Here is a 276,674-nt window from a genome sequence, read left to right on the forward strand (position 1 = left end):
ACTGTTCGCATAGAGGCACAGAGAATGGGGCTGCTTGCTTATCTTGCCACTTGAAACTTCAAACGCATGCTGGGAATGGAGGTGTCCCTGCCAGGCTCCTTTCGCAGCCCTGCTCCGAAAGTGCGAACGTCCGCAGATAGCTGGCAGGCAGAAGGGGCTAGCCTGGAAAGCTGTTGCTCAGCCTCATCTGCCCATGGCACTGTTCGCATAGAGGCACAGAGAATGGGGCTGCTTGCTTATCTTGCCACTTGAAACTTCAAACGCATGCTGGGAATGGTGGTGTCCCTGCCAGGCTCCTATCACAGCCCTGCTCCGAAAGTGCGAACGTCTGCAGATAGCTGGCAGGCAGAAGGGGCTAGCCTGGAAAGCTGTTGCTCAGCCTCATCTGCCCATGGCACTGTTCGCATAGAGGCACAGAGAATGGGGCTGCTTGCTTGTCTTGCCACCTCAAACTTCAAACGTAGCCTGGGAAAGTTGGTGTCCCAGCCAGGCTCCTTTCGCAGCCCTGCTCCGAAAGTGCGAACGTCTGCAGATAGCTGGCAGGCAGAAGGGGCTAGCCTGTAAAGCTGTTGCTCAGCCTCATCTGCCCATGGCACTGTTCGCATAGAGGCACAGAGAATGGGGCTGCTTGCTTATCTTGCCACTTGAAACTTCAAACGCATGCTGGGAATGGTGGTGTCCCTGCCAGGCTCCTTTCGCAGCCCTGCTCCGAAAGTGCGAACGTCTGCAGATAGCTGGCAGGCAGAAGGGGCTAGCCTGGAAAGCTGTTGCTCAGCCTCATCTGCCCATGGCACTGTTCGCATAGAGGCACAGAGAATGGGGCTGCTTGCTTGTCTTGCCACCTCAAACTTCAAACGTAGCCTGGGAAAGTTGGTGTCCCAGCCAGGCTCCTTTCGCAGCCCTGCTCCGAAAGTGCGAACGTCTGCAGATAGCTGGCAGGCAGAAGGGGCTAGCCTGGAAAGCTGTTGCTCAGCCTCATCTGCCCATGGCACTGTTCGCATAGAGGCACAGAGAATGGGGCTGCTTGCTTATCTTGCCACTTGAAACTTCAAACGCATGCTGGGAATGATGGTGTCCCTGCCAGGCTCCTATCACAGCCCTGCTCCGAAAGTGCGAACGTCTGCAGATAGCTGGCAGCCAGAAGGGGCTAGCCTGGAAAGCTGTTGCTCAGCCTCATCTGCCCATGGCACTGTTCGCATAGAGGCACAGAGAATGGGGCTGCTTGCTTATCTTGCCACCTCAAACTTCCAACGTAGCCTGGGAAAGTTGGTGTCCCAGCCAGGCTCCTTTCGCAGCCCGGCTCCGAAAGTGCGAACGTCTGCAGATAGCTGGCAGGCAGAAGGGGCTAGCCTGGAAAGCTGTTGCTCAGCCTCATCTTCCCATGGCACTGTTCGCATAGAGGCACAGAGAATGGGGCTGCTTGCTTATCTTGCCACTTGAAACTTCAAACGCATGCTGGGAATGGAGGTGCCCCTGCCAGGCTCCTTTCGCAGCCCTGCTCCGAAAGTGCGAACGTCTGCAGATATGTGGCAGGCAGAAGGGGCTAGCCTGGAAAGCTGTTGCTCAGCCTCATCTGCCCATGGCACTGTTCGCATAGAGGCACAGAGAATGGGGCTGCTTGCTTATCTTGCCACTTGAAACTTCAAACGCATGCTGGGAATGTTGGTGTCCCTGCCAGGCTCCTATCACAGCCCTGCTCCGAAAGTGCGAACGTCTGCAGATAGCTGGCAGGCAGAAGGGGCTAGCCTGGAAAGCTGTTGCTCAGCCTCATCTGCCCATGGCACTGTTCGCATAGAGGCACAGAGAATGGGGCTGCTTGCTTGTCTTGCCACCTCAAACTTCAAACGTAGCCTGGGAAAGTTGGTGTCCCAGCCAGGCTCCTTTCGCAGCCCTGCTCCGAAAGTGCGAACGTCTGCAGATAGCTGGCAGGCAGAAGGGGCTAGCCTGGAAAGCTGTTGCTCAGCCTCATCTGCCCATGGCACTGTTCGCATAGAGGCACAGAGAATGGGGCTGCTTGCTTATCTTGCCAAATGAAACTTCAAATGCATGCTGGGAATGGTGGTGTCCCTGCCTGGCTCCTATCACAGCCCTTCTCCGAAAGTGCGAACGTCTGCAGATATGTGGCAGGCAGAAGGGGCTAGCCTGGAAAGCTGTTGCTCAGCCTCATCTGCCCATGGCACTGTTCGCATAGAGGCACAGAGAATGGGGCTGCTTGCTTATCTTGCCACTTGAAACTTCAAACGCATGCTGGGAATGGTGGTGTCCCTGCCAGGCTCCTATCACAGCCCTGCTCCGAAAGTGCGAACGTCTGCAGATAGCTGGCAGGCAGAAGGGGCTAGCCTGGAAAGCTGTTGCTCAGCCTCATCTGCCCATGGCACTGTTCGCATAGAGGCACAGAGAATGGGGCTGCTTGCTTATCTTGCCACTTGAAACTTCAAACGCATGCTGGGAATGGATGTGTCCCTGCCAGGCTCCTATCACAGTCCTGCTCCGAAAGTGCGAACGTCTGCAGATAGCTGGCAGCCAGAAGGGACTAGCCTGGAAAGCTGTTGCTCAGCCTCATCTGCCCATGGCACTGTTCGCATAGAGGCACAGAGAATGGGGCTGCTTGCTTGTCTTGCCACCTCAAACTTCAAACGTATCCTGGGAAAGTTGGTGTCCCAGCCAGGCTCCTTTCGCAGCCCTGCTCCGAAAGTGCGAACGTCTGCAGATAGCTGGCAGCCAGAAGGGGCTAGCCTGGAAAGCTGTTGCTCAGCCTCATCTGCCCATGGCACTGTTCGCATAGAGGCACAGAGAATGGGGCTGCTTGCTTATCTTGCCACTTGAAACTTCAAACGCATGCTGGGAATGGTGGTGTCCCTGCCAGGCTCCTTTCGCAGCCCTGCTCCGAAAGTGCGAACGTCTGCAGATAGCTGGCAGGCAGAAGGGGCTAGCCTGGAAAGCTGTTGCTCAGCCTCATCTGCCCATGGCAGTGCTCGCACAAAGGCACAGAGAATGGGGCTGCTTGCTTGTCTTGCCACCTCAAACTTCAAACGTAGCCTGGGAAAGTTGGTGTCCCAGCCAGGCTCCTTTCGCAGCCCTGCTCCGGAAGTGCGAACGTCTGCAGATAGCTGGCAGGCAGAAGGGGCTAGCCTGGAAAGCTGTTGCTCAGCCTCATCTGCCCATGGCACTGTTCGCATAGAGGCACAGAGAATGGGGCTGCTTGCTTATCTTGCCACTTGAAACTTCAAACGCATGCTGGGAATGGTGGTGTCCCTGCCAGGCTCCTTTCGCAGCCCTGCTCCGAAAGTGCGAACGTCTGCAGATAGCTGGCAGCCAGAAGGGGCTAGCCTGGAAAGCTGTTGCTCAGCCTCATCTGCCCATGGCAGTGCTCGCACAGAGGCACAGAGAATGGGGCTGCTTGCTTGTCTTGCCACCTCAAACTTCAAACGTAGCCTGGGAAAGTTGGTGTCCCTGCCAGGCTCCTTTCGCAGCCCTGCTACGAAAGTGCGAACATCTGCAGATAGCTGGCAGGCAGAAGGGGCTAGCCTGGAAAGCTGTTGCTCAGCCTCATCTGCCCATGGCAGTGCTCGCACAGAGGCACAGAGAATGGGGCTGCTTACTTATCTCGCCAACTCAAACTTCAAACGTAGCCTGGGAAAGTTGGTGTCCCAGCCAGGCTCCTTTCGCAGCCCTGCTCCGAAAGTGCGAACGTCTGCAGATAGCTGGCAGGCAGAAGGGGCTAGCCTGGAAAGCTGTTGCTCAGCCTCATCTGCCCATGGCAGTGCTCGCACAGAGGCACAGAGAATGGGGCTGCTTGCTTGTCTTGCCACCTCAAACTTCAAACGTAGCCTGGGAAAGTTGGTGTCCCTGCCAGGCTCCTTTCGCAGCCCTGCTAGGAAAGTGCGAACGTCTGCAGATAGCTGGCAGCCAGAAGGGGCTAGCCTGGAAAGCTGTTGCTCAGCCTCATCTGCCCATGGCAGTGCTCGCACAGAGGCACAGAGAATGGGGCTGCTTGCTTATCTTGCCACCTCAAACTTCAAACGTAGCCTGGGAAAGTTGGTGTCCCAGCCAGGCTCCTTTCGCAGCCCTGATCCGAAAGTGCGAACGTCTGCAGATAGCTGGCAGCCAGAAGGGGCTAGCCTGGAAAGCTGTTGCTCAGCCTCATCTGCCCATGGCACTGTTCGCATAGAGGCACAGAGAATGGGGCTGCTTGCTTATCTTGCCACTTCAAACTTCAAACGCATGCTGGGAATGGTGGTGTCCCTGCCAGGCTCCTTTCGCAGCCCTGCTCCGAAAGTGCGAACGTCTGCAGATAGCTGGCAGGCAGAAGGGGCTAGCCTGGAAAGCTGTTGCTCAGCCTCATCTGCCCATGGCAGTGCTCGCACAGAGGCACAGAGAATGGGGCTGCTTGCTTGTCTTGCCACCTCAAACTTCAAACGTAGCCTGGGAAAGTTGGTGTCCCAGCCAGGCTCCTTTCGCAGCCCTGCTCCGAAAGTGCGAACGTCTGCAGATAGCTGGCAGGCAGAAGGGGCTAGCCTGGAAAGCTGTTGCTCAGCCTCATCTGCCCATGGCACTGTTCGCATAGAGGCACAGAGAATGGGGCTGCTTGCTTATCTTGCCACTTGAAACTTCAAACGCATGCTGGGAATGGTGGTGTCCCTGCCAGGCTCCTTTCGCAGCCCTGCTCCGAAAGTGCGAACGTCTGCAGATAGCTGGCAGCCAGAAGGGGCTAGCCTGGAAAGCTGTTGCTCAGCCTCATCTGCCCATGGCAGTGCTCGCACAGAGGCACAGAGAATGGGGCTGCTTGCTTGTCTTGCCACCTCAAACTTCAAACGTAGCCTGGGAAAGTTGGTGTCCCTGCCAGGCTCCTTTCGCAGCCCTGCTCCGAAAGTGCGAACGTCTGCAGATAGCTGGCAGGCAGAAGGGGCTAGCCTGGAAAGCTGTTGCTCAGCCTCATCTGCCCATGGCAGTGCTCGCACAGAGGCACAGAGAATGGGGCTGCTTGCTTATCTTGCCACCTCAAACTTCAAACGTATCCTGGGAAAGTTGGTGTCCCAGCCAGGCTCCTTTCGCAGCCCTGCTCCGAAAGTGCGAACGTCTGCAGATAGCTGGCAGGCAGAAGGGGCTAGCCTGGAAAGCTGTTGCTCAGCCTCATCTGCCCATGGCACTGTTCGCATAGAGGCACAGAGAATGGGGCTGCTTGCTTATCTTGCCACTTGAAACTTCAAACGCATGCTGGGAATGGTGGTGTCCCTGCCAGGCTCCTTTCGCAGCCCTGCTCCGAAAGTGCGAACGTCTGCAGATAGCTGGCAGGCAGAAGGGGCTAGCCTGGAAAGCTGTTGCTCAGCCTCATCTGCCCATGGCAGTGCTCGCACAGAGGCACAGAGAATGGGGCTGCTTGCTTGTCTTGCCACCTCAAACTTCAAACGTAGCCTGGGAAAGTTGGTGTCCCTGCCAGGCTCCTTTCGCAGCCCTGCTACGAAAGTGCGAACGTCTGCAGATAGCTGGCAGGCAGAAGGGGCTAGCCTGGAAAGCTGTTGCTCAGCCTCATCTGCCCATGGCACTGTTCGCATAGAGGCACAGAGAATGGGGCTGCTTGCTTATCTTGCCACTTGAAACTTCAAACGCATGCTGGGAATGGTGGTGTCCCTGACAGGCTCCTTTCGCAGCCCTGCTCCGAAAGTGCGAACGTCTGCAGATAGCTGGCAGCCAGAAGGGGCTAGCCTGGAAAGCTGTTGCTCAGCCTCATCTGCCCATGGCAGTGCTCGCACAGAGGCACAGAGAATGGGGCTGCTTGCTTGTCTTGCCACCTCAAACTTCAAACGTAGCCTGGGAAAGTTGGTGTCCCAGCCAGGCTCCTTTCGCAGCCCTGCTACGAAAGTGCGAACGTCTGCAGATAGCTGGCAGCCAGAAGGGGCTAGCCTGGAAAGCTGTTGCTCAGCCTCATCTGCCCATGGCACTGTTCGCATAGAGGCACAGAGAATGGGGCTGCTTGCTTATCTTGCCACTTGAAACTTCAAACGCATGCTGGGAATGGTGGTGTCCCTGCCAGGCTCCTTTCGCAGCCCTGCTCCGAAAGTGCGAACGTCTGCAGATAGCTGGCAGCCAGAAGGGACTAGCCTGGAAAGCTGTTGCTCAGCCTCATCTGCCCATGGCACTGTTCGCATAGAGGCACAGAGAATGGGGCTGCTTGCTTATCTTGCCACTTGAAACTTCAAACGCATGCTGGGAATGGTGGTGTCCCAGCCAGGCTCCTTTCGCAGCCCTGCTCCGAAAGTGCGAACGTCTGCAGATAGCTGGCAGGCAGAAGGGGCTAGCCTGGAAAGCTGTTGCTCAGCCTCATCTGCCCATGGCAGTGCTCGCACAGAGGCACAGAGAATGGGGCTGCTTGCTTATCTTGCTACCTCAAACTTCAAACGTATCCTGGGAATGGTGGTGTCCCAGCCAGGCTCCTTTCGCAGCCCTGCTACGAAAGTGCGAACGTCTGCAGATAGCTGGCAGGCAGAAGGGGCTAGCCTGGAAAGCTGTTGCTCAGCCTCATCTGCCCATGGCAGTGCTCGCACAGAGGCACAGAGAATGGGGCTGCTTGCTTATCTTGCTACCTCAAACTTCAAACGTATCCTGGGAATGGTGGTGTCCCAGCCAGGCTCCTTTCGCAGCCCTGCTCCGAAAGTGCGAACGTCTGCAGATAGCTGGCAGCCAGAAGGGGCTAGCCTGGAAAGCTGTTGCTCAGCCTCATCTGCCCATGGCACTGTTCGCATAAAGGCACAGAGAATGGGGCTGCTTGCTTATCTTGCCACTTCAAACTTCAAACGTAGCCTGGGAATGGAGGTGTCCCTGCCAGGCTCCTTTCGCAGCCCTGCTCCGAAAGTGCGAACGTCTGCAGATAGCTGGCAGGCAGAAGGGGCTAGCCTGGAAAGCTGTTGCTCAGCCTCATCTGCCCATGGCAGTGCTCGCACAGAGGCACAGAGAATGGGGCTGCTTGCTTATCTTGCCACCTCAAACTTCAAACGTAGCCTGGGAAAGTTGGTGTCCCAGCCAGGCTCCTTTCGCAGCACTGCTCCGAAAGTGCGAACGTCTGCAGATAGCTGGCAGGCAGAAGGGGCTAGCCTGGAAAGCTGTTGCTCAGCCTCATCTGCCCATGGCAGTGTTCGCATAGAGGCACAGAGAATGGGGCTGCTTGCTTATCTTGCCACTTGAAACTTCAAACGCATGCTGGGAATGGTGGTGTCCCTGCCAGGCTCCTTTCGCAGCCCTGCTCCGAAAGTGCGAACGTCTGCAGATAGCTGGCAGGCAGAAGGGGCTAGCCTGGAAAGCTGTTGCTCAGCCTCATCTGCCCATGGCAGTGCTCGCACAGAGGCACAGAGAATGGGGCTGCTTGCTTATCTTGCCACCTCAAACTTCAAACGTAGCCTGGGAAAGTTGGTGTCCCAGCCAGGCTCCTTTCGCAGCCCTGCTCCGAAAGTGCGAACGTCTGCAGATAGCTGGCAGGCAGAAGGGGCTAGCCTGGAAAGCTGTTGCTCAGCCTCATCTGCTCATGGCACTGTTCGCACAGAGGCACAGAGAATGGGGCTGCTTGCTTATCTTGCCACTTGAAACTTCAAACGCATGCTGGGAATGGTGGTGTCCCAGCCAGGCTCCTATCACAGCCCTGCTCCGAAAGTGCGAACGTCTGCAGATAGCTGGCAGCCAGAAGGGGCTAGCCTGGAAAGCTGTTGCTCAGCCTCATCTGCCCATGGCACTGTTCGCATAGAGGCACAGAGAATGGGGCTGCTTGCTTGTCTTGCCACCTCAAACTTCAAACGTAGCCTGGGAAAGTTGGTGTCCCAGCCAGGCTCCTTTCGCAGCACTGCTCCGAAAGTGCGAACGTCTGCAGATAGCTGGCAGGCAGAAGGGCCTAGCCTGGAAAGCTGTTGCTCAGCCTCATCTGCCCATGGCACTGTTCGCATAGAGGCACAGAGAATGGGGCTGCTTGCTTATCTTGCCACTTGAAACTTCAAACGCATGCTGGGAATGGTGGTGTCCCTGCCAGGCTCCTATCACAGCCCTGCTCTGAAAGTGCGAACGTCTGCAGATAGCTGGCAGGCAGAAGGGGCTAGCCTGGAAAGCTGTTGCTCAGCCTCATCTGCCCATGGCACTGTTCGCATAGAGGCACAGAGAATGGGGCTGCTTGCTTATCTTGCCACTTGAAACTTCAAACGCATGCTGGGAATGGTGGTGTCCCTGCCAGGCTCCTTTCGCAGCCCTGCTCCGAAAGTGCGAACGTCTGCAGATAGCTGGCAGGCAGAAGGGGCTAGCCTGGAAAGCTGTTGCTCAGCCTCATCTGCCCATGGCACTGCTCGCATAGAGGCACAGAGAATGGGGCTGCTTGCTTGTCTTGCCACCTCAAACTTCAAACGTAGCCTGGGAAAGTTGGTGTCCCAGCCAGGCTCCTTTCGCAGCCCTGCTCCGAAAGTGTGAACGTCTGCAGATAGCTGGCAGGCAGAAGGGGCTAGCCTGGAAAGCTGTTGCTCAGCCTCATCTGCCTATGGCACTGTTCGCATAGAGGCACAGAGAATGGGGCTGCTTGCTTATCTTGCCACTTGAAACTTCAAATGCATGCTGGGAATGGTGGTGTCCCTGCCAGGCTCCTATCACAGCCCTGCTCCGGAAGTGCGAACGTCTGCAGATAGCTGGCAGGCAGAAGGGGCTAGCCTGGAAAGCTGTTGCTCAGCCTCATCTGCCCATGGCACTGTTCACATAGAGGCACAGAGAATGGGGCTGCTTGCTTGTCTTGCCACCTCAAACTTCAAACGTAGCCTGGGAAAGTTGGTGTCCCAGCCAGGCTCCTTTCGCAGCCCTGCTCCGAAAGTGCGAACGTCTGCAGATAGCTGGCAGGCAGAAGGGGCTAGCCTGGAAAGCTGTTGCTCAGCCTCATCTGCCCATGGCACTGTTCGCATAGAGGCACAGAGAATGGGGCTGCTTGCTTGTCTTGCCACCTCAAACTTCAAACGTAGCCTGGGAAAGTTGGTGTCCCAGCTAGGCTCCTTTCGCAGCCCTGCTCCGAAAGTGCGAACGTCTGCAGATTGCTGGCAGGCAGAAGGGGCTAGCCTGGAAAGCTGTTGCTCAGCCTCATCTGCCCATGGCACTGTTCGCATAGAGGCACAGAGAATGGGGCTGCTTGCTTATCTTGCCACTTGAAACTTCAAACGCATGCTGGGAATGGTGGTGTCCCAGCCAGGCTCCTATCACAGCCCTGCTCCGAAAGTGCGAACGTCTGCAGATAGCTGGCAGCCAGAAGGGGCTAGCCTGGAAAGCTGTTGCTCAGCCTCATCTGCCCATGGCACTGTTCGCATAGAGGCACAGAGAATGGGGCTGCTTGCTTGTCTTGCCACCTCAAACTTCAAACGTAGCCTGGGAAAGTTGGTGTCCCAGCCAGGCTCCTTTCGCAGCACTGCTCCGAAAGTGCGAACGTCTGCAGATAGCTGGCAGGCAGAAGGGGCTAGCCTGGAAAGCTGTTGCTCAGCCTCATCTGCCCATGGCAGTGCTCGCACAGAGGCACAGAGAATGGGGCTGCTTGCTTATCTTGCTACCTCAAACTTCAAACGTATCCTGGGAATGGTGGTGTCCCAGCCAGGCTCCTTTCGCAGCCCTGCTCCGAAAGTGCGAACGTCTGCAGATAGCTGGCAGGCAGAAGGGGCTAGCCTGGAAAGCTGTTGCTCAGCCTCATCTGCCCATGGCACTGTTCGCATAAAGGCACAGAGAATGGGGCTGCTTGCTTATCTTGCCACTTCAAACTTCAAACGTAGCCTGGGAATGGAGGTGTCCCTGCCAGGCTCCTTTCGCAGCCCTGCTCCGAAAGTGCGAACGTCTGCAGATAGCTGGCAGGCAGAAGGGGCTAGCCTGGAAAGCTGTTGCTCAGCCTCATCTGCCCATGGCAGTGCTCGCACAGAGGCACAGAGAATGGGGCTGCTTGCTTATCTTGCCACCTCAAACTTCAAACGTAGCCTGGGAAAGTTGGTGTCCCAGCCAGGCTCCTTTCGCAGCACTGCTCCGAAAGTGCGAACGTCTGCAGATAGCTGGCAGGCAGAAGGGGCTAGCCTGGAAAGCTGTTGCTCAGCCTCATCTGCCCATGGCAGTGTTCGCATAGAGGCACAGAGAATGGGGCTGCTTGCTTATCTTGCCACTTGAAACTTCAAACGCATGCTGGGAATGGTGGTGTCCCTGCCAGGCTCCTTTCGCAGCCCTGCTCCGAAAGTGCGAACGTCTGCAGATAGCTGGCAGGCAGAAGGGGCTAGCCTGGAAAGCTGTTGCTCAGCCTCATCTGCCCATGGCAGTGCTCGCACAGAGGCACAGAGAATGGGGCTGCTTGCTTATCTTGCCACCTCAAACTTCAAACGTAGCCTGGGAAAGTTGGTGTCCCAGCCAGGCTCCTTTCGCAGCCCTGCTCCGAAAGTGCGAACGTCTGCAGATAGCTGGCAGGCAGAAGGGGCTAGCCTGGAAAGCTGTTGCTCAGCCTCATCTGCTCATGGCACTGTTCGCACAGAGGCACAGAGAATGGGGCTGCTTGCTTATCTTGCCACTTGAAACTTCAAACGCATGCTGGGAATGGTGGTGTCCCAGCCAGGCTCCTATCACAGCCCTGCTCCGAAAGTGCGAACGTCTGCAGATAGCTGGCAGCCAGAAGGGGCTAGCCTGGAAAGCTGTTGCTCAGCCTCATCTGCCCATGGCACTGTTCGCATAGAGGCACAGAGAATGGGGCTGCTTGCTTGTCTTGCCACCTCAAACTTCAAACGTAGCCTGGGAAAGTTGGTGTCCCAGCCAGGCTCCTTTCGCAGCACTGCTCCGAAAGTGCGAACGTCTGCAGATAGCTGGCAGGCAGAAGGGGCTAGCCTGGAAAGCTGTTGCTCAGCCTCATCTGCCCATGGCAGTGCTCGCACAGAGGCACAGAGAATGGGGCTGCTTGCTTATCTTGCTACCTCAAACTTCAAACGTATCCTGGGAAAGTTGGTGTCCCAGCCAGGCTCCTTTCGCAGCCCTGCTCCGAAAGTGCGAACGTCTGCAGATAGCTGGCAGGCAGAAGGGGCTAGCCTGGAAAGCTGTTGCTCAGCCTCATCTGCCCATGGCACTGTTCGCATAAAGGCACAGAGAATGGGGCTGCTTGCTTATCTTGCCACTTCAAACTTCAAACGCATGCTGGGAATGGAGGTGTCCCTGCCAGGCTCCTTTCGCAGCCCTGCTCCGAAAGTGCGAACGTCTGCAGATAGCTGGCAGGCAGAAGGGGCTAGCCTGGAAAGCTGTTGCTCAGCCTCATCTGCCCATGGCACTGCTCGCACAGAGGCACAGAGAATGGGGCTGCTTGCTTATCTTGCCACCTCAAACTTCAAATGTAGCCTGGGAAAGTTGGTGTCCCAGCCAGGCTCCTTTCGCAGCACTGCTCCGAAAGTGCGAACGTCTGCAGATAGCTGGCAGGCAGAAGGGGCTAGCCTGGAAAGCTGTTGCTCAGCCTCATCTGCCCATGGCAGTGTTCGCATAGAGGCACAGAGAATGGGGCTGCTTGCTTATCTTGCCACTTGAAACTTCAAACGCATGCTGGGAATGGTGGTGTCCCTGCCAGGCTCCTTTCGCAGCCCTGCTCCGAAAGTGCGAACGTCTGCAGATAGCTGGCAGGCAGAAGGGGCTAGCCTGGAAAGCTGTTGCTCAGCCTCATCTGCCCATGGCAGTGCTCGCACAGAGGCACAGAGAATGGGGCTGCTTGCTTATCTTGCCACCTCAAACTTCAAACGTAGCCTGGGAAAGTTGGTGTCCCAGCCAGGCTCCTTTCGCAGCCCTGCTCCGAAAGTGCGAACGTCTGCAGATAGCTGGCAGGCAGAAGGGGCTAGCCTGGAAAGCTGTTGCTCAGCCTCATCTGCTCATGGCACTGTTCGCACAGAGGCACAGAGAATGGGGCTGCTTGCTTATCTTGCCACTTGAAACTTCAAACGCATGCTGGGAATGGTGGTGTCCCTGCCAGGCTCCTTTCGCAGCCCTGCTCCGAAAGTGCGAACGTCTGCAGATAGCTGGCAGGCAGAAGGGGCTAGCCTGGAAAGCTGTTGCTCAGCCTCATCTGCCCATGGCAGTGCTCGCACAGAGGCACAGAGAATGGGGCTGCTTGCTTGTCTTGCCACCTCAAACTTCAAACGTAGCCTGGGAAAGTTGGTGTCCCAGCCACGCTCCTTTCGCAGTCCTGCTACGAATGTGCGAACGTCTGCAGATAGCTGGCAGCCAGAAGGGGCTAGCCTGGAAAGCTGTTGCTCAGCCTCATCTGCCCATGGCACTGTTCGCATAGAGGCACAGAGAATGGGGCTGCTTGCTTATCTTGCCACTTGAAACTTCAAACGCATGCTGGGAATGGTGGTGTCCCTGCCTGGCTCCTATCAAAGCCCTGCTCTGAAAGTGCGAACGTCTGCAGATAGCTGGCAGCCAGAAGGGGCTAGCCTGGAAAGCTGTTGCTCAGCCTCATCTGCCCATGGCACTGTTCGCATAGAGGCACAGAGAATGGGGCTGCTTGCTTATCTTGCCACTTGAAACTTCAAACGCATGCTGGGAATGGTGGTGTCCCTGCCTGGCTCCTATCAAAGCCCTGCTCCGAAAGTGCGAACGTCTGCAGATAGCTGGCAGGCAGAAGGGGCTATCCTGGAAAGCTGTTGCTCAGCCTCATCTGCCCATGGCACTGTTCGCATAGAGGCACAGAGAATGGGGCTGCTTGCTTGTCTTGCCACCTCAAACTTCAAACGTAGCCTGGGAAAGTTGGTGTCCCAGCCAGGCTCCTTTCGCAGCCCTGCTCCGAAAGTGCGAACGTCTGCAGATTGCTGGCAGGCAGAAGGGGCTAGCCTGGAAAGCTGTTGCTCAGCCTCATCTGCCCATGGCACTGTTCGCATAGAGGCACAGAGAATGGGGCTGCTTGCTTATCTTGCCACTTGAAACTTCAAACGCATGCTGGGAATGGTGGTGTCCCTGCCAGGCTCCTATCACAGCCCTGCTCCGAAAGTGCGAACGTCTGCAGATAGCTGGCAGCCAGAAGGGGCTAGCCTGGAAAGCTGTTGCTCAGCCTCATCTGCCCATGGCACTGTTCGCATAGAGGCACAGAGAATGGGGCTGCTTGCTTGTCTTGCCACCTCAAACTTCAAACGTAGCCTGGGAAAGTTGTTGTCCCAGCCAGGCTCCTTTCGCAGCCCTGCTCCGAAAGTGCGAACGTCTGCAGATAGCTGGCAGGCAGAAGGGGCTAGCCTGGAAAGCTGTTGCTCAGCCTCATCTGCCCATGGCACTGTTCGCATAGAGGCACAGAGAATGGGGCTGCTTGCTTATCTTGCCACTTGAAACTTCAAACGCATGCTGGGAATGGTGGTGTCCCTGCCAGGCTCCTTTCGCAGCCCTGCTCCGAAAGTGCGAACGTCTGCAGATAGCTGGCAGCCAGAAGGGGCTAGCCTGGAAAGCTGTTGCTCAGCCTCATCTGCCCATGGCAGTGCTCGCACAGAGGCACAGAGAATGGGGCTGCTTGCTTATCTTGCCACCTCAAACTTCAAACGTAGCCTGGGAAAGTTGGTGTCCCAGCCAGGCTCCTTTCGCAGCCCTGCTCCGAAAGTGCGAACGTCTGCAGATAGCTGGCAGGCAGAAGGGGCTAGCCTGGAAAGCTGTTGCTCAGCCTCATCTGCCCATGGCACTGTTCGCATAGAGGCACAGAGAATGGGGCTGCTTGCTTATCTTGCCACTTGAAACTTCAAACGCATGCTGGGAATGGTGGTGTCCCTGCCAGGCTCCTTTCGCAGCCCTGCTCCGAAAGTGCGAACGTCTGCAGATAGCTGGCAGGCAGAAGGGGCTAGCCTGGAAAGCTGTTGCTCAGCCTCATCTGCCCATGGCACTGTTCGCATAGAGGCACAGAGAATGGGGCTGCTTGCTTGTCTTGCCACCTCAAACTTCAAACGTAGCCTGGGAAAGTTGGTGTCCCAGCCAGGCTCCTTTCGCAGCCCTGCTCCGAAAGTGTGAACGTCTGCAGATAGCTGGCAGGCAGAAGGGGCTAGCCTGGAAAGCTGTTGCTCAGCCTCATCTGCCCATGGCACTGTTCGCATAGAGGCACAGAGAATGGGGCTGCTTGCTTATCTTGCCACTTGAAACTTCAAACGCATGCTGGGAATGGTGGTGTCCCTGCCAGGCTCCTATCACAGCCCTGCTCCGAAAGTGCGAACGTCTGCAGATAGCTGGCAGGCAGAAGGGGCTAGCCTGGAAAGCTGTTGCTCAGCCTCATCTGCCCATGGCACTGTTCGCATAGAGGCACAGAGAATGGGGATGCTTGCTTATCTTGCCACTTGAAACTTCAAACGCATGCTGGCAATGGAGGTGTCCCTGCCAGGCTCCTTTCGCAGCCCTGCTCCGAAAGTGCGAACGTCTGCAGATAGCTGGCAGCCAGAAGGGGCTAGCCTGGAAAGCTGTTGCTCAGCCTCATCTGCCCATGGCACTGTTCGCATAGAGGCACAGAGAATGGGGCTGCTTGCTTGTCTTGCCACCTCAAACTTCAAACGTAGCCTGGGAAAGTTGGTGTCCCAGCCAGGCTCCTTTCGCAGCCCTGCTCCGAAAGTGCGAACGTCTGCAGATAGCTGGCAGCCAGAAGGGGCTAGCCTGGAAAGCTGTTGCTCAGCCTCATCTGCCCATGGCAGTGCTCGCACAGAGGCACAGAGAATGGGGCTGCTTGCTTATCTTGCCACCTCAAACTTCAAACGTAGCCTGGGAAAGTTGGTGTCCCAGCCAGGCTCCTTTCGCAGCCCTGCTCCAAAAGTGCGAACGTGTGCAGATAGCTGGCAGGCAGAAGGGGCTAGCCTGGAAAGCTGTTGCTCAGCCTCATCTGCCCATGGCAGTGCTCGCACAGAGGCACAGAGAACGGGGCTGCTTGCTTATCTTGCCACCTCAAACTTCAAACGTAGCCTGGGAAAGTTGGTGTCCCAGCCAGGCTCCTTTCGCAGCCCTGCTACGAAAGTGCGAACGTCTGCAGATAGCTGGCAGCCAGAAGGGGCTAGCCTGGAAAGCTGTTGCTCAGCCTCATCTGCCCATGGCACTGTTCGCATAGAGGCACAGAGAATGGGGCTGCTTGCTTATCTTGCCACTTGAAACTTCAAACGCATGCTGGGAATGGTGGTGTCCCTGCCAGGCTCCTATCACAGCCCTGCTCTGAAAGTGCGAACGTCTGCAGATAGCTGGCAGGCAGAAGGGGCTAGCCTGGAAAGCTGTTGCTCAGCCTCATCTGCCCATGGCCGTGCTCGCACAGAGGCACAGAGAATGGGGCTGCTTGCTTATCTTGCCACCTCAAACTTCAAACGTAGCCTGGGAAAGTTGGTGTCCCAGCCAGGCTCCTTTCGCAGCCCTGCTCTGAAAGTGCGAACGTCTGCAGATAGCTGGCAGCCAGAAGGGGCTAGCCTGGAAAGCTGTTGCTCAGCCTCATCTGCCCATGGCACTGTTCGCATAGAGGCACAGAGAATGGGGCTGCTTGCTTATCTTGCCACTTGAAACTTCAAACGCATGCTGGGAATGGTGGTGTCCCTGCCAGGCTCCTATCACAGCCCTGCTCCGAAAGTGCGAACGTCTGCAGATATGTGGCAGGCAGAAGGGGCTAGCCTGGAAAGCTGTTGCTCAGCCTCATCTGCCCATGGCACTGTTCGCATAGAGGCACAGAGAATGGGGCTGCTTGCTTGTCTTGCCACCTCAAACTTCAAACGTAGCCTGGGAAAGTTGGTGTCCCAGCCAGGCTCCTTTCGCAGCCCTGCTCCGAAAGTGCGAACGTGTGCAGATAGCTGGCAGGCAGAAGGGGCTAGCCTGGAAAGCTGTTGCTCAGCCTCATCTGCCCATGGCAGTGCTCGCACAGAGGCACAGAGAATGGGGCTGCTTGCTTGTCTTGCCACCTCAACCTTCAAACGTAGCCTGGGAAAGTTGGTGTCCCAGCCAGGCTCCTTTCGCAGCCCTGCTCCGAAAGTGCGAACGTCTGCAGATAGCTGGCAGGCAGAAGGGGCTAGCCTGGAAAGCTGTTGCTCAGCCTCATCTGCCCATGGCACTGTTCGCATAGAGGCACAGAGAATGGGGCTGCTTGCTTGTCTTGCCACCTCAAACTTCAAACGTAGCCTGGGAAAGTTGGTGTCCCAGCCAGGCTCCTTTCGCAGCCCTGCTCCGAAAGTGCGAACGTCTGCAGATTGCTGGCAGGCAGAAGGGGCTAGCCTGGAAAGCTGTTGCTCAGCCTCATCTGCCCATGGCACTGTTCGCATAGAGGCACAGAGAATGGGGCTGCTTGCTTGTCTTGCCACCTCAAACTTCAAACGTAGCCTGGGAAAGTTGGTGTCCCAGCCAGGCTCCTTTCGCAGCCCTGCTCCGAAAGTGCGAACGTCTGCAGATAGCTGGCAGCCAGAAGGGGCTAGCCTGGAAAGCTGTTGCTCAGCCTCATCTGCCCATGGCACTGTTCGCATAAAGGCACAGAGAATGGGGCTGCTTGCTTATCTTGCCACTTGAAACTTCAAACGCATGCTGGGAATGGTGGTGTCCCTGCCAGGCTCCTTTCGCAGCCCTGCTCCGAAAGTGCGAACGTCTGCAGATAGCTGGCAGGCAGAAGGGGCTAGCCTGGAAAGCTGTTGCTCAGCCTCATCTGCCCATGGCAGTGCTCGCACAGAGGCACAGAGAATGGGGCTGCTTGCTTATCTTGCCACCTCAAACATCAAACGTAGCCTGGGAAAGTTGGTGTCCCAGCCAGGCTCCTTTCGCAGCCCTGCTCCGAAAGTGCGAACGTCTGCGGATAGCTGGCAGCCAGAAGGGGCTAGCCTGGAAAGCTGTTGCTCAGCCTCATCTGCCCATGGCACTGTTCGCACAGAGGCACAGAGAATGGGGCTGCTTGCTTATCTTGCCACTTGAAACTTCAAACGCATGCTGGGAATGGTGGTGTCCCAGCCAGGCTCCTTTCGCAGCCCTGCTCCGAAAGTGCGAACGTCTGCAGATTGCTGGCAGGCAGAAGGGGCTAGCCTGGAAAGCTGTTGCTCAGCCTCATCTGCCCATGGCACTGTTCGCATAGAGGCACAGAGAATGGGGCTGCTTGCTTGTCTTGCCACCTCAAACTTCAAACGTAGCCTGGGAAAGTTGGTGTCCCAGCCAGGCTCCTTTCGCAGCCCTGCTCCGAAAGTGCGAACGTCTGCAGATAGCTGGCAGCCAGAAGGGGCTAGCCTGGAAAGCTGTTGCTCAGCCTCATCTGCCCATGGCACTGTTCGCATAAAGGCACAGAGAATGGGGCTGCTTGCTTATCTTGCCACTTGAAACTTCAAACGCATGCTGGGAATGGTGGTGTCCCTGCCAGGCTCCTTTCGCAGCCCTGCTCCGAAAGTGCGAACGTCTGCAGATAGCTGGCAGGCAGAAGGGGCTAGCCTGGAAAGCTGTTGCTCAGCCTCATCTGCCCATGGCAGTGCTCGCACAGAGGCACAGAGAATGGGGCTGCTTGCTTATCTTGCCACCTCAAACATCAAACGTAGCCTGGGAAAGTTGGTGTCCCAGCCAGGCTCCTTTCGCAGCCCTGCTCCGAAAGTGCGAACGTCTGCGGATAGCTGGCAGCCAGAAGGGGCTAGCCTGGAAAGCTGTTGCTCAGCCTCATCTGCCCATGGCACTGTTCGCACAGAGGCACAGAGAATGGGGCTGCTTGCTTATCTTGCCACTTGAAACTTCAAACGCATGCTGGGAATGGTGGTGTCCCAGCCAGGCTCCTTTCGCAGCCCTGCTCCGAAAGTGCGAACGTCTGCAGATTGCTGGCAGGCAGAAGGGGCTAGCCTGGAAAGCTGTTGCTCAGCCTCATCTGCCCATGGCACTGTTCGCATAGAGGCACAGAGAATGGGGCTGCTTGCTTGTCTTGCCACCTCAAACTTCAAACGTAGCCTGGGAAAGTTGGTGTCCCAGCCAGGCTCCTTTCGCAGCCCTGCTCCGAAAGTGCGAACGTCTGCAGATAGCTGGCAGCCAGAAGGGGCTAGCCTGGAAAGCTGTTGCTCAGCCTCATCTGCCCATGGCACTGTTCGCATAAAGGCACAGAGAATGGGGCTGCTTGCTTATCTTGCCACTTGAAACTTCAAACGCATGCTGGGAATGGTGGTGTCCCTGCCAGGCTCCTTTCGCAGCCCTGCTCCGAAAGTGCGAACGTCTGCAGATAGCTGGCAGCCAGAAGGGGCTAGCCTGGAAAGCTGTTGCTCAGCCTCATCTGCCCATGGCAGTGCTCGCACAGAGGCACAGAGAATGGGGCTGCTTGCTTATCTTGCCACCTCAAACTTCAAACGTAGCCTGGGAAAGTTGGTGTCCCAGCCAGGCTCCTTTCGCAGCCCTGATCCGAAAGTGCGAACGTCTGCGGATAGCTGGCAGCCAGAAGGGGCTAGCCTGGAAAGCTGTTGCTCAGCCTCATCTGCCCATGGCACTGTTCGCACAGAGGCACAGAGAATGGGGCTGCTTGCTTATCTTGCCACTTGAAACTTCAAACGCATGCTGGGAATGGTGGTGTCCCTGCCAGGCTCCTTTCGCAGCCCTGCTCCGAAAGTGCGAACGTCTGCAGATAGCTGGCAGGCAGAAGGGGCTAGCCTGGAAAGCTGTTGCTCAGCCTCATCTGCCCATGGCAGTGCTCGCACAGAGGCACAGAGAATGGGGCTGCTTGCTTGTCTTGCCACCTCAAACTTCAAACGTAGCCTGGGAAAGTTGGTGTCCCAGCCAGGCTCCTTTCGCAGTCCTGCTACGAAAGTGCGAACGTCTGCAGATAGCTGGCAGGCAGAAGGGGCTAGCCTGGAAAGCTGTTGCTCAGCCTCATCTGCCCATGGCACTGTTCGCATAGAGGCACAGAGAATGGGGCTGCTTGCTTATCTTGCCACTTGAAACTTCAAACGCATGCTGGGAATGGTGGTGTCCCTGCCTGGCTCCTATCAAAGCCCTGCTCCGAAAGTGCGAACGTCTGCAGATAGCTGGCAGGCAGAAGGGGCTATCCTGGAAAGCTGTTGCTCAGCCTCATCTGCCCATGGCACTGTTCGCATAGAGGCACAGAGAATGGGGCTGCTTGCTTATCTTGCCACCTCAAACTTCAAACGTAGCCTGGGAAAGTTGGTGTCCCAGCCAGGCTCCTTTCGCAGCCCTGCTCCGAAAGTGCGAACGTCTGCAGATTGCTGGCAGGCAGAAGGGGCTAGCCTGGAAAGCTGTTGCTCAGCCTCATCTGCCCATGGCACTGTTCGCATAGAGGCACAGAGAATGGGGCTGCTTGCTTGTCTTGCCACCTCAAACTTCAAACGTAGCCTGGGAAAGTTGTTGTCCCAGCCAGGCTCCTTTCGCAGCCCTGCTCCGAAAGTGCGAACGTCTGCAGATAGCTGGCAGGCAGAAGGGGCTAGCCTGGAAAGCTGTTGCTCAGCCTCATCTGCCCATGGCACTGTTCGCATAGAGGCACAGAGAATGGGGCTGCTTGCTTATCTTGCCACTTGAAACTTCAAACGCATGCTGGGAATGTTGGTGTCCCTGCCAGGCTCCTTTCGCAGCCCTGCTCCGAAAGTGCGAACATCTGCAGATAGCTGGCAGCCAGAAGGGGCTAGCCTGGAAAGCTGTTGCTCAGCCTCATCTGCCCATGGCAGTGCTCGCACAGAGGCACAGAGAATGGGGCTGCTTGCTTATCTTGCCACCTCAAACATCAAACGTAGCCTGGGAAAGTTGGTGTCCCAGCCAGGCTCCTTTCGCAGCCCTGCTCCGAAAGTGCGAACGTCTGCAGATTGCTGGCAGGCAGAAGGGGCTAGCCTGGAAAGCTGTTGCTCAGCCTCATCTGCCCATGGCACTGTTCGCATAGAGGCACAGAGAATGGGGCTGCTTGCTTGTCTTGCCACCTCAAACTTCAAACGTAGCCTGGGAAAGTTGGTGTCCCAGCCAGGCTCCTTTCGCAGCCCTGCTCCGAAAGTGCGAACGTCTGCAGATAGCTGGCAGCCAGAAGGGGCTAGCCTGGAAAGCTGTTGCTCAGCCTCATCTGCCCATGGCACTGTTCGCATAAAGGCACAGAGAATGGGGCTGCTTGCTTATCTTGCCACTTGAAACTTCAAACGCATGCTGGGAATGGAGGTGTCCCTGCCAGGCTCCTTTCGCAGCCCTGCTCCGAAAGTGCGAACGTCTGCAGATAGCTGGCAGGCAGAAGGGGCTAGCCTGGAAAGCTGTTGCTCAGCCTCATCTGCCCATGGCAGTGCTCGCACAGAGGCACAGAGAATGGGGCTGCTTGCTTATCTTGCCACCTCAAACTTCAAACGTAGCCTGGGAAAGTTGGTGTCCCAGCCAGGCTCCTTTCGCAGCCCTGCTCCGAAAGTGCGAACGTCTGCGGATAGCTGGCAGCCAGAAGGGGCTAGCCTGGAAAGCTGTTGCTCAGCCTCATCTGCCCATGGCACTGTTCGCACAGAGGCACAGAGAATGGGGCTGCTTGCTTATCTTGCCACTTGAAACTTCAAACGCATGCTGGGAATGGTGGTGTCCCTGCCAGGCTCCTTTCGCAGCCCTGCTCCGAAAGTGCGAACGTCTGCAGATAGCTGGCAGGCAGAAGGGGCTAGCCTGGAAAGCTGTTGCTCAGCCTCATCTGCCCATGGCAGTGCTCGCACAGAGGCACAGAGAATGGGGCTGCTTGCTTGTCTTGCCACCTCAAACTTCAAACGTAGCCTGGGAAAGTTGGTGTCCCAGCCAGGCTCCTTTCGCAGTCCTGCTACGAAAGTGCGAACGTCTGCAGATAGCTGGCAGGCAGAAGGGGCTAGCCTGGAAAGCTGTTGCTCAGCCTCATCTGCCCATGGCACTGTTCGCATAGAGGCACAGAGAATGGGGCTGCTTGCTTATCTTGCCACTTGAAACTTCAAACGCATGCTGGGAATGGTGGTGTCCCTGCCTGGCTCCTATCAAAGCCCTGCTCCGAAAGTGCGAACGTCTGCAGATAGCTGGCAGGCAGAAGGGGCTATCCTGGAAAGCTGTTGCTCAGCCTCATCTGCCCATGGCACTGTTCGCATAGAGGCACAGAGAATGGGGCTGCTTGCTTATCTTGCCACCTCAAACTTCAAACGTAGCCTGGGAAAGTTGGTGTCCCAGCCAGGCTCCTTTCGCAGCCCTGCTCCGAAAGTGTGAACGTCTGCAGATTGCTGGCAGGCAGAAGGGGCTAGCCTGGAAAGCTGTTGCTCAGCCTCATCTGCCCATGGCACTGTTCGCATAGAGGCACAGAGAATGGGGCTGCTTGCTTGTCTTGCCACCTCAAACTTCAAACGCATGCTGGGAATGGTGGTGTCCCTGCCAGGCTCCTATCACAGCCCTGCTCCGAAAGTGCGAACGTCTGCAGATAGCTGGCAGGCAGAAGGGGCTAGCCTGGAAAGCTGTTGCTCAGCCTCATCTGCCCATGGCACTGTTCGCATAGAGGCACAGAGAATGGGGATGCTTGCTTATCTTGCCACTTGAAACTTCAAACGCATGCTGGGAATGGAGGTGTCCCTGCCAGGCTCCTTTCACAGCCCTGCTCCGAAAGTGCGAACGTCTGCAGATAGCTGGCAGCCAGAAGGGGCTAGCCTGGAAAGCTGTTGCTCAGCCTCATCTGCCCATGGCACTGTTCGCATAGAGGCACAGAGAATGGGGCTGCTTGCTTGTCTTGCCACCTCAAACTTCAAACGTAGCCTGGGAAAGTTGGTGTCCCAGCCAGGCTCCTTTCGCAGCCCTGCTCCGAAAGTGCGAACGTCTGCAGATAGCTGGCAGGCAGAAGGGGCTAGCCTGGAAAGCTGTTGCTCAGCCTCATCTGCCCATGGCAGTGCTCGCACAGAGGCACAGAGAACGGGGCTGCTTGCTTGTCTTGCCACCTCAAACTTCAAACGTAGCCTGGGAAAGTTGGTGTCCCAGCCAGGCTCCTTTCGCAGCCCTGCTCCGAAAGTGCGAACGTCTGCAGATAGCTGGCAGCCAGAAGGGCCTAGCCTGGAAAGCTGTTGCTCAGCCTCATCTGCCCATGGCACTGTTCGCATAGAGGCACAGAGAATGGGGCTGCTTGCTTATCTTGCCACTTGAAACTTCAAACGCATGCTGGGAATGGTGGTGTCCCTGCCAGGCTCCTATCACAGCCCTGCTCTGAAAGTGCGAACGTCTGCAGATAGCTGGCAGGCAGAAGGGGCTAGCCTGGAAAGCTGTTGCTCAGCCTCATCTGCCCATGGCAGTGCTCGCACAGAGGCACAGAGAACGGGGCTGCTTGCTTGTCTTGCCACCTCAAACTTCAAACGTAGCCTGGGAAAGTTGGTGTCCCAGCCAGGCTCCTTTCGCAGCCCTGCTCCGAAAGTGCGAACGTCTGCAGATAGCTGGCAGCCAGAAGGGCCTAGCCTGGAAAGCTGTTGCTCAGCCTCATCTGCCCATGGCACTGTTCGCATAGAGGCACAGAGAATGGGGCTGCTTGCTTATCTTGCCACTTGAAACTTCAAACGCATGCTGGGAATGGTGGTGTCCCTGCCAGGCTCCTATCACAGCCCTGCTCTGAAAGTGCGAACGTCTGCAGATAGCTGGCAGGCAGAAGGGGCTAGCCTGGAAAGCTGTTGCTCAGCCTCATCTGCCCATGGCAGTGCTCGCACAGAGGCACAGAGAATGGGGCTGCTTGCTTATCTTTCCACCTCAAACTTCAAACGTAGCCTGGGAAAGTTGGTGTCCCAGCCAGGCTCCTTTCGCAGCCCTGCTCTGAAAGTGCGAACGTCTGCAGATAGCTGGCAGCCAGAAGGGGCTAGCCTGGAAAGCTGTTGCTCAGCCTCATCTGCCCATGGCACTGTTCGCATAGAGGCACAGAGAATGGGGCTGCTTGCTTATCTTGCCACTTGAAACTTCAAACGCATGCTGGGAATGGTGGTGTCCCTGCCAGGCTCCTTTCGCAGCCCTGCTCCGAAAGTGCGAACGTCTGCAGATAGCTGGCAGCCAGAAGGGGCTAGCCTGGAAAGCTGTTGCTCAGCCTCATCTGCCCATGGCACTGCTCGCATAGAGGCACAGAGAATGGGGCTGCTTGCTTGTCTTGCCACCTCAAACTTCAAACGTAGCCTGGGAAAGTTGGTGTCCCAGCCAGGCTCCTTTCGCAGCCCTGCTCCGAAAGTGTGAACGTCTGCAGATAGCTGGCAGGCAGAAGGGGCTAGCCTGGAAAGCTGTTGCTCAGCCTCATCTGCCCATGGCACTGTTCGCATAGAGGCACAGAGAATGGGGCTGCTTGCTTATCTTGCCACTTGAAACTTCAAACGCATGCTGGGAATGGTGGTGTCCCTGCCTGGCTCCTATCAAAGCCCTGCTCCGAAAGTGCGAACGTCTGCAGATAGCTGGCAGGCAGAAGGGGCTATCCTGGAAAGCTGTTGCTCAGCCTCATCTGCCCATGGCACTGTTCGCATAGAGGCACAGAGAATGGGGCTGCTTGCTTATCTTGCCACTTGAAACTTCAAACGCATGCTGGGAATGGTGGTGTCCCTGCCAGGCTCCTATCACAGCCCTGCTCCGAAAGTGCGAACGTCTGCAGATAGCTGGCAGGCAGAAGGGGCTAGCCTGGAAAGCTGTTGCTCAGCCTCATCTGCCCATGGCACTGTTCGCATAGAGGCACAGAGAATGGGGATGCTTGCTTATCTTGCCACTTGAAACTTCAAACGCATGCTGGCAATGGAGGTGTCCCTGCCAGGCTCCTTTCGCAGCCCTGCTCCGAAAGTGCGAACGTCTGCAGATAGCTGGCAGCCAGAAGGGGCTAGCCTGGAAAGCTGTTGCTCAGCCTCATCTGCCCATGGCACTGTTCGCATAGAGGCACAGAGAATGGGGCTGCTTGCTTGTCTTGCCACCTCAAACTTCAAACGTAGCCTGGGAAAGTTGGTGTCCCAGCCAGGCTCCTTTCGCAGCCCTGCTCCGAAAGTGCGAACGTCTGCAGATAGCTGGCAGCCAGAAGGGGCTAGCCTGGAAAGCTGTTGCTCAGCCTCATCTGCCCATGGCAGTGCTCGCACAGAGGCACAGAGAATGGGGCTGCTTGCTTATCTTGCCACCTCAAACTTCAAACGTAGCCTGGGAAAGTTGGTGTCCCAGCCAGGCTCCTTTCGCAGCCCTGCTCCAAAAGTGCGAACGTGTGCAGATAGCTGGCAGGCAGAAGGGGCTAGCCTGGAAAGCTGTTGCTCAGCCTCATCTGCCCATGGCAGTGCTCGCACAGAGGCACAGAGAACGGGGCTGCTTGCTTATCTTGCCACCTCAAACTTCAAACGTAGCCTGGGAAAGTTGGTGTCCCAGCCAGGCTCCTTTCGCAGCCCTGCTACGAAAGTGCGAACGTCTGCAGATAGCTGGCAGCCAGAAGGGCCTAGCCTGGAAAGCTGTTGCTCAGCCTCATCTGCCCATGGCACTGTTCGCATAGAGGCACAGAGAATGGGGCTGCTTGCTTATCTTGCCACTTGAAACTTCAAACGCATGCTGGGAATGGTGGTGTCCCTGCCAGGCTCCTATCACAGCCCTGCTCTGAAAGTGCGAACGTCTGCAGATAGCTGGCAGGCAGAAGGGGCTAGCCTGGAAAGCTGTTGCTCAGCCTCATCTGCCCATGGCCGTGCTCGCACAGAGGCACAGAGAATGGGGCTGCTTGCTTATCTTGCCACCTCAAACTTCAAACGTAGCCTGGGAAAGTTGGTGTCCCAGCCAGGCTCCTTTCGCAGCCCTGCTCTGAAAGTGCGAACGTCTGCAGATAGCTGGCAGCCAGAAGGGGCTAGCCTGGAAAGCTGTTGCTCAGCCTCATCTGCCCATGGCACTGTTCGCATAGAGGCACAGAGAATGGGGCTGCTTGCTTATCTTGCCACTTGAAACTTCAAACGCATGCTGGGAATGGTGGTGTCCCTGCCAGGCTCCTATCACAGCCCTGCTCCGAAAGTGCGAACGTCTGCAGATATGTGGCAGGCAGAAGGGGCTAGCCTGGAAAGCTGTTGCTCAGCCTCATCTGCCCATGGCACTGTTCGCATAGAGGCACAGAGAATGGGGCTGCTTGCTTGTCTTGCCACCTCAAACTTCAAACGTAGCCTGGGAAAGTTGGTGTCCCAGCCAGGCTCCTTTCGCAGCCCTGCTCCGAAAGTGCGAACGTGTGCAGATAGCTGGCAGGCAGAAGGGGCTAGCCTGGAAAGCTGTTGCTCAGCCTCATCTGCCCATGGCAGTGCTCGCACAGAGGCACAGAGAATGGGGCTGCTTGCTTGTCTTGCCACCTCAACCTTCAAACGTAGCCTGGGAAAGTTGGTGTCCCAGCCAGGCTCCTTTCGCAGCCCTGCTCCGAAAGTGCGAACGTCTGCAGATAGCTGGCAGGCAGAAGGGGCTAGCCTGGAAAGCTGTTGCTCAGCCTCATCTGCCCATGGCACTGTTCGCATAGAGGCACAGAGAATGGGGCTGCTTGCTTGTCTTGCCACCTCAAACTTCAAACGTAGCCTGGGAAAGTTGGTGTCCCAGCCAGGCTCCTTTCGCAGCCCTGCTCCGAAAGTGCGAACGTCTGCAGATTGCTGGCAGGCAGAAGGGGCTAGCCTGGAAAGCTGTTGCTCAGCCTCATCTGCCCATGGCACTGTTCGCATAGAGGCACAGAGAATGGGGCTGCTTGCTTGTCTTGCCACCTCAAACTTCAAACGTAGCCTGGGAAAGTTGGTGTCCCAGCCAGGCTCCTTTCGCAGCCCTGCTCCGAAAGTGCGAACGTCTGCAGATAGCTGGCAGCCAGAAGGGGCTAGCCTGGAAAGCTGTTGCTCAGCCTCATCTGCCCATGGCACTGTTCGCATAAAGGCACAGAGAATGGGGCTGCTTGCTTATCTTGCCACTTGAAACTTCAAACGCATGCTGGGAATGGTGGTGTCCCTGCCAGGCTCCTTTCGCAGCCCTGCTCCGAAAGTGCGAACGTCTGCAGATAGCTGGCAGGCAGAAGGGGCTAGCCTGGAAAGCTGTTGCTCAGCCTCATCTGCCCATGGCAGTGCTCGCACAGAGGCACAGAGAATGGGGCTGCTTGCTTATCTTGCCACCTCAAACATCAAACGTAGCCTGGGAAAGTTGGTGTCCCAGCCAGGCTCCTTTCGCAGCCCTGCTCCGAAAGTGCGAACGTCTGCGGATAGCTGGCAGCCAGAAGGGGCTAGCCTGGAAAGCTGTTGCTCAGCCTCATCTGCCCATGGCACTGTTCGCACAGAGGCACAGAGAATGGGGCTGCTTGCTTATCTTGCCACTTGAAACTTCAAACGCATGCTGGGAATGGTGGTGTCCCAGCCAGGCTCCTTTCGCAGCCCTGCTCCGAAAGTGCGAACGTCTGCAGATTGCTGGCAGGCAGAAGGGGCTAGCCTGGAAAGCTGTTGCTCAGCCTCATCTGCCCATGGCACTGTTCGCATAGAGGCACAGAGAATGGGGCTGCTTGCTTGTCTTGCCACCTCAAACTTCAAACGTAGCCTGGGAAAGTTGGTGTCCCAGCCAGGCTCCTTTCGCAGCCCTGCTCCGAAAGTGCGAACGTCTGCAGATAGCTGGCAGCCAGAAGGGGCTAGCCTGGAAAGCTGTTGCTCAGCCTCATCTGCCCATGGCACTGTTCGCATAAAGGCACAGAGAATGGGGCTGCTTGCTTATCTTGCCACTTGAAACTTCAAACGCATGCTGGGAATGGTGGTGTCCCTGCCAGGCTCCTTTCGCAGCCCTGCTCCGAAAGTGCGAACGTCTGCAGATAGCTGGCAGGCAGAAGGGGCTAGCCTGGAAAGCTGTTGCTCAGCCTCATCTGCCCATGGCAGTGCTCGCACAGAGGCACAGAGAATGGGGCTGCTTGCTTATCTTGCCACCTCAAACATCAAACGTAGCCTGGGAAAGTTGGTGTCCCAGCCAGGCTCCTTTCGCAGCCCTGCTCCGAAAGTGCGAACGTCTGCGGATAGCTGGCAGCCAGAAGGGGCTAGCCTGGAAAGCTGTTGCTCAGCCTCATCTGCCCATGGCACTGTTCGCACAGAGGCACAGAGAATGGGGCTGCTTGCTTATCTTGCCACTTGAAACTTCAAACGCATGCTGGGAATGGTGGTGTCCCAGCCAGGCTCCTTTCGCAGCCCTGCTCCGAAAGTGCGAACGTCTGCAGATTGCTGGCAGGCAGAAGGGGCTAGCCTGGAAAGCTGTTGCTCAGCCTCATCTGCCCATGGCACTGTTCGCATAGAGGCACAGAGAATGGGGCTGCTTGCTTGTCTTGCCACCTCAAACTTCAAACGTAGCCTGGGAAAGTTGGTGTCCCAGCCAGGCTCCTTTCGCAGCCCTGCTCCGAAAGTGCGAACGTCTGCAGATAGCTGGCAGCCAGAAGGGGCTAGCCTGGAAAGCTGTTGCTCAGCCTCATCTGCCCATGGCACTGTTCGCATAAAGGCACAGAGAATGGGGCTGCTTGCTTATCTTGCCACTTGAAACTTCAAACGCATGCTGGGAATGGTGGTGTCCCTGCCAGGCTCCTTTCGCAGCCCTGCTCCGAAAGTGCGAACGTCTGCAGATAGCTGGCAGGCAGAAGGGGCTAGCCTGGAAAGCTGTTGCTCAGCCTCATCTGCCCATGGCAGTGCTCGCACAGAGGCACAGAGAATGGGGCTGCTTGCTTATCTTGCCACCTCAAACTTCAAACGTAGCCTGGGAAAGTTGGTGTCCCAGCCAGGCTCCTTTCGCAGCCCTGATCCGAAAGTGCGAACGTCTGCGGATAGCTGGCAGCCAGAAGGGGCTAGCCTGGAAAGCTGTTGCTCAGCCTCATCTGCCCATGGCACTGTTCGCACAGAGGCACAGAGAATGGGGCTGCTTGCTTATCTTGCCACTTGAAACTTCAAACGCATGCTGGGAATGGTGGTGTCCCTGCCAGGCTCCTTTCGCAGCCCTGCTCCGAAAGTGCGAACGTCTGCAGATAGCTGGCAGGCAGAAGGGGCTAGCCTGGAAAGCTGTTGCTCAGCCTCATCTGCCCATGGCAGTGCTCGCACAGAGGCACAGAGAATGGGGCTGCTTGCTTGTCTTGCCACCTCAAACTTCAAACGTAGCCTGGGAAAGTTGGTGTCCCAGCCAGGCTCCTTTCGCAGTCCTGCTACGAAAGTGCGAACGTCTGCAGATAGCTGGCAGGCAGAAGGGGCTAGCCTGGAAAGCTGTTGCTCAGCCTCATCTGCCCATGGCACTGTTCGCATAGAGGCACAGAGAATGGGGCTGCTTGCTTATCTTGCCACTTGAAACTTCAAACGCATGCTGGGAATGGTGGTGTCCCTGCCTGGCTCCTATCAAAGCCCTGCTCCGAAAGTGCGAACGTCTGCAGATAGCTGGCAGGCAGAAGGGGCTATCCTGGAAAGCTGTTGCTCAGCCTCATCTGCCCATGGCACTGTTCGCATAGAGGCACAGAGAATGGGGCTGCTTGCTTATCTTGCCACCTCAAACTTCAAACGTAGCCTGGGAAAGTTGGTGTCCCAGCCAGGCTCCTTTCGCAGCCCTGCTCCGAAAGTGCGAACGTCTGCAGATTGCTGGCAGGCAGAAGGGGCTAGCCTGGAAAGCTGTTGCTCAGCCTCATCTGCCCATGGCACTGTTCGCATAGAGGCACAGAGAATGGGGCTGCTTGCTTGTCTTGCCACCTCAAACTTCAAACGTAGCCTGGGAAAGTTGTTGTCCCAGCCAGGCTCCTTTCGCAGCCCTGCTCCGAAAGTGCGAACGTCTGCAGATAGCTGGCAGGCAGAAGGGGCTAGCCTGGAAAGCTGTTGCTCAGCCTCATCTGCCCATGGCACTGTTCGCATAGAGGCACAGAGAATGGGGCTGCTTGCTTATCTTGCCACTTGAAACTTCAAACGCATGCTGGGAATGTTGGTGTCCCTGCCAGGCTCCTTTCGCAGCCCTGCTCCGAAAGTGCGAACATCTGCAGATAGCTGGCAGCCAGAAGGGGCTAGCCTGGAAAGCTGTTGCTCAGCCTCATCTGCCCATGGCAGTGCTCGCACAGAGGCACAGAGAATGGGGCTGCTTGCTTATCTTGCCACCTCAAACATCAAACGTAGCCTGGGAAAGTTGGTGTCCCAGCCAGGCTCCTTTCGCAGCCCTGCTCCGAAAGTGCGAACGTCTGCAGATTGCTGGCAGGCAGAAGGGGCTAGCCTGGAAAGCTGTTGCTCAGCCTCATCTGCCCATGGCACTGTTCGCATAGAGGCACAGAGAATGGGGCTGCTTGCTTGTCTTGCCACCTCAAACTTCAAACGTAGCCTGGGAAAGTTGGTGTCCCAGCCAGGCTCCTTTCGCAGCCCTGCTCCGAAAGTGCGAACGTCTGCAGATAGCTGGCAGCCAGAAGGGGCTAGCCTGGAAAGCTGTTGCTCAGCCTCATCTGCCCATGGCACTGTTCGCATAAAGGCACAGAGAATGGGGCTGCTTGCTTATCTTGCCACTTGAAACTTCAAACGCATGCTGGGAATGGAGGTGTCCCTGCCAGGCTCCTTTCGCAGCCCTGCTCCGAAAGTGCGAACGTCTGCAGATAGCTGGCAGGCAGAAGGGGCTAGCCTGGAAAGCTGTTGCTCAGCCTCATCTGCCCATGGCAGTGCTCGCACAGAGGCACAGAGAATGGGGCTGCTTGCTTATCTTGCCACCTCAAACTTCAAACGCATGCTGGGAAAGTTGGTGTCCCAGCCAGGCTCCTTTCGCAGCCCTGCTCCGAAAGTGCGAACGTCTGCGGATAGCTGGCAGCCAGAAGGGGCTAGCCTGGAAAGCTGTTGCTCAGCCTCATCTGCCCATGGCACTGTTCGCACAGAGGCACAGAGAATGGGGCTGCTTGCTTATCTTGCCACTTGAAACTTCAAACGCATGCTGGGAATGGTGGTGTCCCTGCCAGGCTCCTTTCGCAGCCCTGCTCCGAAAGTGCGAACGTCTGCAGATAGCTGGCAGGCAGAAGGGGCTAGCCTGGAAAGCTGTTGCTCAGCCTCATCTGCCCATGGCAGTGCTCGCACAGAGGCACAGAGAATGGGGCTGCTTGCTTGTCTTGCCACCTCAAACTTCAAACGTAGCCTGGGAAAGTTGGTGTCCCAGCCAGGCTCCTTTCGCAGTCCTGCTACGAAAGTGCGAACGTCTGCAGATAGCTGGCAGGCAGAAGGGGCTAGCCTGGAAAGCTGTTGCTCAGCCTCATCTGCCCATGGCACTGTTCGCATAGAGGCACAGAGAATGGGGCTGCTTGCTTATCTTGCCACTTGAAACTTCAAACGCATGCTGGGAATGGTGGTGTCCCTGCCTGGCTCCTATCAAAGCCCTGCTCCGAAAGTGCGAACGTCTGCAGATAGCTGGCAGGCAGAAGGGGCTATCCTGGAAAGCTGTTGCTCAGCCTCATCTGCCCATGGCACTGTTCGCATAGAGGCACAGAGAATGGGGCTGCTTGCTTATCTTGCCACCTCAAACTTCAAACGTAGCCTGGGAAAGTTGGTGTCCCAGCCAGGCTCCTTTCGCAGCCCTGCTCCGAAAGTGTGAACGTCTGCAGATTGCTGGCAGGCAGAAGGGGCTAGCCTGGAAAGCTGTTGCTCAGCCTCATCTGCCCATGGCACTGTTCGCATAGAGGCACAGAGAATGGGGCTGCTTGCTTGTCTTGCCACCTCAAACTTCAAACGCATGCTGGGAATGGTGGTGTCCCTGCCAGGCTCCTATCACAGCCCTGCTCCGAAAGTGCGAACGTCTGCAGATAGCTGGCAGGCAGAAGGGGCTAGCCTGGAAAGCTGTTGCTCAGCCTCATCTGCCCATGGCACTGTTCGCATAGAGGCACAGAGAATGGGGATGCTTGCTTATCTTGCCACTTGAAACTTCAAACGCATGCTGGGAATGGAGGTGTCCCTGCCAGGCTCCTTTCACAGCCCTGCTCCGAAAGTGCGAACGTCTGCAGATAGCTGGCAGCCAGAAGGGGCTAGCCTGGAAAGCTGTTGCTCAGCCTCATCTGCCCATGGCACTGTTCGCATAGAGGCACAGAGAATGGGGCTGCTTGCTTGTCTTGCCACCTCAAACTTCAAACGTAGCCTGGGAAAGTTGGTGTCCCAGCCAGGCTCCTTTCGCAGCCCTGCTCCGAAAGTGCGAACGTCTGCAGATAGCTGGCAGGCAGAAGGGGCTAGCCTGGAAAGCTGTTGCTCAGCCTCATCTGCCCATGGCAGTGCTCGCACAGAGGCACAGAGAACGGGGCTGCTTGCTTGTCTTGCCACCTCAAACTTCAAACGTAGCCTGGGAAAGTTGGTGTCCCAGCCAGGCTCCTTTCGCAGCCCTGCTCCGAAAGTGCGAACGTCTGCAGATAGCTGGCAGCCAGAAGGGCCTAGCCTGGAAAGCTGTTGCTCAGCCTCATCTGCCCATGGCACTGTTCGCATAGAGGCACAGAGAATGGGGCTGCTTGCTTATCTTGCCACTTGAAACTTCAAACGCATGCTGGGAATGGTGGTGTCCCTGCCAGGCTCCTATCACAGCCCTGCTCTGAAAGTGCGAACGTCTGCAGATAGCTGGCAGGCAGAAGGGGCTAGCCTGGAAAGCTGTTGCTCAGCCTCATCTGCCCATGGCAGTGCTCGCACAGAGGCACAGAGAACGGGGCTGCTTGCTTGTCTTGCCACCTCAAACTTCAAACGTAGCCTGGGAAAGTTGGTGTCCCAGCCAGGCTCCTTTCGCAGCCCTGCTCCGAAAGTGCGAACGTCTGCAGATAGCTGGCAGCCAGAAGGGCCTAGCCTGGAAAGCTGTTGCTCAGCCTCATCTGCCCATGGCACTGTTCGCATAGAGGCACAGAGAATGGGGCTGCTTGCTTATCTTGCCACTTGAAACTTCAAACGCATGCTGGGAATGGTGGTGTCCCTGCCAGGCTCCTATCACAGCCCTGCTCTGAAAGTGCGAACGTCTGCAGATAGCTGGCAGGCAGAAGGGGCTAGCCTGGAAAGCTGTTGCTCAGCCTCATCTGCCCATGGCAGTGCTCGCACAGAGGCACAGAGAATGGGGCTGCTTGCTTATCTTTCCACCTCAAACTTCAAACGTAGCCTGGGAAAGTTGGTGTCCCAGCCAGGCTCCTTTCGCAGCCCTGCTCTGAAAGTGCGAACGTCTGCAGATAGCTGGCAGCCAGAAGGGGCTAGCCTGGAAAGCTGTTGCTCAGCCTCATCTGCCCATGGCACTGTTCGCATAGAGGCACAGAGAATGGGGCTGCTTGCTTATCTTGCCACTTGAAACTTCAAACGCATGCTGGGAATGGTGGTGTCCCTGCCAGGCTCCTTTCGCAGCCCTGCTCCGAAAGTGCGAACGTCTGCAGATAGCTGGCAGCCAGAAGGGGCTAGCCTGGAAAGCTGTTGCTCAGCCTCATCTGCCCATGGCACTGCTCGCATAGAGGCACAGAGAATGGGGCTGCTTGCTTGTCTTGCCACCTCAAACTTCAAACGTAGCCTGGGAAAGTTGGTGTCCCAGCCAGGCTCCTTTCGCAGCCCTGCTCCGAAAGTGTGAACGTCTGCAGATAGCTGGCAGGCAGAAGGGGCTAGCCTGGAAAGCTGTTGCTCAGCCTCATCTGCCCATGGCACTGTTCGCATAGAGGCACAGAGAATGGGGCTGCTTGCTTATCTTGCCACTTGAAACTTCAAACGCATGCTGGGAATGGTGGTGTCCCTGCCTGGCTCCTATCAAAGCCCTGCTCCGAAAGTGCGAACGTCTGCAGATAGCTGGCAGGCAGAAGGGGCTATCCTGGAAAGCTGTTGCTCAGCCTCATCTGCCCATGGCACTGTTCGCATAGAGGCACAGAGAATGGGGCTGCTTGCTTATCTTGCCACCTCAAACTTCAAACGTAGCCTGGGAAAGTTGGTGTCCCAGCCAGGCTCCTTTCGCAGCCCTGCTCCGAAAGTGCGAACGTCTGCAGATTGCTGGCAGGCAGAAGGGGCTAGCCTGGAAAGCTGTTGCTCAGCCTCATCTGCCCATGGCACTGTTCGCATAGAGGCACAGAGAATGGGGCTGCTTGCTTGTCTTGCCACCTCAAACTTCAAACGTAGCCTGGGAAAGTTGTTGTCCCAGCCAGGCTCCTTTCGCAGCCCTGCTCCGAAAGTGCGAACGTCTGCAGATAGCTGGCAGGCAGAAGGGGCTAGCCTGGAAAGCTGTTGCTCAGCCTCATCTGCCCATGGCACTGTTCGCATAGAGGCACAGAGAATGGGGCTGCTTGCTTATCTTGCCACTTGAAACTTCAAACGCATGCTGGGAATGTTGGTGTCCCTGCCAGGCTCCTTTCGCAGCCCTGCTCCGAAAGTGCGAACATCTGCAGATAGCTGGCAGCCAGAAGGGGCTAGCCTGGAAAGCTGTTGCTCAGCCTCATCTGCCCATGGCAGTGCTCGCACAGAGGCACAGAGAATGGGGCTGCTTGCTTATCTTGCCACCTCAAACATCAAACGTAGCCTGGGAAAGTTGGTGTCCCAGCCAGGCTCCTTTCGCAGCCCTGCTCCGAAAGTGCGAACGTCTGCAGATTGCTGGCAGGCAGAAGGGGCTAGCCTGGAAAGCTGTTGCTCAGCCTCATCTGCCCATGGCACTGTTCGCATAGAGGCACAGAGAATGGGGCTGCTTGCTTGTCTTGCCACCTCAAACTTCAAACGTAGCCTGGGAAAGTTGGTGTCCCAGCCAGGCTCCTTTCGCAGCCCTGCTCCGAAAGTGCGAACGTCTGCAGATAGCTGGCAGCCAGAAGGGGCTAGCCTGGAAAGCTGTTGCTCAGCCTCATCTGCCCATGGCACTGTTCGCATAAAGGCACAGAGAATGGGGCTGCTTGCTTATCTTGCCACTTGAAACTTCAAACGCATGCTGGGAATGGTGGTGTCCCTGCCAGGCTCCTTTCGCAGCCCTGCTCCGAAAGTGCGAACGTCTGCAGATAGCTGGCAGGCAGAAGGGGCTAGCCTGGAAAGCTGTTGCTCAGCCTCATCTGCCCATGGCAGTGCTCGCACAGAGGCACAGAGAATGGGGCTGCTTGCTTATCTTGCCACCTCAAACTTCAAACGTAGCCTGGGAAAGTTGGTGTCCCAGCCAGGCTCCTATCACAGCCCTGCTCCGAAAGTGCGAACGTCTGCGGATAGCTGGCAGCCAGAAGGGGCTAGCCTGGAAAGCTGTTGCTCAGCCTCATCTCCCATGGCACTGTTCGCACAGAGGCACAGAGAATGGGGCTGCTTGCTTATCTTGCCACTTGAAACTTCAAACGCATGCTGGGAATGGTGGTGTCCCTGCCAGGCTCCTTTCGCAGCCCTGCTCCGAAAGTGCGAACGTCTGCAGATAGCTGGCAGGCAGAAGGGGCTAGCCTGGAAAGCTGTTGCTCAGCCTCATCTGCCCATGGCAGTGCTCGCACAGAGGCACAGAGAATGGGGCTGCTTGCTTGTCTTGCCACCTCAAACTTCAAACGTAGCCTGGGAAAGTTGGTGTCCCAGCCAGGCTCCTTTCGCAGTCCTGCTACGAAAGTGCGAACGTCTGCAGATAGCTGGCAGGCAGAAGGGGCTAGCCTGGAAAGCTGTTGCTCAGCCTCATCTGCCCATGGCACTGTTCGCATAGAGGCACAGAGAATGGGGCTGCTTGCTTATCTTGCCACTTGAAACTTCAAACGCATGCTGGGAATGGTGGTGTCCCTGCCTGGCTCCTATCAAAGCCCTGCTCCGAAAGTGCGAACGTCTGCAGATAGCTGGCAGGCAGAAGGGGCTATCCTGGAAAGCTGTTGCTCAGCCTCATCTGCCCATGGCACTGTTCGCATAGAGGCACAGAGAATGGGGCTGCTTGCTTATCTTGCCACCTCAAACTTCAAACGTAGCCTGGGAAAGTTGGTGTCCCAGCCAGGCTCCTTTCGCAGCCCTGCTCCGAAAGTGTGAACGTCTGCAGATTGCTGGCAGGCAGAAGGGGCTAGCCTGGAAAGCTGTTGCTCAGCCTCATCTGCCCATGGCACTGTTCGCATAGAGGCACAGAGAATGGGGCTGCTTGCTTGTCTTGCCACCTCAAACTTCAAACGCATGCTGGGAATGGTGGTGTCCCTGCCAGGCTCCTATCACAGCCCTGCTCCGAAAGTGCGAACGTCTGCAGATAGCTGGCAGGCAGAAGGGGCTAGCCTGGAAAGCTGTTGCTCAGCCTCATCTGCCCATGGCACTGTTCGCATAGAGGCACAGAGAATGGGGATGCTTGCTTATCTTGCCACTTGAAACTTCAAACGCATGCTGGGAATGGAGGTGTCCCTGCCAGGCTCCTTTCACAGCCCTGCTCCGAAAGTGCGAACGTCTGCAGATAGCTGGCAGCCAGAAGGGGCTAGCCTGGAAAGCTGTTGCTCAGCCTCATCTGCCCATGGCACTGTTCGCATAGAGGCACAGAGAATGGGGCTGCTTGCTTGTCTTGCCACCTCAAACTTCAAACGTAGCCTGGGAAAGTTGGTGTCCCAGCCAGGCTCCTTTCGCAGCCCTGCTCCGAAAGTGCGAACGTCTGCAGATAGCTGGCAGCCAGAAGGGGCTAGCCTGGAAAGCTGTTGCTCAGCCTCATCTGCCCATGGCAGTGCTCGCACAGAGGCACAGAGAACGGGGCTGCTTGCTTGTCTTGCCACCTCAAACTTCAAACGTAGCCTGGGAAAGTTGGTGTCCCAGCCAGGCTCCTTTCGCAGCCCTGCTCCGAAAGTGCGAACGTCTGCAGATAGCTGGCAGCCAGAAGGGCCTAGCCTGGAAAGCTGTTGCTCAGCCTCATCTGCCCATGGCACTGTTCGCATAGAGGCACAGAGAATGGGGCTGCTTGCTTATCTTGCCACTTGAAACTTCAAACGCATGCTGGGAATGGTGGTGTCCCTGCCAGGCTCCTATCACAGCCCTGCTCTGAAAGTGCGAACGTCTGCAGATAGCTGGCAGGCAGAAGGGGCTAGCCTGGAAAGCTGTTGCTCAGCCTCATCTGCCCATGGCAGTGCTCGCACAGAGGCACAGAGAACGGGGCTGCTTGCTTGTCTTGCCACCTCAAACTTCAAACGTAGCCTGGGAAAGTTGGTGTCCCAGCCAGGCTCCTTTCGCAGCCCTGCTCCGAAAGTGCGAACGTCTGCAGATAGCTGGCAGCCAGAAGGGCCTAGCCTGGAAAGCTGTTGCTCAGCCTCATCTGCCCATGGCACTGTTCGCATAGAGGCACAGAGAATGGGGCTGCTTGCTTATCTTGCCACTTGAAACTTCAAACGCATGCTGGGAATGGTGGTGTCCCTGCCAGGCTCCTATCACAGCCCTGCTCTGAAAGTGCGAACGTCTGCAGATAGCTGGCAGGCAGAAGGGGCTAGCCTGGAAAGCTGTTGCTCAGCCTCATCTGCCCATGGCAGTGCTCGCACAGAGGCACAGAGAATGGGGCTGCTTGCTTATCTTTCCACCTCAAACTTCAAACGTAGCCTGGGAAAGTTGGTGTCCCAGCCAGGCTCCTTTCGCAGCCCTGCTCTGAAAGTGCGAACGTCTGCAGATAGCTGGCAGGCAGAAGGGGCTAGCCTGGAAAGCTGTTGCTCAGCCTCATCTGCCCATGGCACTGTTCGCATAGAGGCACAGAGAATGGGGCTGCTTGCTTATCTTGCCACTTGAAACTTCAAACGCATGCTGGGAATGGTGGTGTCCCTGCCAGGCTCCTTTCGCAGCCCTGCTCCGAAAGTGCGAACGTCTGCAGATAGCTGGCAGGCAGAAGGGGCTAGCCTGGAAAGCTGTTGCTCAGCCTCATCTGCCCATGGCACTGCTCGCATAGAGGCACAGAGAATGGGGCTGCTTGCTTGTCTTGCCACCTCAAACTTCAAACGTAGCCTGGGAAAGTTGGTGTCCCAGCCAGGCTCCTTTCGCAGCCCTGCTCCGAAAGTGTGAACGTCTGCAGATAGCTGGCAGGCAGAAGGGGCTAGCCTGGAAAGCTGTTGCTCAGCCTCATCTGCCCATGGCACTGTTCGCATAGAGGCACAGAGAATGGGGCTGCTTGCTTGTCTTGCCACCTCAAACTTCAAACGTAGCCTGGGAAAGTTGGTGTCCCAGCCAGGCTCCTTTCGCAGCCCTGCTCCGAAAGTGCGAACGTCTGCAGATAGCTGGCAGCCAGAAGGGGCTAGCCTGGAAAGCTGTTGCTCAGCCTCATCTGCCCATGGCAGTGCTCGCACAGAGGCACAGAGAACGGGGCTGCTTGCTTGTCTTGCCACCTCAAACTTCAAACGTAGCCTGGGAAAGTTGGTGTCCCAGCCAGGCTCCTTTCGCAGCCCTGCTCCGAAAGTGCGAACGTCTGCAGATAGCTGGCAGCCAGAAGGGCCTAGCCTGGAAAGCTGTTGCTCAGCCTCATCTGCCCATGGCACTGTTCGCATAGAGGCACAGAGAATGGGGCTGCTTGCTTATCTTGCCACTTGAAACTTCAAACGCATGCTGGGAATGGTGGTGTCCCTGCCAGGCTCCTATCACAGCCCTGCTCTGAAAGTGCGAACGTCTGCAGATAGCTGGCAGGCAGAAGGGGCTAGCCTGGAAAGCTGTTGCTCAGCCTCATCTGCCCATGGCAGTGCTCGCACAGAGGCACAGAGAACGGGGCTGCTTGCTTGTCTTGCCACCTCAAACTTCAAACGTAGCCTGGGAAAGTTGGTGTCCCAGCCAGGCTCCTTTCGCAGCCCTGCTCCGAAAGTGCGAACGTCTGCAGATAGCTGGCAGCCAGAAGGGCCTAGCCTGGAAAGCTGTTGCTCAGCCTCATCTGCCCATGGCACTGTTCGCATAGAGGCACAGAGAATGGGGCTGCTTGCTTATCTTGCCACTTGAAACTTCAAACGCATGCTGGGAATGGTGGTGTCCCTGCCAGGCTCCTATCACAGCCCTGCTCTGAAAGTGCGAACGTCTGCAGATAGCTGGCAGGCAGAAGGGGCTAGCCTGGAAAGCTGTTGCTCAGCCTCATCTGCCCATGGCAGTGCTCGCACAGAGGCACAGAGAATGGGGCTGCTTGCTTATCTTTCCACCTCAAACTTCAAACGTAGCCTGGGAAAGTTGGTGTCCCAGCCAGGCTCCTTTCGCAGCCCTGCTCTGAAAGTGCGAACGTCTGCAGATAGCTGGCAGGCAGAAGGGGCTAGCCTGGAAAGCTGTTGCTCAGCCTCATCTGCCCATGGCACTGTTCGCATAGAGGCACAGAGAATGGGGCTGCTTGCTTATCTTGCCACTTGAAACTTCAAACGCATGCTGGGAATGGTGGTGTCCCTGCCAGGCTCCTTTCGCAGCCCTGCTCCGAAAGTGCGAACGTCTGCAGATAGCTGGCAGGCAGAAGGGGCTAGCCTGGAAAGCTGTTGCTCAGCCTCATCTGCCCATGTCACTGCTCGCATAGAGGCACAGAGAATGGGGCTGCTTGCTTGTCTTGCCACCTCAAACTTCAAACGTAGCCTGGGAAAGTTGGTGTCCCAGCCAGGCTCCTTTCGCAGCCCTGCTCCGAAAGTGTGAACGTCTGCAGATAGCTGGCAGGCAGAAGGGGCTAGCCTGGAAAGCTGTTGCTCAGCCTCATCTGCCCATGGCACTGTTCGCATAGAGGCACAGAGAATGGGGCTGCTTGCTTATCTTGCCACTTGAAACTTCAAACGCATGCTGGGAATGGTGGTGTCCCTGCCAGGCTCCTATCACAGCCCTGCTCTGAAAGTGCGAACGTCTGCAGATAGCTGGCAGGCAGAAGGGGCTAGCCTGGAAAGCTGTTGCTCAGCCTCATCTGCCCATGGCAGTGCTCGCACAGAGGCACAGAGAACGGGGCTGCTTGCTTGTCTTGCCACCTCAAACTTCAAACGTAGCCTGGGAAAGTTGGTGTCCCAGCCAGGCTCCTTTCGCAGCCCTGCTCCGAAAGTGCGAACGTCTGCAGATAGCTGGCAGCCAGAAGGGCCTAGCCTGGAAAGCTGTTGCTCAGCCTCATCTGCCCATGGCACTGTTCGCATAGAGGCACAGAGAATGGGGCTGCTTGCTTATCTTGCCACTTGAAACTTCAAACGCATGCTGGGAATGGTGGTGTCCCTGCCAGGCTCCTATCACAGCCCTGCTCTGAAAGTGCGAACGTCTGCAGATAGCTGGCAGGCAGAAGGGGCTAGCCTGGAAAGCTGTTGCTCAGCCTCATCTGCCCATGGCAGTGCTCGCACAGAGGCACAGAGAATGGGGCTGCTTGCTTATCTTGCCACCTCAAACTTCAAACGTAGCCTGGGAAAGTTGGTGTCCCAGCCAGGCTCCTTTCGCAGCCCTGCTCTGAAAGTGCGAACGTCTGCAGATAGCTGGCAGCCAGAAGGGGCTAGCCTGGAAAGCTGTTGCTCAGCCTCATCTGCCCATGGCACTGTTCGCATAGAGGCACAGAGAATGGGGCTGCTTGCTTATCTTGCCACTTGAAACTTCAAACGCATGCTGGGAATGGTGGTGTCCCTGCCAGGCTCCTTTCGCAGCCCTGCTCCGAAAGTGCGAACGTCTGCAGATAGCTGGCAGCCAGAAGGGGCTAGCCTGGAAAGCTGTTGCTCAGCCTCATCTGCCCATGGCACTGCTCGCATAGAGGCACAGAGAATGGGGCTGCTTGCTTGTCTTGCCACCTCAAACTTCAAACGTAGCCTGGGAAAGTTGGTGTCCCAGCCAGGCTCCTTTCGCAGCCCTGCTCCGAAAGTGTGAACGTCTGCAGATAGCTGGCAGGCAGAAGGGGCTAGCCTGGAAAGCTGTTGCTCAGCCTCATCTGCCCATGGCACTGTTCGCATAGAGGCACAGAGAATGGGGCTGCTTGCTTATCTTGCCACTTGAAACTTCAAACGCATGCTGGGAATGGTGGTGTCCCTGCCAGGCTCCTATCACAGCCCTGCTCCGAAAGTGCGAACGTCTGCAGATAGCTGGCAGCCAGAAGGGGCTAGCCTGGAAAGCTGTTGCTCAGCCTCATCTGCCCATGGCACTGTTCACATAGAGGCACAGAGAATGGGGCTGCTTGCTTGTCTTGCCACCTCAAACTTCAAACGTAGCCTGGGAAAGTTGGTGTCCCAGCCAGGCTCCTTTCGCAGTCCTGCTACGAAAGTGCGAACGTCTGCAGATAGCTGGCAGGCAGAAGGGGCTAGCCTGGAAAGCTGTTGCTCAGCCTCATCTGCCCATGGCACTGTTCGCATAGAGGCACAGAGAATGGGGCTGCTTGCTTATCTTGCCACTTGAAACTTCAAACGCATGCTGGGAATGGTGGTGTCCCTGCCTGGCTCCTATCAAAGCCCTGCTCCGAAAGTGCGAACGTCTGCAGATAGCTGGCAGGCAGAAGGGGCTATCCTGGAAAGCTGTTGCTCAGCCTCATCTGCCCATGGCACTGTTCGCATAGAGGCACAGAGAATGGGGCTGCTTGCTTGTCTTGCCACCTCAAACTTCAAACGTAGCCTGGGAAAGTTGGTGTCCCAGCCAGGCTCCTTTCGCAGCCCTGCTCCGAAAGTGCGAACGTCTGCAGATTGCTGGCAGGCAGAAGGGGCTAGCCTGGAAAGCTGTTGCTCAGCCTCATCTGCCCATGGCACTGTTCGCATAGAGGCACAGAGAATGGGGCTGCTTGCTTATCTTGCCACTTGAAACTTCAAACGCATGCTGGGAATGGTGGTGTCCCAGCCAGGCTCCTATCACAGCCCTGCTCCGAAAGTGCGAACGTCTGCAGATAGCTGGCAGCCAGAAGGGGCTAGCCTGGAAAGCTGTTGCTCAGCCTCATCTGCCCATGGCACTGTTCGCATAGAGGCACAGAGAATGGGGCTGCTTGTTGTCTTGCCACCTCAAACTTCAAACGTAGCCTGGGAAAGTTGGTGTCCCAGCCAGGCTCCTTTCGCAGCCCTGCTCCGAAAGTGCGAACGTCTGCAGATAGCTGGCAGGCAGAAGGGGCTAGCCTGGAAAGCTGTTGCTCAGCCTCATCTGCCCATGGCACTGTTCGCATAGAGGCACAGAGAATGGGGCTGCTTGCTTGTCTTGCCACCTCAAACTTCAAACGTAGCCTGGGAAAGTTGGTGTCCCAGCCAGGCTCCTTTCGCAGCCCTGCTCCGAAAGTGCGAACGTCTGCAGATAGCTGGCAGGCAGAAGGGGCTAGCCTGGAAAGCTGTTGCTCAGCCTCATCTGCCCATGGCACTGTTCGCATAAAGACACAGAGAATGGGGCTGCTTGCTTATCTTGCCACTTCAAACTTCAAACGTAGCCTGGGAATCAAGGTGTCCCAGCCAGGCTCCTTTCGCAGCCCTGCTCCGAAAGTGCGAACGTCTGCAGATAGCTGGCAGGCAGAAGGGGCTAGCCTGGAAAGCTGTTGCTCAGCCTCATCTGCCCATGGCAGTGCTCGCACAGAGGCACAGAGAATGGGGCTGCTTGCTTATCTTGCCACCTCAAACTTCAAACGTAGCCTGGGAAAGTTGGTGTCCCAGCCAGGCTCCTTTCGCAGCACTGCTCCGAAAGTGCGAACGTCTGCAGATAGCTGGCAGGCAGAAGGGGCTAGCCTGGAAAGCTGTTGCTCAGCCTCATCTGCCCATGGCAGTGTTCGCATAGAGGCACAGAGAATGGGGCTGCTTGCTTATCTTGCCACTTGAAACTTCAAACGCATGCTGGGAATGGTGGTGTCCCTGCCAGGCTCCTATCACAGCCCTGCTCTGAAAGTGCGAACGTCTGCAGATAGCTGGCAGGCAGAAGGGGCTAGCCTGGAAAGCTGTTGCTCAGCCTCATCTGCCCATGGCAGTGCTCGCACAGAGGCACAGAGAATGGGGCTGCTTGCTTATCTTGCCACCTCAAACTTCAAACGTAGCCTGGGAAAGTTGGTGTCCCAGCCAGGCTCCTTTCGCAGCCCTGCTCTGAAAGTGCGAACGTCTGCAGATAGCTGGCAGCCAGAAGGGGCTAGCCTGGAAAGCTGTTGCTCAGCCTCATCTGCCCATGGCACTGTTCGCATAGAGGCACAGAGAATGGGGCTGCTTGCTTATCTTGCCACTTGAAACTTCAAACGCATGCTGGGAATGGTGGTGTCCCTGCCAGGCTCCTTTCGCAGCCCTGCTCCGAAAGTGCGAACGTCTGCAGATAGCTGGCAGCCAGAAGGGGCTAGCCTGGAAAGCTGTTGCTCAGCCTCATCTGCCCATGGCACTGCTCGCATAGAGGCACAGAGAATGGGGCTGCTTGCTTGTCTTGCCACCTCAAACTTCAAACGTAGCCTGGGAAAGTTAGTGTCCCAGCCAGGCTCCTTTCGCAGCCCTGCTCCGAAAGTGTGAACGTCTGCAGATAGCTGGCAGGCAGAAGGGGCTATCCTGGAAAGCTGTTGCTCAGCCTCATCTGCCCATGGCACTGTTCGCATAGAGGCACAGAGAATGGGGCTGCTTGCTTATCTTGCCACTTGAAACTTCAAACGCATGCTGGGAATGGTGGTGTCCCTGCCAGGCTCCTATCACAGCCCTGCTCCGAAAGTGCGAACGTCTGCAGATAGCTGGCAGCCAGAAGGGGCTAGCCTGGAAAGCTGTTGCTCAGCCTCATCTGCCCATGGCACTGTTCACATAGAGGCACAGAGAATGGGGCTGCTTGCTTGTCTTGCCACCTCAAACTTCAAACGTAGCCTGGGAAAGTTGGTGTCCCAGCCAGGCTCCTTTCGCAGTCCTGCTACGAAAGTGCGAACGTCTGCAGATAGCTGGCAGGCAGAAGGGGCTAGCCTGGAAAGCTGTTGCTCAGCCTCATCTGCCCATGGCACTGTTCGCATAGAGGCACAGAGAATGGGGCTGCTTGCTTATCTTGCCACTTGAAACTTCAAACGCATGCTGGGAATGGTGGTGTCCCTGCCTGGCTCCTATCAAAGCCCTGCTCCGAAAGTGCGAACGTCTGCAGATAGCTGGCAGGCAGAAGGGGCTATCCTGGAAAGCTGTTGCTCAGCCTCATCTGCCCATGGCACTGTTCGCATAGAGGCACAGAGAATGGGGCTGCTTGCTTGTCTTGCCACCTCAAACTTCAAACGTAGCCTGGGAAAGTTGGTGTCCCAGCCAGGCTCCTTTCGCAGCCCTGCTCCGAAAGTGCGAACGTCTGCAGATTGCTGGCAGGCAGAAGGGGCTAGCCTGGAAAGCTGTTGCTCAGCCTCATCTGCCCATGGCACTGTTCGCATAGAGGCACAGAGAATGGGGCTGCTTGCTTATCTTGCCACTTGAAACTTCAAACGCATGCTGGGAATGGTGGTGTCCCAGCCAGGCTCCTATCACAGCCCTGCTCCGAAAGTGCGAACGTCTGCAGATAGCTGGCAGGCAGAAGGGGCTAGCCTGGAAAGCTGTTGCTCAGCCTCATCTGCCCATGGCACTGTTCGCATAGAGGCACAGAGAATGGGGCTGCTTGCTTGTCTTGCCACCTCAAACTTCAAACGTAGCCTGGGAAAGTTGGTGTCCCAGCCAGGCTCCTTTCGCAGCCCTGCTCCGAAAGTGCGAACGTCTGCAGATAGCTGGCAGGCAGAAGGGGCTAGCCTGGAAAGCTGTTGCTCAGCCTCATCTGCCCATGGCACTGTTCGCATAGAGGCACAGAGAATGGGGCTGCTTGCTTGTCTTGCCACCTCAAACTTCAAACGTAGCCTGGGAAAGTTGGTGTCCCAGCCAGGCTCCTTTCGCAGCCCTGCTCCGAAAGTGCGAACGTCTGCAGATAGCTGGCAGGCAGAAGGGGCTAGCCTGGAAAGCTGTTGCTCAGCCTCATCTGCCCATGGCACTGTTCGCATAAAGACACAGAGAATGGGGCTGCTTGCTTATCTTGCCACTTCAAACTTCAAACGTAGCCTGGGAATCAAGGTGTCCCAGCCAGGCTCCTTTCGCAGCCCTGCTCCGAAAGTGCGAACGTCTGCAGATAGCTGGCAGGCAGAAGGGGCTAGCCTGGAAAGCTGTTGCTCAGCCTCATCTGCCCATGGCAGTGCTCGCACAGAGGCACAGAGAATGGGGCTGCTTGCTTATCTTGCCACCTCAAACTTCAAACGTAGCCTGGGAAAGTTGGTGTCCCAGCCAGGCTCCTTTCGCAGCACTGCTCCGAAAGTGCGAACGTCTGCAGATAGCTGGCAGGCAGAAGGGGCTAGCCTGGAAAGCTGTTGCTCAGCCTCATCTGCCCATGGCAGTGTTCGCATAGAGGCACAGAGAATGGGGCTGCTTGCTTATCTTGCCACTTGAAACTTCAAACGCATGCTGGGAATGGTGGTGTCCCTGCCAGGCTCCTTTCGCAGCCCTGCTCCGAAAGTGCGAACGTCTGCAGATAGCTGGCAGGCAGAAGGGGCTAGCCTGGAAAGCTGTTGCTCAGCCTCATCTGCCCATGGCAGTGCTCGCACAGAGGCACAGAGAATGGGGCTGCTTGCTTATCTTGCCACCTCAAACTTCAAACGTAGCCTGGGAAAGTTGGTGTCCCAGCCAGGCTCCTTTCGCAGCCCTGCTCCGAAAGTGCGAACGTCTGCAGATAGCTGGCAGGCAGAAGGGGCTAGCCTGGAAAGCTGTTGCTCAGCCTCATCTGCCCATGGCACTGTTCGCACAGAGGCACAGAGAATGGGGCTGCTTGCTTATCTTGCCACTTGAAACTTCAAACGCATGCTGGGAATGGTGGTGTCCCTGCCAGGCTCCTTTCGCAGCCCTGCTCCGAAAGTGCGAACGTCTGCAGATAGCTGGCAGGCAGAAGGGGCTAGCCTGGAAAGCTGTTGCTCAGCCTCATCTGCCCATGGCAGTGCTCGCACAGAGGCACAGAGAATGGGGCTGCTTGCTTGTCTTGCCACCTCAACCTTCAAACGTAGCCTGGGAAAGTTCGTGTCCCAGCCAGGCTCCTTTCGCAGCCCTGCTACGAAAGTGCGAACGTCTGCAGATAGCTGGCAGGCAGAAGGGGCTAGCCTGGAAAGCTGTTGCTCAGCCTCATCTGCCCATGGCACTGTTCGCATAGAGGCACAGAGAATGGGGCTGCTTGCTTGTCTTGCCACCTCAAACTTCAAACGTAGCCTGGGAAAGTTGGTGTCCCTGCCAGGCTCCTTTCGCAGCCCTGCTCCGAAAGTGCGAACGTCTGCAGATTGCTGGCAGGCAGAAGGGGCTAGCCTGGAAAGCTGTTGCTCAGCCTCATCTGCCCATGGCACTGTTCGCATAGAGGCACAGAGAATGGGGCTGCTTGCTTATCTTGCCACTTGAAACTTCAAACGCATGCTGGGAATGGTGGTGTCCCTGCCAGGCTCCTATCACAGCCCTGCTCCGAAAGTGCGAACGTCTGCAGATAGCTGGCAGCCAGAAGGGGCTAGCCTGCAAAGCTGTTGCTCAGCCTCATCTGCCCATGGCACTGTTCGCATAGAGGCACAGAGAATGGGGCTGCTTGCTTGTCTTGCCACCTCAAACTTCAAACGTAGCCTGGGAAAGTTGGTGTCCCAGCCAGGCTCCTTTCGCAGCCCTGCTCCGAAAGTGCGAACGTCTGCAGATAGCTGGCAGGCAGAAGGGGCTAGCCTGGAAAGCTGTTGCTCAGCCTCATCTGCCCATGGCACTGTTCGCATAGAGGCACAGAGAATGGGGCTGCTTGCTTATCTTGCCACTTGAAACTTCAAACGCATGCTGGGAATGGTGGTGTCCCTGCCAGGCTCCTTTCGCAGCCCTGCTCCGAAAGTGCGAACGTCTGCAGATAGCTGGCAGGCAGAAGGGGCTAGCCTGGAAAGCTGTTGCTCAGCCTCATCTGCCCATGGCAGTGCTCGCACAGAGGCACAGAGAATGGGGCTGCTTGCTTATCTTTCCACCTCAAACTTCAAACGTAGCCTGGGAAAGTTGGTGTCCCAGCCAGGCTCCTTTCGCAGTCCTGCTCCGAAAGTGCGAACGTCTGCAGATAGCTGGCAGGCAGAAGGGGCTAGCCTGGAAAGCTGTTGCTCAGCCTCATCTGCCCATGGCACTGTTCGCATAGAGGCACAGAGAATGGGGCTGCTTGCTTATCTTGCCACTTGAAACTTCAAACGCATGCTGGGAATGGTGGTGTCCCTGCCAGGCTCCTTTCGCAGCCCTGCTCCGAAAGTGCGAACGTCTGCAGATAGCTGGCAGGCAGAAGGGGCTAGCCTGGAAAGCTGTTGCTCAGCCTCATCTGCCCATGGCAGTGCTCGCACAGAGGCACAGAGAATGGGGCTGCTTGCTTGTCTTGCCACCTCAAACTTCAAACGTAGCCTGGGAAAGTTGGTGTCCCAGCCAGGCTCCTTTCGCAGCCCTGCTCCGAAAGTGCGAACGTCTGCAGATAGCTGGCAGGCAGAAGGGGCTAGCCTGGAAAGCTGTTGCTCAGCCTCATCTGCCCATGGCAGTGCTCGCACAGAGGCACAGAGAATGGGGCTGCTTGCTTGTCTTGCCACCTCAAACTTCAAACGTAGCCTGGGAAAGTTGGTGTCCCAGCCAGGCTCCTTTCGCAGTCCTGCTCCGAAAGTGCGAACGTCTGCAGATAGCTGGCAGGCAGAAGGGGCTAGCCTGGAAAGCTGTTGCTCAGCCTCATCTGCCCATGGCACTGTTCGCATAGAGGCACAGAGAATGGGGCTGCTTGCTTATCTTGCCACTTGAAACTTCAAACGCATGCTGGGAATGGTGGTGTCCCTGCCAGGCTCCTATCACAGCCCTGCTCCGAAAGTGCGAACGTCTGCAGATAGCTGGCAGCCAGAAGGGCCTAGCCTGGAAAGCTGTTGCTCAGCCTCATCTGCCCATGGCACTGTTCGCATAGAGGCACAGAGAATGGGGCTGCTTGCTTGTCTTGCCACCTCAAACTTCAAACGTAGCCTGGGAAAGTTGGTGTCCCAGCCAGGCTGCTTTCGCAGCCCTGCTCCGAAAGTGCGAACGTCTGCAGATAGCTGGCAGGCAGAAGGGGCTAGCCTGGAAAGCTGTTGCTCAGCCTCATCTGCCCATGGCACTGTTCGCATAGAGGCACAGAGAATGGGGCTGCTTGTTGTCTTGCCACCTCAAACTTCAAACGTAGCCTGGGAAAGTTGGTGTCCCAGCCAGGCTCCTTTCGCAGCCCTGCTCCAAAAGTGCGAACGTCTGCAGATAGCTGGCAGGCAGAAGGGGCTAGCCTGGAAAGCTGTTGCTCAGCCTCATCTGCCCATGGCACTGTTCGCATAGAGGCACAGAGAATGGGGCTGCTTGCTTATCTTGCCACTTGAAACTTCAAACGCATGCTGGGAATGGTGGTGTCCCTGCCAGGCTCCTTTCGCAGCCCTGCTCCGAAAGTGCGAACGTCTGCAGATTGCTGGCAGGCAGAAGGGGCTAGCCTGGAAAGCTGTTGCTCAGCCTCATCTGCCCATGGCAGTGCTCGCACAGAGGCACAGAGAATGGGGCTGCTTGCTTATCTTGTCACCTCAAACTTCAAACGTAGCCTGGGAAAGTTGGTGTCCCAGCCAGGCTCCTTTCGCAGCCCTGCTCCGAAAGTGCGAACGTCTGCAGATAGCTGGCAGGCAGAAGGGGCTATCCTGGAAAGCTGTTGCTCAGCCTCATCTGCCCATGGCACTGTTCGCATAGAGGCACAGAGAATGGGGCTGCTTGCTTGTCTTGCCACCTCAAACTTCAAATGTAGCCTGGGAAAGTTGGTGTTCCAGCCAGGCTCCTTTCGCAGCCCTGCTCCGAAAGTGCGAACGTCTGCAGATAGCTGGCAGGCAGAAGGGGCTAGCCTGGAAAGCTGTTGCTCAGCCTCATCTGCCCATGGCACTGTTCGCATAGAGGCACAGAGAATGGGGCTGCTTGCTTATCTTGCCACTTGAAACTTCAAACGCATGCTGGGAATGGTGGTGTCCCTGCCAGGCTCCTATCACAGCCCTGCTCTGAAAGTGCGAACGTCTGCAGATAGCTGGCAGGCAGAAGGGGCTATCCTGGAAAGCTGTTGCTCAGCCTCATCTGCCCATGGCACTGTTCGCATAGAGGCACAGAGAATGGGGCTGCTTGCTTGTCTTGCCACCTCAAACTTCAAATGTAGCCTGGGAAAGTTGGTGTCCCAGCCAGGCTCCTTTCGCAGGCCTGCTCCGAAAGTGCGAACGTCTGCAGATAGCTGGCAGGCAGAAGGGGCTAGCCTGGAAAGCTGTTGCTCAGCCTCATCTGCCCATGGCACTGTTCGCATAGAGGCACAGAGAATGGGGCTGCTTGCTTATCTTGCCACTTGAAACTTCAAACGCGTGCTGGGAATGGTGGTGTCCCTGCCAGGCTCCTATCACAGCCCTGCTCCGAAAGTGCGAACGTCTGCAGATAGCTGGCAGGCAGAAGGGGCTAGCCTGGAAAGCTGTTGCTCAGCCTCATCTGCCCATGGCACTGTTCGCATAGAGGCACAGAGAATGGGGCTGCTTGCTTATCTTGCCACTTGAAACTTCAAACGCATGCTGGGAATGGTGGTGTCCCAGCCAGGCTCCTATCACAGCCCTGCTCCGAAAGTGCGAACGTCTGCAGATAGCTGGCAGGCAGAAGGGGCTAGCCTGGGAAGCTGTTGCTCAGCCTCATCTGCCCATGGCAGTGCTCGCACAGAGGCACAGAGAATGGGGATGCTTGCTTGTCTTGCCACCTCAAACTTCAAACGTAGCCTGGGAAAGTTGGTGTCCCAGCCAGGCTCCTTTCGCAGCCCTGCTCCGAAAGTGCGAACGTCTGCAGATAGCTGGCAGGCAGAAGGGGCTAGCCTGGAAAGCTGTTGCTCAGCCTCATCTGCCCATGGCACTGTTCGCATAGAGGCACAGAGAATGGGGCTGCTTGCTTATCTTGCCACTTGAAACTTCAAACGCATGCTGGGAATGGTGGTGTCCCAGCCAGGCTCCTTTCGCAGCCCTGCTCCGAAAGTGCGAACGTCTGCAGATAGCTGGCAGGCAGAAGGGGCTAGCCTGGAAAGCTGTTGCTCAGCCTCATCTGCCCATGGCAATGCTCGCACAGAGGCACAGAGAATGGGGCTGCTTGCTTGTCTTGCCACCTCAAACTTCAAACGTAGCCTGGGAAAGTTCGTGTCCCAGCCAGGCTCCTTTCGCAGCCCTGCTCCGAAAGTGTGAACGTCTGCAGATAGCTGGCAGGCAGAAGGGGCTAGCCTGGAAAGCTGTTGCTCAGCCTCATCTGCCCATGGCACTGTTCGCATAGAGGCACAGAGAATGGGGCTGCTTGCTTATCTTGCCACCTCAAACTTCAAACGCATGCTGGGAATGGTGGTGTCCCAGCCAGGCTCCTATCACAGCCCTGCTCCGAAAGTGCGAACGTCTGCAGATAGCTGGCAGGCAGAAGGGGCTAGCCTGGAAAGCTGTTGCTCAGCCTCATCTGCCCATGGCACTGTTCGCATAGAGGCACAGAGAATGGGGCTGCTTGCTTATCTTGCCACTTGAAACTTCAAACGCATGCTGGGAATGGTGGTGTCCCTGCCAGGCTCCTATCACAGCCCTGCTCTGAAAGTGCGAACGTCTGCAGATAGCTGGCAGGCAGAAGGGGCTATCCTGGAAAGCTGTTGCTCAGCCTCATCTGCCCATGGCACTGTTCGCATAGAGGCACAGAGAATGGGGCTGCTTGCTTGTCTTGCCACCTCAAACTTCAAATGTAGCCTGGGAAAGTTGGTGTCCCAGCCAGGCTCCTTTCGCAGCCCTGCTCCGAAAGTGCGAACGTCTGCAGATAGCTGGCAGGCAGAAGGGGCTAGCCTGGAAAGCTGTTGCTCAGCCTCATCTGCCCATGGCACTGTTCGCATAGAGGCACAGAGAATGGGGCTGCTTGCTTATCTTGCCACTTGAAACTTCAAACGCGTGCTGGGAATGGTGGTGTCCCTGCCAGGCTCCTATCACAGCCCTGCTCCGAAAGTGCGAACGTCTGCAGATAGCTGGCAGGCAGAAGGGGCTAGCCTGGAAAGCTGTTGCTCAGCCTCATCTGCCCATGGCACTGTTCGCATAGAGGCACAGAGAATGGGGCTGCTTGCTTATCTTGCCACTTGAAACTTCAAACGCATGCTGGGAATGGTGGTGTCCCAGCCAGGCTCCTATCACAGCCCTGCTCCGAAAGTGCGAACGTCTGCAGATAGCTGGCAGGCAGAAGGGGCTAGCCTGGGAAGCTGTTGCTCAGCCTCATCTGCCCATGGCAGTGCTCGCACAGAGGCACAGAGAATGGGGATGCTTGCTTGTCTTGCCACCTCAAACTTCAAACGTAGCCTGGGAAAGTTGGTGTCCCAGCCAGGCTCCTTTCGCAGCCCTGCTCCGAAAGTGCGAACGTCTGCAGATAGCTGGCAGGCAGAAGGGGCTAGCCTGGAAAGCTGTTGCTCAGCCTCATCTGCCCATGGCACTGTTCGCATAGAGGCACAGAGAATGGGGCTGCTTGCTTATCTTGCCACTTGAAACTTCAAACGCATGCTGGGAATGGTGGTGTCCCAGCCAGGCTCCTTTCGCAGCCCTGCTCCGAAAGTGCGAACGTCTGCAGATAGCTGGCAGGCAGAAGGGGCTAGCCTGGAAAGCTGTTGCTCAGCCTCATCTGCCCATGGCAGTGCTCGCACAGAGGCACAGAGAATGGGGCTGCTTGCTTGTCTTGCCACCTCAAACTTCAAACGTAGCCTGGGAAAGTTCGTGTCCCAGCCAGGCTCCTTTCGCAGCCCTGCTCCGAAAGTGTGAACGTCTGCAGATAGCTGGCAGGCAGAAGGGGCTAGCCTGGAAAGCTGTTGCTCAGCCTCATCTGCCCATGGCACTGTTCGCATAGAGGCACAGAGAATGGGGCTGCTTGCTTATCTTGCCACTTGAAACTTCAAACGCATGCTGGGAATGGTGGTGTCCCAGCCAGGCTCCTATCACAGCCCTGCTCCGAAAGTGCGAACGTCTGCAGATAGCTGGCAGGCAGAAGGGGCTAGCCTGGAAAGCTGTTGCTCAGCCTCATCTGCCCATGGCACTGTTCGCATAGAGGCACAGAGAATGGGGCTGCTTGCTTATCTTGCCACTTGAAACTTCAAACGCATGCTGGGAATGGTGGTGTCCCTGACAGGCTCCTATCACAGCCCTTCTCTGAAAGTGCGAACGTCTGCAGATAGCTGGCAGGCAGAAGGGGCTATCCTGGAAAGCTGTTGCTCAGCCTCATCTGCCCATGGCACTGTTCGCATAGAGGCACAGAGAATGGGGCTGCTTGCTTGTCTTGCCACCTCAAACTTCAAATGTAGCCTGGGAAAGTTGGTGTCCCAGCCAGGCTCCTTTCGCAGCCCTGCTCCGAAAGTGCGAACGTCTGCAGATAGCTGGCAGGCAGAAGGGGCTAGCCTGGAAAGCTGTTGCTCAGCCTCATCTGCCCATGGCACTGTTCGCATAGAGGCACAGAGAATGGGGCTGCTTGCTTATCTTGCCACTTGAAACTTCAAACGCATGCTGGGAATGGTGGTGTCCCAGCCAGGCTCCTTTCGCAGCCCTGCTCCGAAAGTGCGAACGTCTGCAGATAGCTGGCAGGCAGAAGGGGCTAGCCTGGAAAGCTGTTGCTCAGCCTCATCTGCCCATGGCAGTGCTCGCACAGAGGCACAGAGAATGGGGCTGCTTGCTTGTCTTGCCACCTCAAACTTCAAACGTAGCCTGGGAAAGTTCGTGTCCCAGCCAGGCTCCTTTCGCAGCCCTGCTCCGAAAGTGTGAACGTCTGCAGATAGCTGGCAGGCAGAAGGGGCTAGCCTGGAAAGCTGTTGCTCAGCCTCATCTGCCCATGGCACTGTTCGCATAGAGGCACAGAGAATGGGGCTGCTTGCTTATCTTGCCACTTGAAACTTCAAATGCATGCTGGGAATGGTGGTGTCCCAGCCAGGCTCCTATCACAGCCCTGCTCCGAAAGTGCGAACGTCTGCAGATAGCTGGCAGGCAGAAGGGGCTAGCCTGCAAAGCTGTTGCTCAGCCTCATCTGCCCATGGCAGTGCTCGCACAGAGGCACAGAGAATGGGGCTGCTTGCTTGTCTTGCCACCTCAAACTTCAAACGTAGCCTGGGAATGTTGGTGTCCCAGCCAGGCTCCTTTTGCAGCCCTGCTCCGAATGTGCGAACGTCTGCAGATAGCTGGCAGGCAGAAGGGGCTAGCCTGGAAAGCTGTTGCTCAGCCTCATCTGCCCATGGCAGTGCTCGCACAGAGGCACAGAGAATGGGGATGCTTGCTTGTCTTGCCACCTCAAACTTCAAACGTAGCCTGGGAAAGTTGGTGTCCCAGCCAGGCTCCTTTCACAGCCTTGCTCCGAAAGTGCGAACGTCTGCAGATAGCTGGCAGGCAGAAGGGGCTAGCCTGGGAAGCTGTTGCTCAGCCTCATCTGCCCATGGCACTGTTCGCATAGAGGCACAGAGAATGGGGCTGCTTGCTTATCTTGCCACCTCAAACTTCAAACGTAGCCTGGGAAAGTTGGTGTCCCAGCCAGGCTCCTTTCGCAGCCCTGCTCCGAAAGTGCGAACGTCTGCAGATAGCTGGCAGCCAGAAGGGGCTAGCCTGGAAAGCTGTTGCTCAGCCTCATCTGCCCATGGCACTGCTCGCACAGAGGCACAGAGAATGGGGCTGCTTGCTTGTCTTGCCACCTCAAACTTCAAACGCATGCTAGGAAAGTTGGTGTCCCAGCCAGGCTCCTTTCGCAGCCCTGCTCCGAAAGTGTGAACGTCTGCAGATAGCTGGCAGCCAGAAGGGGCTAGCCTGGAAAGCTGTTGCTCAGCCTCATCTGCCCATGGCACTGTTCGCATAGAGGCACAGAGAATGGGGCTGCTTGCTTATCTTGCCACTTGAAACTTCAAACGCATGCTGGGAATGGTGGTGTTCCTGCCTGGCTCCTATCACAGCCCTGCTCCGAAAGTGCGAACGTCTGCAGATAGCTGGCAGGCAGAAGGGGCTAGCCTGGAAAGCTGTTGCTCAGCCTCATCTGCCCATGGCACTGTTCGCATAGAGGCACAGAGAATGGGGCTGCTTGCTTGTCTTGCCACCTCAAACTTCAAACGTAGCCTGGGAAAGTTGGTGTCCCAGCCAGGCTCCTTTCGCAGCCCTGCTCCGAAAGTGCGAACGTCTGCAGATAGCTGGCAGGCAGAAGGGGCTAGCCTGGGAAGCTGTTGCTCAGCCTCATCTGCCCATGGCACTGTTCGCATAGAGGCACAGAGAATGGGGCTGCTTGCTTATCTTGCCACCTCAAACTTCAAACGTAGCCTGGGAAAGTTGGTGTCCCAGCCAGGCTCCTTTCGCAGCCCTGCTCCGAAAGTGCGAACGTCTGCAGATAGCTGGCAGCCAGAAGGGGCTAGCCTGGAAAGCTGTTGCTCAGCCTCATCTGCCCATGGCAGTGCTCGCACAGAGGCACAGAGAATGGGGCTGCTTGCTTGTCTTGCCACCTCAAACTTCAAACGCATGCTAGGAAAGTTGGTGTCCCAGCCAGGCTCCTTTCGCAGCCCTGCTCCGAAAGTGTGAACGTCTGCAGATAGCTGGCAGGCAGAAGGGGCTAGCCTGGGAAGCTGTTGCTCAGCCTCATCTGCCCATGGCACTGTTCGCATAGAGGCACAGAGAATGGGGCTGCTTGCTTATCTTGCCACTTGAAACTTCAATTGCATGCTGGGAATGGTGGTGTCCCTGCCTGGCTCCTATCACAGCCCTGCTCCAAAAGTGCGAACGTCTGCAGATAGCTGGCAGGCAGAAGGGGCTATCCTGGAAAGCTGTTGCTCAGCCTCATCTGCCCATGGCACTGTTCGCATAGAGGCACAGAGAATGGGGCTGCTTGCTTGTCTTGCCACCTCAAACTTCAAATGTAGCCTGGGAAAGTTGGTGTCCCAGCCAGGCTCCTTTCGCAGCCCTGCTCCGAAAGTGCGAACGTCTGCAGATAGCTGGCAGGCAGAAGGGGCTAGCCTGGAAAGCTGTTGCTCAGCCTCATCTGCCCATGGCACTGTTCGCATAGAGGCACAGAGAATGGGGCTGCTTGCTTATCTTGCCACTTGAAACTTCAAACGCATGCTGGGAATGGTGGTGTCCCAGCCAGGCTCCTTTCGCAGCCCTGCTCCGAAAGTGCGAACGTCTGCAGATAGCTGGCAGGCAGAAGGGGCTAGCCTGGAAAGCTGTTGCTCAGCCTCATCTGCCCATGGCAGTGCTCGCACAGAGGCACAGAGAATGGGGCTGCTTGCTTGTCTTGCCACCTCAAACTTCAAACGTAGCGTGGGAAAGTTCGTGTCCCAGCCAGGCTCCTTTCGCAGCCCTGCTCCGAAAGTGTGAACGTCTGCAGATAGCTGGCAGGCAGAAGGGGCTAGCCTGGAAAGCTGTTGCTCAGCCTCATCTGCCCATGGCACTGTTCGCATAGAGGCACAGAGAATGGGGCTGCTTGCTTATCTTGCCACTTGAAACTTCAAATGCATGCTGGGAATGGTGGTGTCCCAGCCAGGCTCCTATCACAGCCCTGCTCCGAAAGTGCGAACGTCTGCAGATAGCTGGCAGGCAGAAGGGGCTAGCCTGCAAAGCTGTTGCTCAGCCTCATCTGCCCATGGCAGTGCTCGCACAGAGGCACAGAGAATGGGGCTGCTTGCTTGTCTTGCCACCTCAAACTTCAAACGTAGCCTGGGAATGTTGGTGTCCCAGCCAGGCTCCTTTTGCAGCCCTGCTCCGAATGTGCGAACGTCTGCAGATAGCTGGCAGGCAGAAGGGGCTAGCCTGGAAAGCTGTTGCTCAGCCTCATCTGCCCATGGCAGTGCTCGCACAGAGGCACAGAGAATGGGGATGCTTGCTTGTCTTGCCACCTCAAACTTCAAACGTAGCCTGGGAAAGTTGGTGTCCCAGCCAGGCTCCTTTCGCAGCCTTGCTCCGAAAGTGCGAACGTCTGCAGATAGCTGGCAGGCAGAAGGGGCTAGCCTGGGAAGCTGTTGCTCAGCCTCATCTGCCCATGGCACTGTTCGCATAGAGGCACAGAGAATGGGGCTGCTTGCTTATCTTGCCACCTCAAACTTCAAACGTAGCCTGGGAAAGTTGGTGTCCCAGCCAGGCTCCTTTCGCAGCCCTGCTCCGAAAGTGCGAACGTCTGCAGATAGCTGGCAGCCAGAAGGGGCTAGCCTGGAAAGCTGTTGCTCAGCCTCATCTGCCCATGGCACTGCTCGCACAGAGGCACAGAGAATGGGGCTGCTTGCTTGTCTTGCCACCTCAAACTTCAAACGCATGCTAGGAAAGTTGGTGTCCCAGCCAGGCTCCTTTCGCAGCCCTGCTCCGAAAGTGTGAACGTCTGCAGATAGCTGGCAGCCAGAAGGGGCTAGCCTGGAAAGCTGTTGCTCAGCCTCATCTGCCCATGGCACTGTTCGCATAGAGGCACAGAGAATGGGGCTGCTTGCTTATCTTGCCACTTGAAACTTCAAACGCATGCTGGGAATGGTGGTGTTCCTGCCTGGCTCCTATCACAGCCCTGCTCCGAAAGTGCGAACGTCTGCAGATAGCTGGCAGGCAGAAGGGGCTAGCCTGGAAAGCTGTTGCTCAGCCTCATCTGCCCATGGCACTGTTCGCATAGAGGCACAGAGAATGGGGCTGCTTGCTTGTCTTGCCACCTCAAACTTCAAACGTAGCCTGGGAAAGTTGGTGTCCCAGCCAGGCTCCTTTCGCAGCCCTGCTCCGAAAGTGCGAACGTCTGCAGATAGCTGGCAGGCAGAAGGGGCTATCCTGGAAAGCTGTTGCTCAGCCTCATCTGCCCATGGCAGTGCTCGCACAGAGGCACAGAGAATGGGGCTGCTTGCTTATCTTGCCACCTCAAACTTCAAACGTATCCTGGGAAAGTTGGTGTCCCAGCCAGGCTCCTTTCGCAGCCCTGCTTCGAAAGTGCAAACGTGTGCAGATAGCTGGCAGGCAGAAGGGGCTATCCTGGAAAGCTGTTGCTCAGCCTCATCTGCCCATGGCAGTGCTCGCACAGAGGCACAGAGAATGGGGCTGCTTGCTTGTCTTGCCACCTCAAACTTCAAACGTAGCCTGGGAAAGTTGGTGTCCCAGCCAGGCTCCTTTCGCAGCCCTGCTCCGAAAGTGCGAACGTCTGCAGATAGCTGGCAGGCAGAAGGGGCTAGCCTGGAAAGCTGTTGCTCAGCCTCATCTGCCCATGGCACTGTTCGCATAGAGGCACAGAGAATGGGGCTGCTTGCTTATCTTGCCACTTGAAACTTCAAACGCATGCTGGGAATGGTGGTGTCCCTGCCAGGCGCCTATCACAGCCCTGCTCCGAACGTGCGAACGTCTGCAGATAGCTGGCAGGCAGAAGGGGCTAGCCTGGAAAGCTGTTGCTCAGCCTCATCTGCCCATGGCAGTGCTCGCACAGAGGCACAGAGAATGGGGCTGCTTGCTTATCTTGCCACCTCAAACTTCAAACGTAGCCTGGGAAAGTTGGTGTCCCAGCCAGGGTCCTTTCGCAGCCCTGCTCCGAAAGTGCGAACGTCTGCAGATAGCTGGCAGGCAGAAGGGGCTAGCCTGGGAAGCTGTTGCTCAGCCTCATCTGCCCATGGCACTGTTCGCATAGAGGCACAGAGAATGGGGCTGCTTGCTTATCTTGCCACTTGAAACTTCAAACGCATGCTGGGAATGGTGGTGTCCCTGCCAGGCTCCTTTCGCAGCCCTGCTCCGAAAGTGCGAACGTCTGCAGATAGCTGGCAGGCAGAAGGGGCTATCCTGGAAAGCTGTTGCTCAGCCTCATCTGCCCATGGCACTGTTCGCATAGAGGCACAGAGAATGGGGCTGCTTGCTTGTCTTGCCACCTCAAACTTCAAACGTAGCCTGGGAAAGTTGGTGTCCCAGCCAGGCTCCTTGCGCAGCCCTGCTCCGAAAGTGTGAACGTCTGCAGATAGCTGGCAGGCAGAAGGGGCTAGCCTGGAAAGCTGTTGCTCAGCCTCATCTGCCCATGGCACTGTTCGCATAGAGGCACAGAGAATGGGGCTGCTTGCTTATCTTGCCACCTCAAACTTCAAACGTAGCCTGGGAAAGTTGCTGTCCCAGCCAGGCTCCTTTCGCAGCACTGCTCCGAAAGTGCGAACGTCTGCAGATAGCTGGCAGGCAGAAGGGGCTAGCCTGCAAAGCTGTTGCTCAGCCTCATCTGCCCATGGCAGTGCTCGCACAGAGGCACAGAGAATGGGGCTGCTTGCTTATCTTGCCACTTGAAACTTCAAACGCATGCTGGGAATGGAGGTGTCCCAGCCAGGCTCCTTTCGCAGCCCTGCTCCGAAAGTGCGAACGTCTGCAGATAGCTGGCAGCCAGAAGGGGCTAGCCTGGAAAGCTGTTGCTCAGCCTCATCTGCCCATGGCACTGTTCGCATAGAGGCACAGAGAATGGGGCTGCTTGCTTATCTTGCCACTTGAAACTTCAAACGCATGCTGGGAATGGATGTGTCCCTGCCAGGCTCCTTTCGCAGCCCTGCTCCGAAAGTGCGAACGTCTTCAGATAGCTGGCAGCCAGAAGGGGCTAGCCTGGAAAGCTGTTGCTCAGCCTCATCTGCCCATGGCACTGTTCGCATAGAGGCACAGAGAATGGGGCTGCTTGCTTGTCTTGCCACCTCAAACTTCAAATGTATCCTGGGAAAGTTGGTGTCCCAGCCAGGCTCCTTTCGCAGCCCTGCTCCGAAAGTGCGAACGTCTGCAGATAGCTGGCAGGCAGAAGGGGCTAGCCTGGAAAGCTGTTGCTCAGCCTCATCTGCCCATGGCACTGTTCGCATAGAGGCACAGAGAATGGGGCTGCTTGCTTATCTTGCCACTTGAAACTTCAAACGCATGCTGGGAATGGTGGTGTCCCTGCCAGGCTCCTATCACAGCCCTGCTCCGAAAGTGCGAACGTCTGCAGATAGCTGGCAGGCAGAAGGGGCTAGCCTGGAAAGCTGTTGCTCAGCCTCATCTGCCCATGGCACTGTTCGCATAGAGGCACAGAGAATGGGGCTGCTTGCTTATCTTGCTACTTGAACTTCAAACGCATGCTGGGAATGGTGGTGTCCCTGCCAGGCTCCTATCACAGCCCTGCTCCGAAAGTGCGAACGTCTGCAGATAGCTGGCAGGCAGAAGGGGCTAGCCTGGGAAGCTGTTGCTCAGCCTCATCTGCCCATGGCACTGTTCGCATAGAGGCACAGAGAATGGGGCTGCTTGCTTGTCTTGCCACCTCAAACTGCAAACGTAGCCTGGGAAAGTTGGTGTCCCAGCCAGGCTCCTTTCGCAGCCCTGCTCCGAAAGTGCGAACGTCTGCAGATAGCTGGCAGGCAGAAGGGGCTAGCCTGGAAAGCTGTTGCTCAGCCTCATCTGCCCATGGCACTGTTCGCATAGAGGCACAGAGAATGGGGCTGCTTGCTTGTCTTGCCACCTCAAACTTCAAAAGTAGCCTGGGAAAGTTGGTGTCCCAGCCAGGCTCCTTTCGCAGCCCTGCTCCGAAAGTGCGAACGTCTGCAGATAGCTGGCAGGCAGAAGGGGCTAGCCTGGGAAGCTGTTGCTCAGCCTCATCTGCCCATGGCACTGTTCGCATAGGGGCACAGAGAATGGGGCTGCTTGCTTGTCTTGCCACCTCAAACTGCAAACGTAGCCTGGGAAAGTTGGTGTCCCAGCCAGGCTCCTTTCGCAGCCCTGCTCCGAAAGTGCGAACGTCTGCAGATAGCTGGCAGGCAGAAGGGGCTAGCCTGGAAAGCTGTTGCTCAGCCTCATCTGCCCATGGCACTGTTCGCATAGAGGCACAGAGAATGGGGCTGCTTGCTTGTCTTGCCACCTCAAACTTCAAACGTAGCCTGGGAAAGTTGGTGTCCCAGCCAGGCTCCTTTCGCAGCCCTGCTCCGAAAGTGCGAACGTCTGCAGATAGCTGGCAGCCAGAAGGGGCTAGCCTGCAAAGCTGTTGCTCAGCCTCATCTGCCCATGGCACTGTTCGCATAGAGGCACAGAGAATGGGGCTGCTTGCTTATCTTGCCACCTCAAACTTCAAACGTAACCTGGGAATGGTGGTGTCCCTGCCAGGCTCCTATCACAGCCCTGCTCCGAACGTGCGAACGTCTGCAGATAGCTGGCAGGCAGAAGGGGCTAGCCTGGGAAGCTGTTGCTCAGCCTCATCTGCCCATGGCAGTGCTCGCACAGAGGCACAGAGAATGGGGCTGCTTGCTTATCTTGCCACCTCAAACTTCAAACGTAGCCTGGGAAAGTTGGTGTCCCAGCCAGGCTCCTTTCGCAGCCCTGCTCCGAAAGTGCGAACGTCTGCAGATAGCTGGCAGGCAGAAGGGGCTAGCCTGGAAAGCTGTTGCTCAGCCTCATCTGCCCATGGCACTGTTCGCATAGAGGCACAGAGAATGGGGCTGCTTGCTTATCTTGCCACTTGAAACTTCAAACGCATGCTGGGAATGGTGGTGTCCCTGCCAGGCTCCTTTCGCAGCCCTGCTCCGAAAGTGCGAACGTCTGCAGATAGCTGGCAGGCAGAAGGGGCTAGCCTGGAAAGCTGTTGCTCAGCCTCATCTGCCCATGGCACTGTTCGCATAGAGGCACAGAGAATGGGGCTGCTTGCTTGTCTTGCCACCTCAAACTTCAAACGTAGCCTGGGAAAGTTGGTGTCCCAGCCAGGCTCCTTTCGCAGCCCTGCTCCGAAAGTGCGAACGTCTGCAGATAGCTGGCAGCCAGAAGGGGCTAGCCTGCAAAGCTGTTGCTCAGCCTCATCTGCCCATGGCACTGTTCGCATAGAGGCACAGAGAATGGGGCTGCTTGCTTATCTTGCCACTTGAAACTTCAAACGCATGCTGGGAATGGTGGTGTCCCTGCCAGGCTCCTATCACAGCCCTGCTCCGAAAGTGCGAACGTCTGCAGATAGCTGGCAGGCAGAAGGGGCTAGCCTGGGAAGCTGTTGCTCAGCCTCATCTGCCCATGGCACTGTTCGCATAGAGGCACAGAGAATGGGGCTGCTTGCTTGTCTTGCCACCTCAAACTGCAAACGTAGCCTGGGAAAGTTGGTGTCCCAGCCAGGCTCCTTTCGCAGCCCTGCTCCGAAAGTGCGAACGTCTGCAGATAGCTGGCAGGCAGAAGGGGCTAGCCTGGAAAGCTGTTGCTCAGCCTCATCTGCCCATGGCACTGTTCGCATAGAGGCACAGAGAATGGGGCTGCTTGCTTGTCTTGCCACCTCAAACTTCAAACGTAGCCTGGGAAAGTTGGTGTCCCAGCCAGGCTCCTTTCGCAGCCCTGCTCCGAAAGTGCGAACGTCTGCAGATAGCTGGCAGGCAGAAGGGGCTAGCCTGGAAAGCTGTTGCTCAGCCTCATCTGCCCATGGCAGTGCTCGCACAGAGGCACAGAGAATGGGGCTGCTTGCTTATCTTGCTACCTCAAACTTCACACGTAGCCTGGGAAAGTTGGTGTCCCAGCCAGGCTCCTTTCGCAGCCCTGCTCCGAAAGTGCGAACGTCTGCAGATAGCTGGCAGGCAGAAGGGGCTAGCCTGCAAAGCTGTTGCTCAGCCTCATCTGCCCATGGCACTGTTCGCATAGAGGCACAGAGAATGGGGCTGCTTGCTTATCTTGCCACTTGAAACTTCAAACGCATGCTGGGAATGGTGGTGTCCCTGCCAGGCTCCTTTCGCAGCCCTGCTCCGAAAGTGCGAACGTCTGCAGATAGCTGGCAGCCAGAAGGGGCTAGCCTGGAAAGCTGTTGCTCAGCCTCATCTGCCCATGGCACTGTTCGCATAGAGGCACAGAGAATGGGGCTGCTTGCTTATCTTGCCACTTGAAACTTCAAACGCATGCTGGGAATGGTGGTGTCCCTGCCAGGCTCCTATCACAGCCCTGCTCCGAAAGTGCGAACGTCTGCAGATATCTGGCAGGCAGAAGGGGCTAGCCTGGGAAGCTGTTGCTCAGCCTCATCTGCCCATGGCACTGTTCGCATAGAGGCACAGAGAATGGGGCTGCTTGCTTGTCTTGCCACCTCAAACTTCAAACGTAGCCTGGGAAAGCTGGTGTCCCAGCCAGGCTCCTTTCGCAGCCCTGCTCCGAAAGTGCGAACGTCTGCAGATAGCTGGCAGGCAGAAGGGGCTAGCCTGGAAAGCTGTTGCTCAGCCTCATCTGCCCATGGCACTGTTCGCATAGAGGCACAGAGAATGGGGCTGCTTGCTTGTCTTGCCACCTCAAACTTCAAACGTAGCCTGGGAAAGTTGGTGTCCCAGCCACGCTCCTTTCGCAGCCCTGCTCCGAAAGTGCGAACGTCTGCAGATAGCTGGCAGGCAGAAGGGGCTAGCCTGGGAAGCTGTTGCTCAGCCTCATCTGCCCATGGCACTGTTCGCATAGAGGCACAGAGAATGGGGCTGCTTGCTTGTCTTGCCACCTCAAACTGCAAACGTAGCCTGGGAAAGTTGGTGTCCCAGCCAGGCTCCTTTCGCAGCCCTGCTCCGAAAGTGCGAACGTCTGCAGATAGCTGGCAGGCAGAAGGGGCTAGCCTGGAAAGCTGTTGCTCAGCCTCATCTGCCCATGGCACTGTTCGCATAGAGGCACAGAGAATGGGGCTGCTTGCTTGTCTTGCCACCTCAAACTTCAAACGTAGCCTGGGAAAGTTGGTGTCCCAGCCAGGCTCCTTTCGCAGCCCTGCTCCGAAAGTGCGAACGTCTGCAGATAGCTGGCAGCCAGAAGGGGCTAGCCTGGAAAGCTGTTGCTCAGCCTCATCTGCCCATGGCACTGTTCGCATAGAGGCACAGAGAATGGGGCTGCTTGCTTATCTTGCCACCTCAAACTTCAAACGTAACCTGGGAATGGTGGTGTCCCTGCCAGGCTCCTATCACAGCCCTGCTCCGAACGTGCGAACGTCTGCAGATAGCTGGCAGGCAGAAGGGGCTAGCCTGGGAAGCTGTTGCTCAGCCTCATCTGCCCATGGCAGTGCTCGCACAGAGGCACAGAGAATGGGGCTGCTTGCTTATCTTGCCACCTCAAACTTCAAACGTAGCCTGGGAAAGTTGGTGTCCCAGCCAGGCTCCTTTCGCAGCCCTGCTCCGAAAGTGCGAACGTCTGCAGATAGCTGGCAGGCAGAAGGGGCTAGCCTGGAAAGCTGTTGCTCAGCCTCATCTGCCCATGGCACTGTTCGCATAGAGGCACAGAGAATGGGGCTGCTTGCTTATCTTGCCACTTGAAACTTCAAACGCATGCTGGGAATGGTGGTGTCCCTGCCAGGCTCCTTTCGCAGCCCTGCTCCGAAAGTGCGAACGTCTGCAGATAGCTGGCAGGCAGAAGGGGCTAGCCTGGAAAGCTGTTGCTCAGCCTCATCTGCCCATGGCAGTGCTCGAACAGAGGCACAGAGAATGGGGCTGCTTGCTTGTCTTGCCACCTCAAACTTCAAACGTAGCCTGGGAAAGTTGGTGTCCCAGCCAGGCTCCTTTCGCAGCCCTGCTCCGAAAGTGCGAACGTCTGCAGATAGCTGGCAGCCAGAAGGGGCTAGCCTGCAAAGCTGTTGCTCAGCCTCATCTGCCCATGGCACTGTTCGCATAGAGGCACAGAGAATGGGGCTGCTTGCTTATCTTGCCACTTGAAACTTCAAACGCATGCTGGGAATGGTGGTGTCCCTGCCAGGCTCCTTTCGCAGCCCTGCTCCGAAAGTGCGAACGTCTGCAGATAGCTGGCAGGCAGAAGGGGCTAGCCTGGGAAGCTGTTGCTCAGCCTCATCTGCCCATGGCACTGTTCGCATAGAGGCACAGAGAATGGGGCTGCTTGCTTGTCTTGCCACCTCAAACTGCAAACGTAGCCTGGGAAAGTTGGTGTCCCAGCCAGGCTCCTTTCGCAGCCCTGCTCCGAAAGTGCGAACGTCTGCAGATAGCTGGCAGGCAGAAGGGGCTAGCCTGGAAAGCTGTTGCTCAGCCTCATCTGCCCATGGCACTGTTCGCATAGAGGCACAGAGAATGGGGCTGCTTGCTTGTCTTGCCACCTCAAACTTCAAACGTAGCCTGGGAAAGTTGGTGTCCCAGCCAGGCTCCTTTCGCAGCCCTGCTCCGAAAGTGCGAACGTCTGCAGATAGCTGGCAGGCAGAAGGGGCTAGCCTGGAAAGCTGTTGCTCAGCCTCATCTGCCCATGGCAGTGCTCGCACAGAGGCACAGAGAATGGGGCTGCTTGCTTATCTTGCTACCTCAAACTTCACACGTAGCCTGGGAAAGTTGGTGTCCCAGCCAGGCTCCTTTCGCAGCCCTGCTCCGAAAGTGCGAACGTCTGCAGATAGCTGGCAGGCAGAAGGGGCTAGCCTGCAAAGCTGTTGCTCAGCCTCATCTGCCCATGGCACTGTTCGCATAGAGGCACAGAGAATGGGGCTGCTTGCTTATCTTGCCACTTGAAACTTCAAACGCATGCTGGGAATGGTGGTGTCCCTGCCAGGCTCCTTTCGCAGCCCTGCTCCGAAAGTGCGAACGTCTGCAGATAGCTGGCAGCCAGAAGGGGCTAGCCTGGAAAGCTGTTGCTCAGCCTCATCTGCCCATGGCACTGTTCGCATAGAGGCACAGAGAATGGGGCTGCTTGCTTATCTTGCCACTTGAAACTTCAAACGCATGCTGGGAATGGTGGTGTCCCTGCCAGGCTCCTATCACAGCCCTGCTCCGAAAGTGCGAACGTCTGCAGATATCTGGCAGGCAGAAGGGGCTAGCCTGGGAAGCTGTTGCTCAGCCTCATCTGCCCATGGCACTGTTCACATAGAGGCACAGAGAGTGGGGCTGCTTGCTTATCTTGCCACCTCAAACTTCAAACGTAGCCTGGGAAAGTTGGTGTCCCAGCCAGGCTCCTTTCGCAGCCCTGCTCCGAAAGTGCGAACGTCTGCAGATAGCTGGCAGGCAGAAGGGGCTAGCCTGGAAAGCTGTTGCTCAGCCTCATCTGCCCATGGCACTGTTCGCATAGAGGCACAGAGAATGGGGCTGCTTGCTTGTCTTGCCACCTCAAACTTCAAACGTAGCCTGGGAAAGTTGGTGTCCCAGCCAGGCTCCTTTCGCAGCCCTGCTCCGAAAGTGCGAACGTCTGCAGATAGCTGGTAGCCAGAAGGGGCTAGCCTGCAAAGCTGTTGCTCAGCCTCATCTGCCCATGGCACTGTTCGCATAGAGGCACAGAGAATGGGGCTGCTTGCTTATCTTGCCACCTCAAACTTCAAACGTAACCTGGGAATGGTGGTGTCCCTGCCAGGCTCCTATCACAGCCCTGCTCCGAACGTGCGAACGTCTGCAGATAGCTGGCAGGCAGAAGGGGCTAGCCTGGAAAGCTGTTGCTCAGCCTCATCTGCCCATGGCAGTGCTCGCACAGAGGCACAGAGAATGGGGCTGCTTGCTTATCTTGCCACCTCAAACTTCAAACGTAGCCTGGGAAAGTTGGTGTCCCAGCCAGGCTCCTTTCGCAGCCCTGCTCCGAAAGTGCGAACGTCTGCAGATAGCTGGCAGGCAGAAGGGGCTAGCCTGGAAAGCTGTTGCTCAGCCTCATCTGCCCATGGCACTGTTCACATAGAGGCACAGAGAATGGGGCTGCTTGCTTATCTTGCCACTTGAAACTTCAAACGCATGCTGGGAATGGTGGTGTCCCTGCCAGGCTCCTTTCGCAGCCCTGCTCCGAAAGTGCGAACGTCTGCAGATAGCTGGCAGGCAGAAGGGGCTAGCCTGGAAAGCTGTTGCTCAGCCTCATCTGCCCATGGCACTGTTCGCATAGAGGCACAGAGAATGGGGCTGCTTGCTTGTCTTGCCACCTCAAACTTCAAACGTAGCCTGGGAAAGTTGGTGTCCCAGCCAGGCTCCTTTCGCAGCCCTGCTCCGAAAGTGCGAACGTCTGCAGATAGCTGGCAGGCAGAAGGGGCTAGCCTGGAAAGCTGTTGCTCAGCCTCATCTGCCCATGGCACTGTTCGCATAGAGGCACAGAGAATGGGGCTGCTTGCTTATCTTGCCACTTGAAACTTCAAACGCATGCTGGGAATGGTGGTGTCCCTGCCAGGCTCCTATCACAGCCCTGCTCCGAACGTGCGAACGTCTGCAGATAGCTGGCAGGCAGAAGGGGCTAGCCTGGAAAGCTGTTGCTCAGCCTCATCTGCCCATGGCAGTGCTCGCACAGAGGCACAGAGAATGGGGCTGCTTGCTTATCTTGCCACCTCAAACTTCAAACGTAGCCTGGGAAAGTTGGTGTCCCAGCCAGGCTCCTTTCGCAGCCCTGCTCCGAAAGTGCGAACGTCTGCAGATAGCTGGCAGGCAGAAGGGGCTAGCCTGGAAAGCTGTTGCTCAGCCTCATCTGCCCATGGCACTGTTCGCATAGAGGCACAGAGAATGGGGCTGCTTGCTTATCTTGCCACTTGAAACTTCAAACGCATGCTGGGAATGGTGGTGTCCCTGCCAGGCTCCTTTCGCAGCCCTGCTCCGAAAGTGCGAACGTCTGCAGATAGCTGGCAGGCAGAAGGGGCTAGCCTGGAAAGCTGTTGCTCAGCCTCATCTGCCCATGGCACTGTTCGCATAGAGGCACAGAGAATGGGGCTGCTTGCTTATCTTGCCACTTGAAACTTCAAACGCATGCTGGGAATGGTGGTGTCCCTGCCAGGCTCCTATCACAGCCCTGCTCCGAAAGTGCGAACGTCTGCAGATAGCTGGCAGGCAGAAGGGGCTAGCCTGGGAAGCTGTTGCTCAGCCTCATCTGCCCATGGCACTGTTCGCATAGAGGCACAGAGAATGGGGCTGCTTGCTTATCTTGCCACCTCAAACTTCAAACGTAGCCTGGGAAAGTTGGTGTCCCAGCCAGGCTCCTTTCGCAGCCCTGCTCCGAAAGTGCGAACGTCTGCAGATAGCTGGCAGGCAGAAGGGGCTAGCCTGGAAAGCTGTTGCTCAGCCTCATCTGCCCATGGCACTGTTCGCATAGAGGCACAGAGAATGGGGCTGCTTGCTTGTCTTGCCACCTCAAACTTCAAACGTAGCCTGGGAAAGTTGGTGTCCCAGCCAGGCTCCTTTCGCAGCCCTGCTCCGAAAGTGCGAACGTCTGCAGATAGCTGGCAGCCAGAAGGGGCTAGCCTGCAAAGCTGTTGCTCAGCCTCATCTGCCCATGGCACTGTTCGCATAGAGGCACAGAGAATGGGGCTGCTTGCTTATCTTGCCACCTCAAACTTCAAACGTAGCCTGGGAATGGTGGTGTCCCTGCCAGGCTCCTATCACAGCCCTGCTCCGAACATGCGAACGTCTGCAGACAGCTGGCAGGCAGAAGGGGCTAGCCTGGAAAGCTGTTGCTCAGCCTCATCTGCCCATGGCAGTGCTCGCACAGAGGCACAGAGAATGGGGCTGCTTGCTTATCTTGCCACCTCAAACTTCAAACGTAGCCTGGGAAAGTTGGTGTCCCAGCCAGGCTCCTTTCGCAGCCCGACTCCGAAAGTGCGAACGTCTGCAGATAGCTGGCAGGCAGAAGGGGCTAGCCTGCAAAGCTGTTGCTCAGCCTCATCTGCCCATGGCACTGTTCGCATAGAGGCACAGAGAATGGGGCTGCTTGCTTATCTTGCCACTTGAAACTTCAAACGCATGCTGGGAATGGTGGTGTCCCTGCCAGGCTCCTATCACAGCCCTGCTCCGAAAGTGCGAACGTCTGCAGATAGCTGGCAGGCAGAAGGGGCTAGCCTGGGAAGCTGTTGCTCAGCCTCATCTGCCCATGGCACTGTTCGCATAGAGGCACAGAGAATGGGGCTGCTTGCTTATCTTGACACTTGAAACTTCAAACGCATGCTGGGAATGGTGGTGTCCCTGCCAGGCTCCTATCACAGCCCTGCTCCGAAAGTGCGAACGTCTGCAGATAGCTGGCAGGCAGAAGGGGCTAGCCTGGGAAGCTGTTGCTCAGCCTCATCTGCCCATGGCACTGTTCGCATAGAGGCACAGAGAATGGGGCTGCTTGCTTATCTTGACACTTGAAACTTCAAACGTAGCCTGGGAAAGTTGGTGTCCCAGCCAGGCTCCTTTCGCAGCCCTGCTCCGAAAGTGCGAACGTCTGCAGATAGCTGGCAGGCAGAAGGGGCTAGCCTGGAAAGCTGTTGCTCAGCCTCATCTGCCCATGGCAGTGCTCGCACAGAGGCACAGAGAATGGGGCTGCTTGCTTATCTTGCCAAATGAAACTTCAAACGCATGCTGGGAATGGTGGTGTCCCTGCCAGGCTCCTTTCGCAGCCCTGCTCCGAAAGTGCGAACGTCTGCAGATAGCAGGCAGCCAGAAGGGGCTAGCCTGCAAAGCTGTTGCTCAGCCTCGTCTGCCCATGGCACTGTTCGCATAGAGGCACAGAGAATGGGGCTGCTTGCTTATCTTGCCACTTGAAACTTCAAACGCATGCTGGGAATGGTGGTGTCCCTGCCAGGCTCCTTTCGCAGCCCTGCTCCGAAAGTGCGAACGTCTGCAGATAGCTGGCAGGCAGAAGGGGCTAGCCTGGAAAGCTATTGCTCAGCCTCATCTGCCCATGGCACTGTTCGCATAGAGGCACAGAGAATGGGGCTGCTTGCTTATCTTGCCACTTGAAACTTCAAACGCATGCTGGGAATGGTGGTGTCCCTGCCAGGCTCCTATCACAGCCCTGCTCCGAAAGTGCGAACGTCTGCAGATAGCTGGCAGGCAGAAGGGGCTAGCCTGGGAAGCTGTTGCTCAGCCTCATCTGCCCATGGCACTGTTCGCATAGAGGCACAGAGAATGGGGCTGCTTGCTTATCTTGCCATCTCAAACTTCAAACGTAGCCTGGGAAAGTTGGTGTCCCAGCCAGGCTCCTTTCGCAGCCCTGCTCCGAAAGTGCGAACGTCTGCAGATAGCTGGCAGGCAGAAGGGGCTAGCCTGGAAAGCTGTTGCTCAGCCTCATCTGCCCATGGCACTGTTCGCATAGAGGCACAGAGAATGGGGCTGCTTGCTTGTCTTGCCACCTCAAACTTCAAACGTAGCCTGGGAAAGTTGGTGTCCCAGCCAGGCTCCTTTCGCAGCCCTGCTCCGAAAGTGCGAACGTCTGCAGATAGCTGGCAGGCAGAAGGGGCTAGCCTGCAAAGCTGTTGCTCAGCCTCATCTGCCCATGGCACTGTTCGCATAGAGGCACAGAGAATGGGGCTGCTTGCTTATCTTGCCACCTCAAACTTCAAACGTAGCCTGGGAATGGTGGTGTCCCTGCCAGGCTCCTATCACAGCCCTGCTCCGAACATGCGAACGTCTGCAGATAGCTGGCAGGCAGAAGGGGCTAGCCTGGAAAGCTGTTGCTCAGCCTCATCTGCCCATGGCAGTGCTCGCACAGAGGCACAGAGAATGGGGCTGCTTGCTTATCTTGCCACCTCAAACTTCAAACGTAGCCTGGGAAAGTTGGTGTCCCAGCCAGGCTCCTTTCGCAGCCCGACTCCGAAAGTGCGAACGTCTGCAGATAGCTGGCAGGCAGAAGGGGCTAGCCTGGAAAGCTGTTGCTCAGCCTCATCTGCCCATGGCACTGTTCGCATAGAGGCACAGAGAATGGGGCTGCTTGCTTATCTTGCCACTTGAAACTTCAAACGCATGCTGGGAATGGTGGTGTCCCTGCCAGGCTCCTATCACAGCCCTGCTCCGAAAGTGCGAACGTCTGCAGATAGCTGGCAGGCAGAAGGGGCTAGCCTGGGAAGCTGTTGCTCAGCCTCATCTGCCCATGGCACTGTTCGCATAGAGGCACAGAGAATGGGGCTGCTTGCTTATCTTGCCACCTCAAACTTCAAACGTAGCCTGGGAAAGTTGGTGTCCCAGCCAGGCTCCTTTCGCAGCCCTGCTCCGAAAGTGCGAACGTCTGCAGATAGCTGGCAGGCAGAAGGGGCTAGCCTGGAAAGCTGTTGCTCAGCCTCATCTGCCCATGGCACTGTTCGCATAGAGGCACAGAGAATGGGGCTGCTTGCTTGTCTTGCCACCTCAAACTTCAAACGTAGCCTGGGAAAGTTGGTGTCCCAGCCAGGCTCCTTTCGCAGCCCTGCTCCGAAAGTGCGAACGTCTGCAGATAGCTGGTAGCCAGAAGGGGCTAGCCTGCAAAGCTGTTGCTCAGCCTCATCTGCCCATGGCACTGTTCGCATAGAGGCACAGAGAATGGGGCTGCTTGCTTATCTTGCCACCTCAAACTTCAAACGTAACCTGGAAATGGTGGTGTCCCTGCCAGGCTCCTATCACAGCCCTGCTCCGAACGTGCGAACGTCTGCAGATAGCTGGCAGGCAGAAGGGGCTAGCCTGGAAAGCTGTTGCTCAGCCTCATCTGCCCATGGCAGTGCTCGCATAGAGGCACAGAGAATGGGGCTGCTTGCTTATCTTGCCACCTCAAACTTCAAACGTAGCCTGGGAAAGTTGGTGTCCCAGCCAGGCTCCTTTCGCAGCCCTGCTCCGAAAGTGCGAACGTCTGCAGATAGCTGGCAGGCAGAAGGGGCTAGCCTGGGAAGCTGTTGCTCAGCCTCATCTGCCCATGGCACTGTTCACATAGAGGCACAGAGAATGGGGCTGCTTGCTTATCTTGCCACTTGAAACTTCAAACGCATGCTGGGAATGGTGGTGTCCCTGCCAGGCTCCTATCACAGCCCTGCTCCGAACGTGCGAACGTCTGCAGATAGCTGGCAGGCAGAAGGGGCTAGCCTGGAAAGCTGTTGCTCAGCCTCATCTGCCCATGGCAGTGCTCGCACAGAGGCACAGAGAATGGGGCTGCTTGCTTATCTTGCCACCTCAAACTTCAAACGTAGCCTGGGAAAGTTGGTGTCCCAGCCAGGCTCCTTTCGCAGCCCTGCTACGAAAGTGCGAACGTCTGCAGATAGCTGGCAGGCAGAAGGGGCTAGCCTGGAAAGCTGTTGCTCAGCCTCATCTGCCCATGGCACTGTTCGCATAGAGGCACAGAGAATGGGGCTGCTTGCTTATCTTGCCACTTGAAACTTCAAACGCATGCTGGGAATGGTGGTGTCCCTGCCAGGCTCCTTTCGCAGCCCTGCTCCGAAAGTGCGAACGTCTGCAGATAGCTGGCAGGCAGAAGGGGCTAGCCTGGAAAGCTGTTGCTCAGCCTCATCTGCCCATGGCACTGTTCGCATAGAGGCACAGAGAATGGGGCTGCTTGCTTATCTTGCCACTTGAAACTTCAAACGCATGCTGGGAATGGTGGTGTCCCTGCCAGGCTCCTATCACAGCCCTGCTCCGAAAGTGCGAACGTCTGCAGATAGCTGGCAGGCAGAAGGGGCTAGCCTGGGAAGCTGTTGCTCAGCCTCATCTGCCCATGGCACTGTTCGCATAGAGGCACAGAGAATGGGGCTGCTTGCTTATCTTGCCACCTCAAACTTCAAACGTAGCCTGGGAAAGTTGGTGTCCCAGCCAGGCTCCTTTCGCAGCCCTGCTCCGAAAGTGCGAACGTCTGCAGATAGCTGGCAGGCAGAAGGGGCTAGCCTGGAAAGCTGTTGCTCAGCCTCATCTGCCCATGGCACTGTTCGCATAGAGGCACAGAGAATGGGGCTGCTTGCTTGTCTTGCCACCTCAAACTTCAAACGTAGCCTGGGAAAGTTGGTGTCCCAGCCAGGCTCCTTTCGCAGCCCTGCTCCGAAAGTGCGAACGTCTGCAGATAGCTGGCAGCCAGAAGGGGCTAGCCTGCAAAGCTGTTGCTCAGCCTCATCTGCCCATGGCACTGTTCGCATAGAGGCACAGAGAATGGGGCTGCTTGCTTATCTTGCCACCTCAAACTTCAAACGTAGCCTGGGAATGGTGGTGTCCCTGCCAGGCTCCTATCACAGCCCTGCTCCGAACATGCGAACGTCTGCAGATAGCTGGCAGGCAGAAGGGGCTAGCCTGGAAAGCTGTTGCTCAGCCTCATCTGCCCATGGCAGTGCTCGCACAGAGGCACAGAGAATGGGGCTGCTTGCTTATCTTGCCACCTCAAACTTCAAACGTAGCCTGGGAAAGTTGGTGTCCCAGCCAGGCTCCTTTCGCAGCCCGACTCCGAAAGTGCGAACGTCTGCAGATAGCTGGCAGGCAGAAGGGGCTAGCCTGGAAAGCTGTTGCTCAGCCTCATCTGCCCATGGCACTGTTCGCATAGAGGCACAGAGAATGGGGCTGCTTGCTTATCTTGCCACTTGAAACTTCAAACGCATGCTGGGAATGGTGGTGTCCCTGCCAGGCTCCTATCACAGCCCTGCTCCGAAAGTGCGAACGTCTGCAGATAGCTGGCAGGCAGAAGGGGCTAGCCTGGAAAGCTGTTGCTCAGCCTCATCTGCCCATGGCACTGTTCGCATAGAGGCACAGAGAATGGGGCTGCTTGCTTATCTTGCCACTTGAAACTTCAAACGCATGCTGGGAATGGTGGTGTCCCTGTCAGGCTCCTATCACAGCCCTGCTCCGAAAGTGCGAACGTCTGCAGATAGCTGGCAGGCAGAAGGGGCTAGCCTGGAAAGCTGTTGCTCAGCCTCATCTGCCCATGGCAGTGCTCGCACAGAGGCACAGAGAATGGGGCTGCTTGCTTATCTTGCTACCTCAAACTTCACACGTAGCCTGGGAAAGTTGGTGTCCCAGCCAGGCTCCTTTCGCAGCCCTGCTCCGAAAGTGCGAACGTCTGCAGATAGCAGGCAGCCAGAAGGGGCTAGCCTGGAAAGCTGTTGCTCAGCCTCATCTGCCCATGGCACTGTTCGCATAGAGGCACAGAGAATGGGGCTGCTTGCTTATCTTGCCACTTGAAACTTCAAACGCATGCTGGGAATGGTGGTGTCCCTGCCAGGCTCCTTTCGCAGCCCTGCTCCGAAAGTGCGAACGTCTGCAGATAGCTGGCAGGCAGAAGGGGCTAGCCTGGAAAGCTGTTGCTCAGCCTCATCTGCCCATGGCACTGTTCGCATAGAGGCACAGAGAATGGGGCTGCTTGCTTATCTTGCCACCTCAAACTTCAAACGTAGCCTGGGAAAGTTGGTGTCCCAGCCAGGCTCCTTTCGCAGCCCTGCTCCGAAAGTGCGAACGTCTGCAGATAGCTGGCAGGCAGAAGGGGCTAGCCTGGAAAGCTGTTGCTCAGCCTCATCTGCCCATGGCACTGTTCGCATAGAGGCACAGAGAATGGGGCTGCTTGCTTGTCTTGCCACCTCAAACTTCAAACGTAGCCTGGGAAAGTTGGTGTCCCAGCCAGGCTCCTTTCGCAGCCCTGCTCCGAAAGTGCGAACGTCTGCAGATAGCTGGCAGGCAGAAGGGGCTAGCCTGCAAAGCTGTTGCTCAGCCTCATCTGCCCATGGCACTGTTCACATAGAGGCACAGAGAATGGGGCTGCTTGCTTATCTTGCCACCTCAAACTTCAAACGTAGCCTGGGAATGGTGGTGACCCTGCCAGGCTCCTATCACAGCCCTGCTCCGAACATGCGAACTTCTGCAGATAGCTGGCAGGCAGAAGGGGCTAGCCTGGAAAGCTGTTGCTCAGCCTCATCTGCCCATGGCAGTGCTCGCACAGAGGCACAGAGAATGGGGCTGCTTGCTTATCTTGCCACCTCAAACTTCAAACGCATGCTGGGAAAGTTGGTGTCCCAGCCAGGCTCCTTTCGCAGCCCGACTCCGAAAGTGCGAACGTCTGCAGATAGCTGGCAGGCAGAAGGGGCTAGCCTGGAAAGCTGTTGCTCAGCCTCATCTGCCCATGGCACTGTTCGCATAGAGGCACAGAGAATGGGGCTGCTTGCTTGTCTTGCCACCTCAAACTTCAAACGTAGCCTGGGAAAGTTGGTGTCCCAGCCAGGCTCCTTTCGCAGCCCTGCTCCGAAAGTGCGAACGTCTGCAGATAGCTGGCAGGCAGAAGGGGCTAGCCTGGAAAGCTGTTGCTCAGCCTCATCTGCCCATGGCACTGTTCGCATAGAGGCACAGAGAATGGGGCTGCTTGCTTGTCTTGCCACCTCAAACTTCAAACGTATCCTGGGAAAGTTGGTGTCCCAGCCATGCTCCTTTCGCAGCCCTGCTCCGAAAGTGCGAACATCTGCAGATAGCTGGCAGCCAGAAGGGGCTAGCCTGCAAAGCTGTTGCTCAGCCTCATCTGCCCATGGCACTGTTCGCATAGAGGCACAGAGAATGGGGCTGCTTGCTTATCTTGCCACCTCAAACTTCAAACGTAGCCTGGGAATGGTGGTGTCCCTGCCAGGCTCCTATCACAGCCCTGCTCCGAACGTGCGAACGTCTGCAGATAGCTGGCAGGCAGAAGGGGCTAGCCTGGAAAGCTGTTGCTCAGCCTCATCTGCCCATGGCAGTGCTCGCACAGAGGCACAGAGAATGGGGCTGCTTGCTTATCTTGCCACCTCAAACTTCAAACGTAGCCTGGGAAAGTTGGTGTCCCTGCCAGGCTCCTTTCGCAGCCCTGCTCCGAAAGTGCGAACGTCTGCAGATAGCTGGCAGGCAGAAGGGGCTAGCCTGGAAAGCTGTTGCTCAGCCTCATCTGCCCATGGCACTGTTCGCATAGAGGCACAGAGAATGGGGCTGCTTGCTTATCTTGCCAGTTGAAACTTCAAACGCATGCTGGGAATGGTGGTGTCCCTGCCAGGCTCCTTTCGCAGCCCTGCTCCGAAAGTGCGAACGTCTGCAGATAGCTGGCAGGCAGAAGGGGCTAGCCTGGAAAGCTGTTGCTCAGCCTCATCTGCCCATGGCAGTGCTCGCACAGAGGCACAGAGAATGGGGCTGCTTGCTTGTCTTGCCACCTCAAACTTCAAACGTAGCCTGGGAAAGTTGGTGTCCCAGCCAGGCTCCTTTCGCAGCCCTGCTCCGAAAGTGCGAACGTCTGCAGATAGCTGGCAGGCAGAAGGGGCTAGCCTGGAAAGCTGTTGCTCAGCCTCATCTGCCCATGGCACTGTTCGCATAGAGGCACAGAGAATGGGGCTGCTTGCTTATCTTGCCACTTGAAACTTCAAACGCATGCTGGGAATGGTGGTGTCCCTGCCAGGCTCCTTTCGCAGCCCTGCTCCGAAAGTGCGAACGTCTGCAGATAGCTGGCAGGCAGAAGGGGCTAGCCTGGAAAGCTGTTGCTCAGCCTCATCTGCCCATGGCACTGTTCGCATAGAGGCACAGAGAATGGGGCTGCTTGCTTGTCTTGCCACCTCAAACTTCAAACGTAGCCTGGGAAAGTTGGTGTCCCAGCCAGGCTCCTTTCGCAGCCCTGCTCCGGAAGTGCGAACGTCTGCAGATAGCTGGCAGCTAGAAGGGGCTAGCCTGCAAAGCTGTTGCTCAGCCTCATCTGCCCATGGCACTGTTCGCATAGAGGCACAGAGAATGGGGCTGCTTGCTTATCTTGCCACTTGAAACTTCAAACGCATGCTGGGAATGGTGGTGTCCCTGCCAGGCTCCTGTCACAGCCCTGCTCCGAACGTGCGAACGTCTGCAGATAGCTGGCAGGCAGAAGGGGCTAGCCTGGAAAGCTGTTGCTCAGCCTCATCTGCCTATGGCACTGTTCGCATAGAGGCACAGAGAATGGGGCTGCTTGCTTATCTTGCCACCTCAAACTTCAAACGTAGCCTGGGAAAGTTGGTGTCCCAGCCAGGCTCCTTTCGCAGCCCGGCTCCGAAAGTGCGAACGTCTGCAGATAGCTGGCAGGCAGAAGGGGCTAGCCTGGAAAGCTGTTGCTCAGCCTCATCTGCCCATGGCAGTGCTCGCACAGAGGCACAGAGAATGGGGCTGCTTGCTTATCTTGCCACTTGAAACTTCAAACGCATGCTGGGAATGGTGGTGTCCCTGCCAGGCTCCTATCACAGCCCTGCTCCGAAAGTGCGAACGTCTGCAGATAGCTGGCAGGCAGAAGGGGCTAGCCTGGAAAGCTGTTGCTCAGCCTCATCTGCCCATGGCACTGTTCGCATAGAGGCACAGAGAATGGGGCTGCTTGCTTATCTTGCCACTTGAAACTTCAAACGCATGCTGGGAATGGTGGTGTCCCTGCCAGGCTCCTATCACAGCCCTGCTCCGAAAGTGCGAACGTCTGCAGATAGCTGGCAGGCAGAAGGGGCTAGCCTGGAAAGCTGTTGCTCAGCGTCATCTGCCCATGGCACTGTTCGCATAGAGGCACAGAGAATGGGGCTGCTTGCTTATCTTGCCACTTGAAACTTCAAACGCATGCTGGGAATGGTGGTGTCCCTGCCAGGCTCCTATCACAGCCCTGCTCTGAAAGTGCGAACGTCTGCAGATAGCTGGCAGGCAGAAGGGGCTAGCCTGGGAAGCTGTTGCTCAGCCTCATCTGCCCATGGCACTGTTCGCATAGAGGCACAGAGAATGGGGCTGCTTGCTTGTCTTGCCACCTCAAACTTCAAACGTAGCCTGGGAAAGTTGGTGTCCCAGCCAGGCTCCTTTCGCAGCCCTGCTCCGAAAGTGCGAACGTCTGCAGATAGCTGGCAGGCAGAAGGGGCTAGCCTGGAAAGCTGTTGCTCAGCCTCATCTGCCCATGGCACTGTTCGCATAGAGGCACAGAGAATGGGGCTGCTTGCTTGTCTTGCCACCTCAAACTTCAAACGTAGCCTGGGAAAGTTGGTGTCCCAGCCAGGCTCCTTTCGCAGCCCTGCTCCGAAAGTGCGAACGTCTGCAGATAGCTGGCAGCCAGAAGGGGCTAGCCTGCAAAGCTGTTGCTCAGCCTCATCTGCCCATGGCACTGTTCGCATAGAGGCACAGAGAATGGGGCTGCTTGCTTATCTTGCCACTTGAAACTTCAAACGCATGCTGGGAATGGTGGTGTCCCTGCCAGGCTCCTATCACAGCCCTGCTCCGAACGTGCGAACGTCTGCAGATAGCTGGCAGGCAGAAGGGGCTAGCCTGGAAAGCTGTTGCTCAGCCTCATCTGCCCATGGCAGTGCTCGCACAGAGGCACAGAGAATGGGGCTGCTTGCTTATCTTGCCATCTCAAACTTCAAACGTAGCCTGGGAAAGTTGGTGTCCCAGCCAGGCTCCTTTCGCAGCCCTGCTACGAAAGTGCGAACGTCTGCAGATAGCTGGCAGGCAGAAGGGGCTAGCCTGGAAAGCTGTTGCTCAGCCTCATCTGCCCATGGCACTGTTCGCATAGAGGCACAGAGAATGGGGCTGCTTGCTTATCTTGCCACTTGAAACTTCAAACGCATGCTGGGAATGGTGGTGTCCCTGCCAGGCTCCTTTCGCAGCCCTGCTCCGAAAGTGCGAACGTCTGCAGATAGCTGGCAGGCAGAAGGGGCTAGCCTGGAAAGCTGTTGCTCAGCCTCATCTGCCCATGGCACTGTTCGCATAGAGGCACAGAGAATGGGGCTGCTTGCTTATCTTGCCACTTGAAACTTCAAACGCATGCTGGGAATGGTGGTGTCCCTGCCAGGCTCCTATCACAGCCCTGCTCCGAAAGTGCGAACGTCTGCAGATAGCTGGCAGGCAGAAGGGGCTAGCCTGGGAAGCTGTTGCTCAGCCTCATCTGCCCATGGCACTGTTCGCATAGAGGCACAGAGAATGGGGCTGCTTGCTTATCTTGCCACCTCAAACTTCAAACGTAGCCTGGGAAAGTTGGTGTCCCAGCCAGGCTCCTTTCGCAGCCCTGCTCCGAAAGTGCGAACGTCTGCAGATAGCTGGCAGGCAGAAGGGGCTAGCCTGGAAAGCTGTTGCTCAGCCTCATCTGCCCATGGCACTGTTCGCATAGAGGCACAGAGAATGGGGCTGCTTGCTTGTCTTGCCACCTCAAACTTCAAACGTAGCCTGGGAAAGTTGGTGTCCCAGCCAGGCTCCTTTCGCAGCCCTGCTCCGAAAGTGCGAACGTCTGCAGATAGCTGGCAGCCAGAAGGGGCTAGCCTGCAAAGCTGTTGCTCAGCCTCATCTGCCCATGGCACTGTTCGCATAGAGGCACAGAGAATGGGGCTGCTTGCTTATCTTGCCACCTCAAACTTCAAACGTAGCCTGGGAATGGTGGTGTCCCTGCCAGGCTCCTATCACAGCCCTGCTCCGAACATGCGAACGTCTGCAGATAGCTGGCAGGCAGAAGGGGCTAGCCTGGAAAGCTGTTGCTCAGCCTCATCTGCCCATGGCAGTGCTCGCACAGAGGCACAGAGAATGGGGCTGCTTGCTTATCTTGCCACCTCAAACTTCAAACGTAGCCTGGGAAAGTTGGTGTCCCAGCCAGGCTCCTTTCGCAGCCCGACTCCGAAAGTGCGAACGTCTGCAGATAGCTGGCAGGCAGAAGGGGCTAGCCTGGAAAGCTGTTGCTCAGCCTCATCTGCCCATGGCACTGTTCGCATAGAGGCACAGAGAATGGGGCTGCTTGCTTATCTTGCCACTTGAAACTTCAAACGCATGCTGGGAATGGTGGTGTCCCTGCCAGGCTCCTATCACAGCCCTGCTCCGAAAGTGCGAACGTCTGCAGATAGCTGGCAGGCAGAAGGGGCTAGCCTGGAAAGCTGTTGCTCAGCCTCATCTGCCCATGGCACTGTTCGCATAGAGGCACAGAGAATGGGGCTGCTTGCTTATCTTGCCACTTGAAACTTCAAACGCATGCTGGGAATGGTGGTGTCCCTGTCAGGCTCCTATCACAGCCCTGCTCCGAAAGTGCGAACGTCTGCAGATAGCTGGCAGGCAGAAGGGGCTAGCCTGGAAAGCTGTTGCTCAGCCTCATCTGCCCATGGCAGTGCTCGCACAGAGGCACAGAGAATGGGGCTGCTTGCTTATCTTGCTACCTCAAACTTCACACGTAGCCTGGGAAAGTTGGTGTCCCAGCCAGGCTCCTTTCGCAGCCCTGCTCCGAAAGTGCGAACGTCTGCAGATAGCAGGCAGCCAGAAGGGGCTAGCCTGCAAAGCTGTTGCTCAGCCTCATCTGCCCATGGCACTGTTCGCATAGAGGCACAGAGAATGGGGCTGCTTGCTTATCTTGCCACTTGAAACTTCAAACGCATGCTGGGAATGGTGGTGTCCCTGCCAGGCTCCTTTCGCAGCCCTGCTCCGAAAGTGCGAACGTCTGCAGATAGCTGGCAGGCAGAAGGGGCTAGCCTGCAAAGCTGTTGCTCAGCCTCATCTGCCCATGGCACTGTTCGCATAGAGGCACAGAGAATGGGGCTGCTTGCTTATCTTGCCACCTCAAACTTCAAACGTAGCCTGGGAATGGTGGTGTCCCTGCCAGGCTCCTATCATAGCCCTGCTCCGAACATGCGAACTTCTGCAGATAGCTGGCAGGCAGAAGGGGCTAGCCTGGAAAGCTGTTGCTCAGCCTCATCTGCCCATGGCAGTGCTCGCACAGAGGCACAGAGAATGGGGCTGCTTGCTTATATTGCCACCTCAAACTTCAAACGCATGCTGGGAATGGTGGTGTCCCAGCCAGGCTCCTTTCGCAGCCCGACTCCGAAAGTGCGAACGTCTGCAGATAGCTGGCAGGCAGAAGGGGCTAGCCTGGAAAGCTGTTGCTCAGCCTCATCTGCCCATGGCACTGTTCGCATAGAGGCACAGAGAATGGGGCTGCTTGCTTGTCTTGCCACCTCAAACTTCAAACGTAGCCTGGGAAAGTTGGTGTCCCAGCCAGGCTCCTTTCGCAGCCCTGCTCCGAAAGTGCGAACGTCTGCAGATAGCTGGCAGGCAGAAGGGGCTAGCCTGGAAAGCTGTTGCTCAGCCTCATCTGCCCATGGCACTGTTCGCATAGAGGCACAGAGAATGGGGCTGCTTGCTTGTCTTGCCACCTCAAACTTCAAACGTATCCTGGGAAAGTTGGTGTCCCAGCCATGCTCCTTTCGCAGCCCTGCTCCGAAAGTGCGAACGTCTGCAGATAGCTGGCAGCCAGAAGGGGCTAGCCTGCAAAGCTGTTGCTCAGCCTCATCTGCCCATGGCACTGTTCGCATAGAGGCACAGAGAATGGGGCTGCTTGCTTATCTTGCCACCTCAAACTTCAAACGTAGCCTGGGAATTGTGGTGTCCCTGCCAGGCTCCTATCACAGCCCTGCTCCGAACGTGCGAACGTCTGCAGATAGCTGGCAGGCAGAAGGGGCTAGCCTGGAAAGCTGTTGCTCAGCCTCATCTGCCCATGGCAGTGCTCGCACAGAGGCACAGAGAATGGGGCTGCTTGCTTATCTTGCCACCTCAAACTTCAAACGTAGCCTGGGAAAGTTGGTGTCCCTGCCAGGCTCCTTTCGCAGCCCTGCTCCGAAAGTGCGAACGTCTGCAGATAGCTGGCAGGCAGAAGGGGCTAGCCTGGAAAGCTGTTGCTCAGCCTCATCTGCCCATGGCACTGTTCGCATAGAGGCACAGAGAATGGGGCTGCTTGCTTATCTTGCCAAATGAAACTTCAAACGCATGCTGGGAATGGTGGTGTCCCTGCCAGGCTCCTTTCGCAGCCCTGCTCCGAAAGTGCGAACGTCTGCAGATAGCTGGCAGGCAGAAGGGGCTAGCCTGGAAAGCTGTTGCTCAGCCTCATCTGCCCATGGCAGTGCTCGCACAGAGGCACAGAGAATGGGGCTGCTTGCTTGTCTTGCCACCTCAAACTTCAAACGTAGCCTGGGAAAGTTGGTGTCCCAGCCAGGCTCCTTTCGCAGCCCTGCTCCGAAAGTGCGAACGTCTGCAGATAGCTGGCAGGCAGAAGGGGCTAGCCTGGAAAGCTGTTGCTCAGCCTCATCTGCCCATGGCACTGTTCGCATAGAGGCACAGAGAATGGGGCTGCTTGCTTATCTTGCCACTTGAAACTTCAAACGCATGCTGGGAATGGTGGTGTCCCTGCCAGGCTCCTTTCGCAGCCCTGCTCCGAAAGTGCGAACGTCTGCAGATAGCTGGCAGGCAGAAGGGGCTAGCCTGGAAAGCTGTTGCTCAGCCTCATCTGCCCATGGCACTGTTCGCATAGAGGCACAGAGAATGGGGCTGCTTGCTTGTCTTGCCACCTCAAACTTCAAACGTAGCCTGGGAAAGTTGGTGTCCCAGCCAGGCTCCTTTCGCAGCCCTGCTCCGGAAGTGCGAACGTCTGCAGATAGCTGGCAGGCAGAAGGGGCTAGCCTGGAAAGCTGTTGCTCAGCCTCATCTGCCCATGGCACTGTTCGCATAGAGGCACAGAGAATGGGGCTGCTTGCTTATCTTGCCAAATGAAACTTCAAACGCATGCTGGGAATGGTGGTGTCCCTGCCAGGCTCCTTTCGCAGCCCTGCTCCGAAAGTGCGAACGTCTGCAGATAGCTGGCAGGCAGAAGGGGCTAGCCTGGAAAGCTGTTGCTCAGCCTCATCTGCCCATGGCAGTGCTCGCACAGAGGCACAGAGAATGGGGCTGCTTGCTTGTCTTGCCACCTCAAACTTCAAACGTAGCCTGGGAAAGTTGGTGTCCCAGCCAGGCTCCTTTCGCAGCCCTGCTCCGAAAGTGCGAACGTCTGCAGATAGCTGGCAGGCAGAAGGGGCTAGCCTGGAAAGCTGTTGCTCAGCCTCATCTGCCCATGGCACTGTTCGCATAGAGGCACAGAGAATGGGGCTGCTTGCTTATCTTGCCACTTGAAACTTCAAACGCATGCTGGGAATGGTGGTGTCCCTGCCAGGCTCCTTTCGCAGCCCTGCTCCGAAAGTGCGAACGTCTGCAGATAGCTGGCAGGCAGAAGGGGCTAGCCTGGAAAGCTGTTGCTCAGCCTCATCTGCCCATGGCACTGTTCGCATAGAGGCACAGAGAATGGGGCTGCTTGCTTGTCTTGCCACCTCAAACTTCAAACGTAGCCTGGGAAAGTTGGTGTCCCAGCCAGGCTCCTTTCGCAGCCCTGCTCCGGAAGTGCGAACGTCTGCAGAGAGCTGGGAGCTAGAAGGGGCTAGCCTGCAAAGCTGTTGCTCAGCCTCATCTGCCCATGGCACTGTTCGCATAGAGGCACAGAGAATGGGGCTGCTTGCTTATCTTGCCACTTGAAACTTCAAACGCATGCTGGGAATGGTGGTGTCCCTGCCAGGCTCCTATCACAGCCCTGCTCCGAACGTGCGAACGTCTGCAGATAGCTGGCAGGCAGAAGGGGCTAGCCTGGAAAGCTGTTGCTCAGCCTCATCTGCCTATGGCACTGTTCGCATAGAGGCACAGAGAATGGGGCTGCTTGCTTATCTTGCCACCTCAAACTTCAAACGTAGCCTGGGAAAGTTGGTGTCCCAGCCAGGCTCCTTTCGCAGCCCGGCTCCGAAAGTGCGAACGTCTGCAGATAGCTGGCAGGCAGAAGGGGCTAGCCTGGAAAGCTGTTGCTCAGCCTCATCTGCCCATGGCAGTGCTCGCACAGAGGCACAGAGAATGGGGCTGCTTGCTTATCTTGCCACTTGAAACTTCAAACGCATGCTGGGAATGGTGGTGTCCCTGCCAGGCTCCTATCACAGCCCTGCTCCGAAAGTGCGAACGTCTGCAGATAGCTGGCAGGCAGAAGGGGCTAGCCTGGAAAGCTGTTGCTCAGCCTCATCTGCCCATGGCACTGTTCGCATAGAGGCACAGAGAATGGGGCTGCTTGCTTATCTTGCCACTTGAAACTTCAAACGCATGCTGGGAATGGTGGTGTCCCTGCCAGGCTCCTATCACAGCCCTGCTCCGAAAGTGCGAACGTCTGCAGATAGCTGGCAGGCAGAAGGGGCTAGCCTGGAAAGCTGTTGCTCAGCGTCATCTGCCCATGGCACTGTTCGCATAGAGGCACAGAGAATGGGGCTGCTTGCTTATCTTGCCACTTGAAACTTCAAACGCATGCTGGGAATGGTGGTGTCCCTGCCAGGCTCCTATCACAGCCCTGCTCTGAAAGTGCGAACGTCTGCAGATAGCTGGCAGGCAGAAGGGGCTAGCCTGGGAAGCTGTTGCTCAGCCTCATCTGCCCATGGCACTGTTCGCATAGAGGCACAGAGAATGGGGCTGCTTGCTTGTCTTGCCACCTCAAACTTCAAACGTAGCCTGGGAAAGTTGGTGTCCCTGCCAGGCTCCTTTTGCAGCCCTGCTCCGAAAGTGCGAACGTCTGCAGATAACTGGCAGGCAGAAGGGGCTAGCCTGGAAAGCTGTTGCTCAGCCTCATCTGCCCATGGCAGTGCTCGCACAGAGGCACAGAGAATGGGGCTGCTTGCTTGTCTTGCCACCTCAAACTTCAAACGTAGCCTGGGAATGTTGGTGTCCTAGCCAGGCTCCTTTCGCAGCCCTGCTCCGAAAGTGCGAACGTCTGCAGATAGCTGGCAGGCAGAAGGGGCTAGCCTGGAAAGCTGTTGCTCAGCCTCATCTGCCCATGGCACTGTTCGCATAGAGGCACAGAGAATGGGGCTGCTTGCTTATCTTGCCACCTCAAACTTCAAACGTAGCCTGGGAAAGTTGGTGTCCCAGCCAGGCTCCTTTCGCAGCCCGACTCCGAAAGTGCGAACGTCTGCAGATAGCTGGCAGGCAGAAGGGGCTAGCCTGGAAAGCTGTTGCTCAGCCTCATCTGCCCATGGCAGTGCTCGCACAGAGGCACAGAGAATGGGGCTGCTTGCTTGTCTTGCCACCTCAAACTTCAAACGTAGCCTGGGAAAGTTGGTGTCCCAGCCAGGCTCCTTTCGCAGCCCTGCTCCGAAAGTGCGAACGTCTGCAGATAGCTGGCAGGCAGAAGGGGCTAGCCTGGAAAGCTGTTGCTCAGCCTCATCTGCCCATGGCACTGTTCGCATAGAGGCACAGAGAATGGGGCTGCTTGCTTATCTTGCCACTTGAAACTTCAAACGCATGCTGGGAATGGTGGTGTCCCTGCCAGGCTCCTTTCGCAGCCCTGCTCCGAAAGTGCGAACGTCTGCAGATAGCTGGCAGGCAGAAGGGGCTAGCCTGGAAAGCTGTTGCTCAGCCTCATCTGCCCATGGCAGTGCTCGCACAGAGGCACAGAGAATGGGGCTGCTTGCTTGTCTTGCCACCTCAAACTTCAAACGTAGCCTGGGAAAGTTGGTGTCCCAGCCAGGCTCCTTTCGCAGCCCTGCTCCGAAAGTGCGAACGTCTGCAGATAGCTGGCAGGCAGAAGGGGCTAGCCTGGAAAGCTGTTGCTCAGCCTCATCTGCCCATGGCAGTGCTCGCACAGAGGCACAGAGAATGGGGCTGCTTGCTTGTCTTGCCACCTCAAACTTCAAACGTAGCCTGGGAAAGTTGGTGTCCCAGCCAGGCTCCTTTCGCAGCCCTGCTCCGAAAGTGCGAACGTCTGCAGATAGCTGGCAGCCAGAAGGGGCTAGCCTGGAAAGCTGTTGCTCAGCCTCATCTGCCCATGGCACTGTTCGCATAGAGGCACAGAGAATGGGGCTGCTTGCTTATCTTGCCACTTGAAACTTCAAACGCATGCTGGGAATGGTGGTGTCCCTGCCAGGCTCCTATCACAGCCCTTCTCTGAAAGTGCGAACGTCTGCAGATAGCTGGCAGGCAGAAGGGGCTAGCCTGGAAAGCTGTTGCTCAGCCTCATCTGCCCATGGCACTGTTCGCATAGAGGCACAGAGAATGGGGCTGCTTGCTTGTCTTGCCACCTCAAACTTCAAACGTAGCCTGGGAAAGTTGGTGTCCCAGCCAGGCTCCTTTCGCAGCCCTGCTCCGAAAGTGCGAACGTCTGCAGATAGCTGGCAGCCAGAAGGGGCTAGCCTGCAAAGCTGTTGCTCAGCCTCATCTGCCCATGGCACTGTTCGCATAGAGGCACAGAGAATGGGGCTGCTTGCTTATCTTGCCACTTGAAACTTCAAACGCATGCTGGGAATGGTGGTGTCCCTGCCAGGCTCCTATCACAGCCCTTCTCTGAAAGTGCGAACGTCTGCAGATAGCTGGCAGGCAGAAGGGGCTAGCCTGGAAAGCTGTTGCTCAGCCTCATCTGCCCATGGCAGTGCTCGCACAGAGGCGCAAAGAATGGGGCTGCTTGCTTATCTTGCCACTTGAAACTTCAAACGCATGCTGGGAATGGTGGTGTCCCTGCCAGGCTCCTTTCGCAGCCCTGCTCCGAAAGTGCGAACGTCTGCAGATAGCTGGCAGGCAGAAGGGGCTAGCCTGGAAAGCTGTTGCTCAGCCTCATCTGCCCATGGCACTGTTCGCATAGAGGCACAGAGAATGGGGCTGCTTGCTTATCTTGCCACCTCAAACTTCAAACGTAGCCTGGGAAAGTTGGTGTCCCAGCCAGGCTCCTATCACAGCCCTGCTCCGAACATGCGAACTTCTGCAGATAGCTGGCAGGCAGAAGGGGCTAGCCTGGAAAGCTGTTGCTCAGCCTCATCTGCCCATGGCAGTGCTCGCACAGAGGCACAGAGAATGGGGCTGCTTGCTTATCTTGCCACCTCAAACTTCAAACGCATGCTGGGAAAGTTGGTGTCCCAGCCAGGCTCCTTTCGCAGCCCGACTCCGAAAGTGCGAACGTCTGCAGATAGCTGGCAGGCAGAAGGGGCTAGCCTGGAAAGCTGTTGCTCAGCCTCATCTGCCCATGGCACTGTTCGCATAGAGGCACAGAGAATGGGGCTGCTTGCTTGTCTTGCCACCTCAAACTTCAAACGTAGCCTGGGAAAGTTGGTGTCCCAGCCAGGCTCCTTTCGCAGCCCTGCTCCGAAAGTGCGAACGTCTGCAGATAGCTGGCAGGCAGAAGGGGCTAGCCTGGAAAGCTGTTGCTCAGCCTCATCTGCCCATGGCACTGTTCGCATAGAGGCACAGAGAATGGGGCTGCTTGCTTGTCTTGCCACCTCAAACTTCAAACGTAGCCTGGGAAAGTTGGTGTCCCAGCCAGGCTCCTTTCGCAGCCCTGCTCCGAAAGTGCGAACGTCTGCAGATAGCTGGCAGGCAGAAGGGGCTAGCCTGGAAAGCTGTTGCTCAGCCTCATCTGCCCATGGCACTGTTCGCATAGAGGCACAGAGAATGGGGCTGCTTGCTTATCTTGCCACTTGAAACTTCAAACGCATGCTGGGAATGGTGGTGTCCCTGCCAGGCTCCTTTCGCAGCCCTGCTCCGAAAGTGCGAACGTCTGCAGATAGCTGGCAGGCAGAAGGGGCTAGCCTGGAAAGCTGTTGCTCAGCCTCATCTGCCCATGGCACTGTTCGCATAGAGGCACAGAGAATGGGGCTGCTTGCTTGTCTTGCCACCTCAAACTTCAAACGTAGCCTGGGAAAGTTGGTGTCCCAGCCAGGCTCCTTTCGCAGCCCTGCTCCGGAAGTGCGAACGTCTGCAGATAGCTGGCAGGCAGAAGGGGCTAGCCTGGAAAGCTGTTGCTCAGCCTCATCTGCCCATGGCACTGTTCGCATAGAGGCACAGAGAATGGGGCTGCTTGCTTATCTTGCCAAATGAAACTTCAAACGCATGCTGGGAATGGTGGTGTCCCTGCCAGGCTCCTTTCGCAGCCCTGCTCCGAAAGTGCGAACGTCTGCAGATAGCTGGCAGGCAGAAGGGGCTAGCCTGGAAAGCTGTTGCTCAGCCTCATCTGCCCATGGCAGTGCTCGCACAGAGGCACAGAGAATGGGGCTGCTTGCTTGTCTTGCCACCTCAAACTTCAAACGTAGCCTGGGAAAGTTGGTGTCCCAGCCAGGCTCCTTTCGCAGCCCTGCTCCGAAAGTGCGAACGTCTGCAGATAGCTGGCAGGCAGAAGGGGCTAGCCTGGAAAGCTGTTGCTCAGCCTCATCTGCCCATGGCACTGTTCGCATAGAGGCACAGAGAATGGGGCTGCTTGCTTATCTTGCCACTTGAAACTTCAAACGCATGCTGGGAATGGTGGTGTCCCTGCCAGGCTCCTTTCGCAGCCCTGCTCCGAAAGTGCGAACGTCTGCAGATAGCTGGCAGGCAGAAGGGGCTAGCCTGGAAAGCTGTTGCTCAGCCTCATCTGCCCATGGCACTGTTCGCATAGAGGCACAGAGAATGGGGCTGCTTGCTTGTCTTGCCACCTCAAACTTCAAACGTAGCCTGGGAAAGTTGGTGTCCCAGCCAGGCTCCTTTCGCAGCCCTGCTCCGGAAGTGCGAACGTCTGCAGAGAGCTGGGAGCTAGAAGGGGCTAGCCTGCAAAGCTGTTGCTCAGCCTCATCTGCCCATGGCACTGTTCGCATAGAGGCACAGAGAATGGGGCTGCTTGCTTATCTTGCCACTTGAAACTTCAAACGCATGCTGGGAATGGTGGTGTCCCTGCCAGGCTCCTATCACAGCCCTGCTCCGAACGTGCGAACGTCTGCAGATAGCTGGCAGGCAGAAGGGGCTAGCCTGGAAAGCTGTTGCTCAGCCTCATCTGCCTATGGCACTGTTCGCATAGAGGCACAGAGAATGGGGCTGCTTGCTTATCTTGCCACCTCAAACTTCAAACGTAGCCTGGGAAAGTTGGTGTCCCAGCCAGGCTCCTTTCGCAGCCCGGCTCCGAAAGTGCGAACGTCTGCAGATAGCTGGCAGGCAGAAGGGGCTAGCCTGGAAAGCTGTTGCTCAGCCTCATCTGCCCATGGCAGTGCTCGCACAGAGGCACAGAGAATGGGGCTGCTTGCTTATCTTGCCACTTGAAACTTCAAACGCATGCTGGGAATGGTGGTGTCCCTGCCAGGCTCCTATCACAGCCCTGCTCCGAAAGTGCGAACGTCTGCAGATAGCTGGCAGGCAGAAGGGGCTAGCCTGGAAAGCTGTTGCTCAGCCTCATCTGCCCATGGCACTGTTCGCATAGAGGCACAGAGAATGGGGCTGCTTGCTTATCTTGCCACTTGAAACTTCAAACGCATGCTGGGAATGGTGGTGTCCCTGCCAGGCTCCTATCACAGCCCTGCTCCGAAAGTGCGAACGTCTGCAGATAGCTGGCAGGCAGAAGGGGCTAGCCTGGAAAGCTGTTGCTCAGCGTCATCTGCCCATGGCACTGTTCGCATAGAGGCACAGAGAATGGGGCTGCTTGCTTATCTTGCCACTTGAAACTTCAAACGCATGCTGGGAATGGTGGTGTCCCTGCCAGGCTCCTATCACAGCCCTGCTCTGAAAGTGCGAACGTCTGCAGATAGCTGGCAGGCAGAAGGGGCTAGCCTGGGAAGCTGTTGCTCAGCCTCATCTGCCCATGGCACTGTTCGCATAGAGGCACAGAGAATGGGGCTGCTTGCTTGTCTTGCCACCTCAAACTTCAAACGTAGCCTGGGAAAGTTGGTGTCCCTGCCAGGCTCCTTTTGCAGCCCTGCTCCGAAAGTGCGAACGTCTGCAGATAACTGGCAGGCAGAAGGGGCTAGCCTGGAAAGCTGTTGCTCAGCCTCATCTGCCCATGGCAGTGCTCGCACAGAGGCACAGAGAATGGGGCTGCTTGCTTGTCTTGCCACCTCAAACTTCAAACGTAGCCTGGGAATGTTGGTGTCCTAGCCAGGCTCCTTTCGCAGCCCTGCTCCGAAAGTGCGAACGTCTGCAGATAGCTGGCAGGCAGAAGGGGCTAGCCTGGAAAGCTGTTGCTCAGCCTCATCTGCCCATGGCACTGTTCGCATAGAGGCACAGAGAATGGGGCTGCTTGCTTATCTTGCCACCTCAAACTTCAAACGTAGCCTGGGAAAGTTGGTGTCCCAGCCAGGCTCCTTTCGCAGCCCGACTCCGAAAGTGCGAACGTCTGCAGATAGCTGGCAGGCAGAAGGGGCTAGCCTGGAAAGCTGTTGCTCAGCCTCATCTGCCCATGGCAGTGCTCGCACAGAGGCACAGAGAATGGGGCTGCTTGCTTGTCTTGCCACCTCAAACTTCAAACGTAGCCTGGGAAAGTTGGTGTCCCAGCCAGGCTCCTTTCGCAGCCCTGCTCCGAAAGTGCGAACGTCTGCAGATAGCTGGCAGGCAGAAGGGGCTAGCCTGGAAAGCTGTTGCTCAGCCTCATCTGCCCATGGCACTGTTCGCATAGAGGCACAGAGAATGGGGCTGCTTGCTTATCTTGCCACTTGAAACTTCAAACGCATGCTGGGAATGGTGGTGTCCCTGCCAGGCTCCTTTCGCAGCCCTGCTCCGAAAGTGCGAACGTCTGCAGATAGCTGGCAGGCAGAAGGGGCTAGCCTGGAAAGCTGTTGCTCAGCCTCATCTGCCCATGGCAGTGCTCGCACAGAGGCACAGAGAATGGGGCTGCTTGCTTGTCTTGCCACCTCAAACTTCAAACGTAGCCTGGGAAAGTTGGTGTCCCAGCCAGGCTCCTTTCGCAGCCCTGCTCCGAAAGTGCGAACGTCTGCAGATAGCTGGCAGGCAGAAGGGGCTAGCCTGGAAAGCTGTTGCTCAGCCTCATCTGCCCATGGCAGTGCTCGCACAGAGGCACAGAGAATGGGGCTGCTTGCTTGTCTTGCCACCTCAAACTTCAAACGTAGCCTGGGAAAGTTGGTGTCCCAGCCAGGCTCCTTTCGCAGCCCTGCTCCGAAAGTGCGAACGTCTGCAGATAGCTGGCAGCCAGAAGGGGCTAGCCTGGAAAGCTGTTGCTCAGCCTCATCTGCCCATGGCACTGTTCGCATAGAGGCACAGAGAATGGGGCTGCTTGCTTATCTTGCCACTTGAAACTTCAAACGCATGCTGGGAATGGTGGTGTCCCTGCCAGGCTCCTATCACAGCCCTTCTCTGAAAGTGCGAACGTCTGCAGATAGCTGGCAGGCAGAAGGGGCTAGCCTGGAAAGCTGTTGCTCAGCCTCATCTGCCCATGGCACTGTTCGCATAGAGGCACAGAGAATGGGGCTGCTTGCTTGTCTTGCCACCTCAAACTTCAAACGTAGCCTGGGAAAGTTGGTGTCCCAGCCAGGCTCCTTTCGCAGCCCTGCTCCGAAAGTGCGAACGTCTGCAGATAGCTGGCAGCCAGAAGGGGCTAGCCTGCAAAGCTGTTGCTCAGCCTCATCTGCCCATGGCACTGTTCGCATAGAGGCACAGAGAATGGGGCTGCTTGCTTATCTTGCCACTTGAAACTTCAAACGCATGCTGGGAATGGTGGTGTCCCTGCCAGGCTCCTATCACAGCCCTTCTCTGAAAGTGCGAACGTCTGCAGATAGCTGGCAGGCAGAAGGGGCTAGCCTGGAAAGCTGTTGCTCAGCCTCATCTGCCCATGGCAGTGCTCGCACAGAGGCGCAAAGAATGGGGCTGCTTGCTTATCTTGCCACTTGAAACTTCAAACGCATGCTGGGAATGGTGGTGTCCCTGCCAGGCTCCTTTCGCAGCCCTGCTCCGAAAGTGCGAACGTCTGCAGATAGCTGGCAGGCAGAAGGGGCTAGCCTGGAAAGCTGTTGCTCAGCCTCATCTGCCCATGGCACTGTTCGCATAGAGGCACAGAGAATGGGGCTGCTTGCTTATCTTGCCACCTCAAACTTCAAACGTAGCCTGGGAAAGTTGGTGTCCCAGCCAGGCTCCTATCACAGCCCTGCTCCGAACATGCGAACTTCTGCAGATAGCTGGCAGGCAGAAGGGGCTAGCCTGGAAAGCTGTTGCTCAGCCTCATCTGCCCATGGCAGTGCTCGCACAGAGGCACAGAGAATGGGGCTGCTTGCTTATCTTGCCACCTCAAACTTCAAACGCATGCTGGGAAAGTTGGTGTCCCAGCCAGGCTCCTTTCGCAGCCCGACTCCGAAAGTGCGAACGTCTGCAGATAGCTGGCAGGCAGAAGGGGCTAGCCTGGAAAGCTGTTGCTCAGCCTCATCTGCCCATGGCACTGTTCGCATAGAGGCACAGAGAATGGGGCTGCTTGCTTGTCTTGCCACCTCAAACTTCAAACGTAGCCTGGGAAAGTTGGTGTCCCAGCCAGGCTCCTTTCGCAGCCCTGCTCCGAAAGTGCGAACGTCTGCAGATAGCTGGCAGGCAGAAGGGGCTAGCCTGGAAAGCTGTTGCTCAGCCTCATCTGCCCATGGCACTGTTCGCATAGAGGCACAGAGAATGGGGCTGCTTGCTTGTCTTGCCACCTCAAACTTCAAACGTATCCTGGGAAAGTTGGTGTCCCAGCCATGCTCCTTTCGCAGCCCTGCTCCGAAAGTGCGAACGTCTGCAGATAGCTGGCAGCCAGAAGGGGCTAGCCTGCAAAGCTGTTGCTCAGCCTCATCTGCCCATGGCACTGTTCGCATAGAGGCACAGAGAATGGGGCTGCTTGCTTATCTTGCCACCTCAAACTTCAAACGCATGCTGGGAATGGTGGTGTCCCTGCCAGGCTCCTATCACAGCCCTGCTCCGAACGTGCGAACGTCTGCAGATAGCTGGCAGGCAGAAGGGGCTAGCCTGGAAAGCTGTTGCTCAGCCTCATCTGCCCATGGCAGTGCTCGCACAGAGGCACAGAGAATGGGGCTGCTTGCTTATCTTGCCACCTCAAACTTCAAACGTAGCCTGGGAAAGTTGGTGTCCCTGCCAGGCTCCTTTCGCAGCCCTGCTCCGAAAGTGCGAACGTCTGCAGATAGCTGGCAGGCAGAAGGGGCTAGCCTGGAAAGCTGTTGCTCAGCCTCATCTGCCCATGGCACTGTTCGCATAGAGGCACAGAGAATGGGGCTGCTTGCTTATCTTGCCACTTGAAACTTCAAACGCATGCTGGGAATGGTGGTGTCCCTGCCAGGCTCCTTTCGCAGCCCTGCTCCGAAAGTGCGAACGTCTGCAGATAGCTGGCAGGCAGAAGGGGCTAGCCTGGAAAGCTGTTGCTCAGCCTCATCTGCCCATGGCAGTGCTCGCACAGAGGCACAGAGAATGGGGCTGCTTGCTTGTCTTGCCACCTCAAACTTCAAACGTAGCCTGGGAAAGTTGGTGTCCCAGCCAGGCTCCTTTCGCAGCCCTGCTCCGAAAGTGCGAACGTCTGCAGATAGCTGGCAGGCAGAAGGGGCTAGCCTGGAAAGCTGTTGCTCAGCCTCATCTGCCCATGGCACTGTTCGCATAGAGGCACAGAGAATGGGGCTGCTTGCTTATCTTGCCACTTGAAACTTCAAACGCATGCTGGGAATGGTGGTGTCCCTGCCAGGCTCCTTTCGCAGCCCTGCTCCGAAAGTGCGAACGTCTGCAGATAGCTGGCAGGCAGAAGGGGCTAGCCTGGAAAGCTGTTGCTCAGCCTCATCTGCCCATGGCACTGTTCGCATAGAGGCACAGAGAATGGGGCTGCTTGCTTGTCTTGCCACCTCAAACTTCAAACGTAGCCTGGGAAAGTTGGTGTCCCAGCCAGGCTCCTTTCGCAGCCCTGCTCCGGAAGTGCGAACGTCTGCAGATAGCTGGCAGCTAGAAGGGGCTAGCCTGCAAAGCTGTTGCTCAGCCTCATCTGCCCATGGCACTGTTCGCATAGAGGCACAGAGAATGGGGCTGCTTGCTTATCTTGCCACTTGAAACTTCAAATGCATGCTGGGAATGGTGGTGTCCCTGCCAGGCTCCTATCACAGCCCTGCTCCGAACGTGCGAACGTCTGCAGATAGCTGGCAGGCAGAAGGGGCTAGCCTGGAAAGCTGTTGCTCAGCCTCATCTGCCTATGACACTGTTCGCATAGAGGCACAGAGAATGGGGCTGCTTGCTTATCTTGCCACCTCAAACTTCAAACGTAGCCTGGGAAAGTTGGTGTCCCAGCCAGGCTCCTTTCGCAGCCCGGCTCCGAAAGTGCGAACGTCTGCAGATAGCTGGCAGGCAGAAGGGGCTAGCCTGGAAAGCTGTTGCTCAGCCTCATCTGCCCATGGCAGTGCTCGCACAGAGGCACAGAGAATGGGGCTGCTTGCTTATCTTGCCACTTGAAACTTCAAACGCATGCTGGGAATGGTGGTGTCCCTGCCAGGCTCCTATCACAGCCCTGCTCCGAAAGTGCGAACGTCTGCAGATAGCTGGCAGGCAGAAGGGGCTAGCCTGGAAAGCTGTTGCTCAGCCTCATCTGCCCATGGCACTGTTCGCATAGAGGCACAGAGAATGGGGCTGCTTGCTTATCTTGCCACTTGAAACTTCAAACGCATGCTGGGAATGGTGGTGTCCCTGCCAGGCTCCTATCACAGCCCTGCTCCGAAAGTGCGAACGTCTGCAGATAGCTGGCAGGCAGAAGGGGCTAGCCTGGAAAGCTGTTGCTCAGCGTCATCTGCCCATGGCACTGTTCGCATAGAGGCACAGAGAATGGGGCTGCTTGCTTATCTTGCCACTTGAAACTTCAAACGCATGCTGGGAATGGTGGTGTCCCTGCCAGGCTCCTATCACAGCCCTGCTCTGAAAGTGCGAACGTCTGCAGATAGCTGGCAGGCAGAAGGGGCTAGCCTGGGAAGCTGTTGCTCAGCCTCATCTGCCCATGGCACTGTTCGCATAGAGGCACAGAGAATGGGGCTGCTTGCTTGTCTTGCCACCTCAAACTTCAAACGTAGCCTGGGAAAGTTGGTGTCCCTGCCAGGCTCCTTTTGCAGCCCTGCTCCGAAAGTGCGAACGTCTGCAGATAACTGGCAGGCAGAAGGGGCTAGCCTGGAAAGCTGTTGCTCAGCCTCATCTGCCCATGGCAGTGCTCGCACAGAGGCACAGAGAATGGGGCTGCTTGCTTGTCTTGCCACCTCAAACTTCAAACGTAGCCTGGGAATGTTGGTGTCCTAGCCAGGCTCCTTTCGCAGCCCTGCTCCGAAAGTGCGAACGTCTGCAGATAGCTGGCAGGCAGAAGGGGCTAGCCTGGAAAGCTGTTGCTCAGCCTCATCTGCCCATGGCACTGTTCGCACAGAGGCACAGAGAATGGGGCTGCTTGCTTATCTTGCCACCTCAAACTTCAAACGTAGCCTGGGAAAGTTGGTGTCCCAGCCAGGCTCCTTTCGCAGCCCGACTCCAAAAGTGCGAACGTCTGCAGATAGCTGGCAGGCAGAAGGGGCTAGCCTGGAAAGCTGTTGCTCAGCCTCATCTGCCCATGGCAGTGCTCGCACAGAGGCACAGAGAATGGGGCTGCTTGCTTGTCTTGCCACCTCAAACTTCAAACGTAGCCTGGGAAAGTTGGTGTCCCAGCCAGGCTCCTTTCGCAGCCCTGCTCCGAAAGTGCGAACGTCTGCAGATAGCTGGCAGCCAGAAGGGGCTAGCCTGGAAAGCTGTTGCTCAGCCTCATCTGCCCATGGCACTGTTCGCATAGAGGCACAGAGAATGGGGCTGCTTGCTTATCTTGCCAAATGAAACTTCAAATGCATGCTGGGAATGGTGGTGTCCCTGCCAGGCTCCTATCACAGCCCTGCTCCGAAAGTGCGAACGTCTGCAGATAGCTGGCAGGCAGAAGGGGCTAGCCTGGAAAGCTGTTGCTCAGCCTCATCTGCCCATGGCACTGTTCGCATAGAGGCACAGAGAATGGGGCTGCTTGCTTATCTTGCCACTTGAAACTTCAAACGCATGCTGGGAATGGTGGTGTCCCTGCCAGGCTCCTTTCGCAGCCCTGCTCCGAAAGTGCGAACGTCTGCAGATAGCTGGCAGGCAGAAGGGGCTAGCCTGGAAAGCTGTTGCTCAGCCTCATCTGCCCATGGCAGTGCTCGCACAGAGGCACAGAGAATGGGGCTGCTTGCTTGTCTTGCCACCTCAAACTTCAAACGTAGCCTGGGAAAGTTGGTGTCCCAGCCAGGCTCCTTTCGCAGCCCTGCTCCGAAAGTGCGAACGTCTGCAGATAGCTGGCAGGCAGAAGGGGCTAGCCTGGAAAGCTGTTGCTCAGCCTCATCTGCCCATGGCAGTGCTCGCACAGAGGCACAGAGAATGGGGCTGCTTGCTTGTCTTGCCACCTCAAACTTCAAACGTAGCCTGGGAAAGTTGGTGTCCCAGCCAGGCTCCTTTCGCAGCCCTGCTCCGAAAGTGCGAACGTCTGCAGATAGCTGGCAGCCAGAAGGGGCTAGCCTGGAAAGCTGTTGCTCAGCCTCATCTGCCCATGGCACTGTTCGCATAGAGGCACAGAGAATGGGGCTGCTTGCTTATCTTGCCACTTGAAACTTCAAACGCATGCTGGGAATGGTGGTGTCCCTGCCAGGCTCCTATCACAGCCCTTCTCTGAAAGTGCGAACGTCTGCAGATAGCTGGCAGGCAGAAGGGGCTAGCCTGGAAAGCTGTTGCTCAGCCTCATCTGCCCATGGCACTGTTCGCATAGAGGCACAGAGAATGGGGCTGCTTGCTTGTCTTGCCACCTCAAACTTCAAACGTAGCCTGGGAAAGTTGGTGTCCCAGCCAGGCTCCTTTCGCAGCCCTGCTCCGAAAGTGCGAACGTCTGCAGATAGCTGGCAGCCAGAAGGGGCTAGCCTGCAAAGCTGTTGCTCAGCCTCATCTGCCCATGGCACTGTTCGCATAGAGGCACAGAGAATGGGGCTGCTTGCTTATCTTGCCACTTGAAACTTCAAACGCATGCTGGGAATGGTGGTGTCCCTGCCAGGCTCCTATCACAGCCCTTCTCTGAAAGTGCGAACGTCTGCAGATAGCTGGCAGGCAGAAGGGGCTAGCCTGGAAAGCTGTTGCTCAGCCTCATCTGCCCATGGCAGTGCTCGCACAGAGGCGCAAAGAATGGGGCTGCTTGCTTATCTTGCCACTTGAAACTTCAAACGCATGCTGGGAATGGTGGTGTCCCTGCCAGGCTCCTTTCGCAGCCCTGCTCCGAAAGTGCGAACGTCTGCAGATAGCTGGCAGGCAGAAGGGGCTAGCCTGGAAAGCTGTTGCTCAGCCTCATCTGCCCATGGCACTGTTCGCATAGAGGCACAGAGAATGGGGCTTCTTGCTTGTCTTGCCACCTCAAACTTCAAACGTAGCCTGGGAAAGTTGGTGTCCCAGCCAGGCTCCTTTCGCAGCCCTGCTCCGAAAGTGCGAACGTCTGCAGATAGCTGGCAGCCAGAAGGGGCTAGCCTGCAAAGCTGTTGCTCAGCCTCATCTGCCCATGGCACTGTTCGCATAGAGGCACAGAGAATGGGGCTGCTTGCTTATCTTGCCACTTGAAACTTCAAACGCATGCTGGGAATGGAGGTGTCCCTGCCAGGCTCCTTTCGCAGCCCTGCTCCGAAAGTGCGAACGTCTGCAGATAGCTGGCAGGCAGAAGGGGCTAGCCTGGAAAGCTGTTGCTCAGCCTCATCTGCCCATGGCACTGTTCGCATAGAGGCACAGAGAATGGGGCTGCTTGCTTATCTTGCCACTTGAAACTTCAAACGCATGCTGGGAATGGTGGTGTCCCTGCCAGGCTCCTATCACAGCCCTGCTCCGAAAGTGCGAACGTCTGCAGATAGCTGGCAGGCAGAAGGGGCTAGCCTGGAAAGCTGTTGCTCAGCCTCATCTGCCCATGGCACTGTTCGCATAGAGGCACAGAGAATGGGGCTGCTTGCTTGTCTTGCCACCTCAAACTTCAAACGTAGCCTGGGAAATTTGGTGTCCCAGCCAGGCTCCTTTCGCAGCCCTGCTCCGAAAGTGCGAACGTCTGCAGATAGCTGGCAGGCAGAAGGGGCTAGCCTGGAAAGCTGTTGCTCAGCCTCATCTGCCCATGGCACTGTTCGCATAGAGGCACAGAGAATGGGGCTGCTTGCTTATCTTGCCACTTGAAACTTCAAACGCATGCTGGGAATGGTGGTGTCCCTGCCAGGCTCCTATCACAGCCCTGCTCCGAAAGTGCGAACGTCTGCAGATAGCTGGCAGGCAGAAGGGGCTAGCCTGGAAAGCTGTTGCTCAGCCTCATCTGCCCATGGCACTGTTCGCATAGAGGCACAGAGAATGGGGCTGCTTGCTTATCTTGCCACTTGAAACTTCAAACGCATGCTGGGAATGGTGGTGTCCCTGCCAGGCTCCTATCACAGCCCTGCTCCGAACGTGCGAACGTCTGCAGATAGCTGGCAGGCAGAAGGGGCTAGCCTGGAAAGCTGTTGCTCAGCCTCATCTGCCCATGGCAGTGCTCGCACAGAGGCACAGAGAATGGGGCTGCTTGCTTGTCTTGCCACCTCAAACTTCAAACGTAGCCTGGGAAAGTTGGTGTCCCAGCCAGGCTCCTTTCGCAGCCCTGCTCCGAAAATGCGAACGTCTGCAGATAGCTGGCAGGCAGAAGGGGCTAGCCTGGAAAGCTGTTGCTCAGCCTCATCTGCCCATGGCACTGTTCGCACAGAGGCACAGAGAATGGGGCTGCTTGCTTGTCTTGCCACCTCAAACTTCAAACGTAGCCTGGGAAAGTTGGTGTCCCAGCCAGGCTCCTTTCGCAGCCCTGCTCCGAAAGTGCGAACGTCTGCAGATAGCTGGCAGCCAGAAGGGGCTAGCCTGGAAAGCTGTTGCTCAGCCTCATCTGCCCATGGCAGTGCTCGCACAGAGGCACAGAGAATGGGGCTGCTTGCTTGTCTTGCCACCTCAAACTTCAAACGTAGCCTGGGAAAGTTGGTGTCCCAGCCAGGCTCCTTTCGCAGCCCTGCTCCGAAAGTGCGAACGTCTGCAGATAGCTGGCAGCCAGAAGGGGCTAGCCTGGGAAGCTGTTGCTCAGCCTCATCTGCCCATGGCACTGTTCGCATAGAGGCACAGAGAATGGGGCTGCTTGCTTATCTTGCCACCTCAAACTTCAAACGTAGCCTGGGAAAGTTGGTGTCCCAGCCAGGCTCCTTTCGCAGCCCTGCTCCGAAAGTGCGAACGTCTGCAGATAGCTGGCAGCCAGAAGGGGCTAGCCTGCAAAGCTGTTGCTCAGCCTCATCTGCCCATGGCACTGTTCGCATAGAGGCACAGAGAATGGGGCTGCTTGCTTATCTTGCCACTTGAAACTTCAAACGCATGCTGGGAATGGAGGTGTCCCTGCCAGGCTCCTTTCGCAGCCCTGCTCCGAAAGTGCGAACGTCTGCAGATAGCTGGCAGGCAGAAGGGGCTAGCCTGGAAAGCTGTTGCTCAGCCTCATCTGCCCATGGCACTGTTCGCATAGAGGCACAGAGAATGGGGCTGCTTGCTTATCTTGCCACTTGAAACTTCAAACGCATGCTGGGAATGGTGGTGTCCCTGCCAGGCTCCTATCACAGCCCTGCTCCGAAAGTGCGAACGTCTGCAGATAGCTGGCAGGCAGAAGGGGCTAGCCTGGAAAGCTGTTGCTCAGCCTCATCTGCCCATGGCACTGTTCGCATAGAGGCACAGAGAATGGGGCTGCTTGCTTGTCTTGCCACCTCAAACTTCAAACGTAGCCTGGGAAAGTTGGTGTCCCAGCCAGGCTCCTTTCGCAGCCCTGCTCCGAAAGTGCGAACGTCTGCAGATAGCTGGCAGGCAGAAGGGGCTAGCCTGGAAAGCTGTTGCTCAGCCTCATCTGCCCATGGCACTGTTCGCATAGAGGCACAGAGAATGGGGCTGCTTGCTTATCTTGCCACTTGAAACTTCAAACGCATGCTGGGAATGGTGGTGTCCCTGCCAGGCTCCTATCACAGCCCTGCTCCGAAAGTGCGAACGTCTGCAGATAGCTGGCAGGCAGAAGGGGCTAGCCTGGAAAGCTGTTGCTCAGCCTCATCTGCCCATGGCACTGTTCGCATAGAGGCACAGAGAATGGGGCTGCTTGCTTATCTTGCCACTTGAAACTTCAAACGCATGCTGGGAATGGTGGTGTCCCTGCCAGGCTCCTATCACAGCCCTGCTCCGAACGTGCGAACGTCTGCAGATAGCTGGCAGGCAGAAGGGGCTAGCCTGGAAAGCTGTTGCTCAGCCTCATCTGCCCATGGCAGTGCTCGCACAGAGGCACAGAGAATGGGGCTGCTTGCTTGTCTTGCCACCTCAAACTTCAAACGTAGCCTGGGAAATTTGGTGTCCCAGCCAGGCTCCTTTCGCAGCCCTGCTCCGAAAATGCGAACGTCTGCAGATAGCTGGCAGGCAGAAGGGGCTAGCCTGGAAAGCTGTTGCTCAGCCTCATCTGCCCATGGCACTGTTCGCACAGAGGCACAGAGAATGGGGCTGCTTGCTTGTCTTGCCACCTCAAACTTCAAACGTAGCCTGGGAAAGTTGGTGTCCCAGCCAGGCTCCTTTCGCAGCCCTGCTCCGAAAGTGCGAACGTCTGCAGATAGCTGGCAGCCAGAAGGGGCTAGCCTGGAAAGCTGTTGCTCAGCCTCATCTGCCCATGGCAGTGCTCGCACAGAGGCACAGAGAATGGGGCTGCTTGCTTGTCTTGCCACCTCAAACTTCAAACGTAGCCTGGGAAAGTTGGTGTCCCAGCCAGGCTCCTTTCGCAGCCCGGCTCCGAAAGTGCGAACGTCTGCAGATAGCTGGCAGGCAGAAGGGGCTAGCCTGGAAAGCTGTTGCTCAGCCTCATCTGCCCATGGCAGTGCTCGCACAGAGGCACAGAGAATGGGGCTGCTTGCTTATCTTGCCACTTGAAACTTCAAACGCATGCTGGGAATGGTGGTGTCCCTGCCAGGCTCCTATCACAGCCCTGCTCCGAAAGTGCGAACGTCTGCAGATAGCTGGCAGGCAGAAGGGGCTAGCCTGGAAAGCTGTTGCTCAGCCTCATCTGCCCATGGCACTGTTCGCATAGAGGCACAGAGAATGGGGCTGCTTGCTTATCTTGCCACTTGAAACTTCAAACGCATGCTGGGAATGGTGGTGTCCCTGCCAGGCTCCTATCACAGCCCTGCTCCGAAAGTGCGAACGTCTGCAGATAGCTGGCAGGCAGAAGGGGCTAGCCTGGAAAGCTGTTGCTCAGCGTCATCTGCCCATGGCACTGTTCGCATAGAGGCACAGAGAATGGGGCTGCTTGCTTATCTTGCCACTTGAAACTTCAAACGCATGCTGGGAATGGTGGTGTCCCTGCCAGGCTCCTATCACAGCCCTGCTCTGAAAGTGCGAACGTCTGCAGATAGCTGGCAGGCAGAAGGGGCTAGCCTGGGAAGCTGTTGCTCAGCCTCATCTGCCCATGGCACTGTTCGCATAGAGGCACAGAGAATGGGGCTGCTTGCTTGTCTTGCCACCTCAAACTTCAAACGTAGCCTGGGAAAGTTGGTGTCCCTGCCAGGCTCCTTTTGCAGCCCTGCTCCGAAAGTGCGAACGTCTGCAGATAACTGGCAGGCAGAAGGGGCTAGCCTGGAAAGCTGTTGCTCAGCCTCATCTGCCCATGGCAGTGCTCGCACAGAGGCACAGAGAATGGGGCTGCTTGCTTGTCTTGCCACCTCAAACTTCAAACGTAGCCTGGGAATGTTGGTGTCCTAGCCAGGCTCCTTTCGCAGCCCTGCTCCGAAAGTGCGAACGTCTGCAGATAGCTGGCAGGCAGAAGGGGCTAGCCTGGAAAGCTGTTGCTCAGCCTCATCTGCCCATGGCACTGTTCGCACAGAGGCACAGAGAATGGGGCTGCTTGCTTATCTTGCCACCTCAAACTTCAAACGTAGCCTGGGAAAGTTGGTGTCCCAGCCAGGCTCCTTTCGCAGCCCGACTCCAAAAGTGCGAACGTCTGCAGATAGCTGGCAGGCAGAAGGGGCTAGCCTGGAAAGCTGTTGCTCAGCCTCATCTGCCCATGGCAGTGCTCGCACAGAGGCACAGAGAATGGGGCTGCTTGCTTGTCTTGCCACCTCAAACTTCAAACGTAGCCTGGGAAAGTTGGTGTCCCAGCCAGGCTCCTTTCGCAGCCCTGCTCCGAAAGTGCGAACGTCTGCAGATAGCTGGCAGCCAGAAGGGGCTAGCCTGGAAAGCTGTTGCTCAGCCTCATCTGCCCATGGCACTGTTCGCATAGAGGCACAGAGAATGGGGCTGCTTGCTTATCTTGCCAAATGAAACTTCAAATGCATGCTGGGAATGGTGGTGTCCCTGCCAGGCTCCTATCACAGCCCTGCTCCGAAAGTGCGAACGTCTGCAGATAGCTGGCAGGCAGAAGGGGCTAGCCTGGAAAGCTGTTGCTCAGCCTCATCTGCCCATGGCACTGTTCGCATAGAGGCACAGAGAATGGGGCTGCTTGCTTATCTTGCCACTTGAAACTTCAAACGCATGCTGGGAATGGTGGTGTCCCTGCCAGGCTCCTTTCGCAGCCCTGCTCCGAAAGTGCGAACGTCTGCAGATAGCTGGCAGGCAGAAGGGGCTAGCCTGGAAAGCTGTTGCTCAGCCTCATCTGCCCATGGCAGTGCTCGCACAGAGGCACAGAGAATGGGGCTGCTTGCTTGTCTTGCCACCTCAAACTTCAAACGTAGCCTGGGAAAGTTGGTGTCCCAGCCAGGCTCCTTTCGCAGCCCTGCTCCGAAAGTGCGAACGTCTGCAGATAGCTGGCAGGCAGAAGGGGCTAGCCTGGAAAGCTGTTGCTCAGCCTCATCTGCCCATGGCAGTGCTCGCACAGAGGCACAGAGAATGGGGCTGCTTGCTTGTCTTGCCACCTCAAACTTCAAACGTAGCCTGGGAAAGTTGGTGTCCCAGCCAGGCTCCTTTCGCAGGCCTGCTCCGAAAGTGCGAACGTCTGCAGATAGCTGGCAGCCAGAAGGGGCTAGCCTGGAAAGCTGTTGCTCAGCCTCATCTGCCCATGGCACTGTTCGCATAGAGGCACAGAGAATGGGGCTGCTTGCTTATCTTGCCACTTGAAACTTCAAACGCATGCTGGGAATGGTGGTGTCCCTGCCAGGCTCCTATCACAGCCCTTCTCTGAAAGTGCGAACGTCTGCAGATAGCTGGCAGGCAGAAGGGGCTAGCCTGGAAAGCTGTTGCTCAGCCTCATCTGCCCATGGCACTGTTCGCATAGAGGCACAGAGAATGGGGCTGCTTGCTTGTCTTGCCACCTCAAACTTCAAACGTAGCCTGGGAAAGTTGGTGTCCCAGCCAGGCTCCTTTCGCAGCCCTGCTCCGAAAGTGCGAACGTCTGCAGATAGCTGGCAGCCAGAAGGGGCTAGCCTGCAAAGCTGTTGCTCAGCCTCATCTGCCCATGGCACTGTTCGCATAGAGGCACAGAGAATGGGGCTGCTTGCTTATCTTGCCACTTGAAACTTCAAACGCATGCTGGGAATGGTGGTGTCCCTGCCAGGCTCCTATCACAGCCCTTCTCTGAAAGTGCGAACGTCTGCAGATAGCTGGCAGGCAGAAGGGGCTAGCCTGGAAAGCTGTTGCTCAGCCTCATCTGCCCATGGCAGTGCTCGCACAGAGGCGCAAAGAATGGGGCTGCTTGCTTATCTTGCCACTTGAAACTTCAAACGCATGCTGGGAATGGTGGTGTCCCTGCCAGGCTCCTTTCGCAGCCCTGCTCCGAAAGTGCGAACGTCTGCAGATAGCTGGCAGGCAGAAGGGGCTAGCCTGGAAAGCTGTTGCTCAGCCTCATCTGCCCATGGCACTGTTCGCATAGAGGCACAGAGAATGGGGCTTCTTGCTTGTCTTGCCACCTCAAACTTCAAACGTAGCCTGGGAAAGTTGGTGTCCCAGCCAGGCTCCTTTCGCAGCCCTGCTCCGAAAGTGCGAACGTCTGCAGATAGCTGGCAGCCAGAAGGGGCTAGCCTGCAAAGCTGTTGCTCAGCCTCATCTGCCCATGGCACTGTTCGCATAGAGGCACAGAGAATGGGGCTGCTTGCTTATCTTGCCACTTGAAACTTCAAACGCATGCTGGGAATGGAGGTGTCCCTGCCAGGCTCCTTTCGCAGCCCTGCTCCGAAAGTGCGAACGTCTGCAGATAGCTGGCAGGCAGAAGGGGCTAGCCTGGAAAGCTGTTGCTCAGCCTCATCTGCCCATGGCACTGTTCGCATAGAGGCACAGAGAATGGGGCTGCTTGCTTATCTTGCCACTTGAAACTTCAAACGCATGCTGGGAATGGTGGTGTCCCTGCCAGGCTCCTATCACAGCCCTGCTCCGAAAGTGCGAACGTCTGCAGATAGCTGGCAGGCAGAAGGGGCTAGCCTGGAAAGCTGTTGCTCAGCCTCATCTGCCCATGGCACTGTTCGCATAGAGGCACAGAGAATGGGGCTGCTTGCTTGTCTTGCCACCTCAAACTTCAAACGTAGCCTGGGAAATTTGGTGTCCCAGCCAGGCTCCTTTCGCAGCCCTGCTCCGAAAGTGCGAACGTCTGCAGATAGCTGGCAGGCAGAAGGGGCTAGCCTGGAAAGCTGTTGCTCAGCCTCATCTGCCCATGGCACTGTTCGCATAGAGGCACAGAGAATGGGGCTGCTTGCTTATCTTGCCACTTGAAACTTCAAACGCATGCTGGGAATGGTGGTGTCCCTGCCAGGCTCCTATCACAGCCCTGCTCCGAAAGTGCAAACGTCTGCAGATAGCTGGCAGGCAGAAGGGGCTAGCCTGGAAAGCTGTTGCTCAGCCTCATCTGCCCATGGCACTGTTCGCATAGAGGCACAGAGAATGGGGCTGCTTGCTTATCTTGCCACTTGAAACTTCAAACGCATGCTGGGAATGGTGGTGTCCCTGCCAGGCTCCTATCACAGCCCTGCTCCGAACGTGCGAACGTCTGCAGATAGCTGGCAGGCAGAAGGGGCTAGCCTGGAAAGCTGTTGCTCAGCCTCATCTGCCCATGGCAGTGCTCGCACAGAGGCACAGAGAATGGGGCTGCTTGCTTGTCTTGCCACCTCAAACTTCAAACGTAGCCTGGGAAAGTTGGTGTCCCAGCCAGGCTCCTTTCGCAGCCCTGCTCCGAAAATGCGAACGTCTGCAGATAGCTGGCAGGCAGAAGGGGCTAGCCTGGAAAGCTGTTGCTCAGCCTCATCTGCCCATGGCACTGTTCGCACAGAGGCACAGAGAATGGGGCTGCTTGCTTGTCTTGCCACCTCAAACTTCAAACGTAGCCTGGGAAAGTTGGTGTCCCAGCCAGGCTCCTTTCGCAGCCCTGCTCCGAAAGTGCGAACGTCTGCAGATAGCTGGCAGCCAGAAGGGGCTAGCCTGGAAAGCTGTTGCTCAGCCTCATCTGCCCATGGCAGTGCTCGCACAGAGGCACAGAGAATGGGGCTGCTTGCTTGTCTTGCCACCTCAAACTTCAAACGTAGCCTGGGAAAGTTGGTGTCCCAGCCAGGCTCCTTTCGCAGCCCTGCTCCGAAAGTGCGAACGTCTGCAGATAGCTGGCAGCCAGAAGGGGCTAGCCTGGGAAGCTGTTGCTCAGCCTCATCTGCCCATGGCACTGTTCGCATAGAGGCACAGAGAATGGGGCTGCTTGCTTATCTTGCCACCTCAAACTTCAAACGTAGCCTGGGAAAGTTGGTGTCCCAGCCAGGCTCCTTTCGCAGCCCTGCTCCGAAAGTGCGAACGTCTGCAGATAGCTGGCAGCCAGAAGGGGCTAGCCTGCAAAGCTGTTGCTCAGCCTCATCTGCCCATGGCACTGTTCGCATAGAGGCACAGAGAATGGGGCTGCTTGCTTATCTTGCCACTTGAAACTTCAAACGCATGCTGGGAATGGAGGTGTCCCTGCCAGGCTCCTTTCGCAGCCCTGCTCCGAAAGTGCGAACGTCTGCAGATAGCTGGCAGGCAGAAGGGGCTAGCCTGGAAAGCTGTTGCTCAGCCTCATCTGCCCATGGCACTGTTCGCATAGAGGCACAGAGAATGGGGCTGCTTGCTTATCTTGCCACTTGAAACTTCAAACGCATGCTGGGAATGGTGGTGTCCCTGCCAGGCTCCTATCACAGCCCTGCTCCGAAAGTGCGAACGTCTGCAGATAGCTGGCAGGCAGAAGGGGCTAGCCTGGAAAGCTGTTGCTCAGCCTCATCTGCCCATGGCACTGTTCGCATAGAGGCACAGAGAATGGGGCTGCTTGCTTGTCTTGCCACCTCAAACTTCAAACGTAGCCTGGGAAAGTTGGTGTCCCAGCCAGGCTCCTTTCGCAGCCCTGCTCCGAAAGTGCGAACGTCTGCAGATAGCTGGCAGGCAGAAGGGGCTAGCCTGGAAAGCTGTTGCTCAGCCTCATCTGCCCATGGCACTGTTCGCATAGAGGCACAGAGAATGGGGCTGCTTGCTTATCTTGCCACTTGAAACTTCAAACGCATGCTGGGAATGGTGGTGTCCCTGCCAGGCTCCTATCACAGCCCTGCTCCGAAAGTGCGAACGTCTGCAGATAGCTGGCAGGCAGAAGGGGCTAGCCTGGAAAGCTGTTGCTCAGCCTCATCTGCCCATGGCACTGTTCGCATAGAGGCACAGAGAATGGGGCTGCTTGCTTATCTTGCCACTTGAAACTTCAAACGCATGCTGGGAATGGTGGTGTCCCTGCCAGGCTCCTATCACAGCCCTGCTCCGAACGTGCGAACGTCTGCAGATAGCTGGCAGGCAGAAGGGGCTAGCCTGGAAAGCTGTTGCTCAGCCTCATCTGCCCATGGCAGTGCTCGCACAGAGGCACAGAGAATGGGGCTGCTTGCTTGTCTTGCCACCTCAAACTTCAAACGTAGCCTGGGAAATTTGGTGTCCCAGCCAGGCTCCTTTCGCAGCCCTGCTCCGAAAATGCGAACGTCTGCAGATAGCTGGCAGGCAGAAGGGGCTAGCCTGGAAAGCTGTTGCTCAGCCTCATCTGCCCATGGCACTGTTCGCACAGAGGCACAGAGAATGGGGCTGCTTGCTTGTCTTGCCACCTCAAACTTCAAACGTAGCCTGGGAAAGTTGGTGTCCCAGCCAGGCTCCTTTCGCAGCCCTGCTCCGAAAGTGCGAACGTCTGCAGATAGCTGGCAGCCAGAAGGGGCTAGCCTGGAAAGCTGTTGCTCAGCCTCATCTGCCCATGGCAGTGCTCGCACAGAGGCACAGAGAATGGGGCTGCTTGCTTGTCTTGCCACCTCAAACTTCAAACGTAGCCTGGGAAAGTTGGTGTCCCAGCCAGGCTCCTTTCGCAGCCCTGCTCCGAAAGTGCGAACGTCTGCAGATAGCTGGCAGCCAGAAGGGGCTAGCCTGGGAAGCTGTTGCTCAGCCTCATCTGCCCATGGCACTGTTCGCATAGAGGCACAGAGAATGGGGCTGCTTGCTTATCTTGCCACTTGAAACTTCAAACGCATGCTGGGAATGGAGGTGTCCCTGCCAGGCTCCTTTCGCAGCCCTGCTCCGAAAGTGCGAACGTCTGCAGATAGCTGGCAGGCAGAAGGGGCTAGCCTGGAAAGCTGTTGCTCAGCCTCATCTGCCCATGGCACTGTTCGCATAGAGGCACAGAGAATGGGGCTGCTTGCTTATCTTGCCACTTGAAACTTCAAACGCATGCTGGGAATGGAGGTGTCCCTGCCAGGCTCCTTTCGCAGCCCTGCTCCGAAAGTGCGAACGTCTGCAGATAGCTGGCAGGCAGAAGGGGCTAGCCTGGAAAGCTGTTGCTCAGCCTCATCTGCCCATGGCACTGTTCGCATAGAGGCACAGAGAATGGGGCTGCTTGCTTATCTTGCCACTTGAAACTTCAAACGCATGCTGGGAATGGTGGTGTCCCAGCCAGGCTCCTATCACAGCCCTGCTCCGAAAGTGCGAACGTCTGCAGATAGCTGGCAGGCAGAAGGGGCTAGCCTGGAAAGCTGTTGCTCAGCCTCATCTGCCCATGGCACTGTTCGCATAGAGGCACAGAGAATGGGGCTGCGTGCTTATCTTGCCACTTGAAAATTCGAACGCATGCTGGGAATGGTGGTGTCCCTGCCAGGCTCCTATCACAGCCCTGCTCCGAACGTGCGAACGTCTGCAGATAGCTGGCAGGCAGAAGGGGCTAGCCTGGAAAGCTGTTGCTCAGCCTCATCTGCCCATGGCAGTGCTCGCACAGAGGCACAGAGAATGGGGCTGCTTGCTTGTCTTGCCACCTCAAACTTCAAACGTAGCCTGGGAAAGTTGGTGTCCCAGCCAGGCTCCTTTCGCAGCCCTGCTCCGAAAGTGCGAACGTCTGCAGATAGCTGGCAGGCAGAAGGGGCTAGCCTGGAAAGCTGTTGCTCAGCCTCATCTGCCCATGGCAGTGCTCGCACAGAGGCACAGAGAATGGGGCTGCTTGCTTGTCTTGCCACCTCAAACTTCAAACGTAGCCTGGGAAAGTTGGTGTCCCAGCCAGGCTCCTTTCGCAGCCCTGCTCCGAAAGTGCGAACGTCTGCAGATAGCTGGCAGGCAGAAGGGGCTAGCCTGGAAAGCTGTTGCTCAGTCTCATCTGCCCATGGCACTGTTCGCATAGAGGCACAGAGAATGGGGCTGCTTGCTTGTCTTGCCACCTCAAACTTCAAACGTAGCCTGGGAAAGTTGCTGTCCCAGCCAGGCTCCTTTCGCAGCCCTGCTCCGAAAGTGCGAACGTCTGCAGATAGCTGGCAGCCAGAAGGGGCTAGCCTGGGAAGCTGTTGCTCGGCCTCATCTGCCCATGGCACTGTTCGCATAGAGGCACAGAGAATGGGGCTGCTTGCTTATCTTGCCACTTGAAACTTCAAACGCATGCTGGGAATGGAGGTGTCCCTGCCAGGCTCCTTTCGCAGCCCTGCTCCGAAAGTGCGAACGTCTGCAGATAGCTGGCAGGCAGAAGGGGCTAGCCTGGAAAGCTGTTGCTCAGCCTCATCTGCCCATGGCACTGTTCGCATAGAGGCACAGAGAATGGGGCTGCTTGCTTATCTTGCCACTTGAAACTTCAAACGTATGCTGGGAATGGTGGTGTCCCTGCCAGGCTCCTATCACAGCCCTGCTCCGAAAGTGCGAACGTCTGCAGATAGCTGGCAGGCAGAAGGGGCTAGCCTGGGAAGCTGTTGCTCAGCCTCATCTGCCCATGGCAGTGCTCGCACAGAGGCACAGAGAATGGGGCTGCTTGCTTGTCTTGCCACCTCAAACTTCAAACGTAGCCTGGGAATGTTGGTGTCCCAGCCAGGCTCCTTTCGCAGCCCTGCTCCGAAAGTGCGAACGTCTGCAGATAGCTGGCAGGCAGAAGGGGCTAGCCTGGAAAGCTGTTGCTCAGCCTCATCTGCCCATGGCAGTGCTCGCACAGAGGCACAGAGAATGGGGCTGCTTGCTTGTCTTGCCACCTCAAACTTCAAACGTAGCCTGGGAAAGTTGGTGTCCCAGCCAGGCTCCTTTCGCAGCCCTGCTCCGAAAGTGCGAACGTCTGCAGATAGCTGGCAGGCAGAAGGGGCTATCCTGGAAAGCTGTTGCTCAGCCTCATCTGCCCATGGCACTGTTCGCATAGAGGCACAGAGAATGGGGCTGCTTGCTTGTCTTGCCACCTCAAACTTCAAACGTAGCCTGGGAAAGTTGGTGTCCCAGCCAGGCTCGTTTCGCAGCCCTGCTCCGAAAGTGCGAACGTCTGCAGATAGCTGGCAGCCAGAAGGGGCTAGCCTGGGAAGCTGTTGCTCAGCCTCATCTGCCCATGGCACTGTTCGCATAGAGGCACAGAGAATGGGGCTGCTTGCTTATCTTGCCACTTGAAACTTCAAACGCATGCTGGGAATGGAGGTGTCCCTGCCAGGCTCCTTTCGCAGCCCTGCTCCGAAAGTGCGAACGTCTGCAGATAGCTGGCAGGCAGAAGGGGCTAGCCTGGAAAGCTGTTGCTCAGCCTCATCTGCCCATGGCACTGTTCGCATAGAGGCACAGAGAATGGGGCTGCTTGCTTATCTTGCCACTTGAAACTTCAAACGCATGCTGGGACTGGTGGTGTCCCTGCCAGGCTCCTTTCGCAGCCCTGCTCCGAAAGTGCGAACGTCTGCAGATAGCTGGCAGCCAGAAGGGGCTAGCCTGGAAAGCTGTTGCTCAGCCTCATCTGCCCATGGCACTGTTCGCATAGAGGCACAGAGAATGGGGCTGCTTGCTTGTCTTGCCACCTCAAACTTCAAATGTAGCCTGGGAAAGTTGGTGTCCCAGCCAGGCTCCTTTCGCAGCCCTGCTCCGAAAGTGCGAACGTCTGCAGATAGCTGGCAGGCAGAAGGGGCTAGCCTGGAAAGCTGTTGCTCAGCCTCATCTGCCCATGGCACTGTTCGCATAGAGGCACAGAGAATGGGGCTGCTTGCTTATCTTGCCACTTGAAACTTCAAACGCACGCTGGGAATGGTGGTGTCCCTGCCAGGCTCCTTTCGCAGCCCTGCTCCGAAAGTGCGAACGTCTGCAGATAGCTGGCAGCCAGAAGGGGCTAGCCTGGAAAGCTGTTGCTCAGCCTCATCTGCCCATGGCACTGTTCGCATAGAGGCACAGAGAATGGGGCTGCTTGCTTATCTTGCCACTTGAAACTTCAAACGTATGCTGGGAATGGTGGTGTCCCTGCCAGGCTCCTATCACAGCCCTGCTCCAAAAGTGCGAACGTCTGCAGATAGCTGGCAGGCAGAAGGGGCTAGCCTGGGAAGCTGTTGCTCAGCCTCATCTGCCCATGGCACTGTTCGCATAGAGGCACAGAGAATGGGGCTGCTTGCTTGTCTTGCCACCTCAAACTTCAAACGTAGCCTGGGAAAGTTGGTGTCCCTGCCAGGCTCCTTTTGCAGCCCTGCTCCGAATGTGCGAACGTCTGCAGATAGCTGGCAGGCAGAAGGGGCTAGCCTGGAAAGCTGTTGCTCAGCCTCATCTGCCCATGGAAGTGCTCGCACAGAGGCACAGAGAATGGGGCTGCTTGCTTGTCTTGCCACCTCAAACTTCAAACGTAGCCTGGGAATGTTGGTGTCCCAGCCAGGCTCCTTTCGCAGCCCTGCTCCGAAAGTGCGAACGTCTGCAGATAGCTGGCAGGCAGAAGGGGCTAGCCTGGAAAGCTGTTGCTCAGCCTCATCTGCCCATGGCACTGTTCGCATAGAGGCACAGAGAATGGGGCTGCTTGCTTATCTTGCCAAATGAAACTTCAAATGCTTGCTGGGAATGGTGGTGTCCCTGCCAGGCTCCTATCACAGCCCTGCTCCGAAAGTGCGAACGTCTGCAGATAGCTGGCAGCCAGAAGGGGCTAGCCTGGAAAGCTGTTGCTCAGCCTCATCTGCCCATGGCACTGTTCGCATAGAGGCACAGAGAATGGGGCTGCTTGCTTATCTTGCCACTTGAAACTTCAAACGCATGCTGGGAATGGTGGTGTCCCTGCCAGGCTCCTATCACAGCCCTGCTCCGAAAGTGCGAACGTCTGCAGATAGCTGGCAGCCAGAAGGGGCTAGCCTGGAAAGCTGTTGCTCAGCCTCATCTGCCCATGGCACTGTTCGCATAGAGGCACAGAGAATGGGGCTGCTTGCTTGTCTTGCCACCTCAAACTTCAAACGTAGCCTGGGAAAGCTGGTGTCCCAGCCAGGCTCCTTTCGCAGCCCTGCTCCAAAAGTGCGAACGTCTGCAGATAGCTGGCAGGCAGAAGGGGCTAGCCTAGAAAGCTGTTGCTCAGCCTCATCTGCCCATGGCAGTGCTCGCACAGAGGCACAGAGAATGGGGCTGCTTGCTTGTCTTGCCACCTCAAACTTCAAACGTAGCCTGGGAAAGTTGGTGTCCCAGCCAGGCTCCTTTCACAGCCCTGCTCCGAAAGTGCGAACGTCTGCAGATAGCTGGCAGCCAGAAGGGGCTAGCCTGGAAAGCTGTTGCTCAGCCTCATCTGCCCATGGCACTGTTCGCATAGAGGCACAGAGAATGGGGCTGCTTGCTTATCTTGCCACTTGAAACTTCAAACGCATGCTGGGAATGGTGGTGTCCCTGCCAGGCTCCTATCACAGCCCTGCTCCGAAAGTGTGAACGTCTGCAGATAGCTGGCAGGCAGAAGGGGCTAGCCTGGAAAGCTGTTGCTCAGCCTCATCTGCCCATGGCACTGTTCGCATAGAGGCACAGAGAATGGGGCTGCTTGCTTATCTTGCCACTTGAAACTTCAAACGCACGCTGGGAATGGTGGTGTCCCTGCCAGGCTCCTATCACAGCCCTGCTCCGAAAGTGCGAACGTCTGCAGATAGCTGGCAGGCAGAAGGGGCTAGCCTGGAAAGCTGTTGCTCAGCCTCATCTGCCCATGGCACTGTTCGCATAGAGGCACAGAGAATGGGGCTGCTTGCTTGTCTTGCCACTTGAAACGTCAAACGCATGCTGGGAATGGAGGTGTCCCTGCCAGGCTCCTATCGCAGCCCTGCTCCGAAAGTGCGAACGTCTGCAGATAGCTGGTAGGCAGGAAGGGGCTAGCCTGGAAATCTGTTGCTCAGCCTCATCTGCCCATGGCAGTGCTCGCACAGAGGCACAGAGAATGGGGCTGCTTGCTTGTCTTGCCACCTCAAACTTCAAACGTAGCCTGGGAAAGTTGGTGTCCCAGCCAGGCTCCTTTCGCAGCCCTGCTCCGAAAGTGCGAACGTCTGCAGATAGCTGGCAGGCAGAAGGGGCTAGCCTGGAAAGCTGTTGCTCAGCCTCATCTGCCCATGGCACTGTTCGCATAGAGGCACAGAGAATGGGGCTGCTTGCTTATCTTGCCACTTGAAACTTCAAACGCATGCTGGGAATGGAGGTGTCCCTGCCAGGCTCCTATCACAGCCCTGCTCCGAAAGTGCGAACGTCTGCAGATAGCTGGCAGGCAGAAGGGGCTAGCCTGGAAAGCTGTTGCTCAGCCTCATCTGCCCATGGCACTGTTCGCATAGAGGCACAGAGAATGGGGCTGCTTGCTTGTCTTGCCACCTCAAACTTCAAACGTAGCCTGGGAAAGTTGGTGTCCCAGCCAGGCTCCTTTCGCAGCCCTGCTCCAAAAGTGCGAACGTCTGCAGATAGCTGGCAGGCAGAAGGGGCTAGCCTGGAAAGCTGTTGCTCAGCCTCATCTGCCCATGGCACTGTTCGCATAGAGGCACAGAGAATGGGGCTGCTTGCTTATCTTGCCACTTGAAACTTCAAACGCATTCTGGGAATGGTGGTGTCCCTGCCAGGCTCCTATCACAGCCCTGCTCCGAAAGTGCGAACGTCTGCAGATAGCTGTCAGGCAGAAGGGGCTAGCCTGGAAAGCTGTTGCTCAGCCTCATCTGCCCATGGCACTGTTCGCATAGAGGCACAGAGTATGGGGCTGCTTGCTTATCTTGCCACTTGAAACTTCAAACGCATGCTGGGAATGGTGGTGTCCCAGCCAGGCTCCTATCACAGCCCTGCTCCGAAAGTGCGAACGTCTGCAGATAGCTGGCAGGCAGAAGGGGCTAGCCTGGAAAGCTGTTGCTCAGCCTCATCTGCCCATGGCACTGTTCGCATAGAGGCACAGAGAATGGGGCTGCTTGCTTGTCTTGCCACCTCAAACTTCAAACGTAGCCTGGGAAAGTTGGTGTCCCAGCCACGCTCCTTTCGCAGCCCTGCTCCGAAAGTGCGAACGTCTGCAGATAGCTGGCAGCCAGAAGGGGCTAGCCTGGGAAGCTGTTGCTCAGCCTCATCTGCCCATGGCACTGTTCGCATAGAGGCACAGAGAATGGGGCTGCTTGCTTATCTTGCCACTTGAAACTTCAAACGCATGCTGGGAATGGAGGTGTCCCTGCCAGGCTCCTTTCGCAGCCCTGCTCCGAAAGTGCGAACGTCTGCAGATAGCTGGCAGGCAGAAGGGGCTAGCCTGGAAAGCTGTTGCTCAGCCTCATCTGCCCATGGCACTGTTCGCATAGAGGCACAGAGAATGGGGCTGCTTGCTTATCTTGCCACTTGAAACTTCAAACGCATGCTGGGAATGGTGGTGTCCCTGCCAGGCTCCTTTCGCAGCCCTGCTCCGAAAGTGCGAACGTCTGCAGATAGCTGGCAGCCAGAAGGGGCTAGCCTGGAAAGCTGTTGCTCAGCCTCATCTGCCCATGGCACTGTTCGCATAGAGGCACAGAGAATGGGGCTGCTTGCTTGTCTTGCCACCTCAAACTTCAAACGTAGCCTGGGAAAGTTGGTGTCCCAGCCAGGCTCCTTTCGCAGCCCTGCTCCGAAAGTGCGAACGTCTGCAGATAGCTGGCAGGCAGAAGGGGCTAGCCTGGAAAGCTGTTGCTCAGCCTCATCTGCCCATGGCACTGTTCGCATAGAGGCACAGAGAATGGGGCTGCTTGCTTATCTTGCCACTTGAAACTTCAAACGCACGCTGGGAATGGTGGTGTCCCTGCCAGGCTCCTTTCGCAGCCCTGCTCCGAAAGTGCGAACGTCTGCAGATAGCTGGCAGCCAGAAGGGGCTAGCCTGGAAAGCTGTTGCTCAGCCTCATCTGCCCATGGCACTGTTCGCATAGAGGCACAGAGAATGGGGCTGCTTGCTTATCTTGCCACTTGAAACTTCAAACGTATGCTGGGAATGGTGGTGTCCCTGCCAGGCTCCTATCACAGCCCTGCTCCAAAAGTGCGAACGTCTGCAGATAGCTGGCAGGCAGAAGGGGCTAGCCTGGGAAGCTGTTGCTCAGCCTCATCTGCCCATGGCACTGTTCGCATAGAGGCACAGAGAATGGGGCTGCTTGCTTGTCTTGCCACCTCAAACTTCAAACGTAGCCTGGGAAAGTTGGTGTCCCTGCCAGGCTCCTTTTGCAGCCCTGCTCCGAATGTGCGAACGTCTGCAGATAGCTGGCAGGCAGAAGGGGCTAGCCTGGAAAGCTGTTGCTCAGCCTCATCTGCCCATGGAAGTGCTCGCACAGAGGCACAGAGAATGGGGCTGCTTGCTTGTCTTGCCACCTCAAACTTCAAACGTAGCCTGGGAATGTTGGTGTCCCAGCCAGGCTCCTTTCGCAGCCCTGCTCCGAAAGTGCGAACGTCTGCAGATAGCTGGCAGGCAGAAGGGGCTAGCCTGGAAAGCTGTTGCTCAGCCTCATCTGCCCATGGCACTGTTCGCATAGAGGCACAGAGAATGGGGCTGCTTGCTTATCTTGCCAAATGAAACTTCAAATGCATGCTGGGAATGGTGGTGTCCCTGCCAGGCTCCTATCACAGCCCTGCTCCGAAAGTGCGAACGTCTGCAGATAGCTGGCAGCCAGAAGGGGCTAGCCTGGAAAGCTGTTGCTCAGCCTCATCTGCCCATGGCACTGTTCGCATAGAGGCACAGAGAATGGGGCTGCTTGCTTATCTTGCCACTTGAAACTTCAAACGCATGCTGGGAATGGTGGTGTCCCTGCCAGGCTCCTATCACAGCCCTGCTCCGAAAGTGCGAACGTCTGCAGATAGCTGGCAGCCAGAAGGGGCTAGCCTGGAAAGCTGTTGCTCAGCCTCATCTGCCCATGGCACTGTTCGCATAGAGGCACAGAGAATGGGGCTGCTTGCTTGTCTTGCCACCTCAAACTTCAAACGTAGCCTGGGAAAGCTGGTGTCCCAGCCAGGCTCCTTTCGCAGCCCTGCTCCAAAAGTGCGAACGTCTGCAGATAGCTGGCAGGCAGAAGGGGCTAGCCTAGAAAGCTGTTGCTCAGCCTCATCTGCCCATGGCAGTGCTCGCACAGAGGCACAGAGAATGGGGCTGCTTGCTTGTCTTGCCACCTCAAACTTCAAACGTAGCCTGGGAAAGTTGGTGTCCCAGCCAGGCTCCTTTCGCAGCCCTGCTCCGAAAGTGCGAACGTCTGCAGATAGCTGGCAGCCAGAAGGGGCTAGCCTGGAAAGCTGTTGCTCAGCCTCATCTGCCCATGGCACTGTTCGCATAGAGGCACAGAGAATGGGGCTGCTTGCTTATCTTGCCACTTGAAACTTCAAACGCATGCTGGGAATGGTGGTGTCCCTGCCAGGCTCCTATCACAGCCCTGCTCCGAAAGTGTGAACGTCTGCAGATAGCTGGCAGGCAGAAGGGGCTAGCCTGGAAAGCTGTTGCTCAGCCTCATCTGCCCATGGCACTGTTCGCATAGAGGCACAGAGAATGGGGCTGCTTGCTTATCTTGCCACTTGAAACTTCAAACGCACGCTGGGAATGGTGGTGTCCCTGCCAGGCTCCTATCACAGCCCTGCTCCGAAAGTGCGAACGTCTGCAGATAGCTGGCAGGCAGAAGGGGCTAGCCTGGAAAGCTGTTGCTCAGCCTCATCTGCCCATGGCACTGTTCGCATAGAGGCACAGAGAATGGGGCTGCTTGCTTGTCTTGCCACTTGAAACGTCAAACGCATGCTGGGAATGGAGGTGTCCCTGCCAGGCTCCTATCGCAGCCCTGCTCCGAAAGTGCGAACGTCTGCAGATAGCTGGCAGGCAGGAAGGGGCTAGCCTGGAAATCTGTTGCTCAGCCTCATCTGCCCATGGCAGTGCTCGCACAGAGGCACAGAGAATGGGGCTGCTTGCTTGTCTTGCCACCTCAAACTTCAAACGTAGCCTGGGAAAGTTGGTGTCCCAGCCAGGCTCCTTTCGCAGCCCTGCTCCGAAAGTGCGAACGTCTGCAGATAGCTGGCAGGCAGAAGGGGCTATCCTGGAAAGCTGTTGCTCAGCCTCATCTGCCCATGGCACTGTTCGCATAGAGGCACAGAGAATGGGGCTGCTTGCTTATCTTGCCACTTGAAACTTCAAACGCATGCTGGGAATGGAGGTGTCCCTGCCAGGCTCCTATCACAGCCCTGCTCCGAAAGTGCGAACGTCTGCAGATAGCTGGCAGGCAGAAGGGGCTAGCCTGGAAAGCTGTTGCTCAGCCTCATCTGCCCATGGCACTGTTCGCATAGAGGCACAGAGAATGGGGCTGCTTGCTTGTCTTGCCACCTCAAACTTCAAACGTAGCCTGGGAAAGTTGGTGTCCCAGCCAGGCTCCTTTCGCAGCCCTGCTCCAAAAGTGCGAACGTCTGCAGATAGCTGGCAGGCAGAAGGGGCTAGCCTGGAAAGCTGTTGCTCAGCCTCATCTGCCCATGGCACTGTTCGCATAGAGGCACAGAGAATGGGGCTGCTTGCTTATCTTGCCACTTGAAACTTCAAACGCATGCTGGGAATGGTGGTGTCCCTGCCAGGCTCCTATCACAGCCCTGCTCCGAAAGTGCGAACGTCTGCAGATAGCTGTCAGGCAGAAGGGGCTAGCCTGGAAAGCTGTTGCTCAGCCTCATCTGCCCATGGCACTGTTCGCATAGAGGCACAGAGTATGGGGCTGCTTGCTTATCTTGCCACTTGAAACTTCAAACGCATGCTGGGAATGGTGGTGTCCCAGCCAGGCTCCTATCACAGCCCTGCTCCGAAAGTGCGAACGTCTGCAGATAGCTGGCAGGCAGAAGGGGCTAGCCTGGAAAGCTGTTGCTCAGCCTCATCTGCCCATGGCACTGTTCGCATAGAGGCACAGAGAATGGGGCTGCTTGCTTGTCTTGCCACCTCAAACTTCAAACGTAGCCTGAGAAAGTTGGTGTCCCAGCCACGCTCCTTTCGCAGCCCTGCTCCGAAAGTGCGAATGTCTGCAGATAGCTGGCAGCCAGAAGGGGCTAGCCTGGGAAGCTGTTGCTCAGCCTCATCTGCCCATGGCAGTGCTCGCACAGAGGCACAGAGAATGGGGCTGCTTGCTTATCTTGCCACCTCAAACTTCAAACGTAGCCTGGGAAAGTTGGTGTCCCAGCCAGGCTCCTTTCGCAGCCCTGCTCCGAAAGTGCGAACGTCTGCAGATAGCTGGCAGGCAGAAGGGGCTAGCCTGGAAAGCTGTTGCTCAGCCTCATCTGCCCATGGCACTGTTCGCATAGAGGCACAGAAAATGGGGCTGCGTGCTTATCTTGCCACTTGAAAATTCGAACGCATGCTGGGAATGGTGGTGTCCCTGCCAGGCTCCTATCACAGCCCTGCTCCGAACGTGCGAACGTCTGCAGATAGCTGGCAGGCAGAAGGGGCTAGCCTGGAAAGCTGTTGCTCAGCCTCATCTGCCCATGGCAGTGCTCGCACAGAGGCACAGAGAATGGGGCTGCTTGCTTGTCTTGCCACCTCAAACTTCAAACGTAGCCTGGGAAAGTTGGTGTCCCAGCCAGGCTCCTTTCGCAGCCCTGCTCCGAAAGTGCGAACGTCTGCAGATAGCTGGCAGGCAGAAGGGGCTAGCCTGGAAAGCTGTTGCTCAGCCTCATCTGCCCATGGCAGTGCTCGCACAGAGGCACAGAGAATGGGGCTGCTTGCTTGTCTTGCCACCTCAAACTTCAAACGTAGCCTGGGAAAGTTGGTGTCCCAGCCAGGCTCCTTTCGCAGCCCTGCTCCGAAAGTGCGAACGTCTGCAGATAGCTGGCAGGCAGAAGGGGCTAGCCTGGAAAGCTGTTGCTCAGCCTCATCTGCCCATGGCACTGTTCGCATAGAGGCACAGAGAATGGGGCTGCTTGCTTGTCTTGCCACCTCAAACTTCAAACGTAGCCTGGGAAAGTTGCTGTCCCAGCCAGGCTCCTTTCGCAGCCCTGCTCCGAAAGTGCAAACGTCTGCAGATAGCTGGCAGGCAGAAGGGGCTAGCCTGGAAAGCTGTTGCTCAGCCTCATCTGCCCATGGCACTGTTCGCATAGAGGCACAGAGAATGGGGCTGCTTGCTTATCTTGCCACTTGAAACTTCAAACGCATGCTGGGAATGGAGGTGTCCCTGCCAGGCTCCTTTCGCAGCCCTGCTCCGAAAGTGCGAACGTCTGCAGATAGCTGGCAGGCAGAAGGGGCTAGCCTGGAAAGCTGTTGCTCAGCCTCATCTGCCCATGGCACTGTTCGCACAGAGGCACAGAGAATGGGGCTGCTTGCTTGTCTTGCCACCTCAAACTTCAAACGTAGCCTGGGAAAGTTGGTGTCCCAGCCAGGCTCCTTTCGCAGCCCTGCTCCGAAAGTGCGAACGTCTGCAGATAGCTGGCAGGCAGAAGGGGCTAGCCTGGAAAGCTGTTGCTCAGCCTCATCTGCCCATGGCACTGTTCGCATAGAGGCACAGAGAATGGGGCTGCTTGCTTATCTTGCCAAATGAAACTTCAAATGCATGCTGGGAATGGTGGTGTCCCTGCTAGGCTCCTATCACAGCCCTGCTCCGAAAGTGCGAACGTCTGCAGATAGCTGGCAGGCAGAAGGGGCTAGCCTGGAAAGCTGTTGCTCAGCCTCATCTGCCCATGGCACTGTTCGCATAGAGGCACAGAGAATGGGGCTGCTTGCTTATCTTGCCACTTGAAACTTCAAACGCATGCTGGGAATGGTGGTGTCCCTGCCAGGCTCCTATCACAGCCCTGCTCCGAAAGTGCGAACGTCTGCAGATAGCTGGCAGGCAGAAGGGGCTAGCCTGGAAAGCTGTTGCTCAGCCTCATCTGCCCATGGCACTGTTCGCATAGAGGCACAGAGAATGGGGCTGCTTGCTTGTCTTGCCACCTCAAACTTCAAACGTAGCCTGGGAAAGCTGGTGTCCCAGCCAGGCTCCTTTCGCAGCCCTGCTCCGAAAGTGCGAACGTCTGCAGATAGCTGGCAGGCAGAAGGGGCTAGCCTAGAAAGCTGTTGCTCAGCCTCATCTGCCCATGGCAGTGCTCGCACAGAGGCACAGAGAATGGGGCTGCTTGCTTGTCTTGCCACCTCAAACTTCAAACGTAGCCTGGGAAAGTTGGTGTCCCAGCCAGGCTCCTTTCGCAGCCCTGCTCCGAAAGTGCGAACGTCTGCAGATAGCTGGCAGGCAGAAGGGGCTAGCCTGGAAAGCTGTTGCTCAGCCTCATCTGCCCATGGCACTGTCCGCATAGAGGCACAGAGAATGGGGCTGCTTGCTTATCTTGCCACTTGAAACTTCAAACGCATGCTGGGAATGGTGGTGTCCCTGCCAGGCTCCTATCACAGCCCTGCTCCGAAAGTGCGAACGTCTGCAGATAGCTGGCAGGCAGAAGGGGCTAGCCTGGAAAGCTGTTGCTCAGCCTCATCTGCCCATGGCACTGTTCGCATAGAGGCACAGAGAATGGGGCTGCTTGCTTATCTTGCCACTTGAAACTTCAAACGCACGCTGGGAATGGTGGTGTCCCTGCCAGGCTCCTATCACAGCCCTGCTCCGAAAGTGCGAACGTCTGCAGATAGCTGGCAGGCAGAAGGGGCTAGCCTGGAAAGCTGTTGCTCAGCCTCATCTGCCCATGGCACTGTTCGCATAGAGGCACAGAGAATGGGGCTGCTTGCTTGTCTTGCCACTTGAAACGTCAAACGCATGCTGGGAATGGAGGTGTCCCTGCCAGGCTCCTTTCGCAGCCCTGCTCCGAAAGTGCGAACGTCTGCAGATAGCTGGCAGGCAGAAGGGGCTAGCCTGGAAATCTGTTGCTCAGCCTCATCTGCCCATGGCAGTGCTCGCACAGAGGCACAGAGAATGGGGCTGCTTGCTTGTCTTGCCACCTCAAACTTCAAACGTAGCCTGGGAAAGTTGGTGTCCCAGCCAGGCTCCTTTCGCAGCCCTGCTCCGAAAGTGCGAACGTCTGCAGATAGCTGGCAGGCAGAAGGGGCTAGCCTGGAAAGCTGTTGCTCAGCCTCATCTGCCCATGGCACTGTTCGCATAGAGGCACAGAGAATGGGGCTGCTTGCTTATCTTGCCACTTGAAACTTCAAACGCATGCTGGGAATGGAGGTGTCCCTGCCAGGCTCCTTTCGCAGCCCTGCTCCGAAAGTGCGAACGTCTGCAGATAGCTGGCAGCCAGAAGGGGCTAGCCTGGAAAGCTGTTGCTCAGCCTCATCTGCCCATGGCACTGTTTGCATAGAGGCACAGAGAATGGGGCTGCTTGCTTATCTTGCCACTTGAAACTTCAAACGCATGCTGGGAATGGTGGTGTCCCTGCCAGGCTCCTATCACAGCCCTGCTCCGAAAGTGCGAACGTCTGCAGATAGCTGGCAGGCAGAAGGGGCTAGCCTGGAAAGCTGTTGCTCAGCCTCATCTGCCCATGGCACTGTTCGCATAGAGGCACAGAGAATGGGGCTGCTTGCTTGTCTTGCCACCTCAAACTTCAAACGTAGCCTGGGAAAGTTGGTGTCCCAGCCAGGCTCCTTTCGCAGCCCTGCTCCGAAAGTGCGAACGTCTGCAGATAGCTGGCAGGCAGAAGGGGCTAGCCTGGAAAGCTGTTGCTCAGCCTCATCTGCCCATGGCACTGTTCGCATAGAGGCACAGAGAATGGGGCTGCTTGCTTATCTTGCCACTTGAAACTTCAAACGCATGCTGGGAATGGTGGTGTCCCTGCCAGGCTCCTATCACAGCCCTGCTCCGAAAGTGCGAACGTCTGCAGATAGCTGTCAGGCAGAAGGGGCTAGCCTGGAAAGCTGTTGCTCAGCCTCATCTGCCCATGGCACTGTTCGCATAGAGGCACAGAGAATGGGGCTGCTTGCTTATCTTGCCACTTGAAACTTCAAACGCATGCTGGGAATGGTGGTGTCCCTGCCAGGCTCCTATCACAGCCCTGCTCCGAAAGTGCGAACGTCTGCAGATAGCTGGCAGGCAGAAGGGGCTAGCCTGGAAAGCTGTTGCTCAGCCTCATCTGCCCATGGCACTGTTCGCATAGAGGCACAGAGAATGGGGCTGCTTGCTTGTCTTGCCACCTCAAACTTCAAACGTAGCCTGAGAAAGTTGGTGTCCCAGCCACGCTCCTTTCGCAGCCCTGCTCCGAAAGTGCGAATGTCTGCAGATAGCTGGCAGCCAGAAGGGGCTAGCCTGGGAAGCTGTTGCTCAGCCTCATCTGCCCATGGCAGTGCTCGCACAGAGGCACAGAGAATGGGGCTGCTTGCTTATCTTGCCACCTCAAACTTCAAACGTAGCCTGGGAAAGTTGGTGTCCCAGCCAGGCTCCTTTCGCAGCCCTGCTCCGAAAGTGCGAACGTCTGCAGATAGCTGGCAGGCAGAAGGGGCTAGCCTGGAAAGCTGTTGCTCAGCCTCATCTGCCCATGGCACTGTTCGCATAGAGGCACAGAGAATGGGGCTGCTTGCTTATCTTGCCACTTGAAAATTCGAACGCATGCTGGGAATGGTGGTGTCCCTGCCAGGCTCCTATCACAGCCCTGCTCCGAACGTGCGAACGTCTGCAGATAGCTGGCAGGCAGAAGGGGCTAGCCTGGAAAGCTGTTGCTCAGCCTCATCTGCCCATGGCAGTGCTCGCACAGAGGCACAGAGAATGGGGCTGCTTGCTTGTCTTGCCACCTCAAACTTCAAACGTAGCCTGGGAAAGTTGGTGTCCCAGCCAGGCTCCTTTCGCAGCCCTGCTCCGAAAGTGCGAACGTCTGCAGATAGCTGGCAGGCAGAAGGGGCTAGCCTGGAAAGCTGTTGCTCAGCCTCATCTGCCCATGGCAGTGCTCGCACAGAGGCACAGAGAATGGGGCTGCTTGCTTGTCTTGCCACCTCAAACTTCAAACGTAACCTGGGAAAGTTGGTGTCCCAGCCAGGCTCCTTTCGCAGCCCTGCTCCGAAAGTGCGAACGTCTGCAGATAGCTGGCAGGCAGAAGGGGCTAGCCTGGAAAGCTGTTGCTCAGCCTCATCTGCCCATGGCACTGTTCGCATAGAGGCACAGAGAATGGGGCTGCTTGCTTGTCTTGCCACCTCAAACTTCAAACGTAGCCTGGGAAAGTTGCTGTCCCAGCCAGGCTCCTTTCGCAGCCCTGCTCTGAAAGTGCGAACGTCTGCAGATAGCTGGCAGCCAGAAGGGGCTAGCCTGGAAAGCTGTTGCTCAGCCTCATCTGCCCATGGCACTGTTCGCATAGAGGCACAGAGAATGGGGCTGCTTGCTTATCTTGCCACTTGAAACTTCAAACGCATGCTGGGAATGGAGGTGTCCCTGCCAGGCTCCTTTCGCAGCCCTGCTCCGAAAGTGCGAACGTCTGCAGATAGCTGGCAGGCAGAAGGGGCTAGCCTGGAAAGCTGTTGCTCAGCCTCATCTGCCCATGGCACTGTTCGCATAGAGGCACAGAGAATGGGGCTGCTTGCTTATCTTGCCACTTGAAACTTCAAACGCATGCTGGGAATTGTGGTGTCCCTGCCAGGCTCCTATCACAGCCCTGCTCCGAAAGTGCGAACGTCTGCAGATAGCTGTCAGGCAGAAGGGGCTAGCCTGGAAAGCTGTTGCTCAGCCTCATCTGCCCATGGCACTGTTCGCATAGAGGCACAGAGAATGGGGCTGCTTGCTTGTCTTGCCACCTCAAACTTCAAATGTAGCCTGGGAAAGTTGGTGTCCCAGCCAGGCTCCTTTCGCAGCCCTGCTCCGAAAGTGCGAACGTCTGCAGATAGCTGGCAGGCAGAAGGGGCTAGCCTGGAAAGCTGTTGCTCAGCCTCATCTGCCCATGGCACTGTTCGCATAGAGGCACAGAGAATGGGGCTGCTTGCTTATCTTGCCACTTGAAACTTCAAACGCATGCTGGGAATGGTGGTGTCCCTGCCAGGCTCCTATCACAGCCCTGCTCCGAAAGTGCGAACGTCTGCAGATAGCTGGCAGGCAGAAGGGGCTAGCCTGGAAAGCTGTTGCTCAGCCTCATCTGCCCATGGCACTGTTCGCATAGAGGCACAGAGAATGGGGCTGCTTGCTTATCTTGCCACTTGAAACTTCAAACGCATGCTGGGAATGGTGGTGTCCCTGCCAGGCTCCTATCACAGCCCTGCTCCGAAAGTGCGAACGTCTACAGATAGCTGGCAGGCAGAAGGGGCTAGCCTGGAAAGCTGTTGCTCAGCCTCATCTGCCCATGGCACTGTTCGCATAGAGGCACAGAGAATGGGGCTGCTTGCTTATCTTGCCACTTGAAACTTCAAACGTATGCTGGGAATGGTGGTGTCCCTGCCAGGCTCCTATCACAGCCCTGCTCCGAAAGTGCGAACGTCTGCAGATAGCTGGCAGGCAGAAGGGGCTAGCCTGGGAAGCTGTTGCTCAGCCTCATCTGCCCATGGCACTGTTCGCATAGAGGCACAGAGAATGGGGCTGCTTGCTTGTCTTGCCACCTCAAACTTCAAACGTAGCCTGGGAAAGTTGGTGTCCCTGCCAGGCTCCTTTTGCAGCCCTGCTCCGAATGTGCGAACGTCTGCAGATAGCTGGCAGGCAGAAGGGGCTAGCCTGGAAAGCTGTTGCTCAGCCTCATCTGCCCATGGCAGTGCTCGCACAGAGGCACAGAGAATGGGGCTGCTTGCTTGTCTTGCCACCTCAAACTTCAAACGTAGCCTGGGAAAGTTGGTGTCCCAGCCAGGCTCCTTTCGCAGCCCTGCTCCGAAAGTGCGAACGTCTGCAGATAGCTGGCAGGCAGAAGGGGCTAGCCTGGAAAGCTGTTGCTCAGCCTCATCTGCCCATGGCACTGTTCGCATAGAGGCACAGAGAATGGGGCTGCTTGCTTATCTTGCCACTTGAAACTTCAAACGCATGCTGGGAATGGTGGTGTCCCTGCCAGGCTCCTATCACAGCCCTGCTCCGAAAGTGCGAACGTCTGCAGATAGCTGTCAGGCAGAAGGGGCTAGCCTGGAAAGCTGTTGCTCAGCCTCATCTGCCCATGGCACTGTTCGCATAGAGGCACAGAGAATGGGGCTGCTTGCTTATCTTGCCACTTGAAACTTCAAACGCATGCTGGGAATGGTGGTGTCCCTGCCAGGCTCCTATCACAGCCCTGCTCCGAAAGTGCGAACGTCTGCAGATAGCTGGCAGGCAGAAGGGGCTAGCCTGGAAAGCTGTTGCTCAGCCTCATCTGCCCATGGCACTGTTCGCATAGAGGCACAGAGAATGGGGCTGCTTGCTTGTCTTGCCACCTCAAACTTCAAACGTAGCCTGAGAAAGTTGGTGTCCCAGCCAGGCTCCTTTCGCAGCCCTGCTCCGAAAGTGCGAACGTCTGCAGATAGCTGGCAGGCAGAAGGGGCTAGCCTGGAAAGCTGTTGCTCAGCCTCATCTGCCCATGGCACTGTTCGCATAGAGGCACAGAGAATGGGGCTGCTTGCTTATCTTGCCAAATGAAACTTCAAATGCATGCTGGGAATGGTGGTGTCCCTGCTAGGCTCCTATCACAGCCCTGCTCCGAAAGTGCGAACGTCTGCAGATAGCTGGCAGCCAGAAGGGGCTAGCCTGGAAAGCTGTTGCTCAGCCTCATCTGCCCATGGCACTGTTCGCATAGAGGCACAGAGAATGGGGCTGCTTGCTTATCTTGCCACTTGAAACTTCAAACGCATGCTGGGAATGGTGGTGTCCCTGCCAGGCTCCTATCACAGCCCTGCTCCGAAAGTGCGAACGTCTGCAGATAGCTGGCAGCCAGAAGGGGCTAGCCTGGAAAGCTGTTGCTCAGCCTCATCTGCCCATGGCACTGTTCGCATAGAGGCACAGAGAATGGGGCTGCTTGCTTGTCTTGCCACCTCAAACTTCAAACGTAGCCTGGGAAAGCTGGTGTCCCAGCCAGGCTCCTTTCGCAGCCCTGCTCCGAAAGTGCGAACGTCTGCAGATAGCTGGCAGGCAGAAGGGGCTAGCCTAGAAAGCTGTTGCTCAGCCTCATCTGCCCATGGCAGTGCTCGCACAGAGGCACAGAGAATGGGGCTGCTTGCTTGTCTTGCCACCTCAAACTTCAAACGTAGCCTGGGAAAGTTGGTGTCCCAGCCAGGCTCCTTTCGCAGCCCTGCTCCGAAAGTGCGAACGTCTGCAGATAGCTGGCAGGCAGAAGGGGCTAGCCTGGAAAGCTGTTGCTCAGCCTCATCTGCCCATGGCACTGTTCGCATAGAGGCACAGAGAATGGGGCTGCTTGCTTATCTTGCCACTTGAAACTTCAAACGCATGCTGGGAATGGTGGTGTCCCTGCCAGGCTCCTTTCGCAGCCCTGCTCCGAAAGTGCGAACGTCTGCAGATAGCTGGCAGGCAGAAGGGGCTAGCCTGGAAAGCTGTTGCTCAGCCTCATCTGCCCATGGCACTGTTCGCATAGAGGCACAGAGAATGGGGCTGCTTGCTTATCTTGCCACTTGAAACTTCAAACGCATGCTGGGAATGGTGGTGTCCCTGCCAGGCTCCTATCACAGCCCTGCTCCGAAAGTGCGAACGTCTGCAGATAGCTGGCAGGCAGAAGGGGCTAGCCTGGAAAGCTGTTGCTCAGCCTCATCTGCCCATGGCACTGTTCGCATAGAGGCACAGAGAATGGGGCTGCTTGCTTATCTTGCCACTTGAAACTTCAAACGTATGCTGGGAATGGTGGTGTCCCTGCCAGGCTCCTATCACAGCCCTGCTCCGAAAGTGCGAACGTCTGCAGATAGCTGGCAGGCAGAAGGGGCTAGCCTGGGAAGCTGTTGCTCAGCCTCATCTGCCCATGGCACTGTTCGCATAGAGGCACAGAGAATGGGGCTGCTTGCTTGTCTTGCCACCTCAAACTTCAAACGTAGCCTGGGAAAGTTGGTGTCCCTGCCAGGCTCCTTTTGCAGCCCTGCTCCGAATGTGCGAACGTCTGCAGATAGCTGGCAGGCAGAAGGGGCTAGCCTGGAAAGCTGTTGCTCAGCCTCATCTGCCCATGGCAGTGCTCGCACAGAGGCACAGAGAATGGGGCTGCTTGCTTGTCTTGCCACCTCAAACTTCAAACGTAGCCTGGGAAAGTTGGTGTCCCAGCCAGGCTCCTTTCGCAGCCCTGCTCCGAAAGTGCGAACGTCTGCAGATAGCTGGCAGGCAGAAGGGGCTAGCCTGGAAAGCTGTTGCTCAGCCTCATCTGCCCATGGCACTGTTCGCATAGAGGCACAGAGAATGGGGCTGCTTGCTTATCTTGCCACTTGAAACTTCAAACGCATGCTGGGAATGGTGGTGTCCCTGCCAGGCTCCTATCACAGCCCTGCTCCGAAAGTGCGAACGTCTGCAGATAGCTGTCAGGCAGAAGGGGCTAGCCTGGAAAGCTGTTGCTCAGCCTCATCTGCCCATGGCACTGTTCGCATAGAGGCACAGAGAATGGGGCTGCTTGCTTATCTTGCCACTTGAAACTTCAAACGCATGCTGGGAATGGTGGTGTCCCTGCCAGGCTCCTATCACAGCCCTGCTCCGAAAGTGCGAACGTCTGCAGATAGCTGGCAGGCAGAAGGGGCTAGCCTGGAAAGCTGTTGCTCAGCCTCATCTGCCCATGGCACTGTTCGCATAGAGGCACAGAGAATGGGGCTGCTTGCTTGTCTTGCCACCTCAAACTTCAAACGTAGCCTGAGAAAGTTGGTGTCCCAGCCAGGCTCCTTTCGCAGCCCTGCTCCAAAAGTGCGAACGTCTGCAGATAGCTGGCAGGCAGAAGGGGCTAGCCTGGAAAGCTGTTGCTCAGCCTCATCTGCCCATGGCACTGTTCGCATAGAGGCACAGAGAATGGGGCTGCTTGCTTATCTTGCCAAATGAAACTTCAAATGCATGCTGGGAATGGTGGTGTCCCTGCCAGGCTCCTATCACAGCCCTGCTCCGAAAGTGCGAACGTCTGCAGATAGCTGGCAGCCAGAAGGGGCTAGCCTGGAAAGCTGTTGCTCAGCCTCATCTGCCCATGGCACTGTTCGCATAGAGGCACAGAGAATGGGGCTGCTTGCTTATCTTGCCACTTGAAACTGCAAACGCATGCTGGGAATGGTGGTGTCCCTGCCAGGCTCCTATCACAGCCCTGCTCCGAAAGTGCGAACGTCTGCAGATAGCTGGCAGCCAGAAGGGGCTAGCCTGGAAAGCTGTTGCTCAGCCTCATCTGCCCATGGCACTGTTCGCATAGAGGCACAGAGAATGGGGCTGCTTGCTTGTCTTGCCACCTCAAACTTCAAACGTAGCCTGGGAAAGCTGGTGTCCCAGCCAGGCTCCTTTCGCAGCCCTGCTCCGAAAGTTCGAACGTCTGCAGAGAGCTGGCAGGCAGAAGGGGCTAGCCTAGAAAGCTGTTGCTCAGCCTCATCTGCCCATGGCAGTGCTCGCACAGAGGCACAGAGAATGGGGCTGCTTGCTTGTCTTGCCACCTCAAACTTCAAACGTAGCCTGGGAAAGTTGGTGTCCCAGCCAGGCTCCTTTCGCAGCCCTGCTCCGAAAGTGCGAACGTCTGCAGATAGCTGGCAGGCAGAAGGGGCTAGCCTGGAAAGCTGTTGCTCAGCCTCATCTGCCCATGGCACTGTTCGCATAGAGGCACAGAGAATGGGGCTGCTTGCTTATCTTGCCACTTGAAACTTCAAACGCATGCTGGGAATGGTGGTGTCCCTGCCAGGCTCCTATCACAGCCCTGCTCCGAAAGTGCGAACGTCTGCAGATAGCTGGCAGGCAGAAGGGGCTAGCCTGGAAAGCTGTTGCTCAGCCTCATCTGCCCATGGCACTGTTCGCATAGAGGCACAGAGAATGGGGCTGCTTGCTTATCTTGCCACTTGAAACTTCAAACGCATGCTGGGAATGGTGGTGTCCCTGCCAGGCTCCTATCACAGCCCTGCTCCGAAAGTGCGAACGTCTGCAGATAGCTGGCAGGCAGAAGGGGCTAGCCTGGAAAGCTGTTGCTCAGCCTCATCTGCCCATGGCACTGTTCGCATAGAGGCACAGAGAATGGGGCTGCTTGCTTGTCTTGCCACCTCAAACTTCAAACGTAGCCTGAGAAAGTTGGTGTCCCAGCCAGGCTCCTTTCGCAGCCCTGCTCCGAAAGTGCGAACGTCTGCAGATAGCTGGCAGGCAGAAGGGGCTAGCCTGGAAAGCTGTTGCTCAGCCTCATCTGCCCATGGCACTGTTCGCATAGAGGCACAGAGAATGGGGCTGCTTGCTTATCTTGCCAAATGAAACTTCAAATGCATGCTGGGAATGGTGGTGTCCCTGCCAGGCTCCTATCACAGCCCTGCTCCGAAAGTGCGAACGTCTGCAGATAGCTGGCAGCCAGAAGGGGCTAGCCTGGAAAGCTGTTGCTCAGCCTCATCTGCCCATGGCACTGTTCGCATAGAGGCACAGAGAATGGGGCTGCTTGCTTATCTTGCCACTTGAAACTGCAAACGCATGCTGGGAATGGTGGTGTCCCTGCCAGGCTCCTATCACAGCCCTGCTCCGAAAGTGCGAACGTCTGCAGATAGCTGGCAGCCAGAAGGGGCTAGCCTGGAAAGCTGTTGCTCAGCCTCATCTGCCCATGGCACTGTTCGCATAGAGGCACAGAGAATGGGGCTGCTTGCTTGTCTTGCCACCTCAAACTTCAAACGTAGCCTGGGAAAGCTGGTGTCCCAGCCAGGCTCCTTTCGCAGCCCTGCTCCGAAAGTGCGAACGTCTGCAGAGAGCTGGCAGGCAGAAGGGGCTAGCCTAGAAAGCTGTTGCTCAGCCTCATCTGCCCATGGCAGTGCTCGCACAGAGGCACAGAGAATGGGGCTGCTTGCTTGTCTTGCCACCTCAAACTTCAAACGTAGCCTGGGAAAGTTGGTGTCCCAGCCAGGCTCCTTTCGCAGCCCTGCTCCGAAAGTGCGAACGTCTGCAGATAGCTGGCAGGCAGAAGGGGCTAGCCTGGAAAGCTGTTGCTCAGCCTCATCTGCCCATGGCACTGTTCGCATAGAGGCACAGAGAATGGGGCTGCTTGCTTATCTTGCCACTTGAAACTTCAAACGCATGCTGGGAATGGTGGTGTCCCTGCCAGGCTCCTATCACAGCCCTGCTCCGAAAGTGCGAACGTCTGCAGATAGCTGGCAGGCAGAAGGGGCTAGCCTGGAAAGCTGTTGCTCAGCCTCATCTGCCCATGGCACTGTTCGCATAGAGGCACAGAGAATGGGGCTGCTTGCTTATCTTGCCACTTGAAACTTCAAACGCATGCTGGGAATGCAGGTGTCCCTGCCAGGCTCCTTTCGCAGCCCTGCTCCGAAAGTGCGAACGTCTGCAGATAGCTGGCAGCCAGAAGGGGCTAGCCTGGAAAGCTGTTGCTCAGCCTCATCTGCCCATGGCACTGTTTGCATAGAGGCACAGAGAATGGGGCTGCTTGCTTATCTTGCCACTTGAAACTTCAAACGCATGCTGGGAATGGTGGTGTCCCTGCCAGGCTCCTATCACAGCCCTGCTCCGAAAGTGCGAACGTCTGCAGATAGCTGGCAGCCAGAAGGGGCTAGCCTGGAAAGCTGTTGCTCAGCCTCATCTGCCCATGGCACTGTTCGCATAGAGGCACAGAGAATGGGGCTGCTTGCTTGTCTTGCCACCTCAAACTTCAAACGTAGCCTGGGAAAGTTGGTGTCCCAGCCAGGCTCCTTTCGCAGCCCTGCTCCGAAAGTGCGAACGTCTGCAGATAGCTGGCAGGCAGAAGGGGCTAGCCTGGAAAGCTGTTGCTCAGCCTCATCTGCCCATGGCACTGTTCGCATAGAGGCACAGAGAATGGGGCTGCTTGCTTATCTTGCCACTTGAAACTTCAAACGCATGCTGGGAATGGTGGTGTCCCTGCCAGGCTCCTATCACAGCCCTGCTCCGAAAGTGCGAACGTCTGCAGATAGCTGTCAGGCAGAAGGGGCTAGCCTGGAAAGCTGTTGCTCAGCCTCATCTGCCCATGGCACTGTTCGCATAGAGGCACAGAGAATGGGGCTGCTTGCTTATCTTGCCACTTGAAACTTCAAACGCATGCTGGGAATGGTGGTGTCCCTGCCAGGCTCCTATCACAGCCCTGCTCCGAAAGTGCGAACGTCTGCAGATAGCTGGCAGGCAGAAGGGGCTAGCCTGGAAAGCTGTTGCTCAGCCTCATCTGCCCATGGCACTGTTCGCATAGAGGCACAGAGAATGGGGCTGCTTGCTTGTCTTGCCACCTCAAACTTCAAACGTAGCCTGAGAAAGTTGGTGTCCCAGCCACGCTCCTTTCGCAGCCCTGCTCCGAAAGTGCGAATGTCTGCAGATAGCTGGCAGCCAGAAGGGGCTAGCCTGGAAAGCTGTTGCTCAGCCTCATCTGCCCATGGCAGTGCTCGCACAGAGGCACAGAGAATGGGGCTGCTTGCTTATCTTGCCACCTCAAACTTCAAACGTAGCCTGGGAAAGTTGGTGTCCCAGCCAGGCTCCTTTCGCAGCCCTGCTCCGAAAGTGCGAACGTCTGCAGATAGCTGGCAGGCAGAAGGGGCTAGCCTGGAAAGCTGTTGCTCAGCCTCATCTGCCCATGGCACTGTTCGCATAGAGGCACAGAGAATGGGGCTGCTTGCTTATCTTGCCACTTGAAAATTCGAACGCATGCTGGGAATGGTGGTGTCCCTGCCAGGCTCCTATCACAGCCCTGCTCCGAACGTGCGAACGTCTGCAGATAGCTGGCAGGCAGAAGGGGCTAGCCTGGAAAGCTGTTGCTCAGCCTCATCTGCCCATGGCAGTGCTCGCACAGAGGCACAGAGAATGGGGCTGCTTGCTTGTCTTGCCACCTCAAACTTCAAACGTAGCCTGGGAAAGTTGGTGTCCCAGCCAGGCTCCTTTCGCAGCCCTGCTCCGAAAGTGCGAACGTCTGCAGATAGCTGGCAGGCAGAAGGGGCTAGCCTGGAAAGCTGTTGCTCAGCCTCATCTGCCCATGGCAGTGCTCGCACAGAGGCACAGAGAATGGGGCTGCTTGCTTGTCTTGCCACCTCAAACTTCAAACGTAACCTGGGAAAGTTGGTGTCCCAGCCAGGCTCCTTTCGCAGCCCTGCTCCGAAAGTGCGAACGTCTGCAGATAGCTGGCAGGCAGAAGGGGCTAGCCTGGAAAGCTGTTGCTCAGCCTCATCTGCCCATGGCACTGTTCGCATAGAGGCACAGAGAATGGGGCTGCTTGCTTGTCTTGCCACCTCAAACTTCAAACGTAGCCTGGGAAAGTTGCTGTCCCAGCCAGGCTCCTTTCGCAGCCCTGCTCCGAAAGTGCGAACGTCTGCAGATAGCTGGCAGCCAGAAGGGGCTAGCCTGGAAAGCTGTTGCTCAGCCTCATCTGCCCATGGCACTGTTCGCATAGAGGCACAGAGAATGGGGCTGCTTGCTTATCTTGCCACTTGAAACTTCAAACGCATGCTGGGAATGGAGGTGTCCCTGCCAGGCTCCTTTCGCAGCCCTGCTCCGAAAGTGCGAACGTCTGCAGATAGCTGGCAGGCAGAAGGGGCTAGCCTGGAAAGCTGTTGCTCAGCCTCATCTGCCCATGGCACTGTTCGCATAGAGGCACAGAGAATGGGGCTGCTTGCTTATCTTGCCACTTGAAACTTCAAACGCATGCTGGGAATGGTGGTGTCCCTGCCAGGCTCCTATCACAGCCCTGCTCCGAAAGTGCGAACGTCTGCAGATAGCTGGCAGGCAGAAGGGGCTAGCCTGGAAAGCTGTTGCTCAGCCTCATCTGCCCATGGCACTGTTCGCATAGAGGCACAGAGAATGGGGCTGCTTGCTTGTCTTGCCACCTCAAACTTCAAATGTAGCCTGGGAAAGTTGGTGTCCCAGCCAGGCTCCTTTCGCAGCCCTGCTCCGAAAGTGCGAACATCTGCAGATAGCTGGCAGGCAGAAGGGGCTAGCCTGGAAAGCTGTTGCTCAGCCTCATCTGCCCATGGCACTGTTCGCATAGAGGCACAGAGAATGGGGCTGCTTGCTTATCTTGCCACTTGAAACTTCAAACGCATGCTGGGAATGGTGGTGTCCCTGCCAGGCTCCTATCACAGCCCTGCTCCGAAAGTGCGAACGTCTGCAGATAGCTGGCAGGCAGAAGGGGCTAGCCTGGAAAGCTGTTGCTCAGCCTCATCTGCCCATGGCACTGTTCGCATAGAGGCACAGAGAATGGGGCTGCTTGCTTATCTTGCCACTTGAAACTTCAAACGCATGCTGGGAATGGTGGTGTCCCTGCCAGGCTCCTATCACAGCCCTGCTCCGAAAGTGCGAACGTCTGCAGATAGCTGGCAGGCAGAAGGGGCTAGCCTGGGAAGCTGTTGCTCAGCCTCATCTGCCCATGGCACTGTTCGCATAGAGGCACAGAGAATGGGGCTGCTTGCTTATCTTGCCACTTGAAACTTCAAACGTATGCTGGGAATGGTGGTGTCCCTGCCAGGCTCCTATCACAGCCCTGCTCCGAAAGTGCGAACGTCTGCAGATAGCTGGCAGGCAGAAGGGGCTAGCCTGGGAAGCTGTTGCTCAGCCTCATCTGCCCATGGCACTGTTCGCATAGAGGCACAGAGAATGGGGCTGCTTGCTTGTCTTGCCACCTCAAACTTCAAACGTAGCCTGGGAAAGTTGGTGTCCCTGCCAGGCTCCTTTTGCAGCCCTGCTCCGAATGTGCGAACGTCTGCAGATAGCTGGCAGGCAGAAGGGGCTAGCCTGGAAAGCTGTTGCTCAGCCTCATCTGCCCATGGCAGTGCTCGCACAGAGGCACAGAGAATGGGGCTGCTTGCTTGTCTTGCCACCTCAAACTTCAAACGTAGCCTGGGAAAGTTGGTGTCCCAGCCAGGCTCCTTTCGCAGCCCTGCTCCGAAAGTGCGAACGTCTGCAGATAGCTGGCAGGCAGAAGGGGCTAGCCTGGAAAGCTGTTGCTCAGCCTCATCTGCCCATGGCACTGTTCGCATAGAGGCACAGAGAATGGGGCTGCTTGCTTATCTTGCCACTTGAAACTTCAAACGCATGCTGGGAATGGTGGTGTCCCTGCCAGGCTCCTATCACAGCCCTGCTCCGAAAGTGCGAACGTCTGCAGATAGCTGGCAGGCAGAAGGGGCTAGCCTGGAAAGCTGTTGCTCAGCCTCATCTGCCCATGGCACTGTTCGCATAGAGGCACAGAGAATGGGGCTGCTTGCTTGTCTTGCCACCTCAAACTTCAAACGTAGCCTGAGAAAGTTGGTGTCCCAGCCAGGCTCCTTTCGCAGCCCTGCTCCGAAAGTGCGAATGTCTGCAGATAGCTGGCAGCCAGAAGGGGCTAGCCTGGGAAGCTGTTGCTCAGCCTCATCTGCCCATGGCAGTGCTCGCACAGAGGCACAGAGAATGGGGCTGCTTGCTTATCTTGCCACCTCAAACTTCAAACGTAGCCTGGGAAAGTTGGTGTCCCAGCCAGGCTCCTTTCGCAGCCCTGCTCCGAAAGTGCGAACGTCTGCAGATAGCTGGCAGGCAGAAGGGGCTAGCCTGGAAAGCTGTTGCTCAGCCTCATCTGCCCATGGCACTGTTCGCATAGAGGCACAGAGAATGGGGCTGCTTGCTTATCTTGCCACTTGAAAATTCGAACGCATGCTGGGAATGGTGGTGTCCCTGCCAGGCTCCTATCACAGCCCTGCTCCGAACGTGCGAACGTCTGCAGATAGCTGGCAGGCAGAAGGGGCTAGCCTGGAAAGCTGTTGCTCAGCCTCATCTGCCCATGGCAGTGCTCGCACAGAGGCACAGAGAATGGGGCTGCATGCTTGTCTTGCCACCTCAAACTTCAAACGTAGCCTGGGAAAGTTGGTGTCCCAGCCAGGCTCCTTTCGCAGCCCTGCTCCGAAAGTGCGAACGTCTGCAGATAGCTGGCAGGCAGAAGGGGCTAGCCTGGAAAGCTGTTGCTCAGCCTCATCTGCCCATGGCAGTGCTCGCACAGAGGCACAGAGAATGGGGCTGCTTGCTTGTCTTGCCACCTCAAACTTCAAACGTAGCCTGGGAAAGTTGGTGTCCCAGCCAGGCTCCTTTCGCAGCCCTGCTCCGAAAGTGCGAACGTCTGCAGATAGCTGGCAGGCAGAAGGGGCTAGCCTGGAAAGCTGTTGCTCAGCCTCATCTGCCCATGGCACTGTTCGCATAGAGGCACAGAGAATGGGGCTGCTTGCTTGTCTTGCCACCTCAAACTTCAAACGTAGCCTGGGAAAGTTGCTGTCCCAGCCAGGCTCCTTTCGCAGCCCTGCTCCGAAAGTGCGAACGTCTGCAGATAGCTGGCAGGCAGAAGGGGCTAGCCTGGAAAGCTGTTGCTCAGCCTCATCTGCCCATGGCACTGTTCGCATAGAGGCACAGAGAATGGGGCTGCTTGCTTATCTTGCCACTTGAAACTTCAAACGCATGCTGGGAATGGTGGTGTCCCTGCCAGGCTCCTATCACAGCCCTGCTCCGAAAGTGCGAACGTCTGCAGATAGCTGGCAGCCAGAAGGGGCTAGCCTGGAAAGCTGTTGCTCAGCCTCATCTGCCCATGGCACTGTTCGCATAGAGGCACAGAGAATGGGGCTGCTTGCTTATCTTGCCACTTGAAACTTCAAACGCACGCTGGGAATGGTGGTGTCCCTGCCAGGCTCCTATCACAGCCCTGCTCCGAAAGTGCGAACGTCTGCAGATAGCTGGCAGGCAGAAGGGGCTAGCCTGGAAAGCTGTTGCTCAGCCTCATCTGCCCATGGCACTGTTCGCATAGAGGCACAGAGAATGGGGCTGCTTGCTTATCTTGCCACTTGAAACTTCAAACGTATGCTGGGAATGGTGGTGTCCCTGCCAGGCTCCTATCACAGCCCTGCTCCGAAAGTGCGAACGTCTGCAGATAGCTGGCAGGCAGAAGGGGCTAGCCTGGGAAGCTGTTGCTCAGCCTCATCTGCCCATGGCACTGTTCGCATAGAGGCACAGAGAATGGGGCTGCTTGCTTGTCTTGCCACCTCAAACTTCAAACGTAGCCTGGGAAAGTTGGTGTCCCTGCCAGGCTCCTTTTGCAGCCCTGCTCCGAATGTGCGAACGTCTGCAGATAGCTGGCAGGCAGAAGGGGCTAGCCTGGAAAGCTGTTGCTCAGCCTCATCTGCCCATGGCAGTGCTCGCACAGAGGCACAGAGAATGGGGCTGCTTGCTTGTCTTGCCACCTCAAACTTCAAACGTAGCCTGGGAATGTTGGTGTCCCAGCCAGGCTCCTTTCGCAGCCCTGCTCCGAAAGTGCGAACGTCTGCAGATAGCTGGCAGGCAGAAGGGGCTAGCCTGGAAAGCTGTTGCTCAGCCTCATCTGCCCATGGCACTGTTCGCATAGAGGCACAGAGAATGGGGCTGCTTGCTTATCTTGCCACCTCAAACTTCAAACGCATGCTGGGAAAGTTGGTGTCCCAGCCAGGCTCCTTTCGCAGCCCGACTCCGAAAGTGCGAACGTCTGCAGATAGCTGGCAGGCAGAAGGGGCTAGCCTGGAAAGCTGTTGCTCAGCCTCATCTGCCCATGGCAGTGCTCGCACAGAGGCACAGAGAATGGGGCTGCTTGCTTGTCTTGCCACCTCAAACTTCAAACGTAGCCTGGGAAAGTTGGTGTCCCAGCCAGGCTCCTTTCGCAGCCCTGCTCCGAAAGTGCGAACGTCTGCAGATAGCTGGCAGGCAGAAGGGGCTAGCCTGGAAAGCTGTTGCTCAGCCTCATCTGCCCATGGCACTGTTCGCATAGAGGCACAGAGAATGGGGCTGCTTGCTTATCTTGCCACTTGAAACTTCAAACGCATGCTGGGAATGGTGGTGTCCCTGCCAGGCTCCTATCACAGCCCTGCTCCGAAAGTGCGAACGTCTGCAGATAGCTGGCAGGCAGAAGGGGCTAGCCTGGAAAGCTGTTGCTCAGCCTCATCTGCCCATGGCACTGTTCGCATAGAGGCACAGAGAATGGGGCTGCTTGCTTATCTTGCCACTTGAAACTTCAAACGCATGCTGGGAATGGTGGTGTCCCAGCCAGGCTCCTATCACAGCCCTGCTCCGAACGTGCGAACGTCTGCAGATAGCTGGCAGGCAGAAGGGGCTAGCCTGGAAAGCTGTTGCTCAGCCTCATCTGCCCATGGCAGTGCTCGCACAGAGGCACAGAGAATGGGGCTGCTTGCTTGTCTTGCCACCTCAAACTTCAAACGTAGCCTGGGAAAGTTGGTGTCCCAGCCAGGCTCCTTTCGCAGCCCTGCTCCGAAAGTGCGAACGTCTGCAGATAGCTGGCAGGCAGAAGGGGCTAGCCTGGAAAGCTGTTGCTCAGCCTCATCTGCCCATGGCAGTGCTCGCACAGAGGCACAGAGAATGTGGCTGCTTGCTTGTCTTGCCACCTCAAACTTCAAACGTAGCCTGGGAAAGTTGGTGTCCCAGCCAGGCTCCTTTCGCAGCCCTGCTCCGAAAGTGCGAACGTCTGCAGATAGCTGGCAGGCAGAAGGGGCTAGCCTGGAAAGCTGTTGCTCAGCCTCATCTGCCCATGGCACTGTTCGCATAGAGGCACAGAGAATGGGGCTGCTTGCTTGTCTTGCCACCTCAAACTTCAAACGTAGCCTGGGAAAGTTGCTGTCCCAGCCAGGCTCCTTTCGCAGCCCTGCTCCGAAAGTGCGAACGTCTGCAGATAGCTGGCAGGCAGAAGGGGCTAGCCTGGGAAGCTGTTGCTCAGCCTCATCTGCCCATGGCACTGTTCGCATAGAGGCACAGAGAATGGGGCTGCTTGCTTATCTTGCCACTTGAAACTTCAAACGCATGCTGGGAATGGAGGTGTCCCTGCCAGGCTCCTTTCGCAGCCCTGCTCCGAAAGTGCGAACGTCTGCAGATAGCTGGCAGGCAGAAGGGGCTAGCCTGGAAAGCTGTTGCTCAGCCTCATCTGCCCATGGCACTGTTCGCATAGAGGCACAGAGAATGGGGCTGCTTGCTTATCTTGCCACTTGAAACTTCAAACGCATGCTGGGAATGGAGGTGTCCCTGCCAGGCTCCTATCACAGCCCTGCTCCGAAAGTGCGAACGTCTGCAGATAGCTGGCAGCCAGAAGGGGCTAGCCTGGAAAGCTGTTGCTCAGCCTCATCTGCCCATGGCACTGTTCGCATAGAGGCACAGAGAATGGGGCTGCTTGCTTGTCTTGCCACCTCAAACTTCAAATGTAGCCTGGGAAAGTTGGTGTCCCAGCCAGGCTCCTTTCGCAGCCCTGCTCCGAAAGTGCGAACGTCTGCAGATAGCTGGCAGGCAGAAGGGGCTAGCCTGGAAAGCTGTTGCTCAGCCTCATCTGCCCATGGCACTGTTCGCATAGAGGCACAGAGAATGGGGCTGCTTGCTTATCTTGCCACTTGAAATTTCAAACGCATGCTGGGAATGGTGGTGTCCCTGCCAGGCTCCTATCACAGCCCTGCTCCGAAAGTGCGAACGTCTGCAGATAGCTGGCAGGCAGAAGGGGCTAGCCTGGAAAGCTGTTGCTCAGCCTCATCTGCCCATGGCACTGTTCGCATAGAGGCACAGAGAATGGGGCTGCTTGCTTATCTTGCCACTTGAAACTTCAAACGCATGCTGGGAATGGTGGTGTCCCTGCCAGGCTCCTATCACAGCCCTGCTCCGAAAGTGCGAACGTCTGCAGATAGCTGGCAGGCAGAAGGGGCTAGCCTGGGAAGCTGTTGCTCAGCCTCATCTGCCCATGGCACTGTTCGCACAGAGGCACAGAGAATGGGGCTGCTTGCTTATCTTGCCACTTGAAACTTCAAACGCATGCTGGGAATGGTGGTGTCCCTGCCAGGCTCCTTTCGCAGCCCTGCTCCGAAAGTGCGAACGTCTGCAGATAGCTGGCAGGCAGAAGGGGCTAGCCTGGAAAGCTGTTGCTCAGCCTCATCTGCCCATGGCAGTGCTCGCACAGAGGCACAGAGAATGGGGCTGCTTGCTTGTCTTGCCACCTCAAACTTCAAACGTAGCCTGGGAAAGTTGGTGTCCCAGCCAGGCTCCTTTCGCAGCCCTGCTCCGAAAGTGCGAACGTCTGCAGATAGCTGGCAGGCAGAAGGGGCTAGCCTGGAAAGCTGTTGCTCAGCCTCATCTGCCCATGGCACTGTTCGCATAGAGGCACAGAGAATGGGGCTGCTTGCTTGTCTTGCCACCTCAAACTTCAAACGTAGCCTGGGAAAGTTGCTGTCCCAGCCAGGCTCGTTTCGCAGCCCTGCTCCGAAAGTGCGAACGTCTGCAGATAGCTGGCAGCCAGAAGGGGCTAGCCTGGGAAGCTGTTGCTCAGCCTCATCTGCCCATGGCACTGTTCGCATAGAGGCACAGAGAATGGGGCTGCTTGCTTATCTTGCCACTTGAAACTTCAAACGCATGCTGTGAATGGAGGTGTCCCTGCCAGGCTCCTTTCGCAGCCCTGCTCCGAAAGTGCGAACGTCTGCAGATAGCTCGCAGGCAGAAGGGGCTAGCCTGGAAAGCTGTTGCTCAGCCTCATCTGCCCATGGCACTGTTCGCATAGAGGCACAGAGAATGGGGCTGCTTGCTTATCTTGCCACTTGAAACTTCAAATGTATGCTGGGAATGGTGGTGTCCCTGCCAGGCTCCTATCACAGCCCTGCTCCGAAAGTGCGAACGTCTGCAGATAGCTGGCAGGCAGAAGGGGCTAGCCTGGGAAGCTGTTGCTCAGCCTCATCTGCCCATGGCACTGTTCGCATAGAGGCACAGAGAATGGGGCTGCTTGCTTGTCTTGCCACCTCAAACTTCAAACGTATCCTGGGAAAGTTGGTGTCCCTGCCAGGCTCCTTTTGCAGCCCTGCTCCGAATGTGCGAACGTCTGCAGATAGCTGGCAGGCAGAAGGGGCTAGCCTGGAAAGCTGTTGCTCAGCCTCATCTGCCCATGGCAGTGCTCACACAGAGGCACAGAGAATGGGGCTGCTTGCTTGTCTTGCCACCTCAAACTTCAAACGTAGCCTGGGAATGTTGGTGTCCCAGCCAGGCTCCTTTCGCAGCCCTGCTCCGAAAGTGCGAACGTCTGCAGATAGCTGGCAGGCAGAAGGGGCTAGCCTGGAAAGCTGTTGCTCAGCCTCATCTGCCCATGGCACTGTTCGCATAGAGGCACAGAGAATGGGGCTGCTTGCTTATCTTGCCACCTCAAACTTCAAACGTAGCCTGGGAAAGTTGGTGTCCCAGCCAGGCTCCTTTCGCAGCCCTGCTCCGAAAGTGCGAACGTCTGCAGATAGCTGGCAGGCAGAAGGGGCTAGCCTGGAAAGCTGTTGCTCAGCCTCATCTGCCCATGGCAGTGCTCGCACAGAGGCACAGAGAATGGGGCTGCTTGCTTGTCTTGCCACCTCAAACTTCAAACGTAGCCTGGGAAAGTTGGTGTCCCAGCCAGGCTCCTTTCGCAGCCCTGCTCCGAAAGTGCGAACGTCTGCAGATAGCTGGCAGGCAGAAGGGGCTAGCCTGGAAAGCTGTTGCTCAGCCTCATCTGCCCATGGCACTGTTCGCATAGAGGCACAGAGAATGGGGCTGCTTGCTTATCTTGCCAAATGAAACTTCAAATGCATGCTGGGAATGGTGGTGTCCCTGCCAGGCTCCTATCACAGCCCTGCTCCGAAAGTGCGAACGTCTGCAGATAGCTGGCAGGCAGAAGGGGCTAGCCTGGAAAGCTGTTGCTCAGCCTCATCTGCCCATGGCACTGTTCGCATAGAGGCACAGAGAATGGGGCTGCTTGCTTATCTTGCCACTTGAAACTTCAAACGCATGCTGGGAATGGTGGTGTCCCTGCCAGGCTCCTATCACAGCCCTGCTCCGAAAGTGCGAACGTCTGCAGATAGCTGGCAGGCAGAAGGGGCTAGCCTGGAAAGCTGTTGCTCAGCCTCATCTGCCCATGGCACTGTTCGCATAGAGGCACAGAGAATGGGGCTGCTTCCTTGTCTTGCCACCTCAAACTTCAAACGTAGCCTGGGAAAGTTGGTGTCCCAGCCAGGCTCCTTTCGCAGCCCTGCTCCGAAAGTGCGAACGTCTGCAGATAGCTGGCAGGCAGAAGGGGCTAGCCTAGAAAGCTGTTGCTCAGCCTCATCTGCCCATGGCAGTGCTCGCACAGAGGCACAGAGAATGGGGCTGCTTGCTTGTCTTGCCACCTCAAACTTCAAACGTAGCCTGGGAAAGTTGGTGTCCCAGCCAGGCTCCTTTCGCAGCCCTGCTCCGAAAGTGCGAACGTCTGCAGATAGCTGGCAGGCAGAAGGGGCTAGCCTGGAAAGCTGTTGCTCAGCCTCATCTGCCCATGGCACTGTTCGCATAGAGGCACAGAGAATGGGGCTGCTTGCTTATCTTGCCACTTGAAACTTCAAACGCACGCTGGGAATGGTGGTGTCCCTGCCAGGCTCCTATCACAGCCCTGCTCCGAAAGTGCGAACGTCTGCAGATAGCTGGCAGGCAGAAGGGGCTAGCCTGGAAAGCTGTTGCTCAGCCTCATCTGCCCATGGCACTGTTCGCATAGAGGCACAGAGAATGGGGCTGCTTGCTTGTCTTGCCACTTGAAACGTCAAACGCATGCTGGGAATGGAGGTGTGCCTGCCAGGCTCCTTTCGCAGCCCTGCTCCGAAAGTGCGAACGTCTGCAGATAGCTGGCAGGCAGAAGGGGCTAGCCTGGAAATCTGTTGCTCAGCCTCATCTGCCCATGGCAGTGCTCGCACAGAGGCACAGAGAATGGGGCTGCTTGCTTGTCTTGCCACCTCAAACTTCAAACGTAGCCTGGGAAAGTTGGTGTCCCAGCCAGGCTCCTTTCGCAGCCCTGCTCCGAAAGTGCGAACGTCTGCAGATAGCTGGCAGGCAGAAGGGGCTAGCCTGGAAAGCTGTTGCTCAGCCTCATCTGCCCATGGCACTGTTCGCATAGAGGCACAGAGAATGGGGCTGCTTGCTTATCTTGCCACTTGAAACTTCAAACGCATGCTGGGAATGGAGGTGTCCCTGCCAGGCTCCTTTCGCAGCCCTGCTCCGAAAGTGCGAACGTCTGCAGATAGCTGCCAGCCAGAAGGGGCTAGCCTGGAAAGCTGTTGCTCAGCCTCATCTGCCCATGGCACTGTTCGCATAGAGGCACAGAGAATGGGGCTGCTTGCTTATCTTGCCACTTGAAACTTCAAACGCATGCTGGGAATGGTGGTGTCCCTGCCAGGCTCCTATCACAGCCCTGCTCCGAAAGTGCGAACGTCTGCAGATAGCTGGCAGCCAGAAGGGCCTAGCCTGGAAAGCTGTTGCTCAGCCTCATCTGCCCATGGCACTGTTCGCATAGAGGCACAGAGAATGGGGCTGCTTGCTTGTCTTGCCACCTCAAACTTCAAACGTAGCCTGGGAAAGTTGGTGTCCCAGCCAGGCTCCTTTCGCAGCCCTGCTCCGAAAGTGCGAACGTCTGCAGATAGCTGGCAGGCAGAAGGGGCTAGCCTGGAAAGCTGTTGCTCAGCCTCATCTGCCCATGGCACTGTTCGCATAGAGGCACAGAGAATGGGGCTGCGTGCTTATCTTGCCACTTGAAAATTCGAACGCATGCTGGGAATGGTGGTGTCCCTGCCAGGCTCCTATCACAGCCCTGCTCCGAAAGTGCGAACGTCTGCAGATAGCTGGCAGGCAGAAGGGGCTAGCCTGGAAAGCTGTTGCTCAGCCTCATCTGCCCATGGCAGTGCTCGCACAGAGGCACAGAGAATGGGGCTGCTTGCTTGTCTTGCCACCTCAAACTTCAAACGTAGCCTGGGAAAGTTGGTGTCCCAGCCAGGCTCCTTTCGCAGCCCTGCTCCGAAAGTGCGAACGTCTGCAGATAGCTGGCAGGCAGAAGGGGCTAGCCTGGAAAGCTGTTGCTCAGCCTCATCTGCCCATGGCACTGTTCGCATAGAGGCACAGAGAATGGGGCTGCTTGCTTGTCTTGCCACCTCAAACTTCAAACGTAGCCTGGGAAAGTTGGTGTCCCAGCCAGGCTCGTTTCGCAGCCCTGCTCCGAAAGTGCGAACGTCTGCAGATAGCTGGCAGGCAGAAGGGGCTAGCCTGGAAAGCTGTTGCTCAGCCTCATCTGCCCATGGCACTGTTCGCATAGAGGCACAGAGAATGGGGCTGCTTGCTTATCTTGCCACTTGAAACTTCAAACGCATGCTGGGAATGGAGGTGTCCCTGCCAGGCTCCTTTCGCAGCCCTGCTCCGAAAGTGCGAACGTCTGCAGATAGCTGGCAGGCAGAAGGGGCTAGCCTGGAAAGCTGTTGCTCAGCCTCATCTGCCCATGGCACTGTTCGCATAGAGGCACAGAGAATGGGGCTGCTTGCTTATCTTGCCACTTGAAACTTCAAACGCATGCTGGGAATGGTGGTGTCCCTGCCAGGCTCCTATCACAGCCCTGCTCCGAAAGTGCGAACGTCTGCAGATAGCTGGCAGGCAGAAGGGGCTAGCCTGGAAAGCTGTTGCTCAGCCTCATCTGCCCATGGCACTGTTCGCATAGAGGCACAGAGAATGGGGCTGCTTGCTTGTCTTGCCACCTCAAACTTCAAACGTAGCCTGGGAAAGTTGGTGTCCCAGCCAGGCTCGTTTCGCAGCCCTGCTCCGAAAGTGCGAACGTCTGCAGATAGCTGGCAGGCAGAAGGGGCTAGCCTGGAAAGCTGTTGCTCAGCCTCATCTGCCCATGGCACTGTTCGCATAGAGGCACAGAGAATGGGGCTGCTTGCTTATCTTGCCACTTGAAACTTCAAACGCATGCTGGGAATGGAGGTGTCCCTGCCAGGCTCCTTTCGCAGCCCTGCTCCGAAAGTGCGAACGTCTGCAGATAGCTGGCAGGCAGAAGGGGCTAGCCTGGAAAGCTGTTGCTCAGCCTCATCTGCCCATGGCACTGTTCGCATAGAGGCACAGAGAATGGGGCTGCTTGCTTATCTTGCCACTTGAAACTTCAAACGCATGCTGGGAATGGTGGTGTCCCTGCCAGGCTCCTATCACAGCCCTGCTCCGAAAGTGCGAACGTCTGCAGATAGCTGGCAGCCAGAAGGGGCTAGCCTGGAAAGCTGTTGCTCAGCCTCATCTGCCCATGGCACTGTTCGCATAGAGGCACAGAGAATGGGGCTGCTTGCTTATCTTGCCACCTCAAACTTCAAATGTAGCCTGGGAAAGTTGGTGTCCCAGCCAGGCTCCTTTCGCAGCCCTGCTCCGAAAGTGCGAACGTCTGCAGATAGCTGGCAGGCAGAAGGGGCTAGCCTGGAAAGCTGTTGCTCAGCCTCATCTGCCCATGGCACTGTTCGCATAGAGGCACAGAGAATGGGGCTGCTTGCTTATCTTTCCACTTGAAACTTCAAACGCATGCTGGGAATGGTGGTGTCCCTGCCAGGCTCCTATCACAGCCCTGCTCCGAAAGTGCGAACGTCTGCAGATAGCTGGCAGGCAGAAGGGGCTAGCCTGGAAAGCTGTTGCTCAGCCTCATCTGCCCATGGCACTGTTCGCATAGAGGCACAGAGAATGGGGCTGCTTGCTTATCTTGCCACTTGAAACTTCAAACGTATGCTGGGAATGGTGGTGTCCCTGCCAGGCTCCTATCACAGCCCTGCTCCGAAAGTGCGAACGTCTGCAGATAGCTGGCAGGCAGAAGGGGCTAGCCTGGGAAGCTGTTGCTCAGCCTCATCTGCCCATGGCACTGTTCGCATAGAGGCACAGAGAATGGGGCTGCTTGCTTGTCTTGCCACCTCAAACTTCAAACGTAGCCTGGGAAAGTTGGTGTCCCTGCCAGGCTCCTTTTGCAGCCCTGCTCCGAATGTGCGAACGTCTGCAGATAGCTGGCAGGCAGAAGGGGCTAGCCTGGAAAGCTGTTGCTCAGCCTCATCTGCCCATGGCAGTGCTCGCACAGAGGCACAGAGAATGGGGCTGCTTGCTTGTCTTGCCACCTCAAACTTCAAACGTAGCCTGGGAATGTTGGTGTCCCAGCCAGGCTCCTTTCGCAGCCCTGCTCCGAAAGTGCGAACGTCTGCAGATAGCTGGCAGGCAGAAGGGGCTAGCCTGGAAAGCTGTTGCTCAGCCTCATCTGCCCATGGCACTGTTCGCATAGAGGCACAGAGAATGGGGCTGCTTGCTTATCTTGCCACCTCAAACTTCAAACGTAGCCTGGGAAAGTTGGTGTCCCAGCCAGGCTCCTTTCGCAGCCCGACTCCGAAAGTGCGAACGTCTGCAGATAGCTGGCAGGCAGAAGGGGCTAGCCTGGAAAGCTGTTGCTCAGCCTCATCTGCCCATGGCAGTGCTCGCACAGAGGCACAGAGAATGGGGCTGCTTGCTTGTCTTGCCACCTCAAACTTCAAACGTAGCCTGGGAAAGTTGGTGTCCCAGCCAGGCTCCTTTCGCAGCCCTGCTCCGAAAGTGCGAACGTCTGCAGATAGCTGGCAGCCAGAAGGGGCTAGCCTGGAAAGCTGTTGCTCAGCCTCATCTGCCCATGGCACTGTTCGCATAGAGGCACAGAGAATGGGGCTGCTTGCTTATCTTGCCAAATGAAAATTCAAATGCATGCTGGGAATGGTGGTGTCCCTGCCAGGCTCCTATCACAGCCCTGCTCCGAAAGTGCGAACGTCTGCAGATAGCTGGCAGGCAGAAGGCGCTAGCCTGGAAAGCTGTTGCTCAGCCTCATCTGCCCATGGCACTGTTCGCATAGAGGCACAGAGAATGGGGCTGCTTGCTTATCTTGCCACTTGAAACTTCAAACGCATGCTGGGAATGGTGGTGTCCCTGCCAGGCTCCTTTCGCAGCCCTGCTCCGAAAGTGCAAACGTCTGCAGATAGCTGGCAGCCAGAAGGGGCTAGCCTGGAAAGCTGTTGCTCAGCCTCATCTGCCCATGGCAGTGCTCGCACAGAGGCACAGAGAATGGGGCTGCTTGCTTGTCTTGCCACCTCAAACTTCAAACGTAGCCTGGGAAAGTTGGTGTCCGAGCCAGGCTCCTTTCGCAGCCCTGCTCCGAAAGTGCGAACGTCTGCAGATAGCTGGCAGGCAGAAGGGGCTAGCCTGGAAATCTGTTGCTCAGCCTCATCTGCCCATGGCAGTGCTCGCACAGAGGCACAGAGAATGGGGCTGCTTGCTTGTCTTGCCACCTCAAACTTCAAACGTAGCCTGGGAAAGTTGGTGTCCCAGCCAGGCTCCTTTCGCAGCCCTGCTCCGAAAGTGCGAACGTCTGCAGATAGCTGGCAGGCAGAAGGGGCTAGCCTGGAAAGCTGTTGCTCAGCCTCATCTGCCCATGGCACTGTTCGCATAGAGGCACAGAGAATGGGGCTGCTTGCTTATCTTGCCACTTGAAACTTCAAACGCATGCTGGGAATGGTGGTGTCCCTGCCAGGCTCCTATCACAGCCCTGCTCCGAAAGTGCGAACGTCTGCAGATAGCTGGCAGGCAGAAGGGGCTAGCCTGGAAAGCTGTTGCTCAGCCTCATCTGCCCATGGCACTGTTCGCATAGAGGCACAGAGAATGGGGCTGCTTGCTTATCTTGCCACCTCAAACTTCAAACGTAGCCTGGGAAAGTTGGTGTCCCAGCCAGGCTCCTTTCGCAGCCCTGCTCCGAAAGTGCGAACGTCTGCAGATAGCTGGCAGGCAGAAGGGGCTAGCCTGGAAATCTGTTGCTCAGCCTCATCTGCCCATGGCAGTGCTCGCACAGAGGCACAGAGAATGGGGCTGCTTGCTTGTCTTGCCACCTCAAACTTCAAACGTAGCCTGGGAAAGTTGGTGTCCCAGCCAGGCTCCTTTCGCAGACCTGCTCCGAAAGTGCGAACGTCTGCAGATAGCTGGCAGCCAGAAGGGGCTAGCCTGCAAAGCTGTTGCTCAGCCTCATCTGCCCATGGCACTGTTCGCATAGAGGCACAGAGAATGGGGCTGCTTGCTTATCTTGCCACTTGAAACTTCAAACGCATGCTGGGAATGGAGGTGTCCCTGCCAGGCTCCTATCACAGCCCTGCTCCGAAAGTGCGAACGTCTGCAGATAGCTGGCAGGCAGAAGGGGCTAGCCTGCAAAGCTGTTGCTCAGCCTCATCTGCCCATGGCACTGTTCGCATAGAGGCACAGAGAATGGGGCTGCTTGCTTATCTTGCCACTTGAAACTTCAAACGCACGCTGGGAATGGTGGTGTCCCTGCCAGGCTCCTATCACAGCCCTGCTCCGAAAGTGCGAACGTCTGCAGATAGCTGGCAGGCAGAAGGGGCTAGCCTGGAAAGCTGTTGCTCAGCCTCATCTGCCCATGGCACTGTTCGCATAGAGGCACAGAGAATGGGGCTGCTTGCTTGTCTTGCCACTTGAAACGTCAAACGCATGCTGGGAATGGAGGTGTCCCTGCCAGGCTCCTTTCGCAGCCCTGCTCCGAAAGTGCGAACGTCTGCAGATAGCTGGCAGGCAGAAGGGGCTAGCCTGGAAATCTGTTGCTCAGCCTCATCTGCCCATGGCAGTGCTCGCACAGAGGCACAGAGAATGGGGCTGCTTGCTTGTCTTGCCACCTCAAACTTCAAACGTAGCCTGGGAAAGTTGGTGTCCCAGCCAGGCTCCTTTCGCAGCCCTGCTCCGAAAGTGCGAACGTCTGCAGATAGCTGGCAGGCAGAAGGGGCTAGCCTGGAAAGCTGTTGCTCAGCCTTATCTGCCCATGGCACTGTTCGCATAGAGGCACAGAGAATGGGGCTGCTTGCTTATCTTGCCACTTGAAACTTCAAACGCATGCTGGGAATGGAGGTGTCCCAGCCAGGCTCCTTTCGCAGCCCTGCTCCGAAAGTGCGAACGTCTGCAGATAGCTGGCAGCCAGAAGGGGCTAGCCTGCAAAGCTGTTGCTCAGCCTCATCTGCCCATGGCACTGTTTGCATAGAGGCACAGAGAATGGGGCTGCTTGCTTATCTTGCCACTTGAAACTTCAAACGCATGCTGGGAATGGTGGTGTCCCTGCCAGGCTCCTATCACAGCCCTGCTCCGAAAGTGCGAACGTCTGCAGATAGCTGGCAGCCAGAAGGGGCTAGCCTGGAAAGCTGTTGCTCAGCCTCATCTGCCCATGGCACTGTTCGCATAGAGGCACAGAGAATGGGGCTGCTTGCTTGTCTTGCCACCTCAAACTTCAAACGTAGCCTGGGAAAGTTGGTGTCCCAGCCAGGCTCCTTTCGCAGCCCTGCTCCGAAAGTGCGAACGTCTGCAGATAGCTGGCAGGCAGAAGGGGCTATCCTGGAAAGCTGTTGCTCAGCCTCATCTGCCCATGGCACTGTTCGCATAGAGGCACAGAGAATGGGGCTGCTTGCTTATCTTGCCACTTGAAACTTCAAACGCATGCTGGGAATGGTGGTGTCCCTGCCAGGCTCCTATCACAGCCCTGCTCCGAAAGTGCGAACGTCTGCAGATAGCTGTCAGGCAGAAGGGGCTAGCCTGGAAAGCTGTTGCTCAGCCTCATCTGCCCATGGCACTGTTCGCATAGAGGCACAGAGAATGGGGCTGCTTGCTTATCTTGCCACTTGAAACTTCAAACGCATGCTGGGAATGGTGGTGTCCCTGCCAGGCTCCTATCACAGCCCTGCTCCGAAAGTGCGAACGTCTGCAGATAGCTGGCAGGCAGAAGGGGCTAGCCTGGAAAGCTGTTGCTCAGCCTCATCTGCCCATGGCACTGTTCGCATAGAGGCACAGAGAATGGGGCTGCTTGCTTGTCTTGCCACCTCAAACTTCAAACGTAGCCTGAGAAAGTTGGTGTCCCAGCCACGCTCCTTTCGCAGCCCTGCTCCGAAAGTGCGAATGTCTGCAGATAGCTGGCAGGCAGAAGGGGCTAGCCTGGAAAGCTGTTGCTCAGCCTCATCTGCCCATGGCACTGTTCGCATAGGGGCACAGAGAATGGGGCTGCTTGCTTATCTTGCCAAATGAAACTTCAAATGCATGCTGGGAATGGTGGTGTCCCTGTCAGGCTCCTATCACAGCCCTGCTCCGAAAGTGCGAACGTCTGCAGATAGCTGGCAGCCAGAAGGGGCTATCCTGGAAAGCTGTTGCTCAGCCTCATCTGCCCATGGCACTGTTCGCATAGAGGCACAGAGAATGGGGCTGCTTGCTTATCTTGCCACTTGAAACTTCAAACGCATGCTGGGAATGGTGGTGTCCCTGCCAGGCTCCTTTCGCAGCCCTGCTCCGAAAGTGCGAACGTCTGCAGATAGCTGGCAGGCAGAAGGGGCTAGCCTGGAAAGCTGTTGCTCAGCCTCATCTGCCCATGGCAGTGCTCGCACAGAGGCACAGAGAATGGGGCTGCTTGCTTGTCTTGCCACCTCAAACTTCAAACGTAGCCTGGGAAAGTTGCTGTCCCAGCCAGGATCCTTTCGCAGCCCTGCTCCGAAAGTGCGAACGTCTGCAGATAGCTGGCAGGCAGAAGGGGCTAGCCTGGAAAGCTGTTGCTCAGCCTCATCTGCCCATGGCAGTGCTCGCACAGAGGCACAGAGAATGGGGCTGCTTGCTTATCTTGCCACCTCAAATTTCAAACGTAGCCTGGGAAAGTTGGTGTCCCAGCCAGGCTCCTTTCGCAGCCCTGCTCCGAAAGTGCGAACGTCTGCAGATAGCTGGCAGGCAGAAGGGGCTAGCCTGGAAAGCTGTTGCTCAGCCTCATCTGCCCATGGCACTGTTCGCATAGAGGCACAGAGAATGGGACTGCTTGCTTATCTTGCCACTTGAAGCTTCAAACGCATGCTGGGAATGGAGGTGTCCCTGCCAGGCTCCTTTCGCAGCCCTGCTCCGAAAGTGCGAACGTCTGCAGATAGCTGGCAGCCAGAAGGGGCTAGCCTGGAAAGCTGTTGCTCAGCCTCATCTGCCCATGGCACTGTTCACATAGAGGCACAGAGAATGGGGCTGCTTGCTTATCTTGCCACTTGAAACTTCAAACGCATGCTGGGAATGGTGGTGTCCCTGCCAGGCTCCTATCACAGCCCTGCTCCGAAAGTGCGAACGTCTGCAGATATCTGGCAGCCAGAAGGGGCTAGCCTGGAAAGCTGTTGCTCAGCCTCATCTGCCCATGGCACTGTTCGCATAGAGGCACAGAGAATGGGGCTGCTTGCTTGTCTTGCCACCTCAAACTTCAAATGTAGCCTGGGAAAGTTGGTGTCCCAGCCAGGCTCCTTTCGCAGCCCTGCTCCGAAAGTGCGAACGTCTGCAGATAGCTGGCAGGCAGAAGGGGCTAGCCTGGAAAGCTGTTGCTCAGCCTCATCTGCCCATGGCACTGTTCGCATAGAGGCACAGAGAATGGGGCTGCTTGCTTATCTTGCCACTTGAAACTTCAAACGCATGCTGGGAATGGTGGTGTCCCTGCCAGGCTCCTATCACAGCCCTGCTCCGAAAGTGCGAACGTCTGCAGATAGCTGGCAGGCAGAAGGGGCTAGCCTGGAAAGCTGTTGCTCAGCCTCATCTGCCCATGGCAGTGCTCGCACAGAGGCACAGAGAATGGGGCTGCTTGCTTGTCTTGCCACCTCAAACTTCAAACGTAGCCTGGGAATGTTGGTGTCCCAGCCAGGCTCCTTTCGCAGCCCTGCTCCGAAAGTGCGAACGTCTGCAGATAGCTGGCAGGCAGAAGGGGCTAGCCTGGAAAGCTGTTGCTCAGCCTCATCTGCCCATGGCACTGTTCGCATAGAGGCACAGAGAATGGGGCTGCTTGCTTATCTTGCCACCTCAAACTTCAAACGTAGCCTGGGAAAGTTGGTGTCCCAGCCAGGCTCCTTTCGCAGCCCGACTCCGAAAGTGCGAACGTCTGCAGATAGCTGGCAGGCAGAAGGGGCTAGCCTGGAAAGCTGTTGCTCAGCCTCATCTGCCCATGGCAGTGCTCGCACAGAGGCACAGAGAATGGGGCTGCTTGCTTGTCTTGCCACCTCAAACTTCAAACGTAGCCTGGGAAAGTTGGTGTCCCAGCCAGGCTCCTTTCGCAGCCCTGCTCCGAAAGTGCGAACGTCTGCAGATAGCTGGCAGGCAGAAGGGGCTAGCCTGGAAAGCTGTTGCTCAGCCTCATCTGCCCATGGCACTGTTCGCATAGAGGCACAGAGAATGGGGCTGCTTGCTTATCTTGCCACTTGAAACTTCAAACGCATGCTGGGAATGGTGGTGTCCCTGCCAGGCTCCTATCACAGCCCTGCTCCGAAAGTGCGAACGTCTGCAGATAGCTGGCAGGCAGAAGGGGCTAGCCTGGAAAGCTGTTGCTCAGCCTCATCTGCCCATGGCACTGTTCGCATAGAGGCACAGAGAATGGGGCTGCTTGCTTATCTTGCCACTTGAAACTTCAAACGCATGCTGGGAATGGTGGTGTCCCAGCCAGGCTCCTATCACAGCCCTGCTCCGAACGTGCGAACGTCTGCAGATAGCTGGCAGGCAGAAGGGGCTAGCCTGGAAAGCTGTTGCTCAGCCTCATCTGCCCATGGCAGTGCTCGCACAGAGGCACAGAGAATGGGGCTGCTTGCTTGTCTTGCCACCTCAAACTTCAAACGTAGCCTGGGAAAGTTGGTGTCCCAGCCAGGCTCCTTTCGCAGCCCTGCTCCGAAAGTGCGAACGTCTGCAGATAGCTGGCAGGCAGAAGGGGCTAGCCTGGAAAGCTGTTGCTCAGCCTCATCTGCCCATGGCAGTGCTCGCACAGAGGCACAGAGAATGGGGCTGCTTGCTTGTCTTGCCACCTCAAACTTCAAACGTAGCCTGGGAAAGTTGGTGTCCCAGCCAGGCTCCTTTCGCAGCCCTGCTCCGAAAGTGCGAACGTCTGCAGATAGCTGGCAGGCAGAAGGGGCTAGCCTGGAAAGCTGTTGCTCAGCCTCATCTGCCCATGGCAGTGCTCGCACAGAGGCACAGAGAATGGGGCTGCTTGCTTGTCTTGCCACCTCAAACTTCAAACGTAGCCTGGGAAAGTTGCTGTCCCAGCCAGGCTCCTTTCGCAGCCCTGCTCCGAAAGTGCGAACGTCTGCAGATAGCTGGCAGCCAGAAGGGGCTAGCCTGGGAAGCTGTTGCTCAGCCTCATCTGCCCATGGCACTGTTCGCATAGAGGCACAGAGAATGGGGCTGCTTGCTTATCTTGCCACTTGAAACTTCAAACGCATGCTGGGAATGGAGGTGTCCCTGCCAGGCTCCTTTCGCAGCCCTGCTCCGAAAGTGCGAACGTCTGCAGATAGCTGGCAGGCAGAAGGGGCTAGCCTGGAAAGCTGTTGCTCAGCCTCATCTGCCCATGGCACTGTTCGCATAGAGGCACAGAGAATGGGGCTGCTTGCTTATCTTGCCACTTGAAACTTCAAACGCATGCTGGGAATGGTGGTGTCCCTGCCAGGCTCCTATCACAGCCCTGCTCCGAAAGTGCGAACGTCTGCAGATAGCTGGCAGCCAGAAGGGGCTAGCCTGGAAAGCTGTTGCTCAGCCTCATCTGCCCATGGCACTGTTCGCATAGAGGCACAGAGAATGGGGCTGCTTGCTTGTCTTGCCACCTCAAACTTCAAATGTAGCCTGGGAATGGTGGTGTCCCTGCCAGGCTCCTATCACAGCCCTGCTCCGAAAGTGCGAACGTCTGCAGATAGCTGGCAGGCAGAAGGGGCTAGCCTGGAAAGCTGTTGCTCAGCCTCATCTGCCCATGGCACTGTTCGCATAGAGGCACAGAGAATGGGGCTGCTTGCTTATCTTGCCACTTGAAACTTCAAACGTATGCTGGGAATGGTGGTGTCCCTGCCAGGCTCCTATCACAGCCCTGCTCCGAAAGTGCGAACGTCTGCAGATAGCTGGCAGGCAGAAGGGGCTAGCCTGGGAAGCTGTTGCTCAGCCTCATCTGCCCATGGCACTGTTCGCACAGAGGCACAGAGAATGGGGCTGCTTGCTTATCTTGCCACTTGAAACTTCAAACGCATGCTGGGAATGGTGGTGTCCCTGCCAGGCTCCTTTCGCAGCCCTGCTCCGAAAGTGCGAACGTCTGCAGATAGCTGGCAGGCAGAAGGGGCTAGCCTGGAAAGCTGTTGCTCAGCCTCATCTGCCCATGGCAGTGCTCGCACAGAGGCACAGAGAATGGGGCTGCTTGCTTGTCTTGCCACCTCAAACTTCAAACGTAGCCTGGGAAAGTTGGTGTCCCAGCCAGGCTCCTTTCGCAGCCCTGCTCCGAAAGTGCGAACGTCTGCAGATAGCTGGCAGGCAGAAGGGGCTAGCCTGGAAAGCTGTTGCTCAGCCTCATCTGCCCATGGCACTGTTCGCATAGAGGCACAGAGAATGGGGCTGCTTGCTTGTCTTGCCACCTCAAACTTCAAACGTAGCCTGGGAAAGTTGCTGTCCCAGCCAGGCTCGTTTCGCAGCCCTGCTCCGAAAGTGCGAACGTCTGCAGATAGCTGGCAGCCAGAAGGGGCTAGCCTGGGAAGCTGTTGCTCAGCCTCATCTGCCCATGGCACTGTTCGCATAGAGGCACAGAGAATGGGGCTGCTTGCTTATCTTGCCACTTGAAACTTCAAACGCATGCTGGGAATGGAGGTGTCCCTGCCAGGCTCCTTTCGCAGCCCTGCTCCGAAAGTGCGAACGTCTGCAGATAGCTGGCAGGCAGAAGGGGCTAGCCTGGAAAGCTGTTGCTCAGCCTCATCTGCCCATGGCACTGTTCGCATAGAGGCACAGAGAATGGGGCTGCTTGCTTATCTTGCCACTTGAAACTTCAAATGTATGCTGGGAATGGTGGTGTCCCTGCCAGGCTCCTATCACAGCCCTGCTCCGAAAGTGCGAACGTCTGCAGATAGCTGGCAGGCAGAAGGGGCTAGCCTGGGAAGCTGTTGCTCAGCCTCATCTGCCCATGGCACTGTTCGCATAGAGGCACAGAGAATGGGGCTGCTTGCTTGTCTTGCCACCTCAAACTTCAAACGTATCCTGGGAAAGTTGGTGTCCCTGCCAGGCTCCTTTTGCAGCCCTGCTCCGAATGTGCGAACGTCTGCAGATAGCTGGCAGGCAGAAGGGGCTAGCCTGGAAAGCTGTTGCTCAGCCTCATCTGCCCATGGCAGTGCTCGCACAGAGGCACAGAGAATGGGGCTGCTTGCTTGTCTTGCCACCTCAAACTTCAAACGTAGCCTGGGAATGTTGGTGTCCCAGCCAGGCTCCTTTCGCAGCCCTGCTCCGAAAGTGCGAACGTCTGCAGATAGCTGGCAGGCAAAAGGGGCTAGCCTGGAAAGCTGTTGCTCAGCCTCATCTGCCCATGGCACTGTTCGCATAGAGGCACAGAGAATGGGGCTGCTTGCTTATCTTGCCACCTCAAACTTCAAACGTAGCCTGGGAAAGTTGGTGTCCCAGCCAGGCTCCTTTCGCAGCCCTGCTCCGAAAGTGCGAACGTCTGCAGATAGCTGGCAGGCAGAAGGGGCTAGCCTGGAAAGCTGTTGCTCAGCCTCATCTGCCCATGGCAGTGCTCGCACAGAGGCACAGAGAATGGGGCTGCTTGCTTGTCTTGCCACCTCAAACTTCAAACGTAGCCTGGGAAAGTTGGTGTCCCAGCCAGGCTCCTTTCGCAGCCCTGCTCCGAAAGTGCGAACGTCTGCAGATAGCTGGCAGGCAGAAGGGGCTAGCCTGGAAAGCTGTTGCTCAGCCTCATCTGCCCATGGCACTGTTCGCATAGAGGCACAGAGAATGGGGCTGCTTGCTTATCTTGCCAAATGAAACTTCAAATGCATGCTGGGAATGGTGGTGTCCCTGCCAGGCTCCTATCACAGCCCTGCTCCGAAAGTGCGAACGTCTGCAGATAGCTGGCAGGCAGAAGGGGCTATCCTGGAAAGCTGTTGCTCAGCCTCATCTGCCCATGGCACTGTTCGCATAGAGGCACAGAGAATGGGGCTGCTTGCTTATCTTGCCACTTGAAACTTCAAACGCATGCTGGGAATGGTGGTGTCCCTGCCAGGCTCCTATCACAGCCCTGCTCCGAAAGTGCGAACGTCTGCAGATAGCTGGCAGGCAGAAGGGGCTAGCCTGGAAAGCTGTTGCTCAGCCTCATCTGCCCATGGCACTGTTCGCATAGAGGCACAGAGAATGGGGCTGCTTGCTTGTCTTGCCACCTCAAACTTCAAACGTAGCCTGGGAAAGTTGGTGTCCCAGCCAGGCTCCTTTCGCAGCCCTGCTCCGAAAGTGCGAACGTCTGCAGATAGCTGGCAGGCAGAAGGGGCTAGCCTAGAAAGCTGTTGCTCAGCCTCATCTGCCCATGGCAGTGCTCGCACAGAGGCACAGAGAATGGGGCTGCTTGCTTGTCTTGCCACCTCAAACTTCAAACGTAGCCTGGGAAAGTTGGTGTCCCAGCCAGGCTCCTTTCGCAGCCCTGCTCCGAAAGTGCGAACGTCTGCAGATAGCTGGCAGGCAGAAGGGGCTAGCCTGGAAAGCTGTTGCTCAGCCTCATCTGCCCATGGCACTGTTCGCATAGAGGCACAGAGAATGGGGCTGCTTGCTTATCTTGCCACTTGAAACTTCAAACGCACGCTGGGAATGGTGGTGTCCCTGCCAGGCTCCTATCACAGCCCTGCTCCGAAAGTGCGAACGTCTGCAGATAGCTGGCAGGCAGAAGGGGCTAGCCTGGAAAGCTGTTGCTCAGCCTCATCTGCCCATGGCACTGTTCGCATAGAGGCACAGAGAATGGGGCTGCTTGCTTGTCTTGCCACTTGAAACGTCAAACGCATGCTGGGAATGGAGGTGTCCCTGCCAGGCTCCTTTCGCAGCCCTGCTCCGAAAGTGCGAACGTCTGCAGATAGCTGGCAGGCAGAAGGGGCTAGCCTGGAAATCTGTTGCTCAGCCTCATCTGCCCATGGCAGTGCTCGCACAGAGGCACAGAGAATGGGGCTGCTTGCTTGTCTTGCCACCTCAAACTTCAAACGTAGCCTGGGAAAGTTGGTGTCCCAGCCAGGCTCCTTTCGCAGCCCTGCTCCGAAAGTGCGAACGTCTGCAGATAGCTGGCAGGCAGAAGGGGCTAGCCTGGAAAGCTGTTGCTCAGCCTCATCTGCCCATGGCACTGTTCGCATAGAGGCACAGAGAATGGGGCTGCTTGCTTATCTTGCCACTTGAAACTTCAAACGCATGCTGGGAATGGAGGTGTCCCTGCCAGGCTCCTTTCGCAGCCCTGCTCCGAAAGTGCGAACGTCTGCAGATAGCTGCCAGCCAGAAGGGGCTAGCCTGGAAAGCTGTTGCTCAGCCTCATCTGCCCATGGCACTGTTCGCATAGAGGCACAGAGAATGGGGCTGCTTGCTTATCTTGCCACTTGAAACTTCAAACGCATGCTGGGAATGGTGGTGTCCCTGCCAGGCTCCTATCACAGCCCTGCTCCGAAAGTGCGAACGTCTGCAGATAGCTGGCAGCCAGAAGGGCCTAGCCTGGAAAGCTGTTGCTCAGCCTCATCTGCCCATGGCACTGTTCGCATAGAGGCACAGAGAATGGGGCTGCTTGCTTGTCTTGCCACCTCAAACTTCAAACGTAGCCTGGGAAAGTTGGTGTCCCAGCCAGGCTCCTTTCGCAGCCCTGCTCCGAAAGTGCGAACGTCTGCAGATAGCTGGCAGGCAGAAGGGGCTAGCCTGGAAAGCTGTTGCTCAGCCTCATCTGCCCATGGCACTGTTCGCATAGAGGCACAGAGAATGGGGCTGCTTGCTTATCTTGACACTTGAAACTTCAAACGCATGCTGGGAATGGTGGTGTCCCTGCCAGGCTCCTATCACAGCCCTGCTCCGAAAGTGCGAACGTCTGCAGATAGCTGGCAGGCAGAAGGGGCTAGCCTGGAAAGCTGTTGCTCAGCCTCATCTGCCCATGGCACTGTTCGCATAGAGGCACAGAGAATGGGGCTGCTTGCTTATCTTGCCACTTGAAACTTCAAACGCATGCTGGGAATGGTGGTGTCCCAGCCAGGCTCCTATCACAGCCCTGCTCCGAAAGTGCGAACGTCTGCAGATAGCTGGCAGGCAGAAGGGGCTAGCCTGGAAAGCTGTTGCTCAGCCTCATCTGCCCATGGCACTGTTCGCATAGAGGCACAGAGAATGGGGCTGCTTGCTTGTCTTGCCACCTCAAACTTCAAACGTATCCTGAGAAAGTTGGTGTCCCAGCCAGGCTCCTTTCGCAGCCCTGCTCCGAAAGTGCGAACGTCTGCAGATAGCTGGCAGCCAGAAGGGGCTAGCCTGGGAAGCTGTTGCTCAGCCTCATCTGCCCATGGCACTGTTCGCATAGAGGCACAGAGAATGGGGCTGCTTGCTTATCTTGCCACTTGAAACTTCAAACGCATGCTGGGAATGGAGGTGTCCCTGCCAGGCTCCTTTCGCAGCCCTGCTCCGAAAGTGCGAACGTCTGCAGATAGCTGGCAGGCAGAAGGGGCTAGCCTGGAAAGCTGTTGCTCAGCCTCATCTGCCCATGGCACTGTTCGCATAGAGGCACAGAGAATGGGGCTGCTTGCTTATCTTGACACTTGAAACTTCAAACGCATGCTGGGAATGGTGGTGTCCCTGCCAGGCTCCTATCACAGCCCTGCTCCGAAAGTGCGAACGTCTGCAGATAGCTGGCAGGCAGAAGGGGCTAGCCTGGAAAGCTGTTGCTCAGCCTCATCTGCCCATGGCACTGTTCGCATAGAGGCACAGAGAATGGGGCTGCTTGCTTATCTTGCCACTTGAAACTTCAAACGCATGCTGGGAATGGTGGTGTCCCAGCCAGGCTCCTATCACAGCCCTGCTCCGAAAGTGCGAACGTCTGCAGATAGCTGGCAGGCAGAAGGGGCTAGCCTGGAAAGCTGTTGCTCAGCCTCATCTGCCCATGGCACTGTTCGCATAGAGGCACAGAGAATGGGGCTGCTTGCTTGTCTTGCCACCTCAAACTTCAAACGTATCCTGAGAAAGTTGGTGTCCCAGCCAGGCTCCTTTCGCAGCCCTGCTCCGAAAGTGCGAACGTCTGCAGATAGCTGGCAGCCAGAAGGGGCTAGCCTGGGAAGCTGTTGCTCAGCCTCATCTGCCCATGGCACTGTTCGCATAGAGGCACAGAGAATGGGGCTGCTTGCTTATCTTGCCACTTGAAACTTCAAACGCATGCTGGGAATGGAGGTGTCCCTGCCAGGCTCCTTTCGCAGCCCTGCTCCGAAAGTGCGAACGTCTGCAGATAGCTGGCAGGCAGAAGGGGCTAGCCTGGAAAGCTGTTGCTCAGCCTCATCTGCCCATGGCACTGTTCGCATAGAGGCACAGAGAATGGGGCTGCTTGCTTATCTTGCCACTTGAAACTTCAAACGCATGCTGGGAATGGTGGTGTCCCTGCCAGGCTCCTATCACAGCCCTGCTCCGAAAGTGCGAACGTCTGCAGATAGCTGGCAGCCAGAAGGGGCTAGCCTGGAAAGCTGTTGCTCAGCCTCATCTGCCCATGGCACTGTTCGCATAGAGGCACAGAGAATGGGGCTGCTTGCTTATCTTGCCACCTCAAACTTCAAATGTAGCCTGGGAAAGTTGGTGTCCCAGCCAGGCTCCTTTCGCAGCCCTGCTCCGAAAGTGCGAACGTCTGCAGATAGCTGGCAGGCAGAAGGGGCTAGCCTGGAAAGCTGTTGCTCAGCCTCATCTGCCCATGGCACTGTTCGCATAGAGGCACAGAGAATGGGGCTGCTTGCTTATCTTTCCACTTGAAACTTCAAACGCATGCTGGGAATGGTGGTGTCCCTGCCAGGCTCCTATCACAGCCCTGCTCCGAAAGTGCGAACGTCTGCAGATAGCTGGCAGGCAGAAGGGGCTAGCCTGGAAAGCTGTTGCTCAGCCTCATCTGCCCATGGCACTGTTCGCATAGAGGCACAGAGAATGGGGCTGCTTGCTTATCTTGCCACTTGAAACTTCAAACGTATGCTGGGAATGGTGGTGTCCCTGCCAGGCTCCTATCACAGCCCTGCTCCGAAAGTGCGAACGTCTGCAGATAGCTGGCAGGCAGAAGGGGCTAGCCTGGGAAGCTGTTGCTCAGCCTCATCTGCCCATGGCACTGTTCGCATAGAGGCACAGAGAATGGGGCTGCTTGCTTGTCTTGCCACCTCAAACTTCAAACGTAGCCTGGGAAAGTTGGTGTCCCTGCCAGGCTCCTTTTGCAGCCCTGCTCCGAATGTGCGAACGTCTGCAGATAGCTGGCAGGCAGAAGGGGCTAGCCTGGAAAGCTGTTGCTCAGCCTCATCTGCCCATGGCAGTGCTCGCACAGAGGCACAGAGAATGGGGCTGCTTGCTTGTCTTGCCACCTCAAACTTCAAACGTAGCCTGGGAATGTTGGTGTCCCAGCCAGGCTCCTTTCGCAGCCCTGCTCCGAAAGTGCGAACGTCTGCAGATAGCTGGCAGGCAGAAGGGGCTAGCCTGGAAAGCTGTTGCTCAGCCTCATCTGCCCATGGCACTGTTCGCATAGAGGCACAGAGAATGGGGCTGCTTGCTTATCTTGCCACCTCAAACTTCAAACGTAGCCTGGGAAAGTTGGTGTCCCAGCCAGGCTCCTTTCGCAGCCCGACTCCGAAAGTGCGAACGTCTGCAGATAGCTGGCAGGCAGAAGGGGCTAGCCTGGAAAGCTGTTGCTCAGCCTCATCTGCCCATGGCAGTGCTCGCACAGAGGCACAGAGAATGGGGCTGCTTGCTTGTCTTGCCACCTCAAACTTCAAACGTAGTCTGGGAAAGTTGGTGTCCCAGCCAGGCTCCTTTCGCAGCCCTGCTCCGAAAGTGCGAACGTCTGCAGATAGCTGGCAGGCAGAAGGGGCTAGCCTGGAAAGCTGTTGCTCAGCCTCATCTGCCCATGGCACTGTTCGCATAGAGGCACAGAGAATGGGGCTGCTTGCTTATCTTGCCAAATGAAAATTCAAATGCATGCTGGGAATGGTGGTGTCCCTGCCAGGCTCCTATCACAGCCCTGCTCCGAAAGTGCGAACGTCTGCAGATAGCTGGCAGGCAGAAGGCGCTAGCCTGGAAAGCTGTTGCTCAGCCTCATCTGCCCATGGCACTGTTCGCATAGAGGCACAGAGAATGGGGCTGCTTGCTTATCTTGCCACTTGAAACTTCAAACGCATGCTGGGAATGGTGGTGTCCCTGCCAGGCTCCTTTCGCAGCCCTGCTCCGAAAGTGCGAACGTCTGCAGATAGCTGGCAGCCAGAAGGGGCTAGCCTGGAAAGCTGTTGCTCAGCCTCATCTGCCCATGGCAGTGCTCGCACAGAGGCACAGAGAATGGGGCTGCTTGCTTGTCTTGCCACCTCAAACTTCAAACGTAGCCTGGGAAAGTTGGTGTCCGAGCCAGGCTCCTTTCGCAGCCCTGCTCCGAAAGTGCGAACGTCTGCAGATAGCTGGCAGGCAGAAGGGGCTAGCCTGGAAATCTGTTGCTCAGCCTCATCTGCCCATGGCAGTGCTCGCACAGAGGCACAGAGAATGGGGCTGCTTGCTTGTCTTGCCACCTCAAACTTCAAACGTAGCCTGGGAAAGTTGGTGTCCCAGCCAGGCTCCTTTCGCAGCCCTGCTCCGAAAGTGCGAACGTCTGCAGATAGCTGGCAGGCAGAAGGGGCTAGCCTGGAAAGCTGTTGCTCAGCCTCATCTGCCCATGGCACTGTTCGCATAGAGGCACAGAGAATGGGGATGTTTGCTTATCTTGCCACTTGAAACTTCAAACGCATGCTGGGAATGGAGGTGTCCCTGCCAGGCTCCTTTCGCAGCCCTGCTCCGAAAGTGCGAACGTCTGCAGATAGCTGGCAGCCAGAAGGGGCTAGCCTGCAAAGCTGTTGCTCAGCCTCATCTGCCCATGGCACTGTTCGCATAGAGGCACAGAGAATGGGGCTGCTTGCTTATCTTGCCACTTGAAACTTCAAACGCATGCTGGGAATGGTGGTGTCCCTGCCAGGCTCCTATCACAGCCCTGCTCCGAAAGTGCGAACGTCTGCAGATAGCTGGCAGGCAGAAGGGGCTAGCCTGGAAAGCTGTTGCTCAGCCTCATCTGCCCATGGCACTGTTCGCATAGAGGCACAGAGAATGGGGCTGCTTGCTTGTCTTGCCACCTCAAACTTCAAATGTAGCCTGGGAAAGTTGGTGTCCCAGCCAGGCTCCTTTCGCAGCCCTGCTCCGAAAGTGCGAACGTCTGCAGATAGCTGGCAGGCAGAAGGGGCTAGCCTGGAAAGCTGTTGCTCAGCCTCATCTGCCCATGGCACTGTTCGCATAGAGGCACAGAGAATGGGGCTGCTTGCTTATCTTGCCACTTGAAACTGCAAACGCATGCTGGGAATGGTGGTGTCCCTGCCAGGCTCCTATCACAGCCGGGCTCCGAAAGTGCGAACGTCTGCAGATATGTGGCAGCCAGAAGGGGCTAGCCTGGAAAGCTGTTGCTCAGCCTCATCTGCCCATGGCAGTGCTCGCACAGAGGCACAGAGAATGGGGCTGCTTGCTTGTCTTGCCACCTCAAACTTCAAACGTAGCCTGGGAATGTTGGTGTCCCAGCCAGGCTCCTTTCGCAGCCCTGCTCCGAAAGTGCGAACGTCTGCAGATAGCTGGCAGGCAGAAGGGGCTAGCCTGGAAAGCTGTTGCTCAGCCTCATCTGCCCATGGCACTGTTCGCATAGAGGCACAGAGAATGGGGCTGCTTGCTTATCTTGCCACCTCAAACTTCAAACGTAGCCTGGGAAAGTTGGTGTCCCAGCCAGGCTCCTTTCGCAGCCCGACTCCGAAAGTGCGAACGTCTGCAGATAGCTGGCAGGCAGAAGGGGCTAGCCTGGAAAGCTGTTGCTCAGCCTCATCTGCCCATGGCAGTGCTCGCACAGAGGCACAGAGAATGGGGCTGCTTGCTTGTCTTGCCACCTCAAACTTCAAACGTAGTCTGGGAAAGTTGGTGTCCCAGCCAGGCTCCTTTCGCAGCCCGACTCCGAAAGTGCGAACGTCTGCAGATAGCTGGCAGGCAGAAGGGGCTAGCCTGGAAAGCTGTTGCTCAGCCTCATCTGCCCATGGCACTGTTCGCATAGAGGCACAGAGAATGGGGCTGCTTGCTTATCTTGCCAAATGAAAATTCAAATGCATGCTGGGAATGGTGGTGTCCCTGCCAGGCTCCTATCACAGCCCTGCTCCGAAAGTGCGAACGTCTGCAGATAGCTGGCAGGCAGAAGGCGCTAGCCTGGAAAGCTGTTGCTCAGCCTCATCTGCCCATGGCACTGTTCGCATAGAGGCACAGAGAATGGGGCTGCTTGCTTATCTTGCCACTTGAAACTTCAAACGCATGCTGGGAATGGTGGTGTCCCTGCCAGGCTCCTTTCGCAGCCCTGCTCCGAAAGTGCGAACGTCTGCAGATAGCTGGCAGCCAGAAGGGGCTAGCCTGGAAAGCTGTTGCTCAGCCTCATCTGCCCATGGCAGTGCTCGCACAGAGGCACAGAGAATGGGGCTGCTTGCTTGTCTTGCCACCTCAAACTTCAAACGTAGCCTGGGAAAGTTGGTGTCCGAGCCAGGCTCCTTTCGCAGCCCTGCTCCGAAAGTGCGAACGTCTGCAGATAGCTGGCAGGCAGAAGGGGCTAGCCTGGAAATCTGTTGCTCAGCCTCATCTGCCCATGGCAGTGCTCGCACAGAGGCACACAGAATGGGGCTGCTTGCTTGTCTTGCCACCTCAAACTTCAAACGTAGCCTGGGAAAGTTGGTGTCCCAGCCAGGCTCCTTTCGCAGCCCTGCTCCGAAAGTGCGAACGTCTGCAGATAGCTGGCAGGCAGAAGGGGCTAGCCTGGAAAGCTGTTGCTCAGCCTCATCTGCCCATGGCACTGTTCGCATAGAGGCACAGAGAATGGGGATGTTTGCTTATCTTGCCACTTGAAACTTCAAACGCATGCTGGGAATGGAGGTGTCCCTGCCAGGCTCCTTTCGCAGCCCTGCTCCGAAAGTGCGAACGTCTGCAGATAGCTGGCAGCCAGAAGGGGCTAGCCTGCAAAGCTGTTGCTCAGCCTCATCTGCCCATGGCACTGTTCGCATAGAGGCACAGAGAATGGGGCTGCTTGCTTATCTTGCCACTTGAAACTTCAAACGCATGCTGGGAATGGTGGTGTCCCTGCCAGGCTCCTATCACAGCCCTGCTCCGAAAGTGCGAACGTCTGCAGATAGCTGGCAGGCAGAAGGGGCTAGCCTGGAAAGCTGTTGCTCAGCCTCATCTGCCCATGGCACTGTTCGCATAGAGGCACAGAGAATGGGGCTGCTTGCTTGTCTTGCCACCTCAAACTTCAAATGTAGCCTGGGAAAGTTGGTGTCCCAGCCAGGCTCCTTTCGCAGCCCTGCTCCGAAAGTGCGAACGTCTGCAGATAGCTGGCAGGCAGAAGGGGCTAGCCTGGAAAGCTGTTGCTCAGCCTCATCTGCCCATGGCACTGTTCGCATAGAGGCACAGAGAATGGGGCTGCTTGCTTATCTTGCCACTTGAAACTGCAAACGCATGCTGGGAATGGTGGTGTCCCTGCCAGGCTCCTATCACAGCCGGGCTCCGAAAGTGCGAACGTCTGCAGATATGTGGCAGCCAGAAGGGGCTAGCCTGGAAAGCTGTTGCTCAGCCTCATCTGCCCATGGCAGTGCTCGCACAGAGGCACAGAGAATGGGGCTGCTTGCTTGTCTTGCCACCTCAAACTTCAAACGTAGCCTGGGAAAGTTGGTGTCCCAGCCAGGCTCCTTTCGCAGACCTGCTCCGAAAGTGCGAACGTCTGCAGATAGCTGGCAGCCAGAAGGGGCTAGCCTGCAAAGCTGTTGCTCAGCCTCATCTGCCCATGGCACTGTTCGCATAGAGGCACAGAGAATGGGGCTGCTTGCTTATCTTGCCACTTGAAACTTCAAACGCATGCTGGGAATGGAGGTGTCCCTGCCAGGCTCCTTTCGCAGCCCTGCTCCGAAAGTGCGAACGTCTGCAGATAGCTGGCAGCCAGAAGGGGCTAGCCTGCAAAGCTGTTGCTCAGCCTCATCTGCCCATGGCACTGTTCGCATAGAGGCACAGAGAATGGGGCTGCTTGCTTATCTTGCCACTTGAAACTTCAAACGCATGCTGGGAATGGTGGTGTCCCTGCCAGGCTCCTATCACAGCCCTGCTCCGAAAGTGCGAACGTCTGCAGATAGCTGGCAGGCAGAAGGGGCTAGCCTGGAAAGCTGTTGCTCAGCCTCATCTGCCCATGGCACTGTTCGCATAGAGGCACAGAGAATGGGGCTGCTTGCTTGTCTTGCCACCTCAAACTTCAAACGTAGCCTGGGAAAGTTGGTGTCCCAGCCAGGCTCCTTTCGCAGCCCTGCTCCGAAAGTGCGAACGTCTGCAGATAGCTGGCAGGCAGAAGGGGCTAGCCTGGAAAGCTGTTGCTCAGCCTCATCTGCCCATGGCACTGTTCGCATAGAGGCACAGAGAATGGGGCTGCTTGCTTATCTTGCCACTTGAAACTTCAAACGCATGCTGGGAATGGTGGTGTCCCTGCCAGGCTCCTATCACAGCCCTGCTCCGAAAGTGCGAACGTCTGCAGATAGCTGGCAGGCAGAAGGGGCTAGCCTGGAAAGCTGTTGCTCAGCCTCATCTGCCCATGGCACTGTTCGCATAGAGGCACAGAGAATGGGGCTGCTTGCTTATCTTGCCACTTGAAACTTCAAACGTATGCTGGGAATGGTGGTGTCCCTGCCAGGCTCCTATCACAGCCCTGCTCCGAAAGTGCGAACGTCTGCAGATAGCTGGCAGGCAGAAGGGGCTAGCCTGGGAAGCTGTTGCTCAGCCTCATCTGCCCATGGCACTGTTCGCATAGAGGCACAGAGAATGGGGCTGCTTGCTTGTCTTGCCACCTCAAACTTCAAACGTAGCCTGGGAAAGTTGGTGTCCCTGCCAGGCTCCTTTTGCAGCCCTGCTCCGAATGTGCGAACGTCTGCAGATAGCTGGCAGGCAGAAGGGGCTAGCCTGGAAAGCTGTTGCTCAGCCTCATCTGCCCATGGCAGTGCTCGCACAGAGGCACAGAGAATGGGGCTGCTTGCTTGTCTTGCCACCTCAAACTTCAAACGTAGCCTGGGAAAGTTGGTGTCCCAGCCAGGCTCCTTTCGCAGCCCTGCTCCGAAAGTGCGAACGTCTGCAGATAGCTGTCAGGCAGAAGGGGCTAGCCTGGAAAGCTGTTGCTCAGCCTCATCTGCCCATGGCACTGTTCGCATAGAGGCACAGAGAATGGGGCTGCTTGCTTATCTTGCCACCTCAAACTTCAAACGTAGCCTGGGAAAGTTGGTGTCCCAGCCAGGCTCCTTTCGCAGCCCGACTCCGAAAGTGCGAATGTCTGCAGATAGCTGGCAGGCAGAAGGGGCTAGCCTGGAAAGCTGTTGCTCAGCCTCATCTGCCCATGGCAGTGCTCGCACAGAGGCACAGAGAATGGGGCTGCTTGCTTGTCTTGCCACCTCAAACTTCAAACGTAGCCTGGGAAAGTTGGTGTCCCAGCCAGGCTCCTTTCGCAGCCCTGCTCCGAAAGTGCGAACGTCTGCAGATAGCTGGCAGGCAGAAGGGGCTAGCCTGGAAAGCTGTTGCTCAGCCTCATCTGCCCATGGCACTGTTCGCATAGGGGCACAGAGAATGGGGCTGCTTGCTTATCTTGCCAAATGAAACTTCAAATGCATGCTGGGAATGGTGGTGTCCCTGTCAGGCTCCTATCACAGCCCTGCTCCGAAAGTGCGAACGTCTGCAGATAGCTGGCAGCCAGAAGGGGCTAGCCTGGAAAGCTGTTGCTCAGCCTCATCTGCCCATGGCACTGTTCGCATAGAGGCACAGAGAATGGGGCTGCTTGCTTATCTTGCCACTTGAAACTTCAAACGCATGCTGGGAATGGTGGTGTCCCTGCCAGGCTCCTTTCGCAGCCCTGCTCCGAAAGTGCGAACGTCTGCAGATAGCTGGCAGGCAGAAGGGGCTAGCCTGGAAAGCTGTTGCTCAGCCTCATCTGCCCATGGCAGTGCTCGCACAGAGGCACAGAGAATGGGGCTGCTTGCTTGTCTTGCCACCTCAAACTTCAAACGTAGCCTGGGAAAGTTGCTGTCCCAGCCAGGCTCCTTTCGCAGCCCTGCTCCGAAAGTGCGAACGTCTGCAGATAGCTGGCAGGCAGAAGGGGCTAGCCTGGAAAGCTGTTGCTCAGCCTCATCTGCCCATGGCAGTGCTCGCACAGAGGCACAGAGAATGGGGCTGCTTGCTTATCTTGCCACCTCAAATTTCAAACGTAGCCTGGGAAAGTTGGTGTCCCAGCCAGGCTCCTTTCGCAGCCCTGCTCCGAAAGTGCGAACGTCTGCAGATAGCTGGCAGGCAGAAGGGGCTAGCCTGGAAAGCTGTTGCTCAGCCTCATCTGCCCATGGCACTGTTCGCATAGAGGCACAGAGAATGGGACTGCTTGCTTATCTTGCCACTTGAAACTTCAAACGCATGCTGGGAATGGAGGTGTCCCTGCCAGGCTCCTTTCGCAGCCCTGCTCCGAAAGTGCGAACGTCTGCAGATAGCTGGCAGCCAGAAGGGGCTAGCCTGGAAAGCTGTTGCTCAGCCTCATCTGCCCATGGCACTGTTCACATAGAGGCACAGAGAATGGGGCTGCTTGCTTATCTTGCCACTTGAAACTTCAAACGCATGCTGGGAATGGTGGTGTCCCTGCCAGGCTCCTATCACAGCCCTGCTCCGAAAGTGCGAACGTCTGCAGATATCTGGCAGCCAGAAGGGGCTAGCCTGGAAAGCTGTTGCTCAGCCTCATCTGCCCATGGCACTGTTCGCATAGAGGCACAGAGAATGGGGCTGCTTGCTTGTCTTGCCACCTCAAACTTCAAACGTAGCCTGGGAAAGTTGGTGTCCCAGCCAGGCTCCTTTCGCAGCCCTGCTCCGAAAGTGCGAACGTCTGCAGATAGCTGGCAGGCAGAAGGGGCTAGCCTGGAAAGCTGTTGCTCAGCCTCATCTGCCCATGGCACTGTTCGCATAGAGGCACAGAGAATGGGGCTGCTTGCTTATCTTGCCACTTGAAACTTCAAACGCATGCTGGGAATGGTGGTGTCCCTGCCAGGCTCCTATCACAGCCCTGCTCCGAAAGTGCGAACGTCTGCAGATAGCTGGCAGGCAGAAGGGGCTAGCCTGGAAAGCTGTTGCTCAGCCTCATCTGCCCATGGCACTGTTCGCATAGAGGCACAGAGAATGGGGCTGCTTGCTTGTCTTGCCACCTCAAACTTCAAACGTAGCCTGGGAAAGTTGGTGTCCCTGCCAGGCTCCTTTTGCAGCCCTGCTCCGAATGTGCGAACGTCTGCAGATAGCTGGCAGGCAGAAGGGGCTAGCCTGGAAAGCTGTTGCTCAGCCTCATCTGCCCATGGCAGTGCTCGCACAGAGGCACAGAGAATGGGGCTGCTTGCTTGTCTTGCCACCTCAAACTTCAAACGTAGCCTGGGAATGTTGGTGTCCCAGCCAGGCTCCTTTCGCAGCCCTGCTCCGAAAGTGCGAACGTCTGCAGATAGCTGGCAGGCAGAAGGGGCTAGCCTGGAAAGCTGTTGCTCAGCCTCATCTGCCCATGGCACTGTTCGCATAGAGGCACAGAGAATGGGGCTGCTTGCTTATCTTGCCACCTCAAACTTCAAACGTAGCCTGGGAAAGTTGGTGTCCCAGCCAGGCTCCTTTCGCAGCCCGACTCCGAAAGTGCGAACGTCTGCAGATATCTGGCAGGCAGAAGGGGCTAGCCTGGAAAGCTGTTGCTCAGCCTCATCTGCCCATGGCAGTGCTCGCACAGAGGCACAGAGAATGGGGCTGCTTGCTTGTCTTGCCACCTCAAACTTCAAACGTAGCCTGGGAAAGTTGGTGTCCCAGCCAGGCTCCTTTCGCAGCCCTGCTCCGAAAGTGCGAACGTCTGCAGATAGCTGGCAGCCAGAAGGGGCTAGCCTGGAAAGCTGTTGCTCAGCCTCATCTGCCCATGGCACTGTTCGCATAGAGGCACAGAGAATGGGGCTGCTTGCTTATCTTGCCCCTTGAAACTTCAAACGCATGCTGGGAATGGTGGTGTCCCTGCCAGGCTCCTTTCGCAGCCCTGCTCCGAAAGTGCGAACGTCTGCAGATAGCTGGCAGGCAGAAGGGGCTAGCCTGGAAAGCTGTTGCTCAGCCTCATCTGCCCATGGCAGTGCTCGCACAGAGGCACAGAGAATGGGGATGCTTGCTTGTCTTGCCACCTCAAACTTCAAACGTAGCCTGGGAAAGTTGGTGTCCCAGCCAGGCTCCTTTCGCAGCCCTGCTCCGAAAGTGCGAACGTCTGCAGATAGCTGGCAGCCAGAAGGGGCTAGCCTGGAAAGCTGTTGCTCAGCCTCATCTGCCCATGGCACTGTTCGCACAGAGGCACAGAGAATGGGGCTGCTTGCTTGTCTTGCCACCTCAAACTTCAAACGTAGCCTGGGAAAGTTGGTGTCCCAGCCAGGCTCCTTTCGCAGCCCTGCTCCGAAAGTGCGAACGTCTGCAGATAGCTGGCAGGCAGAAGGGGCTAGCCTGGAAAGCTGTTGCTCAGCCTCATCTGCCCATGGCACTGTTCGCATAGAGGCACAGAGAATGGGGCTGCTTGCTTGTCTTGCCACCTCAAACTTCAAACGTAGCCTGGGAAAGTTGGTGTCCCAGCCAGGCTCCTTTCGCAGCCCTGCTCCGAAAGTGCGAACGTCTGCAGATAGCTGGCAGGCAGAAGGGGCTAGCCTGGAAAGCTGTTGCTCAGCCTCATCTGCCCATGGCACTGTTCGCATAGAGGCACAGAGAATGGGGCTGCTTGCTTGTCTTGCCACCTCAAACTTCAAACGTAGCCTGGGAAAGTTGGTGTCCCAGCCAGGCTCCTTTCGCAGCCCTGCTCCGAAAGTGCGAACGTCTGCAGATAGCTGGCAGGCAGAAGGGGCTAGCCTGGAAAGCTGTTGCTCAGCCTCATCTGCCCATGGCACTGTTCGCATAGAGGCACAGAGAATGGGGCTGCTTGCTTATCTTGCCACTTGAAACTTCAAACGCATGCTGGGAATGGTGGTGTCCCTGCCAGGCTCCTATCACAGCCCTTCTCTGAAAGTGCGAACGTCTGCAGATAGCTGGCAGCCAGAAGGGGCTAGCCTGGAAAGCTGTTGCTCAGCCTCATCTGCCCATGGCACTGTTCGCATAGAGGCACAGAGAATGGGGCTGCTTGCTTGTCTTGCCACCTCAAACTTCAAACGTAGCCTGGGAAAGTTGGTGTCCCAGCCAGGCTCCTTTCGCAGCCCTGCTCCGAAAGTGCGAACGTCTGCAGATAGCTGGCAGGCAGAAGGGGCTATCCTGCAAAGCTGTTGCTCAGCCTCATCTGCCCATGGCACTGTTCGCATAGAGGCACAGAGAATGGGGCTGCTTGCTTATCTTGCCACTTGAAACTTCAAACGCATGCTGGGAATGGTGGTGTCCCTGCCAGGCTCCTATCACAGGCCTTCTCTGAAAGTGCGAACGTCTGCAGATAGCTGGCAGGCAGAAGGGGCTAGCCTGGAAAGCTGTTGCTCAGCCTCATCTGCCCATGGCAGTGCTCGCACAGAGGCGCAAAGAATGGGGCTGCTTGCTTATCTTGCCACCTCAAACTTCAAACGTAGCCTGGGAAAGTTGGTGTCCCAGCCAGGCTCCTTTCGCAGCCCTGCTCCGAAAGTGCGAACGTCTGCAGATAGCTGGCAGGCAGAAGGGGCTAGCCTGGAAAGCTGTTGCTCAGCCTCATCTGCCCATGGCACTGTTCGCATAGAGGCACAGAGAATGGGGCTGCTTGCTTATCTTGCCACTTGAAACTTCAAACGCATGCTGGGAATGGTGGTGTCCCTGCCAGGCTCCTTTCGCAGCCCTGCTCCGAAAGTGCGAACGTCTGCAGATAGCTGGCAGGCAGAAGGGGCTAGCCTGGAAAGCTGTTGCTCAGCCTCATCTGCCCATGGCAGTGCTCGCACAGAGGCACAGAGAATGGGGCTGCTTGCTTGTCTTGCCACCTCAAACTTCAAACGTAGCCTGGAAAAGTTGGTGTCCCAGCCAGGCTCCTTTCGCAGCCCTGCTCCGAAAGTGCGAATGTCTGCAGATAGCTGGCAGGCAGAAGGGGCTAGCCTGGAAAGCTGTTGCTCAGCCTCATCTGCCCATGGCACTGTTCGCATAGAGGCACAGAGAATGGGGCTGCTTGCTTATCTTGCCACTTGAAACTTCAAACGCATGCTGGGAATGGTGGTGTCCCTGCCAGGCTCCTTTCGCAGCCCTGCTCCGAAAGTGCGAACGTCTGCAGATAGCTGGCAGGCAGAAGGGGCTAGCCTGGAAAGCTGTTGCTCAGCCTCATCTGCCCATGGCAGTGCTCGCACAGAGGCACAGAGAATGGGGCTGCTTGCTTGTCTTGCCACCTCAAACTTCAAACGTAGCCTGGGAAAGTTGGTGTCCCAGCCAGGCTCCTTTCGCAGCCCTGCTCCGAAAGTGCGAACGTCTGCAGATAGCTGGCAGGCAGAAGGGGCTAGCCTGGAAAGCTGTTGCTCAGCCTCATCTGCCCATGGCACTGTTCGCATAGAGGCACAGAGAATGGGGCTGCTTGCTTGTCTTGCCACCTCAAACTTCAAACGTAGCCTGGGAAAGTTGGTGTCCCAGCCAGGCTCCTTTCGCAGCCCTGCTCCGAAAGTGCGAACGTCTGCAGATAGCTGGCAGGCAGAAGGGGCTAGCCTGGAAAGCTGTTGCTCAGCCTCATCTGCCCATGGCACTGTTCGCATAGAGGCACAGAGAATGGGGCTGCTTGCTTGTCTTGCCACCTCAAACTTCAAACGTAGCCTGGGAAAGTTGGTGTCCCAGCCAGGCTCCTTTCGCAGCCCTGCTCCGAAAGTGCGAACGTCTGCAGATACCTGGCAGCCAGAAGGGGCTAGCCTGCAAAGCTGTTGCTCAGCCTCATCTGCCCATGGCACTGTTCGCATAGAGGCACAGAGAATGGGGCTGCTTGCTTATCTTGCCACTTGAAACTTCAAACGCATGCTGGGAATGGTGGTGTCCCTGCCAGGCTCCTATCACAGCCCTTCTCTGAAAGTGCGAACGTCTGCAGATAGCTGGCAGCCAGAAGGGGCTAGCCTGGAAAGCTGTTGCTCAGCCTCATCTGTCCATGGCACTGTTCGCATAGAGGCACAGAGAATGGGGCTGCTTGCTTGTCTTGCCACCTCAAACTTCAAACGTAGCCTGGGAAAGTTGGTGTCCCAGCCAGGCTCCTTTCGCAGCCCTGCTCCGAAAGTGCGAACGTCTGCAGATAGCTGGCAGGCAGAAGGGGCTAGCCTGGAAAGCTGTTGCTCAGCCTCATCTGCCCATGGCAGTGCTCGCACAGAGGCACAGAGAATGGGGCTGCTTGCTTGTCTTGCCACCTCAAACTTCAAACGTAGCCTGGGAAAGTTGGTGTCCCAGCCAGGCTCCTTTCGCAGCCCTGCTCCGAAAGAGCGAACGTCTGCAGATAGCTGGCAGGCAGAAGGGGCTAGCCTGGAAAGCTGTTGCTCAGCCTCATCTGCCCATGGCACTGTTCGCATAGAGGCACAGAGAATGGGGCTGCTTGCTTATCTTGCCACCTCAAACTTCAAACGTAGCCTGGGAAAGTTGGTGTCCCAGCCAGGCTCCTTTCGCAGCCCTGCTCCGAAAGTGCGAACGTCTGCAGATAGCTGGCAGGCAGAAGGGGCTAGCCTGGAAAGCTGTTGCTCAGCCTCATCTGCCCATGGCAGTGCTCGCACAGAGGCGCAAAGAATGGGGCTGCTTGCTTATCTTGCCACCTCAAACTTCAAACGTAGCCTGGGAAAGTTGGTGTCCCAGCCAGGCTCCTTTCGCAGCCCTGCTCCGAAAGTGCGAACGTCTGCAGATAGCTGGCAGGCAGAAGGGGCTAGCCTGGAAAGCTGTTGCTCAGCCTCATCTGCCCATGGCACTGTTCGCATAGAGGCACAGAGAATGGGGCTGCTTGCTTGTCTTGCCACCTCAAACTTCAAACGCATGCTGGGAATGGTGGTGTCCCAGCCAGGCTCCTTTCGCAGCCCTGCTCCGAAAGTGCGAACGTCTGCAGATAGCTGGCAGGCAGAAGGGGCTAGCCTGGAAAGCTGTTGCTCAGCCTCATCTGCCCATGGCACTGTTCGCATAGAGGCACAGAGAATGGGGCTGCTTGCTTGTCTTGCCACCTCAAACTTCAAACGTAGCCTGGGAAAGTTGGTGTCCCAGCCAGGCTCCTTTCGCAGCCCTGCTCCGAAAGTGCGAACGTCTGCAGATAGCTGGCAGCCAGAAGGGGCTAGCCTGCAAAGCTGTTGCTCAGCCTCATCTGCCCATGGCACTGTTCGCATAGAGGCACAGAGAATGGGGCTGCTTGCTTATCTTGCCACTTGAAACTTCAAACGCATGCTGGGAATGGTGGTGTCCCTGCCAGGCTCCTATCACAGCCCTTCTCTGAAAGTGCGAACGTCTGCAGATAGCTGGCAGGCAGAAGGGGCTAGCCTGGAAAGCTGTTGCTCAGCCTCATCTGCCCATGGCACTGTTCGCATAGAGGCACAGAGAATGGGGCTGCTTGCTTGTCTTGCCACCTCAAACTTCAAACGTAGCCTGGGAAAGTTGGTGTCCCAGCCAGGCTCCTTTCGCAGCCCTGCTCCGAAAGTGCGAACGTCTGCAGATAGCTGGCAGCCAGAAGGGGCTAGCCTGGAAAGCTGTTGCTCAGCCTCATCTGCCCATGGCACTGTTCGCATAGAGGCACAGAGAATGGGGCTGCTTGCTTATCTTGCCACTTGAAACTTCAAACGCATGCTGGGAATGGTGGTGTCCCTGCCAGGCTCCTATCACAGCCCTTCTCTGAAAGTGCGAACGTCTGCAGATAGCTGGCAGGCAGAAGGGGCTAGCCTGGAAAGCTGTTGCTCAGCCTCATCTGCCCATGGCAGTGCTCGCACAGAGGCGCAAAGAATGGGGCTGCTTGCTTATCTTGCCACCTCAAACTTCAAACGTAGCGTGGGAAAGTTGGTGTCCCAGCCAGGCTCCTTTCGCAGCCCTGCTCCGAAAGTGCGAACGTCTGCAGATAGCTGGCAGGCAGAAGGGGCTAGCCTGGAAAGCTGTTGCTCAGCCTCATCTGCCCATGGCACTGTTCGCATAGAGGCACAGAGAATGGGGCTGCTTGCTTATCTTGCCACTTGAAACTTCAAACGTAGCCTGGGAAAGTTGGTGTCCCTGCCAGGCTCCTTTTGCAGCCCTGCTCCGAATGTGCGAACGTCTGCAGATAGCTGGCAGGCAGAAGGGGCTAGCCTGGAAAGCTGTTGCTCAGCCTCATCTGCCCATGGCAGTGCTCGCACAGAGGCACAGAGAATGGGGCTGCTTGCTTGTCTTGCCACCTCAAACTTCAAACGTAGCCTGGGAATGTTGGTGTCCCAGCCAGGCTCCTTTCGCAGCCCTGCTCCGAAAGTGCGAACGTCTGCAGATAGCTGGCAGGCAGAAGGGGCTAGCCTGGAAAGCTGTTGCTCAGCCTCATCTCCCCATGGCACTGTTCGCATAGAGGCACAGAGAATGGGGCTGCTTGCTTATCTTGCCACCTCAAACTTCAAACGTAGCCTGGGAAAGTTGGTGTCCCAGCCAGGCTCCTTTCGCAGCCCGACTCCGAAAGTGCGAACGTCTGCAGATATCTGGCAGGCAGAAGGGGCTAGCCTGGAAAGCTGTTGCTCAGCCTCATCTGCCCATGGCAGTGCTCGCACAGAGGCACAGAGAATGGGGCTGCTTGCTTGTCTTGCCACCTCAAACTTCAAACGTAGCCTGGGAAAGTTGGTGTCCCAGCCAGGCTCCTTTCGCAGCCCTGCTCCGAAAGTGCGAACGTCTGCAGATAGCTGGCAGCCAGAAGGGGCTAGCCTGCAAAGCTGTTGCTCAGCCTCATCTGCCCATGGCACTGTTCGCATAGAGGCACAGAGAATGGGGCTGCTTGCTTATCTTGCCCCTTGAAACTTCAAACGCATGCTGGGAATGGTGGTGTCCCTGCCAGGCTCCTTTCGCAGCCCTGCTCCGAAAGTGCGAACGTCTGCAGATAGCTGGCAGGCAGAAGGGGCTAGCCTGGAAAGCTGTTGCTCAGCCTCATCTGCCCATGGCAGTGCTCGCACAGAGGCACAGAGAATGGGGATGCTTGCTTGTCTTGCCACCTCAAACTTCAAACGTAGCCTGGGAAAGTTGGTGTCCCAGCCAGGCTCCTTTCGCAGCCCTGCTCCGAAAGTGCGAACGTCTGCAGATAGCTGGCAGGCAGAAGGGGCTAGCCTGGAAAGCTGTTGCTCAGCCTCATCTGCCCATGGCACTGTTCGCATAGAGGCACAGAGAATGGGGCTGCTTGCTTGTCTTGCCACCTCAAACTTCAAACGTAGCCTGGGAAAGTTGGTGTCCCAGCCAGGCTCCTTTCGCAGCCCTGCTCCGAAAGTGCGAACGTCTGCAGATAGCTGGCAGGCAGAAGGGGCTAGCCTGGAAAGCTGTTGCTCAGCCTCATCTGCCCATGGCACTGTTCGCATAGAGGCACAGAGAATGGGGCTGCTTGCTTGTCTTGCCACCTCAAACTTCAAACGTAGCCTGGGAAAGTTGGTGTCCCAGCCAGGCTCCTTTCGCAGCCCTGCTCCGAAAGTGCGAACGTCTGCAGATAGCTGGCAGGCAGAAGGGGCTAGCCTGGAAAGCTGTTGCTCAGCCTCATCTGCCCATGGCACTGTTCGCATAGAGGCACAGAGAATGGGGCTGCTTGCTTATCTTGCCACTTGAAACTTCAAACGCATGCTGGGAATGGTGGTGTCCCTGCCAGGCTCCTATCACAGCCCTTCTCTGAAAGTGCGAACGTCTGCAGATAGCTGGCAGCCAGAAGGGGCTAGCCTGGAAAGCTGTTGCTCAGCCTCATCTGCCCATGGCACTGTTCGCATAGAGGCACAGAGAATGGGGCTGCTTGCTTGTCTTGCCACCTCAAACTTCAAACGTAGCCTGGGAAAGTTGGTGTCCCAGCCAGGCTCCTTTCGCAGCCCTGCTCCGAAAGTGCGAACGTCTGCAGATAGCTGGCAGGCAGAAGGGGCTATCCTGCAAAGCTGTTGCTCAGCCTCATCTGCCCATGGCACTGTTCGCATAGAGGCACAGAGAATGGGGCTGCTTGCTTATCTTGCCACTTGAAACTTCAAACGCATGCTGGGAATGGTGGTGTCCCTGCCAGGCTCCTATCACAGGCCTTCTCTGAAAGTGCGAACGTCTGCAGATAGCTGGCAGGCAGAAGGGGCTAGCCTGGAAAGCTGTTGCTCAGCCTCATCTGCCCATGGCAGTGCTCGCACAGAGGCGCAAAGAATGGGGCTGCTTGCTTATCTTGCCACCTCAAACTTCAAACGTAGCCTGGGAAAGTTGGTGTCCCAGCCAGGCTCCTTTCGCAGCCCTGCTCCGAAAGTGCGAACGTCTGCAGATAGCTGGCAGGCAGAAGGGGCTAGCCTGGAAAGCTGTTGCTCAGCCTCATCTGCCCATGGCACTGTTCGCATAGAGGCACAGAGAATGGGGCTGCTTGCTTATCTTGCCACTTGAAACTTCAAACGCATGCTGGGAATGGTGGTGTCCCTGCCAGGCTCCTTTCGCAGCCCTGCTCCGAAAGTGCGAACGTCTGCAGATAGCTGGCAGGCAGAAGGGGCTAGCCTGGAAAGCTGTTGCTCAGCCTCATCTGCCCATGGCAGTGCTCGCACAGAGGCACAGAGAATGGGGCTGCTTGCTTGTCTTGCCACCTCAAACTTCAAACGTAGCCTGGAAAAGTTGGTGTCCCAGCCAGGCTCCTTTCGCAGCCCTGCTCCGAAAGTGCGAACGTCTGCAGATAGCTGGCAGGCAGAAGGGGCTAGCCTGGAAAGCTGTTGCTCAGCCTCATCTGCCCATGGCACTGTTCGCATAGAGGCACAGAGAATGGGGCTGCTTGCTTATCTTGCCACTTGAAACTTCAAACGCATGCTGGGAATGGTGGTGTCCCTGCCAGGCTCCTTTTGCAGCCCTGCTCCGAAAGTGCGAACGTCTGCAGATAGCTGGCAGGCAGAAGGGGCTAGCCTGGAAAGCTGTTGCTCAGCCTCATCTGCCCATGGCAGTGCTCGCACAGAGGCACAGAGAATGGGGCTGCTTGCTTGTCTTGCCACCTCAAACTTCAAACATAGCCTGGGAAAGTTGGTGTCCCAGCCAGGCTCCTTTCGCAGCCCTGCTCCGAAAGTGCGAACGTCTGCAGATAGCTGGCAGGCAGAAGGGGCTAGCCTGGAAAGCTGTTGCTCAGCCTCATCTGCCCATGGCACTGTTCGCATAGAGGCACAGAGAATGGGGCTGCTTGCTTGTCTTGCCACCTCAAACTTCAAACGTAGCCTGGGAAAGTTGGTGTCCCAGCCAGGCTCCTTTCGCAGCCCTGCTCCGAAAGTGCGAACGTCTGCAGATAGCTGGCAGGCAGAAGGGGCTAGCCTGGAAAGCTGTTGCTCAGCCTCATCTGCCCATGGCACTGTTCGCATAGAGGCACAGAGAATGGGGCTGCTTGCTTGTCTTGCCACCTCAAACTTCAAACGTAGCCTGGGAAAGTTGGTGTCCCAGCCAGGCTCCTTTCGCAGCCCTGCTCCGAAAGTGCGAACGTCTGCAGATACCTGGCAGCCAGAAGGGGCTAGCCTGCAAAGCTGTTGCTCAGCCTCATCTGCCCATGGCACTGTTCGCATAGAGGCACAGAGAATGGGGCTGCTTGCTTATCTTGCCACTTGAAACTTCAAACGCATGCTGGGAATGGTGGTGTCCCTGCCAGGCTCCTATCACAGCCCTTCTCTGAAAGTGCGAACGTCTGCAGATAGCTGGCAGCCAGAAGGGGCTAGCCTGGAAAGCTGTTGCTCAGCCTCATCTGCCCATGGCACTGTTCGCATAGAGGCACAGAGAATGGGGCTGCTTGCTTGTCTTGCCACCTCAAACTTCAAACGTAGCCTGGGAAAGTTGGTGTCCCAGCCAGGCTCCTTTCGCAGCCCTGCTCCGAAAGTGCGAACGTCTGCAGATAGCTGGCAGCCAGAAGGGGCAAGCCTGGAAAGCTGTTGCTCAGCCTCATCTGCCCATGGCAGTGCTCGCACAGAGGCACAGAGAATGGGGCTGCTTGCTTGTCTTGCCACCTCAAACTTCAAACGTAGCCTGGGAAAGTTGGTGTCCCAGCCAGGCTCCTTTCGCAGCCCTGCTCCGAAAGAGCGAACGTCTGCAGATAGCTGGCAGGCAGAAGGGGCTAGCCTGGAAAGCTGTTGCTCAGCCTCATCTGCCCATGGCACTGTTCGCATAGAGGCACAGAGAATGGGGCTGCTTGCTTATCTTGCCACCTCAAACTTCAAACGTAGCCTGGGAAAGTTGGTGTCCCAGCCAGGCTCCTTTCGCAGCCCGACTCCGAAAGTGCGAACGTCTGCAGATAGCTGGCAGGCAGAAGGGGCTAGCCTGGAAAGCTGTTGCTCAGCCTCATCTGCCCATGGCAGTGCTCGCACAGAGGCGCAAAGAATGGGGCTGCTTGCTTATCTTGCCACCTCAAACTTCAAACGTAGCCTGGGAAAGTTGGTGTCCCAGCCAGGCTCCTTTCGCAGCCCTGCTCCGAAAGTGCGAACGTCTGCAGATAGCTGGCAGGCAGAAGGGGCTAGCCTGGAAAGCTGTTGCTCAGCCTCATCTGCCCATGGCACTGTTCGCATAGAGGCACAGAGAATGGGGCTGCTTGCTTGTCTTGCCACCTCAAACTTCAAACGCATGCTGGGAATGGTGGTGTCCCAGCCAGGCTCCTTTCGCAGCCCTGCTCCGAAAGTGCGAACGTCTGCAGATAGCTGGCAGGCAGAAGGGGCTAGCCTGGAAAGCTGTTGCTCAGCCTCATCTGCCCATGGCACTGTTCGCATAGAGGCACAGAGAATGGGGCTGCTTGCTTGTCTTGCCACCTCAAACTTCAAACGTAGCCTGGGAAAGTTGGTGTCCCAGCCAGGCTCCTTTCGCAGCCCTGCTCCGAAAGTGCGAACGTCTGCAGATAGCTGGCAGCCAGAAGGGGCTAGCCTGCAAAGCTGTTGCTCAGCCTCATCTGCCCATGGCACTGTTCGCATAGAGGCACAGAGAATGGGGCTGCTTGCTTATCTTGCCACTTGAAACTTCAAACGCATGCTGGGAATGGTGGTGTCCCTGCCAGGCTCCTATCACAGCCCTTCTCTGAAAGTGCGAACGTCTGCAGATAGCTGGCAGGCAGAAGGGGCTAGCCTGGAAAGCTGTTGCTCAGCCTCATCTGCCCATGGCACTGTTCGCATAGAGGCACAGAGAATGGGGCTGCTTGCTTGTCTTGCCACCTCAAACTTCAAACGTAGCCTGGGAAAGTTGGTGTCCCAGCCAGGCTCCTTTCGCAGCCCTGCTCCGAAAGTGCGAACGTCTGCAGATAGCTGGCAGCCAGAAGGGGCTAGCCTGCAAAGCTGTTGCTCAGCCTCATCTGCCCATGGCACTGTTCGCATAGAGGCACAGAGAATGGGGCTGCTTGCTTATCTTGCCACTTGAAACTTCAAACGCATGCTGGGAATGGTGGTGTCCCTGCCAGGCTCCTATCACAGCCCTTCTCTGAAAGTGCGAACGTCTGCAGATAGCTGGCAGGCAGAAGGGGCTAGCCTGGAAAGCTGTTGCTCAGCCTCATCTGCCCATGGCAGTGCTCGCACAGAGGCGCAAAGAATGGGGCTGCTTGCTTATCTTGCCACCTCAAACTTCAAACGTAGCGTGGGAAAGTTGGTGTCCCAGCCAGGCTCCTTTCGCAGCCCTGCTCCGAAAGTGCGAACGTCTGCAGATAGCTGGCAGGCAGAAGGGGCTAGCCTGGAAAGCTGTTGCTCAGCCTCATCTGCCCATGGCACTGTTCGCATAGAGGCACAGAGAATGGGGCTGCTTGCTTATCTTGCCACTTGAAACTTCAAACGCATGCTGGGAATGGTGGTGTCCCTGCCAAGCTCCTTTCGCAGCCCTGCTCCGAAAGTGCGAACGTCTGCAGATAGCTGGCAGGCAGAAGGGGCTAGCCTGGAAAGCTGTTGCTCAGCCTCATCTGCCCATGGCAGTGCTCGCACAGAGGCACAGAGACTGGGGCTGCTTGCTTGTCTTGCCACCTCAAACTTCAAACGTAGCGTGGGAAAGTTGGTGTCCCAGCCAGGCTCCTTTCGCAGCCCTGCTCCGAAAGTGCGACCGTCTGCAGATAGCTGGCAGCCAGAAGGGGCTAGCCTGGAAAGCTGTTGCTCAGCCTCATCTGCCCATGGCACTGTTCGCATAGAGGCACAGAGAATGGGGCTGCTTGCTTATCTTGCCACTTGAAACTTCAAACGCATGCTGGGAATGGATGTGTCCCTGCCAGGCTCCTTTTGCAGCCCTGCTCCGAAAGTGCGAACGTCTGCAGATAGCTGGCAGGCAGAAGGGGCTAGCCTGGAAAGCTGTTGCTCAGCCTCATCTGCCCATGGCAGTGCTCGCACAGAGGCACAGAGAATGGGGCTGCTTGCTTGTCTTGCCACCTCAAACTTCAAACGTAGCCTGGGAAAGTTGGTGTCCCAGCCAGGCTCCTTTTGCAGCCCTGCTCCGAAAGTGCGAACGTCTGCAGATAGCTGGCAGGCAGAAGGGGCTAGCCTGGAAAGCTGTTGCTCAGCCTCATCTGCCCATGGCACTGTTCGCATAGAGGCACAGAGAATGGGGCTGCTTGCTTGTCTTGCCACCTCAAACTTCAAACGTAGCCTGGGAAAGTTGGTGTCCCAGCCAGGCTCCTTTCGCAGCCCTGCTCCGAAAGTGCGAACGTCTGCAGATAGCTGGCAGGCAGAAGGGGCTAGCCTGGAAAGCTGTTGCTCAGCCTCATCTGCCCATGGCACTGTTCGCATAGAGGCACAGAGAATGGGGCTGCTTGCTTGTCTTGCCACCTCAAACTTCAAACGTAGCCTGGGAAAGTTGGTGTCCCAGCCAGGCTCCTTTCGCAGCCCTGCTCCGAAAGTGCGAACGTCTGCAGATAGCTGGCAGCCAGAAGGGGCTAGCCTGCAAAGCTGTTGCTCAGCCTCATCTGCCCATGGCACTGTTCGCATAGAGGCACAGAGAATGGGGCTGCTTGCTTATCTTGCCACTTGAAACTTCAAACGCATGCTGGGAAAGTTGGTGTCCCTGCCAGGCTCCTATCACAGGCCTTCTCTGAAAGTGCGAACGTCTGCAGATAGCTGGCAGCCAGAAGGGGCTAGCCTGGAAAGCTGTTGCTCAGCCTCATCTGCCCATGGCACTGTTCGCATAGAGGCACAGAGAATGGGGCTGCTTGCTTGTCTTGCCACCTAAGACTTCAAACGTAGCCTGGGAAAGTTGGTGTCCCAGCCAGGCTCCTTTCGCAGCCCTGCTCCGAAAGTGCGAACGTCTGCAGATAGCTGGCAGCCAGAAGGGGCTAGCCTGCAAAGCTGTTGCTCAGCCTCATCTGCCCATGGCACTGTTCGCATAGAGGCACAGAGAATGGGGCTGCTTGCTTATCTTGCCACTTGAAACTTCAAACGCATGCTGGGAATGGTGGTGTCCCTGCCAGGCTCCTATCACAGCCCTTCTCTGAAAGTGCGAACGTCTGCAGATAGCTGGCAGGCAGAAGGGGCTAGCCTGGAAAGCTGTTGCTCAGCCTCATCTGCCCATGGCAGTGCTCGCACAGAGGCGCAAAGAATGGGGCTGCTTGCTTATCTTGCCACCTCAAACTTCAAACGTAGCGTGGGAAAGTTGGTGTCCCAGCCAGGCTCCTTTCGCAGCCCTGCTCCGAAAGTGCGAACGTCTGCAGATAGCTGGCAGGCAGAAGGGGCTAGCCTGGAAAGCTGTTGCTCAGCCTCATCTGCCCATGGCACTGTTCGCATAGAGGCACAGAGAATGGGGCTGCTTGCTTATCTTGCCACTTGAAACTTCAAACGCATGCTGGGAATGGTGGTGTCCCTGCCAGGCTCCTTTCGCAGCCCTGCTCCGAAAGTGCGAACGTCTGCAGATAGCTGGCAGGCAGAAGGGGCTAGCCTGGAAAGCTGTTGCTCAGCCTCATCTGCCCATGGCAGTGCTCGCACAGAGGCACAGAGAATGGGGCTGCTTGCTTGTCTTGCCACCTCAAACTTCAAACGTAGCCTGGGAAAGTTGGTGTCCCAGCCAGGCTCCTTTCGCAGCCCTGCTCCGAAAGTGCGAACGTCTGCAGATAGCTGGCAGGCAGAAGGGGCTAGCCTGGAAAGCTGTTGCTCAGCCTCATCTGCCCATGGCACTGTTCGCATAGAGGCACAGAGAATGGGGCTGCTTGCTTGTCTTGCCACTTGAAACTTCAAACGCATGCTGGGAATGGTGGTGTCCCTGCCAGGCTCCTTTCGCAGCCCTGCTCCGAAAGTGCGAACGTCTGCAGATAGCTGGCAGGCAGAAGGGGCTAGCCTGGAAAGCTGTTGCTCAGCCTCATCTGCCCATGGCAGTGCTCGAACAGAGGCACAGAGAATGGGGCTGCTTGCTTGTCTTGCCACCTCAAACTTCAAACGTAGCCTGGGAAAGTTGGTGTCCCAGCCAGGCTCCTTTCGCAGCCCTGCTCCGAAAGTGCGAACGTCTGCAGATAGCTGGCAGGCAGAAGGGGCTAGCCTGGAAAGCTGTTGCTCAGCCTCATCTGCCCATGGCACTGTTCGCATAGAGGCACAGAGAATGGGGCTGCTTGCTTATCTTGCCACTTGAAACTTCAAACGCATGCTGGGAATGGTGGTGTCCCTGCCAGGCTCCTTTCGCAGCCCTGCTCCGAAAGTGCGAACGTCTGCAGATAGCTGGCAGGCAGAAGGGGCTAGCCTGGAAAGCTGTTGCTCAGCCTCATCTGCCCATGGCAGTGCTCGCACAGAGGCACAGAGAATGGGGCTGCTTGCTTGTCTTGCCACCTCAAACTTCAAACGTAGCCTGGGAAAGTTGGTGTCCCAGCCAGGCTCCTTTCGCAGCCCTGCTCCGAAAGTGCGAACGTCTGCAGATAGCTGGCAGGCAGAAGGGGCTAGCCTGGAAAGCTGTTGCTCAGCCTCATCTGCCCATGGCACTGTTCGCATAGAGGCACAGAGAATGGGGCTGCTTGCTTATCTTGCCACTTGAAACTTCAAACGCATGCTGGGAATGGTGGTGTCCCTGCCAGGCTCCTATCACAGCCCTGCTCCGAAAGTGCGAACGTCTGCAGATAGCTGGCAGGCAGAAGGGGCTAGCCTGGAAAGCTGTTGCTCAGCCTCATCTGCCCATGGCACTGTTCGCATAGAGGCACAGAGAATGGGGCTGCTTGCTTGTCTTGCCACCTCAAACTTCAAACGTAGCCTGGGAAAGTTGGTGTCCCAGCCAGGCTCCTTTCGCAGCCCTGCTCCGAAAGTGCGAACGTCTGCAGATAGCTGGCAGGCAGAAGGGGCTAGCCTGGAAAGCTGTTGCTCAGCCTCATCTGCCCATGGCACTGTTCGCAGAGAGGCACAGAGAATGGGGCTGCTTGCTTATCTTGCCACTTGAAACTTCAAACGCATGCTGGGAATGGTGGTGTCCCTGCCAGGCTCCTATCACAGCCCTGCTCCGAAAGTGCGAACGTCTGCAGATAGCTGGCAGGCAGAAGGGGCTATCCTGGAAAGCTGTTGCTCAGCCTCATCTGCCCATGGCACTGTTCGCATAGAGGCACAGAGAATGGGGCTGCTTGCTTGTCTTGCCACCTCAAACTTCAAACGTAGCCTGGGAAAGTTGGTGTCCCAGCCAGGCTCCTTTTGCAGCCCTGCTCCGAAAGTGCGAACGTCTGCAGATAGCTGGCAGGCAGAAGGGGCTAGCCTGGAAAGCTGTTGCTCAGCCTCATCTGCCCATGGCACTGTTCGCATAGAGGCACAGAGAATGGGGCTGCTTGCTTATCTTGCCACTTGAAACTTCAAACGCATGCTGGGAATGGTGGTGTCCCTGCCAGGCTCCTTTCGCAGCCCTGCTCCGAAAGTGCGAACGTCTGCAGATAGCTGGCAGGCAGAAGGGGCTAGCCTGGAAAGCTGTTGCTCAGCCTCATCTGCCCATGGCAGTGCTCGCACAGAGGCACAGAGAATGGGGCTGCTTGCTTGTCTTGCCACCTCAAACTTCAAACGTAGCCTGGGAAAGTTGGTGTCCCAGCCAGGCTCCTTTCGCAGCCCTGCTCCGAAAGTGCGAACGTCTGCAGATAGCTGGCAGGCAGAAGGGGCTAGCCTGGAAAGCTGTTGCTCAGCCTCATCTGCCCATGGCACTGTTCGCATAGAGGCACAGAGAATGGGGCTGCTTGCTTGTCTTGCCACTTGAAACTTCAAACGCATGCTGGGAATGGTGGTGTCCCTGCCAGGCTCCTTTCGCAGCCCTGCTCCGAAAGTGCGAACGTCTGCAGATAGCTGGCAGGCAGAAGGGGCTAGCCTGGAAAGCTGTTGCTCAGCCTCATCTGCCCATGGCAGTGCTCGAACAGAGGCACAGAGAATGGGGCTGCTTGCTTGTCTTGCCACCTCAAACTTCAAACGTAGCCTGGGAAAGTTGGTGTCCCAGCCAGGCTCCTTTCGCAGCCCTGCTCCGAAAGTGCGAACGTCTGCAGATAGCTGGCAGCCAGAAGGGGCAAGCCTGGAAAGCTGTTGCTCAGCCTCATCTGCCCATGGCAGTGCTCGCACAGAGGCACAGAGAATGGGGCTGCTTGCTTGTCTTGCCACCTCAAACTTCAAACGTAGCCTGGGAAAGTTGGTGTCCCAGCCAGGCTCCTTTCGCAGCCCTGCTCCGAAAGAGCGAACGTCTGCAGATAGCTGGCAGGCAGAAGGGGCTAGCCTGGAAAGCTGTTGCTCAGCCTCATCTGCCCATGGCACTGTTCGCATAGAGGCACAGAGAATGGGGCTGCTTGCTTATCTTGCCACCTCAAACTTCAAACGTAGCCTGGGAAAGTTGGTGTCCCAGCCAGGCTCCTTTCGCAGCCCGACTCCGAAAGTGCGAACGTCTGCAGATAGCTGGCAGGCAGAAGGGGCTAGCCTGGAAAGCTGTTGCTCAGCCTCATCTGCCCATGGCAGTGCTCGCACAGAGGCGCAAAGAATGGGGCTGCTTGCTTATCTTGCCACCTCAAACTTCAAACGTAGCCTGGGAAAGTTGGTGTCCCAGCCAGGCTCCTTTCGCAGCCCTGCTCCGAAAGTGCGAACGTCTGCAGATAGCTGGCAGGCAGAAGGGGCTAGCCTGGAAAGCTGTTGCTCAGCCTCATCTGCCCATGGCACTGTTCGCATAGAGGCACAGAGAATGGGGCTGCTTGCTTGTCTTGCCACCTCAAACTTCAAACGCATGCTGGGAATGGTGGTGTCCCAGCCAGGCTCCTTTCGCAGCCCTGCTCCGAAAGTGCGAACGTCTGCAGATAGCTGGCAGGCAGAAGGGGCTAGCCTGGAAAGCTGTTGCTCAGCCTCATCTGCCCATGGCACTGTTCGCATAGAGGCACAGAGAATGGGGCTGCTTGCTTGTCTTGCCACCTCAAACTTCAAACGTAGCCTGGGAAAGTTGGTGTCCCAGCCAGGCTCCTTTCGCAGCCCTGCTCCGAAAGTGCGAACGTCTGCAGATAGCTGGCAGCCAGAAGGGGCTAGCCTGCAAAGCTGTTGCTCAGCCTCATCTGCCCATGGCACTGTTCGCATAGAGGCACAGAGAATGGGGCTGCTTGCTTATCTTGCCACTTGAAACTTCAAACGCATGCTGGGAATGGTGGTGTCCCTGCCAGGCTCCTATCACAGCCCTTCTCTGAAAGTGCGAACGTCTGCAGATAGCTGGCAGGCAGAAGGGGCTAGCCTGGAAAGCTGTTGCTCAGCCTCATCTGCCCATGGCACTGTTCGCATAGAGGCACAGAGAATGGGGCTGCTTGCTTGTCTTGCCACCTCAAACTTCAAACGTAGCCTGGGAAAGTTGGTGTCCCAGCCAGGCTCCTTTCGCAGCCCTGCTCCGAAAGTGCGAACGTCTGCAGATAGCTGGCAGCCAGAAGGGGCTAGCCTGCAAAGCTGTTGCTCAGCCTCATCTGCCCATGGCACTGTTCGCATAGAGGCACAGAGAATGGGGCTGCTTGCTTATCTTGCCACTTGAAACTTCAAACGCATGCTGGGAATGGTGGTGTCCCTGCCAGGCTCCTATCACAGCCCTTCTCTGAAAGTGCGAACGTCTGCAGATAGCTGGCAGGCAGAAGGGGCTAGCCTGGAAAGCTGTTGCTCAGCCTCATCTGCCCATGGCAGTGCTCGCACAGAGGCGCAAAGAATGGGGCTGCTTGCTTATCTTGCCACCTCAAACTTCAAACGTAGCGTGGGAAAGTTGGTGTCCCAGCCAGGCTCCTTTCGCAGCCCTGCTCCGAAAGTGCGAACGTCTGCAGATAGCTGGCAGGCAGAAGGGGCTAGCCTGGAAAGCTGTTGCTCAGCCTCATCTGCCCATGGCACTGTTCGCATAGAGGCACAGAGAATGGGGCTGCTTGCTTATCTTGCCACTTGAAACTTCAAACGCATGCTGGGAATGGTGGTGTCCCTGCCAAGCTCCTTTCGCAGCCCTGCTCCGAAAGTGCGAACGTCTGCAGATAGCTGGCAGGCAGAAGGGGCTAGCCTGGAAAGCTGTTGCTCAGCCTCATCTGCCCATGGCAGTGCTCGCACAGAGGCACAGAGACTGGGGCTGCTTGCTTGTCTTGCCACCTCAAACTTCAAACGTAGCGTGGGAAAGTTGGTGTCCCAGCCAGGCTCCTTTCGCAGCCCTGCTCCGAAAGTGCGACCGTCTGCAGATAGCTGGCAGCCAGAAGGGGCTAGCCTGGAAAGCTGTTGCTCAGCCTCATCTGCCCATGGCACTGTTCGCATAGAGGCACAGAGAATGGGGCTGCTTGCTTATCTTGCCACTTGAAACTTCAAACGCATGCTGGGAATGGATGTGTCCCTGCCAGGCTCCTTTTGCAGCCCTGCTCCGAAAGTGCGAACGTCTGCAGATAGCTGGCAGGCAGAAGGGGCTAGCCTGGAAAGCTGTTGCTCAGCCTCATCTGCCCATGGCAGTGCTCGCACAGAGGCACAGAGAATGGGGCTGCTTGCTTGTCTTGCCACCTCAAACTTCAAACGTAGCCTGGGAAAGTTGGTGTCCCAGCCAGGCTCCTTTTGCAGCCCTGCTCCGAAAGTGCGAACGTCTGCAGATAGCTGGCAGGCAGAAGGGGCTAGCCTGGAAAGCTGTTGCTCAGCCTCATCTGCCCATGGCACTGTTCGCATAGAGGCACAGAGAATGGGGCTGCTTGCTTGTCTTGCCACCTCAAACTTCAAACGTAGCCTGGGAAAGTTGGTGTCCCAGCCAGGCTCCTTTCGCAGCCCTGCTCCGAAAGTGCGAACGTCTGCAGATAGCTGGCAGGCAGAAGGGGCTAGCCTGGAAAGCTGTTGCTCAGCCTCATCTGCCCATGGCACTGTTCGCATAGAGGCACAGAGAATGGGGCTGCTTGCTTGTCTTGCCACCTCAAACTTCAAACGTAGCCTGGGAAAGTTGGTGTCCCAGCCAGGCTCCTTTCGCAGCCCTGCTCCGAAAGTGCGAACGTCTGCAGATAGCTGGCAGCCAGAAGGGGCTAGCCTGCAAAGCTGTTGCTCAGCCTCATCTGCCCATGGCACTGTTCGCATAGAGGCACAGAGAATGGGGCTGCTTGCTTATCTTGCCACTTGAAACTTCAAACGCATGCTGGGAAAGTTGGTGTCCCTGCCAGGCTCCTATCACAGGCCTTCTCTGAAAGTGCGAACGTCTGCAGATAGCTGGCAGCCAGAAGGGGCTAGCCTGGAAAGCTGTTGCTCAGCCTCATCTGCCCATGGCACTGTTCGCATAGAGGCACAGAGAATGGGGCTGCTTGCTTGTCTTGCCACCTAAGACTTCAAACGTAGCCTGGGAAAGTTGGTGTCCCAGCCAGGCTCCTTTCGCAGCCCTGCTCCGAAAGTGCGAACGTCTGCAGATAGCTGGCAGCCAGAAGGGGCTAGCCTGCAAAGCTGTTGCTCAGCCTCATCTGCCCATGGCACTGTTCGCATAGAGGCACAGAGAATGGGGCTGCTTGCTTATCTTGCCACTTGAAACTTCAAACGCATGCTGGGAATGGTGGTGTCCCTGCCAGGCTCCTATCACAGCCCTTCTCTGAAAGTGCGAACGTCTGCAGATAGCTGGCAGGCAGAAGGGGCTAGCCTGGAAAGCTGTTGCTCAGCCTCATCTGCCCATGGCAGTGCTCGCACAGAGGCGCAAAGAATGGGGCTGCTTGCTTATCTTGCCACCTCAAACTTCAAACGTAGCGTGGGAAAGTTGGTGTCCCAGCCAGGCTCCTTTCGCAGCCCTGCTCCGAAAGTGCGAACGTCTGCAGATAGCTGGCAGGCAGAAGGGGCTAGCCTGGAAAGCTGTTGCTCAGCCTCATCTGCCCATGGCACTGTTCGCATAGAGGCACAGAGAATGGGGCTGCTTGCTTATCTTGCCACTTGAAACTTCAAACGCATGCTGGGAATGGTGGTGTCCCTGCCAGGCTCCTTTCGCAGCCCTGCTCCGAAAGTGCGAACGTCTGCAGATAGCTGGCAGGCAGAAGGGGCTAGCCTGGAAAGCTGTTGCTCAGCCTCATCTGCCCATGGCAGTGCTCGCACAGAGGCACAGAGAATGGGGCTGCTTGCTTGTCTTGCCACCTCAAACTTCAAACGTAGCCTGGGAAAGTTGGTGTCCCAGCCAGGCTCCTTTCGCAGCCCTGCTCCGAAAGTGCGAACGTCTGCAGATAGCTGGCAGGCAGAAGGGGCTAGCCTGGAAAGCTGTTGCTCAGCCTCATCTGCCCATGGCACTGTTCGCATAGAGGCACAGAGAATGGGGCTGCTTGCTTGTCTTGCCACTTGAAACTTCAAACGCATGCTGGGAATGGTGGTGTCCCTGCCAGGCTCCTTTCGCAGCCCTGCTCCGAAAGTGCGAACGTCTGCAGATAGCTGGCAGGCAGAAGGGGCTAGCCTGGAAAGCTGTTGCTCAGCCTCATCTGCCCATGGCAGTGCTCGAACAGAGGCACAGAGAATGGGGCTGCTTGCTTGTCTTGCCACCTCAAACTTCAAACGTAGCCTGGGAAAGTTGGTGTCCCAGCCAGGCTCCTTTCGCAGCCCTGCTCCGAAAGTGCGAACGTCTGCAGATAGCTGGCAGGCAGAAGGGGCTAGCCTGGAAAGCTGTTGCTCAGCCTCATCTGCCCATGGCACTGTTCGCATAGAGGCACAGAGAATGGGGCTGCTTGCTTATCTTGCCACTTGAAACTTCAAACGCATGCTGGGAATGGTGGTGTCCCTGCCAGGCTCCTTTCGCAGCCCTGCTCCGAAAGTGCGAACGTCTGCAGATAGCTGGCAGGCAGAAGGGGCTAGCCTGGAAAGCTGTTGCTCAGCCTCATCTGCCCATGGCAGTGCTCGCACAGAGGCACAGAGAATGGGGCTGCTTGCTTGTCTTGCCACCTCAAACTTCAAACGTAGCCTGGGAAAGTTGGTGTCCCAGCCAGGCTCCTTTCGCAGCCCTGCTCCGAAAGTGCGAACGTCTGCAGATAGCTGGCAGGCAGAAGGGGCTAGCCTGGAAAGCTGTTGCTCAGCCTCATCTGCCCATGGCACTGTTCGCATAGAGGCACAGAGAATGGGGCTGCTTGCTTATCTTGCCACTTGAAACTTCAAACGCATGCTGGGAATGGTGGTGTCCCTGCCAGGCTCCTATCACAGCCCTGCTCCGAAAGTGCGAACGTCTGCAGATAGCTGGCAGGCAGAAGGGGCTAGCCTGGAAAGCTGTTGCTCAGCCTCATCTGCCCATGGCACTGTTCGCATAGAGGCACAGAGAATGGGGCTGCTTGCTTGTCTTGCCACCTCAAACTTCAAACGTAGCCTGGGAAAGTTGGTGTCCCAGCCAGGCTCCTTTCGCAGCCCTGCTCCGAAAGTGCGAACGTCTGCAGATAGCTGGCAGGCAGAAGGGGCTAGCCTGGAAAGCTGTTGCTCAGCCTCATCTGCCCATGGCACTGTTCGCAGAGAGGCACAGAGAATGGGGCTGCTTGCTTATCTTGCCACTTGAAACTTCAAACGCATGCTGGGAATGGTGGTGTCCCTGCCAGGCTCCTATCACAGCCCTGCTCCGAAAGTGCGAACGTCTGCAGATAGCTGGCAGGCAGAAGGGGCTATCCTGGAAAGCTGTTGCTCAGCCTCATCTGCCCATGGCACTGTTCGCATAGAGGCACAGAGAATGGGGCTGCTTGCTTGTCTTGCCACCTCAAACTTCAAACGTAGCCTGGGAAAGTTGGTGTCCCAGCCAGGCTCCTTTTGCAGCCCTGCTCCGAAAGTGCGAACGTCTGCAGATAGCTGGCAGGCAGAAGGGGCTAGCCTGGAAAGCTGTTGCTCAGCCTCATCTGCCCATGGCACTGTTCGCATAGAGGCACAGAGAATGGGGCTGCTTGCTTATCTTGCCACTTGAAACTTCAAACGCATGCTGGGAATGGTGGTGTCCCTGCCAGGCTCCTTTCGCAGCCCTGCTCCGAAAGTGCGAACGTCTGCAGATAGCTGGCAGGCAGAAGGGGCTAGCCTGGAAAGCTGTTGCTCAGCCTCATCTGCCCATGGCAGTGCTCGCACAGAGGCACAGAGAATGGGGCTGCTTGCTTGTCTTGCCACCTCAAACTTCAAACGTAGCCTGGGAAAGTTGGTGTCCCAGCCAGGCTCCTTTCGCAGCCCTGCTCCGAAAGTGCGAACGTCTGCAGATAGCTGGCAGGCAGAAGGGGCTAGCCTGGAAAGCTGTTGCTCAGCCTCATCTGCCCATGGCACTGTTCGCATAGAGGCACAGAGAATGGGGCTGCTTGCTTGTCTTGCCACTTGAAACTTCAAACGCATGCTGGGAATGGTGGTGTCCCTGCCAGGCTCCTTTCGCAGCCCTGCTCCGAAAGTGCGAACGTCTGCAGATAGCTGGCAGGCAGAAGGGGCTAGCCTGGAAAGCTGTTGCTCAGCCTCATCTGCCCATGGCAGTGCTCGAACAGAGGCACAGAGAATGGGGCTGCTTGCTTGTCTTGCCACCTCAAACTTCAAACGTAGCCTGGGAAAGTTGGTGTCCCAGCCAGGCTCCTTTCGCAGCCCTGCTCCGAAAGTGCGAACGTCTGCAGATAGCTGGCAGGCAGAAGGGGCTAGCCTGGAAAGCTGTTGCTCAGCCTCATCTGCCCATGGCACTGTTCGCATAGAGGCACAGAGAATGGGGCTGCTTGCTTATCTTGCCACTTGAAACTTCAAACGCATGCTGGGAATGGTGGTGTCCCTGCCAGGCTCCTTTCGCAGCCCTGCTCCGAAAGTGCGAACGTCTGCAGATAGCTGGCAGGCAGAAGGGGCTAGCCTGGAAAGCTGTTGCTCAGCCTCATCTGCCCATGGCAGTGCTCGCACAGAGGCACAGAGAATGGGGCTGCTTGCTTGTCTTGCCACCTCAAACTTCAAACGTAGCCTGGGAAAGTTGGTGTCCCAGCCAGGCTCCTTTCGCAGCCCTGCTCCGAAAGTGCGAACGTCTGCAGATAGCTGGCAGGCAGAAGGGGCTAGCCTGGAAAGCTGTTGCTCAGCCTCATCTGCCCATGGCACTGTTCGCATAGAGGCACAGAGAATGGGGCTGCTTGCTTATCTTGCCACTTGAAACTTCAAACGCATGCTGGGAATGGTGGTGTCCCTGCCAGGCTCCTATCACAGCCCTGCTCCGAAAGTGCGAACGTCTGCAGATAGCTGGCAGGCAGAAGGGGCTAGCCTGGAAAGCTGTTGCTCAGCCTCATCTGCCCATGGCACTGTTCGCATAGAGGCACAGAGAATGGGGCTGCTTGCTTGTCTTGCCACCTCAAACTTCAAACGTAGCCTGGGAAAGTTGGTGTCCCAGCCAGGCTCCTTTCGCAGCCCTGCTCCGAAAGTGCGAACGTCTGCAGATAGCTGGCAGGCAGAAGGGGCTAGCCTGGAAAGCTGTTGCTCAGCCTCATCTGCCCATGGCACTGTTCGCATAGAGGCACAGAGAATGGGGCTGCTTGCTTATCTTGCCACTTGAAACTTCAAACGCATGCTGGGAATGGTGGTGTCCCTGCCAGGCTCCTATCACAGCCCTGCTCCGAAAGTGCGAACGTCTGCAGATAGCTGGCAGGCAGAAGGGGCTATCCTGGAAAGCTGTTGCTCAGCCTCATCTGCCCATGGCACTGTTCGCATAGAGGCACAGAGAATGGGGCTGCTTGCTTGTCTTGCCACCTCAAACTTCAAACGTAGCCTGGGAAAGTTGGTGTCCCAGCCAGGCTCCTTTCGCAGCCCTGCTCCGAAAGTGCGAACGTCTGCAGATAGCTGGCAGGCAGAAGGGGCTAGCCTGGAAAGCTGTTGCTCAGCCTCATCTGCCCATGGCACTGTTCGCATAGAGGCACAGAGAATGGGGCTGCTTGCTTGTCTTGCCACCTCAAACTTCAAATGTAGCCTGGGAATGTTGGTGTCCCAGCCAGGCTCCGTTCGCAGCCCTGCTCCGAAAGTGCGAACGTCTGCAGATAGCTGGCAGGCAGAAGGGGCTAGCCTGGAAAGCTGTTGCTCAGCCTCATCTGCCCATGGCACTGTTCGCAGAGAGGCACAGAGAATGGGGCTGCTTGCTTGTCTTGCCACCTCAAACTTCAAACGTAGCCTGGGAAAGTTGGTGTCCCAGCCAGGCTCCTTTTGCAGCCCTGCTCCGAAAGTGCGAACGTCTGCAGATAGCTGGCAGGCAGAAGGGGCTAGCCTGGAAAGCTGTTGCTCAGCCTCATCTGCCCATGGCACTGTTCGCATAGAGGCACAGAGAATGGGGCTGCTTGCTTATCTTGCCACTTGAAACTTCAAACGCATGCTGGGAATGGTGGTGTCCCTGCCAGGCTCCTTTCGCAGCCCTGCTCCGAAAGTGCGAACGTCTGCAGATAGCTGGCAGGCAGAAGGGGCTAGCCTGGAAAGCTGTTGCTCAGCCTCATCTGCCCATGGCAGTGCTCGAACAGAGGCACAGAGAATGGGGCTGCTTGCTTGTCTTGCCACCTCAAACTTCAAACGTAGCCTGGGAAAGTTGGTGTCCCAGCCAGGCTCCTTTCGCAGCCCTGCTCCGAAAGTGCGAACGTCTGCAGATAGCTGGCAGGCAGAAGGGGCTAGCCTGGAAAGCTGTTGCTCAGCCTCATCTGCCCATGGCACTGTTCGCATAGAGGCACAGAGAATGGGGCTGCTTGCTTATCTTGCCACTTGAAACTTCAAACGCATGCTGGGAATGGATGTGTCCCTGCCAGGCTCCTATCACAGCCCTGCTCCGAAAGTGCGAACGTCTGCAGATAGCTGGCAGGCAGAAGGGACTAGCCTGGAAAGCTGTTGCTCAGCCTCATCTGCCCATGGCACTGTTCGCATAGAGGCACAGAGAATGGGGCTGCTTGCTTGTCTTGCCACCTCAAACTTCAAACGTAGCCTGGGAAAGTTGGTGTCCCAGCCAGGCTCCTTTCGCAGCCCTGCTCCGAAAGTGCGAACGTCTGCAGATAGCTGGCAGGCAGAAGGGGCTAGCCTGGAAAGCTGTTGCTCAGCCTCATCTGCCCATGGCACTGTTCGCATAGAGGCACAGAGAATGGGGCTGCTTGCTTATCTTGCCACTTGAAACTTCAAACGCATGCTGGGAATGGTGGTGTCCCTGCCAGGCTCCTTTCGCAGCCCTGCTCCGAAAGTGCGAACGTCTGCAGATAGCTGGCAGGCAGAAGGGGCTAGCCTGGAAAGCTGTTGCTCAGCCTCATCTGCCCATGGCAGTGCTCTCACAGAGGCACAGAGAATGGGGCTGCTTGCTTGTCTTGCCACCTCAAACTTCAAACGTAGCCTGGGAAAGTTGGTGTCCCAGCCAGGCTCCTTTCGCAGCCCTGCTCCGAAAGTGCGAACGTCTGCAGATAGCTGGCAGCCAGAAGGGGCTAGCCTGGAAAGCTGTTCCTCAGCCTCATCTGCCCATGGCACTGTTCGCATAGAGACACAGAGAATGGAGCTGCTTGCTTATCTTGCCACTTGAAACTTCAAACGCATGCTGGGAATGGTGGTGTCCCTGCCAGGCTCCTATCACAGCCCTGCTCCGAAAGTGCGAACGTCTGCAGATAGCTGGCAGGCAGAAGGGGCTAGCCTGGAAAGCTGTTGCTCAGCCTCATCTGCCCATGGCACTGTTCGCATAGAGGCACAGAGAATGGGGCTGCTTGCTTGTCTTGCCACCTCAAACTTCAAACGTAGCCTGGGAAAGTTGGTGTCCCAGCCAGGCTCCTTTCGCAGCCCTGCTCCGAAAGTGCGAACGTCTGCAGATAGCTGGCAGGCAGAAGGGGCTAGCCTGGAAAGCTGTTGCTCAGCCTCATCTGCCCATGGCACTGTTCGCAGAGAGGCACAGAGAATGGGGCTGCTTGCTTGTCTTGCCACCTCAAACTTCAAACGTAGCCTGGGAAAGTTGGTGTCCCAGCCAGGCTCCTTTTGCAGCCCTGCTCCGAAAGTGCGAACGTCTGCAGATAGCTGGCAGGCAGAAGGGGCTAGCCTGGAAAGCTGTTGCTCAGCCTCATCTGCCCATGGCACTGTTCGCATAGAGGCACAGAGTATGGGGCTGCTTGCTTATCTTGCCACTTGAAACTTCAAACGCATGCTGGGAATGGTGGTGTCCCTGCCAGGCTCCTTTCGCAGCCCTGCTCCGAAAGTGCGAACGTCTGCAGATAGCTGGCAGGCAGAAGGGGCTAGCCTGGAAAGCTGTTGCTCAGCCTCATCTGCCCATGGCAGTGCTCGAACAGAGGCACAGAGAATGGGGCTGCTTGCTTGTCTTGCCACCTCAAACTTCAAACGTAGCCTGGGAAAGTTGGTGTCCCAGCCAGGCTCCTTTCGCAGCCCTGCTCCGAAAGTGTGAACGTCTGCAGATAGCTGGCAGGCAGAAGGGGCTAGCCTGGAAAGCTGTTGCTCAGCCTCATCTGCCCATGGCACTGTTCGCATAGAGGCACAGAGAATGGGGCTGCTTGCTTATCTTGCCACTTGAAACTTCAAACGCATGCTGGGAATGGTGGTGTCCCTGCCAGGCTCCTTTCGCAGCCCTGCTCCGAAAGTGCGAACGTCTGCAGATAGCTGGCAGGCAGAAGGGGCTAGCCTGGAAAGCTGTTGCTCAGCCTCATCTGCCCATGGCAGTGCTCGCACAGAGGCACAGAGAATGGGGCTGCTTGCTTGTCTTGCCACCTCAAACTTCAAACGTAGCCTGGGAAAGTTGGTGTCCCAGCCAGGCTCCTTTCGCAGCCCTGCTCCGAAAGTGCGAACGTCTGCAGATAGCTGGCAGGCAGAAGGGGCTAGCCTGGAAAGCTGTTGCTCAGCCTCATCTGCCCATGGCACTGTTCGCATAGAGGCACAGAGAATGGGGCTGCTTGCTTATCTTGCCACTTGAAACTTCAAACGCATGCTGGGAATGGTGGTGTCCCTGCCAGGCTCCTATCACAGCCCTGCTCCGAAAGTGCGAACGTCTGCAGATAGCTGGCAGGCAGAAGGGGCTAGCCTGGAAAGCTGTTGCTCAGCCTCATCTGCCCATGGCAGTGCTCTCACAGAGGCACAGAGAATGGGGCTGCTTGCTTGTCTTGCCACCTCAAACTTCAAACGTAGCCTGGGAAAGTTGGTGTCCCAGCCAGGCTCCTTTCGCAGCCCTGCTCCGAAAGTGCGAACGTCTGCAGATAGCTGGCAGGCAGAAGGGGCTAGCCTGGAAAGCTGTTGCTCAGCCTCATCTGCCCATGGCACTGTTCGCATAGAGGCACAGAGAATGGGGCTGCTTGCTTATCTTGCCACTTGAAACTTCAAACGCATGCTGGGAATGGTGGTGTCCCTGCCAGACTCCTATCACAGCCCTGCTCCGAAAGTGCGAACGTCTGCAGATAGCTGGCAGCCAGAAGGGGCTATCCTGGAAAGCTGTTGCTCAGCCTCATCTGCCCATGGCACTGTTCGCATAGAGGCACAGAGAATGGGGCTGCTTGCTTGTCTTGCCACCTCAAACTTCAAACGTAGCCTGGGAAAGTTGGTGTCCCAGCCAGGCTCCTTTCGCAGCCCTGCTCCGAAAGTGCGAACGTCTGCAGATAGCTGGCAGCCAGAAGGGGCTAGCCTGGAAAGCTGTTGCTCAGCCTCATCTGCCCATGGCACTGTTCGCATAGAGGCACAGAGAATGGGGCTGCTTGCTTGTCTTGCCACCTCAAACTTCAAACGTAGCCTGGGAAAGTTGGTGTCCCAGCCAGGCTCCGTTCGCAGCCCTGCTCCGAAAGTGCGAACGTCTGCAGATAGCTGGCAGGCAGAAGGGGCTAGCCTGGAAAGCTGTTGCTCAGCCTCATCTGCCCATGGCACTGTTCGCAGAGAGGCACAGAGAATGGGGCTGCTTGCTTGTCTTGCCACCTCAAACTTCAAACGTAGCCTGGGAAAGTTGGTGTCCCAGCCAGGCTCCTTTTGCAGCCCTGCTCCGAAAGTGCGAACGTCTGCAGATAGCTGGCAGGCAGAAGGGGCTAGCCTGGAAAGCTGTTGCTCAGCCTCATCTGCCCATGGCACTGTTCGCATAGAGGCACAGAGAATGGGGCTGCTTGCTTATCTTGCCACTTGAAACTTCAAACGCATGCTGGGAATGGTGGTGTCCCTGCCAGGCTCCTTTCGCAGCCCTGCTCCGAAAGTGCGAACGTCTGCAGATAGCTGGCAGGCAGAAGGGGCTAGCCTGGAAAGCTGTTGCTCAGCCTCATCTGCCCATGGCAGTGCTCGAACAGAGGCACAGAGAATGGGGCTGCTTGCTTGTCTTGCCACCTCAAACTTCAAACGTAGCCTGGGAAAGTTGGTGTCCCAGCCAGGCTCCTTTCGCAGCCCTGCTCCGAAAGTGCGAACGTCTGCAGATAGCTGGCAGCCAGAAGGGGCTAGCCTGGAAAGCTGTTGCTCAGCCTCATCTGCCCATGGCACTGTTCGCATAGAGGCACAGAGAATGGGGCTGCTTGCTTATCTTGCCACTTGAAACTTCAAACGCATGCTGGGAATGGATGTGTCCCTGCCAGGCTCCTATCACAGCCCTGCTCCGAAAGTGCGAACGTCTGCAGATAGCTGGCAGGCAGAAGGGACTAGCCTGGAAAGCTGTTGCTCAGCCTCATCTGCCCATGGCACTGTTCGCATAGAGGCACAGAGAATGGGGCTGCTTGCTTGTCTTGCCACCTCAAACTTCAAACGTAGCCTGGGAAAGTTGGTGTCCCAGCCAGGCTCCTTTCGCAGCCCTGCTCCGAAAGTGCGAACGTCTGCAGATAGCTGGCAGGCAGAAGGGGCTAGCCTGGAAAGCTGTTGCTCAGCCTCATCTGCCCATGGCACTGTTCGCATAGAGGCACAGAGAATGGGGCTGCTTGCTTATCTTGCCACTTGAAACTTCAAACGCATGCTGGGAATGGTGGTGTCCCTGCCAGGCTCCTTTCGCAGCCCTGCTCCGAAAGTGCGAACGTCTGCAGATAGCTGGCAGGCAGAAGGGGCTAGCCTGGAAAGCTGTTGCTCAGCCTCATCTGCCCATGGCAGTGCTCTCACAGAGGCACAGAGAATGGGGCTGCTTGCTTGTCTTGCCACCTCAAACTTCAAACGTAGCCTGGGAAAGTTGGTGTCCCAGCCAGGCTCCTTTCGCAGCCCTGCTCCGAAAGTGCGAACGTCTGCAGATAGCTGGCAGCCAGAAGGGGCTAGCCTGGAAAGCTGTTCCTCAGCCTCATCTGCCCATGGCACTGTTCGCATAGAGACACAGAGAATGGAGCTGCTTGCTTATCTTGCCACTTGAAACTTCAAACGCATGCTGGGAATGGTGGTGTCCCTGCCAGGCTCCTATCACAGCCCTGCTCCGAAAGTGCGAACGTCTGCAGATAGCTGGCAGGCAGAAGGGGCTAGCCTGGAAAGCTGTTGCTCAGCCTCATCTGCCCATGGCACTGTTCGCATAGAGGCACAGAGAATGGGGCTGCTTGCTTGTCTTGCCACCTCAAACTTCAAACGTAGCCTGGGAAAGTTGGTGTCCCAGCCAGGCTCCTTTCGCAGCCCTGCTCCGAAAGTGCGAACGTCTGCAGATAGCTGGCAGGCAGAAGGGGCTAGCCTGGAAAGCTGTTGCTCAGCCTCATCTGCCCATGGCACTGTTCGCAGAGAGGCACAGAGAATGGGGCTGCTTGCTTGTCTTGCCACCTCAAACTTCAAACGTAGCCTGGGAAAGTTGGTGTCCCAGCCAGGCTCCTTTTGCAGCCCTGCTCCGAAAGTGCGAACGTCTGCAGATAGCTGGCAGGCAGAAGGGGCTAGCCTGGAAAGCTGTTGCTCAGCCTCATCTGCCCATGGCACTGTTCGCATAGAGGCACAGAGTATGGGGCTGCTTGCTTATCTTGCCACTTGAAACTTCAAACGCATGCTGGGAATGGTGGTGTCCCTGCCAGGCTCCTTTCGCAGCCCTGCTCCGAAAGTGCGAACGTCTGCAGATAGCTGGCAGGCAGAAGGGGCTAGCCTGGAAAGCTGTTGCTCAGCCTCATCTGCCCATGGCAGTGCTCGAACAGAGGCACAGAGAATGGGGCTGCTTGCTTGTCTTGCCACCTCAAACTTCAAACGTAGCCTGGGAAAGTTGGTGTCCCAGCCAGGCTCCTTTCGCAGCCCTGCTCCGAAAGTGTGAACGTCTGCAGATAGCTGGCAGGCAGAAGGGGCTAGCCTGGAAAGCTGTTGCTCAGCCTCATCTGCCCATGGCACTGTTCGCATAGAGGCACAGAGAATGGGGCTGCTTGCTTATCTTGCCACTTGAAACTTCAAACGCATGCTGGGAATGGTGGTGTCCCTGCCAGGCTCCTTTCGCAGCCCTGCTCCGAAAGTGCGAACGTCTGCAGATAGCTGGCAGGCAGAAGGGGCTAGCCTGGAAAGCTGTTGCTCAGCCTCATCTGCCCATGGCAGTGCTCGCACAGAGGCACAGAGAATGGGGCTGCTTGCTTGTCTTGCCACCTCAAACTTCAAACGTAGCCTGGGAAAGTTGGTGTCCCAGCCAGGCTCCTTTCGCAGCCCTGCTCCGAAAGTGCGAACGTCTGCAGATAGCTGGCAGGCAGAAGGGGCTAGCCTGGAAAGCTGTTGCTCAGCCTCATCTGCCCATGGCACTGTTCGCATAGAGGCACAGAGAATGGGGCTGCTTGCTTATCTTGCCACTTGAAACTTCAAACGCATGCTGGGAATGGTGGTGTCCCTGCCAGGCTCCTATCACAGCCCTGCTCCGAAAGTGCGAACGTCTGCAGATAGCTGGCAGGCAGAAGGGGCTAGCCTGGAAAGCTGTTGCTCAGCCTCATCTGCCCATGGCAGTGCTCTCACAGAGGCACAGAGAATGGGGCTGCTTGCTTGTCTTGCCACCTCAAACTTCAAACGTAGCCTGGGAAAGTTGGTGTCCCAGCCAGGCTCCTTTCGCAGCCCTGCTCCGAAAGTGCGAACGTCTGCAGATAGCTGGCAGGCAGAAGGGGCTAGCCTGGAAAGCTGTTGCTCAGCCTCATCTGCCCATGGCACTGTTCGCATAGAGGCACAGAGAATGGGGCTGCTTGCTTATCTTGCCACTTGAAACTTCAAACGCATGCTGGGAATGGTGGTGTCCCTGCCAGACTCCTATCACAGCCCTGCTCCGAAAGTGCGAACGTCTGCAGATAGCTGGCAGCCAGAAGGGGCTATCCTGGAAAGCTGTTGCTCAGCCTCATCTGCCCATGGCACTGTTCGCATAGAGGCACAGAGAATGGGGCTGCTTGCTTGTCTTGCCACCTCAAACTTCAAACGTAGCCTGGGAAAGTTGGTGTCCCAGCCAGGCTCCTTTCGCAGCCCTGCTCCGAAAGTGCGAACGTCTGCAGATAGCTGGCAGCCAGAAGGGGCTAGCCTGGAAAGCTGTTGCTCAGCCTCATCTGCCCATGGCACTGTTCGCATAGAGGCACAGAGAATGGGGCTGCTTGCTTGTCTTGCCACCTCAAACTTCAAACGTAGCCTGGGAAAGTTGGTGTCCCAGCCAGGCTCCGTTCGCAGCCCTGCTCCGAAAGTGCGAACGTCTGCAGATAGCTGGCAGGCAGAAGGGGCTAGCCTGGAAAGCTGTTGCTCAGCCTCATCTGCCCATGGCACTGTTCGCAGAGAGGCACAGAGAATGGGGCTGCTTGCTTGTCTTGCCACCTCAAACTTCAAACGTAGCCTGGGAAAGTTGGTGTCCCAGCCAGGCTCCTTTTGCAGCCCTGCTCCGAAAGTGCGAACGTCTGCAGATAGCTGGCAGGCAGAAGGGGCTAGCCTGGAAAGCTGTTGCTCAGCCTCATCTGCCCATGGCACTGTTCGCATAGAGGCACAGAGAATGGGGCTGCTTGCTTATCTTGCCACTTGAAACTTCAAACGCATGCTGGGAATGGTGGTGTCCCTGCCAGGCTCCTTTCGCAGCCCTGCTCCGAAAGTGCGAACGTCTGCAGATAGCTGGCAGGCAGAAGGGGCTAGCCTGGAAAGCTGTTGCTCAGCCTCATCTGCCCATGGCAGTGCTCGAACAGAGGCACAGAGAATGGGGCTGCTTGCTTGTCTTGCCACCTCAAACTTCAAACGTAGCCTGGGAAAGTTGGTGTCCCAGCCAGGCTCCTTTCGCAGCCCTGCTCCGAAAGTGCGAACGTCTGCAGATAGCTGGCAGCCAGAAGGGGCTAGCCTGGAAAGCTGTTGCTCAGCCTCATCTGCCCATGGCACTGTTCGCATAGAGGCACAGAGAATGGGGCTGCTTGCTTATCTTGCCACTTGAAACTTCAAACGCATGCTGGGAATGGATGTGTCCCTGCCAGGCTCCTATCACAGCCCTGCTCCGAAAGTGCGAACGTCTGCAGATAGCTGGCAGGCAGAAGGGACTAGCCTGGAAAGCTGTTGCTCAGCCTCATCTGCCCATGGCACTGTTCGCATAGAGGCACAGAGAATGGGGCTGCTTGCTTGTCTTGCCACCTCAAACTTCAAACGTAGCCTGGGAAAGTTGGTGTCCCAGCCAGGCTCCTTTCGCAGCCCTGCTCCGAAAGTGCGAACGTCTGCAGATAGCTGGCAGGCAGAAGGGGCTAGCCTGGAAAGCTGTTGCTCAGCCTCATCTGCCCATGGCACTGTTCGCATAGAGGCACAGAGAATGGGGCTGCTTGCTTATCTTGACACTTGAAACTTCAAACGCATGCTGGGAATGGTGGTGTCCCTGCCAGGCTCCTTTCGCAGCCCTGCTCCGAAAGTGCGAACGTCTGCAGATAGCTGGCAGGCAGAAGGGGCTAGCCTGGAAAGCTGTTGCTCAGCCTCATCTGCCCATGGCAGTGCTCTCACAGAGGCACAGAGAATGGGGCTGCTTGCTTGTCTTGCCACCTCAAACTTCAAACGTAGCCTGGGAAAGTTGGTGTCCCAGCCAGGCTCCTTTCGCAGCCCTGCTCCGAAAGTGCGAACGTCTGCAGATAGCTGGCAGGCAGAAGGGGCTAGCCTGGAAAGCTGTTCCTCAGCCTCATCTGCCCATGGCACTGTTCGCATAGAGACACAGAGAATGGAGCTGCTTGCTTATCTTGCCACTTGAAACTTCAAACGCATGCTGGGAATGGTGGTGTCCCTGCCAGGCTCCTATCACAGCCCTGCTCCGAAAGTGCGAACGTCTGCAGATAGCTGGCAGGCAGAAGGGGCTAGCCTGGAAAGCTGTTGCTCAGCCTCATCTGCCCATGGCACTGTTCGCATAGAGGCACAGAGAATGGGGCTGCTTGCTTGTCTTGCCACCTCAAACTTCAAACGTAGCCTGGGAAAGTTGGTGTCCCAGCCAGGCTCCTTTCGCAGCCCTGCTCCGAAAGTGCGAACGTCTGCAGATAGCTGGCAGGCAGAAGGGGCTAGCCTGGAAAGCTGTTGCTCAGCCTCATCTGCCCATGGCACTGTTCGCATAGAGGCACAGAGAATGGGGCTGCTTGCTTATCTTGCCACTTGAAACTTCAAACGCATGCTGGGAAAGTTGGTGTCCCTGCCAGGCTCCTATCACAGCCCTGCTCCGAAAGTGCGAACGTCTGCAGATAGCTGGCAGGCAGAAGGGGCTAGCCTGGAAAGCTGTTGCTCAGCCTCATCTGCCCATGGCACTGTTCGCATAGAGGCACAGAGAATGGGGCTGCTTGCTTGTCTTGCCACCTCAAACTTCAAACGTAGCCTGGGAAAGTTGGTGTCCCAGCCAGGCTCCTTTCGCAGCCCTGCTCCGAAAGTGCGAACGTCTGCAGATAGCTGGCAGGCAGAAGGGGCTAGCCTGGAAAGCTGTTGCTCAGCCTCATCTGCCCATGGCACTGTTCGCATAGAGGCACAGAGAATGGGGCTGCTTGCTTATCTTGCCACTTGAAACTTCAAACGCATGCTGGGAATGGTGGTGTCCCTGCCAGGCTCCTATCACAGCCCTGCTCCGAAAGTGCGAACGTCTGCAGATAGCTGGCAGGCAGAAGGGGCTATCCTGGAAAGCTGTTGCTCAGCCTCATCTGCCCATGGCACTGTTCGCATAGAGGCACAGAGAATGGGGCTGCTTGCTTGTCTTGCCACCTCAAACTTCAAACGTAGCCTGGGAAAGTTGGTGTCCCAGCCAGGCTCCTTTCGCAGCCCTGCTCCGAAAGTGCGAACGTCTGCAGATAGCTGGCAGGCAGAAGGGGCTAGCCTGGAAAGCTGTTGCTCAGCCTCATCTGCCCATGGCACTGTTCGCATAGAGGCACAGAGAATGGGGCTGCTTGCTTGTCTTGCCACCTCAAACTTCAAACGTAGCCTGGGAAAGTTGGTGTCCCAGCCAGGCTCCGTTCGCAGCCCTGCTCCGAAAGTGCGAACGTCTGCAGATAGCTGGCAGGCAGAAGGGGCTAGCCTGGAAAGCTGTTGCTCAGCCTCATCTGCCCATGGCACTGTTCGCAGAGAGGCACAGAGAATGGGGCTGCTTGCTTGTCTTGCCACCTCAACCTTCAAACGTAGCCTGGGAAAGTTGGTGTCCCAGCCAGGCTCCTTTTGCAGCCCTGCTCCGAAAGTGCGAACGTCTGCAGATAGCTGGCAGGCAGAAGGGGCTAGCCTGGAAAGCTGTTGCTCAGCCTCATCTGCCCATGGCACTGTTCGCATAGAGGCACAGAGAATGGGGCTGCTTGCTTATCTTGCCACTTGAAACTTCAAACGCATGCCGGGAATGGTGGTGTCCCTGCCAGGCTCCTTTCGCAGCCCTGCTCCGAAAGTGCGAACGTCTGCAGATAGCTGGCAGGCAGAAGGGGCTAGCCTGGAAAGCTGTTGCTCAGCCTCATCTGCCCATGGCAGTGCTCGAACAGAGGCACAGAGAATGGGGCTGCTTGCTTGTCTTGCCACCTCAAACTTCAAACGTAGCCTGGGAAAGTTGGTGTCCCAGCCAGGCTCCTTTCGCAGCCCTGCTCCGAAAGTGCGAACGTCTGCAGATAGCTGGCAGGCAGAAGGGGCTAGCCTGGAAAGCTGTTGCTCAGCCTCATCTGCCCATGGCACTGTTCGCATAGAGGCACAGAGAATGGGGCTGCTTGCTTATCTTGCCACTTGAAACTTCAAACGCATGCTGGGAATGGTGGTGTCCCTGCCAGGCTCCTATCACAGCCCTGCTCCGAAAGTGCGAACGTCTGCAGATAGCTGGCAGGCAGAAGGGACTAGCCTGGAAAGCTGTTGCTCAGCCTCATCTGCCCATGGCACTGTTCGCATAGAGGCACAGAGAATGGGGCTGCTTGCTTGTCTTGCCACCTCAAACTTCAAACGTAGCCTGGGAAAGTTGGTGTCCCAGCCAGGCTCCTTTCGCAGCCCTGCTCCGAAAGTGCGAACGTCTGCAGATAGCTGGCAGGCAGAAGGGGCTATCCTGGAAAGCTGTTGCTCAGCCTCATCTGCCCATGGCACTGTTCGCATAGAGGCACAGAGAATGGGGCTGCTTGCTTGTCTTGCCACTTGAAACTTCAAACGCATGCTGGGAATGGTGGTGTCCCTGCCAGGCTCCTTTCGCAGCCCTGCTCCGAAAGTGCGAACGTCTGCAGATAGCTGGCAGGCAGAAGGGGCTAGCCTGGAAAGCTGTTGCTCAGCCTCATCTGCCCATGGCAGTGCTCTCACAGAGGCACAGAGAATGGGGCTGCTTGCTTGTCTTGCCACCTCAAACTTCAAACGTAGCCTGGGAAAGTTGGTGTCCCAGCCAGGCTCCTTTCGCAGCCCTGCTCCGAAAGTGCGAACGTCTGCAGATAGCTGGCAGGCAGAAGGGGCTAGCCTGGAAAGCTGTTCCTCAGCCTCATCTGCCCATGGCACTGTTCGCATAGAGACACAGAGAATGGAGCTGCTTGCTTATCTTGCCACTTGAAACTTCAAACGCATGCTGGGAATGGTGGTGTCCCTGCCAGGCTCCTATCACAGCCCTGCTCCGAAAGTGCGAACGTCTGCAGATAGCTGGCAGGCAGAAGGGGCTAGCCTGGAAAGCTGTTGCTCAGCCTCATCTGCCCATGGCACTGTTCGCATAGAGGCACAGAGAATGGGGCTGCTTGCTTGTCTTGCCACCTCAAACTTCAAACGTAGCCTGGGAAAGTTGGTGTCCCAGCCAGGCTCCTTTCGCAGCCCTGCTCCGAAAGTGCGAACGTCTGCAGATAGCTGGCAGGCAGAAGGGGCTAGCCTGGAAAGCTGTTCCTCAGCCTCATCTGCCCATGGCACTGTTCGCATAGAGACACAGAGAATGGAGCTGCTTGCTTATCTTGCCACTTGAAACTTCAAACGCATGCTGGGAATGGATGTGTCCCTGCCAGGCTCCTATCACAGCCCTGCTCCGAAAGTGCGAACGTCTGCAGATAGCTGGCAGGCAGAAGGGGCTAGCCTGGAAAGCTGTTGCTCAGCCTCATCTGCCCATGGCACTGTTCGCATAGAGGCACAGAGAATGGGGCTGCTTGCTTGTCTTGCCACCTCAAACTTCAAACGTAGCCTGGGAAAGTTGGTGTCCCAGCCAGGCTCCTTTCGCAGCCCTGCTCCGAAAGTGCGAACGTCTGCAGATAGCTGGCAGCCAGAAGGGGCTAGCCTGGAAAGCTGTTGCTCAGCCTCATCTGCCCATGGCACTGTTCGCATAGAGGCACAGAGAATGGGGCTGCTTGCTTATCTTGCCACTTGAAACTTTAACGCATGCTGGGAATGGTGGTGTCCCTGCCAGGCTCCTTTCGCAGCCCTGCTCCGAAAGTGCGAACGTCTGCAGATAGCTGGCAGGCAGAAGGGGCTAGCCTGGGAAGCTGTTGCTCAGCCTCATCTGCCCATGGCACTGTTCGCATAGAGGCACAGAGAATGGGGCTGCTTGCTTATCTTGCCACTTGAAACTTCAAACGCATGCTGGGAATGGTGGTGTCCCTGCCAGGCTCCTATCACAGCCCTGCTCCGAAAGTGCGAACGTCTGCAGATAGCTGGCAGGCAGAAGGGACTAGCCTGGAAAGCTGTTGCTCAGCCTCATCTGCCCATGGCACTGTTCGAACAGAGGCACAGAGAATGGGGCTGCTTGCTTGTCTTGCCACCTCAAACTTCAAACGTAGCCTGGGAAAGTTGGTGTCCCAGCCAGGCTCCTTTCGCAGCCCTGCTCCGAAAGTGCGAACGTCTGCAGATAGCTGGCAGGCAGAAGGGGCTATCCTGGAAAGCTGTTGCTCAGCCTCATCTGCCCATGGCACTGTTCGCATAGAGGCACAGAGAATGGGGCTGCTTGCTTATCTTGCCACTTGAAACTTCAAACGCATGCTGGGAATGGTGGTGTCCCTGCCAGGCTCCTTTCGCAGCCCTGCTCCGAAAGTGCGAACGTCTGCAGATAGCTGGCAGGCAGAAGGGGCTAGCCTGGAAAGCTGTTGCTCAGCCTCATCTGCCCATGGCAGTGCTCTCACAGAGGCACAGAGAATGGGGCTGCTTGCTTGTCTTGCCACCTCAAACTTCAAACGTAGCCTGGGAAAGTTGGTGTCCCAGCCAGGCTCCTTTCGCAGCCCTGCTCCGAAAGTGCGAACGTCTGCAGATAGCTGGCAGGCAGAAGGGGCTAGCCTGGAAAGCTGTTGCTCAGCCTCATCTGCCCATGGCACTGTTCGCATAGAGACACAGAGAATGGAGCTGCTTGCTTATCTTGCCACTTGAAACTTCAAACGCATGCTGGGAATGGTGGTGTCCCTGCCAGGCTCCTATCACAGCCCTGCTCCGAAAGTGCGAACGTCTGCAGATAGCTGGCAGGCAGAAGGGGCTAGCCTGGAAAGCTGTTGCTCAGCCTCATCTGCCCATGGCACTGTTCGCATAGAGGCACAGAGAATGGGGCTGCTTGCTTGTCTTGCCACCTCAAACTTCAAACGTAGCCTGGGAAAGTTGGTGTCCCAGCCAGGCTCCTTTCGCAGCCCAGCTCCGAAAGTGCGAACGTCTGCAGATAGCTGGCAGGCAGAAGGGGCTAGCCTGGAAAGCTGTTCCTCAGCCTCATCTGCCCATGGCACTGTTCGCATAGAGGCACAGAGAATGGAGCTGCTTGCTTATCTTGCCACTTGAAACTTCAAACGCATGCTGGGAATGGATGTGTCCCTGCCAGGCTCCTATCACAGCCCTGCTCCGAAAGTGCGAACGTCTGCAGATAGCTGGCAGGCAGAAGGGGCTAGCCTGGAAAGCTGTTGCTCAGCCTCATCTGCCCATGGCACTGTTCGCATAGAGGCACAGAGAATGGGGCTGCTTGCTTGTCTTGCCACCTCAAACTTCAAACGTAGCCTGGGAAAGTTGGTGTCCCAGCCAGGCTCCTTTCGCAGCCCTGCTCCGAAAGTGCGAACGTCTGCAGATAGCTGGCAGCCAGAAGGGGCTAGCCTGGAAAGCTGTTGCTCAGCCTCATCTGCCCATGGCACTGTTCGCATAGAGGCACAGAGAATGGGGCTGCTTGCTTATCTTGCCACTTGAAACTTTAACGCATGCTGGGAATGGTGGTGTCCCTGCCAGGCTCCTTTCGCAGCCCTGCTCCGAAAGTGCGAACGTCTGCAGATAGCTGGCAGGCAGAAGGGGCTAGCCTGGAAAGCTGTTGCTCAGCCTCATCTGCCCATGGCAGTGCTCGAACAGAGGCACAGAGAATGGGGCTGCTTGCTTATCTTGCCACTTGAAACTTCAAACGCATGCTGGGAATGGTGGTGTCCCTGCCAGGCTCCTATCACAGCCCTGCTCCGAAAGTGCGAACGTCTGCAGATAGCTGGCAGGCAGAAGGGGCTAGCCTGGAAAGCTGTTGCTCAGCCTCATCTGCCCATGGCACTGTTCGCATAGAGGCACAGAGAATGGGGCTGCTTGCTTGTCTTGCCACCTCAAACTTCAAACGTAGCCTGGGAAAGTTGGTGTCCCAGCCAGGCTCCTTTCGCAGCCCTGCTCCGAAAGTGCGAACGTCTGCAGATAGCTGGCAGGCAGAAGGGGCTAGCCTGGAAAGCTGTTGCTCAGCCTCATCTGCCCATGGCACTGTTCGCATAGAGACACAGAGAATGGAGCTGCTTGCTTATCTTGCCACTTGAAACTTCAAACGCATGCTGGGAATGGTGGTGTCCCTGCCAGGCTCCTATCACAGCCCTGCTCCGAAAGTGCGAACGTCTGCAGATAGCTGGCAGGCAGAAGGGGCTAGCCTGGAAAGCTGTTGCTCAGCCTCATCTGCCCATGGCACTGTTCGCATAGAGGCACAGAGAATGGGGCTGCTTGCTTGTCTTGCCACCTCAAACTTCAAACGTAGCCTGGGAAAGTTGGTGTCCCAGCCAGGCTCCTTTCGCAGCCCTGCTCCGAAAGTGCGAACGTCTGCAGATAGCTGGCAGGCAGAAGGGGCTAGCCTGGAAAGCTGTTGCTCAGCCTCATCTGCCCATGGCACTGTTGGCATAGAGGCACAGAGAATGGGGCTGCTTACTTATCTTGCCACTTGAAACTTCAAACGCATGCTGGGAATGGTGGTGTCCCTGCCAGGCTCCTATCACAGCCCTGCTCCGAAAGTGCGAACGTCTGCAGATAGCTGGCAGGCAGAAGGGGCTAGCCTGGAAAGCTGTTGCTCAGCCTCATCTGCCCATGGCACTGTTCGCATAGAGGCACAGAGAATGGGGCTGCTTGCTTGTCTTGCCACCTCAAACTTCAAACGTATCCTGGGAAAGTTGGTGTCCCAGCCAGGCTCCTTTCGCAGCCCTGCTCCGAAAGTGCGAACGTCTGCAGATAGCTGGCAGGCAGAAGGGGCTAGCCTGGAAAGCTGTTGCTCAGCCTCATCTGCCCATGGCACTGTTCGCATAGAGGCACAGAGAATGGGGCTGCTTGCTTGTCTTGCCACCTCAAACTTCAAACGTAGCCTGGGAAAGTTGCTGTCCCAGCCAGGCTCCTTTCGCAGCCCTGCTCCGAAAGTGCAAACGTCTGCAGATAGCTGGCAGGCAGAAGGGGCTAGCCTGGAAAGCTGTTGCTCAGCCTCATCTGCCCATGGCACTGTTCGCATAGAGGCACAGAGAATGGGGCTGCTTGCTTGTCTTGCCACCTCAAACTTCAAACGTAGCCTGGGAAAGTTGGTGTCCCAGCCAGGCTCCGTTCGCAGCCCTGCTCCGAAAGTGCGAACGTCTGCAGATAGCTGGCAGGCAGAAGGGGCTAGCCTGGAAAGCTGTTGCTCAGCCTCATCTGCCCATGGCACTGTTCGCAGAGAGGCACAGAGAATGGGGCTGCTTGCTTGTCTTGCCACCTCAAACTTCAAACGTAGCCTGGGAAAGTTGGTGTCCCAGCCAGGCTCCTTTTGCAGCCCTGCTCCGAAAGTGCGAACGTCTGCAGATAGCTGGCAGGCAGAAGGGGCTAGCCTGGAAAGCTGTTGCTCAGCCTCATCTGCCCATGGCACTGTTCGCATAGAGGCACAGAGTATGGGGCTGCTTGCTTATCTTGCCACTTGAAACTTCAAACGCATGCTGGGAATGGTGGTGTCCCTGCCAGGCTCCTTTCGCAGCCCTGCTCCGAAAGTGCGAACGTCTGCAGATAGCTGGCAGGCAGAAGGGGCTAGCCTGGAAAGCTGTTGCTCAGCCTCATCTGCCCATGGCAGTGCTCGAACAGAGGCACAGAGAATGGGGCTGCTTGCTTGTCTTGCCACCTCAAACTTCAAACGTAGCCTGGGAAAGTTGGTGTCCCAGCCAGGCTCCTTTCGCAGCCCTGCTCCGAAAGTGCGAACGTCTGCAGATAGCTGGCAGGCAGAAGGGGCTAGCCTGGAAAGCTGTTGCTCAGCCTCATCTGCCCATGGCACTGTTCGCATAGAGGCACAGAGAATGGGGCTGCTTGCTTATCTTGCCACTTGAAACTTCAAACGCATGCTGGGAATGGTGGTGTCCCTGCCAGGCTCCTTTCGCAGCCCTGCTCCGAAAGTGCGAACGTCTGCAGATAGCTGGCAGGCAGAAGGGGCTAGCCTGGAAAGCTGTTGCTCAGCCTCATCTGCCCATGGCAGTGCTCGCACAGAGGCACAGAGAATGGGGCTGCTTGCTTGTCTTGCCACCTCAAACTTCAAACGTAGCCTGGGAAAGTTGGTGTCCCAGCCACGCTCCTTTCGCAGCCCTGCTCCGAAAGTGCGAACGTCTGCAGATAGCTGGCAGGCAGAAGGGGCTAGCCTGGGAAGCTGTTGCTCAGCCTCATCTGCCCATGGCACTGTTCGCATAGAGGCACAGAGAATGGGGCTGCTTGCTTATCTTGCCACTTGAAACTTCAAACGCATGCTGGGAATGGTGGTGTCCCTGCCAGGCTCCTATCACAGCCCTGCTCCGAAAGTGCGAACGTCTGCAGATAGCTGGCAGGCAGAAGGGGCTAGCCTGGAAAGCTGTTGCTCAGCCTCATCTGCCCATGGCACTGTTCGCATAGAGGCACAGAGAATGGGGCTGCTTGCTTGTCTTGCCACCTCAAACTTCAAACGTAGCCTGGGAAAGTTGGTGTCCCAGCCAGGCTCCTTTCGCAGCCCTGCTCCGAAAGTGCGAACGTCTGCAGATAGCTGGCAGGCAGAAGGGGCTAGCCTGGAAAGCTGTTGCTCAGCCTCATCTGCCCATGGCACTGTTCGCATAGAGGCACAGAGAATGGGGCTGCTTGCTTGTCTTGACACCTCAAACTTCAAACGTAGCCTGGGAAAGTTGGTGTCCCAGCCAGGCTCCTTTCGCAGCCCTGCTCCGAAAGTGCGAACGTCTGCAGATAGCTGGCAGGCAGAAGGGGCTATCCTGGAAAGCTGTTGCTCAGCCTCATCTGCCCATGGCACTGTTCACATAGAGGCACAGAGAATGGGGCTGCTTGCTTGTCTTGCCACCTCAAACTTCAAACGTAGCCTGGGAAAGTTGGTGTCCCAGCCAGGCTCCTTTCGCAGCCCTGCTCCGAAAGTGCGAACGTCTGCAGATAGCTGGCAGGCAGAAGGGGCTAGCCTGGAAAGCTGTTGCTCAGCCTCATCTGCCCATGGCACTGTTCGCATAGAGGCACAGAGAATGGGGCTGCTTGCTTGTCTTGCCACCTCAAACTTCAAACGTAGCCTGGGAAAGTTGGTGTCCCAGCCAGGCCCCGTTCGCAGCCCTGCTCCGAAAGTGCGAACGTCTGCAGATAGCTGGCAGGCAGAAGGGGCTAGCCTGGAAAGCTGTTGCTCAGCCTCATCTGCCCATGGCACTGTTCGCAGAGAGGCACAGAGAATGGGGCTGCTTGCTTGTCTTGCCACCTCAAACTTCAAACGTAGCCTGGGAAAGTTGGTGTCCCAGCCAGGCTCCTTTTGCAGCCCTGCTCCGAAAGTGCGAACGTCTGCAGATAGCTGGCAGGCAGAAGGGGCTAGCCTGGAAAGCTGTTGCTCAGCCTCATCTGCCCATGGCACTGTTCGCATAGAGGCACAGAGTATGGGGCTGCTTGCTTATCTTGCCACTTGAAACTTCAAACGCATGCTGGGAATGGTGGTGTCCCTGCCAGGCTCCTTTCGCAGCCCTGCTCCGAAAGTGCGAACGTCTGCAGATAGCTGGCAGGCAGAAGGGGCTAGCCTGGAAAGCTGTTGCTCAGCCTCATCTGCCCATGGCAGTGCTCGAACAGAGGCACAGAGAATGGGGCTGCTTGCTTGTCTTGCCACCTCAAACTTCAAACGTAGCCTGGGAAAGTTGGTGTCCCAGCCAGGCTCCTTTCGCAGCCCTGCTCCGAAAGTGCGAACGTCTGCAGATAGCTGGCAGGCAGAAGGGGCTAGCCTGGAAAGCTGTTGCTCAGCCTCATCTGCCCATGGCACTGTTCGCATAGAGGCACAGAGAATGGGGCTGCTTGCTTATCTTGCCACTTGAAACTTCAAACGCATGCTGGGAATGGATGTGTCCCTGCCAGGCTCCTATCACAGCCCTGCTCCGAAAGTGCGAACGTCTGCAGATAGCTGGCAGGCAGAAGGGACTAGCCTGGAAAGCTGTTGCTCAGCCTCATCTGCCCATGGCACTGTTCGCATAGAGGCACAGAGAATGGGGCTGCTTGCTTGTCTTGCCACCTCAAACTTCAAACGTAGCCTGGGAAAGTTGGTGTCCCAGCCAGGCTCCTTTCGCAGCCCTGCTCCGAAAGTGCGAACGTCTGCAGATAGCTGGCAGGCAGAAGGGGCTATCCTGGAAAGCTGTTGCTCAGCCTCATCTGCCCATGGCACTGTTCGCATAGAGGCACAGAGAATGGGGCTGCTTGCTTATCTTGCCACTTGAAACTTCAAACGCATGCTGGGAATGGTGGTGTCCCTGCCAGGCTCCTTTCGCAGCCCTGCTCCGAAAGTGCGAACGTCTGCAGATAGCTGGCAGGCAGAAGGGGCTAGCCTGGAAAGCTGTTGCTCAGCCTCATCTGCCCATGGCAGTGCTCTCACAGAGGCACAGAGAATGGGGCTGCTTGCTTGTCTTGCCACCTCAAACTTCAAACGTAGCCTGGGAAAGTTGGTGTCCCAGCCAGGCTCCTTTCGCAGCCCTGCTCCGAAAGTGCGAACGTCTGCAGATAGCTGGCAGGCAGAAGGGGCTAGCCTGGAAAGCTGTTCCTCAGCCTCATCTGCCCATGGCACTGTTCGCATAGAGACACAGAGAATGGAGCTGCTTGCTTATCTTGCCACTTGAAACTTCAAACGCATGCTGGGAATGGTGGTGTCCCTGCCAGGCTCCTATCACAGCCCTGCTCCGAAAGTGCGAACGTCTGCAGATAGCTGGCAGGCAGAAGGGGCTAGCCTGGAAAGCTGTTGCTCAGCCTCATCTGCCCATGGCACTGTTCGCATAGAGGCACAGAGAATGGGGCTGCTTGCTTGTCTTGCCACCTCAAACTTCAAACGTAGCCTGGGAAAGTTGGTGTCCCAGCCAGGCTCCTTTCGCAGCCCTGCTCCGAAAGTGCGAACGTCTGCAGATAGCTGGCAGGCAGAAGGGGCTAGCCTGGAAAGCTGTTGCTCAGCCTCATCTGCCCATGGCAGTGCTCGCACAGAGGCACAGAGAATGGGGCTGCTTGCTTATCTTGCCACTTGAAACTTCAAACGCATGCTGGGAATGGATGTGTCCCTGCCAGGCTCCTATCACAGCCCTGCTCCGAAAGTGCGAACGTCTGCAGATAGCTGGCAGGCAGAAGGGGCTAGCCTGGAAAGCTGTTGCTCAGCCTCATCTGCCCATGGCACTGTTCGCATAGAGGCACAGAGAATGGGGCTGCTTGCTTGTCTTGCCACCTCAAACTTCAAACGTAGCCTGGGAAAGTTGGTGTCCCAGCCAGGCTCCTTTCGCAGCCCTGCTCCGAAAGTGCGAACGTCTGCAGATAGCTGGCAGCCAGAAGGGGCTAGCCTGGAAAGCTGTTGCTCAGCCTCATCTGCCCATGGCACTGTTCGCATAGAGACACAGAGAATGGAGCTGCTTGCTTATCTTGCCACTTGAAACTTCAAACGCATGCTGGGAATGGTGGTGTCCCTGCCAGGCTCCTATCACAGCCCTGCTCCGAAAGTGCGAACGTCTGCAGGTAGCTGGCAGGCAGAAGGGGCTAGCCTGGAAAGCTGTTGCTCAGCCTCATCTGCCCATGGCACTGTTCGCATAGAGGCACAGAGAATGGGGCTGCTTGCTTGTCTTGCCACCTCAAACTTCAAACGTAGCCTGGGAAAGTTGGTGTCCCAGCCAGGCTCCTTTCGCAGCCCTGCTCCGAAAGTGCGAACGTCTGCAGATAGCTGGCAGGCAGAAGGGGCTAGCCTGGAAAGCTGTTGCTCAGCCTCATCTGCCCATGGCAGTGCTCGCACAGAGGCACAGAGAATGGGGCTGCTTGCTTATCTTGCCACTTGAAACTTCAAACGCATGCTGGGAATGGATGTGTCCCTGCCAGGCTCCTATCACAGCCCTGCTCCGAAAGTGCGAACGTCTGCAGATAGCTGGCAGGCAGAAGGGGCTAGCCTGGAAAGCTGTTGCTCAGCCTCATCTGCCCATGGCACTGTTCGCATAGAGGCACAGAGAATGGGGCTGCTTGCTTGTCTTGCCACCTCAAACTTCAAACGTAGCCTGGGAAAGTTGGTGTCCCAGCCAGGCTCCTTTCGCAGCCCTGCTCCGAAAGTGCGAACGTCTGCAGATAGCTGGCAGCCAGAAGGGGCTAGCCTGGAAAGCTGTTGCTCAGCCTCATCTGCCCATGGCACTGTTCGCATAGAGACACAGAGAATGGAGCTGCTTGCTTATCTTGCCACTTGAAACTTCAAACGCATGCTGGGAATGGTGGTGTCCCTGCCAGGCTCCTATCACAGCCCTGCTCCGAAAGTGCGAACGTCTGCAGATAGCTGGCAGGCAGAAGGGGCTAGCCTGGAAAGCTGTTGCTCAGCCTCATCTGCCCATGGCACTGTTCGCATAGAGGCACAGAGAATGGGGCTGCTTGCTTGTCTTGCCACCTCAAACTTCAAACGTAGCCTGGGAAAGTTGGTGTCCCAGCCAGGCTCCTTTCGCAGCCCTGCTCCGAAAGTGCGAACGTCTGCAGATAGCTGGCAGGCAGAAGGGGCTAGCCTGGAAAGCTGTTGCTCAGCCTCATCTGCCCATGGCACTGTTCGCATAGAGGCACAGAGAATGGGGCTGCTTACTTATCTTGCCACTTGAAACTTCAAACGCATGCTGGGAATGGTGGTGTCCCTGCCAGGCTCCTATCACAGCCCTGCTCCGAAAGTGCGAACGTCTGCAGATAGCTGGCAGGCAGAAGGGGCTAGCCTGGAAAGCTGTTGCTCAGCCTCATCTGCCCATGGCACTGTTCGCATAGAGGCACAGAGAATGGGGCTGCTTGCTTGTCTTGCCACCTCAAACTTCAAACGTATCCTGGGAAAGTTGGTGTCCCAGCCAGGCTCCTTTCGCAGCCCTGCTCCGAAAGTGCGAACGTCTGCAGATAGCTGGCAGGCAGAAGGGGCTAGCCTGGAAAGCTGCTGCTCAGCCTCATCTGCCCATGGCACTGTTCGCATAGAGGCACAGAGAATGGGGCTGCTTGCTTGTCTTGCCACCTCAAACTTCAAACGTAGCCTGGGAAAGTTGGTGTCCCAGCCAGGCTCCGTTCGCAGCCCTGCTCCGAAAGTGCGAACGTCTGCAGATAGCTGGCAGGCAGAAGGGGCTAGCCTGGAAAGCTGTTGCTCAGCCTCATCTGCCCATGGCACTGTTCGCAGAGAGGCACAGAGAATGGGGCTGCTTGCTTGTCTTGCCACCTCAAACTTCAAACGTAGCCTGGGAAAGTTGGTGTCCCAGCCAGGCTCCTTTCGCAGCCCTGCTCCGAAAGTGCGAACGTCTGCAGATAGCTGGCAGGCAGAAGGGGCTATCCTGGAAAGCTGTTGCTCAGCCTCATCTGCCCATGGCACTGTTCGCATAGAGGCACAGAGAATGGGGCTGCTTGCTTATCTTGCCACTTGAAACTTCAAACGCATGCTGGGAATGGTGGTGTCCCTGCCAGGCTCCTTTCGCAGCCCTGCTCCGAAAGTGCGAACGTCTGCAGATAGCTGGCAGGCAGAAGGGGCTAGCCTGGAAAGCTGTTGCTCAGCCTCATCTGCCCATGGCACTGTTCGCATAGAGGCACAGAGAATGGGGCTGCTTGCTTGTCTTGCCACCTCAAACTTCAAACGTAGCCTGGGAAAGTTGGTGTCCCAGCCAGGCTCCGTTCGCAGCCCTGCTCCGAAAGTGCGAACGTCTGCAGATAGCTGGCAGGCAGAAGGGGCTAGCCTGGAAAGCTGTTGCTCAGCCTCATCTGCCCATGGCAGTGCTCGCACAGAGGCACAGAGAATGGGGCTGCTTGCTTGTCTTGCCACCTCAAACTTCAAACGTAGCCTGGGAAAGTTGGTGTCCCAGCCAGGCTCCTTTCGCAGCCCTGCTCCGAAAGTGCGAACGTCTGCAGATAGCTGGCAGGCAGAAGGGGCTATCCTGGAAACCTGTTGCTCAGCCTCATCTGCCCATGGCACTGTTCGCATAGAGGCACAGAGAATGGGGCTGCTTGCTTATCTTGCCACCTCAAACTTCAAACGCATGCTGGGAATGGTGGTGTCCCTGCCAGGCTCCTTTCGCAGCCCTGCTCCGAAAGTGCGAACGTCTGCAGATAGCTGGCAGGCAGAAGGGGCTAGCCTGGAAAGCTGTTGCTCAGCCTCATCTGCCCATGGCAGTGCTCGCACAGAGGCACAGAGAATGGGGCTGCTTGCTTGTCTTGCCACCTCAAACTTCAAACGTAGCCTGGGAAAGTTGGTGTCCCAGCCAGGCTCCTTTCGCAGCCCTGCTCCGAAAGTGCGAACGTCTGCAGATAGCTGGCAGGCAGAAGGGGCTATCCTGGAAAGCTGTTGCTCAGCCTCATCTGCCCATGGCACTGTTCGCATAGAGGCACAGAGAATGGGGCTGCTTGCTTATCTTGCCACTTGAAACTTCAAACGCATGCTGGGAATGGTGGTGTCCCTGCCAGGCTCCTTTCGCAGCCCTGCTCCGAAAGTGCGAACGTCTGCAGATAGCTGGCAGGCAGAAGGGGCTAGCCTGGAAAGCTGTTGCTCAGCCTCATCTGCCCATGGCACTGTTCGCATAGAGGCACAGAGAATGGGGCTGCTTGCTTGTCTTGCCACCTCAAACTTCAAACGTAGCCTGGGAAAGTTGGTGTCCCAGCCAGGCTCCGTTCGCAGCCCTGCTCCGAAAGTGCGAACGTCTGCAGATAGCTGGCAGGCAGAAGGGGCTAGCCTGGAAAGCTGTTGCTCAGCCTCATCTGCCCATGGCAGTGCTCGCACAGAGGCACAGAGAATGGGGCTGCTTGCTTGTCTTGCCACCTCAAACTTCAAACGTAGCCTGGGAAAGTTGGTGTCCCAGCCAGGCTCCTTTCGCAGCCCTGCTCCGAAAGTGCGAACGTCTGCAGATAGCTGGCAGGCAGAAGGGGCTATCCTGGAAACCTGTTGCTCAGCCTCATCTGCCCATGGCACTGTTCGCATAGAGGCACAGAGAATGGGGCTGCTTGCTTATCTTGCCACTTGAAACTTCAAACGCATGCTGGGAATGGTGGTGTCCCTGCCAGGCTCCTTTCGCAGCCCTGCTCCGAAAGTGCGAACGTCTGCAGATAGCTGGCAGGCAGAAGGGGCTAGCCTGGAAAGCTGTTGCTCAGCCTCATCTGCCCATGGCAGTGCTCGCACAGAGGCACAGAGAATGGGGCTGCTTGCTTGTCTTGCCACCTCAAACTTCAAACGTATCCTGGGAAAGTTGGTGTCCCAGCCAGGCTCCTTTCGCAGCCCTGCTCCGAAAGTGCGAACGTCTGCAGATAGCTGGCAGCCAGAAGGGGCTAGCCTGGAAAGCTGTTGCTCAGCCTCATCTGCCCATGGCACTGTTCGCATAGAGGCACAGAGAATGGGGCTGCTTGCTTGTCTTGCCACCTCAAACTTCAAACGTAGCCTGGGAAAGTTGGTGTCCCAGCCAGGCTCCGTTCGCAGCCCTGCTCCGAAAGTGCGAACGTCTGCAGATAGCTGGCAGGCAGAAGGGGCTAGCCTGGAAAGCTGTTGCTCAGCCTCATCTGCCCATGGCACTGTTCGCAGAGAGGCACAGAGAATGGGGCTGCTTGCTTGTCTTGCCACCTCAAACTTCAAACGTAGCCTGGGAAAGTTGGTGTCCCAGCCAGGCTCCTTTCGCAGCCCTGCTCCGAAAGTGCGAACGTCTGCAGATAGCTGGCAGGCAGAAGGGGCTATCCTGGAAAGCTGTTGCTCAGCCTCATCTGCCCATGGCACTGTTCGCATAGAGGCACAGAGAATGGGGCTGCTTGCTTATCTTGCCACTTGAAACTTCAAACGCATGCTGGGAATGGTGGTGTCCCTGCCAGGCTCCTTTCGCAGCCCTGCTCCGAAAGTGCGAACGTCTGCAGATAGCTGGCAGGCAGAAGGGGCTAGCCTGGAAAGCTGTTGTTCAGCCTCATCTGCCCATGGCAGTGCTCGAACAGAGGCACAGAGAATGGGGCTGCTTGCTTGTCTTGCCACCTCAAACTTCAAACGTAGCCTGGGAAAGTTGGTGTCCCAGCCAGGCTCCTTTCGCAGCCCTGCTCCGAAAGTGCGAACGTCTGCAGATAGCTGGCAGGCAGAAGGGGCTAGCCTGGAAAGCTGTTGCTCAGCCTCATCTGCCCATGGCACTGTTCGCATAGAGGCACAGAGAATGGGGCTGCTTGCTTGTCTTGCCACTTGAAACTTCAAACGCATGCTGGGAATGGTGGTGTCCCTGCCAGGCTCCTATCACAGCCCTGCTCCGAAAGTGCGAACGTCTGCAGGTAGCTGGCAGGCAGAAGGGGCTAGCCTGGAAAGCTGTTGCTCAGCCTCATCTGCCCATGGCACTGTTCGCATAGAGGCACAGAGAATGGGGCTGCTTGCTTGTCTTGCCACCTCAAACTTCAAACGTAGCCTGGGAAAGTTGGTGTCCCAGCCAGGCTCCTTTCGCAGCCCTGCTCCGAAAGTGCGAACGTCTGCAGATAGCTGGCAGGCAGAAGGGGCTAGCCTGGAAAGCTGTTGCTCAGCCTCATCTGCCCATGGCAGTGCTCGCACAGAGGCACAGAGAATGGGGCTGCTTGCTTATCTTGCCACTTGAAACTTCAAACGCATGCTGGGAATGGTGGTTTCCCTGCCAGGCTCCTTTCGCAGCCCTGCTCCGAAAGTGCGAACGTCTGCAGATAGCTGGCAGGCAGAAGGGGCTAGCCTGGAAAGCTGTTGCTCAGCCTCATCTGCCCATGGCACTGTTCGCATAGAGGCACAGAGAATGGGGCTGCTTGCTTGTCTTGCCACCTCAAACTTCAAACGTAGCCTGGGAAAGTTGGTGTCCCAGCCAGGCTCCTTTCGCAGCCCTGCTCCGAAAGTGCGAACGTCTGCAGATAGCTGGCAGGCAGAAGGGGCTAGCCTGGAAAGCTGTTGCTCAGCCTCATCTGCCCATGGCACTGTTCGCATAGAGGCACAGAGAATGGGGCTGCTTGCTTGTCTTGCCACCTCAAACTTCAAACGTAGCCTGGGAAAGTTGGTGTCCCAGCCAGGCTCCGTTCGCAGCCCTGCTCCGAAAGTGCGAACGTCTGCAGATAGCTGGCAGGCAGAAGGGGCTAGCCTGGAAAGCTGTTGCTCAGCCTCATCTGCCCATGGCACTGTTCGCATAGAGGCACAGAGAATGGGGCTGCTTGCTTGTCTTGCCACCTCAAACTTCAAACGTAGCCTGGGAAAGTTGGTGTCCCAGCCAGGCTCCTTTCGCAGCCCTGCTCCGAAAGTGCGAACGTCTGCAGATAGCTGGCAGGCAGAAGGGGCTATCCTGGAAAGCTGTTGCTCAGCCTCATCTGCCCATGGCACTGTTCGCATAGAGGCACAGAGAATGGGGCTGCTTGCTTATCTTGCCACTTGAAACTTCAAACGCATGCTGGGAATGGTGGTGTCCCTGCCAGGCTCCTTTCGCAGCCCTGCTCCGAAAGTGCGAACGTCTGCAGATAGCTGGCAGGCAGAAGGGGCTAGCCTGGAAAGCTGTTGCTCAGCCTCATCTGCCCATGGCAGTGCTCGCACAGAGGCACAGAGAATGGGGCTGCTTGCTTATCTTGCCACTTGAAACTTCAAACGCATGCTGGGAATGGATGTGTCCCTGCCAGGCTCCTATCACAGCCCTGCTCCGAAAGTGCGAACGTCTGCAGATAGCTGGCAGGCAGAAGGGGCTAGCCTGGAAAGCTGTTGCTCAGCCTCATCTGCCCATGGCAGTGCTCGCACAGAGGCACAGAGAATGGGGCTGCTTGCTTGTCTTGCCACCTCAAACTTCAAACGTAGCCTGGGAAAGTTGGTGTCCCAGCCAGGCTCCTTTCGCAGCCCTGCTCCGAAAGTGCGAACGTCTGCAGATAGCTGGCAGCCAGAAGGGGCTAGCCTGGAAAGCTGTTCCTCAGCCTCATCTGCCCATGGCACTGTTCGCATAGAGACACAGAGAATGGAGCTGCTTGCTTATCTTGCCACTTGAAACTTCAAACGCATGCTGGGAATGGTGGTGTCCCTGCCAGGCTCCTATCACAGCCCTGCTCCGAAAGTGCGAACGTCTGCAGATAGCTGGCAGCCAGAAGGGGCTAGCCTGGAAAGCTGTTGCTCAGCCTCATCTGCCCATGGCACTGTTCGCATAGAGGCACAGAGAATGGGGCTGCTTGCTTGTCTTGCCACCTCAAACTTCAAACGTAGCCTGGGAAAGTTGGTGTCCCAGCCAGGCTCCTTTCGCAGCCCTGCTCCGAAAGTGCGAACGTCTGCAGATAGCTGGCAGGCAGAAGGGGCTAGCCTGGAAAGCTGTTGCTCAGCCTCATCTGCCCATGGCACTGTTCGCATAGAGGCACAGAGAATGGGGCTGCTTGCTTGTCTTGACACCTCAAACTTCAAACGTAGCCTGGGAAAGTTGGTGTCCCAGCCAGGCTCCTTTCGCAGCCCTGCTCCGAAAGTGCGAACGTCTGCAGATAGCTGGCAGGCAGAAGGGGCTAGCCTGGAAAGCTGTTGCTCAGCCTCATCTGCCCATGGCACTGTTCGCATAGAGGCACAGAGAATGGGGCTGCTTGCTTGTCTTGCCACCTCAAACTTCAAACGTAGCCTGGGAAAGTTGGTGTCCCAGCCAGGCTCCGTTCGCAGCCCTGCTCCGAAAGTGCGAACGTCTGCAGATAGCTGGCAGGCAGAAGGGGCTAGCCTGGAAAGCTGTTGCTCAGCCTCATCTGCCCATGGCACTGTTCGCAGAGAGGCACAGAGAATGGGGCTGCTTGCTTGTCTTGCCACCTCAAACTTCAAACGTAGCCTGGGAAAGTTGGTGTCCCAGCCAGGCTCCTTTCGCAGCCCTGCTCCGAAAGTGCGAACGTCTGCAGATAGCTGGCAGGCAGAAGGGGCTAGCCTGGAAAGCTGTTGCTCAGCCTCATCTGCCCATGGCAGTGCTCGCACAGAGGCACAGAGAATGGGGCTGCTTGCTTATCTTGCCACTTGAAACTTCAAACGCATGCTGGGAATGGTGGTGTCCCTGCCAGGCTCCTATCACAGCCCTGCTCCGAAAGTGCGAACGTCTGCAGATAGCTGGCAGGCAGAAGGGGCTAGCCTGGAAAGCTGTTGCTCAGCCTCATCTGCCCATGGCACTGTTCGCATAGAGGCACAGAGAATGGGGCTGCTTGCTTGTCTTGCCACCTCAAACTTCAAACGTAGCCTGGGAAAGTTGGTGTCCCAGCCAGGCTCCTTTCGCAGCCCTGCTCCGAAAGTGCGAACGTCTGCAGATAGCTGGCAGCCAGAAGGGGCTAGCCTGGAAAGCTGTTCCTCAGCCTCATCTGCCCATGGCACTGTTCGCATAGAGACACAGAGAATGGAGCTGCTTGCTTATCTTGCCACTTGAAACTTCAAACGCATGCTGGGAATGGTGGTGTCCCTGCCAGGCTCCTATCACAGCCCTGCTCCGAAAGTGCGAACGTCTGCAGATAGCTGGCAGGCAGAAGGGGCTAGCCTGGAAAGCTGTTGCTCAGCCTCATCTGCCCATGGCACTGTTCGCATAGAGGCACAGAGAATGGGGCTGCTTGCTTGTCTTGCCACCTCAAACTTCAAACGTAGCCTGGGAAAGTTGGTGTCCCAGCCAGGCTCCTTTCGCAGCCCTGCTCCGAAAGTGCGAACGTCTGCAGATAGCTGGCAGGCAGAAGGGGCTAGCCTGGAAAGCTGTTGCTCAGCCTCATCTGCCCATGGCACTGTTCGCATAGAGGCACAGAGAATGGGGCTGCTTGCTTGTCTTGCCACCTCAAACTTCAAACGTAGCCTGGGAAAGTTGGTGTCCCAGCCAGGCTCCTTTCGCAGCCCTGCTCCGAAAGTGCGAACGTCTGCAGATAGCTGGCAGGCAGAAGGGGCTAGCCTGGAAAGCTGTTGCTCAGCCTCATCTGCCCATGGCACTGTTCGCATAGAGGCACAGAGAATGGGGCTGCTTGCTTATCTTGCCACTTGAAACTTCAAACGCATGCTGGGAATGGTGGTGTCCCTGCCAGGCTCCTTTCGCAGCCCTGCTCCGAAAGTGCGAACGTCTGCAGATAGCTGGCAGGCAGAAGGGGCTAGCCTGGAAAGCTGTTGCTCAGCCTCATCTGCCCATGGCAGTGCTCGCACAGAGGCACAGAGAATGGGGCTGCTTGCTTGTCTTGCCACCTCAAACTTCAAACGTAGCCTGGGAAAGTTGGTGTCCCAGCCAGGCTCCTTTCGCAGCCCTGCTCCGAAAGTGCGAACGTCTGCAGATAGCTGGCAGGCAGAAGGGGCTAGCCTGGAAAGCTGTTGCTCAGCCTCATCTGCCCATGGCACTGTTCGCATAGAGACACAGAGAATGGAGCTGCTTGCTTATCTTGCCACTTGAAACTTCAAACGCATGCTGGGAATGGTGGTGTCCCTGCCAGGCTCCTATCACAGCCCTGCTCCGAAAGTGCGAACGTCTGCAGATAGCTGGCAGGCAGAAGGGGCTATCCTGGAAAGCTGTTGCTCAGCCTCATCTGCCCATGGCACTGTTCGCATAGAGGCACAGAGAATGGGGCTGCTTGCTTGTCTTGCCACCTCAAACTTCAAACGTAGCCTGGGAAAGTTGGTGTCCCAGCCAGGCTCCTTTCGCAGCCCTGCTCCGAAAGTGCGAACGTCTGCAGATAGCTGGCAGCCAGAAGTTGCTAGCCTGGAAAGCTGTTCCTCAGCCTCATCTGCCCATGGCACTGTTCGCATAGAGACACAGAGAATGGAGCTGCTTGCTTATCTTGCCACTTGAAACTTCAAACGCATGCTGGGAATGGTGGTGTCCCTGCCAGGCTCCTATCACAGCCCTGCTCCGAAAGTGCGAACGTCTGCAGATAGCTGGCAGGCAGAAGGGGCTAGCCTGGAAAGCTGTTGCTCAGCCTCATCTGCCCATGGCACTGTTCGCATAGAGGCACAGAGAATGGGGCTGCTTGCTTGTCTTGCCACCTCAAACTTCAAACGTAGCCTGGGAAAGTTGGTGTCCCAGCCAGGCTCCTTTCGCAGCCCTGCTCCGAAAGTGCGAACGTCTGCAGATAGCTGGCAGGCAGAAGGGGCTAGCCTGGAAAGCTGTTGCTCAGCCTCATCTGCCCATGGCAGTGTTCGCACAGAGGCACAGAGAATGGGGCTGCTTGCTTGTCTTGCCACCTCAAACTTCAAACGTAGCCTGGGAAAGTTGGTGTCCCAGCCAGGCTCCTTTCGCAGCCCTGCTCCGAAAGTGCGAACGTCTGCAGATAGCTGGCAGGCAGAAGGGGCTAGCCTGGAAAGCTGTTGCTCAGCCTCATCTGCCCATGGCACTGTTCGCATAGAGACACAGAGAATGGAGCTGCTTGCTTATCTTGCCACTTGAAACTTCAAACGCATGCTGGGAATGGTGGTGTCCCTGCCAGGCTCCTATCACAGCCCTGCTCCGAAAGTGCGAACGTCTGCAGATAGCTGGCAGGCAGAAGGGGCTAGCCTGGAAAGCTGTTGCTCAGCCTCATCTGCCCATGGCACTGTTCGCATAGAGGCACAGAGAATGGGGCTGCTTGCTTGTCTTGCCACCTCAAACTTCAAATGTAGCCTGGGAAAGTTGGTGTCCCAGCCAGGCTCCTTTCGCAGCCCTGCTCCGAAAGTGCGAACGTCTGCAGATAGCTGGCAGGCAGAAGGGGCTAGCCTGGAAAGCTGTTGCTCAGCCTCATCTGCCCATGGCACTGTTCGCATAGAGGCACAGAGAATGGGGCTGCTTGCTTGTCTTGACACCTCAAACTTCAAACGTAGCCTGGGAAAGTTGGTGTCCCAGCCAGGCTCCTTTCGCAGCCCTGCTCCGAAAGTGCGAACGTCTGCAGATAGCTGGCAGGCAGAAGGGGCTAGCCTGGAAAGCTGTTGCTCAGCCTCATCTGCCCATGGCACTGTTCGCATAGAGGCACAGAGAATGGGGCTGCTTGCTTGTCTTGCCACCTCAAACTTCAAACGTAGCCTGGGAAAGTTGGTGTCCCAGCCAGGCTCCGTTCGCAGCCCTGCTCCGAAAGTGCGAACGTCTGCAGATAGCTGGCAGGCAGAAGGGGCTAGCCTGGAAAGCTGTTGCTCAGCCTCATCTGCCCATGGCACTGTTCGCAGAGAGGCACAGAGAATGGGGCTGCTTGCTTGTCTTGCCACCTCAAACTTCAAACGTAGCCTGGGAAAGTTGGTGTCCCAGCCAGGCTCCTTTCGCAGCCCTGCTCCGAAAGTGCGAACGTCTGCAGATAGCTGGCAGGCAGAAGGGGCTAGCCTGGAAAGCTGTTGCTCAGCCTCATCTGCCCATGGCACTGTTCGCATAGAGGCACAGAGAATGGGGCTGCTTGCTTATCTTGCCACTTGAAACTTTAACGCATGCTGGGAATGGTGGTGTCCCTGCCAGGCTCCTATCACAGCCCTGCTCCGAAAGTGCGAACGTCTGCAGATAGCTGGCAGGCAGAAGGGGCTAGCCTGGAAAGCTGTTGCTCAGCCTCATCTGCCCATGGCAGTGCTCGCACAGAGGCACAGAGAATGGGGCTGCTTGCTTATCTTGCCACTTGAAACTTCAAACGCATGCTGGGAATGGTGGTGTCCCTGCCAGGCTCCTATCACAGCCCTGCTCCGAAAGTGCGAACGTCTGCAGATAGCTGGCAGGCAGAAGGGGCTAGCCTGGAAAGCTGTTGCTCAGCCTCATCTGCCCATGGCACTGTTCGCATAGAGGCACAGAGAATGGGGCTGCTTGCTTATCTTGCCACTTGAAACTTCAAACGCATGCTGGGAATGGATGTGTCCCTGCCAGGCTCCTATCACAGCCCTGCTCCGAAAGTGCGAACGTCTGCAGATAGCTGGCAGGCAGAAGGGGCTAGCCTGGAAAGCTGTTGCTCAGCCTCATCTGCCCATGGCACTGTTCGCATAGAGGCACAGAGAATGGGGCTGCTTGCTTGTCTTGCCACCTCAAACTTCAAACGTAGCCTGGGAAAGTTGGTGTCCCAGCCAGGCTCCTTTCGCAGCCCTGCTCCGAAAGTGCGAACGTCTGCAGATAGCTGGCAGGCAGAAGGGGCTAGCCTGGAAAGCTGTTGCTCAGCCTCATCTGCCCATGGCACTGTTCGCATAGAGGCACAGAGAATGGGGCTGCTTGCTTGTCTTGCCACCTCAAACTTCAAACGTAGCCTGGGAAAGTTGGTGTCCCTGCCAGGCTCCTATCACAGCCCTGCTCCGAAAGTGCGAACGTCTGCAGATAGCTGGCAGGCAGAAGGGGCTAGCCTGGAAAGCTGTTGCTCAGCCTCATCTGCCCATGGCACTGTTCGCATAGAGGCACAGAGAATGGGGCTGCTTGCTTGTCTTGCCACCTCAAACTTCAAACGTATCCTGGGAAAGTTGGTGTCCCAGCCAGGCTCCGTTCGCAGCCCTGCTCCGAAAGTGCGAACGTCTGCAGATAGCTGGCAGCCAGAAGGGGCTAGCCTGGAAAGCTGTTGCTCAGCCTCATCTGCCCATGGCACTGTTCGCAGAGAGGCACAGAGAATGGGGCTGCTTGCTTGTCTTGCCACCTCAAACTTCAAACGTAGCCTGGGAAAGTTGGTGTCCCAGCCAGGCTCCTTTCGCAGCCCTGCTCCGAAAGTGCGAACGTCTGCAGATAGCTGGCAGGCAGAAGGGGCTATCCTGGAAAGCTGTTGCTCAGCCTCATCTGCCCATGGCACTGTTCGCATAGAGGCACAGAGAATGGGGCTGCTTGCTTATCTTGCCACTTGAAACTTCAAACGCATGCTGGGAATGGTGCTGTCCCTGCCAGGCTCCTTTCGCAGCCCTGCTCCGAAAGTGCGAACGTCTGCAGATAGCTGGCAGGCAGAAGGGGCTAGCCTGGAAAGCTGTTGCTCAGCCTCATCTGCCCATGGCAGTGCTCGCACAGAGGCACAGAGAATGGGGCTGCTTGCTTGTCTTGCCACCTCAAACTTCAAACGTAGCCTGGGAAAGTTGGTGTCCCAGCCAGGCTCCTTTCGCAGCCCTGCTCCGAAAGTGCGAACGTCTGCAGATAGCTGGCAGGCAGAAGGGGCTAGCCTGGAAAGCTGTTGCTCAGCCTCATCTGCCCATGGCACTGTTCGCATAGAGGCACAGAGAATGGGGCTGCTTGCTTGTCTTGCCACCTCAAACTTCAAACGTAGCCTGGGAAAGTTGGTGTCCCAGCCAGGCTCCTTTCGCAGCCCTGCTCCGAAAGTGCGAACGTCTGCAGATAGCTGGCAGGCAGAAGGGGCTAGCCTGGAAAGCTGTTGCTCAGCCTCATCTGCCCATGGCACTGTTCGCATAGAGGCACAGAGAATGGGGCTGCTTGCTTGTCTTGCCACCTCAAACTTCAAACGTAGCCTGGGAAAGTTGGTGTCCCAGCCAGGCTCCGTTCGCAGCCCTGCTCCGAAAGTGCGAACGTCTGCAGATAGCTGGCAGGCAGAAGGGGCTAGCCTGGAAAGCTGTTGCTCAGCCTCATCTGCCCATGGCACTGTTCGCAGAGAGGCACAGAGAATGGGGCTGCTTGCTTGTCTTGCCACCTCAAACTTCAAACGTAGCCTGGGAAAGTTGGTGTCCCAGCCAGGCTCCTTTCGCAGCCCTGCTCCGAAAGTGCGAACGTCTGCAGATAGCTGGCAGGCAGAAGGGGCTATCCTGGAAAGCTGTTGCTCAGCCTCATCTGCCCATGGCACTGTTCGCATAGAGGCACAGAGAATGGGGCTGCTTGCTTATCTTGCCACTTGAAACTTTAACGCATGCTGGGAATGGTGGTGTCCCTGCCAGGCTCCTATCACAGCCCTGCTCCGAAAGTGCGAACGTCTGCAGATAGCTGGCAGGCAGAAGGGGCTAGCCTGGAAAGCTGTTGCTCAGCCTCATCTGCCCATGGCAGTGCTCGCACAGAGGCACAGAGAATGGGGCTGCTTGCTTATCTTGCCACTTGAAACTTCAAACGCATGCTGGGAATGGTGGTGTCCCTGCCAGGCTCCTATCACAGCCCTGCTCCGAAAGTGCGAACGTCTGCAGATAGCTGGCAGGCAGAAGGGGCTAGCCTGGAAAGCTGTTGCTCAGCCTCATCTGCCCATGGCACTGTTCGCATAGAGGCACAGAGAATGGGGCTGCTTGCTTATCTTGCCACTTGAAACTTCAAACGCATGCTGGGAATGGATGTGTCCCTGCCAGGCTCCTATCACAGCCCTGCTCCGAAAGTGCGAACGTCTGCAGATAGCTGGCAGGCAGAAGGGGCTAGCCTGGAAAGCTGTTGCTCAGCCTCATCTGCCCATGGCACTGTTCGCATAGAGGCACAGAGAATGGGGCTGCTTGCTTGTCTTGCCACCTCAAACTTCAAACGTAGCCTGGGAAAGTTGGTGTCCCAGCCAGGCTCCTTTCGCAGCCCTGCTCCGAAAGTGCGAACGTCTGCAGATAGCTGGCAGGCAGAAGGGGCTAGCCTGGAAAGCTGTTGCTCAGCCTCATCTGCCCATGGCACTGTTCGCATAGAGGCACAGAGAATGGGGCTGCTTGCTTATCTTGCCACTTGAAACTTCAAACGCATGCTGGGAATGGTGGTGTCCCTGCCAGGCTCCTTTCGCAGCCCTGCTCCGAAAGTGCGAACGTCTGCAGATAGCTGGCAGGCAGAAGGGGCTAGCCTGGAAAGCTGTTGCTCAGCCTCATCTGCCCATGGCAGTGCTCGCACAGAGGCACAGAGAATGGGGCTGCTTGCTTGTCTTGCCACCTCAAACTTCAAACGTAGCCTGGGAAAGTTGGTGTCCCAGCCAGGCTCCTTTCGCAGCCCTGCTCCGAAAGTGCGAACGTCTACAGATAGCTGGCAGGCAGAAGGGGCTAGCCTGGAAAGCTGTTGCTCAGCCTCATCTGCCCATGGCACTGTTCGCATAGAGACACAGAGAATGGAGCTGCTTGCTTATCTTGCCACTTGAAACTTCAAACGCATGCTGGGAATGGTGGTGTCCCTGCCAGGCTCCTATCACAGCCCTGCTCCGAAAGTGCGAACGTCTGCAGATAGCTGGCAGGCAGAAGGGGCTAGCCTGGAAAGCTGTTGCTCAGCCTCATCTGCCCATGGCACTGTTCGCATAGAGGCACAGAGAATGGGGCTGCTTGCTTGTCTTGCCACCTCAAACTTCAAACGTAGCCTGGGAAAGTTGGTGTCCCAGCCAGGCTCCTTTCGCAGCCCTGCTCCGAAAGTGCGAACGTCTGCAGATAGCTGGCAGGCAGAAGGGGCTATCCTGGAAAGCTGTTGCTCAGCCTCATCTGCCCATGGCACTGTTCGCATAGAGGCACAGAGAATGGGGCTGCTTGCTTATCTTGCCACTTGAAACTTTAACGCATGCTGGGAATGGTGGTGTCCCTGCCAGGCTCCTATCACAGCCCTGCTCCGAAAGTGCGAACGTCTGCAGATAGCTGGCAGGCAGAAGGGGCTAGCCTGGAAAGCTGTTGCTCAGCCTCATCTGCCCATGGCAGTGCTCGCACAGAGGCACAGAGAATGGGGCTGCTTGCTTATCTTGCCACTTGAAACTTCAAACGCATGCTGGGAATGGTGGTGTCCCTGCCAGGCTCCTATCACAGCCCTGCTCCGAAAGTGCGAACGTCTGCAGATAGCTGGCAGGCAGAAGGGGCTAGCCTGGAAAGCTGTTGCTCAGCCTCATCTGCCCATGGCACTGTTCGCATAGAGGCACAGAGAATGGGGCTGCTTGCTTATCTTGCCACTTGAAACTTCAAACGCATGCTGGGAATGGATGTGTCCCTGCCAGGCTCCTATCACAGCCCTGCTCCGAAAGTGCGAACGTCTGCAGATAGCTGGCAGGCAGAAGGGGCTAGCCTGGAAAGCTGTTGCTCAGCCTCATCTGCCCATGGCACTGTTCGCATAGAGGCACAGAGAATGGGGCTGCTTGCTTGTCTTGCCACCTCAAACTTCAAACGTAGCCTGGGAAAGTTGGTGTCCCAGCCAGGCTCCTTTCGCAGCCCTGCTCCGAAAGTGCGAACGTCTGCAGATAGCTGGCAGGCAGAAGGGGCTAGCCTGGAAAGCTGTTGCTCAGCCTCATCTGCCCATGGCACTGTTCGCATAGAGGCACAGAGAATGGGGCTGCTTGCTTATCTTGCCACTTGAAACTTCAAACGCATGCTGGGAATGGTGGTGTCCCTGCCAGGCTCCTTTCGCAGCCCTGCTCCGAAAGTGCGAACGTCTGCAGATAGCTGGCAGGCAGAAGGGGCTAGCCTGGAAAGCTGTTGCTCAGCCTCATCTGCCCATGGCAGTGCTCGCACAGAGGCACAGAGAATGGGGCTGCTTGCTTGTCTTGCCACCTCAAACTTCAAACGTAGCCTGGGAAAGTTGGTGTCCCAGCCAGGCTCCTTTCGCAGCCCTGCTCCGAAAGTGCGAACGTCTACAGATAGCTGGCAGGCAGAAGGGGCTAGCCTGGAAAGCTGTTGCTCAGCCTCATCTGCCCATGGCACTGTTCGCATAGAGACACAGAGAATGGAGCTGCTTGCTTATCTTGCCACTTGAAACTTCAAACGCATGCTGGGAATGGTGGTGTCCCTGCCAGGCTCCTATCACAGCCCTGCTCCGAAAGTGCGAACGTCTGCAGATAGCTGGCAGGCAGAAGGGGCTAGCCTGGAAAGCTGTTGCTCAGCCTCATCTGCCCATGGCACTGTTCGCATAGAGGCACAGAGAATGGGGCTGCTTGCTTGTCTTGCCACCTCAAACTTCAAACGTAGCCTGGGAAAGTTGGTGTCCCAGCCAGGCTCCTTTCGCAGCCCTGCTCCGAAAGTGCGAACGTCTGCAGATAGCTGGCAGGCAGAAGGGGCTAGCCTGGAAAGCTGTTGCTCAGCCTCATCTGCCCATGGCACTGTTCGCATAGAGGCACAGAGAATGGGGCTGCTTGCTTATCTTGCCACTTGAAACTTAAAACGCATGCTGGGAATGGTGGTGTCCCTGCCAGGCTCCTATCACAGCCCTGCTCCGAAAGTGCGAACGTCTGCAGATAGCTGGCAGGCAGAAGGGGCTAGCCTGGAAAGCTGTTGCTCAGCCTCATCTGCCCATGGCACTGTTCGCATAGAGGCACAGAGAATGGGGCTGCTTGCTTGTCTTGCCACCTCAAACTTCAAACGTAGCCTGGGAAAGTTGGTGTCCCAGCCAGGCTCCTTTCGCAGCCCTGCTCCGAAAGTGCGAACGTCTGCAGATAGCTGGCAGGCAGAAGGGGCTATCCTGGAAAGCTGTTGCTCAGCCTCATCTGCCCATGGCACTGTTCGCATAGAGGCACAGAGAATGGGGCTGCTTGCTTATCTTGCCACTTGAAACTTCAAACGCATGCTGGGAATGGTGCTGTCCCTGCCAGGCTCCTTTCGCAGCCCTGCTCCGAAAGTGCGAACGTCTGCAGATAGCTGGCAGGCAGAAGGGGCTAGCCTGGAAAGCTGTTGCTCAGCCTCATCTGCCCATGGCAGTGCTCGCACAGAGGCACAGAGAATGGGGCTGCTTGCTTGTCTTGCCACCTCAAACTTCAAACGTAGCCTGGGAAAGTTGGTGTCCCAGCCAGGCTCCTTTCGCAGCCCTGCTCCGAAAGTGCGAACGTCTGCAGATAGCTGGCAGGCAGAAGGGGCTAGCCTGGAAAGCTGTTGCTCAGCCTCATCTGCCCATGGCAGTGCTCGCACAGAGGCACAGAGAATGGGGCTGCTTGCTTATCTTGCCACTTGAAACTTCAAACGCATGCTGGGAATGGTGGTGTCCCAGCCAGGCTCCTTTCGCAGCCCTGCTCCGAAAGTGCGAACGTCTGCAGATAGCTGGCAGCCAGAAGGGGCTAGCCTGGAAAGCTGTTGCTCAGCCTCATCTGCCCATGGCACTGTTCGCATAGAGGCACAGAGAATGGGGCTGCTTGCTTGTCTTGCCACCTCAAACTTCAAACGTAGCCTGGGAAAGTTGGTGTCCCAGCCAGGCTCCTTTCGCAGCCCTGCTCCGAAAGTGCGAACGTCTGCAGATAGCTGGCAGGCAGAAGGGGCTAGCCTGGAAAGCTGTTGCTCAGCCTCATCTGCCCATGGCACTGTTCGCATAGAGGCACAGAGAATGGGGCTGCTTGCTTGTCTTGCCACCTCAAACTTCAAACGTAGCCTGGGAAAGTTGGTGTCCCAGCCAGGCTCCGTTCGCAGCCCTGCTCCGAAAGTGCGAACGTCTGCAGATAGCTGGCAGGCAGAAGGGGCTAGCCTGGAAAGCTGTTGCTCAGCCTCATCTGCCCATGGCACTGTTCGCATAGAGGCACAGAGAATGGGGCTGCTTGCTTGTCTTGCCACCTCAAACTTCAAACGTAGCCTGGGAAAGTTGGTGTCCCAGCCAGGCTCCTTTCGCAGCCCTGCTCCGAAAGTGCGAACGTCTGCAGATAGCTGGCAGGCAGAAGGGGCTATCCTGGAAAGCTGTTGCTCAGCCTCATCTGCCTATGGCACTGTTCGCATAGAGGCACAGAGAATGGGGCTGCTTGCTTATCTTGCCACTTGAAACTTCAAACGCATGCTGGGAATGGTGGTGTCCCTGCCAGGCTCCTTTCGCAGCCCTGCTCCGAAAGTGCGAACGTCTGCAGATAGCTGGCAGGCAGAAGGGGCTAGCCTGGAAAGCTGTTGCTCAGCCTCATCTGCCCATGGCAGTGCTCGCACAGAGGCACAGAGAATGGGGCTGCTTGCTTATCTTGCCACTTGAAACTTCAAACGCATGCTGGGAATGGATGTGTCCCTGCCAGGCTCCTATCACAGCCCTGCTCCGAAAGTGCGAACGTCTGCAGATAGCTGGCAGGCAGAAGGGGCTAGCCTGGAAAGCTGTTGCTCAGCCTCATCGGCCCATGGCACTGTTCGCATAGAGGCACAGAGAATGGGGCTGCTTGCTTGTCTTGCCACCTCAAACTTCAAACGTAGCCTGGGAAAGTTGGTGTCCCAGCCAGGCTCCTTTCGCAGCCCTGCTCCGAAAGTGCGAATGTCTGCAGATAGCTGGCAGGCAGAAGGGGCTAGCCTGGAAAGCTGTTGCTCAGCCTCATCTGCCCATGGCAGTGCTCGCACAGAGGCACAGAGAATGGGGCTGCTTGCTTATCTTGCCACTTGAAACTTCAAACGCATGCTGGGAATGGTGGTGTCCCTGCCAGGCTCCTTTCGCAGCCCTGCTCCGAAAGTGCGAACGTCTGCAGATAGCTGGCAGCCAGAAGGGGCTAGCCTGGAAAGCTGTTGCTCAGCCTCATCTGCCCATGGCACTGTTCGCATAGAGGCACAGAGAATGGGGCTGCTTGCTTGTCTTGCCACCTCAAACTTCAAACGTAGCCTGGGAAAGTTGGTGTCCCAGCCAGGCTCCTTTCGCAGCCCTGCTCCGAAAGTGCGAACGTCTGCAGATAGCTGGCAGGCAGAAGGGGCTAGCCTGGGAAGCTGTTGCTCAGCCTCATCTGCCCATGGCACTGTTCGCATAGAGGCACAGAGAATGGGGCTGCTTGCTTGTCTTGCCACCTCAAACTTCAAACGTAGCCTGGGAAAGTTGGTGTCCCAGCCAGGCTCCTTTCGCAGCCCTGCTCCGAAAGTGCGAACGTCTGCAGATAGCTGGCAGGCAGAAGGGGCTATCCTGGAAAGCTGTTGCTCAGCCTCATCTGCCCATGGCACTGTTCGCATAGAGGCACAGAGAATGGGGCTGCTTGCTTATCTTGCCACTTGAAACTTCAAACGCATGCTGGGAATGGTGGTGTCCCTGCCAGGCTCCTTTCGCAGCCCTGCTCCGAAAGTGCGAACGTCTGCAGATAGCTGGCAGGCAGAAGGGGCTAGCCTGGAAAGCTGTTGCTCAGCCTCATCTGCCCATGGCAGTGCTCGCACAGAGGCACAGAGAATGGGGCTGCTTGCTTATCTTGCCACTTGAAACTTCAAACGCATGCTGGGAATGGATGTGTCCCTGCCAGGCTCCTATCACAGCCCTGCTCCGAAAGTGCGAACGTCTGCAGATAGCTGGCAGGCAGAAGGGGCTAGCCTGGAAAGCTGTTGCTCAGCCTCATCTGCCCATGGCACTGTTCGCATAGAGGCACAGAGAATGGGGCTGCTTGCTTGTCTTGCCACCTCAAACTTCAAACGTAGCCTGGGAAAGTTGGTGTCCCAGCCAGGCTCCTTTCGCAGCCCTGCTCCGAAAGTGCGAACGTCTGCAGATAGCTGGCAGGCAGAAGGGGCTATCCTGGAAAGCTGTTGCTCAGCCTCATCTGCCCATGGCACTGTTCGCATAGAGGCACAGAGAATGGGGCTGCTTGCTTATCTTGCCACTTGAAACTTCAAATGCATGCTGGGAATGGTGGTGTCCCTGCCAGGCTCCTTTCGCAGCCCTGCTCCGAAAGTGCGAACGTCTGCAGATAGCTGGCAGGCAGAAGGGGCTAGCCTGGAAAGCTGTTGCTCAGCCTCATCTGCCCATGGCACTGTTCGCAGAGAGGCACAGAGAATGGGGCTGCTTGCTTGTCTTGCCACCTCAAACTTCAAACGTAGCCTGGGAAAGTTGGTGTCCCAGCCAGGCTCCGTTCGCAGCCCTGCTCCGAAAGTGCGAACGTCTGCAGATAGCTGGCAGGCAGAAGGGGCTAGCCTGGAAAGCTGTTGCTCAGCCTCATCTGCCCATGGCACTGTTCGCAGAGAGGCACAGAGAATGGGGCTGCTTGCTTGTCTTGCCACCTCAAACTTCAAACGTAGCCTGGGAAAGTTGGTGTCCCAGCCAGGCTCCTTTCGCAGCCCTGCTCCGAAAGTGCGAACGTCTGCAGATAGCTGGCAGGCAGAAGGGGCTAGCCTGGAAAGCTGTTGCTCAGCCTCATCTGCCCATGGCACTGTTCGCATAGAGGCACAGAGAATGGGGCTGCTTGCTTATCTTGCCACTTGAAACTTCAAACGCATGCTGGGAATGGTGGTGTCCCTGCCAGGCTCCTATCACAGCCCTGCTCCGAAAGTGCGAACGTCTGCAGATAGCTGGCAGGCAGAAGGGGCTAGCCTGGAAAGCTGTTGCTCAGCCTCATCTGCCCATGGCACTGTTCGCATAGAGGCACAGAGAATGGGGCTGCTTGCTTGTCTTGCCACCTCAAACTTCAAACGTAGCCTGGGAAAGTTGGTGTCCCAGCCAGGCTCCTTTCGCAGCCCTGCTCCGAAAGTGCGAACGTCTGCAGATAGCTGGCAGCCAGAAGGGGCTAGCCTGGAAAGCTGTTCCTCAGCCTCATCTGCCCATGGCACTGTTCGCATAGAGACACAGAGAATGGAGCTGCTTGCTTATCTTGCCACTTGAAACTTCAAACGCATGCTGGGAATGGTGGTGTCCCTGCCAGGCTCCTATCACAGCCCTGCTCCGAAAGTGCGAACGTCTGCAGATAGCTGGCAGGCAGAAGGGGCTAGCCTGGAAAGCTGTTGCTCAGCCTCATCTGCCCATGGCACTGTTCGCATAGAGGCACAGAGAATGGGGCTGCTTGCTTGTCTTGCCACCTCAAACTTCAAACGTAGCCTGGGAAAGTTGGTGTCCCAGCCAGGCTCCTTTCGCAGCCCTGCTCCGAAAGTGCGAACGTCTGCAGATAGCTGGCAGGCAGAAGGGGCTAGCCTGGAAAGCTGTTGCTCAGCCTCATCTGCCCATGGCACTGTTCGCATAGAGGCACAGAGAATGGGGCTGCTTGCTTATCTTGCCACTTGAAACTTCAAACGCATGCTGGGAATGGTGGTGTCCCAGCCAGGCTCCTTTCGCAGCCCTGCTCCGAAAGTGCGAACGTCTGCAGATAGCTGGCAGGCAGAAGGGGCTAGCCTGGAAAGCTGTTGCTCAGCCTCATCTGCCCATGGCACTGTTCGCATAGAGGCACAGAGAATGGGGCTGCTTGCTTGTCTTGCCACCTCAAACTTCAAACGTAGCCTGGGAAAGTTGGTGTCCCAGCCAGGCTCCTTTCACAGCCCTGCTCCGAAAGTGCGAACGTCTGCAGATAGCTGGCAGGCAGAAGGGGCTAGCCTGGAAAGCTGTTGCTCAGCCTCATCTGCCCATGGCACTGTTCGCATAGAGGCACAGAGAATGGGGCTGCTTGCTTGTCTTGCCACCTCAAACTTCAAACGTAGCCTGGGAAAGTTGGTGTCCCAGCCAGGCTCCGTTCGCAGCCCTGCTCCGAAAGTGCGAACGTCTGCAGATAGCTGGCAGGCAGAAGGGGCTAGCCTGGAAAGCTGTTGCTCAGCCTCATCTGCCCATGGCACTGTTCGCATAGAGGCACAGAGAATGGGGCTGCTTGCTTATCTTGCCACTTGAAACTTCAAACGCATGCTGGGAATGGTGGTGTCCCTGCCAGGCTCCTATCACAGCCCTGCTCCGAAAGTGCGAACGTCTGCAGATAGCTGGCAGGCAGAAGGGGCTAGCCTGGAAAGCTGTTGCTCAGCCTCATCTGCCCATGGCACTGTTCGCATAGAGGCACAGAGAATGGGGCTGCTTGCTTGTCTTGCCACCTCAAACTTCAAACGTAACCTGGGAAAGTTGGTGTCCCAGCCAGGCTCCTTTCGCAGCCCTGCTCCGAAAGTGCGAACGTCTGCAGATAGCTGGCAGGCAGAAGGGGCTAGCCTGGAAAGCTGTTGCTCAGCCTCATCTGCCCATGGCACTGTTCGCATAGAGGCACAGAGAATGGGGCTGCTTGCTTATCTTGCCACTTGAAACTTCAAACGCATGCTGGGAATGGTGGTGTCCCAGCCAGGCTCCTTTCGCAGCCCTGCTCCGAAAGTGCGAACGTCTGCAGATAGCTGGCAGGCAGAAGGGGCTAGCCTGGAAAGCTGTTGCTAAGCCTCATCTGCCCATGGCAGTGCTCGCACAGAGGCACAGAGAATGGGGCTGCTTGCTTGTCTTGCCACCTCAAACTTCAAACGTAGCCTGGGAAAGTTGGTGTCCCAGCCAGGCTCCTTTCGCAGCCCTGCTCCGAAAGTGCGAACGTCTGCAGATAGCTGGCAGGCAGAAGGGGCTAGCCTGGAAAGCTGTTGCTCAGCCTCATCTGCCCATGGCACTGTTCGCATAGAGACACAGAGAATGGAGCTGCTTGCTTATCTTGCCACTTGAAACTTCAAACGCATGCTGGGAATGGTGGTGTCCCTGCCAGGCTCCTATCACAGCCCCGCTCCGAAAGTGCGAACGTCTGCAGATAGCTGGCAGGCAGAAGGGGCTAGCCTGGAAAGCTGTTGCTCAGCCTCATCTGCCCATGGCACTGTTCGCATAGAGGCACAGAGAATGGGGCTGCTTGCTTGTCTTGCCACCTCAAACTTCAAACGTAGCCTGGGAAAGTTGGTGTCCCAGCCAGGCTCCTTTCGCAGCCCTGCTCCGAAAGTGCGAACGTCTGCAGATAGCTGGCAGGCAGAAGGGGCTAGCCTGGAAAGCTGTTGCTCAGCCTCATCTGCCCATGGCACTGTTCGCATAGAGGCACAGAGAATGGGGCTGCTTGCTTATCTTGCCACTTGAAACTTCAAACGCATGCTGGGAATGGTGGTGTCCCAGCCAGGCTCCTTTCGCAGCCCTGCTCCGAAAGTGCGAACGTCTGCAGATAGCTGGCAGGCAGAAGGGGCTAGCCTGGAAAGCTGTTGCTAAGCCTCATCTGCCCATGGCAGTGCTCGCACAGAGGCACAGAGAATGGGGCTGCTTGCTTGTCTTGCCACCTCAAACTTCAAACGTAGCCTGGGAAAGTTGGTGTCCCAGCCAGGCTCCTTTCGCAGCCCTGCTCCGAAAGTGCGAACGTCTGCAGATAGCTGGCAGGCAGAAGGGGCTAGCCTGGAAAGCTGTTGCTCAGCCTCATCTGCCCATGGCACTGTTCGCATAGAGACACAGAGAATGGAGCTGCTTGCTTATCTTGCCACTTGAAACTTCAAACGCATGCTGGGAATGGTGGTGTCCCTGCCAGGCTCCTATCACAGCCCCGCTCCGAAAGTGCGAACGTCTGCAGATAGCTGGCAGGCAGAAGGGGCTAGCCTGGAAAGCTGTTGCTCAGCCTCATCTGCCCATGGCACTGTTCGCATAGAGGCACAGAGAATGGGGCTGCTTGCTTGTCTTGCCACCTCAAACTTCAAACGTAGCCTGGGAAAGTTGGTGTCCCAGCCAGGCTCCTTTCGCAGCCCTGCTCCGAAAGTGCGAACGTCTGCAGATAGCTGGCAGGCAGAAGGGGCTAGCCTGGAAAGCTGTTGCTCAGCCTCATCTGCCCATGGCACTGTTCGCATAGAGGCACAGAGAATGGGGCTGCTTGCTTATCTTGCCACTTGAAACTTCAAACGCATGCTGGGAATGGTGGTGTCCCTGCCAGGCTCCTATCACAGCCCTGCTCCGAAAGTGCGAACGTCTGCAGATAGCTGGCAGGCAGAAGGGGCTAGCCTGGAAAGCTGTTGCTCAGCCTCATCTGCCCATGGCACTGTTCGCATAGAGGCACAGAGAATGGGGCTGCTTGCTTGTCTTGCCACCTCAAACTTCAAACGTAGCCTGGGAAAGTTGGTGTCCCAGCCAGGCTCCGTTCGCAGCCCTGCTCCGAAAGTGCGAACGTCTGCAGATAGCTGGCAGCCAGAAGGGGCTAGCCTGGAAAGCTGTTGCTCAGCCTCATCTGCCCATGGCACTGTTCGCAGAGAGGCACAGAGAATGGGGCTGCTTGCTTGTCTTGCCACCTCAAACTTCAAACGTAGCCTGGGAAAGTTGGTGTCCCAGCCAGGCTCCTTTCGCAGCCCTGCTCCGAAAGTGCGAACGTCTGCAGATAGCTGGCAGGCAGAAGGGGCTAGCCTGGAAAGCTGTTGCTCAGCCTCATCTGCCCATGGCACTGTTCGCATAGAGGCACAGAGAATGGGGCTACTTGCTTATCTTGCCACTTGAAACTTCAAACGCATGCTGGGAATGGTGGTGTCCCAGCCAGGCTCCTATCACAGCCCTGCTCCGAAAGTGCGAACGTCTGCAGGTAGCTGGCAGGCAGAAGGGGTTAGCCTGGAAAGCTGTTGCTCAGCCTCATCTGCCCATGGCACTGTTCGCATAGAGGCACAGAGAATGGGGCTGCTTGCTTGTCTTGCCACCTCAAACTTCAAACGTAGCCTGGGAAAGTTGGTGTCCCAGCCAGGCTCCTTTCGCAGCCCTGCTCCGAAAGTGCGAACGTCTGCAGATAGCTGGCAGGCAGAAGGGGCTAGCCTGGAAAGCTGTTGCTCAGCCTCATCTGCCCATGGCAGTGCTCGCACAGAGGCACAGAGAATGGGGCTGCTTGCTTATCTTGCCACTTGAAACTTCAAACGCATGCTGGGAATGGTGGTGTCCCTGCCAGGCTCCTTTCGCAGCCCTGCTCCGAAAGTGCGAACGTCTGCAGATAGCTGGCAGCCAGAAGGGGCTAGCCTGGAAAGCTGTTGCTCAGCCTCATCTGCCCATGGCACTGTTCGCATAGAGGCACAGAGAATGGGGCTGCTTGCTTATCTTGCTACTTGAAACTTCAAACGCATGCTGGGAATGGTGGTGTCCCTGCCAGGCTCCTATCACAGCCCTGCTCCGAAAGTGCGAACGTCTGCAGGTAGCTGGCAGGCAGAAGGGGCTAGCCTGGAAAGCTGTTGCTCAGCCTCATCTGCCCATGGCACTGTTCGCATAGAGGCACAGAGAATGGGGCTGCTTGCTTGTCTTGCCACCTCAAACTTCAAACGTAGCCTGGGAAAGTTGGTGTCCCAGCCAGGCTCCTTTCGCAGCCCTGCTCCGAAAGTGCGAACGTCTGCAGATAGCTGGCAGGCAGAAGGGGCTAGCCTGGAAAGCTGTTGCTCAGCCTCATCTGCCCATGGCAGTGCTCGCACAGAGGCACAGAGAATGGGGCTGCTTGCTTATCTTGCCACTTGAAACTTCAAACGCATGCTGGGAATGGTGGTGTCCCTGCCAGGCTCCTTTCGCAGCCCTGCTCCGAAAGTGCGAACGTCTGCAGATAGCTGGCAGGCAGAAGGGGCTAGCCTGGAAAGCTGTTGCTCAGCCTCATCTGCCCATGGCACTGTTCGCATAGAGGCACAGAGAATGGGGCTGCTTGCTTGTCTTGCCACCTCAAACTTCAAACGTAGCCTGGGAAAGTTGGTGTCCCAGCCAGGCTCCTTTCGCAGCCCTGCTCCGAAAGTGCGAACGTCTGCAGATAGCTGGCAGGCAGAAGGGGCTAGCCTGGAAAGCTGTTGCTCAGCCTCATCTGCCCATGGCACTGTTCGCATAGAGGCACAGAGAATGGGGCTACTTGCTTATCTTGCCACTTGAAACTTCAAACGCATGCTGGGAATGGTGGTGTCCCAGCCAGGGTCCTATCACAGCCCTGCTCCGAAAGTGCGAACGTCTGCAGGTAGCTGGCAGGCAGAAGGGGCTAGCCTGGAAAGCTGTTGCTCAGCCTCATCTGCCCATGGCACTGTTCGCATAGAGGCACAGAGAATGGGGCTGCTTGCTTGTCTTGCCACCTCAAACTTCAAACGTAGCCTGGGAAAGTTGGTGTCCCAGCCAGGCTCCTTTCGCAGCCCTGCTCCGAAAGTGCGAACGTCTGCAGATAGCTGGCAGGCAGAAGGGGCTAGCCTGGAAAGCTGTTGCTCAGCCTCATCTGCCCATGGCAGTGCTCGCACAGAGGCACAGAGAATGGGGCTGCTTGCTTATCTTGCCACTTGAAACTTCAAACGCATGCTGGGAATGGTGGTGTCCCTGCCAGGCTCCTTTCGCAGCCCTGCTCCGAAAGTGCGAACGTCTGCAGATAGCTGGCAGCCAGAAGGGGCTAGCCTGGAAAGCTGTTGCTCAGCCTCATCTGCCCATGGCACTGTTCGCATAGAGGCACAGAGAATGGGGCTGCTTGCTTGTCTTGCCACCTCAAACTTCAAACGTAGCCTGGGAAAGTTGGTGTCCCAGCCAGGCTCCTTTCGCAGCCCTGCTCCGAAAGTGCGAACGTCTGCAGATAGCTGGCAGGCAGAAGGGGCTAGCCTGGAAAGCTGTTGCTCAGCCTCATCTGCCCATGGCACTGTTCGCATAGAGGCACAGAGAATGGGGCTGCTTGCTTGTCTTGCCACCTCAAACTTCAAACGTAGCCTGGGAAATTTGGTGTCCCAGCCAGGCTCCGTTCGCAGCCCTGCTCCGAAAGTGCGAACGTCTGCAGATAGCTGGCAGGCAGAAGGGGCTAGCCTGGAAAGCTGTTGCTCAGCCTCATCTGCCCATGGCACTGTTCGCATAGAGGCACAGAGAATGGGGCTGCTTGCTTGTCTTGCCACCTCAAACTTCAAACGTAGCCTGGGAAAGTTGGTGTCCCTGCCAGGCTCCTTTCGCAGCCCTGCTCCGAAAGTGCGAACGTCTGCAGATAGCTGGCAGGCAGAAGGGGCTATCCTGGAAAGCTGTTGCTCAGCCTCATCTGCCCATGGCACTGTTCGCATAGAGGCACAGAGAATGGGGCTGCTTGCTTATCTTGCCACTTGAAACTTCAAACGCATGCTGGGAATGGTGGTGTCCCTGCCAGGCTCCTTTCGCAGCCCTGCTCCGAAAGTGCGAACGTCTGCAGATAGCTGGCAGGCAGAAGGGGCTAGCCTGGAAAGCTGTTGCTCAGCCTCATCTGCCCATGGCAGTGCTCGCACAGAGGCACAGAGAATGGGGCTGCTTGCTTATCTTGCCACTTGAAACTTCAAACGCATGCTGGGAATGGATGTGTCCCTGCCAGGCTCCTTTCGCAGCCCTGCTCCGAAAGTGCGAACGTCTGCAGATAGCTGGCAGGCAGAAGGGGCTAGCCTGGAAAGCTGTTGCTCAGCCTCATCTGCCCATGGCACTGTTCGCATAGAGGCACAGAGAATGGGGCTGCTTGCTTGTCTTGCCACCTCAAACTTCAAACGTAGCCTGGGAAAGTTGGTGTCCCAGCCAGGCTCCTTTCGCAGCCTTGCTCCGAAAGTGCAAACGTCTGCAGATAGCTGGCAGGCAGAAGGGGCTATCCTGGAAAGCTGTTGCTCAGCCTCATCTGCCCATGGCACTGTTCGCATAGAGGCACAGAGAATGGGGCTGCTTGCTTATCTTGCTACTTGAAACTTCAAACGCATGCTGGGAATGGTGGTGTCCCTGCCAGGCTCCTATCACAGCCCTGCTCCGAAAGTGCGAACGTCTGCAGGTAGCTGGCAGGCAGAAGGGGCTAGCCTGGAAAGCTGTTGCTCAGCCTCATCTGCCCATGGCACTGTTCGCATAGAGGCACAGAGAATGGGGCTGCTTGCTTGTCTTGCCACCTCAAACTTCAAACGTAGCCTGGGAAAGTTGGTGTCCCAGCCAGGCTCCTTTCGCAGCCCTGCTCCGAAAGTGCGAACGTCTGCAGATAGCTGGCAGGCAGAAGGGGCTAGCCTGGAAAGCTGTTGCTCAGCCTCATCTGCCCATGGCAGTGCTCGCACAGAGGCACAGAGAATGGGGCTGCTTGCTTATCTTGCCACTTGAAACTTCAAACGCATGCTGGGAATGGTGGTGTCCCTGCCAGGCTCCTTTCGCAGCCCTGCTCCGAAAGTGCGAACGTCTGCAGATAGCTGGCAGCCAGAAGGGGCTAGCCTGGAAAGCTGTTGCTCAGCCTCATCTGCCCATGGCACTGTTCGCATAGAGGCACAGAGAATGGGGCTGCTTGCTTGTCTTGCCACCTCAAACTTCAAACGTAGCCTGGGAAAGTTGGTGTCCCAGCCAGGCTCCTTTCGCAGCCCTGCTCCGAAAGTGCGAACGTCTGCAGATAGCTGGCAGGCAGAAGGGGCTAGCCTGGAAAGCTGTTGCTCAGCCTCATCTGCCCATGGCACTGTTCGCATAGAGGCACAGAGAATGGGGCTGCTTGCTTGTCTTGCCACCTCAAACTTCAAACGTAGCCTGGGAAATTTGGTGTCCCAGCCAGGCTCCGTTCGCAGCCCTGCTCCGAAAGTGCGAACGTCTGCAGGTAGCTGGCAGGCAGAAGGGGCTAGCCTGGAAAGCTGTTGCTCAGCCTCATCTGCCCATGGCACTGTTCGCATAGAGGCACAGAGAATGGGGCTGCTTGCTTGTCTTGCCACCTCAAACTTCAAACGTAGCCTGGGAAAGTTGGTGTCCCAGCCAGGCTCCTTTCGCAGCCCTGCTCCGAAAGTGCGAACGTCTGCAGATAGCTGGCAGGCAGAAGGGGCTAGCCTGGAAAGCTGTTGCTCAGCCTCATCTGCCCATGGCAGTGCTCGCACAGAGGCACAGAGAATGGGGCTGCTTGCTTATCTTGCCACTTGAAACTTCAAACGCATGCTGGGAATGGTGGTGTCCCTGCCAGGCTCCTTTCGCAGCCCTGCTCCGAAAGTGCGAACGTCTGCAGATAGCTGGCAGCCAGAAGGGGCTAGCCTGGAAAGCTGTTGCTCAGCCTCATCTGCCCATGGCACTGTTCGCATAGAGGCACAGAGAATGGGGCTGCTTGCTTGTCTTGCCACCTCAAACTTCAAACGTAGCCTGGGAAAGTTGGTGTCCCAGCCAGGCTCCTTTCGCAGCCCTGCTCCGAAAGTGCGAACGTCTGCAGATAGCTGGCAGGCAGAAGGGGCTAGCCTGGAAAGCTGTTGCTCAGCCTCATCTGCCCATGGCACTGTTCGCATAGAGGCACAGAGAATGGGGCTGCTTGCTTGTCTTGCCACCTCAAACTTCAAACGTAGCCTGGGAAATTTGGTGTCCCAGCCAGGCTCCGTTCGCAGCCCTGCTCCGAAAGTGCGAACGTCTGCAGATAGCTGGCAGGCAGAAGGGGCTAGCCTGGAAAGCTGTTGCTCAGCCTCATCTGCCCATGGCACTGTTCGCATAGAGGCACAGAGAATGGGGCTGCTTGCTTGTCTTGCCACCTCAAACTTCAAACGTAGCCTGGGAAAGTTGGTGTCCCTGCCAGGCTCCTTTCGCAGCCCTGCTCCGAAAGTGCGAACGTCTGCAGATAGCTGGCAGGCAGAAGGGGCTATCCTGGAAAGCTGTTGCTCAGCCTCATCTGCCCATGGCACTGTTCGCATAGAGGCACAGAGAATGGGGCTGCTTGCTTATCTTGCCACTTGAAACTTCAAACGCATGCTGGGAATGGTGGTGTCCCTGCCAGGCTCCTTTCGCAGCCCTGCTCCGAAAGTGCGAACGTCTGCAGATAGCTGGCAGGCAGAAGGGGCTAGCCTGGAAAGCTGTTGCTCAGCCTCATCTGCCCATGGCAGTGCTCGCACAGAGGCACAGAGAATGGGGCTGCTTGCTTATCTTGCCACTTGAAACTTCAAACGCATGCTGGGAATGGATGTGTCCCTGCCAGGCTCCTTTCGCAGCCCTGCTCCGAAAGTGCGAACGTCTGCAGATAGCTGGCAGGCAGAAGGGGCTAACCTGGAAAGCTGTTGCTCAGCCTCATCTGCCCATGGCACTGTTCGCATAGAGGCACAGAGAATGGGGCTGCTTGCTTGTCTTGCCACCTCAAACTTCAAACGTAGCCTGGGAAAGTTGGTGTCCCAGCCAGGCTCCTTTCGCAGCCTTGCTCCGAAAGTGCAAACGTTGCAGATAGCTGGCAGGCAGAAGGGGCTATCCTGGAAAGCTGTTGCTCAGCCTCATCTGCCCATGGCACTGTTCGCATAGAGGCACAGAGAATGGGGCTGCTTGCTTATCTTGCTACTTGAAACTTCAAACGCATGCTGGGAATGGATGTGTCCCTGCCAGGCTCCTATCACAGCCCTGCTCCGAAAGTGCGAACGTCTGCAGATAGCTGGCAGGCAGAAGGGGCTAGCCTGGAAAGCTGTTCCTCAGCCTCATCTGCCCATGGCACTGTTCGCATAGAGGCACAGAGAATGGGGCTGCTTGCTTGTCTTGCCACCTCAAACTTCAAACGTAGCCTGGGAAAGTTGGTGTCCCAGCCAGGCTCCTTTCGCAGCCCTGCTCCGAAAGTGCGAACGTCTGCAGATAGCTGGCAGGCAGAAGGGGCTAGCCTGGAAAGCTGTTGCTCAGCCTCATCTGCCCATGGCACTGTTCGCATAGAGGCACAGAGAATGGGGCTGCTTGCTTATCTTGCCACTTGAAACTTCAAACGCATGCTGGGAATGGTGGTGTCCCTGCCAGGCTCCTTTCGCAGCCCTGCTCCGAAAGTGCGAACGTCTGCAGATAGCTGGCAGGCAGAAGGGGCTAGCCTGGAAAGCTGTTGCTCAGCCTCATCTGCCCATGGCAGTGCTCGCACAGAGGCACAGAGAATGGGGCTGCTTGCTTGTCTTGCCACCTCAAACTTCAAACGTAGCCTGGGAAAGTTGGTGTCCCAGCCAGGCTCCTTTCGCAGCCCTGCTCCGAAAGTGCGAACGTCTGCAGATAGCTGGCAGGCAGAAGGGGCTAGCCTGGAAAGCTGTTGCTCAGCCTCATCTGCCCATGGCACTGTTCGCATAGAGACACAGAGAATGGAGCTGCTTGCTTATCTTGCCACTTGAAACTTCAAACGCATGCTGGGAATGGTGGTGTCCCTGCCAGGCTCCTATCACAGCCCTGCTCCGAAAGTGCGAACGTCTGCAGATAGCTGGCAGGCAGAAGGGGCTAGCCTGGAAAGCTGTTGCTCAGCCTCATCTGCCCATGGCACTGTTCGCATAGAGGCACAGAGAATGGGGCTGCTTGCTTGTCTTGCCACCTCAAACTTCAAACGTAGCCTGGGAAAGTTGGTGTCCCAGCCAGGCTCCTTTCGCAGCCCTGCTCCGAAAGTGCGAACGTCTGCAGATAGCTGGCAGGCAGAAGGGGCTAGCCTGGAAAGCTGTTGCTCAGCCTCATCTGCCCATGGCACTGTTCGCATAGAGGCACAGAGAATGGGGCTACTTGCTTATCTTGCCACTTGAAACTTCAAACGCATGCTGGGAATGGTGGTGTCCCTGCCAGGCTCCTATCACAGCCCTGCTCCGAAAGTGCGAACGTCTGCAGGTAGCTGGCAGGCAGAAGGGGCTAGCCTGGAAAGCTGTTGCTCAGCCTCATCTGCCCATGGCACTGTTCGCATAGAGGCACAGAGAATGGGGCTGCTTGCTTGTCTTGCCACTTGAAACTTCAAACGCATGCTGGGAATGGTGGTGTCCCTGCCAGGCTCCTTTCGCAGCCCTGCTCCGAAAGTGCGAACGTCTGCAGATAGCTGGCAGGCAGAAGGGGCTAGCCTGGAAAGCTGTTGCTCAGCCTCATCTGCCCATGGCAGTGCTCGCACAGAGGCACAGAGAATGGGGCTGCTTGCTTATCTTGCCACTTGAAACTTCAAACGCATGCTGGGAATGGATGTGTCCCTGCCAGGCTCCTTTCGCAGCCCTGCTCCGAAAGTGCGAACGTCTGCAGATAGCTGGCAGGCAGAAGGGGCTAGCCTGGAAAGCTGTTGCTCAGCCTCATCTGCCCATGGCACTGTTCGCATAGAGGCACAGAGAATGGGGCTGCTTGCTTGTCTTGCCACCTCAAACTTCAAACGTAGCCTGGGAAAGTTGGTGTCCCAGCCAGGCTCCTTTCGCAGCCTTGCTCCGAAAGTGCAAACGTCTGCAGATAGCTGGCAGGCAGAAGGGGCTATCCTGGAAAGCTGTTGCTCAGCCTCATCTGCCCATGGCACTGTTCGCATAGAGGCACAGAGAATGGGGCTGCTTGCTTATCTTGCTACTTGAAACTTCAAACGCATGCTGGGAATGGATGTGTCCCTGCCAGGCTCCTATCACAGCCCTGCTCCGAAAGTGCGAACGTCTGCAGATAGCTGGCAGGCAGAAGGGGCTAGCCTGGAAAGCTGTTGCTCAGCCTCATCTGCCCATGGCACTGTTCGCATAGAGGCACAGAGAATGGGGCTGCTTGCTTGTCTTGCCACCTCAAACTTCAAACGTAGCCTGGGAAAGTTGGTGTCCCAGCCAGGCTCCTTTCGCAGCCCTGCTCCGAAAGTGCGAACGTCTGCAGATAGCTGGCAGGCAGAAGGGGCTAGCCTGGAAAGCTGTTGCTCAGCCTCATCTGCCCATGGCACTGTTCGCATAGAGGCACAGAGAATGGGGCTGCTTGCTTATCTTGCCACTTGAAACTTCAAACGCATGCTGGGAATGGTGGTGTCCCTGCCAGGCTCCTTTCGCAGCCCTGCTCCGAAAGTGCGAACGTCTGCAGATAGCTGGCAGGCAGAAGGGGCTAGCCTGGAAAGCTGTTGCTCAGCCTCATCTGCCCATGGCAGTGCTCGCACAGAGGCACAGAGAATGGGGCTGCTTGCTTGTCTTGCCACCTCAAACTTCAAACGTAGCCTGGGAAAGTTGGTGTCCCAGCCAGGCTCCTTTCGCAGCCCTGCTCCGAAAGTGCGAACGTCTGCAGATAGCTGGCAGGCAGAAGGGGCTAGCCTGGAAAGCTGTTGCTCAGCCTCATCTGCCCATGGCACTGTTCGCATAGAGACACAGAGAATGGAGCTGCTTGCTTATCTTGCCACTTGAAACTTCAAACGCATGCTGGGAATGGTGGTGTCCCTGCCAGGCTCCTATCACAGCCCTGCTCCGAAAGTGCGAACGTCTGCAGATAGCTGGCAGGCAGAAGGGGCTAGCCTGGAAAGCTGTTGCTCAGCCTCATCTGCCCATGGCACTGTTCGCATAGAGGCACAGAGAATGGGGCTGCTTGCTTGTCTTGCCACCTCAAACTTCAAACGTAGCCTGGGAAAGTTGGTGTCCCAGCCAGGCTCCTTTCGCAGCCCTGCTCCGAAAGTGCGAACGTCTGCAGATAGCTGGCAGGCAGAAGGGGCTAGCCTGGAAAGCTGTTGCTCAGCCTCATCTGCCCATGGCACTGTTCGCATAGAGGCACAGAGAATGGGGCTACTTGCTTATCTTGCCACTTGAAACTTCAAACGCATGCTGGGAATGGTGGTGTCCCTGCCAGGCTCCTATCACAGCCCTGCTCCGAAAGTGCGAACGTCTGCAGGTAGCTGGCAGGCAGAAGGGGCTAGCCTGGAAAGCTGTTGCTCAGCCTCATCTGCCCATGGCACTGTTCGCATAGAGGCACAGAGAATGGGGCTGCTTGCTTGTCTTGCCACCTCAAACTTCAAACGTAGCCTGGGAAAGTTGGTGTCCCAGCCAGGCTCCTTTCGCAGCCCTGCTCCGAAAGTGCGAACGTCTGCAGATAGCTGGCAGGCAGAAGGGGCTAGCCTGGAAAGCTGTTCCTCAGCCTCATCTGCCCATGGCAGTGCTCGCACAGAGGCACAGAGAATGGGGCTGCTTGCTTATCTTGCCACTTGAAACTTCAAACGCATGCTGGGAATGGTGGTGTCCCTGCCAGGCTCCTTTCGCAGCCCTGCTCCGAAAGTGCGAACGTCTGCAGATAGCTGGCAGCCAGAAGGGGCTAGCCTGGAAAGCTGTTGCTCAGCCTCATCTGCCCATGGCACTGTTCGCATAGAGGCACAGAGAATGGGGCTGCTTGCTTGTCTTGCCACCTCAAACTTCAAACGTAGCCTGGGAAAGTTGGTGTCCCAGCCAGGCTCCTCTCGCAGCCCTGCTCCGAAAGTGCGAACGTCTGCAGATAGCTGGCAGGCAGAAGGGGCTAGCCTGGAAAGCTGTTGCTCAGCCTCATCTGCCCATGGCACTGTTCGCATAGAGGCACAGAGAATGGGGCTGCTTGCTTATCTTGCCACCTCAAACTTCAAACGTAGCCTGGGAAATTTGGTGTCCCAGCCAGGCTCCGTTCGCAGCCCTGCTCCGAAAGTGCGAACGTCTGCAGATAGCTGGCAGCCAGAAGGGGCTAGCCTGGAAAGCTGTTGCTCAGCCTCATCTGCCCATGGCACTGTTCGCATAGAGGCACAGAGAATGGGGCTGCTTGCTTGTCTTGCCACCTCAAACTTCAAACGTAGCCTGGGAAAGTTGGTGTCCCAGCCAGGCTCCTTTCGCAGCCCTGCTCCGAAAGTGCGAACGTCTGCAGATAGCTGGCAGGCAGAAGGGGCTATCCTGGAAAGCTGTTGCTCAGCCTCATCTGCCCATGGCAGTGCTCGCACAGAGGCACAGAGAATGGAGCTGCTTGCTTATCTTGCCACTTGAAACTTCAAACGCATGCTGGGAATGGTGGTGTCCCTGCCAGGCTCCTATCACAGCCCTGCTCCGAAAGTGCGAACGTCTGCAGATAGCTGGCAGGCAGAAGGGGCTAGCCTGGAAAGCTGTTGCTCAGCCTCATCTGCCCATGGCACTGTTCGCATAGAGGCACAGAGAATGGGGCTGCTTGCTTGTCTTGCCACCTCAAACTTCAAACGTAGCCTGGGAAAGTTGGTGTCCCAGCCAGGCTCCTTTCGCAGCCCTGCTCCGAAAGTGCAAACGTCTGCAGATAGCTGGCAGGCAGAAGGGGCTATCCTGGAAAGCTGTTGCTCAGCCTCATCTGCCCATGGCACTGTTCGCATAGAGGCACAGAGAATGGGGCTGCTTGCTTATCTTGCCACTTGAAACTTCAAACGCATGCTGGGAATGGTGGTGTCCCTGCCAGGCTCCTATCACAGCCCTGCTCCGAAAGTGCGAACGTCTGCAGATAGCTGGCAGGCAGAAGGGGCTAGCCTGGAAAGCTGTTGCTCAGCCTCATCTGCCCATGGCACTGTTCGCATAGAGGCACAGAGAATGGGGCTGCTTGCTTGTCTTGCCACCTCAAACTTCAAACGTAGCCTGGGAAAGTTGGTGTCCCAGCCAGGCTCCTTTCGCAGCCCTGCTCCGAAAGTGCGAACGTCTGCAGATAGCTGGCAGGCAGAAGGGGCTAGCCTGGAAAGCTGTTGCTCAGCCTCATCTGCCCATGGCACTGTTCGCATAGAGGCACAGAGAATGGGGCTGCTTGCTTATCTTGCCACTTGAAACTTCAAACGCATGCTGGGAATGGTGGTGTCCCTGCCAGGCTCCTTTCGCAGCCCTGCTCCGAAAGTGCGAACGTCTGCAGATAGCTGGCAGGCAGAAGGGGCTAGCCTGGAAAGCTGTTGCTCAGCCTCATCTGCCCATGGCAGTGCTCGCACAGAGGCACAGAGAATGGGGCTGCTTGCTTATCTTGCCACTTGAAACTTCAAACGCATGCTGGGAATGGTGGTGTCCCTGCCAGGCTCCTTTCGCAGCCCTGCTCCGAAAGTGCGAACGTCTGCAGATAGCTGGCAGGCAGAAGGGGCTAGCCTGGAAAGCTGTTGCTCAGCCTCATCTGCCCATGGCACTGTTCGCATAGAGGCACAGAGAATGGGGCTGCTTGCTTGTCTTGCCACCTCAAACTTCAAACGTAGCCTGGGAAAGTTGGTGTCCCAGCCAGGCTCCTTTCGCAGCCCTGCTCCGAAAGTGCGAACGTCTGCAGATAGCTGGCAGGCAGAAGGGGCTAGCCTGGAAAGCTGTTGCTCAGCCTCATCTGCCCATGGCACTGTTCGCATAGAGGCACAGAGAATGGGGCCGCTTGCTTGTCTTGCCACCTCAAACTTCAAACGTAGCCTGGGAAAGTTGGTGTCCCAGCCAGGCTCCGTTCGCAGCCCTGCTCCGAAAGTGCGAACGTCTGCAGATAGCTGGCAGGCAGAAGGGGCTAGCCTGGAAAGCTGTTGCTCAGCCTCATCTGCCCATGGCACTGTTCGCATAGAGGCACAGAGAATGGGGCTGCTTGCTTGTCTTGCCACCTCAAACTTCAAACGTAGCCTGGGAAAGTTGGTGTCCCAGCCAGGCTCCTTTCGCAGCCCTGCTCCGAAAGTGCGAACGTCTGCAGATAGCTGGCAGGCAGAAGGGGCTATCCTGGAAAGCTGTTGCTCAGCCTCATCTGCCTATGGCACTGTTCGCATAGAGGCACAGAGAATGGGGCTGCTTGCTTATCTTGCCACTTGAAACTTCAAACGCATGCTGGGAATGGTGGTGTCCCTGCCAGGCTCCTTTCGCAGCCCTGCTCCGAAAGTGCGAACGTCTGCAGATAGCTGGCAGGCAGAAGGGGCTAGCCTGGAAAGCTGTTGCTCAGCCTCATCTGCCCATGGCAGTGCTCGCACAGAGGCACAGAGAATGGGGCTGCTTGCTTATCTTGCCACTTGAAACTTCAAACGCATGCTGGGAATGGATGTGTCCCTGCCAGGCTCCTATCACAGCCCTGCTCCGAAAGTGCGAACGTCTGCAGATAGCTGGCAGCCAGAAGGGGCTAGCCTGGAAAGCTGTTGCTCAGCCTCATCTGCCCATGGCACTGTTCGCATAGAGGCACAGAGAATGGGGCTGCTTGCTTGTCTTGCCACCTCAAACTTCAAACGTAGCCTGGGAAAGTTGGTGTCCCAGCCAGGCTCCTTTCGCAGCCCTGCTCCGAAAGTGCGAACGTCTGCAGATAGCTGGCAGGCAGAAGGGGCTAGCCTGGAAAGCTGTTGCTCAGCCTCATCTGCCCATGGCACTGTTCGCATAGAGGCACAGAGAATGGGGCTGCTTGCTTGTCTTGCCACCTCAAACTTCAAACGTAGCTTGGGAAAGTTGGTGTCCCAGCCAGGCTCCGTTCGCAGCCCTGCTCCGAAAGTGCGAACGTCTGCAGATAGCTGGCAGGCAGAAGGGGCTATCCTGGAAAGCTGTTGCTCAGCCTCATCTGCCCATGGCACTGTTCGCATAGAGGCACAGAGAATGGGGCTGCTTGCTTGTCTTGCCACCTCAAACTTCAAACGTAGCCTGGGAAAGTTGGTGTCCCAGCCAGGCTCCTTTCGCAGCCCTGCTCCGAAAGTGCGAACGTCTGCAGATAGCTGGCAGGCAGAAGGGGCTATCCTGGAAAGCTGTTGCTCAGCCTCATCTGCCCATGGCACTGTTCGCATAGAGGCACAGAGAATGGGGCTGCTTGCTTATCTTGCCACTTGAAACTTCAAACGCATGCTGGGAATGGTGGTGTCCCTGCCAGGCTCCTTTCGCAGCCCTGCTCCGAAAGTGCGAACGTCTGCAGATAGCTGGCAGGCAGAAGGGGCTAGCCTGGAAAGCTGTTGCTCAGCCTCATCTGCCCATGGCAGTGCTCGCACAGAGGCACAGAGAATGGGGCTGCTTGCTTATCTTGCCACTTGAAACTTCAAACGCATGCTGGGAATGGATGTGTCCCTGCCAGGCTCCTATCACAGCCCTGCTCCGAAAGTGCGAACGTCTGCAGATAGCTGGCAGGCAGAAGGGGCTAGCCTGGAAAGCTGTTGCTCAGCCTCATCTGCCCATGGCACTGTTCGCATAGAGGCACAGAGAATGGGGCTGCTTGCTTGTCTTGCCACCTCAAACTTCAAACGTAGCCTGGGAAAGTTGGTGTCCCAGCCAGGCTCCTTTCGCAGCCCTGCTCCGAAAGTGCGAACGTCTGCAGATAGCTGGCAGGCAGAAGGGGCTATCCTGGAAAGCTGTTGCTCAGCCTCATCTGCCCATGGCACTGTTCGCATAGAGGCACAGAGAATGGGGCTGCTTGCTTATCTTGCCACTTGAAACTTCAAACGCATGCTGGGAATGGTGGTGTCCCTGCCAGGCTCCTTTCGCAGCCCTGCTCCGAAAGTGCGAACGTCTGCAGATAGCTGGCAGGCAGAAGGGGCTAGCCTGGAAAGCTGTTGCTCAGCCTCATCTGCCCATGGCAGTGCTCGCACAGAGGCACAGAGAATGGGGCTGCTTGCTTGTCTTGCCACCTCAAACTTCAAACGTAGCCTGGGAAAGCTGGTGTCCCAGCCAGGCTCCTTTCGCAGCCCTGCTCCGAAAGTGCGAACGTCTGCAGATAGCTGGCAGGCAGAAGGGGCTAGCCTGGAAAGCTGTTGCTCAGCCTCATCTGCCCATGGCACTGTTCGCATAGAGACACAGAGAATGGAGCTGCTTGCTTATCTTGCCACTTGAAACTTCAAACGCGTGCTGGGAATGGATGTGTCCCTGCCAGGCTCCTATCACAGCCCTGCTCCGAAAGTGCGAACGTCTGCAGATAGCTGGCAGGCAGAAGGGGCTAGCCTGGAAAGCTGTTGCTCAGCCTCATCTGCCCATGGCACTGTTCGCATAGAGGCACAGAGAATGGGGCTGCTTGCTTGTCTTGCCACCTCAAACTTCAAACGTAGCCTGGGAAAGTTGGTGTCCCAGCCAGGCTCCTTTCGCAGCCCTGCTCCGAAAGTGCGAACGTCTGCAGATAGCTGGCAGGCAGAAGGGGCTATCCTGGAAAGCTGTTGCTCAGCCTCATCTGCCCATGGCACTGTTCGCATAGAGGCACAGAGAATGGGGCTACTTGCTTATCTTGCCACTTGAAACTTCAAACGCATGCTGGGAATGGTGGTGTCCCTGCCAGGCTCCTATCACAGCCCTGCTCCGAAAGTGCGAACGTCTGCAGGTAGCTGGCAGGCAGAAGGGGCTAGCCTGGAAAGCTGTTGCTCAGCCTCATCTGCCCATGGCACTGTTCGCATAGAGGCACAGAGAATGGGGCTGCTTGCTTGTCTTGCCACCTCAAACTTCAAACGTAGCCTGGGAAAGTTGGTGTCCCAGCCAGGCTCCTTTCGCAGCCCTGCTCCGAAAGTGCGAACGTCTGCAGATAGCTGGCAGGCAGAAGGGGCTAGCCTGGAAAGCTGTTGCTCAGCCTCATCTGCCCATGGCAGTGCTCGCACAGAGGCACAGAGAATGGGGCTGCTTGCTTATCTTGCCACTTGAAACTTCAAACGCATGCTGGGAATGGTGGTGTCCCTGCCAGGCTCCTTTCGCAGCCCTGCTCCGAAAGTGCGAACGTCTGCAGATAGCTGGCAGCCAGAAGGGGCTAGCCTGGAAAGCTGTTGCTCAGCCTCATCTGCCCATGGCACTGTTCGCATAGAGGCACAGAGAATGGGGCTGCTTGCTTGTCTTGCCACCTCAAACTTCAAACGTAGCCTGGGAAAGTTGGTGTCCCAGCCAGGCTCCTTTCGCAGCCCTGCTCCGAAAGTGCGAACGTCTGCAGATAGCTGGCAGGCAGAAGGGGCTAGCCTGGAAAGCTGTTGCTCAGCCTCATCTGCCCATGGCACTGTTCGCATAGAGGCACAGAGAATGGGGCTGCTTGCTTGTCTTGCCACCTCAAACTTCAAACGTAGCCTGGGAAAGTTTGTGTCCCAGCCAGGCTCCGTTCGCAGCCCTGCTCCGAAAGTGCGAACGTCTGCAGATAGCTGGCAGGCAGAAGGGGCTAGCCTGGAAAGCTGTTGCTCAGCCTCATCTGCCCATGGCACTGTTCGCATAGAGGCACAGAGAATGGGGCTGCTTGCTTGTCTTGCCACCTCAAACTTCAAACGTAGCCTGGGAAAGTTGGTGTCCCAGCCAGGCTCCTTTCGCAGCCCTGCTCCGAAAGTGCGAACGTCTGCAGATAGCTGGCAGGCAGAAGGGGCTATCCTGGAAAGCTGTTGCTCAGCCTCATCTGCCTATGGCACTGTTCGCATAGAGGCACAGAGAATGGGGCTGCTTGCTTATCTTGCCACTTGAAACTTCAAACGCATGCTGGGAATGGTGGTGTCCCTGCCAGGCTCCTTTCGCAGCCCTGCTCCGAAAGTGCGAACGTCTGCAGATAGCTGGCAGGCAGAAGGGGCTAGCCTGGAAAGCTGTTGCTCAGCCTCATCTGCCCATGGCAGTGCTCGCACAGAGGCACAGAGAATGGGGCTGCTTGCTTATCTTGCCACTTGAAACTTCAAACGCATGCTGGGAATGGATGTGTCCCTGCCAGGCTCCTATCACAGCCCTGCTCCGAAAGTGCGAACGTCTGCAGATAGCTGGCAGGCAGAAGGGGCTAGCCTGGAAAGCTGTTGCTCAGCCTCATCGGCCCATGGCACTGTTCGCATAGAGGCACAGAGAATGGGGCTGCTTGCTTGTCTTGCCACCTCAAACTTCAAACGTAGCCTGGGAAAGTTGGTGTCCCAGCCAGGCTCCTTTCGCAGCCCTGCTCCGAAAGTGCGAACGTCTGCAGATAGCTGGCAGGCAGAAGGGGCTAGCCTGGAAAGCTGTTGCTCAGCCTCATCTGCCCATGGCAGTGCTCGCACAGAGGCACAGAGAATGGGGCTGCTTGCTTATCTTGCCACTTGAAACTTCAAACGCATGCTGGGAATGGTGGTGTCCCTGCCAGGCTCCTTTCGCAGCCCTGCTCCGAAAGTGCGAACGTCTGCAGATAGCTGGCAGCCAGAAGGGGCTAGCCTGGAAAGCTGTTGCTCAGCCTCATCTGCCCATGGCACTGTTCGCATAGAGGCACAGAGAATGGGGCTGCTTGCTTGTCTTGCCACCTCAAACTTCAAACGTAGCCTGGGAAAGTTGGTGTCCGAGCCAGGCTCCTTTCGCAGCCCTGCTCCGAAAGTGCGAACGTCTGCAGATAGCTGGCAGGCAGAAGGGGCTAGCCTGGAAAGCTGTTGCTCAGCCTCATCTGCCCATGGCACTGTTCGCATAGAGGCACAGAGAATGGGGCTGCTTGCTTGTCTTGCCACCTCAAACTTCAAACGTAGCTTGGGAAAGTTGGTGTCCCAGCCAGGCTCCGTTCGCAGCCCTGCTCCGAAAGTGCGAACGTCTGCAGATAGCTGGCAGGCAGAAGGGGCTAGCCTGGAAAGCTGTTGCTCAGCCTCATCTGCCCATGGCACTGTTCGCATAGAGGCACAGAGAATGGGGCTGCTTGCTTGTCTTGCCACCTCAAACTTCAAACGTAGCCTGGGAAAGTTGGTGTCCCAGCCAGGCTCCTTTCGCAGCCCTGCTCCGAAAGTGCGAACGTCTGCAGATAGCTGGCAGGCAGAAGGGGCTATCCTGGAAAGCTGTTGCTCAGCCTCATCTGCCTATGGCACTGTTCGCATAGAGGCACAGAGAATGGGGCTGCTTGCTTATCTTGCCACTTGAAACTTCAAACGCATGCTGGGAATGGTGGTGTCCCTGCCAGGCTCCTTTCGCAGCCCTGCTCCGAAAGTGCGAACGTCTGCAGATAGCTGGCAGGCAGAAGGGGCTAGCCTGGAAAGCTGTTGCTCAGCCTCATCTGCCCATGGCAGTGCTCGCACAGAGGCACAGAGAATGGGGCTGCTTGCTTATCTTGCCACTTGAAACTTCAAACGCATGCTGGGAATGGATGTGTCCCTGCCAGGCTCCTATCACAGCCCTGCTCCGAAAGTGCGAACGTCTGCAGATAGCTGGCAGCCAGAAGGGGCTAGCCTGGAAAGCTGTTGCTCAGCCTCATCTGCCCATGGCACTGTTCGCATAGAGGCACAGAGAATGGGGCTGCTTGCTTGTCTTGCCACCTCAAACTTCAAACGTAGCCTGGGAAAGTTGGTGTCCCAGCCAGGCTCCTTTCGCAGCCCTGCTCCGAAAGTGCGAACGTCTGCAGATAGCTGGCAGGCAGAAGGGGCTAGCCTGGAAAGCTGTTGCTCAGCCTCATCTGCCCATGGCACTGTTCGCATAGAGGCACAGAGAATGGGGCTGCTTGCTTGTCTTGCCACCTCAAACTTCAAACGTAGCTTGGGAAAGTTGGTGTCCCAGCCAGGCTCCGTTCGCAGCCCTGCTCCGAAAGTGCGAACGTCTGCAGATAGCTGGCAGGCAGAAGGGGCTATCCTGGAAAGCTGTTGCTCAGCCTCATCTGCCCATGGCACTGTTCGCATAGAGGCACAGAGAATGGGGCTGCTTGCTTGTCTTGCCACCTCAAACTTCAAACGTAGCCTGGGAAAGTTGGTGTCCCAGCCAGGCTCCTTTCGCAGCCCTGCTCCGAAAGTGCGAACGTCTGCAGATAGCTGGCAGGCAGAAGGGGCTATCCTGGAAAGCTGTTGCTCAGCCTCATCTGCCCATGGCACTGTTCGCATAGAGGCACAGAGAATGGGGCTGCTTGCTTATCTTGCCACTTGAAACTTCAAACGCATGCTGGGAATGGTGGTGTCCCTGCCAGGCTCCTTTCGCAGCCCTGCTCCGAAAGTGCGAACGTCTGCAGATAGCTGGCAGGCAGAAGGGGCTAGCCTGGAAAGCTGTTGCTCAGCCTCATCTGCCCATGGCAGTGCTCGCACAGAGGCACAGAGAATGGGGCTGCTTGCTTATCTTGCCACTTGAAACTTCAAACGCATGCTGGGAATGGATGTGTCCCTGCCAGGCTCCTATCACAGCCCTGCTCCGAAAGTGCGAACGTCTGCAGATAGCTGGCAGGCAGAAGGGGCTAGCCTGGAAAGCTGTTGCTCAGCCTCATCTGCCCATGGCACTGTTCGCATAGAGGCACAGAGAATGGGGCTGCTTGCTTGTCTTGCCACCTCAAACTTCAAACGTAGCCTGGGAAAGTTGGTGTCCCAGCCAGGCTCCTTTCGCAGCCCTGCTCCGAAAGTGCGAACGTCTGCAGATAGCTGGCAGGCAGAAGGGGCTATCCTGGAAAGCTGTTGCTCAGCCTCATCTGCCCATGGCACTGTTCGCATAGAGGCACAGAGAATGGGGCTGCTTGCTTATCTTGCCACTTGAAACTTCAAACGCATGCTGGGAATGGTGGTGTCCCTGCCAGGCTCCTTTCGCAGCCCTGCTCCGAAAGTGCGAACGTCTGCAGATAGCTGGCAGGCAGAAGGGGCTAGCCTGGAAAGCTGTTGCTCAGCCTCATCTGCCCATGGCAGTGCTCGCACAGAGGCACAGAGAATGGGGCTGCTTGCTTGTCTTGCCACCTCAAACTTCAAACGTAGCCTGGGAAAGTTGGTGTCCCAGCCAGGCTCCTTTCGCAGCCCTGCTCCGAAAGTGCGAACGTCTGCAGATAGCTGGCAGGCAGAAGGGGCTAGCCTGGAAAGCTGTTGCTCAGCCTCATCTGCCCATGGCACTGTTCGCATAGAGACACAGAGAATGGAGCTGCTTGCTTATCTTGCCACTTGAAACTTCAAACGCGTGCTGGGAATGGATGTGTCCCTGCCAGGCTCCTATCACAGCCCTGCTCCGAAAGTGCGAACGTCTGCAGATAGCTGGCAGGCAGAAGGGGCTAGCCTGGAAAGCTGTTGCTCAGCCTCATCTGCCCATGGCACTGTTCGCATAGAGGCACAGAGAATGGGGCTGCTTGCTTGTCTTGCCACCTCAAACTTCAAACGTAGCCTGGGAAAGTTGGTGTCCCAGCCAGGCTCCTTTCGCAGCCCTGCTCCGAAAGTGCGAACGTCTGCAGATAGCTGGCAGGCAGAAGGGGCTATCCTGGAAAGCTGTTGCTCAGCCTCATCTGCCCATGGCACTGTTCGCATAGAGGCACAGAGAATGGGGCTACTTGCTTATCTTGCCACTTGAAACTTCAAACGCATGCTGGGAATGGTGGTGTCCCTGCCAGGCTCCTATCACAGCCCTGCTCCGAAAGTGCGAACGTCTGCAGGTAGCTGGCAGGCAGAAGGGGCTAGCCTGGAAAGCTGTTGCTCAGCCTCATCTGCCCATGGCACTGTTCGCATAGAGGCACAGAGAATGGGGCTGCTTGCTTGTCTTGCCACCTCAAACTTCAAACGTAGCCTGGGAAAGTTGGTGTCCCAGCCAGGCTCCTTTCGCAGCCCTGCTCCGAAAGTGCGAACGTCTGCAGATAGCTGGCAGGCAGAAGGGGCTAGCCTGGAAAGCTGTTGCTCAGCCTCATCTGCCCATGGCAGTGCTCGCACAGAGGCACAGAGAATGGGGCTGCTTGCTTATCTTGCCACTTGAAACTTCAAACGCATGCTGGGAATGGTGGTGTCCCTGCCAGGCTCCTTTCGCAGCCCTGCTCCGAAAGTGCGAACGTCTGCAGATAGCTGGCAGCCAGAAGGGGCTAGCCTGGAAAGCTGTTGCTCAGCCTCATCTGCCCATGGCACTGTTCGCATAGAGGCACAGAGAATGGGGCTGCTTGCTTGTCTTGCCACCTCAAACTTCAAACGTAGCCTGGGAAAGTTGGTGTCCCAGCCAGGCTCCTTTCGCAGCCCTGCTCCGAAAGTGCGAACGTCTGCAGATAGCTGGCAGGCAGAAGGGGCTAGCCTGGAAAGCTGTTGCTCAGCCTCATCTGCCCATGGCACTGTTCGCATAGAGGCACAGAGAATGGGGCTGCTTGCTTGTCTTGCCACCTCAAACTTCAAACGTAGCCTGGGAAAGTTGGTGTCCCAGCCAGGCTCCGTTCGCAGCCCTGCTCCGAAAGTGCGAACGTCTGCAGATAGCTGGCAGGCAGAAGGGGCTAGCCTGGAAAGCTGTTGCTCAGCCTCATCTGCCCATGGCACTGTTCGCATAGAGGCACAGAGAATGGGGCTGCTTGCTTGTCTTGCCACCTCAAACTTCAAACGTAGCCTGGGAAAGTTGGTGTCCCAGCCAGGCTCCTTTCGCAGCCCTGCTCCGAAAGTGCGAACGTCTGCAGATAGCTGGCAGGCAGAAGGGGCTATCCTGGAAAGCTGTTGCTCAGCCTCATCTGCCTATGGCACTGTTCGCATAGAGGCACAGAGAATGGGGCTGCTTGCTTATCTTGCCACTTGAAACTTCAAACGCATGCTGGGAATGGTGGTGTCCCTGCCAGGCTCCTTTCGCAGCCCTGCTCCGAAAGTGCGAACGTCTGCAGATAGCTGGCAGGCAGAAGGGGCTAGCCTGGAAAGCTGTTGCTCAGCCTCATCTGCCCATGGCAGTGCTCGCACAGAGGCACAGAGAATGGGGCTGCTTGCTTATCTTGCCACTTGAAACTTCAAACGCATGCTGGGAATGGTGGTGTCCCTGCCAGGCTCCTTTCGCAGCCCTGCTCCGAAAGTGCGAACGTCTGCAGATAGCTGGCAGCCAGAAGGGGCTAGCCTGGAAAGCTGTTGCTCAGCCTCATCTGCCCATGGCACTGTTCGCATAGAGGCACAGAGAATGGGGCTGCTTGCTTGTCTTGCCACCTCAAACTTCAAACGTAGCCTGGGAAAGTTGGTGTCCGAGCCAGGCTCCTTTCGCAGCCCTGCTCCGAAAGTGCGAACGTCTGCAGATAGCTGGCAGGCAGAAGGGGCTAGCCTGGAAAGCTGTTGCTCAGCCTCATCTGCCCATGGCACTGTTCGCATAGAGGCACAGAGAATGGGGCTGCTTGCTTGTCTTGCCACCTCAAACTTCAAACGTAGCTTGGGAAAGTTGGTGTCCCAGCCAGGCTCCGTTCGCAGCCCTGCTCCGAAAGTGCGAACGTCTGCAGATAGCTGGCAGGCAGAAGGGGCTAGCCTGGAAAGCTGTTGCTCAGCCTCATCTGCCCATGGCACTGTTCGCATAGAGGCACAGAGAATGGGGCTGCTTGCTTGTCTTGCCACCTCAAACTTCAAACGTAGCCTGGGAAAGTTGGTGTCCCAGCCAGGCTCCTTTCGCAGCCCTGCTCCGAAAGTGCGAACGTCTGCAGATAGCTGGCAGGCAGAAGGGGCTAGCCTGGAAAGCTGTTGCTCAGCCTCATCTGCCCATGGCACTGTTCGCAGAGAGGCACAGAGAATGGGGCTGCTTGCTTATCTTGCCACTTGAAACTTCAAACGCATGCTGGGAATGGTGGTGTCCCTGCCAGGCTCCTTTCGCAGCCCTGCTCCGAAAGTGCGAACGTCTGCAGATAGCTGGCAGGCAGAAGGGGCTAGCCTGGAAAGCTGTTGCTCAGCCTCATCTGCCCATGGCAGTGCTCGCACAGAGGCACAGAGAATGGGGCTGCTTGCTTATCTTGCCACTTGAAACTTCAAACGCATGCTGGGAATGGATGTGTCCCTGCCAGGCTCCTATCACAGCCCTGCTCCGAAAGTGCGAACGTCTGCAGATAGCTGGCAGGCAGAAGGGGCTAGCCTGGAAAGCTGTTGCTCAGCCTCATCTGCCCATGGCACTGTTCGCATAGAGGCACAGAGAATGGGGCTGCTTGCTTGTCTTGCCACCTCAAACTTCAAACGTAGCCTGGGAAAGTTGGTGTCCCAGCCAGGCTCCTTTCGCAGCCCTGCTCCGAAAGTGCGAACGTCTGCAGATAGCTGGCAGGCAGAAGGGGCTATCCTGGAAAGCTGTTGCTCAGCCTCATCTGCCCATGGCACTGTTCGCATAGAGGCACAGAGAATGGGGCTGCTTGCTTATCTTGCCACTTGAAACTTCAAACGCATGCTGGGAATGGTGGTGTCCCTGCCAGGCTCCTTTCGCAGCCCTGCTCCGAAAGTGCGAACGTCTGCAGATAGCTGGCAGGCAGAAGGGGCTAGCCTGGAAAGCTGTTGCTCAGCCTCATCTGCCCATGGCAGTGCTCGCACAGAGGCACAGAGAATGGGGCTGCTTGCTTGTCTTGCCACCTCAAACTTCAAACGTAGCCTGGGAAAGTTGGTGTCCCAGCCAGGCTCCTTTCGCAGCCCTGCTCCGAAAGTGCGAACGTCTGCAGATAGCTGGCAGGCAGAAGGGGCTAGCCTGGAAAGCTGTTGCTCAGCCTCATCTGCCCATGGCACTGTTCGCATAGAGGCACAGAGAATGGAGCTGCTTGCTTATCTTGCCACTTGAAACTTCAAACGCATGCTGGGAATGGTGGTGTCCCTGCCAGGCTCCTATCACAGCCCTGCTCCGAAAGTGCGAACGTCTGCAGATAGCTGGCAGCCAGAAGGGGCTAGCCTGGAAAGCTGTTGCTCAGCCTCATCTGCCCATGGCACTGTTCGCATAGAGGCACAGAGAATGGGGCTGCTTGCTTGTCTTGCCACCTCAAACTTCAAACGTAGCCTGGGAAAGTTGGTGTCCCAGCCAGGCTCCTTTCGCAGCCCTGCTCCGAAAGTGCGAACGTCTGCAGATAGCTGGCAGGCAGAAGGGGCTAGCCTGGAAAGCTGTTGCTCAGCCTCATCTGCCCATGGCACTGTTCGCATAGAGGCACAGAGAATGGGGCTGCTTGCTTATCTTGCCACTTGAAACTTCAAACGCATGCTGGGAATGGTGGTGTCCCAGCCAGGCTCCTTTCGCAGCCCTGCTCCGAAAGTGCGAACGTCTGCAGATAGCTGGCAGGCAGAAGGGGCTAGCCTGGAAAGCTGTTGCTCAGCCTCATCTGCCCATGGCACTGTTCGCATAGAGGCACAGAGAATGGGGCTGCTTGCTTGTCTTGCCACCTCAAACTTCAAACGTAGCCTGGGAAAGTTGGTGTCCCAGCCAGGCTCCTTTCGCAGCCCTGCTCCGAAAGTGCGAACGTCTGCAGATAGCTGGCAGGCAGAAGGGGCTATCCTGGAAAGCTGTTGCTCAGCCTCATCTGCCCATGGCACTGTTCGCATAGAGGCACAGAGAATGGGGCTGCTTGCTTGTCTTGCCACCTCAAACTTCAAACGTAGCCTGGGAAAGTTGGTGTCCCAGCCAGGCTCCGTTCGCAGCCCTGCTCCGAAAGTGCGAACGTCTGCAGATAGCTGGCAGGCAGAAGGGGCTAGCCTGGAAAGCTGTTGCTCAGCCTCATCTGCCCATGGCACTGTTCGCAGAGAGGCACAGAGAATGGGGCTGCTTGCTTGTCTTGCCACCTCAAACTTCAAACGTAGCCTGGGAAAGTTGGTGTCCCAGCCAGGCTCCTTTCGCAGCCCTGCTCCGAAAGTGCGAACGTCTGCAGATAGCTGGCAGGCAGAAGGGGCTAGCCTGGAAAGCTGTTGCTCAGCCTCATCTGCCCATGGCACTGTTCGCATAGAGGCACAGAGAATGGGGCTGCTTGCTTATCTTGCCACTTGAAACTTCAAACGCATGCTGGGAATGGTGGTGTCCCTGCCAGGCTCCTATCACAGCCCTGCTCCGAAAGTGCGAACGTCTGCAGATAGCTGGCAGGCAGAAGGGGCTAGCCTGGAAAGCTGTTGCTCAGCCTCATCTGCCCATGGCACTGTTCGCATAGAGGCACAGAGAATGGGGCTGCTTGCTTGTCTTGCCACCTCAAACTTCAAACGTAGCCTGGGAAAGTTGGTGTCCCAGCCAGGCTCCTTTCGCAGCCCTGCTCCGAAAGTGCGAACGTCTGCAGATAGCTGGCAGGCAGAAGGGGCTAGCCTGGAAAGCTGTTGCTCAGCCTCATCTGCCCATGGCACTGTTCGCATAGAGGCACAGAGAATGGGGCTGCTTGCTTATCTTGCCACTTGAAACTTCAAACGCATGCTGGGAATGGTGGTGTCCCAGCCAGGCTCCTTTCGCAGCCCTGCTCCGAAAGTGCGAACGTCTGCAGATAGCTGGCAGGCAGAAGGGGCTAGCCTGGAAAGCTGTTGCTCAGCCTCATCTGCCCATGGCACTGTTCGCATAGAGGCACAGAGAATGGGGCTGCTTGCTTGTCTTGCCACCTCAAACTTCAAACGTAGCCTGGGAAAGTTGGTGTCCCAGCCAGGCTCCTTTCGCAGCCCTGCTCCGAAAGTGCGAACGTCTGCAGATAGCTGGCAGGCAGAAGGGGCTAGCCTGGAAAGCTGTTGCTCAGCCTCATCTGCCCATGGCACTGTTCGCATAGAGGCACAGAGAATGGGGCTGCTTGCTTGTCTTGCCACCTCAAACTTCAAACGTAGCCTGGGAAAGTTGGTGTCCCAGCCAGGCTCCGTTCGCAGCCCTGCTCCGAAAGTGCGAACGTCTGCAGATAGCTGGCAGGCAGAAGGGGCTAGCCTGGAAAGCTGTTGCTCAGCCTCATCTGCCCATGGCACTGTTCGCATAGAGGCACAGAGAATGGGGCTGCTTGCTTATCTTGCCACTTGAAACTTCAAACGCATGCTGGGAATGGTGGTGTCCCTGCCAGGCTCCTATCACAGCCCTGCTCCGAAAGTGCGAACGTCTGCAGATAGCTGGCAGGCAGAAGGGGCTAGCCTGGAAAGCTGTTGCTCAGCCTCATCTGCCCATGGCACTGTTCGCATAGAGGCACAGAGAATGGGGCTGCTTGCTTGTCTTGCCACCTCAAACTTCAAACGTAGCCTGGGAAAGTTGGTGTCCCAGCCAGGCTCCTTTCGCAGCCCTGCTCCGAAAGTGCGAACGTCTGCAGATAGCTGGCAGCCAGAAGGGGCTAGCCTGGAAAGCTGTTCCTCAGCCTCATCTGCCCATGGCACTGTTCGCATAGAGACACAGAGAATGGAGCTGCTTGCTTATCTTGCCACTTGAAACTTCAAACGCATGCTGGGAATGGTGGTGTCCCTGCCAGGCTCCTATCACAGCCCTGCTCCGAAAGTGCGAACGTCTGCAGATAGCTGGCAGGCAGAAGGGGCTAGCCTGGAAAGCTGTTGCTCAGCCTCATCTGCCCATGGCACTGTTCGCATAGAGGCACAGAGAATGGGGCTGCTTGCTTGTCTTGCCACCTCAAACTTCAAACGTAGCCTGGGAAAGTTGGTGTCCCAGCCAGGCTCCTTTCGCAGCCCTGCTCCGAAAGTGCGAACGTCTGCAGATAGCTGGCAGCCAGAAGGGGCTAGCCTGGAAAGCTGTTGCTCAGCCTCATCTGCCCATGGCACTGTTCGCATAGAGGCACAGAGAATGGGGCTGCTTGCTTATCTTGCCACTTGAAACTTTAACGCATGCTGGGAATGGTGGTGTCCCTGCCAGGCCCCTTTCGCAGCCCTGCTCCGAAAGTGCGAACGTCTGCAGATAGCTGGCAGGCAGAAGGGGCTAGCCTGGAAAGCTGTTGCTCAGCCTCATCTGCCCATGGCAGTGCTCGCACAGAGGCACAGAGAATGGGGCTGCTTGCTTATCTTGCCACTTGAAACTTCAAACGCATGCTGGGAATGGTGGTGTCCCTGCCAGGCTCCTATCACAGCCCTGCTCCGAAAGTGCGAACGTCTGCAGGTAGCTGGCAGGCAGAAGGGGCTAGCCTGGAAAGCTGTTGCTCAGCCTCATCTGCCCATGGCACTGTTCGCATAGAGGCACAGAGAATGGGGCTGCTTGCTTGTCTTGCCACCTCAAACTTCAAACGTAGCCTGGGAAAGTTGGTGTCCCAGCCAGGCTCCTTTCGCAGCCCTGCTCCGAAAGTGCGAACGTCTGCAGATAGCTGGCAGGCAGAAGGGGCTAGCCTGGAAAGCTGTTGCTCAGCCTCATCTGCCCATGGCACTGTTCGCATAGAGGCACAGAGAATGGGGCTGCTTGCTTGTCTTGCCACCTCAAACTTCAAATGTAGCCTGGGAAAGTTGGTGTCCCAGCCAGGCTCCTTTCGCAGCCCTGCTCCGAAAGTGCGAACGTCTGCAGATAGCTGGCAGGCAGAAGGGGCTATCCTGGAAAGCTGTTGCTCAGCCTCATCTGCCCATGGCACTGTTCGCATAGAGGCACAGAGAATGGGGCTGCTTGCTTATCTTGCCACTTGAAACTTCAAACGCATGCTGGGAATGGTGGTGTCCCTGCCAGGCTCCTTTCGCAGCCCTGCTCCGAAAGTGCGAACGTCTGCAGATAGCTGGCAGGCAGAAGGGGCTAGCCTGGAAAGCTGTTGCTCAGCCTCATCTGCCCATGGCAGTGCTCGCACAGAGGCACAGAGAATGGGGCTGCTTGCTTGTCTTGCCACCTCAAACTTCAAACGTAGCCTGGGAAAGTTGGTGTCCCAGCCAGGCTCCTTTCGCAGCCCTGCTCCGAAAGTGCGAACGTCTGCAGATAGCTGGCAGGCAGAAGGGGCTAGCCTGGAAAGCTGTTGCTCAGCCTCATCTGCCCATGGCACTGTTCGCATAGAGACACAGAGAATGGAGCTGCTTGCTTATCTTGCCACTTGAAACTTCAAACGCATGCTGGGAATGGTGGTGTCCCTGCCAGGCTCCTATCACAGCCCTGCTCCGAAAGTGCGAACGTCTGCAGATAGCTGGCAGGCAGAAGGGGCTAGCCTGGAAAGCTGTTGCTCAGCCTCATCTGCCCATGGCACTGTTCGCATAGAGGCACAGAGAATGGGGCTGCTTGATTGTCTTGCCACCTCAAACTTCAAACGTAGCCTGGGAAAGTTGGTGTCCCAGCCAGGCTCCTTTCGCAGCCCTGCTCCGAAAGTGCAAACGTCTGCAGATAGCTGGCAGGCAGAAGGGGCTAGCCTGGAAAGCTGTTGCTCAGCCTCATCTGCCCATGGCACTGTTCGCATAGAGGCACAGAGAATGGGGCTGCTTGCTTATCTTGCCACTTGAAACTTCAAACGCATGCTGGGAATGGTGGTGTCCCTGCCAGGCTCCTATCACAGCCCTGCTCCGAAAGTGCGAACGTCTGCAGATAGCTGGCAGGCAGAAGGGGCTAGCCTGGAAAGCTGTTGCTCAGCCTCATCTGCCCATGGCACTGTTCGCATAGAGGCACAGAGAATGGGGCTGCTTGCTTGTCTTGCCACCTCAAACTTCAAACGTAGCCTGGGAAAGTTGGTGTCCCAGCCAGGCTCCGTTCGCAGCCCTGCTCCGAAAGTGCGAACGTCTGCAGATAGCTGGCAGCCAGAAGGGGCTAGCCTGGAAAGCTGTTGCTCAGCCTCATCTGCCCATGGCACTGTTCGCAGAGAGGCACAGAGAATGGGGCTGCTTGCTTGTCTTGCCACCTCAAACTTCAAACGTAGCCTGGGAAAGTTGGTGTCCCAGCCAGGCTCCTTTCGCAGCCCTGCTCCGAAAGTGCGAACGTCTGCAGATAGCTGGCAGGCAGAAGGGGCTAGCCTGGAAAGCTGTTGCTCAGCCTCATCTGCCCATGGCACTGTTCGCATAGAGACACAGAGAATGGGGCTGCTTGCTTGTCTTGCCACCTCAAACTTCAAACGTAGCCTGGGAAAGTTGGTGTCCCAGCCAGGCTCCTTTCGCAGCCCTGCTCCGAAAGTGCGAACGTCTGCAGATAGCTGGCAGGCAGAAGGGGCTAGCCTGGAAAGCTGTTGCTCAGCCTCATCTGCCCATGGCAGTGCTCGAACAGAGGCACAGAGAATGGGGCTGCTTGCTTGTCTTGCCACCTCAAACTTCAAACGTAGCCTGGGAAAGTTGGTGTCCCAGCCAGGCTCCTTTCGCAGCCCTGCTCCGAAAGTGCGAACGTCTGCAGATAGCTGGCAGGCAGAAGGGGCTAGCCTGGAAAGCTGTTGCTCAGCCTCATCTGCCCATGGCACTGTTCGCATAGAGGCACAGAGAATGGGGCTACTTGCTTATCTTGCCACTTGAAACTTCAAACGCATGCTGGGAATGGTGGTGTCCCTGCCAGGCTCCTTTCGCAGCCCTGCTCCGAAAGTGCGAACGTCTGCAGATAGCTGGCAGCCAGAAGGGGCTAGCCTGGAAAGCTGTTGCTCAGCCTCATCTGCCCATGGCACTGTTCGCATAGAGGCACAGAGAATGGGGCTGCTTGCTTGTCTTGCCACCTCAAACTTCAAACGTAGCCTGGGAAAGTTGGTGTCCCAGCCAGGCTCCTTTCGCAGCCCTGCTCCGAAAGTGCGAACGTCTGCAGATAGCTGGCAGGCAGAAGGGGCTAGCCTGGAAAGCTGTTGCTCAGCCTCATCTGCCCATGGCAGTGCTCGCACAGAGGCACAGAGAATGGGGCTGCTTGCTTATCTTGCCACTTGAAACTTCAAACGCATGCTGGGAATGGTGGTGTCCCTGCCAGGCTCCTTTCGCAGCCCTGCTCCGAAAGTGCGAACGTCTGCAGATAGCTGGCAGCCAGAAGGGGCTATCCTGGAAAGCTGTTGCTCAGCCTCATCTGCCCATGGCACTGTTCGCATAGAGGCACAGAGAATGGGGCTGCTTGCTTGTCTTGCCACCTCAAACTTCAAACGTAGCCTGGGAAAGTTGGTGTCCCAGCCAGGCTCCTTTCGCAGCCCTGCTCCGAAAGTGCGAACGTCTGCAGATAGCTGGCAGGCAGAAGGGGCTAGCCTGGAAAGCTGTTGCTCAGCCTCATCTGCCCATGGCACTGTTCGCATAGAGGCACAGAGAATGGGGCTGCTTGCTTGTCTTGCCACCTCAAACTTCAAACGTAGCCTGGGAAATTTGGTGTCCCAGCCAGGCTCCGTTCGCAGCCCTGCTCCGAAAGTGCGAACGTCTGCAGATAGCTGGCAGGCAGAAGGGGCTAGCCTGGAAAGCTGTTGCTCAGCCTCATCTGCCCATGGCACTGTTCGCATAGAGGCACAGAGAATGGGGCTGCTTGCTTGTCTTGCCACCTCAAACTTCAAACGTAGCCTGGGAAAGTTGGTGTCCCAGCCAGGCTCCTTTCGCAGCCCTGCTCCGAAAGTGCGAACGTCTGCAGATAGCTGGCAGGCAGAAGGGGCTATCCTGGAAAGCTGTTGCTCAGCCTCATCTGCCCATGGCACTGTTCGCATAGAGGCACAGAGAATGGGGCTGCTTGCTTATCTTGCCACTTGAAACTTCAAACGCATGCTGGGAATGGTGGTGTCCCTGCCAGGCTCCTTTCGCAGCCCTGCTCCGAAAGTGCGAACGTCTGCAGATAGCTGGCAGGCAGAAGGGGCTAGCCTGGAAAGCTGTTGCTCAGCCTCATCTGCCCATGGCAGTGCTCGCACAGAGGCACAGAGAATGGGGCTGCTTGCTTATCTTGCCACTTGAAACTTCAAACGCATGCTGGGAATGGATGTGTCCCTGCCAGGCTCCTATCACAGCCCTGCTCCGAAAGTGCGAACGTCTGCAGATAGCTGGCAGGCAGAAGGGGCTAGCCTGGAAAGCTGTTGCTCAGCCTCATCTGCCCATGGCACTGTTCGCATAGAGGCACAGAGAATGGGGCTGCTTGCTTGTCTTGCCACCTCAAACTTCAAACGCATGCTGGGAAAGTTGGTGTCCCAGCCAGGCTCCTTTCGCAGCCCTGCTCCGAAAGTGCAAACGTCTGCAGATAGCTGGCAGGCAGAAGGGGCTATCCTGGAAAGCTGTTGCTCAGCCTCATCTGCCCATGGCACTGTTCGCATAGAGGCACAGAGAATGGGGCTGCTTGCTTATCTTGCCACTTGAAACTTCAAACGCATGCTGGGAATGGTGGTGTCCCTGCCAGGCTCCTATCACAGCCCTGCTCCGAAAGTGCGAACGTCTGCAGATAGCTGGCAGGCAGAAGGGGCTAGCCTGGAAAGCTGTTGCTCAGCCTCATCTGCCCATGGCACTGTTCGCATAGAGGCACAGAGAATGGGGCTGCTTGCTTGTCTTGCCACCTCAAACTTCAAACGTAGCCTGGGAAAGTTGGTGTCCCAGCCAGGCTCCTTTCGCAGCCCTGCTCCGAAAGTGCGAACGTCTGCAGATAGCTGGCAGGCAGAAGGGGCTAGCCTGGAAAGCTGTTGCTCAGCCTCATCTGCCCATGGCACTGTTCGCATAGAGGCACAGAGAATGGGGCTGCTTGCTTATCTTGCCACTTGAAACTTCAAACGCATGCTGGGAATGGTGGTGTCCCTGCCAGGCTCCTTTCGCAGCCCTGCTCCGAAAGTGCGAACGTCTGCAGATAGCTGGCAGGCAGAAGGGGCTAGCCTGGAAAGCTGTTGCTCAGCCTCATCTGCCCATGGCAGTGCTCGCACAGAGGCACAGAGAATGGGGCTGCTTGCTTGTCTTGCCACCTCAAACTTCAAACGTAGCCTGGGAAAGTTGGTGTCCCAGCCAGGCTCCTTTCGCAGCCCTGCTCCGAAAGTGCGAACGTCTGCAGATAGCTGGCAGGCAGAAGGGGCTAGCCTGGAAAGCTGTTGCTCAGCCTCATCTGCCCATGGCACTGTTCGCATAGAGACACAGAGAATGGAGCTGCTTGCTTATCTTGCCACTTGAAACTTCAAACGCATGCTGGGAATGGTGGTGTCCCTGCCAGGCTCCTATCACAGCCCTGCTCCGAAAGTGCGAACGTCTGCAGATAGCTGGCAGGCAGAAGGGGCTAGCCTGGAAAGCTGTTGCTCAGCCTCATCTGCCCATGGCACTGTTCGCATAGAGGCACAGAGAATGGGGCTGCTTGCTTGTCTTGCCACCTCAAACTTCAAACGTAGCCTGGGAAAGTTGGTGTCCCAGCCAGGCTCCTTTCGCAGCCCTGCTCCGAAAGTGCGAACGTCTGCAGATAGCTGGCAGGCAGAAGGGGCTAGCCTGGAAAGCTGTTGCTCAGCCTCATCTGCCCATGGCACTGTTCGCATAGAGGCACAGAGAATGGGGCTGCTTGCTTGTCTTGCCACCTCAAACTTCAAACGTAGCCTGGGAAAGTTGGTGTCCCAGCCAGGCTCCTTTCGCAGCCCTGCTCCGAAAGTGCGAACGTCTGCAGATAGCTGGCAGGCAGAACGGGCTAGCCTGGAAAGCTGTTGCTCAGCCTCATCTGCCCATGGCACTGTTCGCAGAGAGGCACAGAGAATGGGGCTGCTTGCTTGTCTTGCCACCTCAAACTTCAAACGTAGCCTGGGAAAGTTGGTGTCCCAGCCAGGCTCCTTTCGCAGCCCTGCTCCGAAAGTGCGAACGTCTGCAGATAGCTGGCAGGCAGAAGGGGCTAGCCTGGAAAGCTGTTGCTCAGCCTCATCTGCCCATGGCACTGTTCGCATAGAGACACAGAGAATGGAGCTGCTTGCTTATCTTGCCACTTGAAACTTCAAACGCATGCTGGGAAAGTTGGTGTCCCTGCCAGGCTCCTTTCGCAGCCCTGCTCCGAAAGTGCGAACGTCTGCAGATAGCTGGCAGGCAGAAGGGGCTAGCCTGGAAAGCTGTTGCTCAGCCTCATCTGCCCATGGCAGTGCTCGAACAGAGGCACAGAGAATGGGGCTGCTTGCTTGTCTTGCCACCTCAAACTTCAAACGTAGCCTGGGAAAGTTGGTGTCCCAGCCAGGCTCCTTTCGCAGCCCTGCTCCGAAAGTGCGAACGTCTGCAGATAGCTGGCAGGCAGAAGGGGCTAGCCTGGAAAGCTGTTGCTCAGCCTCATCTGCCCATGGCACTGTTCGCATAGAGGCACAGAGAATGGGGCTACTTGCTTATCTTGCCACTTGAAACTTCAAACGCATGCTGGGAATGGTGGTGTCCCTGCCAGGCTCCTATCACAGCCCTGCTCCGAAAGTGCGAACGTCTGCAGGTAGCTGGCAGGCAGAAGGGGCTAGCCTGGAAAGCTGTTGCTCAGCCTCATCTGCCCATGGCACTGTTCGCATAGAGGCACAGAGAATGGGGCTGCTTGCTTGTCTTGCCACCTCAAACTTCAAACGTAGCCTGGGAAAGTTGGTGTCCCAGCCAGGCTCCTTTCGCAGCCCTGCTCCGAAAGTGCGAACGTCTGCAGATAGCTGGCAGGCAGAAGGGGCTAGCCTGGAAAGCTGTTGCTCAGCCTCATCTGCCCATGGCAGTGCTCGCACAGAGGCACAGAGAATGGGGCTGCTTGCTTATCTTGCCACTTGAAACTTCAAACGCATGCTGGGAATGGTGGTGTCCCTGCCAGGCTCCTTTCGCAGCCCTGCTCCGAAAGTGCGAACGTCTGCAGATAGCTGGCAGCCAGAAGGGGCTAGCCTGGAAAGCTGTTGCTCAGCCTCATCTGCCCATGGCACTGTTCGCATAGAGGCACAGAGAATGGGGCTGCTTGCTTGTCTTGCCACCTCAAACTTCAAACGTAGCCTGGGAAAGTTGGTGTCCCAGCCAGGCTCCTTTCGCAGCCCTGCTCCGAAAGTGCGAACGTCTGCAGATAGCTGGCAGGCAGAAGGGGCTAGCCTGGAAAGCTGTTGCTCAGCCTCATCTGCCCATGGCACTGTTCGCATAGAGGCACAGAGAATGGGGCTGCTTGCTTGTCTTGCCACCTCAAACTTCAAACGTAGCCTGGGAAAGTTGGTGTCCCAGCCAGGCTCCTATCACAGCCCTGCTCCGAAAGTGCGAACGTCTGCAGATAGCTGGCAGGCAGAAGGGGCTAGCCTGGAAAGCTGTTGCTCAGCCTCATCTGCCCATGGCACTGTTCGCATAGAGGCACAGAGAATGGGGCTGCTTGCTTGTCTTGCCACCTCAAACTTCAAACGTAGCCTGGGAAAGTTGGTGTCCCAGCCAGGCTCCTTTCGCAGCCCTGCTCCGAAAGTGCGAACGTCTGCAGATAGCTGGCAGGCAGAAGGGGCTAGCCTGGAAAGCTGTTGCTCAGCCTCATCTGCCCATGGCACTGTTCGCATAGAGGCACAGAGAATGGGGCTGCTTGCTTATCTTGCCACTTGAAACTTCAAACGCATGCTGGGAATGGTGGTGTCCCTGCCAGGCTCCTATCACAGCCCTGCTCCGAAAGTGCGAACGTCTGCAGATAGCTGGCAGGCAGAAGGGGCTAGCCTGGAAAGCTGTTGCTCAGCCTCATCTGCCCATGGCAGTGCTCGCACAGAGGCACAGAGAATGGGGCTGCTTGCTTATCTTGCCACTTGAAACTTCAAACGCATGCTGGGAATGGATGTGTCCCTGCCAGGCTCCTATCACAGCCCTGCTCCGAAAGTGCGAACGTCTGCAGATAGCTGGCAGCCAGAAGGGGCTAGCCTGGAAAGCTGTTGCTCAGCCTCATCTGCCCATGGCACTGTTCGCATAGAGGCACAGAGAATGGGGCTGCTTGCTTGTCTTGCCACCTCAAACTTCAAACGTAGCCTGGGAAAGTTGGTGTCCCAGCCAGGCTCCTTTCGCAGCCCTGCTCCGAAAGTGCGAACGTCTGCAGATAGCTGGCAGGCAGAAGGGGCTATCCTGGAAAGCTGTTGCTCAGCCTCATCTGCCCATGGCACTGTTCGCATAGAGGCACAGAGAATGGGGCTGCTTGCTTATCTTGCCACTTGAAACTTCAAACGCATGCTGGGAATGGTGGTGTCCCTGCCAGGCTCCTTTCGCAGCCCTGCTCCGAAAGTGCGAACGTCTGCAGATAGCTGGCAGGCAGAAGGGGCTAGCCTGGAAAGCTGTTGCTCAGCCTCATCTGCCCATGGCAGTGCTCGCACAGAGGCACAGAGAATGGGGCTGCTTGCTTGTCTTGCCACCTCAAACTTCAAACGTAGCCTGGGAAAGTTGGTGTCCCAGCCAGGCTCCTTTCGCAGCCCTGCTCCGAAAGTGCGAACGTCTGCAGATAGCTGGCAGGCAGAAGGGGCTAGCCTGGAAAGCTGTTCCTCAGCCTCATCTGCCCATGGCACTGTTCGCATAGAGGCACAGAGAATGGAGCTGCTTGCTTATCTTGCCACTTGAAACTTCAAACGCATGCTGGGAATGGTGGTGTCCCTGCCAGGCTCCTATCACAGCCCTGCTCCGAAAGTGCGAACGTCTGCAGATAGCTGGCAGGCAGAAGGGGCTAGCCTGGAAAGCTGTTGCTCAGCCTCATCTGCCCATGGCACTGTTCGCAGAGAGGCACAGAGAATGGGGCTGCTTGCTTATCTTGCCACTTGAAACTTCAAACGCATGCTGGGAATGGTGGTGTCCCAGCCAGGCTCCTTTCGCAGCCCTGCTCCGAAAGTGCGAACGTCTGCAGATAGCTGGCAGGCAGAAGGGGCTATCCTGGAAAGCTGTTGCTCAGCCTCATCTGCCCATGGCACTGTTCGCATAGAGGCACAGAGAATGGGGCTGCTTGCTTGTCTTGCCACCTCAAACTTCAAACGTAGCCTGGGAAAGTTGGTGTCCCAGCCAGGCTCCTATCACAGCCCTGCTCCGAAAGTGCGAACGTCTGCAGATAGCTGGCAGGCAGAAGGGGCTAGCCTGGAAAGCTGTTGCTCAGCCTCATCTGCCCATGGCACTGTTCGCATAGAGGCACAGAGAATGGGGCTGCTTGCTTGTCTTGCCACCTCAAACTTCAAACGTAGCCTGGGAAAGTTGGTGTCCCAGCCAGGCTCCTTTCGCAGCCCTGCTCCGAAAGTGCGAACGTCTGCAGATAGCTGGCAGGCAGAAGGGGCTAGCCTGGAAAGCTGTTGCTCAGCCTCATCTGCCCATGGCACTGTTCGCATAGAGGCACAGAGAATGGGGCTGCTTGCTTATCTTGCCACTTGAAACTTCAAACGCATGCTGGGAATGGTGGTGTCCCTGCCAGGCTCCTTTCGCAGCCCTGCTCCGAAAGTGCGAACGTCTGCAGATAGCTGGCAGGCAGAAGGGGCTAGCCTGGAAAGCTGTTGCTCAGCCTCATCTGCCCATGGCAGTGCTCGCACAGAGGCACAGAGAATGGGGCTGCTTGCTTGTCTTGCCACCTCAAACTTCAAACGTAGCCTGGGAAAGTTGGTGTCCCAGCCAGGCTCCTTTCGCAGCCCTGCTCCGAAAGTGCGAACGTCTGCAGATAGCTGGCAGGCAGAAGGGGCTAGCCTGGAAAGCTGTTCCTCAGCCTCATCTGCCCATGGCACTGTTCGCATAGAGGCACAGAGAATGGGGCTGCTTGCTTGTCTTGCCACCTCAAACTTCAAACGTAGCCTGGGAAAGTTGGTGTCCCAGCCAGGCTCCTTTCGCAGCCCTGCTCCGAAAGTGCGAACGTCTGCAGATAGCTGGCAGGCAGAAGGGGCTATCCTGGAAAGCTGTTGCTCAGCCTCATCTGCCCATGGCACTGTTCGCATAGAGGCACAGAGAATGGGGCTGCTTGCTTATCTTGCCACTTGAAACTTCAAACGCATGCTGGGAATGGTGGTGTCCCTGCCAGGCTCCTTTCGCAGCCCTGCTCCGAAAGTGCGAACGTCTGCAGATAGCTGGCAGGCAGAAGGGGCTAGCCTGGAAAGCTGTTGCTCAGCCTCATCTGCCCATGGCAGTGCTCGCACAGAGGCACAGAGAATGGGGCTGCTTGCTTGTCTTGCCACCTCAAACTTCAAACGTAGCCTGGGAAAGTTGGTGTCCCAGCCAGGCTCCTTTCGCAGCCCTGCTCCGAAAGTGCGAACGTCTGCAGATAGCTGGCAGGCAGAAGGGGCTAGCCTGGAAAGCTGTTCCTCAGCCTCATCTGCCCATGGCACTGTTCGCATAGAGGCACAGAGAATGGAGCTGCTTGCTTATCTTGCCACTTGAAACTTCAAACGCATGCTGGGAATGGTGGTGTCCCTGCCAGGCTCCTATCACAGCCCTGCTCCGAAAGTGCGAACGTCTGCAGATAGCTGGCAGGCAGAAGGGGCTAGCCTGGAAAGCTGTTGCTCAGCCTCATCTGCCCATGGCACTGTTCGCAGAGAGGCACAGAGAATGGGGCTGCTTGCTTATCTTGCCACTTGAAACTTCAAACGCATGCTGGGAATGGTGGTGTCCCTGCCAGGCTCCTTTCGCAGCCCTGCTCCGAAAGTGCGAACGTCTGCAGATAGCTGGCAGGCAGAAGGGGCTAGCCTGGAAAGCTGTTGCTCAGCCTCATCTGCCCATGGCAGTGCTCGAACAGAGGCACAGAGAATGGGGCTGCTTGCTTGTCTTGACACCTCAAACTTCAAACGTAGCCTGGGAAAGTTGGTGTCCCAGCCAGGCTCCTTTCGCAGCCCTGCTCCGAAAGTGCGAACGTCTGCAGATAGCTGGCAGGCAGAAGGGGCTAGCCTGGAAAGCTGTTGCTCAGCCTCATCTGCCCATGGCACTGTTCGCATAGAGGCACAGAGAATGGGGCTGCTTGCTTATCTTGCCACTTGAAACTTCAAACGCATGCTGGGAATGGATGTGTCCCTGCCAGGCTCCTATCACAGCCCTGCTCCGAAAGTGCGAACGTCTGCAGATAGCTGGCAGGCAGAAGGGGCTAGCCTGGAAAGCTGTTGCTCAGCCTCATCTGCCCATGGCACTGTTCGCAGAGAGGCACAGAGAATGGGGCTGCTTGCTTGTCTTGCCACCTCAAACTTCAAACGTAGCCTGGGAAAGTTGGTGTCCCAGCCAGGCTCCTTTCGCAGCCCTGCTCCGAAAGTGCGAACGTCTGCAGATAGCTGGCAGGCAGAAGGGGCTAGCCTGGAAAGCTGTTGCTCAGCCTCATCTGCCCATGGCACTGTTCGCATAGAGGCACAGAGAATGGGGCTGCTTGCTTATCTTGCCACTTGAAACTTCAAACGCATGCTGGGAATGGTGGTGTCCCTGCCAGGCTCCTTTCGCAGCCCTGCTCCGAAAGTGCGAACGTCTGCAGATAGCTGGCAGGCAGAAGGGGCTATCCTGGAAAGCTGTTGCTCAGCCTCATCTGCCCATGGCAGTGCTCGCACAGAGGCACAGAGAATGGGGCTGCTTGCTTGTCTTGCCACCTCAAACTTCAAACGTAGCCTGGGAAAGTTGGTGTCCCAGCCAGGCTCCTTTCGCAGCCCTGCTCCGAAAGTGCGAACGTCTGCAGATAGCTGGCAGGCAGAAGGGGCTAGCCTGGAAAGCTGTTCCTCAGCCTCATCTGCCCATGGCACTGTTCGCATAGAGGCACAGAGAATGGGGCTGCTTGCTTATCTTGCCACTTGAAACTTCAAACGCATGCTGGGAATGGTGGTGTCCCTGCCAGGCTCCTATCACAGCCCTGCTCCGAAAGTGCGAACGTCTGCAGATAGCTGGCAGGCAGAAGGGGCTAGCCTGGAAAGCTGTTGCTCAGCCTCATCTGCCCATGGCACTGTTCGCATAGAGGCACAGAGAATGGGGCTGCTTGCTTGTCTTGCCACCTCAAACTTCAAACGTAGCCTGGGAAAGTTGGTGTCCCAGCCAGGCTCCTTTCGCAGCCCTGCTCCGAAAGTGCGAACGTCTGCAGATAGCTGGCAGGCAGAAGGGGCTAGCCTGGAAAGCTGTTGCTCAGCCTCATCTGCCCATGGCACTGTTCGCATAGAGGCACAGAGAATGGGGCTGCTTGCTTGTCTTGCCACTTGAAACTTCAAACGTAGCCTGGGAAAGTTGGTGTCCCAGCCAGGCTCCTTTCGCAGCCCTGCTCCGAAAGTGCGAACGTCTGCAGATAGCTGGCAGGCAGAAGGGGCTAGCCTGGAAAGCTGTTGCTCAGCCTCATCTGCCCATGGCACTGTTCGCATAGAGGCACAGAGAATGGGGCTGCTTGCTTATCTTGCCACTTGAAACTTCAAACGCATGCTGGGAATGGTGGTGTCCCTGCCAGGCTCCTTTCGCAGCCCTGCTCCGAAAGTGCGAACGTCTGCAGATAGCTGGCAGGCAGAAGGGGCTAGCCTGGAAAGCTGTTGCTCAGCCTCATCTGCCCATGGCAGTGCTCGCACAGAGGCACAGAGAATGGGGCTGCTTGCTTATCTTGCCACTTGAAACTTCAAACGCATGCTGGGAATGGATGTGTCCCTGCCAGGCTCCTATCACAGCCCTGCTCCGAAAGTGCGAACGTCTGCAGATAGCTGGCAGGCAGAAGGGGCTAGCCTGGAAAGCTGTTGCTCAGCCTCATCTGCCCATGGCACTGTTCGCAGAGAGGCACAGAGAATGGGGCTGCTTGCTTGTCTTGCCACCTCAAACTTCAAACGTAGCCTGGGAAAGTTGGTGTCCCAGCCAGGCTCCTTTCGCAGCCCTGCTCCGAAAGTGCGAACGTCTGCAGATAGCTGGCAGGCAGAAGGGGCTAGCCTGGAAAGCTGTTGCTCAGCCTCATCTGCCCATGGCACTGTTCGCATAGAGGCACAGAGAATGGGGCTGCTTGCTTATCTTGCCACTTGAAACTTCAAACGCATGCTGGGAATGGATGTGTCCCTGCCAGGCTCCTATCACAGCCCTGCTCCGAAAGTGCGAACGTCTGCAGATAGCTGGCAGGCAGAAGGGGCTAGCCTGGAAAGCTGTTGCTCAGCCTCATCTGCCCATGGCACTGTTCGCATAGAGGCACAGAGAATGGGGCTGCTTGCTTGTCTTGCCACCTCAAACTTCAAACGTAGCCTGGGAAAGTTGGTGTCCCAGCCAGGCTCCTTTCGCAGCCCTGCTCCGAAAGTGCGAACGTCTGCAGATAGCTGGCAGGCAGAAGGGGCTATCCTGGAAAGCTGTTGCTCAGCCTCATCTGCCCATGGCACTGTTCGCATAGAGGCACAGAGAATGGGGCTGCTTGCTTATCTTGCCACTTGAAACTTCAAACGCATGCTGGGAATGGTGGTGTCCCTGCCAGGCTCCTTTCGCAGCCCTGCTCCGAAAGTGCGAACGTCTGCAGATAGCTGGCAGGCAGAAGGGGCTAGCCTGGAAAGCTGTTGCTCAGCCTCATCTGCCCATGGCAGTGCTCGCACAGAGGCACAGAGAATGGGGCTGCTTGCTTGTCTTGCCACCTCAAACTTCAAACGTAGCCTGGGAAAGTTGGTGTCCCAGCCAGGCTCCTTTCGCAGCCCTGCTCCGAAAGTGCGAACGTCTGCAGATAGCTGGCAGGCAGAAGGGGCTAGCCTGGAAAGCTGTTCCTCAGCCTCATCTGCCCATGGCACTGTTCGCATAGAGGCACAGAGAATGGAGCTGCTTGCTTATCTTGCCACTTGAAACTTCAAACGCATGCTGGGAATGGTGGTGTCCCTGCCAGGCTCCTATCACAGCCCTGCTCCGAAAGTGCGAACGTCTGCAGATAGCTGGCAGGCAGAAGGGGCTAGCCTGGAAAGCTGTTGCTCAGCCTCATCTGCCCATGGCACTGTTCGCAGAGAGGCACAGAGAATGGGGCTGCTTGCTTATCTTGCCACTTGAAACTTCAAACGCATGCTGGGAATGGTGGTGTCCCAGCCAGGCTCCTTTCGCAGCCCTGCTCCGAAAGTGCGAACGTCTGCAGATAGCTGGCAGGCAGAAGGGGCTAGCCTGGAAAGCTGTTGCTCAGCCTCATCTGCCCATGGCACTGTTCGCATAGAGGCACAGAGAATGGGGCTGCTTGCTTGTCTTGACACCTCAAACTTCAAACGTAGCCTGGGAAAGTTGGTGTCCCAGCCAGGCTCCTTTCGCAGCCCTGCTCCGAAAGTGCGAACGTCTGCAGATAGCTGGCAGCCAGAAGGGGCTAGCCTGGAAAGCTGTTGCTCAGCCTCATCTGCCCATGGCACTGTTCGCATAGAGGCACAGAGAATGGGGCTGCTTGCTTGTCTTGCCACCTCAAACTTCAAACGTAGCCTGGGAAAGTTGGTGTCCCAGCCAGGCTCCTTTCGCAGCCCTGCTCCGAAAGTGCGAACGTCTGCAGATAGCTGGCAGGCAGAAGGGGCTATCCTGGAAAGCTGTTGCTCAGCCTCATCTGCCCATGGCACTGTTCGCATAGAGGCACAGAGAATGGGGCTGCTTGCTTATCTTGCCACTTGAAACTTCAAACGCATGCTGGGAATGGTGGTGTCCCTGCCAGGCTCCTTTCGCAGCCCTGCTCCGAAAGTGCGAACGTCTGCAGATAGCTGGCAGGCAGAAGGGGCTAGCCTGGAAAGCTGTTGCTCAGCCTCATCTGCCCATGGCAGTGCTCGAACAGAGGCACAGAGAATGGGGCTGCTTGCTTGTCTTGCCACCTCAAACTTCAAACGTAGCCTGGGAAAGTTGGTGTCCCAGCCAGGCTCCTTTCGCAGCCCTGCTCCGAAAGTGCGAACGTCTGCAGATAGCTGGCAGGCAGAAGGGGCTAGCCTGGAAAGCTGTTGCTCAGCCTCATCTGCCCATGGCACTGTTCGCATAGAGGCACAGAGAATGGGGCTGCTTGCTTATCTTGCCACTTGAAACTTCAAACGCATGCTGGGAATGGATGTGTCCCTGCCAGGCTCCTATCACAGCCCTGCTCCGAAAGTGCGAACGTCTGCAGATAGCTGGCAGGCAGAAGGGGCTAGCCTGGAAAGCTGTTGCTCAGCCTCATCTGCCCATGGCACTGTTCGCAGAGAGGCACAGAGAATGGGGCTGCTTGCTTGTCTTGCCACCTCAAACTTCAAACGTAGCCTGGGAAAGTTGGTGTCCCAGCCAGGCTCCTTTCGCAGCCCTGCTCCGAAAGTGCGAACGTCTGCAGATAGCTGGCAGGCAGAAGGGGCTAGCCTGGAAAGCTGTTGCTCAGCCTCATCTGCCCATGGCACTGTTCGCATAGAGGCACAGAGAATGGGGCTGCTTGCTTGTCTTGCCACCTCAAACTTCTAACGTAGCCTGGGAAAGTTGGTGTCCCAGCCAGGCTCCTATCACAGCCCTGCTCCGAAAGTGCGAACGTCTGCAGATAGCTGGCAGGCAGAAGGGGCTAGCCTGGAAAGCTGTTGCTCAGCCTCATCTGCCCATGGCACTGTTCGCATAGAGGCACAGAGAATGGGGCTGCTTGCTTGTCTTGCCACCTCAAACTTCAAACGTAGCCTGGGAAAGTTGGTGTCCCAGCCAGGCTCCTTTCGCAGCCCTGCTCCGAAAGTGCGAACGTCTGCAGATAGCTGGCAGGCAGAAGGGGCTAGCCTGGAAAGCTGTTGCTCAGCCTCATCTGCCCATGGCACTGTTCGCATAGAGGCACAGAGAATGGGGCTGCTTGCTTATCTTGCCACTTGAAACTTCAAACGCATGCTGGGAATGGTGGTGTCCCTGCCAGGCTCCTATCACAGCCCTGCTCCGAAAGTGCGAACGTCTGCAGATAGCTGGCAGGCAGAAGGGGCTAGCCTGGAAAGCTGTTGCTCAGCCTCATCTGCCCATGGCAGTGCTCGCACAGAGGCACAGAGAATGGGGCTGCTTGCTTATCTTGCCACTTGAAACTTCAAACGCATGCTGGGAATGGATGTGTCCCTGCCAGGCTCCTATCACAGCCCTGCTCCGAAAGTGCGAACGTCTGCAGATAGCTGGCAGCCAGAAGGGGCTAGCCTGGAAAGCTGTTGCTCAGCCTCATCTGCCCATGGCACTGTTCGCATAGAGGCACAGAGAATGGGGCTGCTTGCTTGTCTTGCCACCTCAAACTTCAAACGTAGCCTGGGAAAGTTGGTGTCCCAGCCAGGCTCCTTTCGCAGCCCTGCTCCGAAAGTGCGAACGTCTGCAGATAGCTGGCAGGCAGAAGGGGCTATCCTGGAAAGCTGTTGCTCAGCCTCATCTGCCCATGGCACTGTTCGCATAGAGGCACAGAGAATGGGGCTGCTTGCTTATCTTGCCACTTGAAACTTCAAACGCATGCTGGGAATGGTGGTGTCCCTGCCAGGCTCCTTTCGCAGCCCTGCTCCGAAAGTGCGAACGTCTGCAGATAGCTGGCAGGCAGAAGGGGCTAGCCTGGAAAGCTGTTGCTCAGCCTCATCTGCCCATGGCAGTGCTCGCACAGAGGCACAGAGAATGGGGCTGCTTGCTTGTCTTGCCACCTCAAACTTCAAACGTAGCCTGGGAAAGTTGGTGTCCCAGCCAGGCTCCTTTCGCAGCCCTGCTCCGAAAGTGCGAACGTCTGCAGATAGCTGGCAGGCAGAAGGGGCTAGCCTGGAAAGCTGTTCCTCAGCCTCATCTGCCCATGGCACTGTTCGCATAGAGGCACAGAGAATGGAGCTGCTTGCTTATCTTGCCACTTGAAACTTCAAACGCATGCTGGGAATGGTGGTGTCCCTGCCAGGCTCCTATCACAGCCCTGCTCCGAAAGTGCGAACGTCTGCAGATAGCTGGCAGGCAGAAGGGGCTAGCCTGGAAAGCTGTTGCTCAGCCTCATCTGCCCATGGCACTGTTCGCAGAGAGGCACAGAGAATGGGGCTGCTTGCTTATCTTGCCACTTGAAACTTCAAACGCATGCTGGGAATGGTGGTGTCCCAGCCAGGCTCCTTTCGCAGCCCTGCTCCGAAAGTGCGAACGTCTGCAGATAGCTGGCAGGCAGAAGGGGCTATCCTGGAAACCTGTTGCTCAGCCTCATCTGCCCATGGCACTGTTCGCATAGAGGCACAGAGAATGGGGCTGCTTGCTTGTCTTGCCACCTCAAACTTCAAACGTAGCCTGGGAAAGTTGGTGTCCCAGCCAGGCTCCTATCACAGCCCTGCTCCGAAAGTGCGAACGTCTGCAGATAGCTGGCAGGCAGAAGGGGCTAGCCTGGAAAGCTGTTGCTCAGCCTCATCTGCCCATGGCACTGTTCGCATAGAGGCACAGAGAATGGGGCTGCTTGCTTGTCTTGCCACCTCAAACTTCAAACGTAGCCTGGGAAAGTTGGTGTCCCAGCCAGGCTCCTTTCGCAGCCCTGCTCCGAAAGTGCGAACGTCTGCAGATAGCTGGCAGGCAGAAGGGGCTAGCCTGGAAAGCTGTTGCTCAGCCTCATCTGCCCATGGCACTGTTCGCATAGAGGCACAGAGAATGGGGCTGCTTGCTTATCTTGCCACTTGAAACTTCAAACGCATGCTGGGAATGGTGGTGTCCCTGCCAGGCTCCTTTCGCAGCCCTGCTCCGAAAGTGCGAACGTCTGCAGATAGCTGGCAGGCAGAAGGGGCTAGCCTGGAAAGCTGTTGCTCAGCCTCATCTGCCCATGGCAGTGCTCGCACAGAGGCACAGAGAATGGGGCTGCTTGCTTGTCTTGCCACCTCAAACTTCAAACGTAGCCTGGGAAAGTTGGTGTCCCAGCCAGGCTCCTTTCGCAGCCCTGCTCCGAAAGTGCGAACGTCTGCAGATAGCTGGCAGGCAGAAGGGGCTAGCCTGGAAAGCTGTTCCTCAGCCTCATCTGCCCATGGCACTGTTCGCATAGAGGCACAGAGAATGGGGCTGCTTGCTTGTCTTGCCACCTCAAACTTCAAACGTAGCCTGGGAAAGTTGGTGTCCCAGCCAGGCTCCTTTCGCAGCCCTGCTCCGAAAGTGCGAACGTCTGCAGATAGCTGGCAGGCAGAAGGGGCTATCCTGGAAAGCTGTTGCTCAGCCTCATCTGCCCATGGCACTGTTCGCATAGAGGCACAGAGAATGGGGCTGCTTGCTTATCTTGCCACTTGAAACTTCAAACGCATGCTGGGAATGGTGGTGTCCCTGCCAGGCTCCTTTCGCAGCCCTGCTCCGAAAGTGCGAACGTCTGCAGATAGCTGGCAGGCAGAAGGGGCTAGCCTGGAAAGCTGTTGCTCAGCCTCATCTGCCCATGGCAGTGCTCGCACAGAGGCACAGAGAATGGGGCTGCTTGCTTGTCTTGCCACCTCAAACTTCAAACGTAGCCTGGGAAAGTTGGTGTCCCAGCCAGGCTCCTTTCGCAGCCCTGCTCCGAAAGTGCGAACGTCTGCAGATAGCTGGCAGGCAGAAGGGGCTAGCCTGGAAAGCTGTTCCTCAGCCTCATCTGCCCATGGCACTGTTCGCATAGAGGCACAGAGAATGGAGCTGCTTGCTTATCTTGCCACTTGAAACTTCAAACGCATGCTGGGAATGGTGGTGTCCCTGCCAGGCTCCTATCACAGCCCTGCTCCGAAAGTGCGAACGTCTGCAGATAGCTGGCAGGCAGAAGGGGCTAGCCTGGAAAGCTGTTGCTCAGCCTCATCTGCCCATGGCACTGTTCGCAGAGAGGCACAGAGAATGGGGCTGCTTGCTTATCTTGCCACTTGAAACTTCAAACGCATGCTGGGAATGGTGGTGTCCCTGCCAGGCTCCTTTCGCAGCCCTGCTCCGAAAGTGCGAACGTCTGCAGATAGCTGGCAGGCAGAAGGGGCTAGCCTGGAAAGCTGTTGCTCAGCCTCATCTGCCCATGGCAGTGCTCGAACAGAGGCACAGAGAATGGGGCTGCTTGCTTGTCTTGACACCTCAAACTTCAAACGTAGCCTGGGAAAGTTGGTGTCCCAGCCAGGCTCCTTTCGCAGCCCTGCTCCGAAAGTGCGAACGTCTGCAGATAGCTGGCAGGCAGAAGGGGCTAGCCTGGAAAGCTGTTGCTCAGCCTCATCTGCCCATGGCACTGTTCGCATAGAGGCACAGAGAATGGGGCTGCTTGCTTATCTTGCCACTTGAAACTTCAAACGCATGCTGGGAAT

The sequence above is a fragment of the Opisthocomus hoazin genome, chromosome 37 (assembly GCF_030867145.1).
Source record: "Opisthocomus hoazin isolate bOpiHoa1 chromosome 37, bOpiHoa1.hap1, whole genome shotgun sequence".
NCBI classification, from domain to species: Eukaryota; Metazoa; Chordata; class Aves; order Opisthocomiformes; family Opisthocomidae; genus Opisthocomus; species Opisthocomus hoazin.